At 50.4% G+C, this 283745-nt stretch overlaps 3 protein-coding genes, 3 long non-coding RNA genes and 1 pseudogene across 9 annotated transcripts; 4 read left to right on the forward strand and 3 right to left on the reverse strand.

The window, feature by feature from the left end:
* Positions 1-5768: 5768 nt before the first annotated feature.
* Positions 5769-182127, reverse strand: CACNA2D4 (calcium voltage-gated channel auxiliary subunit alpha2delta 4). Its single transcript, XM_064156008.1, has 38 exons — positions 182039-182127; positions 177281-177362; positions 166152-166268; positions 164564-164623; positions 160726-160888; positions 156807-156938; positions 153699-153759; positions 151679-151829; positions 149748-149822; positions 147910-147999; positions 136070-136183; positions 133714-133792; positions 128655-128788; positions 120597-120674; positions 118999-119079; positions 117342-117416; positions 115723-115809; positions 110225-110296; positions 102561-102622; positions 101827-101894; positions 101653-101698; positions 99445-99542; positions 97543-97636; positions 93820-93915; positions 91879-92006; positions 88487-88567; positions 37897-37958; positions 32063-32107; positions 31104-31166; positions 26368-26438; positions 24961-25036; positions 21429-21481; positions 20413-20468; positions 19056-19076; positions 11791-11908; positions 7178-7290; positions 6516-6598; positions 5769-5904 (listed from the first exon to the last, which is right to left on the reverse strand). The coding sequence occupies exons 1-38, from the start codon at positions 182125-182127 to the stop codon at positions 5818-5820; spliced, it is 3261 nt and encodes a 1086-aa protein (XP_064012078.1). The 3' UTR covers positions 5769-5817.
* LOC135181607 (uncharacterized) lies at positions 17912-18564 on the forward strand (annotated as a pseudogene).
* Positions 41268-41892, forward strand: LOC135182027 (uncharacterized). Its single transcript, XR_010305045.1, has 2 exons — positions 41268-41604; positions 41754-41892. It is a non-coding gene; the product is annotated as an uncharacterized LOC135182027 (long non-coding RNA).
* On the forward strand, positions 41908-66952 carry LRTM2 (leucine rich repeats and transmembrane domains 2). 3 transcript variants are annotated; one of them, XM_064155710.1, is made up of 5 exons: positions 41908-42993; positions 57015-57147; positions 58963-59124; positions 63128-63718; positions 66251-66952. In XM_064155710.1, exons 3-5 carry the CDS (start codon positions 59058-59060, stop codon positions 66703-66705), a joined length of 1113 nt encoding a protein of 370 aa, XP_064011780.1. In that variant the 5' UTR covers positions 41908-42993; positions 57015-57147; positions 58963-59057; the 3' UTR covers positions 66706-66952. The 3 variants fall into 3 exon arrangements, with proteins under 3 accessions (XP_064011780.1, XP_064011781.1, XP_064011779.1); XM_064155711.1 differs by lacking the exon at positions 57015-57147; XM_064155709.1 differs by lacking the exons at positions 41908-42993; positions 57015-57147 and adding an exon at positions 57173-57271.
* Positions 182128-183825: 1698 nt separating the features above from the next.
* LOC135182026 (uncharacterized) lies at positions 183826-199861 on the reverse strand. The gene is made up of 3 exons (XR_010305044.1): positions 199629-199861; positions 184082-184202; positions 183826-183962 (listed from the first exon to the last, which is right to left on the reverse strand). It is a non-coding gene; the product is annotated as an uncharacterized LOC135182026 (long non-coding RNA).
* Positions 199862-204365: 4504 nt separating this feature from the next.
* DCP1B (decapping mRNA 1B) lies at positions 204366-276023 on the reverse strand. 2 transcript variants are annotated; one of them, XM_064155721.1, is made up of 9 exons: positions 275832-276023; positions 274881-274921; positions 268814-268941; positions 243095-243161; positions 239275-239410; positions 232114-232242; positions 228905-229744; positions 214904-215152; positions 204366-205297 (listed from the first exon to the last, which is right to left on the reverse strand). In XM_064155721.1, the coding sequence occupies exons 1-9, from the start codon at positions 275982-275984 to the stop codon at positions 205217-205219; spliced, it is 1824 nt and encodes a 607-aa protein (XP_064011791.1). In that variant the 5' UTR covers positions 275985-276023; the 3' UTR covers positions 204366-205216. The 2 variants fall into 2 exon arrangements, with proteins under 2 accessions (XP_064011791.1, XP_064011792.1); XM_064155722.1 differs by lacking the exon at positions 275832-276023 and adding an exon at positions 275040-275564.
* Positions 210230-212778, forward strand: LOC135182039 (uncharacterized). The gene is made up of 2 exons (XR_010305046.1): positions 210230-210900; positions 211519-212778. It is a non-coding gene; the product is annotated as an uncharacterized LOC135182039 (long non-coding RNA).
* Positions 276024-283745: the final 7722 nt, after the last annotated feature.

A 283745-nucleotide genomic window follows, 5' to 3' on the forward strand; every position in this document is an offset into this window, starting at 1 on the left:
TCCATCTGAACCCAGGCTTGCACGTTTAGAGCCACTCATTTTCAGTGTCTCAATTTCCCAGTCCTTGGCCTGGCAGATTTCAGAGCAGACTGTGCACTGGTCCCTTCTTTCACCGAGGTTTGAGAGGACTTCACCACCACACACTGCCTGCCAGGGACTAACAGTCACACAAGGCAAAGGAGGGAGCCGGCCAAGGGGTGGAACTGGAGCGTGGAGTGTGTCACACTTAACCACCTTCAGCTGAGCTTCACCATGAGCAAGGCAAGCAAAGTGCATGATGAAACCCTCTACCCAGCACCACCTGGCAGGGCAGGACACGGTGCAACTGATGCCTTGCTCACCCTCTTGCTGGCTCTTGTTATCCTTGGGGAGGGATGGCAGAAGGGGAGCTTGGCAAGGGGTTGGTTTGTGGATCCCATCTTGCTCCTGGCGTTTCCCAGAGCCTCACTTTTTGCCCTCCTGTTCATGTGTGACCAACAGAGCTGTTACTGTGTCTGAGCTGGGAGATGTTTGCACTGCAAGTGTGTGCTGAGCTCACCTGTTAACAGCTTCAGCTCTGCGGAGGTACAGCTGGGCACAGAGGCTCTTCGTAGTTGGCATAAAAGCTGAACTTGTAAATGGGATGGGAAAATCAGGGGCCTGGATGGGTTCCCAGAGCAACAATGTGTTTCTCTAACAGAGGCAAATGGCATCCAAGACGGCTCGTTCCTTTCCATCTCTGCCCATGACCAACCCGTGCACAGGGTTTAAGGTTTGCCTTAGTGCTGGCTGGAGCTCAGCACTCTTAAACTGGAAGGGTTTTTCTCTGCAGCTGACACCAGGTTAGAAGGGCCACTGGCTGGGGCAGCTCTTCTGCAACAGGAGCAGCTGGGACTGTGGGACAGCAGCTGCTGCAGGGACAGAGATCCCTCCTGGGGGAGAGCAGCCGCTGCCACCACCTCCCTGCCTGCTCCTGGTCATGCCAGCCAGCCTGGGGCTCTGCCCTGGCTCTGGCCCAGCTTCTCTGTCCCACTGCCCCCGGGGGAAGCCGAGCTTCTTTTGCTGCCTTTGCTCTGTGAGCCTCCTGCCAGGTTTCAAAGCGATCCTGCGTCCCTGGGAGCCAGGCGGGTGTGGTGTGACAGCAGGCTGCTGCCCCTGGGGCAGGCTGTGTGCTGCTGGCTCCAAGTCAGGCGAGCAAGAGCAGCCTGGGGCGGCGGCTAGTGTGTGACAGAGCTGTGCTTCTTGGCGTGGGGACTTCTTTGCCAGCTCCCTGGCACCTTGCCTGGCAGCCTCTGGTGTGACTAACTTCCAGCAAGGCTGGCAGCCTCCTGCTCCCATTCCTGCAGCTGTGCACGGGGGAGGGCTGAGGAAGCTCCGTGTGCATCCCTGTGTCACACGAGCATGCTCCTCATCATGCAGGCAGGATACTGGTGGCTGCCTGGCCCCCAGGGGCAAAGCAGGAGCGTAAAGACAGGGCTCAGTGTGCAGCCCTCCTGCTGCTGGTGGGGTCCTGCCTGGGGAAGGGTTGGTGCTGGGGCTCCTAACATTTGAAGCAGCAGCAACAAGCAAAGCAGCAGGAGCTGATGAAATGTCCTGTGAGGCCACAAGGTGTTTACTGGAGGAACCTGCTTGGCGGCATTCAAGTGGAGCTGTTACAGCTCTCATCACCTGCTGATGGCCAACTGCGTGTCTGTGGCTGATGTCATGGGAGGCAATGAGAGCAGCGTTTGCTGGCTGACAAAAGGGACAAAGGCTCAAAAGCAAGCAGAGGCATCACAAGGGCACCTGCAGCTGGGGCGAGGCAGAGGCGTGGGGCAGCTGGTGCAGACCTCCTGGCAGGACCAGGTCTATTGTGCCACAGAACATGGTTCATGGCAACAGGGCACACCATGGCTCTGCACAGCCCTCTGGAAGCTGAGTGGAGCTGGGACTGCTAATCCTTCCTGCTGGGGAGGTCACCCTTCAGAGCGCTGCCCTGGGGCGGGGGGCAGGCACACAGAGCTGGGGAAGCTCTGCCAGCCAGCAGGGGTGACCTGAGCTGGTGGCTTCTCCACCTGCCAGCAGCTCCTCAGCCTTGACCGCACGCAGCCCTTTCCCCCCTGTGCTGCCTTCACCTTCCTCGGCTGCTGTTGTGGAGGCAGGGAAATGAACGCAGCCGAAAACCCGCCCCCAAAGCTAGGTGCAGAAATGAACCTCGTGTTAATGAGCAGGCTCAGTTTGCCTGAGAAGCTCTTACAAGGATACCACAGGTAAATGTGACTCTTTCAGCAGTCAGGCGTTGGAAAAGGCTGAGCTACTAACCAGAGCATTCCCCACGATTAGTCAGGCTGAGCCAAAGGTTTACTCACAGGTGAGCCAGGCTGGCTGAGAGGGAGGGCGGTCCCGGTGCTGGTCCCGGTGCTGGTCCTCTCGCTCTCTTTCAAAGGACGTCCAAGGCTCGTTAAGGCAAATCAAGCTGCATAGCTGCGGTGCTTATGGTGGGAAGCCTTCCAAAGCAGGGACACATCTGTCCCTCAGGAGCTTGTCCTTCGCAGTGCCAGGGCACTCTCTGCAGGAGCTATGCAGGCGGGGGTGAGCTCTCAGGTAGGCAGCCCAAGGAGGGCAGCACCCCAATACTTACCCCTTTCCTAGACAACAACCCCAAGCAGCACTACAGGCTGGGGACTGAGTGGCTGAAGAGCAGTCAGGAGGAAAGGGACCTGGGGGTACTGATAGACAGTAGGCTGAAGATGAGGCAGCAGTGTGCCCAGGTGGCCAAGAGAGCCAATGGCATCCTGGGCTGGCTCAGGAGCAGTGTGGCCATCAGGACAAGGGAGGTCATTCTGCCCCTGTACTCAGCACTGCTCAGGCCACACCTTGAGTCCTGTGTCCAGTTCTGGGCCCCTCAATTCAAGAAGGATGTTGAGGTGCTGGAAGGTGTCCAGAGAAGGGCAATGAAGCTGGTGAGGGGCCTGGAGCACAAATCCTATGAGGAGAGGTTGAGGGAGCTGGGGGTGTGCAGCCTGAAGAAGAGGAGGCTCAGGGGTGATCTTATTACTGTCTACAACTACCTGAAGGGAGGCTGTAGCCAGGTGGGGGGTGGCCTCTTCTCCCAGGCAAGCAGCAACAGAAGAAGGGGACACAGTGTGAAGTTGTGCCAGGGTAGGTATAGGCTGGATGTTAGGAGGAAGCTCTTCACAGAGAGAATGATTGGCATTGGAATGGGCTGCCCAGGGAGGTGGTGGAGGCACCGTCCCTAGGGGTCTTCAAGAAAAGCCTGGATGAGGCACTTAGTGCCATGGTCTGGTTGATTGGCCAGGGCTGGGAGGCTCAGGGGTGACCTTATTGCTGTCTACAACTACCTGAGGGGCGGTTGTGGCCAGGAGGAGGTTGCTCTCTTCTCTCAGGTGGCCAGCTCCAGAACAAGAGGACACAGCCTCAGGCTGCGCCAGGGGAAATTTCGGCTCGAGGTGAGGAGAAAGTTCTTCACTGAGAGAGTCATTAGGCACTGGAATGGGCTGCCTGGGGAGGTGGTGGAGTCGTCGTCCCTGGGGCAGTTCAAGGCAAGGTTGGATGTGGCACTTGGTGCCATGGTCTAGCCTTGGGCACTGTGGTAAAGGGTTGGACTTGATGATCTGTGAGGTCTCTTCCAACCTTGGTGATACTGTGATACTGTGATAGGTTGGACTGGATGATCTTGGAGGTCTCTTCCAACCTGGTTGATTCTGTGCTCTGAGGGGTGTCTGTGTGCCAGTCCTGCAGTGAAGAGGACAGCCCTGGTGTGTGGCGAAAGCCCTTTCCCATCGAACTGCCCTTGGCAACAGCTGCTCACACCTTTGACTCTGGTGGAGGTGGCTGCAGGAGCCAGGTGGCCTGGGGGACTTGGTAAGGCTTGGCACAGCCAGCATGTGTGGCGTGTGCCACCATGGGCAGTGCTGCTCATCAGGCAATGAGTGAGGAGCTTGCAGCAGGTGTCAGGTTGGCCTGACAACCCACACAGTTATCAAGGGGCCTAGGGGGATGCAGGGGACTCCCAAGATGGCCTGCTTGGCCCAGAAGGAGGCCAGGGCAGGGTTCTGCCTTGCTGGCCTGATGGCCTTCTCCCTTGGTGCCACTGTGGTGTACTCACAGATGCTGGGGTGGCTCTGTAGCCGGTGCAGAGCAGGAGGTCGTCCTTCCATCTGTAGCTGTTGCCTGTGGCACCTCTAGCCCTGGCATGTAGCCTGCGGGTGCAGAGACCCTCACCCTGTCTTGGAGAGGGCAGAGAGCTGTGAGCTGTCGCTGGCTGAGCCCTGCACAGCCAGAGGCTCTTTTTGCTGCAGCTTGGGTAAAACCAGTGGTGCAGTAGCCAGGAGCTGGCATTCCAGCTGGCATTCCCATGAGTTGCTGGAACACCCCTGGTCAACCAGACCAGTTTAACTCTGTTTGCAGCCCCTCTACCCACATCCTATCCCCACGGGTTTGGCAGGAAGAGAGGTTTCTGGGGTGTAGTTAGGGCTATGCTGAGCACCAAACATGACATGCTGAAGCTTCAGGATCTACTTAAAATATGCCATATATATATTTTTTTTTGGTAATGAGATGGTCTGGAGCAGTTATTAGAAAAAAAACCCACAGAGAAAAAACAAAAAGATGCTCCCACCCATTGTCTATAAAGCCCTGTGAGAAACAGCCTGTGCCCACCAGATAGCAATGCCAGGCTCAGAGGAGGGGGCTCCTTGCCCCAGAGCAACCAAGAGCAGCTTTGATGAGCAGGGCAGTGTGCTGAGGGAGAAAGTGCCCAGTTCTGAGTTGCTTCTGCAGTGAATCAAGCAGGCAGCAGCAAACACCCTGCTCCCCCTTTGGGTATGCCATGCACAACCCTTTCCCAAAGGAAAAAGGTTCTTCCTCACCTGGTCAGGAATCTGGATGCTGTGCTAGCAGTGCCAAGGAGAGGTCTCCTTGGCAGAGGTCTTGTGGTTGCAGCTAACTCGTCAAGCTGTGTTACACCTCATTGTCCAGCTGTGTGTTAAACCAGTGCAGTTCAGGTCAGGTGTGGTGTCCTGCCCCTGGGGTCCCAATCCAGAACCACCCCCAAGACCAGCAGCTGCTGCATCCTAATTGGAAACCACTAAGAGCTCTGTTCTGGCAGGGCTGTGCCTGGACTGCTCCAGACTCAGGTCACCTGCCACTGAGAGACTAGCAAACAGTATTCCCTGTCCCACCTCTTCTGGAAGGGAATGTAGGAAGAAGTTCTTCACCATGAGGGTGGTGAGAGCCTGGACTAGGTTGCCCACAGAGGTGGTAGAAGCCTCATCCCTGGAGGTGTTTAAGGCCAGGCTGGATGAGGCTCTGGCCAGCCTGATCTAGTGTGAGGTGTCCCTGCCCATGGCGGGGTGGGGGGAATTGGAACTAGATGATCCTTGTGGTCCCTTCCAACTCTGATTCTATGATTCTCCTAAAGCCAGATTTGCCCCATGGAGCCCTCTGCCTCTTGGGCCAGCTACCCCAAAGCGGTTCCTTGTGAGGCAGAGTGATGGTGAAATGCCAGCTGTGCCAATGACCTCGTGTGTGAGGTCATCAGCTGAGAGCTGATGGCTGGGAGCAGCAGCTCAGTAGGTGGTGTGCTGAGAGCTGCTGCTGCCAGTCCTTGCCCAGACCTTTCAAAGAGCTTCCACCGGACCCTGGGTGAAGGATGCAGGATGTACCATGCGACGTTGTTAACATCTTGACTTGCCACTAGGAGCTGCAGTAGGTGTCCCAGAATGTCCTGTGTCCCTATCTCCTGCTTCTCTGCTCTCTGGCAGCTCTCTCTCTTGGGTCTCTGCTGTGCAAAGCATGTTGCAGGCAGCAGCAGCAGCAGCAGCGTTGCAGACAGTGTCACTGCAGGAGCAGGGCCAGAGGCAGGAGGAGCAGCGTCGGCGAGACAGAGACCTCGGCAGCACCACCGCAGTCCTGGGCGTTCTCCTGGGAGAGGGGAGAGAAATGGACACCTTGCTTACCACCAGGCTGCCAGAGGGAAGCAGCCTGCCCCCTGCCTCGGGGAGAGGCAGTGATGCCTGTAGCCAAAAAGATCACCAGGACAAAGGAAGGCATTGTTTTGATGCCCATGGTGGGCACCTGCCTGTTAGGAAGCCACTTGCCTCTCTGGCTTTGCCATGCTCTGCCCCATACCCTGGAGCCTTGGAGCTGCAGCAGGATTGGCTTCTCCCTGCACACCCTTCCTGCAGCTGCTTCTAGAGGCCCCTGCCCGTGAGCAGGTCCCTGTGGCTGCTTTTGGCCCTGCAGGGCGGGGGCAGGCGGCTGGGCTGTCGCTCACACTTGGTGCCTGGACCAAACTCTGCCAGCTCAGCAGGCGGGAGGGCTGCCTGCTGCACCAAGGGCTGTTTCCAGGAGCTGAGGCTCTTCCAGCAGGCAAACCAGACCGCCCAGAGAAATCCAGCAGCCCTGCCCTGCCTGAGCTGCAGCCCTTCCCAGGTGGCACAGCATGCCTGCCCTTCAGCAGTGAGCCCCCTGGGGGGCTCAGGGCTGTGTCTGTAGCCGTGTGCCCGCCCTCCCTGCCTCCCTGCCCGCGGTACCTCGGGGTGAAAGGCGTGACACGTGTCCGGCCGCCGCCGCAGCTTCTGCGACCGCATCCGCTCGCACTTCACCGACGCGTTATGTGCCAGGCCGTTAAGGATGCTGGCAGCAGCGGGCACAGAACAGGGAGATAAACCCAGCACAGACCCCGGCGCCCTGATGCAGGTCATCGAGGTGCCACTACTGCACAGCCCGGGAGACACGGCGGGGAGGGCAAGAGAAGGGCAGGTCAGCTGGCAAGGGCCAGAAGGGGGCAAGGGATGGCAGGCAGCTGGAAGTCACCTAAAGAGGAGGAGAGGGCTCAGCTTCACGGTGACAAGCTGCACTGTGTCACCACCCTTAAGGGGAGTGAGGGATGAGGGCCCAGCAAGTAGCACCAGCGAGCAGTGCTGGGGAGTCAGCCCAGCTGCACCCACTCCACCCTCGGCCCTTCCTCCCCATGGCAGAGCAGCCTGGCCAGTGGGGGCTGCCTTCTGCCGGGGGGGGGGCTGTAAGGCAAACCCACTACCTCCTTTCCACTGTGCTACAGCCCTGCCCGCTCCACGTCTCTCTCCCCACCTGTCCCACTAGTCAAGCTCCATGGAGAACATTTTCTACCCCAGCAGACACGGTGCTGAAGGGTCTGTGGCCCCAAGCATCCCCGTTGCACGTGGAAGGATATATTTGACCTCTTTCACATCCAGCAAGACAGGTGGGAAGATGCTGCAGTCGCAGGTGGCATCTGTGACGAGGAGCAGCAGGTTACTGCTGGCGATCTGCTGCGCCACAAACATCCTGCAAGAAGAAAGCAGGTGGGAGAAAGCCCATCCCTGCCACTGCACAGCCACAGCAGCAGCCCCAGCCTCACCTGGCCCACAGCAAAGGCATCCAAACAAACCAGGGACCATCAGAAACAGGACAGCAGCAGCAAGGAGCTGGGAGACACAGGGAGCATCTACACACACAAGGGAGGTGGCATTAGCACAGCTTTTTGGCCTCAGGAAGCCACAAACTGGCTCAGGTGTACACCTCCAGGCCAAAACTGAACCACAAACCCAACCAACCAATAACCAAAACCCATCAGAAGCTCTCCCCCCAGCAGGCAGCAGGTCACAGAAGACAGCACCTGAGAAGGCCTGGTTCCACCTGGAGGTCTGCCAATGCCTTTCCATGTGAGTTTGTGGATGTCTGCACCGTGTGGTGCTGCAAGAGCAGAGCTCTGCTCCAAGTCATCTTGCAGAAGCTCCCAGATCTGTCACAGCTTAAGTCACTGCCATGGCACTGCCAACTGCTGCTTGGGCTTGCTGACTGCCCATGCAGAGATACAGGCTGGGGTCGGAGTGGCTGGAGAGCAGCCAGACAGAGAGGGATCTGGGGGTGCTGATTGATACCTGCCTGAACATGAGCCAGCAGTGTGCCCAGGTGGCCAAGAGAGCCAGTGGCATCCTGGCCTGCATCAGGAATGGTGTGGTCAGCAGGAGCAGGGAGGTCATTCTGCCCCTGTACTCTGCACTGGTTAGACCACACCTTGAGTACTGTGTTCAGTTCTGGGCCCCCCAGTTTAGGAGAGACATTGAGATGCTTGAGCATGTCCAGAGAAGGGCGACAAGGCTGGGGAGAGGCCTTGAGCACAGCCCTACGAGGAGAGGCTGAGGGAGCTGGGATTGGTTAGCCTGGAGAAGAGGAGGCTCAGGGGTGACCTTATTGCTGTCTACAACTACCTGAGGGGAGGTTGTGGCCAGGGGCAGGTTACTCTCTTCTCTCAGGTGGCCAGCACCAGAACAAGAGGACACAGCCTCAGGCTGTGCCAGGGGAGATTTAGGCTGGAGGTGAGGAGAAAGTTCTTCCCTGTGAGAGTCATTGGACACTGGAATGGGCTGCCCGGGGAGGTGGTGGAGTCGCCGTCCCTGGAGCTGTTCAAGGCAGGATTGGACGTGGCACTTGGTGCCATGGTCTGGCCTTGAGCTCTGTGCTAAAGGGTTGGACTTGATGATCTGTGAGGTCTCTTCCAATCCTAATAATACTGTGACACTGTGATACTGCCATGCAAATGTGCAGCTTGAGCATGCAGCCACGATTTTGCCTGCCCCTTCCCGGACCTGCCAGCCAAGCAGGCTGGTGGCAAGCACGGGCAGGTGCTGGTCAGGGTGTCTCTAGACATAAGCACTTGCCCAAGGATGTGCACAGAAGTTCTTGTGGCACTGCTGCTGCCTGGGTCTACAAGTGGCAGAGGGCTGGCACGAGCAGGGCAGGGTGAGGGCAGACACATACTTGGGGTGAGGGCAGGCATGTGTGTTGGGTGAGGGCAGACACCTTTCAGGTGAGGGCAGGCATGTGTGTCAGGTGAAGGCAGGCACGTGTCAGGTGAGGGCAGGCACGTGTCAGGTGAGGGCAGGCACGTGTCAGGTGAGGGCAGGCAGGTGTCAGGTGAGGGCAGATATGTTTCAGGTGAGGGCAGGCATGTGTCAGGTGAGGGCAGGCAGGTGTCAGGCGAGGGCAGGCAGGTGCCTCGGGTGAGGGCAGAGTTATGTGCATGAGTCCCTGTGCAGGTGCACGGTGCAGGTGTGTGGTGCAGGCAGCTCAGCCACGTGTCTTTGCTCAGCAGGCTGTGTGTGCTGCTGCCTGGGGGTTTGCACACCAGCACATGCTGCACAGCTGTGGTGCCACTGGGTGGGCACCAGGGATGGCAGGGTGTGTGTGCCCAGGTGTGTGTGCATGGGTATATGTGTGCCTCGGTGTGTGTGTGCACCCAGGTGTGCATGGCAGGTGTGTGTGTGTGTGTGCTTCTGGGTGGGCACCAGTAATGGCAAGGTGTGCGTGCCCAGGCGTGTGCCCAGGTGTGTGTGTGCCCAGGTGTGTATGCATGGGAATATGTGTGCCTAGGTGTGTGTGTGCACCGAGGTGTGCATGGCAGGTGTGTGTGCCCAAGTGTGTGTGTGTGCCTCCAGGTGGGCACCAGTAATGGCAGGGTGTGCGTGCCTAGGCGTGTGCCCAGGTGTGTGTGTGCCCAGGTGTGTATGCATGGGAATATGTGTGCCTAGGTGTATGTGTGCACCCAGGTGTGCATGGCAGGTGTGTGTGCCCAAGTGTGTGTGTGTGCCTCCAGGTGGGCACCAGTAATGGCAGGGTGTGCGTGCCTAGGCGTGTTCCCAGGTGTGTGTGTGCCCAGGTGTGTATGCATGGGAATATGTGTGCCTAGGTGTGTGTGCCCAGCTGTGTGCGTTCCTGTGTCACCACTGGACGCTCTCCAGCTGGGCACAGGACCACAGAATCCGTTTGGGTGGAAGAGACCTTTAAGATCAAGTCCACACTGCCAGGTCACAACCCCCTTGCTTGGCAGCCTGTTCCAGTTCTTTTCAACTCTTTCTCTGAAGAGGTTTCTTATTTCCTAATATCCAACTTAAATCTCTCCTGGTGCAATCTGCTGCCATTCCCCCCACCTCTCCTGTCACTTGGGAGAACAGACTGACCCTCAGCTCCCTACAACCTCCTCTCAGGTAGTTGTGGAGAGTGGTAACTTCTCTCCTTAGTCTCCTTTTCTCCATCCTGAAACAACCCCAGTTCCCTCACCTGCTCCTCACAGGACTTTGTCTCTAGACCCTTGATCAGCTTCGTTGCCCTTCTCTGGCCATGTTCCAGTATCTCAGCATTGAAAGGAAAGGAAAATTGTCTAAGGAGAAAACTTTTGCCAGAAATATGGAAAAGCAGAGTAAGTTCCTTTCTGAAACCTGTGGCCTGGGAAGCTGCACACAGACATAGGTATTGAAAGTCTTTGTTCTGCAGCCACTCTGCCTATTGGACAGGTGGGTGCCACAGAACGACAGCACTAAGCAGGTTGGAAAAGACCTTTGAGATCATTGAGTCCAACCCATCACTTGGAGCACTGTGTCCAGTTCTGGAGCCCCTTTTACAGGAAGGATCTGGAGGTGCTGGAATGTGTCCAGAGAAGGGCCATGAGGATGATCAGAGGGCTGGAGCTACTCTCCTTTGAGTTTGGAGAAGAGAAGGCTCTGAGGAGACCTTATTGTGGCTTTCCAAATATCTGAAGTGGGCTACCAGAGAGCTGGGGAGGGACTTTTTGGGGTTCCAGGTAGCGACAGGAATGGAGGGGAATGGATCTAAGCTAGAGAAGGGGAAATTTAGCTTAGATGTTAAGAAGTTCTTCATCATGAAGGTGGTGAGACACTGGAACAGGTTTCACAGGGAGGTGGTGGAAACCTCATCCCTGGAAGGTTTTAAGGCCAGGCTGGATGTGGCTCTGAGCAACTTGATCTAGTGTGAGGTGTTCCTGCTGTGGGGTTGGACCTAAGTGATCTGTGAGGTCCTTTCCAGCCCCGACAATTCTGTCATTCTGTGATTCTTTTTTACTGCGAAGCAGTAACTTTGTCACTTCACCTGCTCCTTGCCCAGTGCTGCCGTTTAGCTCTGCTCTGTGGCCAGACCTGCAGGTGCATCAGTGGCTACACCACAGGCACAGCAGCAATCAGCTCTTCTCACAGGCTCACAGGATGTTAGGGGTTGGAAGGGTTTGAGTCCAATCCCCCTTGCCAGAGCAGGACCAGCGAATCTAGCACAGGTCACACAGGAACACATCCAGACAGGGCTGGAAAGGCTCCACAGAAGGAGACTCCACAACTTCTCTGGGCAGCCTGTGCCAGGGCTCTGGAACCCTTCCAGTCAAGAAGTTCTTCCTCATATTGAGGTGGAACTTCCTGTGCTGTAGTTTCCATCCCTTGCCCCTTGTCCTGTGCCAGGGCACAAGTGAGCAGAGGCTGTCCCTGTCCCTTCCTTCCTGACCCCCAGCCCTCAGCTATTTATAGACATTGCTCAGATCCCCTCTCAGCCTTCTCCTCTCCAGACTGAACAGCCTCAGGGCTCTGAGTCTCTCCCCATCAGGCTGTGCTGCAGTCCCTGCAGCATCCTTGTAGCCCTCCCATGCTCTCTCTCCAGCAGATCCCTGTCCCTCTGGAACTGGGGAGCCCAGAACTGCATGAGATATTCCAGGTGGGGTCTCACCAGGGCAGAGTAGAGGGGGAGGAGAACCTCCCTCCATCTGCTGGACACCTGCATCTGCTGGACACACTGTTCTTAACGACTCCCCAGGACCCCATTGGCCTTTTTGGCCACCAGGGCACATTGCTGTCCCATGCAGCACTTGGTGTCCACCAGCACTCCCAGGTCCTTCTGCACCGGACCTTCTCAGGTGCCTGTGGTCACGGGTGGGCTGTGCCACAAGGCTGGTGTGCTGTCACCAGCTGGAGACCCCCCAAAGGCCAGGCAAGCTGCAGTCCTTACTTCTGGCAGTCCCCACACTCGATCAGCCCGTTGGTCTCCTTAATGGCCGGCTCGTAGACGAAGACAGGGTACTCGGTGTCGCAGGGCTGCAGGGTGTCGTGCTTCTTGTGCTTGTGAGCTGCGGGGGGGAGGAGACAAGGTGAGCAGTGAGGGGCAGAGGGCTGCACAGGAGCGGTCTGCACTGTAGATGGAAGCATTTAGTCTGGTGATGCAGGCAGGAGAAACATCCCTACGTGTACGCCCTCCCCACAGCCGTGGCCAAGAGCAGGTAGAAGGGGCAGGAGGTGCTGCAGAAGGAGGCAGGCAGTGAGCCCTGCTCCCACTAGGTGGTGTGGGAAAACCAGCCTATGTGAGAAATGTGCCCAGCAGTCCCACCCGCCTCGCCCATGCAAGCCGGGGCCCTGCCCTGCTGAAGCCTCAGCTGTGGGGGTCACAGAGGCCGAAGCACCCCAGTGGCCCGCTGGGCAGCTGGGCAGCAGCATTTGGGCACTGGTGCACCCATCTTCAAAGGAGGGGCAACGCCTGCCCAACCAACAGCCTTAACAGTCCCTCCTACCCACGTGTTGTAACTGGGCTGGTCCCCAGTGCCCACTCTGAGGGATCTGCCCCTGCAGGGACACTGCGTGTCCATCGTGCTCAGGGCTCCTTCCTGACGTCTCAGCTTGAGCCCACAGCAGGCAGTCTGAGTCGAATACAGGTCACATCAAAAAGAAACCACTGCCAGCAAACAGATCTGGCCTGAGACCACAGGGAAGCAGAAGGCAGCTCCTGAGGGTCAGCAGAGACCCAGCTAAGTACAACAACGCTGGCTCCTGCAGCGAGCCGTGCACTGCAGAGGCAGGGAGCAGCTGCTCCCTCATTGAGCAGCCACGGTCTGGGGGACTAATCTGGGGATGAGGAGGAGCTGATCCACCTTGCTCCCTAGAGAAGCAAAGGCATCCTTTCCAGGAGTTCAGCAGGTTTTGCCTTGCCTGAAACTACTGCCTTGGGCCCTCCGGCAATTATCTGCAGCGGCTGGAGGCAGCAAGGTCAGCTCTCGGCTTGGGGAGGCGCAGAGGAATGTCGCCGACGGCCACCTGGGGCTTTGTCGCTAGAGCAGAGAAGTTTGCAGGTCAAGCAACACGTAGGAGAAATGTTTTCTCCCTCGGCTTTCAGTCTGAGCACAGAAGTCTCACTCTGCAGCCCTCCGGGTGGCGGCCCGGGGGGAGCAGGGAAGAGCCCTGCAGCTGCGGAGGGCGAGCAGCCTGCCCTCGGCGCGGCAGCGCTGGAGACCCACAGGGAGCTGCAGCACCGTGCGTCTGCATGGAGCAAACGCCTGGTGAGGCGGCACCGGGAGGGCAGCTGGGATTCTGATGGGTGAGCTGCATCACAGTAAAGCCCTCCCCGAGAGCTGTGCTGTCCTCTCTCCGGACACTGCAGGAGCACGCCGAAAGCAGGGAGCTGCACCCCACAGCGCCTGCGCTCTAAGCGCTGCGCTGTACGCGAGCGACTGCAGCCGGACGATTGTCCTCACATCCCTCTCCACCGTGGCAACCCGGCAACATAAGACATCCATCAAGAACCAGGACCCGCAGCCCAGTCTCCCCTCTAATGCCTTCCCCAGGGGAATACGCTCCTCCCTGCAGCACTCTTCACTGAGAGAGTCATTGGACACTGGAATGGGCTGCCCGGGGAGGTGGTGGAGTCGCCGTCCCTGGGGCTGTTCAAGGCAAGGTTGGACGTGGCACTTGGTGCCATGGTCTAGCCTTGAGCTCTGTGGTAAAGGGTTGGACTGGATGATCTGTGAGGTCTCTTCCAACCCTGATGATACTGTGATACTGTGATACTGTGATACACAGTGTCCAGCAGATGTGCCTTGTGCTTTTCCTCTCCACTCTTACTTGCAAGGCAGTCTCCAACTTAAATCTGCCCAGACGGTGGTACCCACACTTCTGTGCCATGGTTACAACGATCCAAAAGCACGCAAGGCTTGATTTCAGCATGATGCCTTGTCCTGTGTTCAGCCTGAATCAAATGACCTCATCGTTTCAGGGACCAGCAGCAACCCTGCCGCCAGCCAGCAGCTGCCTAGATGTGCGCTGCCACCCTCTGCTGTCCCTCTGTGCAAACCCACGCTGCAGAAGCATGGAAAAGCCTCTTCCCTTTTTGCTAAGGGAGACCAGAAGCTAGCAGCTGTCACAAGAACAAAGAGTCCCGAAGACGTTCGGGATGAGCAGCTGAGGACCTCACCACAGGTCTAATTCAAAGGCTGAGCCCTTTCTGATGCAACACACAGAAATCCCTGTTGATGCTGTACAGGGAGAAGCTGCAACTGCTTTCCAGCTCAGCTCAGCTGTGCTCCAGAGCTGGTAGATGTGCTCTGGCCACTGGACTCACTGGTGGGCTAAAGGAGGGTGAAGGACACAGTGGGAGCCCTTTCCTTTGCCGTGATTCACTATACTAGGGGCTGGGAAAACAGCTCCAAATGATGAAGTGTGTGTCCAGGCTATTGTAGTCTAGGCCAGGGACAGACCTTCTCAAAGTTGTGCTTATGTCAAGACCATACCTTGGTCCCTCAGCTATGAACCACAGAACCAAGCGGTCTGGAAGAGACCTCCAACCTCATCCAGTCCAACCTAGCACCCAGCCCTGGCCAGTCAACCAGACCATGGCACTAAGTGCCTCAGCCAGGCTTTGCTTCAACACCTCCAGGCACAGCGACTCCACCACCTCCCTGGGCAGCCTATTCCAATGCCAATCACTTCCTCGTAACATCCACCCTAGACGTGCCCTGGCACAACTTGAGACTGTGTCCTCTTCTTCTGTTGCTAGGTGCCTGGCAGAAGAGACCAACTACATCTGGCTACAACCTCCCTGCAGGGAGCTGCAGACAGCAATGAGGTCTGCCCTGAGCCTCCTCTTCTGCAGGCTGCACACCCCCAGCTCCCTCAGCCTCTCCTCACAGGGCTGTGCTCCAGGCCCCTCACCAGCTTTGTCGCCGTCCTGTGGACACCTTCCAGTACCTCAACATCTCTCTTGAATTGAGGAGCCCAGAACTGGACACAGCACTCAAGGTGTGGCCTGACCAGTGCTGAGCACAGGGGCAGAATAACCTCCCTTGTCTTATTGCCACACTGCTCCTGATCCAGGTCAGGATGCCATTGGCTTTCCTGGCCACTTGGGCACACCTAAGTCCCATTGTGTTAAGCCTGGATTCACAGCACTGAGTGACAAGGCTATCACTGCAGCAAAGCTGTTGGGGAAGGACTGGGCTTGTTCTTGCTTGGAAGAACAGCTGTGATGACCACTAAAGTGCCCTCATGAAGTTGGGGCACAACTGCTTGCAATAATTTAGTGCATGCCTCATGTCAGGAGTGGCAAAGTGTCTCTACACAGTAGAGGCTTCATCCAGGCTCTCATTTTTCTCCTGTCCCTGGTAAAGACATTTTTCATTAGTTTCAGCTTCCTGGTATAGTATCATCAAAGCAAACGGAGTTAAGGCAATCTAAAAAACAGGGGTGTGAAGGACCAGGTGCAGGAAGGAATTAAATGAGATCACTGCCTTGGAAAATATGGGGTGGAAGGAGAGCTGAGGCTTCCTGGCCCTAGCTAGTGTTGAATGTCTGTCATGCTGGAGTTAGTAGGCTTGGAGAACCTGGCCTCGAAGAGAAAGGCAACAAAAGAGACTGCATGATCCACAACTGGGGTAAACCTGGCCAGCACTGCTTGCAAGTGGGCAAGAGCTGGACCTCAGCCCTGGGCACAGGTCCTGAGGTGATCTGCTGGAAAGCAGTCCTACAGAGAGGGACCTGGGGGTCCTGGTGGCTAACAAGTTACCCATGGCACAGCAATGTGCCCTTGGGGCCAAGAAGGCCAATGGGATCCTGGGGTGTATTAGGAGGAGTGTGTCCAGCAGATCAAGGGAGGTTCTCCTCCCCCTCTACTCTGCCCTGGGGAGACCTCATCTTGAATACTGTGTTCAGTTTTGGACTCCCCAGTTGAAGAGGGACAGGGATCTGCTGGAGAGGGTCCAGTGGAGGGCTACGAGGATGATTAGGGACTAGAGGGCATGGCTTATGAGGAGAGGCTGAGTCACTTGGGGGTGTTTAGTCTGGAGATGACTGAGAGGGGATTTGGCAAATGTTTTAAGTATCTGATGTCTGGCCAGGAGTGGGGGGACAGGCTCTGCTCACTGCTCCCTGGGAAAGGACAAGGAGCAATGGGTGTAAGTCGCAGCAAAAGAAGTTCTGCTTCAACACAAGGGGGAACTTCTTTACTGTAAGGCTCACAGAGCACTGGCACAGGCTGCCCAGAGAGGTTGTGGAGTCTCCTTCTCTGGAGCCTTTCAAGGCCTTTCTGGATGTGTTCCTGTGTGATCTGTGTTCGACAGCATTGCCCTGCTCTGGCAGGGGAGTTGGAGTCGATGATCTCCTTGGGTCCCTTCCAACCCCTAACATCCTGTGAGCCTGTGAATGAGCTGAACTCTACCCATGGAGAACATGGTAGTGTTCTCAGGAGCAGCCTGTGCACCTGGAAGTAAGCAGTGGGAAGTGCACCATGCTTAGTCCCTTCAGGTGGCACTTCTGCCTCTGGCAGTGTGGGCTAAGGCACTCACAGAGCTGCATTTCAGTCCGGCTGTGCCACTCAGCTTGCTCTGGGTTAACTTCATCACATGCACCAAGCCTTATTCCTCAGTCCTGTTAAATGGGCACAAGTCCCCTGCACAGAGCATCTTCAGTTAGTTTCTTGGCACAGGCTAAATGAAAAGCAGCTGCTTAAAAATCTCCTAACTTCTGCACAGAGACAAGACCTATGAGACAGATTATGCTTAAGCCTACTGCCACTTAATTTGCTTGGAAGCAGCGCAGCCAAAGCAGCGCTGCTGAGGGGTTCAGAGCAGCTTGCAGCAAGTACATCAGCAGCAGAACGCTTAGGCTGAGCCTCTGCACGCACACACTGGGCAGCAAAACGTTATCAGCACTCTGAAAGGCTTCTGGGCAGGGATTAGTAAACAGCCAGAGAGGCTGATAACAAATTGCAAACTTTATAGCAAAGAGTGAGTTAATTCCAGGCTGTCGCTGCTACCATCTGCACTTCAACAAAGACTTTGTCAGACGTTTGGCAACAAATCCCTCTGAGTAGCAGAGGCAGCTGCTGTGCCTTGTTAGGAGCTATACAGCCCAGACTGCCATGCTGGAGAACAAGTTCCCCATGGCACAGCAATGTGCCCTTGTGGCCAAGAGGGCCAATGGGATCCTGGGGTGTATTAGGAAGAGTGTGTCCAGCAGATCAAGGGAGGTTCTCCTCCCCCTCTACTCTGCCCTGCTGAGACCTCATCTTGACTACTGCCTTCAGTTTTGGGCTCCCCAGTTTAAGAGGGACAGGGATCTGCTGGAGAGGGTCCAGTGGAAGGCTACAAGGATGATTAGAGGACTGGAGGGCATGGCTTATGAGGAGAGGCTGAAGGACCTGAGACAATTTAGTCTGGAGAACAGAAGACTGAGAGGGGATTTGATAAATGTTTATAAGTATCTGAGGGCTGCCAGGAGAGGGGGACAGGCTCTGCTCACTGCTCCCTGGGAAAGGACAAGGAGCAATGGGTGTAAGCTGCAGCAAAAGAGGCTCTGCCTCAACACAAGGGGGAACTTCTTTCCTGTAAGGCTCACAGAGCACTGGCACAGGCTGTCCAGAGAGGTTGTGGAGTCTCCTTCTCTTGAGACCTTCAAGGCCTGTCTGGATGTGTTCCTGTGTGATCTGTGTTAGTATTGTCCTGTTCTGGCAAGGGGGTTGGACTGGATGATCTCCTTGGGTCCCTTCCACCCTCTAACATCCTGTGAGCCTGTGATTGTGAACTCTTCTTTCCCACCAGCATAAATCATGCAGATTTTGTCTGACTTGGGTCAGTGGATTTACTGTGGGACACAGACAAAATCTGCCACTCAGTTACAAACACACAAGGCACCATTTGATTAGTTCTCTTGTGAAATGCCCTCTGTGTACACTGCCAGGCACTCAAAAGAGTTCTGTAGCCTATGAATTCTAGAAGTAGTCTTTTCTAGGCTGCAGGCTTTGGCTGCACTAAGAGCTTTCAAACCCGTGGTGATGGCCATAAAAGCAGAAGCTTTTCCAAACACAAAGAGGAATGAGATTGTTGAAATCTGTGGATGCAAATGTGCCTTCTCACCACCTCTGAAAGGCAGATTTGCATGATGAGTGCAATCTGAATGTACCATGTCCATACTCCAACAGGAATTCTCACCTCCCCAGAAAACAACAGAGCTCAGGTAGCAGAAATAGGCTCAGCACTGTAAACCCAGAGGTGCAGAGTCAGGCAAGGGTGAACATGAGATCCCTGACCATTAATTCCTCTTCTAACATGCCTGAGTAAAAAGTGTGCTTAATTTCTCTCTCACACAATCACAGAATCACAGAATGTCTCCTTCTCTTCAGTTTTTGTTTGGCATAGCCCAGCCTTGGCAAGCAGTCAAAAAAACGTTAACATCTCCAGCAAAAATCCACAGTCCCTTCCTAGCAACATGTGCAATCCATTTCTCCCAGCCCCAACAGTGTTCTTCCACCCTGCTACTCCCTCCCCCCAATATGGACAGTCAGGTTTTTTTTCATCCTTAGACACTCTTTTCCCTCTCCTCTTCCATGACTGTTTCCCTGTCTCTGTCTTGCACATGTGTCTTGCTGGGCAGAGAGCACACAGGCAAACACAAGCTAGGCATGGGGGCACAGAGATACAAACACAGCCCTAGTCTGGGCTCTGTCTTGGAGACATCTATGAGCTAGAGCATGTTGAAGTGCTTGAAAGGGGTTCTGCATTACCCTGCAACTGGGCTGGCATTCATCAGAAGGAGTTAAGCCAAGGGGTGTGGAAAAGAAGACTTAAGTTTGCTCTTACTAACTGGTGTCTGTGAGAGCCACATACTTCTCCCTGTAAGCAAGCATGGACTGATCTTTGGTTTTGGCACAACCCCTGGGTAGAAGGGGGCCACCAGGAAGCAAAGTGAAAGACATGCCATGGTACCATGGTGAAGTAGCCACTGAGCAGAGTCCCTCCTGTTACTGGCTTCTCAGTGGCAGACCTTCAGGCACCAGCTCAGCCAGCTGAGCAATGGCTGCTTCTCTGCAGGGCAGGGAAACAGAAGCAGGCACTGCCTTGTCCCCATCACATCTATCTTCAAGTTCCCTATTGCCCAAAAACAATGGAAAAAGCCTTTCCTAAGTTTGGGATTTCTATCTAAATCCTTCTCTTCTAGCTCTTCAGTGGTGCTACTTACAGTGATGGAAGACAGCCTTGGCTGGGAGAGTTGCATGGCACAGACAGATGCAGTGGAGATGGAGCCAGGGGACAGTTTCATGTGATGACAGCGCAATGAGGAGATGAATTTGCACACAGCAGCCATGGAGGTGATGTGGAAGAGAGATGGGGAAAGCACAAAAGGAAATGGTGAGCAGGACAGCAGTGAGAACCCCCTCCCTTTTTCCTCACATCTCAAACTGCAGCCATTTAGCATCCACAGCAGCTCCCAGGCTGGTTTGTTCTCTAGACAGAGCAGTCCCTCTTGCACCACAAGGACTGCACTTGCTCACCTGACTCTTCCTCACCAGTGTGTTAAGCAGCAGCCAGGCTCCTATAAGAGGATACCTGCAGCTTCCACTGCAATCTCTGGAGATCCTTTTTCGGAGGGGGTGAGTGGGACCTAAACATTCTGAGGCCATCAGGCTGGTTCCCTGACTAGCAGGCAATGCTGCTTTCTAAAACTGGCCTGTTCCTGTCACACCAGGAGGCTTCAGCACAGAAGGCTCAGCTGTGCAGTTAGCAGGGGTGGCTCCACTGTCTCTACTGAGAGCATCATTAATGCTAAATAACCAGTGAGGATGGAATAATGGTACCTACATAGCTGTGCAGGGCACCCCTCACCTTTTCCTTTTGGTCACCTCAGGGCCATTAATATGTCCTGTTGCCTGCAGGAGCAGGGATGGGACTGCAGAGGCTCCCAGGGTGTGCTTAGCAGGCAGCACTGCAGCTGCAGGGCAGGTCACTGGATTTAAGCCCAGTCATCCCTCTCCACTGCACACAGCTGTTGTACAATGCCATGTACCATCATCTTCTGGCTTCCAGTGAGGGTTTAGTGGTCAGAGGAATATCCTCAGTGTTACTGAACCTTACAGGTTTCTGTCTAGGTGCCTGGGACCTCTGCAAGGCTCCAAAGAGCCTGTTGCTCCAGCCCTGCTCTGTAGGCCACCCTCAGGAAAGGCTGGAATGGAGTCATTCCAACCAAAAGGCTTTGCAGCTGATGGCTTCTTTCATCCCACTGCATGTAGGCTGGGGGTCCTCAGAGAGAACAGCCTCCTCCTGCCCTGGCAACTACCCTGAGGAAAGCAAGCAGCACGCTCTGAGGTGCACACACATCACTCCCATGCTTCTGGTATGGTGGCAGCCTGAAGAGGGGGTGGAAATAAGGGAAGATGGAGCAGTGCCCATCTGGAAGTGTCTCATCACTGTGTCCATGCTGCAGTGCCCGTGGAGGCTGAGGTGGTGGGGCAGATGACAGGAGCCTCACAGGAGGCCAGGCTTCCCCAGGCAGTGGCTGCAACAGGCACGGTGGGGCGGCTGGACTCTGGTGTACTCACCATCTGCCAAGTTGTCTGAGTGCCAGAAGCTGCTCATGTTAAACTCCAAAAGGAAGCTGTCAAAAGAGCAAGAACAGAGGATGCTTTTTAAGCAGCCTGCAGGTGCTGGGGAGCTGGCCCTGTTGCCCTCTGAGTAGCAGCTCTGAAATGTTTACTATGGATTTGCTGGCAGTGGAACTCTGAGGTGTATTTATTTGTAATTGGTTTTTCTCCATGTAAGAGTTTGTGGCTCTGTATCATGGCATCTATGCTATGGAATATCTGAAAAGGCTTTTTCCTGAAGGAATGCTGTGCAGGGGCCTCGCCAGTGAAGGAAGGAATGAATACAGCAGGCCATGGGGCTGAGGGCACCCACCTGAGAAGCAGCTGTGGATGGCCGTCGTGGAGCCTACACTCTGACTGCTTGAGGACAGCTGCATGCCACATGCTCAAGTCCTCAGAGATGGATCTTTTCCACACCATCCCTTTTGCACATACAGAAAACTGAGTAGTGATGTTTTCATCCTAACTTGAGCCTGAACTCTGACTCCTATCAGTTTCAGGTGAATCTGAGTCCAGAGTTCGATTCAAGCTCTCTACTCCCTTGGCTGTCACTGAAACCCCTGCTCCTTCTTCCTTCCTTCAGCCTGCCTTCCTCCCCTAGCTCCCTGCCTTCCTTCCCTAGCTGCCTTCCTTCCCTAGCTGCCTTCCTTCAGCCTTCACCCAGGAGGGTGTGCATTTGCTCCTTCACAAAGGAGACAGGCGAAAGGACTCAGCATCAAGGATCTGCGTGGGGCCCCGGGAGACTCAAGTCCTACTTCTGACTGCTGCTTTGTGCTGAGTGACTTCAGGTAAATCCCAGACCCACTCTGGGCCTCTGCCTCTCAGAATGGGAATAGTAACAGTTTAGTGTGTCCCAGGAGCAAGGCACTGAGCTGAATGTCAGGAGAAGGCTGAGAGCAATGCCCTGCATGGGGGCCTCCACTTGCAGCTTTCCCAGCTCTCGCCCCCAAACACCCCCATCTTTTGGTACTCACATGAGAAAATCACTTATCAGCCATTTCACTGCTGCTAGAAAGGCATAAATTGGCTGGAGAACAAAAGAAGAGATGAGAAATACCATAAGCACCTGGTCAGAGAGTCTATAATTGTCATGCAGGACCTGGCATTTCAGACCAGCTCCCCCCACTGATCAGAGCTCTCACAGACAAGCTGGAAATTCAAGGTCTGGGCATCACTGCAAAGCATTCAGAATATATCAAAAGCCAGCAGAGCTGCCTTGCCACTAATAATATCATCTCACCCCCTCCCTGTCAGGGTCAGGGAGTTTATCACAAATGTCTGAAGGACTTTGAAGATGTAATTGCTTGATGATTTCTCTCCCATATGGATGACCTTGAGAGCTCGGAGCAGGACCGAAACACAGCTAAATGGGACACCACCAGTTTGGGATGCATTCAGGTCCTGAGAGCAAGCAATGTTTCTGGGACAAGTGACAGCATTGTCCAGGGTTTAGTATTATCTGCCACTGATTGATTATGCTTCACTGTGCTTTTCATCCAGCTTTTCCTCAAGGTGGCCTGACTTCTAGCAGCCTCCTGCTTTTCAGCTGCAAATTGGAAATGCAGCATTGTCCCAGGGACAATTCGTCTGCAGAGGATCCTATGGCTTCTTTTCTTTGTGGGAACCATGTCTGATTTTCAGCTCTCCCTCTCATCATCATGCCTGTGTGATGCAGCAAAACAAATGCAGCAGCCACAGGACACAAGGTAATGTTCCATTACTGCTAGCTGACTTATCCTCAGCTGGACTAAGTCAGCATGGTAAAACGTTGAGCATTGCCTGGGTTTTATGTATGTACTTGAGAACCAGACTGTTCTTGAGCTCTCCACAGGAGCACAGAACTGTCAGGGCTGGAAGGGACCTCAAGGATAGAATCAGAGAATCAACCAGCTTGGAAGAGACATCCAAGATCATCCAGTCCAACCTAGCACCCAGCCCTAGCCAGTCAACCAGACCATGGCACTAAGTTCCCCTTCCAGGCTTTGCTTCAACACCTCCAGCAACAGAGACTCCATCACCTCCCTGGGCAGCCCATTCCAATGCCAATCACTCTCTCTGCCAACAACTTCCTCCTAACATCTAGACTAGACCTCCCCTGGAACAACTTCACACTGTGTCCCCTTCTTCTGTTGCTGCTTGCCTGGCAGAAGAGACCAACCCCACCTGGCTACAACATCCCTTTAGGGAGTTGCAGATAGCAATGAGGTCTGCCCTGAGCCTCCTCTTCTGCAGGCTGCACACCCCCAGCTCCCTCAGCCTCTCCTCACAGGGCTGTGCTCCAGGCCCCTCACCAGCTTTGTTGCCCTTCTCTGGACACCTTCCAGCACCTCAACATCCTTCTTGAATTGAGGGGCCCAGAACTGGACACAGCACTCAAGGTGTGGCCTGACCAGTGCTGAGTACAGGGGCAGAAGAACCTCCCTTGTCCTGCTGGCCACCCTGCTCCTGATCCAGGCCAGGATGCCATTGGCTCTCTTGGCCACCTGGGCACTGCTGCCTCAACTTCAGCTACTCTCTACCAGTACCCCCAGGTCCCTCTCTGCCTGGCTGCTCTCAGCCACTCTGTCCCCGGCCTGTAGTGCTGCTTGGGGTTGTTGTGGCCAAAATGCAGAACCCTGCACCTGGCCTTGTTCAATCTCATCCCATTGGCCTCTGCCCACTCACCCAGTTCCAACCTCCTCACCTCACACTACATTAGGTTGCCCAGAGCCACATCCAGCCTAGCCTTAAAAAAACAAAAGGTTTTGCTAGGTGGAGAATAAGAGAGATGGAGGCTGAATGCTCATCTTCTCATCCTCTTCCCAATCCACCTCTTCTTTGACAGCTTATATTTTTGTGCCCCCAGTAACCAGAATTGGAGGATATGATCAAGAGAATTTTTTTGCTGCAATCACAATATTTTATCTACCCCTTTTAAGTGGAGCCATTGTAAAATAGGCATGTTAAAAAGTAATATTTCATTGAAGATTCTTTTACTGAGGAGGAAAAAAAAATAAAAGGTAATATGCTGTAAAAAGTACTCTCAGGACACCATGTTCTGAAGCATCAAAACCCTGGGCATGCCAGCAATAAAGCCATCCCTGTTCAGGCTTGCTTCAATCAGCTTGAAGTGGCCTGAGTGTTGATTAAATTACAGTGGTACCGAGTGCACCCTCAGCAAGTTCACTGACACCAAGCTGTGTGGTGCAGCAGCCAGGCTGGAGGGCAGGGATCCATCCAGAGGGACCTGGACAGGCTGCAGAGGTGGGCACAAGACAACCTCAGAAGGTTGAACAAGACCAAGTGCAAGATCTTGAATCTGGGTCAAGATAATCCCAAGCACAAATCAAGGCTGGGCAGTGAGTGGCTGGAGAGCAGTCCTGAAGAGAGGAAGTTGGGAGTGCTGCTGGATGAGAAGCTCAACATGAGCCAGCAGTGTGCACCTGCAGCCCAGAAAGCCAAGCAGAGCCTGGGCTGCAGCAGGAGAAGGGAGGTGATTCTCCCCTTCTACTCTGCTCTGGTCAGACCCCACCTGGAGTGCTGCATCCACTGCCCCTATGACAAGAGGGATGTGGAGATGCTGGAGTGTGTTCAGAGAAGGGCCACAAGGATGCTCCGAGGGCTGCAGCAGCTCTGCTGTGAGCACAGACTGAAAGAGTTGGGGCTGTGCAGTCTGGAGAAGAGGAGGCTCCCAGGTGACCTTCTTGTGGCCTTCCAGCATCTGAAGGGGGCCTCCAAAAATGCTGGGGAGGGACTTTTTAGGCTCCCAGGCAGTGACAGGGCTGGAGGGAATGGAGTTCTTCAGCATGAGAGTGGTGAGAGCCTGTAATGGGTTGCCCAGGGAGGTGTTTAATGCCAGTCTGGATGAGGCTGTAGCCAGCCTGATCTAGGGTAGTGTGTCCCTGCCCATGGCAGGGGAGTTGGAACTGGATGATCCTTGTGGTCCCTTCCAACCCTTACTGACTCTATGATTCTATGATACTTTAGTTCTGCCTGTTTAGGGCCGGGTTAGGAAGGTAGAGTGGGACTAGAGAATTAGCTTGCATCAGCCTTGAAGAGAAGTTGCATTTGGGTACTGGCAAAACTCTTCACTCTGATCATTTTTTCCCTGGGCTGCTGGCATTTCTCAGCAGCTTTAAGCTCCCTCTCAGTTGCTCCAAGCCCACTCACACTTCCCTGAAAGGTTGAGAGCTTTCTCCCAGATGCTCTGTTCCCTGACAGTGCAACTGAGTAAACCCATGCCCTTTAAAAGCATTTCTGTTCCTTTCAGCTGCTCTCTGCTTCTGTGGCTTTTAGGAGAAGCCTGGCACAGTTCCTATCCTCTCCTTGCTCCTTCGAATGTGCATGAGATCCTCTGCACCAACAGAGAACCGGATTGGAAAGCAGAGTCAGTGGCTAGCACTGCCTCAGAAATCTGCCTTACATGGGCTACATCTGCCTGACTTTTCTGGGGAATGTGCTCCATGAAGGTGCTGGAGATGCCCTAGGAGCAAGCCCCAGGGAGGGCTGCGTGCGGCAGATACGTACGCTGAGCAGGGGCCGGGCGCCGCTGTGGTGGTGGTAGGGGACTTTGCACATCGCTTGGTAGTCGTACATGGTCACCCTGCAACCAGAGCAGAACAAGCCAGAGGTCAAAAGCAAGCAGTGCAGCTGCCTAGGGGACACACACAGCAGCTCTCCCTAAAAATTTCCTGTACAGAGGAAGGAAAGTGGTGGCCTGCTTATGCCGGCCCTTTTTCTCTGTCCCAGGTCTTGCAGCGTGGGAAATGCAGGCTCTGGATTAGTCTAACTGGGTCAGCACAGGAGGAAATACATCCCTGGTTTCAGGAGGTGAAGCAGGACAATTACAGCTGTAACCAGCACTTGTCTCCCTAGCTCCTGTTTTCAAGCCACTGGAACTCCAAACTCTAGTTTGACACGGGCTGAGCAGTGGCATGTGTGCTAGTCTGAGCCCAGCTGGGATATTTTAGTGAGAGGAATTAGATGCTAGGCTGTGAAAAGGAAACAAGGCTGATGGCTGCTGCACTCCTGGGCTTGCTGAGATGGGTAAGAACAAGAACACAAACACAGATAACAGAGTTGCTCTCTGCCTCTGGCTGCATGCACTTCTCTCTCTAACCTGCTGTCTGTGTGACTAATCCCTCTGCTTCCTAACTCTCCTGGCTGATTCTCCAAACTCACCCTGAACGTAAGGCAAAGTCTGGGATAAGGTAGAGGGGATGAAGGGAGGTGGAAGGGTGGTTGGGAGCTCCTCCTGGGGACTCTGGTTTCTGGGAGGGCTGTTGTGTTTCTGTATTACTTTTTAAACCTGTATATTCCTGTCTACAGCTGTATAGATTGCAACTATCTGCTTGTATCTTGTGCTAAGCTGTGCATATAAAGCTTCATTCTGATTTCCAGCTCAGCTGAGTCTAGTCTGGCTGATTTTCTTGAGTGTGGGGGGGCAGGTAACACCCAAAGTGTCACAGTGTGAGACCAAAAGAGGTGTCTTAGGAGGCAGGGAAATGTGCTCAGCCAGCTGCAATGCCTCATTCTCTGCGTGTGTGGCTCTCAGCCACTCACAGCAAGGCTTTTTGAGTGGTAGGAGAAGCTGATGCAGTTTATACCCAAAATGCCAAGAAGTGCTTCCCACAGCATCTTGCCCTGGAAAAGACATGAAGCCCAGCTGCTTTCTGGCCACAGCAGTTACTGTCTCTCTCAGTGCTTTGCAGCAGGTGGAAGAGCAGCAGGTGAGGAGAAACAGGGTGTGTGGTGACGATGGCTGAGCAGGCCAGCAGAAGAGGCAGGCAGCTGAAGAAGCTCCTGAACCAAGAGAGTCACACTCATCAGCATGTGCAATTCCTCCTGCTGGAGGGCTGCTGGTGGGGACCAACGTGCTCTGACCCACCTACCACCTGAAGAATGGGAAGCACAGCATGGAGATTCCCCACTCACCGCCTGAACATGCCCATGTTTAGCAGCTGGGTCATTACTGAGCCATCCACTGCACCAAAGAATTTTCCAGTCTGCAAGAAGAAGAGAAGGGAAAAGAGAAAAGTATCAACAGCAACATTTGCCAGTGCTCCATGGCTCCATAGGATCCAGCCAGCCTGGAGGCCTGCTCCATGAAATCACTGCTTTAGGAGAAGGTAGCACTGAGCCTTGTCCTTTGGCTGCCTAAAAAGCTTGAGGGAGGACTTCCCCCGGTGCCAGCTGGGCATCCTGCACCGCTCCTGCTGCGCTTGGAAACGATTTAGCTCACACAAGCCCCTGCAGCTTGTGACAAGAGCAAGGCAAACTCAGGCTGCAGAGGTCTAGGCACATTGATTCACAGGGACCCTGGGCTGTCCTGGGGAGCTTTGCTAATCTGCATCCTCTGCATCTGAACTCCTGAGTGTCTTTGTGGAGCAAAGCTGGAGGTGGGGAGATGCAGACTGGATGTGAGGAGGAAGTTGTTGAGCATGAGAGTGGTGAGAGTGTGGAATGGGTTGCCCAGGGAGGTGGTTGAGGCCTCATGGCTGGAGGTGTTTAAGGCCAGGCTGGATGAAGCTGTGTCCAGCCTGATCTAGTGTAGGGCATCCCTGTCCATGGCAGGGGAGTTGGAACTGGCTGATCTTTGTGGTCCCTTCCAACCCTGATTGATTCTATGATTCTATGATTCTCCTTGAGCTGCTCTGCTAGCCCACGGCTGCAGTGACTTTGGAACACTGTTCTGCTGCCCTGGGTGAGCTGAGCCAGCACACCTCAATGCACCATACAGATCTATTTGGGTAGCAAAGGCACTTTACAGCTCACTTCTGTGCAAGCCCTGAGCAGGCAATAACCCAAACCACACAACACAAACCCACCCATGCCTTTAGCTTTTACACTCTGTAAGCTGCTGCACAGGCTTCACCCTAGCATGTATTAGCAGATGACAGATGACTTCATTTATTTGAGTGGGCAAAAAAAACCCCAAACCCTAAGGCAGATTTACCTAAGATCATCTAACAGTAGTGTTACATCATTATGAGCCTCTTCCCAAGAGGCTTTGGAAGGCATTTTGCTGTGTAAATTGATGTGTAACATCAACACCCCACTTTGGCTGTAAGCATCTCAGACACAGTCGAATGTGCCTGAGCAAGCACTAACTTCTTTTCACCTCCCTCGCTCTTTCAAGCTGATTAGGGATGTGAGGAGGCCAGCTGCTTCCAGTTAATACCACTCTGTAGCCCCAGCAGGAGGCAAAGCAGGGGGATTTCACAGTTTCACAGTATCACCAAGGCTGGAAGAGACCTCACAGATCATCAAGTCCAACCCTTTACCACAGAGCTCAAGGCTAGACCATGGCACCAAGTGCCACGTCCAGTCCTGCCTTGAACAGCTCCAGGGACGGTGACTCCACCACCTCCCCGGGCAGCCCATTCCAATGCCAATCACTCTCTCTGCCAACAACTTCCTCCTAACATCCAGCCTAGAGCTCCCCTGGCACAACTTGAGACTCTGTCCCCTTGTTCTGTTCTGTTGCAGGTGGGAGGGATTATTTTTGAGATGCACTTAGGGAAGAAAGTGGAATGGGGCAGGGAAAGCCACGCGGCAGCAAGCGATCCCAGGCAGCAACATCCAGATGGTAAGACTATGAAATCCTGGGTACTGATTTAATGCTGCTGCTATCCTGAATTCCCTGTAGGGTTTAACAGTGTGGACACTCATGGTGCCACCAGGAAATAAAACCAGTAACTGGAGCAAGACAGAGAAATCAGAAGAAAAGTAGTGATGAACTCTGTGAGGTCAGGGGAGGTAACAGCTGGAGAGATGACAGCTCCGGTGCCTGCCAAAATACTTCATCTTGGAGGCATGTGGATAATGTTTCTAATTTCCCCAAATCCACTATAATGCCATGTTCCTGCCAGTCAGAGCTTTCAGAGAAGAGCTTTTGGAAAAAAAATAATTCCCCATAAGATGTGGGGAAAATAAAGAGACAGAACTGAGGTAGCTCAAAGATGTGCTGGCCAAGCTGCTCTCCGTGATGTACCTCCAGCCTTGGGTAACTGGGGAGGTGCCAATGGACTGGTGGGTAGCAAATGTGACAAGAGAGGAAGAAAGGAGGCTGCAGGAAACTATGGAGCTGTCAGTCTGACCTCAGTACCAGGGAAGGTCGTGGAGCATCTCAAATGCCATCATATGTCATATAGACAACAACCAGGGGATCAGGCCAAGTCAGATGGGGTTTATGAAGGGCAAGTCCTGCCTGACCAACCTGATCTCCTTCTATGACAAGGTGACCCAGCTGTTGGATGAGGGAAGGGCTGTGGGTGTTGTCTACCTAGGCATCCAAAAAGCCTCTGACACTGCTCCCCACAGAATTCTTGAGGGCAAACTGACTGCTTGTGGCTTGGATGGGCACAGCTCCGCTGGTCAAAGCACTGCTGGGTGAAAAGGCCCAAAGGGTGGTGATCAGTGGAGTTAAATCCAGCTGGCACCTGGGCACAAGTGATGTCTCCTAGGGCTCAGTGCTGGGACCACTTCTGTTTAACATCCTTATTGATGACCTTGATGAAGACTCAGAGTGTGTCAGCAGTAAGCTTGCAGATGACACCAAGTTGGGTGGCAGTGTTGATCTGCAGGAGGGTAAGGAGGCTCTACAGAGGGGCTTGGATAGATTAGATCCATGGCCAGCATCAATGGGATGAGCTTCAATAAGGCCAAATGCCAGGTTCTGTGCTTGGGCCACAACTACCCCAAGCAATGCTACAGGCTTGGGGCAGTGTGGCTGGAAAGCTGCTGGCAGAAAGGGGCCTGGGGGTTGTAATAGACAGGCACTGAATATGAGCCAGCAGTGTGCCCAGGTGACCAAGGGAGCCAAAGGCATCCTGGCTGGGATGAGAAACGCTGTGTCCAGCAGGAGCAGGGAGGTGATTGTCCCCTTGGACTCTGCTCTGGTGAGGCCACAGCTGTGTTCAGTTTTGGGCACCTCATTACAAGAAGGATGTGGAGGTGCTGGAGCCAGTGCAAAGGAGGGCAAGAAAGGTGGAGAAGGGTATGGAGAATAAATCTTATGATGAGTGACTGAGGGAGCTGGGTGTGGTTAGTGTGAAATAGGAGAGGCTGAAGGGAGATCTCATCACTGTCTATAGGTACATGAAAGGAGGTTGTGGAGAGGTTGGTGCTGGTCTCTTCTCACAGGTAAATAATGACAGAACAAGAGGGAATGGCCTCAAGCTGCAACTGGGTAGGTTTAGACTGGACATCAGTAAGAATTTTTTTCCTGGAAAGAGTGGCCAGGCATTGGAATGTGCTGCCCAGGGAGGTGGTGGAGTGATAGAGTCACCAACCTGGGTGTGTTTAAAGGTCATTTGGATGTGGTGGTTGGAGATATGGTTTAGGGTGCATCTTGCAGAGCAGGGTTCTGGGTTGGACTTGATGATCCCGAGGGGCTTCTCCAGCCAGTATGTTCCTGTGATTCTGTGTAGTTGCTTTAATCCATGCCCATTTGCCACAGGACTCACTAAAGCACCTCTGAACATATCATGTGGGGCAGAAGAAAACCAATGATTCCTAAGACTGCCAGCTCAGCCTGAGCATGCAACAGGACCCAGCCTCCCAGAGAAGGTAGCCAATACAAGTCTTCATTATTTTCCTCCCTTGTTTTTGAAGCTTTCTTTGGCTTTTCTTCTCATCTGTTTGTTTTTGCATGCCAGGAGCACTTTCCTTGGAATATTCAATGTGCCAGGCAGGTCACTTTCCTAACAGGGAGGAGTTTGGCTATTCCCTTTGCTGTGTCTCCCTTTAGATCTGTTTGCATCACCTCCATGGTGCCACCGTGTCGGTGATTCATTTTGCTTGGTGAATGTCAACACTTCTCACTTAGGCCTCTCTAAACTTACTGTATAGTGCCTGCAGAATTCACTGGCTCACTTTTTTCTCTTGCAGCCTATTCTGAATATGCTGAGTGGATGGGAAACCACAGGACTGATACAGGTGATGCTTTTCTGTCTATAAAGTAATCTCTTTTCTTTCCTGTTTCCTTTCCTGAAGAATGTCTGCTTTGACTTCAGAAACACTCAAAAGAAGTCTTCCCTTCCCTTCCCTTCCCTTCCCTTCCCTTCCCTTCCCTTCCCTTCCTTTCCCTTCCCTTCCCTTCCCTTCCCTTCCCTTCCCTTCCCTTCCCTTCCCTTCCCTTCCCTTCCCTTCCCTTCCCTTCCCTTCCCTTCCCTTCCCTTCCCTTCCCTTCCCTTCCCTTCCCTTCCCTTCCCTTCCCTTCCCTTCCCTTCCCTTCCCTTCCCTTCCCTTCCCTTCCCTTCCCTTCCCTTCCCTTCCCTTCGCTTCCCCTCCCCTCCCCAGGGCATGTCTGCCTTCTGGGCCTGTCTCAGATCATCTTTCAGTAACTGCTGCTGAGGGAAAGCAATCTCATTTCCTCCCTTCTGATACAAAGATATTTTGACTAGTTCTGTCTCTCTCACTGCAAACTCCTTCCTCACCTGTGATGTGCTGTCACTCTGCTGGGAAACTTCCTCCTCCCCCAACTACTGAATTTGATTCCACCACAGCTGCCCTTAGTATACAATTGAAATTCACTTGTTTTAACCAGCTCCCCTCCTTCTCTTCTGCTCTTAGATATATCATAGAATCAACCAGGTTGGAAGAGACCTCCAAGATTATCCAGTCCAACCTAGCACCCAGCCCTATCCAGTCAACCAGACCACTCTTACCTCTGCAGGTCTTTTGGAGACAAATATGAAGCCGTTGTTATCAATGAGGAAGCAATTCAGAATCTGCAGAGATGACAGAGAAGCAGCATTAAAGACAGTTCTGGTACTGCCTGCAGGATGGAGTGGTGCAGGTTTGGATCATAACTGCCATGTCTGGCCCCACAGCTCAGCTACCATGGGCTTCATGTGGCTGATGTTTCCCTCTCTGCCTTCATTTGGAGGTATTCAGTGTGTGAGCTGTTTATGACAGACCACAGTGCCTGGCAGGCTCTGGGGCACACTGAAAAGGACAATGCATCCTGCTGGAAGTGACAGGAGATTTGGATTCTTGCCTTCAGATTGCAGAGCTTTATAACCACTCAGGAAACAACCTCACCACTAAGCATCAGTGCTGGGCTTGTTTTCATTCTGCAGAGCAGGAAAGGCAGGGACAGAGTTTAGGTGAAAAACTTTTAAGTCTCCCAGGGTAAAAACAGGATGCAGAGAAAATCCTACAGGAACACAGAATGAAGATGCCTTGGTGATCCCAGCTCTCCAGGGCAGAGGAGCTGCTGCCCCAGTTACGCCTGAGACCAAGGTTGAATCAGCAATGTAAATGCAAAGAGGGGTGTCCAGCATGCCTGTCATGCTGACAGCTGCTCTCTTTGGAAGACCTGGGATGCCAGTGAAACAGCTTTAGATGAGATGGGCTCTCCTTAGAGTTACTGGCTGCAATCCCCATGCCTCTGGCCCAGGTTCAGCTGTGGGGAAGACCTAAAGTGCAGATTCGTCTCAGCAGCACAAAGTCCTGCTCCAAGTTGTTCGACCTCTTGTGAAGAGGCAACAAGCAATAAGTTGTTGCTGTTGTTGTTGTTTTGGTTGTTTTTTTGGTTTTGTTTTTGAGGGAGACAGGGATTTGCACAGAACAGGTAGTCAATCACACCCACCCCACACGCAGGGAAGAGATCTGGGCAACTTACATCATCCTGACAGCTTAGCGGACAGGCACCATCAAAGGCACTGCACTGGAAAGGAAAAGCAGAGAGTCAGCCGTGGCATGATCTCACCTTGCTGCTGAGTTAACAGCCTCCATACCAGCAGCCCATACAGCTCTTCAGTTCAGCTGGTGTCTTCACCCAGATGAGCTCTACAGCATGCACAGGCACTGCCCTCCTCAGCGGCTCTGCATGCTCCCCACCTCTCTGAGCAAGGTCCCCTTTGCTCTGGGCTCTGGCTCTGCACTTGCCTCCCCAACAACGCCCCCAGCAGTACCTGTGCACTTTGAGCAGAGACTTGCTAACTGTGCTAGTTTGAGCCCAGCTGGGATATTTTAGTGAGAGGAATTAGATGCTAGGCTGTGAAAAGGAAACAGTGGTGATGGCTGCTGCACTCCTAGGCTTGCTGAGATGGATAAAAACAAGAACACAAACACAGATAACAGAGTTGCTTTCTGCCTCTGGCTGCATGCACTTCTCTCTCTAACCTGCTGTCTGTGTGACTAATCCCTCTGCTTCCTAACTCTCCTGGCTGATTCTCCAAACTCACCTTGAATGTAAGGCAAAGTCTGGGATAAGGTAGAGGGGATGAAGGGAGGTGGAAGGGTGGTTGGGAGCTCCTCCTGGGGACTCTGGTTTCTGGGAGGGCTGTTGTGTTTCTGTATTACTTTTTAAACCTGTATATTCCTGTCTATAGCTGTATAGATTGTAACTATCTGCTTGTATCTTGTGCTAAGCTGTGCAGATAAAGCTTCATTCTGATTTCCAGCTTGGCTGAGTCTAGTCTGGGTGATTTTCTTGGGGGGGGGGGGGCGGCAGGTAACACCCAAACCATAACTCCATGTCCAGAGAAGGGCCACGAGGATGCTCAGAGGGCTGCAGCAGCTCTGCTATGGGGACAGACTGAAAGAGCTGGGGCTCTTCAGTCTGGAAAAGGCTCCCAGGTGACCTCCTTGTGGCTTTCCAGTATCTGAAGGGGGCCTACAAAAAAGCTGGGGAGGGACTTTTGAGGCTCTCAGGGAGTGACAGGACTGGGGGGGAATGGAGCAAAGCTGGAGGTGGGGAGATTCAGACTGGCCGTGAGGAGGAAGTTGTTGCGCATGACAGTGGTGAGAGCCTGGAATGGGTTGCCCAGGGAGGTGGTTTTGGCCCCGTGCCTGGAGGTGTTTAAGGCCAGGCTGGATGAGACTCTGTCCAGCCTGCTCTAGGGTAGGGGGTCCCTGGCCATGGCAGGACAGTTGGAACTGGCTGATCCTTGTGGTCCCTTCCAACCCTGACTCACTGTACGATTCTACGATCAAGTTCTCCGGCTGCAAAAGCAAAAGTTTACTGCGTGCTGGTGAGAAACCAAAAGGCACTGCAGCATCTGCTAGTCTCTGGACTAAACACATGGCCTGGTATTTTAGCAGGATTCTTCTCAGGCAGAGATATTTTTGCTGTCGTCGCTGTTGGAGCCTTCACTCCGCAGACAGCCGATGGTAAAACACGACGCGAACGGCGCTCGCGCAGCCCGAGGCACCATCCGCTCCTTTCATTTAGGAGCTCTGGGTACAGGACTTGACGTGTGTTTCACAGCACTGAACTGGGTGGGCACAGAAGGAATTAAGTGGAGAGGCTCCAAAAAAAAAAAGCCCTTCAGGTGCTTATTGATTTCATAATTGCTGCGAGTCTGCCGTGGCTGCCTGAGTGTCTCTTTGCGTTACCTTACGAGGCTGCCTTCTCTGGCAGCAGAGGAAAGCAAGCTGACACGGTGTTGCCATTTCTGTACTCGGGGTCCCCTTCCTGCCAGAGGTTTGCTCAGGTCAGGGAAGGACACTGACGTGTTGCTGCTCTCAGCCTTTTATTTCCACACAACCCTTACGCATAGACCCTACCCCCTCTCCTTTCTGGATGATTCTCGGTGATGAGAGGAGAATTTGCAGTCTCTAACACAAGCCAATCATGGCTTTTGGTCACAATTTGCTTGTTCTCTTGTGCATGATTCCTGGTGATGAGAGGAGAATTTGCCATCTCTAACAGAAGCCAATCATTGCTTTTGGTCAGAATTTGTTTCTCCTGTGGATGATTCTTGGTGATGAGAGGAGAATTTGCAGTCTCTAACACAAGCCAATCATTGCTTTTGGTCACAATTTGCTTGTTCTCTTGTGCATGATTCCTGGTGATGAGAGGAGAATTTGCCATCTCTAACACAAGCCACTCATTGCTTTTGGTCAGAATTTGCTTCTTCTCTTGTGCATGATTCCTGGTGATGAGAGGAGAATTTGCAGTCTCTAACAGAAGCCAATCATTGCTTTTGGTCAGAATTTGTTTCTCCTGTGGATGATTCTTGGTGATGAGAGGAGAATTTGCAGTCTCTAACACAAGCCAATCATTGCTTTTGGTCACAATTTGCTTCTTCTCTTGTGCATGATTCCTGGTGATGAGAGGAGAATTTGCCATCTCTAACACAAGCCACTCATTGCTTTTGGTCACAATTTGCTGCTTCTCTTGTGCATGATTCTTAGTGATGAGAGGAGAATTTGCAGTCTCTAACAGAAGCCAATCATTGCTTTTGGTCAGAATTTGTTTCTCCTGTGGATGATTCTTGGTGATGAGAGGAGAATTTGCAGTCTCTAACACAAGCCAATCATTGCTTTTGGTCACAATTTGCTTGTTCTCTTGTGCATGATTCCTGGTGATGAGAGGAGAATTTGCCATCTCTAACACAAGCCACTCATTGCTTTTGGTCAGAATTTGCTTCTTCTCTTGTGCATGATTCCTGGTGATGAGAGGAGAATTTGCAGTCTCTAACAGAAGCCAATCATTGCTTTTGGTCAGAATTTGTTTCTCCTGTGGATGATTCTTGGTGATGAGAGGAGAATTTGCAGTCTCTAACACAAGCCAATCATTGCTTTTGGTCACAATTTGCTTGTTCTCTTGTGCATGATTCCTGGTGATGAGAGGAGAATTTGCCATCTCTAACACAAGCCACTCATTGCTTTTGGTCAGAATTTGCTTCTTCTCTTGTGCATGATTCCTGGTGATGAGAGGAGAATTTGCAGTCTCTAACAGAAGCCAATCATTGCTTTTGGTCAGAATTTGTTTCTCCTGTGGATGATTCTTGGTGATGAGAGGAGAATTTGCAGTCTCTAACACAAGCCAATCATTGCTTTTAGTCAGAATTTGTTTCTCTTGAAGCTGGTGAGGGGCCTGGAACACAAAGCCTACGAGGAGAGGCTGAGGGAGCTGGGGGGTGCAGCCTGCAGAAGAAGAGGCTCAGGACAGACCTCATTGCTGTCTACAACTACCTGAAGGGAGGTTGTAGCCAGGTGGGGTTGGTCTCTTCTCCCAGGCAAGCAGCAAGAGAAGAAGGGGACAGAGTCTCAAGTTGTGGTGGGGGAGGTCTAGGATGGATGTTAGGAGGAAGTTGTTGGCAGAGAGAGTGATTGGCATTGGAATGGGCTGCCCAGGGAGGTGGTGGAGTCACCATCCCTGGAGGTGTTGAAGCAAAGCCTGGATGAGGCACTTGGTGCCATGGTCTAGATGACTGGCTAGGGCTGGGTGCTAGGTTGGACTGGATGAGCTTGAAGGTCCCTTCCAACCTGGCTGATTCTATGATTCTCGGTGATGAGAGGAGAATTTGCAGTCTCTAACACAAGCCAATCATTGCTTTTGGTCAGAATTTGTTTCTCCTGTGGATGATTCTTGGTGATGAGAGGAGAATTTGCAGTCTCTAACACAGGACAATTATTGCTTTTGGTCAAAAATTGTTTCTCCTCTTGAGTTTTGCAGAACAAACCCAACAGTTTCAGGTTCTGCTCAGCTTCAGAGAAGGCTCAGAGATGCCTGAGGTAGTTTCAAGCCCCATGGCTTTGTAATATCACATGCTCCTGCTCTTGCTCCAAAGAGCTTTTTGAGACTGTAGGGATGATGGCTTAGAAACATCCCTTTATCCACAGTCGCAAGCACTGTCTCACCTCCATCTCATCACAAAACAGCATCAGGTTGTTTTGTCTCCCTGGAAGCAGGCAGAGACATCCCTGCTGAGTTCCTTCCTTTGATCAGCAAAGAAATATGGCCACAATGAACCACTATTATGGCCTTGAGGGATAACAAAAACAGAGCGCAGAGCTTACAAATCATCACAGAAACCCAGGTGAAGCAGAATGGTTTCCCACAGGAAGGGCTTGTGTCTCACAGCATCTTCCCCAGCAATGTGAGGGCTGAGTCTTGCTGCCACTGCTTTTCCAGACCTGGAGAAGCTCCAGCAGCTTGGTGCTAAGCTGGCCATATGGCAGCAGGACTGCGGTGCGTAGCACAGTCTGAGAGCATGAGCAACTTGCTGGGAGCTCCTGAGGAGGGGACAGAGCTCAACCTGAGTTCCCTGGTTGCTTTGAAGCCACATTTACTGCATTCTGGGCACATCTTCTTCCTCAGGGCCCAGTGTACCTCACAGAATCCTCCTGCTGCTGGTCAGGTCTATGAAAAGCTGAGACCCAGGGCACTTAAAGCTTTGCCAAAGACACTTAATTACTGCAAAGACAAACACAGCCTGCGACAGGCTTGGACCATCTCCAGTGACTACAGACAAGGGACAGTGCCTATAATACGCTGGCACAGGAGCAATACAATTGTGAAGCTGAGCTGCAGTGAGGCATGCCAGGATGCCCGTCCAGCCCCAGCTTTTGTCTACTTACATCACTGTCATTGGGCTGGGAGATGGAGGCGCAGTGTGGACACCCGGAGCGGCACAGCATGCGGCGAAGCGGCAGAGAGAGAGGAAACAAAACCTGTTAGTAAGTCCCCTGTCAAAGGGCAGCGTGTCCGGGGAAGCCAGACACCAGCTCTGCTCACACCAGCACCTGCCAGCACCAGCGTGTGGGCATCTGGCACAGGCCTCCTGCCAGCTTCCTTAAGAAACCTGCCCTGCTCACCGAACGCCCATGCGGGCTTGTTGGTGTGAGAACTGCCTGGCTGATGGTCCTCAGGAGACTTTGGAGAAGGAAACTCTCTGCTGATGTTTCAGGACATGCTCACCTGCTTTGCAGAGGACTTTTCAGCTGGGCTTAGGTTTATGTGATATCACACCTGCCTGTCACCATGGCTGGCTCTGAGCTCTTCCATTCCCCACGTGTGCTCACTCTCAGTGCACAGCCTCCTGTCCTTCTATCTTCTCTGGCATCCCCATCTGATGACACTTCCTTCTCCTGACAGCGGAGAGCTGCTTCTGCTGTGTGTGTGCTGCTTCAGTCCCATCAGTCTCAGCCCTCCCAGTGTACCTCCCAGAAAGCACAGCCTAGGGGGAAAGCCCCTGGCTGGCATGGGAAACGTGTTTCACTTTTCCTGTCTCTCAGATTGGGGTAGCTGTTTTAATTACTCCACTCCTTTCAGTCCAGCAAGAGTCTCCAAAATTAGGACGAGACTGAAAGCTTATCCCCGGAGCAACTAATTGCTACTTTGGCAAGCTGGTAGCATTTTGTTACCACTATCAGGATGATGAGAGAAGGCAGCAGATTTCCAGCTATTTTTTTATCTTCCCGTGCTCGAAGTCACAGCTACATCCAGGAGGTTAGCGAGAGGCTGAAGGAGCACAGACATATTGCCACAATTAAATGTGTCATATGCAGCAGAGCTAATGCCAGGCCAGGATGATGCCAGCGTCAGTGCCGCCGAAGGATTACAGAGATCTGCGACTTCAAACTAATCCACTTCACAAACCTCTTCACAGGAGGTTCACACAAGCCCTCAGCAAAATACCACAGGCTGTGATGTAACACAGTGCTGGCCTCGCTGGTGAAGAGAGTGAAGTGCTCTCTCTGCAGGGTTGCTGATGCTCCTACCTGTTGCATGGCCATCCAAAACTTGCGTTGCAGCAGCTCCAGCTTAATTTGCACACCCACCGCTATGGGAAACAAAAAAGGGAGGGAGGGAGGGCAAAAAGAGAGCAAGAGAGAGAGAAAGACAAACACAAGTTAGGAAAGGAGGGGTAAATTTCTGCCAGAAGTGATGGGATGGAAATTGCCATTGTGACCTGGTTCCAAGCATGACCGATAAGCACCAGGGGATCGGTGCTGAGTCAGGCTGCCAAGTGAGAGTGAGAGGTTTGGCAAGGAAGCTGGCGAGAGGTCTGGAGCACAGCCCTGTGAGGAGAGGCTGAGGGAGCTGGGGGTGTGCAGCCTGCAGAAGAGGAGGCTCAGGGCAGACCTCATTGCTGTCTACAACTATCTGAAGGGAGGTTGTAGCCAGGTGGGGTTGGGCTCTTCTGCCAGGCAAGCAGCAACAGAACAAGGGGACACAGTCTCAGATTGTGCTGAGGTAGGTCTAGGCTGGATGTTAGGAGGAAGTTGTTGGCAGAGAGAGTGATTGGCATTGGAATGGGCTGCCCAGGGAGGTGGTGGAGTTGCTGTGCCTGGAGGTGTTGAAGCAAAGCCTGGATGAGGCACTCAGTGCCATAGTCTGGTTGACTGGCTAGGGCTGGGTGCTAGGTTGGACTGGATGAGCTTGGAGGTCTCTTCCAACCTGCTTGATTCTATGATTCTATGAAGAGAGAAAGGGGATGCTGACTGCGCTGAGGTGCTGACACCTCCCTCCCACTCAATGCTACAGAGCTACAAACAAACAACTAAGCAAAAAAAATTCCCCCCTGACAAACAAAACTCCACAAAACACTCCCAGGAGAGCGAGCTCGTGAGCTTCCATCTTTGTCATTCACAGATTTGCCTGGCCAGAGCGGAGGTTTCGCCCCAGCCTCAGCTCCTGCACCACGCAGCATTCATCAGAAATAAAGTAGGCCAGAGTGAGGAAGAGATTAATTCAAAACCCCACCTGTCTCGAGGGAAGACTGCAGTGATTCAGAGTGCTCCTAAACCACGAGGAAAACACAAACCCATGAATGCCACTTGTCAGAACAGTGTCAGCCTCAGCGGAGCGTGTGCCAGACCAGGACCTGGTGATGAAGCACTGCTGAGCCAAGTGTGTGTGTGCTGCCTAACGAAGCACGGCCTCGTTTCTTGTCTTAATTTCTCCTCTCTTCCTAGCATCAGGTTCCTGAAGTAAGGCAGAGCTCCACAGGAGCAGAACTGATGTGGGGTCTGCCCAGCAGAATGTGTCTGACCCTAGGCAGGCTGCCTACAGGCACACCTGATAACCAGCGCAGCCTGGCGTGGCGACAGGGAATCATAGAATCAACCAGGTTGGAAGAGACCTCCAAGAGCATCCAGTCCAACCTAGCACCCAGCCCTATTCAGTCAACCAGACCATGGCACTAAGTGCCTCATCCAGGCTTTGCTTCAACACCTCCAGGGATGGTGACTCCACCACCTCCCTGAGCAGCCCATTCCAATGCCAATCACTCTCTCTGTGAAGAACTTCCTCCTAACATCCAGCCTGGACCTCCCCTGGCTCAACTTGAGACTGGGAACTAGAGGGCTGTGTGTCAACCAGTTGAATCCAAGAGCTCTGCAGGAACTACAGCCTCAAGCAGGACCTTGAAATAGAACACGAAGTGAGAGTGAGGGAGAAAGAGAAGAGAGGGAGAGTTTGAGCCTTTTTTTCTCACAACCACCAATATTGGGCAGACGAAGTGTTGCTGGGTTTTGCAGATTTCCTCTGAATTAGCAGAAGCTTCAAAGAGGGGAACAGATCCTTTAAATCTGAATCACACTGTGTGGGTGCTTTTAAGCTAACAGTATGATCTGATGCTCTAATTCATGTGGGTATGAATTAAAACTGGAGTATGGGATGGGATATTTTCCTGAAGCACCTACAGAGACCCTGGCACCTGGCATCAGCTCTGCCCTTTCTACCACTGTCCTTGTCACGCTCCCACTGCTGGCACATCTTACAGAATCCCATTCACAGGCACACTTCTTATCCAGCTCTCTCCCTGCTGTAGGCTGAATCTGACTGTACATGAGGGAAAGCAACGATTTGCTAGAGCTGCCTTGCCCTAAGCCTCACAGAGCACAAACCAGACAAGACAAAGAACGTAAACAAAGGAGGAAGGATGAGGCTGTGCCTACCCCAGGTGAGGATTCATCAGTTTCAGCAGGGTATGGCAGACACGGTTTGGCTCACTGCCCCTGCTGACAAATCAGCAGTCCATGACAGGAGGCAAGCAGTGCTGCTGCTGCTGGGTCCGACGGGGCCCACGCATCCGATTCGGTAGGTAGCTTTAAATAAACTCATCCTTATGCTTTAAAAGCATCTCAGGAAAGAGTTTTGCCCCTTAGCAGATCACATCAGCAGGACTGAGCATTACCCAGGGCGTACACTTTGCCTACAGAGCTATCCTTGCAATGCACAGACTCAGTGGCTCACATTTTTTGCCACTGGGAGCATCTGGCCTCAAGCTGTTCTTCCAAGGTAGGTTAGCCCCCATTTGTGAATCCTTACCTCTGCCCAGGAGCCATGAGTAGCACCTACTGAACCTGAAACACCTGCAGCATGAGGAAGGAGAGTACCTTGGGAAGGAGAGCACTGGTGGCCAGTGGCAGGAGCAGAAAGCAGTCTCCTGGCTCTTCTTCTTTCCATAGCTCCCAGAGTCACATCAAACTCATCTGTGCTATCTGTCATCAAACCTTGTCCTTTGGATGCAATTTCACAGCCCTAACCTTTCTACAGGGTTTGTGCTTACTCATCTTCTCTGCACTGCCCTTTTCTTTCCTTCCCAGTGGTCCAGCACACACTTTTAGTTATTCCTCATGGAATAACTGAGTTATTTATGAGTTATGAATGAGTTACTTATTAACTAAATGAACAGTGGTGAGCACCACTCTCCTCCTCACATCACAGCACAGACTGAAGAGGTCAGTGAAAGTAAAACTGGGAGCTATTCTGCCTTGCAGCCAGGTTTTTCTGTCTGGATGGTCCCCAACACAGGGAACCATACCAGAGGGATTGCTTCAAGTTTCTGCCTGGCAGCACCACCCCTTATCAGCTGGGGGGGATTGGCAGCTCTTGGCAAGAACTGTGAGAAACTGCCATGCACTCAGCTGACCTGAGGAGCTAAGGAGAAACAGGTCATAATCACATCTTCACTGCTAGTAACAAGTAGTCACCCAGGTGCCTTCAGGCTGTTGGTGAGGCTAAGGAGAAGCCTAAGGCTAAGGATGATGATGCTACAGCTCAGGTGAGAGGGAGCAAGCTGGAATAAACCCTTCTGCGCCTGTTCCATGATGGTTCATGAGCCTTTTTAATCTGGTGGCAGAGCATGCTGCAGCAGCAGGAAGATCCAGGGCCTGTGAAATGAGGAGTGACCCTGGTGAGCAGCACAGCAGCATCTATGGAGCCTTTGGAGAGACCATGGCTAATAGTTTTATTCCTACTAAGGTGCAAACAACCTCTGCAATGACAGCATCCCTGCAACGGCACAAAAGCAGAGCACAAGCAATGCTGCACACCTTGCACAGTCAGACTTTGCTTCACCATGCCAATGAGCCACCCAGACCTGTGCATGACTTCTCACCAGCAGGCACCTGCCTGTCTGTAAAGCCAACACAGCTGCAGCTGGCTTTCTCCAGAGCTGCCTGCTGCTGTTCAGCGTGGAGGTAAGAGATTTGACCTTCACCTGCTCATCTGAATCTATGAATCCCTCAGTTGAGCACGTCTGCCTCATTAGCTCATCCTTTGCTTGTCTCTCTTTCTGTCTGCCTCTCCTGGCTTCTCTCTTTGATTATCTATATGCTGTTCTCACAAGGAGCTTTTCCCAAGGTTTAATTCTTGGGCCTGCCACAGGACAAAAAGGCATAACAAAGAGCTGCAAGAGTACATCCTGTAGAGTGCTGATCAAGATCCACCTGGCCATTCACAACCGGTTTTCATGACAGCAAGGCCAACGGTTAAGTAAATCCTGTGCTTCAGATGGAGGAAGGAGCCACAAGCAGCCCTGCCCATGCTGTCCATTTGCATTCCCCACTCCCTGTTTCTGACATATTCCCATTTTCCCTCTCGTGCCAGCTGCTCCACTCAAAGTTTTACTTGCAGTCTCCTAAAAATGTTACTAACAAAAATTAAGTAAAGATTAAAGCAAACAGCAAAGCCAAAACCAAGGGCAGCCTGCTTATGATACTGGACCTGACAGAAGGGGCAGCTCAAGTGGCTCAGCTAAAGGGTAATTCTTGCAAACGTAAGCTGCCGAGGTCCTCAGCAAGCTGGAGGAAGGCAATGCAGGGGTCTGCTGTTGGGGAAGCAGGCTGCAGGAGCCCGCGGGAGAGCAGAGAGGGAAGCCTGGCAGCAGGGAGAGGGCTGGATTTAGGTGCTTATGCAGGGCTTGTCCCTTCTCCTTGTGTTTTTCTCTCCGGGTTTATTGTCATCAGCCATACCAGGCAGGGGAGAGATGGAGGGAGGGGAGGAGGCGCTCGGCATGGTGCCTCCTCTCATAACCTGTGCCTGACCAATCTCCCTCCCAAGGGGCTGCGAGAGCTCCCCCCGCCCCGCCACCTCCTCAGCCCTCAGCTCCCGGCACCCGGCGCGGGAGGGAGAGGGACTGACGGCAACTGCCCTTTCTCCAGGATGGGTTGAGAGAAACGAAACCCTCCCGAGCTCCTTCCTCTGGGTGTCTCGGAGCGGATCCTGCCTGCCTGCCTGCCTGGCGAGGTGACTCCCCGGCAGCGCCTGTGCCGCTGCCATCACAGATGTACCCCCAGCTGTCACTTGGCCACGCGCAGTCGCTGCCTCTCTCTCGTCTCCCTCGCTCCTTCCCTCCCCTCTTGTTTATTATTTGCGGAGGATTACAGCCCCTTTCCCACGCTGCCATCTCGCCGTGCGGCTCCGCTGCCCTCCACGCTGGGCGAGCGGCTGGCTAAGAGGGGCTCCTGCCGGCTAGGGTCCCCCCAGCGCCCGAGCCGGCGGCCGAGGGACTTTCTGCTTTGGGATTGTATCGGGTTCTCGGGAAGAGCTGCCGTTCTCACAGGAGAGTCCAGCCCAGCCCCAGACAGGTGAGTAAAGACGCCTCTCTTTTGTGTTCCCCCCTAACCTCGGCTAGGAGGGATGAGCGGGACCTGCCCGCAGGGAGCAGCTTGCCCGGGCAGCGCTGCCGAAGCGCCGCTTGCGCGGGGCCGCTGGGCAGCGACCTTCCCGCTAACGCGAAACGACATCCCCGCCACAGAGCCTGCCGGTGCTGGCTCCAGCACAGCTGCGGTGTAGGCAGCTGGGAGCAACTTCTCCCGGCTGTGCATGCCAGCAGTGCCCTTCGCTGCAGCACGGGCAGCCCGGGAGCAGCGAGGAGGCTAAGCGCTTGCTGTTGTGGTCGCCAAATACCAGGGCAGCCCCGGCGAGACCTGGCTTTTGTCGCCTCCTTGGGGGGGCTGCGAGAGGCGCCAGCATGTGAAGTGCCGCTCAGCTGACCCGTGGTGGCTTTGCTGGGCATCATTTTGGTCTCGGCTGTCTTAAGTGAGAGCAACCTAAAATGGAGAAGCGGGGACCAAACCCGAACGGGTTCAGCACTCAACGCACGGCTTTTAGGCTGGGGAGGTGTCTGTGTGTGAACGCCTGCGTGTGCCTATGTGCGATTTCACACACGAAGCCCACAGACGCGGCCACAGGACACCAAGTGAAGGACGCCATATCGCAAGGAGATCCAAAAATAAGTCCCAAGTTGCTTACAGCATCCCTGCAGGCAGAGAATGTGGTTCCCGAACTTTGGGATGGAAGGCACAGTACTGAGGGTAGGAGCGAAAAGCAGCACAGAGAAAACTTCCTATCCCTTTCCAGCCCTGCCTGGAAGGGAATGGGGAGAATAAGGTCTCAAAGGAGCTGATGTGCAGCCCCCTGTGGGTAGGCAGATATATAGGTAAGCAATCACATGTCCACGTGTGTGCACATACACATGTGTGTGCACACACACATGCATCCCACGCTGGGCATTCTGTGCCCCCTTCTCCCTCTGTGCTCCCTTCTCCCTCTGTGCCCCCTTCTCCCTCTGTGCCCCCTTCTCCCTCTGTGCCCCCTTCTCCCTCTGTGCCCCTTTCTCCCTCTGTGCCCCCTTCTCCCTCTGCCACTTCAGTTTATTGCTGCCACTGCGTCTCACGCTAACTAAGAGCGCTGTGCAAAATCGGAGCTCTCCTGATTTGGGAAGAGAAGATGTTTGCAGTTGTTGCTCCAGCTGTGTCATGACTGAGCCAGGCCTCAGGCCCAGCATGTGGGAATCTCAGGTAGCCTGCATGTTTCATGTCCAGCACACAGCACAACCCTGATGGCAACAGTCGGGAGCAGGGTACAGCGCTGCTCTGCTGCCGGTGCCTGATCTGCCACCCAAGGATGGAGGGTGAGATGACTGGATAGGGCTGGGTGCTAGGTTGGACTGGATGATCTTGGAGGTCTCTTCCAATCTGCTTGATTCTATGATTCTGTGATTTGGAGAAGGTCTGGAGTGGCTGCTACCACAGGGTATAAAGGAGACAGCAGGACCCTTAAAGGCACACAGGGATTTGTTATGAAGGTAGGGACATTTCTGGCAGTGCTGAGGAGAGGCTGCTCTTCTGGAATTGCAGACCATTTTCCTTCTGAGCCTTGTCACTTGGTTCTGTTGGGGGGCAGGGGGTGGATCTTCCTCTGGCTGCTGTGGGCAAGCAACATTTGCAAGGGAATTATTCCACATGAGCGAAAGGCTTGCGGGAGTTGTCTCCCTGTCAGACATCAGTGCAGTCTCTGCTAGGGCATCTTGCCTGCTTGGAGGAATTCTGGCAAATCCTGAGCAAAGAGGCTGCTTTGAAAGAGAAAGGGGGGAAGCCCTCTTATGTAATTTTGACACCACATCCCAGCTTTACCTTTGCCTCCAGCAAAACGAATGCTGCACGATAGCAAGGTGCATTCCCAGCCTGGATGTCTTCATGAACTACTCCAGCTTCCTGCCTTTCCTCCAGCTTTGCTAAACCTGAAGCAGAAAGGATTTTTTCCAGGCTCTTCAGCATCACAGAAGCCTGGAGAAGGCAGATGTGTCTCAGCGGAGCTGAGAGAACCAGCAGCAGTGCAGGGCCATGAGAATACCTGGACAGGAGCATCCAGGGAGCAGCAGAGGCTGGAATGGGATTGAGACATGCTCCAGCCTGTGGGAGGGCATTTCTGGGCAGCTCTTCAGTGACTCTTCAGCACTTGCCTGTTGCTTATTCAAAAGAGAGACCAAGCAGTTTCCTTCACTTGCCATGTTTGGTTACAAGCAGCTGCTTACACTACTTGACATCTGTCCCAGCCCCGGGTGGCTCAAGCAATAATTCAAATTACCATACTGGGATGCTCCTGTCAGCTGGGTCGTGCTCCAGAGTGCCACACAATGACACACACACTCCAGTTCTCAGGGAGAAGAGGCTGGAGCTGGAGCCCTTGACTGTATCTTTCCCTACTGCATGGAAATATCTTGTAACACAGATCTTCCTCCTGCTGTTGCTTTACCAAAATGCTGTCTCACCGAAGTGCTTTGCGTGGCTGAGGTCATGCTAACAGCAATAGCAATGACTTCCCCCACCCCAGTAAACCAGTTCAGTTCCAGGGTGAAGAGATGGGAGGAAAAGTTGCTCCACTCGTGAGGGCTGTGCTTACATGGACAAAGCCAAGGAGCTGAAAGTTAGCAAACGCTGGGATCTGGAGCAGCATGCCATCTGCACTGGGTTGCAGCCCTGACTGGCAGGATCACATGCTGTGTTTTCACATGCTGCCTCGTTTGAGGCACCAGCTACACAGCACTTGGGAAGTGAAGCAGGGGGCAGGCATTTGGGGTTTCATTTTTTTTTGGTACTGCCAAGTGTGTGCCTGCTTTATTTGTTTACTGCCTGCCACCCAAGCCCTGCAGGCAAGACGTCATTATTCATTGTCTTGTGGTGTTCTGAAGATGTTTGCTGCTGCTACAGCTGCCTCGTAGCTGATGATAGAGAATTTATGCTCCTGATGATGAGGCAAGACAGAGTGGTTATTTCCCTTGCTTCTGAGGGCAAAAGAGACTTCCCCTTTAGCCACATGGGGAAGGAGCAGCAGGTAGAAGAGCAGAGCCTTTGGGGTCTGAGTGCCATCGAGCCCTTGAAAGCACAGCAGTTTGCTGGTGAGGCTGCCAGCATTTTGCAAACCAGCTGTGAGTGCTCAGCAGTTCTGCAAAATGGCCCCTGGGGGCCCCATGCTGAGCACCCACAAAATGAGGAAGGTACAGCCTGTGGCCACCTCTCAAACCCATGGTTTAACCTTTAATGCTGACCATGTTAAAATAGCCTTAGTTATTACAACATACTCATTGTTAGCTTGAGAATCATAGAATCAGTCAGGCTGGAAGAGACCTCCAAGCTCAGCCAGTCCAACCTAGCACCCAGCCCTATCCAATCAACCAGACCATGGCACTAAGTGCCCCATCCAGGCTTTGCTTCAACACTTCCAGGCACAGTGACTCCACCACCTCCCTGGGCAGCCCATTCCAATGCCAATCACTCTCTCTGACAACAACTTCCTCCTAACATCCAGCCTAGACCTCCCCTGGCACAGCTTCACACTCTGTCCCCTTGTTCTGTTGCTGCTTGCCTGGCAGAAGAGCCCAACCCCACCTGGCTACAGCCTCCCTTCAGGGAGTTGCAGACAGCAATGAGCTCTGCCCTGAGCCTCCTCTTCTGCAGGCTGCACACCCCCAGCTCCCTCAGCCTCTCCTCACAGGGCTGTGCTCCAGGCCCCTCACCAGCTTCATTGCCCTTCTCTGGACACCTTCCAGCACCTCAACATCTCTCTTGAATTGAGGGGCCCAGAACTGGACACAGCACTCAAGGTGTGGCCTGAGCAGTGCTGAGTCCAGGGGCAGAATAACCTCCCTTGTCCTGCTGACCACACTGCTCCTGATCCAGGCCAGGATGCCATTGGCTTTCCTGGCCACCTGGGCACACTGCTGTGTCCTTTGCACTGCGTATGTGAAAAGAAATAATAGGACTTGCTTGACTAAGTCAAGGCTTGTGTGGTATTATGTATAGGCAAGGGGCTGAATTATGGTGCTACAGCTATTAGCTCATATTTAAGTGCTCAGCTTTGCAAGGCAAACAGCATCTTTTGTAACATGGCAATAAAAGAAGGAAAAGAAAATGTCACTTTCTGAATCTCTCTCTCTCTCTCTTTGTTTACTGAATGGCAAAAGAAGAGCCTTGCCATTATTGATCAACTGCAATGCCACAAGACCCACCACAGAAAGGTGTGAGACCTAAATTTACAGTAGGGCCACAGAAGTCTGAATTTCACAACTGCCTGCAAGCAAAGGCTGTTACTTTGAATACAGGACCTTGCCACCATGCTCCTTCTCACTGCAAGGAAGATGGGAAGCTTCCTTCCCCATGGACTATGAGAGGGAATAAAAAAAGTGGGACCACATCTGGAAAAGAGTTATTAGTGGCAATTTGATTTAGCACTCACCACTGGGGCTCTCCTCCCACTCCTGGTGAGGCTCTCTGCTGCTGGTGCTTCCCAAACCAGGGTGTGCTGCTGTGAGGTACCTTGTGAGGGGGCAGAGGAGCTGAAGGGGAGCCCTGCTCTGCACACTATTTTCATGTAGTGATTTTGATGGAATGAGCATGTTGCCATGCCTGCATCTCTTCTGAGGCAGCAAACCCTCCAGAAAAATAAAGTCACATCAGATTTTAAGACCTTGCCCAGCCTCAGCAAGCTCTGCAGCACGAGGCTGTGATGTGTATGCTAACTCAGATGCATCCAATGATTCCTGGCTGGAAATCTGGATTGTGAGAGCTGTCACTACATCTTGTTGAGTTGTGGGCAACGTTCCCAGCTTCTGAAGACTATAAATGTGTCCCAGAGATCCTCAGGCACCTTTGAAGATGCAGGCAGCAGCCTGGATTCCATGTGGTTTGTGTGGACTTTATGGCGATGCCTCTCTTAGATGCTCTGAGAATGTGATGGGGGCAATGGGAAAGGGGAAGAAGAGCTCCAGACCCTCTCATGGGCAGCAGAGCCAACCTAGTGCCACAGTGGCAACCAAGTGAAGGAGATCTGGGCAACTGACAAAGGCAGAGAAAAGTCTCCTTCAGAGTTCAGTCTAAGCTCATCGTGTGCGAGCAAGGAGAGTCAGCCTCTCCTTGGGACATGTGCCAGGAGCTGTGTGCATGCTGGGTCACTGATGCCCTTATGGTAACAAATGAGAGGATTTTTGCTGCTGGCATCTGCTGCTCTGCCTCATTGCTCTGTGTGCAGCCAAGAGCCCTGCCCCTGTGAACATACTTGGGGCACTGGCTTGTGAAGTGAGACAGCAGTGAAGTTTTTCCCTTGGCCCAACCTCTTCTGTATCCTCTCCATCCTCCTGTTCCAATTGCTGACCCTTGCAGCTAGAGAGGTTGGCAGCCAGGGAAGGGAAGGCAGGGTGCTGGGTGAAGAAGACACAGAGGGACTCTAGGCAGCTTAGAATCAGAATCATATGGAATCATAGAATCAACCAGCTTGGAAGAGACCTCCGAGATCATCCAGTTAGGTAGCATTGGCTACCTTCATCCCATTGGCTTCTCTGCCAGAAGGAAGAGGAAGAGTCAAAGACTAGGGAGGCTTGGGGTCCTGGTATGTTTCAGAATAGACTGTGGCAAAAGGCAAAGTCAGTTCTTGGGCTAACACAGACAGGAATGATGGCAAGCAAGCAGATGTGGGACGTGTGCATGGGATCACCCAGGCTTGCATAAGCTCACCTAATTCTAGGAGTGAGGAAGTACAAGGAGAAAGACTTCTGGCTGTAGTGCCTTGGCCCTCATAAGACATTACAAGGATTTCCTGGTATTAATCTGGAAGCCCCTCAACTTGGCAGTCTGACACACTGACAGATGTCTGGCCTAGCACTCCATGGAACTGTGAACTGAGAGCTCATATTGACAAAAAAGCCTTTGCATTTTCTTATCTTGCTGCTAAAATTGATGCACCTCCATTTACTGTGTGTATGTAAATGTATCTCTCATCTCAGAGAGGTTGGCACCTTCCCTCTTATGGATCTGCTGCATTCATTGTCCCTTATAAGTGACCCAGGGAAGGAACTGGATCATCTCAAAACTTCCCAGTCCTCAGGGAATCTTTCACAAACATGGGCCCATACATAGCCTCCTTTTTGGGCACCACTCAAATAAGAGCAGATTCATCTGGGATCTGGAGCAACATCCAACTAAGAAGCCCAGGAAATACCTGTGTGTGGAGTGGGGAACGAGTACCACAGAACTAGGATTCTCCCACCAAGCTGCCTTCTCTGCTTGGAGCCTCTCTTGGCAGTGTGCCACTCCTCCACACCCCCAGGATAGGCTTAGCAGGAAGGGGGGAGAGGCATTCACTGAACTGAAGGATGCTCGGAGGTGTGAGGGAGGAACTGAGAGTAGAAAGGTGCCTCCCTTGGACCTGCCGGGTCAGGAGCAGCCGCAGTCCTTTGCCGAGGGGCTGAGTGCAAGGATTAAGGACACAAGCTACAACTGACAATGGGATTAGCCCCTGCAGGAAATTAAAGTTGTAGAGAAGGCTCTTCACAGCTGAGAGAAGGAGAAAAACTGGGATCTGGATTAGAATTGGCAGGGCTGGTGACAAGCTACCACCCACAACCAACTGTTCCCAGCTGGATCTGAAAATGTTATCTCAGTCTTCACGTAGAATCCCCCTCCACATCTCATTCAGTTACCACTTTTTTTTTGCCAGCAGTGTGAGAAGAACAAAAACACCACTCTGTGGCAAGGAAAAAAAAGAGGAGGAAACTGGGTAGCCAGCTCACATGTTCCTCTCCTGAGCCCTTCTCCCACTCCCTCACCCGTGCCCCTCCTTGCTTGGAGAAGATGCCGACACACACGGCTGGATTTCTTCCTGCCAACTACCCCCTCAGCTCTGCTCCTGCTGCTGCTCTGGGCCTCCTCCATATGCCACACTCTCGCTGTGCTGGGGCTTTCCTGTCACTCTTTATGTTGGGTATCCCAGTCTTCCCCACCTGCTTCCACAGCTTCCCAAGGAATCCCACCTCTCCACAGCTGTTTAGGTGTTTCCCGGCGCTGCCTTCCTTGGTTGCCTTTTGGATGCTTTGTGCTTTCTCAGGGAGTTAGATGAGAGCTGATGTCCTTGGTATTTTGAGTCCCTTCAAGCCTTCTGAGTCTTGTTATTGTGCATTGGTCAGGGAAGCTTGGCATGCAAGTAGTGTTTGCTGGTTAAGGGATGAAGAATCAGGAAAGCTGGCTTTCTGGGCCTGTTAGGAAACTTTGGGAAAGCCTGACCAAAATGCCTTTATTCTGGGTCACTTTGATAAGCCCTACAACCATCTCTGCAGGACAGAAGAGTATTTACAAGCCTAAGTGATCCACTGCACTTGACAGCTTTGAAAATCTCCAGCGGGGAACTGATGTGGGCTCCTAATGGAGTATCAAGAGCTGTGCAGCTGAAATTTAGCCAGCCAACCTCAGCAGCCAGTTTTACCTCTATCATTATTTACCCTGCAATAAAATGGGGATAAAGTTGATGTTTCTTGAAGGGGGCTGGTGGGGGAAACATTTCCTTAGCACTGATCACATTTTCCTTCTAGAGACTTGAAGAGACCTCCAAGCTCATCCAGTCCAACCTAGCACCCAGCCCTAGCCAATCAACCAGACCATGGCACTGAGTGCCTCATTCAGGCTTCGCTTCAACACCTCCAGGGACAGCGACTCCACCACCTCCCTGGGTAGCCCATTCCAATGCCAATCCAACTCTCTCTGTGAAGAACTTCCTCCTAATATGCAGCCTAGACCTCCACTGGCACAGTTTGAGACTGTGTCCCCTTGTTCTGTTGCTGGTTGACTGGGGGAAGAGACCAACCCCCACCCTGGGGGTTTATTAGCATGTGCTCAGGATTCATCAGTGTTGTGCTGTCATAATCAACAGGAAGCCTGCTTTAAATTCACACTAAAAACCCAAGTGCAGAAGGAGCAATGCTATCTGACTTGCAGGGATCGAGCCCAGCTAAGGAAAACATCACCTACAGTTGTAAAGCAAGCAGAAAGCATGCAACACCCACTTGGCATTGTGAGGGACTCTGCCACGTTCCTGACTTGGTATGAATTAAAGCCTGACCCTGTTCTCTGAGATGTGAAGAGGTCAGGAAGCTTCTGAGCCAATGGCATCCTGGCCTGGCTCAGGAACAGTGTGGGCAGTAGGACAAGGGACGTTATTCTGCCCCTGTACTCAGCACTGCTCAGGCCACACCTTGAGTGCTGTGTCCAGTTCTGGGCTCCTCAATTCAAGAGAGATGTTGAGGTGCAGGAAGGTGTCCAGAGAAGGGCAACAAAGCTGGTGAGGGGCCTGGAGCACAGCCCTATGAGGAGAGGCTGAGGGAGCTGGGGGTGTGCAGCCTGCAGAAGAGGAGGCTCAGGGCAGAGCTCATTGCTGTCTGCAACTCCCTGAAGGGAGGCTGTAGCCAGCTGGGGTTGGTCTCTTCTTCCGGGCAAGCAGCAACAGAAGAAGGGGACACAGTCTCAAGTTGTGCCAGAGGAGGTCTAGGCTGGATGTTAGGAGGAAGTTGTTGTCAGAGAGAGTAATTGGCATTGGAATGAGATGCCCAGGGAGGTGGTGGAGTCGCTGTCCCTGGAGGTGTTGAAGCGAAGCCTGAATGAGGCACTCAGTGCCATGGTCTGGTTAATTGGCTAGGGCTGGGTGCTAGGTTGGAATGGATGATCTTGGAGGTCTCTTCCAACTTGTTTGATTCTATGATTCTATGGAAGGAAAACGTGATTGGTGTTAAGGAAATGTTTCCCCCCAGCCTCCTTCAAGAAACATCAACTTTATCCCCATTTTATTGCAGGGTAAATAATAATAGAGGTAAATAATAATTGCAGGGTAAATAGTAACAGAGGTAAAACTGGCTGATTCTATAAGCCAGGAAGTGCTGGAGATGAAGCCCCCAGCTAGTTAGCTGGGAAGCTGACTAGGGCAGTGACACACACTCTGTGTGTCTGCAGTGTTGCTGAGCCTGGCTGCCTCCTCTGGATGCTCTGCTGTCCAAAAAAAACAACAAAAGAAGACTTGCTACTAGGACAAGGTGACCTCTCATCAGCAATAGTTTGCTAGATTGACCTGGGCCTCTTAGGGCACCAAGAACAGGCATCACCTTCACGTCATCTAAACCCTCTTGTGGTACTGCCAGGATCAGGATTTCCCCCAAGGAATCATCAGCCAGGTCACTTAAATGAATTTCAGGCATTGGAATGAGCTGCCCAGGGAGGTGGTGGAGTCACCCACCCTGGATGTGCTTAAGGGCCATTTGGATGTGGTGCTTAGGCATATGGTTTAAGGTGGATCTTGTAGATTCAAGATCAGGACTTGGTGATCCTGAGGGGCTTTTCCAACCTGGATGTTTGTGTGATTCTGTAATTGAATCTGCTGTAATGATAGCCCAAGGCTGCCATGTCTCCCTGCCCCCTTCTCCTGCAATAAATGCATCACAGAAACAACAGAAAACAGCTGCTTGGAAGAGACCTCCAAACTCCTGCAGTCCAACTTTGGACTCAGCACTGAAAGGTCAACACTAAACCACTTCCCTAAGTGCCACACACTGCTTAAACAACTCCAGGGAGAAACGAACATAGAACAACACATTTTAAACAGTGGACTCTGAGGTACCTGCATTATGGGTGATGGCAGTGAAAAGGAATCCCAAATGCAGTGAGAGGAGTCAAAAAAGACAGACTCCTTAAGGTGTCCTTCATGCTGTCCCTTCCTCTTCTTTAAAGTATCCTACTTGGTGTCCCTCACTCTTCCTTAAAATGTTCTCCTTTGTGTCCCTCACTCTTCCTTAAAGTGTCCTCCTTGGTGTCCCTTACTCTTCCTCAAAGTGTCCTCCTTGGTGTCCCTTACTCTTCCTCAAAGTGTCCTCCTTGGTGTCTTTCCCTCTTCCTCAAAGTGTCCTCCGTGCTGTCCCTCACTCTTCCTTAAAATGTTCTCCATGCTGCCCCTTCCTCTTCCTTAAAGAGTCCTTCATGCTGTCCCTTCCTCTTCTTTAGTGTCCTCCTTGGTGTCCCTCACTCTTCCTTAAAGTGTCCTCTTTGGAATCCCTTCCTCTTCCTTAAAGTGCCCTCTTTGGTGTCCCTCACTCTTCCTTAAAGTGCCCTCCATGCTGTCCCTTCCTCTTCTGCTTTCCTGATAAAGGCTAAAGCAATTCAGGACTGGGAAGTGGAAAGGGGCTTTGCCATCACTCGACAAGGAGGGTGTTGGGGAGGGATGAGTGCCTGTGTGCACTTGCTGTTAATTTCTGGCTGGCATCTGTTGCAGCCTCTGTTCCCTACCCTCTTCCAATGTAGGTCACCCACATGCCCTGCCAGTGCTCGTAAGCCAGGCTGTTAACCAAGTCTGATCCCTGAGCCATGATCCAAGGGTTAGCAAAGAGGACTAGGAGAGATAATCAGAGACAGAGGTTGCTGGGCTGTGCTTCTGACTGGGACTCATCCTGGTGACACAGTCACTTGTCTCTCTAGCCTCAGTGTCCCCATCAGGAAAAGGGGATATCTCTATCCTCCTATCTAGAGCAGAGCCACTGCTAGCTATGACCTCAGCCTTGGCTGTGGAGGTCATTAAACACAAAATCACATCACCACCACCTACAGCTATGGTAAGAGCCATTCAAAAAGCAGATGGAAAGCTTTGGATAGAAGGTGTCAGAGAATTGGGAAGTGTTACTAAAACAGTATGTGGATGCAGTAAACTGAAACCTTCCCCACCCTCACATGTACTCCTTGGGTCCTGACTTATGAAAACTAAGGCTTTAGAGTGATACTGCCAACGTTAGTGGTGTCTGAGCAGGGAGAAGCACAAGACTGTGATGGTGCCTGCTGGAGTTTTTATGCCCTGGGAAGTGCAGCAGAGTCATGACAATCTCTTCAGCATCCCCCTCCCAGCAGTAAAGTTCCCTGCTCCAGCTAATTAGGGGAATCCTCATTAGAGAGTTCTCTAGAGTCTGACAGCAAGCCAAATGTCCAAGTGGCACTTCAGCTCAGTGTATTTTTGGCCACTGGAGCCCATGGGCCAGAAATGGATGATTTCATTCTGTTGCTTTGAGCTGAAACTAAAAAAGTTGCCTTTTACTGTCCTATATCAAAGGGCAAGAAGAAAAGGCCATTGCCAGCCCCAGAGGCTGCTCTGCTCATTTCTCCAGAATCTGGGAAAAAAAGATTCAACTCCAAGCACATGGAAGGAAGCTCTGGAAACCAAGCCCCATGGATCATGGGGCATTGGGCTGACATGTTGCTCCAGGGAGAAGGAATCATCTAGTAAGCCTGGAAGAAAGACTAGCACCTGGTTTGTGGAGTCCTTGGGTGACTTCAGAGCAATGGGGATCAGCCTTGAGCCCCAGACCCCAGGCAATGCCATGCCAGTTCTGAATGGATGGCACAGAGTTTCTCCTCTTGGGCTGGGGGTGCAGGGTGGGGCACTCCTAGGTTGTATTGTCTCAGTTCTGATTTAAATGCCCAGAGACTCAAATATATTTGATAGAACCAATAACAGTTTTATAGAGTGCCCTTCCCTCTCCCCCCCTTCTTTCCCAAAAGAAAGGAATTAGATGGAGAGAGAGGAAAAGGTTAAGCACACCCAAATAAATCAATCTCACTCTGATTTGAAAGTTAAAAAGAAGAAAAGTTTAACAATAAATTCAGAAGGTATCTGAGGTAGGGAAGTTAGAAAGGTAGAGGGAAGGGGAAACAAATACAAGATGTGTAAATACAACCAGGTTTTTGATGGCAAAGGGTTTGGCTGCCTCGTGGGTGATGGCCACGTGGTAAACCAAAGAGAACCAGGAATAGGATGGTGATGCTGGTAAGCAGGGAGGCAGAGAAAGAGAGAACAGGACCCTCCCTTGCCTTTATAGATCTTCAGACAGGAAGGGGGAGAGGGCTAACCAGGAATCACCTGGTGGTGTCCAGTCTTACCCCTGGGGAGGGGTCAAGACCACCTAGGGTCAGGTTCAAGGTCACTCCCCCTGGAGGGTTAACCCTGTACATAGGTCTTGCAAAGTCCTCACTGCTGAGAAAGATCCCAGCTGTCAGGCTGAAAGCATCCAGCCAGATTTGGTGGTGCTCTGGAGAGTCTCGAGGTGTGGGGAAGTGCTAATTGCCCCAGGATTAGGGACTTCCCAGTGCTGCACTGGCAGTGAGACCAGCTGGCCTGGCACTTTGCAGAGCAGAGGGCACCTCTTGGGCCCTAGTAAAGCAGCTAAAGAAGTCAGAGAAGACCTTTAAAAAGGAAAACTCTCATAAATCCTTCTTGCTCTCTCCTGGCTGTAGGATGTTGATCACCAAGGGTCTAACATGCTTATGGGCAATAGATGCATGCAAGAAATTGTTTGCTTGTTTTCTGCATGGCTGGAATCAAAATTTCTCCATAAACATACTTAGAATCATAGAATCAAGCAGGTTGCAAGAGACCTCCAAGATCATCCAGTCCAACCTAGCACCCAGCCCTAGCCAGTCAACCAGACCATGGCACTAAGTGCCTCATCCAGGCTTTGCTTCAACACCTCCAGGCACAGCAACTCCACCACCTCCCTGGGCAGCCCATTCCAATGCCAATCACTCTCTCTGCCAACAACTTCCTCCTAACACCCAGCCTATACTTCCCCTGGCACAACTTCACACTGTGTCCCCTTGTTCTATTGCTGGTTGCCTGGGAGAAGAGACCAACCCCACCTGGCTACAATGCCCCTTCAGGTAGTTGTAGACAGTAATAAGATCACCCCTGAGCCTCCTCTTCTCCAGGCTAAACAACCCCAGCTCCCTCAGCCTCTCCTCATAGGGTTTATGTTCCAGGCCCCCCACCAGCTTTGTTGCCCTTCTCTGGACATGCTCCAGCACCTCAACATCTCTCTACTTCTCCAAGGTCTAAATGCAGGATCTGCTGGCTCCTTTCCTGACTTCACCAGCCAGGAACCTCTAACTATTCTATAGCTCCTGCTCTGCCACCTGAGCATCTGTTAAGCTTGGAGAAGCAGGCAGTTTTGTGCAAGATATGGATGTTGATAAACATGGGTCACAGAAGAGACCCTGCTAGGTGGACAAGCCTGACTCTGTGCACAGGTTTGCAGCTCTCTCTCTGCATAGGTAAATGAAGACAGCTGCTTTTGAGTCTTAGGAACCTGTGTGCGAGTGCATGAAGGGTGGCTGCTATCTCTGGGCTGGGGAGAGCTATGGGTGTCTGACATGCTTTTAAAATAAGCTTAGCTTTATCCAGGCTCCTCCATCTTGGTGCATGTTGCAGTGCAGGAGACAGCATTAAAGCCTGAACAGGTGTTAATCACTATGCACTGTAATAAGTTCTAAACATAGGGAAAGGGCTTATTTATACACCACTGCTCCTCCTACCCTGCGCTCCCTGCCTCAGCTCCAGCTCTGCCTGACAGAAAGCAGCGTCCCTGAGGCTTTGGAAATGAGTGCACAAGCTGGACTTGCCCTACCAGAGCAGAAGGGGCTAGAGATAGAAACCCTGACCCTGCCACCATCCTTGAGCCCAGGTGTGCTGGTCCTGCTGCCAGCCCCTCACTGTCACCTGGGGATGGAGTGGCTGAATTGCACAGAGCGGTGAGCAGGGTAGGGGAGACACCAGTCCATGGCTTGAGTGGGAGCCCCAGCTGAGGAGAGATCTCAGAGGGGAAGCCATGTCAGCAAGCACCCAAGGAAGCTGTTTTGGTTTAGGGTTTTTTTGGGGGGGGGGTTGTTTCTTTTTTATAGAAGCTTAGCCCCCCTGATTGGAGCCAAGCCAGCTGATACAGATGGGGTGTTACAAAACAGAGCCAAAAGGCAAGAGCGCAAGGAACAGAGCTATCTATAACCCTGACAAAGTTAGATGGAGTGAAGGTGGGGAAGAGGGAAGGAGGGAGCGTGGCAGGCAGCCCCTGGTGCTGAGAGCAAGGACACAAGGATTGGGCAGCAGGATTTGGAGCTGAGCGGCGCTCGACGCCCGCTATCCGGCGGGCAGATAAGGCTCTGTGGCTGTCAGCTTAACTCTGCCGTTTGTTCCTGTGCTGTAGGGAGTTAAATAGAGCACACGGAAAGCCTGCTGCTGGGGAGTGAAAGTCAAGGAGGGAGAGGGAAAGAAGAGGCTGTAACTGGGCAGTGCCCGGGGGAGTCGGGTGGAAGTGGCTGTGGGCAAAGCCCCTCCAGGTAAGTGCTTGTGGCTTTTCATCCTCCTTGTTGATACTGACATCCAGGGACAGGAGACCTCAGGGGTGACATTCAGAATGGAGATACGGTATGGGGGATGCCGAGAGTCTTCTTCTCAGCCAGGGTGAGTGCAAGCACTGAACGGGGACAGCGATTTGTTGTGAGTTCTCCCTCAGCGGGGGGCTGCAGGGACAGGGCTCGATTTGGGTAGGGAGAACCTGCAGCAGCAGGTGAAGGTTGGATCAATTTCAGTGCCACGGGAGGTATGAATCTGTTTGCTGCACTGGCATTCGGCTAAATGATCGCAATAGCCTTGCAAAGGGTGCTAGTCCGGGCACTGGACCTGCTCACCTTCCTCACTGAGATGCTAATGTAAAGATTTCCTGGTCGTTCACATTCCCACATGAAACAAATCAGCCGTGGGGACCTGGGGGAGGGGAGGCAGCTGGCACACGGGTGGGGAGAGTGTCCCGGTGGGATGTGCGGCACCCAGCTGAAATAATGGCAGTGGATGCTGCCAGAGCCCCTCGGAGGGGACGGAGGACGGTCTCTTTCTGTACCCTGGTTGAAATGTACCCATCTAGCTGCTGCTGCAACTGTGGGCGGCACATCGGAGAGCAAGCAAAGGGGACGGAGGGTCCACAGTGTCTCTCCTTTCCTGCTTGTCTGTATCCGGAAGGGAAGTGGGAAGGAAGTTTGAACCTGTTGTCAGTCACTTACTGTCAGGGGAGAGTTTATAGTCTTTGGGTTTCTGATTAGATGGAGCATTTTTCCTTCCTCTGATTAAGATGTAATTCCTCTCCTTTCAACACTCCCCCTCAGTCTCCCCCACCCCAGGTCCTCCCTTCTCCTCCGAGGCTGGCTCACTCCTCAGCTCCTGCAGTTGCTGCAGCGTGAAATCCCCAAGCTGAAGCTGTGCTCTGCTCAGCCCTGCTCTAGCCACCACATCCTCTCCCCCTTAAACCAGAAAGGAAGCCCTGCTAGAGAACACGGGGCAGAGAGAAGCAGCTTGAGAGCTGCTGGTGCCCAGCCCTCAGTGAACCTGAGCTGTCCATCACGGAGAGCATGCACAGGTGCTATCAGCCTGCATAAAAGCAAGAGGGAATAGGCTGGAGTCTGCTGCCCCGGCAGTGTCACCTCAGCAATGCATCAGGCTGCCCTTGAGCATGAGGCTGGCACAGCCAGGGCAGCAGGCCCTTCAAGCACCAGCTTCTCTCTGGCACTGGGGTGAATCATAGAATCATAGAATCAACCAGGTTGGAAGAGACCTCCAAGATCATCCAGTCCAACCTATCACCCTGCCCTATCCAATCAACCAGACCATGGCACTAAGTGCCTCATCCAGTCTTTTCTTGAAGACCCCCAGGGATGGTGCCTCCACCACCTCCCTGGGCAGCCCATTCCAATGCCAATCACTCTCTTTGTGAAGAACTTCTTCCTAACATCCAGCCTATACCTACCCTGGCACAACTTGAGACTGTGTCCCCTTGTTCTATTGCTGGTTGCCTGGGAGAAGAGGCCACCCCCCACCTGGCTACAGCCTCCCTTCAGGTAGTTGTAGACAGTAATAAGATCACCCCTGAGCCTCCTCTTCTCCAGGCTAAGCAGGCCTTATTTCTGTACCGTGAGGCTCAACATGAATTAACTTGTGCCTTCATCACGCTGTGCCTCTTGAAACATCCTTTATCTGTCCTCCAAAGTGGAGCTGATGCCTCAAAGGCAAAACTCTAGTTGAGGGAAGTGAAAGGACAGCACAGAGTTCGACACTCGGCACCGAGGGAACTGGAACTTATCTGCTCTGCTTTCCCCAACCAGGACCTGGCAGGCAGGCTACAAGATCACTCCTCCTGCCTTCGGGGCTGTGTGCCAGGCTGGCTGGTGGATGTGAAGACACGCTGGAGAAGACGACAATGCTGCCTACAGCTTCTGGCCACCGGTGGAGAAGCAGATTCCTCATGAGGTGGCAAGAGGCTTGCCGTAAGTAATGCCTACTCAGGTACTAAGTATGGTGATCCTGTTTGTCAAGGGAGTGGAGAGAAAATAGGTCACATCAGGGTTAAGAACAGGGGAGAGGGACAGCTAAGAATGGAGATGTTTGAACTAATTCCTGATTCCTTTAGAGGCCAGGCTAGCTGGGAAGGAGAGTGAGATTCTAAAGCTGAAGATGGGCTTAAAGTGGGACAGTGAGTGATGATTGCTTCTGAATTCCAGTGGGTCTGACAGGTGAGAAACAGCAAGACAGATAACACTGCACAAAAATCCACTCCAAACAGGTCTCATATAGGCATCCCAGAAGCTGCAGATTCCTCTCTGTGGTAGGAATTTATACACAGGGTGCTGAGCAAGGGTCACAGGTCTTCAAAAGTCCTGACAGGTTTTAGAAAGGAATGCAGGATGCAAATGCAGAATTCTCCTGCTGGGCACTGCCACATGTAGTGAAAATCAAGGAGCAAATAAAGAAGATCTCTTTTAAATGAAATTGTAGAAGTTCACAGAATCATAGAATCAAGCAGGTTGGAAGAGACCTCCAAGAGCATCCAGTCCAACCTAGCACCCAGCCCTATCCACTCAACCAGACCATGGCACTAAGTGTCTCATCCAGGCTTTGCTTCAACACCTCCAGGGACAGTGACTCCACCACCTCCCTGGGCAGCCCATTCCAATGCCAATCACTCTCTCTGCCAACAGCTTCCTCCTAACATCCAGACTAGACCTCTGCTGGCACAACTCGAGACTGTGTCCCCTTGTTCTGTTGCTGGTTGCCTGGGAGGAGAGACCAACCCCTGTCTGTCTCTTCTGCACAGTTCAGCCTGCACATCTTCCCAGTGGGCCAAGGCATCTGTGACAGTATCCCTCAGTACAGAGCAGAGACTGCTAAGGTGATGTGAGGCTCCAGGCAGTGTCCCTGAACTTTGGAGAAGCATCTGGAGCCTGCAGCAGAGCAAAGGGAGCACCTGGAGCATGTGCATCACTACTTGCATGCCTAGCGTCTGACCAGGTCTTGCTCCTGCCCCTCGATCAAATTTGGGGCTGCTGTTAAAGAAGCTGGGGGGAATAATTTCCTTTTCCAGGAGACAAGCATCTTTGTAATCCATCCTCACCGACTAGACAGCTATAGAAATTATTTATAATGAATTCCACTGAGTCTTTACTTAACCTGATACACCTGGATCAGCTTTCTGCCACCTACTAGAGACACCAAACACCCTACAAAGTAACTTCATCTCCCCCTAACACTAAGCCCACATATTACTCATCCTTCTACAGGGCTGGAAAATAGCTTCAGGTTCTGCCTATTGCTTCCTTGCTTCTCTTTCCCTGTAGAGCTGCATCCTAATCAGCATGATGAAATCCTTGGTCTCATCTCACCTCTTGTAGAGACTGAAAATTAAATCAGCCCTTCTCTCTTTTATTGTAGTAAAATATTTCCAACAGCATAAAGAAACGTCTGTGCAACAACAAGACATTTTCTGGCATGCTCTGCATGGCTGCAGAGACTTGGCATGAATCCTGTTCCTGAACATAACCACAGCCAGCTGCCTGAGGCTTTGATCCTACCCAGCCACTGCCAGCACACTGGCGGCACCTCCTAACCACCCAGTCAGGGCCAGTAGCAGGTAGGCATTTTGAGAGCTAAGCCCTGACCAGACTGCCACCTGTACAGCATTACACACAGCCTGCTCTTGCCTTTCTCAGTGTACAAAGCAGATAAATGTTATCTCATCATCAGAGCTGTCAATCTATTATTAATAGTGTACCTTTGTTAAGCATCCAGGAAAAGACAGGGTCACTTGAGTGACTCATGGCTCTCTCCTGTGCCCATTCTAGCTCCTGCTCTTTTCATTCTTTCCCTACAACAAGAGCCTGATGTATTTTGAATGGACTTAAATATCAGACAGACAAACAGTACCTGCATTCTGCCAGCCTGCAGGCTCTGATCTGCTCTCAAGGCAGTCTCTGCTGTTGACCCCAATCTTTGCACGACAAGAAAGCAGAGAGGAGCTCACCATAAGGATCCATGACTACCATTAAAAAGCACATGGATTGGCTGTACCTAGCCTGAGTTACACCTGAGATCTCAGCTGCAGGACAGGAAGGAATTGTGACAGATGGATGAAATCAAGAAGAGCTGAGACATTCTCTCTGAACACTTATCCTTTGGTCCTTAATAAAGCCATAGAGCTTAGGTCATATGCATCCAAACTGTGTCGTTCTCCTTAGCCTACCAGGCCAAAAATCCACCAGTGCCAACAAGGATTACTGGGAACACAAAAAGGCTCTATGCAGGGTTTAAGTATGAAGGCAGCATCACTGACAGAAGCCAAGGTGGTATAAAAAACGGGCTAGAGATCAGACCAAGCTCTACAGAGTGGCATGAGGCAAGAGAGGAGAAGTGTGGCTGGCTGCAGAGCCCTTCCAAGCAGAGCTCCTCCAGAGCATGGGTCTCCACCAGCTCTGTCTCCTATGGCAGTCCTTTCACAACTCCTGTGGTGTTAAGAAATGAAAGACCTGCTTGTTCATTGCTTGGAAGAAAGAAAAACACAGGACTGAAGAATCTGGTTTCCAGTCCAGGAAAGAATGGCAAGACAATAAATGCATCCCCTTCAGCTACTCTTCACCTCTAAAAAGACATTACCCACTCCAAGTGACTGCATTATCTGAAGCAAAGGGGTGAAGGGAGAGGACCAGGCATGGCATAAAGACAAACCTGCTTTGGTTTGAGTCAAAAGCTCAAGCTTGTCACCTTCAAACCCAGCAAGAGAGCTGAATTTGCTTCCCACATTGAAGAGACTCATCTCAATTCCACGAAAGGAACGAAGACAGAGAACGCAAATGTTTTACACAGTCTGCTTAAACACAACTCCCACTCCTCTAATGACAGGAGGCACAAAACTTTCCTCCTTGTTGCTGATGTTTCTTTGGCACAGAAATGAGAGTTTGAAAAGCCCCTGGTTCACAGGAAGGGTTGATAAAGAGTGTCCTGATACCATTCACAGGCTCTGGACTCCTGTCTGCAGTGGTGATCCACAACAGCTCTGAAAAATATTAGTTTGTGCATTCTCCAACACTACTTTAAAGACATTTCAGGAGAAAGGGGATCTGTGCTAACCTTTTTCTTAGCACCTGTGTTTCTTCAACCACCAACCTGCGATTTCCTCCAACCTCCACTGCCAGGGGTGGTTTTGGTCAGAGGAGATGCTTGTGGAGCTACGCTGTGACATTCAGAAGCTATGCTGAGAGCAGTGGCAAGCATTGCATGTCCAGTGGCTTAGGATCTCCTCCTTACTTCTTAACAGCTTTCTTGGTCATTCCTTTGTGATGTAATCTAATTAATTACAAAGCCTTTCCTCATCAGCCCCATGCCTGCTGTGGCTATGGAAAGCAAACAGCACCCTGGCTGAGGGGCTCGCTTAGATCCCAGTCTGGTCTGTCGCAGAGGCTGGAGTTCAAACTACAGGAGTACAACTGAGATGTAGGCTGCTTTGTTTTCATTCTTCTTAAAAGCTTTTCATTAATGTGTCTATTTCTGAGCTTCTTAAATATATTCCAGTCCCTCCTCTCCCAGCCCCGTTTAGAAAGAGCTGTCCTTTATCAGAGGTGACACTTCCCACTGCGATCTGTTCCATTCACCTCTGACAGGTGCCAGTGCTCCAGTATCTGGCAGCCAAGTCCTCTGGGATTGCACTAATCTAACTTCCTTGTGGAACTGGAAGGATATTTACTCTCTTGCTCATGGAAGACAAAAACAAAGCTAAGAGGAAAGTCCTGCTGCCGGGGGGCAGCTCAGCAAGGTGGGGATGTAGCTGTGAGGAGGCTCATCACGCTGCAGGGCACTGTGGCAGAGTTCCACTGTGAGGGTTGTGTTGCAGTCATAGCTGTGCTCTAGTCAAAGGTGGGTGAGGATGGGAAAGCACTGCTGAGGATGGGAAAGCACTGCTCTAACACATGCACTCTCTCTCCCCTGCTCTTCACCTACCAGTGCTTGGCTGCTGGCTATCGCTGTGTGCTGCTGAGTCCTTCTTTGCTTGTCCTTCCTCCTGCAAGTGTAACAGTGGCAACCTGGAAGTGGACTGTAGCGGCTTGGGCCTCTCTTCCATCCCCTCAGACATCCCCACAAACACCAGGACCTTCCTCTTTCTCAACAACAAACTCAGCATCTTGCCAGGAGCAGTGTTTTCCAACCTCTCTGCCCTGCAGAGGCTGGATCTATCCAACAATTTCTTGGACCAGCTCCCTCAGAACATCTTCAGTGACCTGGGGAACCTCACGGAGCTCCAGCTGAGGAACAACAGCATCCGGGCCTTGGACAAGGACCTGCTCCAGCACACGGCCCTGCTGCGCCAGCTGGACCTCTCCATCAATGGCCTGGCCCAGATACCCTCGGGCATCTTTGACGACCTGCCCGCCCTCCGCTCCCTCTCTCTCAAGTCCAATCGCCTGCAGAGCCTGGACAGGGTGACCTTTGAGCCACTAACCAGCCTACAGCAACTGCAAGTTGGGGATAACCCCTGGGAATGTGACTGCAACCTCCGGGAATTCAAGCACTGGATGGAGTGGTTCTCCTACAGAGGTAGGTGCTCAGGCAGTGGGAGCCAAGTGTTGCTCTTCCATGGAAAGACAGACAAAGGCAGGCAGCTCAGAAGCAAAAGCAGATCTACCTGTCAGGTCAGGCTGATCTGAATGCCAGATCTTAGCCAAGGAGCATGGAGGCTGTGTTACAATGGGAGGAGGCAGTTTAGTGCCATTACACCTTCCTGCAGCAACACTGCCAGGCTGAGAAGTCCTCCACAGCCTCACATCTTTTATTTCCTTGTTTAGTTTCAAACTTGAAAGATGATGGTTTTTTTTTTTCTTGGCAGAGGAAAGGACTTTCCTCAAAGAACAGTAACAATTTAAGATTACAAGTTCTCTTCACCCCTTTCTCCAGAAGAGAAGAAATTATTTGCACACCTGAAAATAACCATCCCATTCCAGGGAGGACCTTAGCACTCTCACAGCTACCTGAAGGGAAGTTGCAGTAAGGTGAGGGTCAGGCTCTGCTCCCAGGCAACACAAGAGGGCATGGCCTGAAGCTTGTGCCAGAGGAGGTTTAGGTTGGATATTAGGAAGCACTTCGGGATGGAAAAGGGAATTAGACATTAGGATGGACTGCCCAGGGAGGTGGTGGAGTTGCCAGCCCTGGAGGTGTTTAAGGAGAGATTGGATGTGGCACTTGGTGCCATGGTCTGGTTGATGTGGTGGTGTTAGGTCATAGGCGGGGCTTGATGATCTCAAAGGTCTATTCCAGCCTCAATAATTCTGTGATTCTCTTAAGCTGGGAGAAGTAAAAGCCAAGTTTGGCTGTAAAGCACTGGGTTTGCTTTCAGCAGATGACCCATAGGGAGTGGTGCCACTTAGGAAAAATGACAGGATCACACAATTAACCAGGCTGGAAAGACCTTTGAGACCATCAAGTTCAACCTATTACCTAACATCTTATAATTAACTAAACCCTGGCACCAAGTGCCACATCCAGCCCCTTTGTAAACACCTCCAGGGATGGGGACTCCACCACCTCCCAGGGCAGTCCATTCCAATGCCAATCACTCTTGCTGTGAAGAACTTGTTCCTAACATCCAGCCTAAACCTGCCCTGGTGCAGCTTGAGACTGTGTCCTCTTATTTTGTCACTGCTTGCCTGGCAGAAGAGATCAACCCCACCTGGCTACAACCTCCCTTCAGGTAGCTGCAGACAGCAATGAGGTCTCCCTTGTGACTGATATTGGCAAACCCAAACCAAAGCTCAAATGAACATGTCAGGCTGGCTATAAAATTGGCATTTCAAACAGAGCACTTTTGGGAGGTGGCAAGTTTATATTTGCAGCTTCTCCTCAAAATACAGAAGGCTGGAAAAGTCCCTATCAGTTAGCAGAAATGCCGACAGGATGAGATGCTTTCAGGGGCTGCAACTTCCAAGAAAGATGGCACATTTTACAGGAATGCTGATGGAAGGCCTGACCTTCTGCTGCTGGAGCCAATGAGTAGGAAAGGCTCTCAAATCACATGGATAGCAACAGTCAGCTGTCACATCCCTGCTGCTCGCAGCCATGCTGCAGAGAGATTATCCATGCCTATGGCTACACTGCAGGCTGAAAGATGCATTTGGGTGAGCAGAACCAAACAAGCGTAGGAGTGCCATTTTCCTCTCTCTCTCTTTTTTTCCTTGGCCTTTTCCTTTTCCCCTTTAATTTGTTTTCTTTCTTGACTTTCATGCAATGGAAAGCACACAGAGTTCATTTTGCCTTCCCCCCCCCCACCAAAGAAATTGCCCAAGCTCGCTCAAGCATTTGTTTCAACATCTGTCACTGTGTTCCCAGAGTGGGGATGGATCAGTTGTTAGAAGATGGGACTGGGTGTCTGTTGTTATTTTGAGAAGGTGCAGCCTGGTCCTAGCTTTTTGCTTTAATTGCTCCTTTTCTGAAATGGTTCCACTGCCACTTACATAACTCACTAAACAGTATGAGGCTGACTTCACAGCCAGCTTCAGAGCGCTGTCATGGCTTGGCCTGAAAGATGTCTTCTAGGTAAGTATCATGCACCATGAACTCTACTATTAAATCCAAGCTAGAAGAGTTCCAGACAGATCCTGTGGTTGAAGCTGAAAGCATGCAGAATGTCTCCAAGTTTTGTAAAGATACCTCATGAGCTCTTTCTGCCCAGTGTGTGGGAGGCACAGCCATTCCCCCCTCCCTCTTTGATAAGCACCATGGATCTGGCAGGACATGGTGGAGGGGAAGGTCTGCTGCACCTCCTTGACTTCAGTGCCAACTTTGAACTCTCGAAACGTTCTGCACTAGATCACAAATACCTTATGGGGACAGGAGAAGCTCTCTGAATACTCTCTCCATTCAGAAATGTAGGAGAAGTGACATTTTCAGCCCCACTGCTGGATATTAAACCAGTTCCCCACTGTATAACTGTAATGCTGCTATGCCTGAATTATGTAGGGCAAAGCCTTAGCAGGTGTGAATGGAGTGACAGGAATTTGCCTCACTTGAGGATGACTTGCTGTCACTGTGTCAGGATGAAGCTGTGGTTCACTCCTGTTCTATCTGTTGGGACAGGTGGAAAAATCGACCAGCTGGCATGCACCCTGCCCAAGGAGCTGAAAGGGAAGGACATGCGAATGGTGCCCATGGAGATGTTCAACTACTGCTCCCAGCTGGATGATGAGAACAGCTCCACAGTGCTGGACAATACTGGCCCACCCTGCACTAAAGGAAGCCCAGCTCCTACCAAATCTAAGTCTGGTTCAGAAGCAGAGGTGGAGCCCAGCGTGGGCTGCCCCCAGAAGCAGCGGTACCGGCCCGTCAGCGTGCGCCGCGCCATCGGCACTGTGATCATCGCAGGGGTGGTCTGCGGCATCGTCTGCATCATGATGGTGGTGGCAGCTGCTTATGGGTGCATCTATGCCTCCCTCATGGCCAAGTACCACCGGGAGCTGAAGAAGAGGCAGCCACTCATGGGTGACACAGAAGGTGAACACGAAGAGCAAAAACAAATCTCTTCTGTGGCATGAAACTCTTCAAGGAAGGAAAGGACAGCAACGGACAAAGGTACCTGAGAGCAGTCAAGCATGGGGTCCTCCCGAAATACACCTCCACAGACAAAGAGACTGTGCTATTGCTCCACTCACCCAAGTAGTGCAACATGCTTCTGGGGGGGTCAGGGCACCTGGCTCAACTTCTGTTCCTCTGCCCCAGGTCCATACTGTGCCCTTTCACCCTTGGGCCCTCTCAGACAAATAAAGTAGAGTCAGACCTCGAGTGCTTGCTGTGCCTCATACCCTTGCACAGAGCTTCCCTCACATGCCTGCTGTGGAGTCAGCTGGCACCTTCTGGGAACCTGTGTCGTCCTCTCAGCTTCAGTCCTGAGTCATCCTGTGCCCTTTCCAGAGCCCTCTGCAAACAGTGAGAGCAGATCTGTGAAAGTCCGTGTGAGGAGAACACCAGAAGAGTCCACGTCTCGCTGCTAGGGTCACTGCTGCTGTACCACAGCAAGTTACTCCCCCTGCTACAAGTTCATGTTGCTGAGAGCACATTGGAAGGGAAGAAAGAAGGTCCCTAGGGGATGACGACAGCTAGGAGGAGATTTCCTTTCTCACTTTTAAAGGTGAAAAGATACCTGTATCACTCTAACATGCTCCAGGGAACAGTGGCCCTCTTTTTGGTCCTTGCCAAGTCCAAAGCTGTGAGCTCACACACACACACACACACACATAACTCCCTGCAGAGACAGAGACACAGCCTTCTGCACACACACACATTCTGAGCCCAGCACGCACAGCCAGCCAGGCACCCCACCTATGCATGCAGAGCCACATGTGTGCAGCCTGCTCTGCCTTCTGCACACAGCCCTGAGTGCATTCACTCACTTCACCTCGCTCCCATCACGAGTGCGTCGCACCCTCTGGTCCAAACCAAACACATGCACCCTGCCACTGAGGAGCCAACAAAACCACCTCAGCCCTAGTGCAGAGCCAGTAGAGACATGGGCAGAAAAGGACAGAGAGAGGCAAAGTTGCTGAGGTCATAGCATGAGTCTGTGGAAATGAGTACACAGCATGAAAAAATTAGTGTGTGTTCTTGTTTTCTCTTTCCTGTCTTCTAAGATAAATGGAGGGAGTGAGGAGCTGAAGCCTCCATTTAGAAATGTTTGATTGGCACAGCAGAAATGGGTCACAGGGAAAGACTAGAGGAGGAAATGGCTTAACAGTCTCAGCAGTGTAAGCCATTCTGAGGAGCAGTGTGAGCCTAGGGGAAGGTGGCAGGAGAAGACACACAACCAGAGAGCTGTGGTTGGCAGAGGGGCAAGCGTGATGCAGCTGAGGTGACTGAAGAGAGAGGGCACAGATCTGGAGGGTCTTGAGGTGAAGGCTGAAACTTGGACCACAGTGTGGCACAAGTGGAAGAGGCTGGGAAGGGTCTGTCACAGTAGGCAACACATCCTGCATACACTCTCCTCACCATCACCACTGTGTTCACTGCCACCCAGAGCTGCACACGAGTGTGCCCACAAGCAGCTGCGCACACTGCCACTGTCACGCAGGGTGACTTCCCTCGAGACTTCAAAGCCCTCAGACTGCAGTGCCTCCTATTTGCTCTTTCCAACTTAACAGGAAAAAAAAATTAAAAGGGGGGGGGGGGAAGAATGAAAGGAACTCAACATAAGGCCTCATTTTGTATGAGTGGAAGTGGGATAAAAGGCTGTCTCCAGGGGAGAGCGCACATCGCCATGGTAACCTGCTCTAACCCGTCACCGTGGGTATTCCTGGGCGAGGAAGATGACACTGGAGGTCGTGCATCCGCAGCGCCTGGGGATGTGTGATCCCTGCCATCAGGAAAGGAGCTGGCAGCCAGCCCAGCTTTGCAAGAGTGTTCCTCTAGCAACCTGTGTTCAGAGCCCAGCACACAGCTCAGGTGGACCCTGCCAAGGCAAGTCACCTCCTTCTCCCTGCTCCAGCTGGATCCCGATGCTTTCAGACATCTCCAAGCCCTCCTGCTTGCTTCTCCTGGATCCCCGCGGAAGGGATGCACCCTGGCCCCCTCTGGTCCCAGACCCGTGGTTGCACTGACCCATGGGCATACAATATCAAGTCTTTAATCAAAGTCTGGAGCAGCAAAATCTCTCCTGGCCTAGACAGGGCCCTCAGAGGCAGACAGGATGCACTGGAATGCTTTAGCAAGACTTCCCTTTGACACAAGGATGCTCTCCAGAAAGCAGGATACGAGGCTGCCCTGGAACAAGGACTGGGAGAAGCACTTCAGGCACAAGCGTGCACACACACTGCACTTCCAGCACTCTGCCCCTGGGGAAGAGCAGGGCCCAACAAGATGTGAGGAGGAAGGACTCTTCCCCGTGCACTGTATAGCCATCAACCCATCCCATCTGCTGCAACCCTAGCCTGCTCTGAAGGGCAGAACTGGTGCACTGTAGACTCCAGATGTGTGCTACTGCTGCTCCACATTCCCAGCAAACCAGGACTAGACTCTGCCTGCTGGATCCAAACCTCTCCCCGACCTCCTTCTCTGGGGAGCTTCTCCCTTTACCATACTGGACTCGGCAATCATACTTGAAACGGGACTTGAGTCAGAGTGGTATATTTATAGAGCTCTATTTTACTTGCATCAACTAATGGTGACATTGCACAAAACAAATGGGACCTATATATGTGTGTGTGTGTGAGAGAGAGAGTGAGCAAGAGAGTGAGAGGCTTTTTAAGGGAGTAGACTAGGGGTAAAACGAATGTGAGGCAGGCAGGGGACAATGCAGAGGCTGAGGGGTGTGTGAAATCCTCCTGTCCCTGCACCTTCCCTGGGACCTCCTCCTGTCCTGACTATTTTTGCAGAGGTTGAGGGGTGTGTGAAATCCTCCTGTCCCTGCACCTTCCCTGGGACTCCCTCCTGTCCTGACTATTTTTGCAGAGGTTGAGGGGTGTGTGAAATCCTCCTGGCCCTGCACCTTCCCTGGGACTCCCTCCTGTCCTGACTATTTTTGCAGAGGTTGAGGGGTGTGTGAAATCCTCCTGGCCCTGCACCTTCCCTGGGACCTCCTCCTGTCCTGACTATTTTTGCAGAGGCTGAGGGGTGTGTGAAATCCTCCTGGCCCTGCACCTTCCCTGGGACCTCCTCCTGTCCTGACTATTTTTTCTTTCATGCTCACAACACTTTCTATACCTTGTGCTGTGGGGCTGATGATGACCTTGCCCCTCCTTTCCCTGCTTGTTTTTATTTCTAAGGCAGAAAGTCTGGATTCATCTCAACCCTAGAGAAGGGACTGCTATGCTTAGAAACCCACCCAGGAAAGGAGAAGACAGAAAAGGGGAACAGGGAGGGTTGCTGAGAAACATGAAGGGTGGCTGCTAGGAAGAGTCTCACTAGAAAGCAAATACTGTGCTTGAAAGGACAAGGACCTGTCCTCTCTGCACTGAAAGAGGAGTAACAGAGTTCATTGGGAAATTCTCTTCTTATCCCACTGCTGGCAAATGGGCTCTGTCTCTGTCCCCTAGCACACCTGGGAAACAGGCTGCTCTGGTGTGACTGAGATGTCTCTACAGGCTCTTTAGGGAGCAAGGTACCCCCAGTGCAGTCAGCAATTAACCTCTCCTGTTGCATACGGAAGGAGTCTCAGTGCTCCTTTGTGTGCTCAGGCAATGGCTTCCTGTGGTGTGTGAAGACAGAAGGGTCCTGCTCTCCCTGCGGGCAGATGAGAATCCCCCGGAGCACAGCCTGTGCTGCAGGCAGGTGCCTCAGTGCCAGATGCAGCTGCCTGCCATCAGGAAAGGGACAGGCAAGTCCAACGCATGTCAGGGTGATGCTGAGGCTGGCAGAGCCACAAGAAACACCCCTTCTGCTCCCCTTCCCCACACACCCATTTGTGGTACAGGTAAGCACACTTCTTGCAGGGAACAGATGGCACTTGTAATTTCTTTTCTCTTTTCATTACTGTTTGAGGGAGGGCAACAAGATTTTCTAACGATTGAATGGAGGTTTCTTTGGCATGAGACAGAACATTTTTAAAGGTATATTCTATTTCTGGCTTGTTGTTACAGAAGAACAATAAAGAATGTATTTTCCTATGCTCCTTCTTGTTTAAATGAGATCTCTGAGAGGAATCTTCCCTCCCCTCCCTGCAAAAGCAAACCCAGAGGAATACAGCCAACCAAGCAAGAAAAAAGCCCCCAGATCCCCACACAGATGTGTGGGTTTGAAGCCAGACTGAAGACACACACATGTCCTAGGCAAGCCTGCCCCTGCAGCCGAGGTGAGGCTGTAGGACTGAACACAGCCAAGGTGAGACCCTAGATCTAGAGGCACACAGAGAGCATGCTCCAGGGACACAGCCAGCCAAGGGCGATTGTGTAACCAGGATAAGATATTGTGGCAATCAGCTCATTACATAAAAGTAGAAAGGGCCAAATTAATCCCTGGTGTAAGAACGCCGAAGCCAACAGAGTTATATTCAGGTCAAATCTGATTCCAAAAGCTTTTTTTTTTGACTCTTTCTTTCTCTCTCCTTTTTTTTTTTCTTTTGCTTGGACTATAATGTTCAATCAAACTTAGAGTAACACACAGTAAGCTATGGACTCCTCTACCTCCAGGTTCCTGACCCTCCTCAGCAAGGTTATTTTGAAGCGAGTGGAAATTGCTACCTAATCCTATTGCACCCCCATGAATGCAAGCTGTCACCCCTAGAGCTAAGAGTCTCTCCACCAGCTGTTCACTGGCTGGCTCTAGCACACACAGCAGAGAAGTTTAAATTCCCCACTTCTGCACTTGCAGTGCTAAGCAGCCACAACTCACTCTGCAAGAAAAAAGCTCACCCTGGTGCGTGCATGAGGAGCCACAAAAGATTTTAAACCCCCCCTGCAAGCAAACCCCTGGGCTGCCATACTCACACCACAGCCACCCTGCTACACCCAGCCTGATCTTCAGAGAGAGACTGAGAGCAGGACTCAGATAATCTGATAACAGCTGAGGTGTGTATCCTGCTGAAACAGAGGTGCCACAAGAGAATCATAGAATGGGCTGGGTTGGGACCTCCAAAGCTCATCCAGTCTGACCCCTTCTGCACTCAGCAGGGACATCCTCAACTAGAGCAGGTTGTCCACAGTCCTGTTCAGACTAATCTTCAATATCTCCAGGGATGGGCCCCAACCACTTCCTTGGGCAGCCTGTTCCAGTGTTACACTATCCTCATGGCGCAAAACTTGCTCTTAACATCCAATCTCAATCTGCTCTGCTCTAGTCTGAAGCCATTGCCCCTGGTCCTGTCCCTGCAGGCCTTTGCAAACAGTCTCTCTGCAGCCTTCTTGTAGACCCCTTCAGACACTAGCAGGCTGCTCTTAGGTCTGCCTGGAGCCTTCTCTTCTCCAGGCTGAATGCCCCCAGCTCCCTCAGCCTGTCCTTGTAGCAGAGCTGCTCCAACCCCCTGACCATTTTCATGGCCCTCCTCTGCACCTTCTCCATCAGCTCTGTGTCCTTCCTATATTGAGGGCTCCAGAGCTGGATGCAGTACTCCAGGTGAGGTCTCACCAGAGCAGAGCAATCACCATTCTCCTTTAAGAGAGTGGCATCCATGACATGGTTTAACCTAACTTTGGCACATAGATGGAGGAGCACACACAGATACTACTACAAATTCACACAGCACCAGAAATGTAGAGCAGAAAACAAAGCAAAGCCAAGAGCTTCACCTGATGACTCTGGGCTATTTTTTTTCAGTTCCTGAATTATCTGGGAGCAGTTTGTGATTTTTTTGGTGATTTGATTGTTATTTGATTATCAGATACTGGCAAATGTGTTTGCCCTGCATACATATCTACTCCTGCACAGCTATAACACCACCTATCTAAACATGCAATTAATGTCTCTGTATGTAGTAGATATAAAATACAACTCAAGTTCTGCTGGGGGAGGTCTAGGTTGGATGTTAGGAGGAAGTTGTTGGCAGAGAGAGTGATTGGCATTGGAATGGGCTGCCCAGGGAGGTGGTGGAGTCGCCATCCCTGGAGGTGTTCAGGAAAGCCTGGATGGGGCACTTAGTGCCATGGTCTGGTTGAGTGGCTAGGGCTGGGTGCTAGGTTGGGCTGGATGATTCCAACCTGGTTAATTCTATCAGTGATTCTATGAATTCCTCCTCAGGATCTCGTTACTCAGCAGCTTGCTGTGTTGGCTTGGACAGCTTTTGGTAGAACTGATTGGAAGCACAGATCAGACTGTCAGCTCCTATACTCTGATTAGACAAGTGCAAGTCCTAGCATGGGATTTCTGAGGACCAAAAAGCTTTGCCTCAGAGAATTCTGTGCAATACAGACCAAGGAACAAGCATTTCCTCATGAGAACGGTTAGAGAATGGAGTGCAAGGATTTCCTGGGTCATACTGTGGAGCTCTCCACATCAGTATCAACCCTGGAAACCTGAGGACTAGGCAGTATCCCCAGAGCTTTTCTCCCTTTAGAGGATGGGAGAGAAGCAACAAACAAGGGCTAGACCTCTCCTTCCCACAGTGGCACTGTGCTGCAGCCAGGCAGAAGCCACAGGCAGGGCACCAAGGAGAAAGCAAAGCATAATGCTAAGAATAACTGCCTGGTGTGAAGCTACTGGGCCAGTACAACAATGTGATGCTCTTTGCTGCGGGCTCTAAGCCGAGATTTAGCCCCTCACATTTGCTTCTCCTGTGTTCTAACTTGGGAATAAACTTGTTTGTCAGAACAAGTGCAGAAAATCAACTTGCAAAGGGCACCAAGCGAGCGACAAACGCAGGTACTTCATGGGAGGAAATCTGCACAGCCAATATACTGAGATAGTCAACCAGCTCTGCATAAAGCTCAAGGGAAATAGCCAGAATAACAACAATGCTTTGCATTTCTATAGTGCTTGCCTTTGGCAGCTCTCTGGGAGCTTGCAAACATTAATGAATTCACAGAGGCAGAGATTCAGAGAGTATAAAGGCCAGAAGGGACTTTAGATCATCCTGCCTGACCTTCTGCCTATCGCACGCTACTTGGAAAGTGTGCAGAAAGCAACCACAGACATTGAGGGTGGCAGAAAATGCTGGGCTGAGAAAGGCTTACAGAGCTCAAGCTGCTTAGCTTATGAAACAGAAAACAGACAAGTTCTTCTGTGGAAAGTCCAGCAGTGAGTGGTTACATGCTGCTAGGGCAAATCTTCCAGAGAGACATCTACTTTTCATCTTGAGAACATCCTAGAGGTGAAAACTCTTCTCTTGCTAGCTGGCCATGATAGCCACCCATGTTCACTGTCAGCATTCATGCTGAATGGCTCATATGAATCTGTCTGTTTGCCTCTCTCCTAGATCAACAAAAAGAAAGGACTTCCAGTGGCCAACACTTCTCCCAGTGAAGACACTTTAGGCTCTAATAAAATAATCTCTAGATTTGCCTCTCCCCTAGATTAACACAAAGAAAGGACTTCCAGTGGCCAACACCACTCCCAGTGAAGGCACTTTAGGCTCTAATAAAATAATCTCTAGATTTGCCTCTCCCCTAGATTAACAAAAAGAAAGGACTTCCAGTAGTCAACACCACTGCCAGTGAAGGCACTTTAGGCTCTAATAAAATAATCTCTAGATTTGCCTCTCCCCTAGATGAACAAAAAGAAAGGACTTCCAGTGGCCAACACCACTCCCAGTGAAGGCACTTTAGGCTCTAATAAAATAATCTCTAGATTTGCCTCTCCCCTAGATTAACACAAAGAAAGGACTTCCAGTAGCCAACACCACTCCCAGTGAAGGCACTTTAGGCTCTAATAAAATAATCTCTTAGCCTTTGCCTCTCCCCTAGATCAACAAAAAGAAAGGACTTCCAGTGGCCAACACCACTCCCAGTGAAGGCACTTTAGGCTCTAATAAAATAATCTCCAGATTTGCCTCTCCTCTAGATTAACAAAAAGAAAGGACTCCCAGTGGCCAACACTTCTCCCAGTGAAGACACTTTAGGCTCTAATAAAATAATCTCTAGATTTGCCTCTCCCCTAGATTAACACAAAGAAAGGACTTCACACACACAGTATCACCAAGGTTGGAAGAGACCTCACAGATCATCAAGTCCAACCCTTTACCACAGTGCCCAAGGCTAGACCATGGCACCAAGTGCCACATCCAACCTTGCCTTGAACAGCTCCAGGGACGGCGACTCCACCACCTCCCCGGGCAGCCCATTCCAGTGTCCAATGACTCTCTCAGTGAAGAACTTTCTCCTCACCTTGAGCCGAAATTTCCCCTGGTGCAGCCTGAGGCTGTGTCCTCTTGTTCTGGTGCTGGCCACCTGAGAGAAGAGAGCAACCTCCTCCTGGCCACAACCACCCCTCAGGTAGTTGTAGACAGCAATAAGGTCACCCCTGAGCCTCCTCTTCTCCAGTAGCCAACACTTCTCCCAGTGAAAGCAGAAGACCTCTCAGTCTTCTTTTTGGTAAAACAAGCATTTGAGTTAAGTCTTTTGCTGGAAAGAGTTTCATTCCCTCTGCATCAGCACTGTTTGCCCTGCCTGTTCATTTTCCACCCCCAGTTTCCAATATGCACCTCAGCCACCAAAATCTGCCTTCTGTGCTGCAGATGCTGCCCAGTTATTGCCATGCAACAGTAATTAGCACCTTGCCCTACCCCTTCCCACCAAACAGTGTCTCACAGAACACTTGCTAGGCTGTGTGAACGTTGTTCCTGCTTTAAAGATGGAGGCAGCCAGAAACACTTCTGAGAGGATCACATTATGGGCAACTGGTCCTGATCTCACTTATGACCAGTATAAACTGACAGGATTTTAAACAAGGCTTGCCATACCATAGAATCAACCAGGTTGGAAGAGACCTCCAAGATCATCCAGTCCAACCTATCCCTTATCTACGCAGTTCTTGGCAACAGAAGACTCCAGCCCTTGATTTAAACTGATGGGCCCCTCCTAGCAGCCTCCACTTTCACATCCACTGGTGGGTTATATGGTTCACCTTTCATGCCTCCCCCACCAGACACAACCACTTTTGATTCCTCAGCTATTTCTCCTCTCTTCTCCTTATTTTCACCCTCTTGTGACTGATCATCCCCTTGTCGGTGGCTGCCTCTGACCAGCTGCCTTTCAGATTCTCCCTTCTCTGATCTCCTCAGCTGTCACTTCTCAGCTGCCACAGAACACACCAGCCCCCACACCCCCATCTGCTTTTTAGAGGCTTGTTATCACAAGCAAAGGCTTCTCTGCTCAACTCTTCACTACCTTGCAAAATCCACCTCCATCAAGAGAAACCACCACGTGGACAAAGGCTGAGAGAAGGGGTTTAGGTCAGCCCTACCTTCTGGCCTCGCAGGTGCTGCGTTTGGCCTTTCAGCTGCATTATCAAGCCCATTTTTGTCCAGTCATGACTTAAACCACCCACTATGTGAATGATACAGCTAAGAGGCCCAGCTTTGTGCTGTGGCAAACAGGGAGTGTCCTGAGACACGGCTCTGTGGCTCACTTGCTTGCTGGTAACTGTATTGCGGCATGGGGAGACAAGGGACTGGAGCTGTTCCCTAGGGATGGAGAAGAGACTGCAGGCTAGCAGGCTGCTTACAGGCTTCTCAAGCTTCAGTGTAAGCTTATTTGTCTTTTTACCTTAGATTCTGGCTAAAGCTGCATTAGCCTAATGTCAAGAAATCTCCTTGCTAATTTTCCATCCTAAATATTTCCATGCTCTATCTGTACTACTGCTATCTGGCCCTGGCCAGCCTGATCTAGGGTAGGGTGTCCCTGCCCATGGCAGGGGGCTTGGAACTAGATGATCCTTGTGACTGATTCTATGATTCTACAGTGCCTTCACACAAGCTGTGTGCTTTAGCTGAAGCTTTTGCTCCAAGAAGCATTTATTACAGCAGTCCTATCCACTGTGGTCTTTGTTGCATGGGGCTAAACAAGCTGGGCTCTCCCAGGTTCCTCTCACAAAGTCAGGTCTCTCCTTCCTCTCATCATCACAGAATCATAGAAACATGCAGGTTGGCAAAGCCCCTCAGGAGCACCAAGTCCAACCTAGAACCCTGCTCTACATGATTCACCTTAAACAATATCCCCAAGCACCACATTCAAACAACATTTAAACATATCCAGGGTTGGTGACTCCACCACCTCCCTGGGCAGCTCATTCCAGTGCCTGACCACTCTTTCCATGAAAAACATTTTCCTAATGTCCAATCTAAACCTCCCCAGCCTCAGCTTGAGGCCATTCTCCCTTATTCCATCTCCAATCACTTGTGAGAAGAGCCCAGCAGCAGCCTCTCCACAATGTCCCTTCAGGGAGTTGTAGACATCTTTCTGTCCTGTCTGTACCTGTCTCACTCTGTATTCTTTTTGCCAGAACTCTAAGGTGAACTAGAGGAGAGGCTCTACAGGGGTTGGGGTAGGAGTGAGCACCAGTGCACCTCCATCCCCACCGGGATCAACTCCCCAGCTATCTTCTAGGACAACTTTTGCTCCATCCATGCTGCAACACAGCATTACTTGCCATCCCCTAGCACAGAAGCTCTCAGAATTCCTCTCCTGAGCTTTCTCATGCTCTGTTTATCCCTCCATCCACCCAGCTGCCTTCTGGAAGAGATCCTGGGACAGAACTCAGCAGATGACAAAGACTCATTGAATTTTAGGGGGGCAACAGAGCCTACATTGAGGATCCCTACTGAGATGTGGCAAAACGAGCCCAGCAGCTCCCAGAGGCTGCCTCTAGTCCTGCTTGCTACACTCTCTGGCAGATCTCATGGAGTTCCCAGCTTGCAGAAGAACTCTAACTGTAGTTCTTGTTTATATGACACCTTGACTGCTGTACTACTGCAGTTAATTTTGCTTCTGGTACTCCTGCCAGAATCAAATAAGGCTTTCTCTATAATACCCTGGTCCTTCCCTGTAGCAGCAATTCCTTCTAGTGCTGACTCACCAGGACTATTCCTCACTACCTATTGCTACCTGAACCAGACAAGGACTAATCCCACGGCTGACCAAGGGAGAATGTTGCAAGCAGTGTTTTGCTAGACAGGTGAACTTGCTGCTGCTGACTTCTACCTCCCTGCCCCTTACAATCCTCCTCCTTCCCTGTTCTCCAGTCTGACAGTTTTTCCTGTGGCACTGTATCAAGTGCTTTACTGAAACACAGAGCTGAGACCATGGAAATTTCTTTTGCCTCCAGGAAAACACTCAGCCTAAAGAAAGCTCTTGGGTTAGTCTGCTATGACCCAGCATTGATAAACCCAGATTGCCTGATTCCCTCTCCCCCCTGACTCCTTGATAATAATCACACTTTCCTTCAAGACCTCCTCTAAAGTGCTACAGACATTAGGGAAGTCACAGTGACAGGTCTGAGACTGACTCATCTTTCCCCCTTCCTTAACCCTCACAGCTGAACGTTCACTTTTCCAGCGTGCATGGAGTTGTCACTGTGGGCAGAGTGGAAAACACAAAGTCCTTGCTCTAAGCCTGTGTTTCCACATGCCAGCTCTCCCAGAGCTGGAGAGCAACCAGGCCCAGTGCTGCGAGGGCACTAAGCAGCTTGAGCTGCTGATTCCAGTGGTCAGCTTGTTTCTTTCCCCAAGGACAATGTTGCTGTCCTCATCAGTAACTTGGACACAGAGCCCTTTGGTTTTGGCTCAGATTATTGCCCCTTTTGATCTTGACTTTGCTCCTACTGCCCAGGAGTAGCCTGACTTCTTATTCTCTTTCTTTCTCTCTCCTTTTTCTCCCCAGATATCTGAATAATTTTTTTGCTGTTTGTTTTAATCCCCTTTGCAAGGTCTAGCTCAGCTTGATTTGTAAACAATCCTCTCTTTATCCCAACGTTGCCTGACCTCTAAGACAGCTTTCTTCACTGCCTGTTCTTTTTCCATCCCACAGAGCCTTTCTTCAAAGCTTGCTTAAGGAACCCAAGCAGTTGCCTGTTGTGGCAGACAGATGGAGGGCAACAGAAACAGGCATTGCCATTTACTGGCTCCACCCAAAGCTCCACACTCCAGCCTGCACTGCTGCCTGTGACAGCGGTGCCAAAACCCAGCAGCAGACCACCCCTTCATGCAACCTGTGCAAGCAGCATTGCCCACATCTCACCTATTACCTACATGCACAACATCTCCCCCCTGCCTTCTGAATGCCCTGGGAAAGCCTGGTGCTTCTCAGGACTCCTAGCAGGAGCTGCCAGGGAGCAGTGCCTGGCATTTCTGGGCTCCTCAATTCAAGAGAGATGCTGAGATGCTGGAACATGTCCAGAGAAGGGCAAGGAAGCTGGTGAGGGGCCTGGAGCACAGCCCTGTGAGGAGCTGGGGGTGTGCAGCCTGGAGAAGAGAAGGCTCAGAGCAGAGCTCATTGCTGTCTGCAACTACCTGAAGGGAGGCTGTAGCCAGGTGGGGTTGGGCTCTTCTCTCCAGCACCCAGTGACAGAACAAGAGGACACAGTCTCAAACTGCACCAGGGCAGGTTCAGGCTGGATGTTAGGTGGAAATTCTTCATGGAAAGAATGACTGCCCATTGGAAAGGGCTACCTGGGGAGGTGGTCACCATCCCTGGAGGTGCTTACAAGGAGGCTGGATGAGGCACTTGGTGCCATGGTTTAGTTAATTAGAAGGGTTAGGTTGGACTCAATGATCCTCGAGGTCTTTTCCAACCTGGTTAATTCTGTGATTCCATGACTCCCTTTTACAAGGAGATGAGTAGTGGGCACAAGCTACTCCTGGGGGGACTCTGATTCCACATGGGAGAAAAAAAAAATCACAGGCATTAGAATAATCTCTCCAAGGAAGTGGCCAAGTCCCCAGCAGTGGATACTTTTAAGATTCAGCAGCACAGGGTGCTGGGCCATCTTATCTCACTGAGAGCCATGAAAGTGGTCAGGGGGTTGGAGCAGCTCTGCTATGAGAACAGGCTGAGGGAGCAGGGGGTGTTCAGCCTGGAGAAGAGAAGACTCCAGGCAAACTTAACAGCAGCCTGCCAGTGCCTGAAGGGGGCTAAAACAAGGGGACAGGATGAGTGCAATGGCTTCAGATTAAAGCAGAGCAGAATTAGATTGGATGTTAAGAACAAGCTCTGCAGCATGAGGATAGTGGAACACTGGAACAGGTTGCACAGGGAAGCGTTTGGGGGCCAATCCCTGGGGATACTAAAGGTGAGGCTGGACAGGGCTGCAGGCAACCTGCTCTAGCTGAGGATGTCCCTGCTGAGTGCAGAGGGGGTTGGACTGGATGAGCTTTGGAGGTCCCTTCCAGCCCAGCCCACTCTGTGATTCTGTGATCTATGCTATGCTTCTGCCAAGAAAGGCTGAAGCAGATGATCCTGGAGATCCCTTCTAGTCTGGTATCCTATGATGCATCTGTGCATACACTCAGTTGCACAAAGAGGCAGGTACCACAGCCACACGAGGAACTGCAGAGACACTGGGCATGCAGGGACACTGGGCATGCAGGGACACACAGCCATGCAGGGACACACAGCCATGCAGGGACACTGGGCATGCAGGGACACACAGCCATGCAGGGACACACAGCCATGCAGGGACATTGTGCATGTAGATAGAGCCATGCAGGGACACTGTGCATGTAGATAGAGCCATGCAGGGACATTGTGCATGTAGATAGAGCCATGCAGGGACACTGTGCATGCAGATAGAGCCATGCATGGACACTGTGCATGCAGACACTGCCATGCAGGGACATTGGGCATGCAGGGACACACAGCCATGCAGGGACATTGGGCATGCAGATACACACAGCCATGCAGGGACACTGTGCATGCAAATAGAGCCATGCAGGGACACTGGGCATGCAGACACTGCCATGCAGGGACATTGGGCATGCAGATACACACAGCCATGCTCATCTGCCCTCATGCACACTGCAGCTACATAGACTTTATGAGTTGGTGTGACCCTGGGCAGTACCCAGGTCCTTGCTGATGCTGGCTAGGTAGGAGTTAACACAAGAGAGGCTGGGAAGGAAGTTAAAACAGGGGAAAAAAAAACCCAAAAGTTGAAATCCCAGCACATGATCCTTCTCCTATCACATCTGTGAATCCTGGAGCGCGAGAGTAATTGTCTGCCATGAGTCAGAGCAAAAGGCACAAGGAAATGGTTGCCATGGCAACCTGTGCACTGCTCTAATTCAGCTCAGAATTAAAATGATATCAAATAATTTGCAAGCAAAAGGAGCACAGCAAAGGCACTGGGTGCCAATCTCAAAAATCCAGCTCTATGCAAGCCTCTTTCCAGAGGCAGTGTGAAGGGCTCTTCTCCCTCCAGGCATGGCAGTTGTGGCAATCAGAGGAGCTATAGAGACAGCAGTGATGGATAACCTTAGAATCATAGAATAGAATCAGAGAATCAAGCAGGTTGGAAGAGACCTCAAACATCATGCAGTTCAACCTAGCACCCAGCCCTGGCCAATGAACCAGACCATGGCACTAAGTGCCTCATTCAGGCTTTGCTTGAACACCTCCAGGGATGGCAACTCCACCACCTCCCTGGGCAGCCCATTCCAATGCCAATCACTCTCTCTGCCAACAACTTCCTCCTAACATCCAGCCTAGACCTCCCCTGGCACAATTTGAGACTGTGTCCCCTCGTTCTGTTACTGAGACAGAATAAGGGGGAATGGCCTCCAGATAAGACTGGGGGGGTTAGATTGGACATTAGGAAAGTTTTTCACAGAGAGAGTGGTCAGACACTGGAATGAGCTGCCCAGGGAGGTGGTGGAGTCACTCACCCTGGATGTGTTTCAGGGTCGTTTGGGTGTGGTGCTTGGGGATATGGTTTAAGGTGAATCTTGTAGAGCAGGGTTCTAGGTTGGACTTGATGCTCCTGAGGGGCTTTTGGGTGTTTCTGTGATCTCTGTGATTAAAAGGAAGAAGGGCAGCACTGCTTCTGATTTTCACAGTGCACATTCACAGAGTCAGTTGCTCTCAGGTTCTGTATGAGTAGAATTATGCTGGTTTCTGACCCAGTCTAGTAAAGCAATTTCAGTTCTCCAGCTTGCCTACTGCTGCCATGTAAAAGGTGCTTATGCTGCTGTAGCTAATTAGGAAGAAGTTCTTTCCAGGGAGGGTGGTGAGACACTGGCACAGGTTGCCCAGGGAGGTGTTCAGGACCAGGTTGGATGAAGCCTTGAGTGACTTGTTCCAATGGGAGGTGTCCTTGCCTATGGCAGGGGCATTAAACTGGATGAACTTTGAGGTCTCTTCCAAGCTAAACCATTCTATGATTTTAATTTCAGCAGCTCCACCAGGTGCAGCTGTCACTTTTGGGAGAGGAGGTTGAAATGCTTTATCCACTCAAGAAACAAAACTGTAGGAATACAGAGCTGTGTGTAGATTAGTTTGGAAAGATGCCACAGCAACAGAATTGCTGCAAAAGCCACCTGCAGCTCCTGCCTCTGCTCACTGGTGACAGGCAGGAGGTAGCCAAAACTGGGAACCAAGGATGAAGAAGAAGGAGAGGCAACAGAACTGCTGCAAAAGCCTCCTGCAGCTCCTGCCTCTGCTCACTGGTGACAGGCAGGAGGTAGCCAAAACTGGGAAGCAAGGATGAAGACAGAGAGGCACCAAGGTAGCCTGTAATCACTTTTGAAATGAAGAGCCTCTGTTGGACTGGGGGAGGTAGCATTTTGTCCAGCTGTACAATGGCAAAAGTACAATCTGCTGTGAGCACAGACTGAAAGAGCTGGGGCTGTGCAGGCTGGAGAAGAGGAGGCTCCCAGGTGACCTTCTTGTGGCCTTCCAGGATCTGAAGGGGGCTACAAAAAAGCTGGGGAGGGGCTTTTTAGGCTCTCAGGGAGTGACAGGACTGGGGAGAATGGAGCAAAGCTGGAAGTGGGGAGATTCAGACTGGACTTGAGGAGGAAGTTCTTGAGCATGAGAGTGGTGAGAGCAAGGAATAGGTTGCCCAAGGAGGTGGTTGAGGCTCCGTCCCTGGAGGTGTTTAAGGCCAGGCTGGATGAGGCTGTGGCCAGCCTGCTCTAGGGTAGGGTGTCCCTGGGCATGGCAGGGGGGTTGGAACTAACTGATCCTTGTGGTCCCTTCCAACCCTGATTGCTTCTATGATTCTATACTTCCCATTATCTATTTTTCAGGCTGATTGATTTCAAATGCTTTAAGAGAAGAAATCTAAGCTCTTTTGAAAATCTGCTCCTGCTGGGAGTACAGAGCTCCTCTGAAAACACTGACCTTAATAACTCAGTGTCCTCAAACCCTCTCTGTCACATAGAGACAATATTCCTCTTCTCTCACCTTTCTTTGAGCTGGCCTAGAAATGCTCCCAAATACCTCTGTATCTGCTGTTGCCATCATTAGGATGATGACTTCACTGCAGTCCAAACACTGCAGATAAGAACCAACAGTAAGTTTAAGGAGAATCATCAAATTGGTGTGGCTGGAAATGATCTTTAAGCTCATCCAGGCCAATCACTCTCTAACTCTACCAAGGCTGGTGCTATACTATGCCTCTCAGCACCACATCTCTGTGGCTTTTCAACACCTCCAGCATGGGCATTCAACCACCTCCCTGGGGAGCCCATTCCAGCATCTGAGAACCCTTTCAGTGAAGAAGTTTCTTCTAATATCCAAACTAAGTCTCCTCTGGCACAACTTGAGGCCATTTCCTCTTGTTCTGTCAATTCTTACTAAGAAGAAAAGACTTTCAGTATCTGAAGGGGGCCTACGAGAAAGCTGGGGAGGGACTTTTTAGGGTGTCAGGGAGTGACAGGACTGGGGGGAATGGAGCAAAGCTGGAGGTGGGGAGATTGAGAGTGGCTGTGAGGAGGAAGTTGTTGAGCATGAGAGTGGTGAGAGGCTGGAATGGGTTGCCCAGGGAGGTGGTTGAGGCCCCATCCCTGGAGGTATTTAAGGCCAGGCTGGATGGGGCTCTGGCCAGCCTGATCTGGGGTAAGGTGTCCTTACCCATGGCAAGGGGGTTGGAACTGACTGGTCCTTGTGGTCCCTTCCAACTCTGCCTGATTCTATTATTCTAAGAATTTCTTCACCATGAGGGTGGTGAGAGGCTGGAACGGGTTGCCCAGGGAGGTGGTGAAAGCTTCATCCTTGAAGGTGTTTAAGGCCAGCCTGGATGAAGCTCTAGACAGCCTGATCTAGTGTGAGGTGTCCCTGCCCATGGCAAGGGGGTTGGAACTAGGTGATCCTTGTGGTCCCTTCCAACTCTGACTGATTCTATGATAGATAGACAGACAGATGGATTCCATGATTCTATGATAGATAGACAGACAGATGGGTTCCATGATTCTATGATAGATAGACAGACAGATGGGTTCCATGATTCTATGATAGATAGACAGACAGATGGATTCCATGATTCTATGACAGATAGACAGACAGATAGATTCCATGATTCTATGACAGATAGACAGACAGATGGATTCCATGATTCTATGATAGATAGACAGACAGATGGATTCCATGATTCTATGATAGATAGACAGACAGATGGGTTTCATGATTCTATGATAGATAGACAGACAGATGGATTCCATGATTCTATGATAGATAGACAGACAGATGGATTCCATGATTCTATGATAGACAGAACTCTGGTAATTCTATGACACCCACCTCACTACAACCTCCTCTCCCCACCAACCTCTTCTGGCTCAGAACCAGCCTGGGCTTTGAATCTCCACTTATGTCTGTGACTTCACAAACAGACACAGTGCTCAGCAAGAGACCTTAGCACAGGGACACCTCATACAAACAGGGGAAAGAGGTATCCTGCATCTCTCAAATCCCCATTTGGATTTCTTCTATTGGGCACCAGGGAGCCTGCACACTCCCCATGGTTTGTAGGCTTCATCTGTGATAAGACAACAGCCATGGCCAGAAACCTAATGGCAAGAAGCCTCTACTTGCCCCTGTTGGGACTGGCAGGCAGTTGTCAAGCTCCTAACTTTAGCAGGGAGAAGATCAAGCAGTGCAAGGGACATCATACCCAGCCCAAAGTGCCAGCTAAACTCCTGCACAGATCCCAGCAGCTTCACTGGGCAGTCACTAAAAGCTTCTGTCAGCAGCTCTCTGTGGTTTCTGCTGTGCACCCCCTGAGCACCAGAGAGCCCCAAGCTACTGACTCACGGGAGGGCAGCAGATGACAGAGCTATCTGGGGCAGGACTTGGCTTGGGGAGAGTGCCACCACAATTCCAACAAACTTAGTGCCTGTGAAAGATCCTGCACTGACACCCCAGGAGATTAGCTGCCTTCTAATTAATTAGAATTAATCATCCAGGCATTACTTAATGTTTGCATAATGCTTTGAAGTGCCCAAGCACAATACAGGAGGCAGATATTATTAACTCAAAGAAACAGGTAGAGCCAAGGCAAGGGTAGGGTTTGCCTGTGTGGCCTCTCAGGAAAGAACCCACAGCAACTCAGCTTGCACAAGCAGATTGTGCCTTGGCTCTGCCATGGTCTCCAAGAGACCTGTGGGTACCTTAAACCCTTTGTGTGTGTGCTCCTCGTGCCCCAGAAGCCTGGTGCAGAGGGGAAGGAGAGAGATGGGTGAAAAGGGGAGGAGGTAGGGCAGGGCAGAGGATGCCTCCCTCCTGAGTATGGCCACCTGCTCACTTGTCCTTGTGTGAAGCAGCATCTCTATCAGTGAGAGGAGCACCTCAGACCCCCCCCCCAGCCCATTCTGTGATTTCTTACTGAGCTAAGACAGACCAAAATGGGAAGAAGGAGGCCCTTGTACTCCTCCTCCATCCCTGTTCTCAGCCCTCCAGCCTGACAGCTCTCTAATCCCAGCTGACTGCTCCCTCATGCCATGCCTTTCTCCAGGCCTGTGTCATCTTCCTGGACGTTTGATTTCACCAGTTTGCCCTGCTCTGCCTTGGCTGGGGACTGCCATTCAGCTGCCAGAAGAAAAGAGGCCCAACGCTCCCTGTCACTGGCGTCCTCCCCATGGGGGCAACTGGGGATGCTCTCTCCCCAAAGGCATGGCTGCAAATCCCAGAGCTTAGTTTTTCACTGCATGCATAGTGAACATTTCAGAGTGCTTACAAATGCCCCCCCAAGCACCAGGGAGTCAAACAAGTGACAGCAACAATCAGTGGCAGAGTGACAAGCTGCTTTGTACCACTTGCACTTCTACAGGGGCACTTCAGAAGCCTCTCTCCTTTCCCTTTTATAGCACTAGGACTGCTTTCACCCACAAACCACAACCCTACCCAGGTATTCAGCCTTCTGGGAACTAGTGCAGGGTACCAAACTTCTGGTGGCACCCTAGCCATAAATGAACATGGGATCAGCCCCACTGAGGCATCAGAATAAACAACAGCAACAATCTGCATTCCATTCTTCTCTGATTGCCTCTTACCCCATCTCCACTCAGCCCCCTTCTTTCACCTCTCTCCTGTACCCAGTGTAGGATCACAGCACTGCCCAGCATCATCTCCACTGCATCCTCTGCTGTGGGGTGAAGTTCTCTATATCAGCCACTCAGGATGATTACATGCATTAGTGTGAAGGGAAATGAAGGGAGACCTATACCCTTACTCTCAGAGCTGCTATCCTCGAGATCAGTGTTCACTGAATCAGAGAAGGGCTTAGGCTGGAAGAGACCTAATCTACATCTAGTAGATGAGAGACCTCATCGACTTCAAGCTCCCTGCCATGGGCAGGGACATCTCTCAACTAGCCTGAGGTCCCCCCCCATGCAACCTGGCCTCGAACATTTCCAGGCAGAGGGCATCCACATCCTCTCTGGAGAATCCATTCCAGTGTTTTGCCACCCTCCTAGTGAAGAATTTCTTCTAAGGCCCAATCCAAACCTATTCTTCTCCTGTTCTTCATTTCCCCTTGTCCTATTGCAGTAGACAGAGGTAGGTTGACCACAATTATTTCCTTTCTTTTCTTTTCCAGTCTACCAAAAGGTTCAGATATGGACATTGTCACTGCTGGAAATGAATCAAATGGAGATGCAGACTGTGCACCTTTCTGCTCCCTGAAGCCCTCAGATCTTGGTGTAAACTTGCAGATGGGACAGAACTTGACAAACTCTTCCACTCCTGCTGAAGTCAGTGGGGAGTAGAGGTGGAGGCCTAAAAGACTTTGGACCCTTTGGGAGCAGTGATTTGCCTCAGTGCTGTCATAGAGCACACAGTGTAGCTGAAATAGGAGTCATTTTCCTCAGTGCACAGGGAATGGGGAATGAAGAACCCCCAGCTCCATCCACCATGTGTGGAAGCTGAGGGAGGTGATTCTCCCCCTCTACTCTGCTCTGCTGAGACCCCACCTGGACTACTGCATCCAGTTCTGGAGCCTCTATTACAAGAGGGATGTGGAGATGCTGGAGTGTGTCCAGAGAAGGGCCATGAGGATGCTCAGAGGGCTGCAGCAGCTCTGCTGTGAGCACAGACTGAAAGAGTTGGGGCTGTGCAGGCTGCAGAAGAGGAGGCTCCCAGGTGACCTTCTTGTGGCCTTCCAGGATCTGAAGGGGGCTACAAAAGAGCTGGGGAGGGACATTTTAGACTATCAGGGAGTGACAGAACTGGGAGGAATGGAGCAAAGCTGGAGGTGGGGAGGTTCAGACTGGGTGTGAGGAGGAAGTTGTTGAGCATGAGAGTGGTGAGAGGCTGGAATGGGTTGCTCAGGGAGGTGGTTGAGGCCTCATGGCTGGAGGTGTTTAAGGCCAGGCTGGCTGAGGCTGTGGCCAGGCTGCTCTAGGGTAGGGTGTCCCTGCCCATGTCAGGGGGGTTGGAACTAGATGATCCCTGAGGTCCTTTGCAACCCTGACTGATTCTGTGAGTCTAAGTAAGCAAAAGTTGTTTGTGGTCAGGCCAGCTAATGTGTAGGCTGCTGGTAAGGACCTTTAAGGAATAAAATCAGTTGAGAATTAATCTAACTTGTGTGATCACCAGTGAGGAAACTGGTTTGTCCTGGGTCATTTCCACAGATGACAGAGCTTGGGCTTGATTGCTTTTCTTTTAACAGGATTTCCTTCTCTTATCCTCTTCTGTTTTCCCCATCCACCATTTCTCTGCAGAGGATGCTGCTCCTTCACAGCATGTCCACAAAAACAGTTGGCTCAGGTAGTTGTAGACAGCAATGAGCTCTGCCCTGAGCCTCCCCTTCTGCAGGCTGCACACCCCCAGCTCCCTCAGCCTCTCCTCACAGGGCACCAAGCTACACCTTCTCTTACCCCAGTACTCCCACACAGAGTGCTTAAGTTGGATAGGATGCCAGCACCATGGATTCATGTTCCTTGTTCCATTAACTGCCTGGTTCCTGTGCTCCCATAAAGGCTGAAGCAATTGCTGCAGAAAATGGTTAACTCTTCAGAAGCTTTGGGGTTGTGCTGCAAACAGTGCTCCTTACAGGTTTTCCACTGAAAGTCTGCCAAAAGGGGTTTAAAACTCAGACAAAGATAAATCTGGCAACCTCTGTGCCTGAGTTGGAAATGTAGCCACCAGACTGTTCCACCAGCAGAACCTCCAGCTGGGGTAACGATGGAGATGCACAAATGTGCTGCTGTTCCACACCCAAAAGTGCCTCCCGCAAACAGTGCAAAACCTGCAAGGACTTCTCCACCTACTCATGCTCCAGAGCAGCAGTCTCAGTCCACAGATTCACCAGCACTGAAGACAGGAAGCTTCTGTTCAAGCACACAGTTTCCCTCTCAGAAAGCCTCTTGGAGCCATTCAATACTTGTTCTAACAGTCCCTGTTTGCCACAGCACAGGCTGCTGTGCCTCTTGTCGCTTCCCTTCCACGACAAGCTGACACCTCTCAGCTCCCCCTCTCCACACAAGGCGCAAGGAGACCCGGAAAGATGAAAGGAGAAAGCAGGATGTCCTACCTGCAGCAACACCCATCTTCCCATCCACAGACACTGCCACAGCCGTGCTCACTGTCACCACTTTGGGCAGGCCACCTCCCTCTGTGTGGACACAAACACAACAAGCTTGATTAGCTTACCAGCAGAGAGGGGCAAAGCAGTGGGAGCAGCTTGCTCACACACTTTCACATCCAGAACTATGCCTCAGCTCTAAATCATCCAGGAGTTTGGAGGACTGCATCTGTCAGGACACAAAAGCAAACTCAAGAGCTATGACTAGAGGTCTTTTTCATGTCCCATGGTAAAAGCAGCACAAAAGGTAAAGGATTGCCCTCCTCAGCTATGGGCACCTAGAGCTTGTCTTGAGCCAGAAACTGCTCTGTCTCATGTACCAGCTAAACTCTGTAGGCAGAGGAGAAGCAGGACAGGTAATTCTGATGCAGACTCTCACACAGCAAAGGCCAAGCTCACATCCAGCTCTGCTACCCAAGCCAGACCAGCACTCCAAACTGGAAAGACAGATACAGCACTCCCAGGTACTCCTGGGGGCACTCCATTTTAGAAACAGTCTTCTGGGGCTTTGCTGCCTAAACTCTGTTATGCCCAAATGTCTCCCAATTATCCTTTAGCTGCTGCTTTAAGTGTCCTGTAGGTCTTGTGCCACATCTGCCAGCCCTGTCCAGATCCCCTAGCTCCCACAGGGCATTTAAAATAGCATGGCTGGATAGGTTTAAGCAACAGAACCCCAGCTCCTCTCTCATTGTTAGTGCAGTTGTTTCAGCCTGCACTTGTCCATGTGACAGATTCCATTTCTGTGTTGTTGGGGGTTGTTTTTAAGTCATTAGATTAGCTTCAGCTGGGGCACCTCTTTTGGAACTGCCAAGGGAGACTTTGAAGGTCAGCATGATTGATTTAGCCTGCGATTGATTCGCTCCTCATGTGCTGTGTGGAAATTTCTTGCTCAGGCAGATGGGTCAGGGCTTCCTTCCTTTGCAAGGGCTCCAACATTGCATTGCCAGGTAAGCTTTCATCATTCTTGTGTCCTGAGCATGACTCTGTGTTCACTGCAGTTTGACCTGCAGGTCTCTAACTCATTGTAATCATTTCTTTTAAAGAAATGAGCTCAGATTAACTTGCTTAAGGATGTCAGAAATGGTTGAGCCCTCATGAAACACAGAGAGGAGGGAGGGAAGGAGGGAGGGAAGGAGGGAGGGAAGGAGGGAGGGAAGGAGGGAGGGAAGGAGGGAGGGAGGGAGGGAGGGAGGGAGGGAGGGAGGGAGGGAAGGAGGGAGGAAAGGGAGGGAAGGAGGGAGGGAAGGAGGGAGGGAGGGAGGGAAGGAGGGAGGAAGGGAAGGAGAGAGGAAAGGGAGGGAGGGAGGGAAGGAGGGAGGGAGGGAAGGAGAGAGGAAAGGGAGGGAGGGAGGGAGGGAAGGAGAGAGGAAAGGGAGGAAGGAAGGAGCAAACCAAAAAACCCCAAACACCCAACACATGAGAGCCTCTGACTACAAGAGCAGTTCCATTTGACTAGCAGAGCTTTCCCTGCTCCTCTCTCTGGGCCTTTTAGAGCACTGACTGAATTATTCTGATGACCTGCAGCTATTCCCTGCTGATTGCTCCTGCAAGAGGGAGATCCCCAGGGTCCTTCCTCTTGATGAAAAGCTCATCTGCCATGAAAACCCTCGTCACAGGGCAGGCACGTACTGAGTCATGTGGGAAGCATGAAAAGGAGACTCCAGCACCTGATCATCAAGAATTCAATATAAGCTGGGTGGTCTGCTCTGGCTGAAAGGTGGAGCAGCCATGGGAAGGAAGGGCCTGGGCTGTGGAGCACCATGACTCAGAAGCACTGAGTGTTTCCTCCTGGCTCTTCACGGGCATGCTGTGTGATCTCAATCAGTCTCTTTAGGCTCAGCTGCTCACCTCTAAAGAGATTAACAATCTCCTTTGCAATTTAGGTCTTCAAGGCCAGGTACTACTTCTTACAATATGCCTGTAGGGTTTCCAGGTGAATGGGCTCCTGGACTTAAAACTTCTGACCAATAACCATGTCTTGCAAACCAAAACAAAACCCCAGTGGCAGCCACTTTTCTCCTGTCTTTGCCCAAGCAGAACTACCTGTGACTTCTAAGAATGCCACCTCAACTCCCAGATGCAGCATTTAGCCAGCAGTGACTACTGTGGTCTGGGTAACAGCTGCCCTCAGAAGCCCCACAGCATGCCACTGCCTGCTTTTCTAACCTCTCTTCTGCTCCAAAGAGCAAATGCTGTGGTAGGCAGGGAAGGCAAAGCTCCTTCCTGCCATGCCTCTCCCTCTCCCTACACTTGCCTTTTAAGTGAGATGTAAGGGTGCTGGGCAGAGAGAGGCTTTTGTTGAAGGTTTCAAGTATTTTCTCTTTCCACCCCTCTCTCTTTACATCCTGGTTCATCTCTTGCCTCCTAGTCTGGTTTTCTCCTCTTTGCTATTTGCTTTCCCACCCACCAGCTTCCCACCACTGTGCTACAAAAAGCTTTAACAGCTAAAGTGCTGAGCTCCACAACAGCGATGGAGTGTTGAGGGCCATGGAGGAGCACAGAGGGGAATTCTGCCTTCTGTGTATGAGTCTCAGATGTGTATGTTGTTTTGATTGTTTCTTTGTAGGCTCCTCTGCTCTCTTCCAGTCTTTTGAGGAAGTCCTGGCTGCCCCTTAAACTCACAGGGACCAAATTCCCATGCAAGAACCAGTGTACCTTACTTACTTCTCACGTTTGAGCTCCCTAACTGGCCAGGAGGTGCCAGCCTAGTAGCAGGATGGGACAGAAGCCTAATAAGAGAGTCTCACCAAGAGGGTGCTAGAGAAAAGCCTTTCTTTTTCCTCCACCATCTTCCATAGCAAATCCATCCTCTCCTGCCATGGGAAAAACGGGCACTCTCTAAACTTAGACTTGCTGGCTGAGTGCTTGCTGGTGCCTTAGCAGTCCTAGCTGTTATCTTCATCCAGTCCTCCTGATGATACCTCCCACACCTGCTCACGCCTACATGTCTAAGCCCTTCAGCCATACCTTTCCCTTCTCCTTCTCATGGTTCATAGATTCTCCAGCCCAAGGATCTTGTAGGTTCCTACCCCCTGCCTCCTTAAATCCTTCAGGCTGCTTGGACTCTCTGTTTACCCTCACGTCCTCTGCAACCTCATGTTACAGAGCCAGGACTGCCTTCCTTACAGCTTGTAGCTTTGTCTTTCTGCTGTGGCCGGTATCTCATTGACAGCTGCGTTGCCTCTATGCTAAGTGCACAGGTGATGCCAAAAGGCGAGGTCTCAGCACTCCCCGCAAAGCAGAAAGCAGGGATAAAGGGACTGGGACATGGGATGAGGTGCAAGATAGGAAATCCTTTTCTCTTCCCCTGGTGTCTGCTTTGGTGTTCAGGTTGGAGTTACCTGAATCATCCTCTGAGACAATGTTGTAGATGAAGCTCCCGGGGGGATGCTCAGCTGCCCGGCGGTACCACAGGGGGAAGTGGTCCATGGTGAAGATACTTTCCTTATCCTTCTGTGTCAGGAATTTCCTGCCGGGAGAAAACCCAGGGCAGCCTTTGTACAGTGTGAAGGAGCGGCAGTCCTCCTTGGGGCAATGCAGTGGGACCCCTAGGGCTGGGCTCATCATCTGGGGCTGCCCCTGCAGCAGCCCCGCGGGGCAGCGAAAGGCGCTGGGGTCCTCCCGGAGCACTGCTCGCCGCGGGCACTCCGCGGCAGTTTTTCAGCTCGCCCTGTGCCGCGCATCCCCGCCGGGCTCCCCCCCGGCAGCCGCACCGCATCTCGGCCGCTCGCTCGTTTCGGACCGGCAGCCGGGCAGCCCCCGGGCCCCTCCCCGCAGCGGGGCCGCAGCACGGCCGCCAGGTGCCGCTGTTGCCTTGGCCGAGGCTCCAGGCCGCGCCGCCGGCGCTCCCGAGGGCAGGCGAGGGCCAGCCGCGGACCCACTGCTGCCGCCGGCAGGGCGGGGGCGGCGGCGCCTCCGCGCAGCCTCCGCGGGAGGGAAGCTAAGGCAGGGTGCGCCCGGTGGAAAGCCATCCCTTACCGCAGGAGAATGCGGGGCAGCTGAGAAAAGGGACTTAGGGAGGCTGCTACAAGCCCCCCAGTCCCGCCAAAGCCCACCCCGGATCGCCATCGCTGTGTCTAAGCACTGCATCCCTCGAGGTGCGTGGAGTGCGAGACCGGAGCAAACGGCAGCTCCTAGAGGCAGGAAGGTGGGATCTGAAGGCAGGACAGGGCAGGCAGTCGGTGCTCAGGAGAGCTGTCACCAGTGTCAGGTCACTGGCTTGCCTGGAGGTCCCTACATCCTTGATGACAAATCCTCTTTCAGCCTCTCCTTTTGCTGTGCATTTTGACATAACAATAATTGTTCATTTATATTCTTCTTTCCTTTCCGGGGCGTCCAGAAGCACCCCTGTGATGTGTGGGAGTCTGTCACTGCCGTGTGGTGATTGCAGCTGCTCAAGAACACCGAAGGATGCTCCCGGTGAGCAGTGCGGGTTAGGAAATCAGCATCCTCCAGCACACGCTGTTTTCTGCCTTGCCACCAGAGCCTGGCTGCTCTGACTTAGGCAGACTAAGAAGCTGCTGACAGGGTGTCACCTTCCAGGCACAGTCGAGCTCTCTGCCTCGAACGTGTGACTCCTGTTTGGGGAACTCAGAGCCAGAGAAACAGCTGCCAAAAAGCTAAGGATCGCTACCGACACTGTCCCCTCCTGCTTCACCTGCTTCTGCTGCCTGTCCTTTCTTAAAGCAGCCTGCACATTCAGAACGCAACACAAACGCCAACTACAGCCTGTCCACGTCAAAACTCTCCACTGAGCACGCACTCTGCCTTGAGGGAGAGGAAAAATGAACGAATTGTATCTGACAGATGTCAGTCAACATCACTTAATGCCTCAGTGAAAGGCACCGGGAGGCTGCTGTGATGTGGGCAACGTTAAGAACCAGAACAGAATAAACCTGGAAGAGGAATTGAGGCAGAAAGATCAAAACTAGCCAAGCTGGAACGTCAGCAGGGCACTAGAGAGCAAAGCCTCTGCACTGCAAAATGGTCCTGGGGATATATAGTAACTGTGGACGTTTTTCTCTGGTTGGCTGACTCTAGTCAAAGCATGATTGAAAGTTTTCCCCTTGAAATAAATGCACTTTTGGGACAGTATTTGAAGAAAAAAACCTCAAAAGGACAAGGAAAAAAGACCTCAATTACCTGAACTTTGTAAAGTTCACACCCATGCCACCACAGTGCTGCTTGTTTTCTCTTTGTGTCTCCACAGCGACATTTCTAAGGCTGGTGCTGCCCCTTCAGAGTCACTGAGGCAAAGCTCTTGATGCAGTTCAGGGACTTACCGGTTGGAAATTTTCTCGGAGCCCACATACAGGGCACTCCTCATGAGTCCAGCCCGAGTGCCCAGGAATGCCATCTCAACACCTGCCTCGGCCTCCCTGTGAAACACAAACACACAAGCAGTTCTCAGAAGAACAGGAACTTCCTTGCAGCAAGCTGAAGGCACTTCAAACCAGAAGCCACACTTGGAGATGTGTTCCCAAGATGATTTGCAGTATTATGAATGGACTGTGTTCAGTTCTGGGCCCCCCAGTTTAGGAGGGACATTGAGATGCTTGAGCGTGTCCAGAGAAGGGCGACGAGGCTGGGGAGAGGCCTTGAGCACAGCCCTACGAGGAGAGGCTGAGGGAGCTGGGATTGGTTAGCCTGGAGAAGAGGAGGCTCAGGGGAGACCTTATTGCTGTCTACAACTAGCTGAGGGGTGGTTGTGGCCAGGAGGAGGTTGCTCTCTTCTCTCAGGTGGCCAGCACCAGAACAAGAGGACACAGCCTCAGGCTGTGCCAGGGGAGATTTAGGCTGGAGGTGAGGAGAAAGTTCTTCCCTGAGAGAGTCATTGGACACTGGAATGGGCTGCCCGGGGAGGTGGTGGAGTCGCCGTCCCTGGAGCTGTTCAAGGCAGGACTGGACGTGGCACTTGGTGCCATGGTCTGGCCTTGAGCTCTGTGGTGAAGGGTTGGACTTGATGATCTGTGATATGATTAGACTTGATGATCTGTGATTGAACTCAATGATCTTGAAGGTCTCCTCCAATCTAGGAGATTCTGTGACTCTAACCTATTTACACCACAAGAGACACTTGCTCCTACCTGCTAATGGCAACAGGTTGGTAGGCTTAGGTTGCCATTAGCAGGCTCCTACCTGCTAATGGCAACCTAACTGTTGGTAGGCTTAGATCTCTGCCTAGATTCACACCTCTGAAGTTTACTCATTTAGGTTATTTCTAAGCAGACCATAAGCTTCTTTCCGCCTGCCAGCCCTGCTCCAGGCTGCCCATGTAAGGCTGGCATGAAGGAGAGGGACTGCAGAGAGAGAATAGTTGTCTGAGACATGCCAAGGATGGGTGGGCTCTGAAGCAGCAGACTGATTCAGAAACATCTTACTGGAGGTATCAAGGGTACAGATGAGACAGCTACATGGTGGAGAACCTGCTTTAAGCTGAGAGGTGTGCGCTGGTGAAGCCATTTAAAGATGTGCTGATCACAGAATCAAAGAATCAAGCAGGTTGGAAGAGACCTCTAAGAGCATCCAGTCCAACCTAGCACCCAGCCCTGTCCAATCAACCAGACCATGGCACTAAGTGCCTGATCGTTGGGTATCTTAGCAGGCTGCTCAAGTGTGGTGGGGATGCTGGTAATTGAAACAGGGCGAGGAGCCCTGTGGCCACACGTGTTCAAGTAGCATGTTGTGTGCTGAAAGCAGATCTGGTTTTACATGATACCAGATGCTACAAGTAAAAGTTGCCTCTCTGGAAATAATAAAGTAGCAACTTGTTTACTGAAACCAATCTGTCCACTCCCTTCCTGAGGTTTAATCTAAAGACCTTGAGAGCAGAGACAAGATCAAACTCCCTTTTTCTCCTCACTGCTGGTAAAGGGAGCAAATTCCTTGCTACATGGGATGGCACTTCTGTTGCAGTCATATAGGAAGCCAAACCATGCTGCTTGCCATTTAAAGGGATAACTAATGCATGCTGGAATAACTCATGGTAACTTTAAACTGCAATGGTCTCAGGTGCTATGAGATGCCAAATTCTATCAGCTGCAGAGCAAAACGCAGCACAAGAATTGATGTAAGCTCCCCTTAGTGTGACACATCTGGATCACAGCTGTCCTCTAGTGATTTTCATCTAAACACACAAAACTAGAGGCTCCCCTGAGAAGGCCCAACCTGCACTCCTGAGAGACACTTTTGTTGCTATTTATAAAGCTATTGAGCTATTTCTGTCAGCTTTTTGAACTCCTTTTTAGCATGTTGTGTCTTGTGTTCCAAGTTTTTAGCATGTTGTGTCATGTGTTCCCAGTTTTTAGCATGTTGTGCAATGTGTTCCCAGTTTTTAGCATGTTGTGTCATATGTTCCCAGTTTTTAGCATGTTGTGCAATATGTTCCCAGTTTTTAGCATGTTGTGTCATGTGTTCCCAGTTTTTAGCATGTTGTGTCATATGTTCCCAGTTTTTAGCATGTTGTGCAGTATGTTCCCAGTTTTTAGCATGTTGTGTCATGTGTTCCCAGTTTTTAGCATGTTGTGTCATATGTTCCCAGTTTTTAGCATGTTGTGCAATATGTTCCCAGTTTTTAGCATGTTGTGTAGTATGTTCCCAGTTTTTAGCATGTTGTGTAATGTGTTCCCAGTTTTTAGCATGTTCTGTCATATGTTCCCAGTTTTTAGCATGTTGTGTCATATGTTCCCAGTTTTTAGCATGTTGTGTCATATGTTCCCAGTTTTTAGCATGTTGTGCAATATGTTCCCAGTTTTTATCATGTTGTGTAGTATGTTCCCAGTTTTTAGCATGTTGTGCAATATGTTCCCAGTTTTTATCATGTTGTGTAGTATGTTCCCAGTTTTTAGCATGTTGTGCAATATGTTCCCAGTTTTTAGCATGTTGTGTAGTATATTCCCAGTTTTTAGCAGGTTGTGTAATGTGTTCCCAGTTTTTAGCATGTTGTGCAATGTGTTCCCAGTTTTTAGCATGTTGTGTAATATGTTCCCAGTTTTTAGCATGTTGTGTAATGTGTTCCCAGTTTTTAGCATATTGTGTCATGTTCCCAGTTTTTAGCATGTTGTGTAGTATGTTCCCAGTTTTTAGCATGTTGTGCAATATGTTCCCAGTTTTTAGCATGTTGTGCAGTATGTTCCCAGTTTTTAGCATGTTGTGTAGTATGTTCCCAGTTTTTAGCATGTTGTGCAGTATGTTCCCAGTTTTTAGCATGTTGTGTCATGTGTTCCCAGTTTTTAGCATGTTGTGCAGTGTGTTCCCAGTTTTTAGCATGTTGTGCAATATGTTCCCAGTTTTTAGCATGTTGAGCAATGTGTTCCCAGTTTTTAGCATGTTGTGTCATGTGTTCCCAGTTTTTAGCATGTTGTGTCATGTGTTCCCAGTTTTTAGCATGTTGTGTCATGTGTTCCCAGTTTTTAGCATGTTGTGCAATGTGTTCCCAGTTTTTAGCATGTTGTGTAGTATGTTCCCAGTTTTTAGCATGTTGTGCAATATGTTCCCAGTTTTTAGCATGTTGTGTCATGTGTTCCCAGTTTTTAGCATGTTGTGCAATGTGTTCCCAGTTTTTAGCATGTTGTGTAATGTGTTCCCAGTTTTTAGCACGTTGTGTAATGTGTTCCCAGTTTTTAGCACGTTGTGTAGTATGTTCCCAGTTTTTAGCATGGATGAGGCACTTGGTGCCATGGTCTAGTTGATTGGTTAGGGCTGGGTGCTAGGTTGGACTGGATAATCTTGGAGGTCTCTTCCAACCTGGTTGATTCTATGATTCTATGTTCCCAGTTTTTAGCACGTTGTGTCATGTGTTCCCAGTTTTTAGCTTGTTGTGCAATGTGTTTCTAGTTTTTTAGTGGGTTGTGTAATGTGTTTCTAGTTTTTACTGTGTTGTGTAATGTGTTTCTAGCTTTTAGCTTGGTGTGTAATGCTCTCTAACTGTTTCAGGCACTGCATAATCCAGTAGCATCTGGGGATGCATCTTCAGTGGTGTTTTGTTCATAGACTCATAGACTTACATGGACATGTTAAGGGCTAGTGTTGTCCAGTAGGCTTCCATGGGGGCAGTGACCACTGCATCAAACAGCACTTCCTGGACCAACTCCTCATCACCTAAGAAGAGACATCAAGAATTAGGAAAGATATGTCCCCTGCTAGATGTCTCAGTGAGTTTCTTATTATGGAAGCATCTGCCTGGCCCAGAGCAGTCAAACAACATGTCACAAAACAGAGGTCTCCCCTTGCATGACTAAGCACAGGACCTACCAGCCTGGATGTCACTGACAGCAAGAACAGATGTTGCATCTGAGATTGTCAGTCTGCTTGTCCTGCAAAATCAGTGGAAGGGTTTTGATTTGGAAGTGTGGGCAAGCGAGAAGCTTTCAGATGAAATTATGCATCAGGCCTTCACTCTGGCCTTCTGCCTGGCTGAACAGGCTGCCCAGAACCATTTCTTCAAAACCCTGCTTTGACTTTGCTTCTAGATGCCCTATAGAAGGACACCAGACAGCCCATTCCACTCAAAAGCTTCTCCAAAGCCTCTAGTGACTTCTTCACTGGCTTCTCTGTTAGCTCTCTGTCCTTTGAATCTCACAAAACAACCCTCCTGTGCTGGTTCCCCCAGATGCTCAAACCAGTCTAAGCTACCAGTCTAGCCCAGTCTGAAGTGGGGCTGAGAGGTGTTCAGGAAGGTTTGAGCATGCCATGTGCTAAATGTCCTGCTCTGAGATCCCATTTATTTGACCAGCTTGGCCTTCCTATTGCCCTGCCTGTGTTCAGTTTGTGCTGTAAGAATGTCACTGCTGTCACAGACTCCCTTCTGTGTGGTTCCAGGTGGAGCACCCCTCACCTTTTCAGTGTTTCTACTTCCACTTAGTGCTCTGAGGTCCCAGATCTCCCCTATTTCCTCCCAGGTGCTCCCAGCTTTCATTTTGTCACAGTTGTCAGAATCCATTTCTCCATTCCTTCTGTCACTCAGATCTCAGAACCGCAGCTCACCAGCAGATACTTCCCTCTCCAGGCCTCACATGTTTAAGATATATCCAATTTCTACTTATTTTTCCTCCACAGCACTTCCAAATCTGCATGTTACTCATAGTCAGCTCTCCTGAAACCTTCCTCCTCCTCTCTGGCCTCTTCGACTCCTACATCTCCTCTTTTCAGCCTCCTTCAAAGACAGCCAAGGGGGAGTCTGCACACACCATGCAAGAGAGGGTTACCCTTGGTTTTCCTTTGAAAGGATTCTCATCCTTGTTCCAAAGGTTTCTGCAAACATCTTGGACCTGACACAACTAAAGGGGCTGAAGATGTGGAGAGTCAGGTGAGCTGAGGGACATCCTCAACTGCTGTAAGGAGTTCCCATGCACAGCTGCTCACTTCTGCACCCCAACAGAGATCCCACTGCACAGTGGTGCTGTCAGCAGCACGTGTGGCTGCCAGTCCCCTGCAGGATGGCTCCTGGTGCAAAGGATGAGCAGCAGGCAAGAGAGCAATTCCTTAACAGTGTTTTTCCCCTCCAAATCTGAAAGAGCCCCATCTGCCTAGCAGGCAACATGCAGCCCTCAGAGGATGCTGGCTGCAGCCCTTGGGAGCACAGTCATCACAGCAGCTTTCCTGGCTCCTCTAGCCCCCTCCATTCAAGCCTTTCACTTCTCAGTGTTTCCTGTGCTGAGACCCTTCAACAAGGCCAAGTCATACAACAGCTCTGAAACGGGAAACAAAAAGTCTCCGACAGAGGCAAGGAAGTGAATCCTCACAGCTCATTTGCATGTGTTAATTAAGCTGGGTTAGAGTTCAGTCCTGCCTCTGCCAGCAGGTGCCACAGGAGCTCAGCCTGGCACCAATCAGTTTGTCACAGTCTGCTCTCCCTGTGACTGGTACAGGCAAACCCCAGCAGTGCTCTTTGGATGCCTGGGACTCACATTCCAGGTCAGGTTCCTCTCCAGTGAGGAAACGGATCACAGCCTCCAGCTGGCTGAGCTTCCGGTGGTCGGGATCAATGTCAGTGATACAGTAAATCCTGGTAGGAAGAGGAGAGTGAAACCACAATCAAGCAAATAAATATTCCTGGGAAATGCTACCTGCAAACAAAAACTCATCGAGAAGGCTTCACCCAATCACAGAATTAACCAGGTTGGAAAAGACCTCCAGGATCATCGAGTCCAGGCTATCACCTAACCCTTCTAAGTAACTAAACCATGGCACTAAGTGCCTCATCCAGCCTCCTCTTATACTCTTTCAGGCATGGTGACTCCACCACCTCCCTGGGCAGCCCATTCCAATGCAAATCACTCCTTCCATGAAGAATTTCTTCCTAACGTCCAGCCTGAGCCTCCCCTGGCACAACTTGAGGCTGTGTCTTCTTATTCTGTCCCTGGGTGCCTGGCAGAAGAGCCCAACCCCACCTGGCTACAACATCTCTTCAGGCAGTTGTAGACAGCAATGAGCTCTGCCCTGAGCCTCCTCTTCTGCAGGCTGCACACCCCCAGCTCCCTCAGCCTCTCCTCACAGGGCTGTGCTCCAGGCCCCTTATCAGCCTTGGTGCCCTTCTCTGACACGTTCAAGCATCTCAACATCTTTCTTAAACTGAGGAGCCCAGAACTGGACACAGCACTCAAGGTGTAGCCTGAGCAGTGCTGAGTACAGGGGCAGAAGGCTCTCCCGGGTGCTGCTGGCCACACTGTTCCTGATGCAGGCCGGGATGCCACTGACTTTCTTGGCCACCTGGGCACACTGCTGGCTCATATTCAGCTGCCAACCAGCACCCTCAGGTCCCTCTCTGCCTGGCTCTCCAGCCACTCTGTCCCCAGATGGTGGCACTGCATGGGGCTGTTGTGGCCAAAGTGCAGAACCTGGCACTTGGACTTGTTAAAACTCCTGGCGTTGGACTGTGCCTGTCTGTCCAGGTCCTGCTTGGACCTTCAGCTCCAAACATTTTGCCATGCCCCCTCAGAACCTAATAATGTGGCTGTAAGTCAAACCAAACAGCTGACTGCTGCACTTAGCAAGGCTGCTGCTGTTTTCTCCAGCACAGTGCTGTGCAGCAGTCTCAGATTTACCCAGCAGATATGCACCTGTGTCTATACAAACAGAAACAGCATTGATGGAGAGACCTGCAAAGCAATCGTGTGCAATGCTGGTAAAGCTGCATTGGAAGCAGATAAACCAAGAGACAGGGAAATCAAATGACAGAAGGAATAAGACTGCAATACAATATGGTGGCAACAAAAGCTGTCTCAAAGGGGGACAAGCTGCAGGGGCCTCAGGACAGTGTGGGGAGAAGCAGGAGAATGTGTTAGGAATGTATTAGAAAAGAGACCAGCCTTCTAATGCTGCTTCCACTTTGGACTGCTTCCCTGTCAGAACAGTGAAGGAGACTGAAGGGGCTGAAAGGAGTGATTTATGAGAGCAGTCTAAGAGAAATGAATGTGTAAAGTGTGGTAAGCTGACACCCCAAGTCAGGAGTAGAAGAAGAAGAAGTCACTGCTTGTGTCTCAAATGTGCTGCCTGTGAAACTTGACGGTGTAATGCGAGGTGTGAAGGGCTGCAGGGGCTTCTTGAATAGAGTTATTTTGGCTGGATGCATGTGACTGAGTGCTGACTGAATGTTGGGTTCATGAAAATCCCAAACTCCACAGTAATAAATGAAAAGCTTCACCCTGCTACATATCCAAACAAAGCAAAAGCATAAATTGTGCTTGCTATTGAAACGTGGCTCATAAATCACCTTCCTGCTCCCTAGAAACTAGACCTAGGCTCACTTCAGAAGAATGACAACCAAAAATAATCTCTTACTAAGCTTGTAACAAAAATTTCCTGACAAGTCTGACATACTGTAGGCTTTGTGGCACAACTCTGAGCAACATAAGGAGAGACAAAATAAGACTGAGCACAGAGTGATGAGAAATTTCAGGAGCTGTTTCTTAGCAGAGCGATGCGCTAGGCTTTGGTGGGATCTCCCATGGCAAGAAGTGGAACTGAATTGCCTGGAGACAATCCAGTTTGAACAAAATTGGTTGGTTTTTCTTCTCTAGGCCACAGAAGGAGGCAAACTCCAGCTTGATTGCTGGGAACTTGGTTGAAATCTCACTATAAAGTCCAGTGTCATTGGCAGGATTTCCTCCACTTACCATTCATTTGCTAAGGACAAGTCTGGCTGGAGCAGGTCATGCAAGCCTGAAACCAGATAATACACAGAGCGTTGAGTTGGGTGGTAGAGAGGCTACACAGCTGAAGGAGAAGTGAAGCAGTGAAGTTCAGAGTGGCAACCTTTAGCAGAGCATGGCTATTCCAGGTTAACCTACCTTCTTCCACTGAAGTGTTGCCCATCAGAATGTACTCCCCATGTCCCCTGGACAGCACAACACCCAGGCTGCAGGTAGAAGGAGAGGAGAGGGCTGGTCAGCAAGCAGAGCTGTAAGCTCTAAATGTGACACTGCAGTCCCTGCAATTACAACTCTTAAACAGATGAACAGCCTCTATAGCTGTTAAAGAAAAGAACATCAGCAAAAGAGGATTAAGAGAGATCTGATTTCAGCAAAGAGGCTGAGGAACCTGTCTGTAGAGCTAGGAGACATTTCTGGTGATGCTTTTTTGTCCAGCTTTACAGGCTCAGGTCAACAGTAACACTTTTCAAACATGTGCCAGTTTCAAGCCATTGCAGCTGGGGGGAAAACCCCACAACATTTCCTTTTTTTGGTTTGATTTCTTGTGTGATGGTTCAGAACTTTTGGCTCTGTAACAAAGTTTTGTTTAGAGCTATGCAGCAGAACCAAAACTACATTCACTGGAAGTTAAAACTGAAGGTGTCTCATCTCTGAAATGAAAGCTGAGGTGTAGCTTTTGGCCTCTGAGCTTCAGGTAAAGCCATAACACTCCTTTTGAGCTGCCCTCAAAAAGATATTGTGATGCTCCTAGGTACAAAGAAGTCAGTCACTCATGAGCTGCAGCCAGCTTTATGAAGAGAAGAGACCAGCTTGCCCTGCCTGCTGGCAGGCTTCTGATGCACGGTGTTGATGTTATGGCAGTCCTTGCTCACCTGAAGGGTGTGCCAGTGATGTCCGTGAAGAAATAATCATTGGTGAGGAAGAGAACACGTTTCTGGAATGAGAACATGAAGAAGAGAGTGAGAGACCATTTGGCAGACTAAGAGCAGAGTGGAGATGGTACCGAGGATACACGTCCCCAGGGCTAAGCACTTCACACCTTGCTAGGGCTGGGTGGGGCCTGAAATGAAGGTGCAGTGTTCAGCATATTCAGCAACTTGTGACTTTCAGGATGCAGGCAGCCACTTTGCCTTTCCATCCCGGGCTTCAGTTAAACCATTCTTTGCTCTGGGGCTCCTGCACAGGCTGAAGGAAAGGGTGGGGAGAAGCTGCTCCCCCTCTCACACCCTCTGAGCCAACACACTGGGGCTCTGCTGCTATAAATCTCTATGGCTTTGCACTTCATCATGCCTAGCAGGAGGAGGGGAGCTCAGAAGGACAGGTAGGAAGGAGAGGTGGGGTCAGAGAAGGGGCAGGATGGCAAACATACCCACTGCGTGGGTGGGCAGCCAGGGCCAAATCTCTCCACTCCTGTGGGAAATTCCTGCCATTGGCTTTCATTCCAGACTGGGAGAAAATGTTAACATATTCCAATGCCATTAAAAAGCATCGGGGGGGGGGGGGGAAGTACTAACATTTTAAAACTGAAAACAAAAAGTGCTGATTCAAGTCCAAGCCATTTTGATTCACATGAGAGTGTACTTTTCAGACTGACATTTCAGCTGAAGGCATTTCACATTACTGAATGCTGCTTCAGAACTGGGACTCTTTGCTAGACTGGCCTTTTCCTGTAGGAAAGTGTTGATTCCAGTGGAATTCTGTTCCAAAGGAGAGGAGCTTTGGGAAAGTTTTCTATACAACCCTTATGCTGGTATATGAACCTTAACTTGTTTTAAATCCTAGCCACAGTCTAGAGGATGTGTGTGGGAGACAGGGAGTGAACAGAGAAAACTCAGTGCTTCCCAGGGACAGCTCTGCCTGCTCTAACCTGCTCAAACTATACAGCAGTGGAAGTGGAGCGAGCCAGCACCAGCTTCACAGTGAGTTTGGGCACACAGAGGATGGGCTGATGTGGCTTATTGTTAGTGAGGAGGTGGCCGAGCTCAGCCTTCCCTCCCTTCATGCATGGCAATGGTGTACTGCTGAGCAACAAGCTCCAAGTCCTTTCACTGAGCTGAGCTGCCCCAAAGGTGCTGTGACAGCCACAAAGAACATGATGTGATCATAGAATCATAGAATCAACCAGGTTGGAAGAGACCTCCAAGCTCAGCCAGTCCAACCTAGCACCCAGCCCTAGCCAGTCAACCAGACCATGGCACTAAGTGCCTCAGCCAGGCTTTGCTTGAAGACCTCAAGGGATGGTGCCTCCACCACCTCCCTGGGCAGCCCATTCCAATGCCAATCACTCTCTCTGCCAACAACTTCCTCCTAACATCCAGCCTAGACCTCCCCTGGTACAACTTGAGACTGTGTCCCCTTGTTCTATTGCTGGTTGCCTGGGAGAAGAGACCAACCCCACCTGGATAGAATCATAGCATCATGATGGTGCTTTGCTGGCTGTGGGGAAGGTACAAGAGATGTTAAGCTTTTCTTTCCTTGCCAGTCTGATCTGATCTGATGGTGGAGAGGGGGATGCATGGAGAAGGAGTCATAGAATAAAATCATAGAATCAGTTAGAGTTGGAAGGGACTACAAGGATCATCCTGTTCCATCCCCTTTTCCACGGGCAGGGACACCTCACACTAGATCAGGCTGTCTAGAGCCACATCCAGCATAGCCTTAAAAACTTCCAGAGATGAGGCTTCCACCACCTCCCTGGGAAACTTATTCCAGGGTCTCACCACCCTCATGGTGAAGAGCTTCTTCCTAACATCCAGTCTGAATCTACCCATTTCTAGCTTTGTTACATTGCCCCAGTCCTATCCCTACCTGACAGCCTAAAAGGTTTCTCCCCAGCTTTCTTGTAGCCCCCCTTAAGATACTGAAAGGCAGCAATAAGGTCACCTCAGAGCCTTCTGCCCTCCAGACTGAACAGCCCCAACTCCCTCAAGTCTCTCCTCATAGGAGAGGTGCTCCAGCCCTCTGATCATCCTCATGGCTCTTGCCTGGATATGTTCCAGCACATCCTGCAGCTATAGGCCTGCTCCTAGGGTAAAGGATTCATCAGAAAATGGCCCAGGGCACCACTGCTCTGCACATTCTGACCTGCCTTTCTTCTGCACAAGTAGTCACTCAGCACAAGCACCGTGTAGAAAGGAGGGCAAAGCTCTCTTTGAGCAGAGGGAGAAGATAGCTGGGGGTGTCACTGCTTATCCGTGGGAAGGAAGAGAAGCAGAGGCAAGCTTGAGCCAAGCAGGGGTAAGGATGATCAGGCAGAGCTTTGCTATGGAGTGCAGAGCAAGTAAGCCCACAAGCTGTGTGCACTGGCGCAGTGGTGGGACGGCTGACTGCCAGCAGCTGTGGGCTGGGAACAAGGCAGTAGCTCTTGCCACTGCACCAGTCAGTGGCAGCCAGTCACACTGATGCCACTATCAGTGGTTTGCCACAGCTCTTACCCACACCCCTTTGCTTTCATGGTCACAGCCATTTCGTACCCTACCTACAAGCAATGCCATTTTGGCCACCAGATCTCCATAACGACCACCCCTAGCCTGTAGTCTTTATTTTGTCCTTTATCACTTTCACTCCACTCTCAACACCTTCCTGAGACCAACCTGGGGAGCCAGGTTTACATGCCTGATGGATTCCTTTCTGTGCCCTTCACTCAGCTCTTTCTCTACACTCTGTCTGCCTCCTCTTTGTTTGAATCATAGAATTATAGAACCAGTCAGGGTTGGAAGGATCAGCCAGTTCCAAGCCCCCTGCCATGGCCAGGAACACCTTACCCTAGATCAGGCTGCCCAGAGTCCCATACAGCCTGGCCTTAAACACCTCCAGGCATGGGGCCAAAACCACTTCCCTGGGCAACCCATTCCAGCCTCTCACCACTCTCCTGCTCAACAGCTTCCTCCTCATGTCCAGCCTGAACCTACTCATCTCCAGCTTTGCTTCATTTCCCCCAGTCCTGTCACTACCTGAGAGCCTGAAAAGTCCTTCCCCAGCTTTTTTGTAGCCATCCCTTCAGATACTGAAAGGCCACAAGAAGGTCACCTGGGAGCCTCCTCTTCTCCAGCCTGCACAGCCCCAACTCTTTCAGTCTGTGCTCACAGCAGATTGTACTTTTGCCATTGTACAGCTGGTCAAAATGCTACCTCCCCCAGTCCAACAGAGGCTCTTCATTTCAAAAGTGATTACAGGCTACCTTGGTGCCTCTCTGTCTTCATCCTTGCTTCCCAGTTTTGGCCTCCTCTTCTCCAGACTGAACAGCCCCAACTCCCTCAGTCTGTCCTCACAGCAGAGCTGCTGCAGCCCTCTGATAAACCCAGGACTCTCTCAGCATTTTCTTTGTTTAATCTACTGCTCTGCTTCATCAGCTGCTGGGGTACATGTGAGAACTGCTAGGTTTCACTTCTGACCCCCTCTTAGTGTGTCCTCTGATAATAGCAAACCTCAGCTTCAGTCTCCCAGCCTCCTATTATGTTTGGCAAGGCTTGCAGAGCTGCAGAATAAGGCAGGTAATATCTCCTACAATGATACTTCTTTTGTTATCTTTTTTTCCTCCCTCTGGGTAGGTGATCTTTGTATGACTAAGAATATATGTTATTGAGAAGCCCAGAGACAGAGGACAGCACCCAGAAATAAGCAGTGGAGGCTTACAAAGAATAGACCTTGCTGGGAAACTCGAATTGCTCTTCTGACAGAATAGCAAAGATAATGGATGAGGGAAATAAAGGACATGCAATGCATCTGGGTTTATATACAGCACTTGAGACAGCTTCTCATCAAGTTTTATTCTAAATAATGAGTTAAAACAGGGCTTAAATAAGATGTGGAATGAGAACCAGCTGCAGTGCTGTAAACAAAGAGAAAAGAGTGAACAAGAGGGCACCAGGGGAAAAAGATCTAATAAGAGGCAAAAGCAGACTCTGTCTTAGGAGCCCTTCTGTGCAGCAAGGCAAAATAAACCAGCATTTCTCTGCATAGTGAGCAAAAGCCCCAGCAGCCCTAAAAACTATAAAGACTGGACAAAAAGAAGGAGTGGGATTCATGTGGAAAAATGGTAATTGGAATAAACCAACAACTAATTAACAGGAAAACCATGGTCAGCAGCGTGGGAGGGAGAAACAATGGAAGGGGCAGCAAAAAGAAGAGTAGAGGCTCCCTGCTCAGAAATCTCCTGTGGCAAAGGATAGCTGCTCTCCACAAAGCAAGAGGGAAATGGTGCTCATACAGTCCAGTGAAGCCCTGGTGCTTGTGTACCAGCAGTGATACAACAAAAAGGCCAAAAGGAATTGCTGAGCTGCTTGGACTGAGAAGTGTGCAAATGTTGCACACCCTGGAAAGGAAGGGCAAAGCCACTGACAGGGACTCAACAGCTGCAGGCAGCAAGAATAGAGAAAGGGATTTAGTTACAAGCTGTAGCAGGGCAGGCATTCAGAGGAAGCAGAAGGGAGTCTTCATTAGCAAATGGCAGCATTTCAGCAGGGCTGTGAGCAGAGGGTTTGCTTGGAACTGCTGCTGGCTGTGGCTTAGCATGGGAGCAGCAAAGCCAGGCTGAGTGCTGGAAAAAAAATGCTCTCTCTTGGTGAAAAGATGGAAAATTTCCTTGAAATATGGCAGACTTCTGGGCAGTGTAATGGGCAGGACTCTGGAACACTTCCAAGCAGGATGAGCTGAAAGCCAAACTCTTTAGGAGAGTTAAACTGGAATGGAAAAGCAGCAGCAAAGGTAAATGTAGGAGGCAGTTTTGCACTGATTCCAAGGGAAGATGTATGACCCCTAGGTTAGAGCTGGTAGGGATCACTCAAGGGTCTCCATTTCAGGAGGGCTTCCCATGAAATGTCTGAAAATATTTGCAGAGCAACTTAATCCTGCTCCTGGATAAATGATCTAAGAAAAATCAAGGAATGCTGGGTGCTTCCTCCTTGGAGGTGTTCAAGGCCAGGCTGGATGAGGCCTTGAGCAACCTGCTCTAGTGGGAGGGGTCCCTGCCTGTGGCAGGGGGTTGGAGCTGGATGATCCTTGAGGTCCCTTCCAACTTAAACTATTTTATGATTCCAAAGGGCCTTACAGACCAGGTGCACATTTTACAGTATCACAGTGTCACAGTATCACCAAGGTTGGAAGAGACCTCACAGATCATCAAGTCCAACCCTTTACCACAGAGCTCAAGGCCAGACCATGGCACCAAGTGCCACGTCCAATCCTGCCTTGAACAGCTCCAGGGACGGCGACTCCACCACCTCCCCGGGCAGCCCATTCCAGTGTCCAATGACTCTCTCAGGGAAGAACTTTCTCCTCACCTCCAGCCTAAATTTCCCCTGGTGCAGCCTGAGGCTGTGTCCTCTTGTTCTGGTGCTGGCCACCTGAGAGAAGAGAGCAACCTCCTCCTGGCCACAACCTCCCCTCAGGTAGTTGTAGACAGCAATAAGGTCACCCCTGAGCCTCCTCTTCTCCAGGCTAACCAATCCCAGCTCCCTCAGCCTCTCCTCGTAGGGCTGTGCTCAAGGCCTCTCCCCAGCCTCATCGCCCTTCTCTGGACACGCTCAAGCATCTCAATGTCCCTCCTAAACTGGGGGGCCCAGAACTGAACTCAGTGCTCAAGTACTGTCCAGTTCTGGGCCCCTCAATTCAAGAGAGATGTTGAGGTGCTGGAACATGTCCAGAGAAGGGCAACAAAGCTGGTGAGGGGCCTGGAGCACAAATCCTATGAGGAGAGGTTGAGGGAGCTGGGCTTGTTTAGCCTGGAGAAGAGGAGGCTCAGGGGTGACCTTATTACTGTCTACAACTACCTGAAGGGGCATTGTAGCCAGGTGGGGGTGGCCTCTTCTCCCAGACAACCAGCAATAGAACAAGGGGACACAGTCTCAAGTTGTGCCAGGGTAGGTCTAGGCTGGATGTTAGGAAGAAGTTCTTCACAGAGAGAGTGATTGGCATTGGAATGGGCTGCCCAGGGAGGTGGTGGAGTCGCTGTCCCTGGAGGTGTTCAAGCCAAGCCTGGATGAGGCACTTAGTGCTGTGGTCTGGTTGACTGGATAGGGCTGGGTGCTAGGTTGGACTGGAAGATCTTGGAGGTCTCTTCCAACCTGGTTGATTCTATGATTCTATGGAGGATTGGACGTGGCACTTGGTGCCATGGTCTAACCTTGAGCTCTGTGGTAAAGGGTTGGACTTGATGATCTATGAAGTCTCTTCCAACCTTGGTGATGCTGTGATACTGTGATGCTGTGACAAGCAGAGATATCCTGACATCAGCAATAAAGAGGAGTCTGCTGACCAGAGAAGAAAAAGACCCTGGTAGGAAGACTGTGAGGGGTGCTCATCGCAGATAACCATTCCAAGACCACCAGGGTGGTATGGAACTGGGGGGGGAGAATGCAAAAACACCTCTGTTAATGAACTCCAAGCAATAATTTCCAATCACCCTACCTCTTGTGACATAAACTGCTCTTGTGACATAGACTGTGCCTTGTGCCAGCATGGGGTGTGCAGCATTGCTGGAGCCATCCTGCCTGCACCCAGTGCTGCAACACACCTCCTTCGTAACTCTGCAGGAGTTTTGGGGTTCATTTTGCAGGTCATAAAGGAAATCTCACTCTGACAGATGGAGGGACAAAGTTTTCATGACTGTTTTTGAGTAGAGCAAGGGAGTTAAGGAAGTCTTTGAGCCTCTTTTCTTTTGTCCAGGTCAGCTCAGTATAACCTTCCCCATTCTAAATCCTTGAAGGCCTTTGATTCATTTCACAGCCCTATAAGCAATGAGCAACATGGCTTTGGGTTTCCCTGGACCAAGCAGAGAGCTGTGAGGCATTTTCAATAGAATCACAGGATCACAGAATCAGTCAGAGTTGGAAGGGACCACAAGAATCATGTAGTTCCAACCCCCCCTGCCATGGGCAGGGACACCCTACCCTAGAGCAGGCTGCCCACAGCCTTGGCCAGCCTGGCCTTAAACACCTCCAGCCATGGGGCCTCAACCACCTCCCTGGGCAACCCATTCCAGGCTCCCACCACTCTCATGCTCAACAAATTCCTCCTCACATCCAGCTTGAATCTCCCTATCTCCAGCTTTGTTCCATTCCCCCCAGTCCTGTCACTCCCTGAGAGCCTAAAAAGTTCCTCCCCAGGTTTTTTGTAGGCCCCCTTCAGATACTGGAATGCCACAAGAAGGTCATCTTGGAGCTTCCTCTTTCAGCCTGCACAGCCCCAACTCTTTCAGTCTGTGCTCACAGCAGAGCTGCTGCAGCCCTCTGAGCATCCTCGTGGCCCTTCTCTGGACACACTCCAGCATCTCCACATCCCTCTTGCAATAGAGGCTCCAGAACTGGATACCTCTGTTAGAGGTAATACCTCTGTTAGGGCAGAGTGTGACTAGGTGTAAAGAGCACCTCTAATGCTGCTCTGTTTTATGCCTCTAGCATGTGTTGTGTGTGCAGTGAAACAACAAAATCCTCCCACTCAGAAATGCTGAGCATTAAACCCACATCCTTTGTGGTTCTTCAGCATCCATTTCCCATCCCCTCTCTGGTGTGACCTGAAGAGAAGGATAATTGCTTACCCCTTTATCCACGGGGACCTTCACATCCATAGAGAGGTAGCCTGTTTCCCCATTGATCATGGCAGTTCTCAACTGCAGAGGTGAACAAGGTTAGCATTAGTGTCTCCAGGCAGGGCAGGAATTAATAGAGTCACTTGTCATTAAAATGCAGGGACTGGCAAAAGTGTGACTGGAGGTGTGTGTTTTGTACCCCCTCTCCCCCCCATCTCCTGCTACAGTATCACAGTATCACAGTATTATCAGGGTTGGAAGAGACCTCACAGATCATCAAGTCCAACCCTTTACCACAGAGCTCAAGGCTAGACCATGGCACCAAGTCCAGCTCTTTATTGCTTCCTTTAAAGTGGGAAAGCTATTCTCAGTGGTCAGAGTCCTTGCCCAGTCAAGATGCTAAGTGACACCTGTAACAATGGCTCCTGCTGAAAGCTTGCTGATAGGACTTTGTAGCAAAAGGAAAGAATCTGGAAGCTATGAAGCTGCCAATCCAAGCTCCAGGCTTCACCATTTGGCAGCTATAAAGTCATTAGCACGGTGCTTTGGGAGCCTGGGAGACACTTGAGAAGCTCAGTACCTACCCCAGGCTGACTCCAAAGCCCTTGGACATTTTCTAACCTGACTTATAAATTGCAGCCTGCATTCAGCAGCACTTCTGAGGTGCAACAAAGCAGCTGCTTAGGGCAGCTACACAAGACTGAACGACAGCAGAGCAGGCAGCGAGAGGATCCTTTTGTTCAGTCCAGGTTCCAAAGGCAGAACCTAATTGTCACAGTGAATCCCAGCCTCTTGCAGGAACCTTTCCACAAGTGCAGAAACAAGTCCAGCCTGCCAGAGCATATCAGCCTATTGCTTTAGCCTGGATAGGAAAACCAGGTGGGAAGTAAGTTATTCCCTCACACAAACTGCTCCCTTACTTCCAGGGACAGATCTCCATTCAGGTGCTGGCCAGACTCGACAGCTTTTGCTTTACAGGGCCACAAATCTGTTTATTGCAGCTGTTTGATGTGGCTTACTTATAGACCTAGAATATAAAGCCTGTGTTTCCCAGGGCCCACGTCTTGGAAATCAAAACACTGCCTGGTACTCTTACTGCTTTCTTGGCTAGGAGTGTCTGAGCACCTGCCAGAGGCACAGCACACTATCTGCTCTGCTCTGCTCTGCTCTGACAGCCCCCAGCATTTAATATGGGTTTGGAGTTACTTCAGGTGTTGTTCATCCACAGCTTCTTGAATGTCAGGCTGCTCCATAAGGCACTGGAGAAGTAAATCAGTGGGTATCTGAGATCTCCTTAGCTGCAGAGAGTCTACAGGCAGGCTGCTTTTCCTGTGTCCAGCCCCCAGGTGACAGTGGCTGTAGGTTGATGTCACAGTCCAGGCTTGCTGCTTCTCCCTCAGTAGCTTTTCCTGCAGTCAGTTGTAGTGCTGGTGGCCAGCAGCCCACATAATGCTCATTCCTTTTAGGCAGGACATTTCTGACAGTGCTTTGAAAAAGGAGTATCCAATTTGGACAAATGGTCTGGTAAAAGCTGAGCACTCATTTCTGACACCCCAAGAAGCAAACCCTCCTGCTCCAGCATATAGAATCATAGAAAGGTTTAGGTTGGAAGGGACCTCAGAAATCATCTACTTCCAACCCCCTGCCATAGGCAGGGACACCTCCCATTAGAACAGCTTGCTCAAGGCCTCATCCAACCTGGCCTTGAACACCTCCAGGAAGGCAGCAGCCACAACCTCCCTGGGCAACCTGTGCCAGTGTCTCACCACCCTCACTGTAAAGACCTTCTTCCTAACATCCAGTTTACATCTCCCCTCATCAAATTTAAACCCACAGGCTGTCCCCAGCACTCCAAACAAGTGCTACTGACTCCTTTCCCCTGTCTGCTTCTGTGCTTCCAACCAACACAGACATGCAGTTGATCTGAGAGATCTCATAGCATCTAGATGTTCTGCCACTCCATCTCAACATCTTTGAAGACCAATTCCTTCTGCAGTGGTTCTGTCAAGGCTGAGAAAAATCTGTTTGGGTGACAGCTCCTAGAGTGCTGGAAGGATCTCAACCCTTCTTTGTTCCTGTCCTCACACTGAGAACAATCCTGTCTTGCTTCCCAAGCCCAAAGAGCCTTGCTGTCAGGCTGCAGGTAACACTACTGTGCATCAGTTGGTCTTCTCCAGTGTGCTTCCCAAGCCCAAAGAGCCTTGCTGTCAGGCTGCAGGTAACACTACTGTGCATCAGTTGGTCTTCTCCAGTGCTGCTACCCAAGCCCAAAGAGCCTTGCTGTCAGGCTGCAGGTAACACTACTGTGCATCAGTTGATCTTCTCCAGTGTGCTTCCCAAGCCCAAAGAGCCTTGCTGTCAGGCTGCAGGTAACACTATTGTGCATCAGTTGATCTTCTCCAGTGTTGCTTCCCAAGCCCAAAGAGAATCATAGAATCATAGAATGTCAGGGGCTGGAAGGGACCTCGAAAGGTCATCTGGTCCAGCCCCTGTGCCAGAGCAGGATCACCTAGAGCAGATCACACTGGAGCGCATCCAGCCTTGCTGTCAGGCTGCAGGTAACCCTACTGTGCATCAGTTGGTCTTCTCCAGACAGTGTTGCTTCCCAAGGCCAAAGAACCTCACTGTCAGGCTGCAGGTAACACTATTGTGTATCAGTTGATCTTCTCCAGTGCTGCTTCCCAAGCCCAAAGAGCCTTGCTGTCAGGCTGCAGGTAACACTATTGTGCATCAGTTGGTCTTCTCCAGACAGTGTTGCTTCACAAGCCCAAAGAGCCTTGTTGTCAGGCTGCAGGTAACACTATTGTGCATCAGTTGGTCTTCTCCAGTATTGCTTCCCAAGCCCAAAGAGAATCATAGAATCATAGAATGTCAGGGGCTGGAAGGGACCTCAAAAGATCATCTGGTCCAGCCCCTGTGCCAGAGCAGGATCATCTAGAGCAGATCACACTGGAGCACATCCAGCCTTGCTGTCAGGCTGCAGGTAACCCTACTGTGCATCAGTTGATCTTCTCCAGTGCTGCTTCCCAAGCCCAAAGAGCCTTGCTGTCAGGCTGCAGGTAACACTATTGTGCATCAGTTGATCTTCTCCAGGGTGCATCCCAAGCCCAAAGAGCCTTGCTGTCAGGCTGCAGGTAACACTATTGTGCATCAGTTGATCTTCTCCAGTGTTGCTTCCCAAGCCCAAAGAGCTTTGCTGTCAGGCTGCAGGCAGTACTACTGTGCATCAGTTGGTACTCTCCAGACAATGCCATCCTCCTCCTCTAGATTTCTTTCTAGCAGCTGGCTGCATTACACATCATTAGCACTTGGGCATATTTTCCCAGTCAAGATTTGCTGCTTATCAGTGTTGCTGAGATTATGCTGCAGCTGATGTTGAGTCTGTCATTGATCTAATACCATAGCTGCAAATCTGGGTGTTGAAATGTTGGCAGCTCTCTGCTGCAGTGGGTGTATCTCAAGAGTCTCTAGACTTGCTGAAGTCACACTGCAGATATCACCCACGTCACTGAATGTCTCTGTACCCTCAGTAACTGCAACCTTCCTTTCTTCTGGAGGATGCAGCACAGAACACAAAGTGGCTTTGGCTTTCATGCTTCTTTTGTCCTTTTATTTCACTGCACAGTCATACTCTGATTGCACAGGGACATAATAAGCCCTGTGCTTTTCACCCTATTTGCATTGAGGTGCTGATGTTATTTGGTCAGATAGAAACAGGCTAGCCACAGAAATACAACTACAAAGCAAAGTCCTCTCATTTTTTAGATTTTCTTTCCTTTTTTGTCCCTTTATTATATTTTTTTTTGGGGTGTGTGTGTATAAGGTGGGTAAAATAGCAAACTAGGTAAATAGGAGCAGCTCCAGAAGTGGTTGCAGAACGAGAGAAACCTGCAATGGGAGCAGAGCTTCTAGAAGAGCTCTGCAAATCCACACAAAGCCATTGGCAACCTTCATTTGCTTCCCATACGTGTAGAGCCTCTTCTATTTTTGTCATGCCTTCCATGTTTCACACTCAATTCCAGGGCTTCCTTTCTCAACTTGCCACTCCTCCCCCTCCCAGGTTCCTTTGGTGTAGCCCTTTATACCTGGCCTGCCCTGGCAGCAGTATCTACTTTGGTCCTCTTGCTGGGCAGCTCATTTGTCCTACCTGTTTAAGTGGATATCTATAGCATCAGATCCTTTTATCTTGGCAGTGTCCTCTGTAATCCAGTAGCAGGTGTCCTACACTTCATTTTATCTTACTCCAGATTCAGCTCTTATCTTAGTAACTCAAGAACCTGTTATCTTCTCATTCTTCTGAGCAAAAGAAAACCAGCCACAGAGGAACCTCTCCATCTTCTCATTCTATCTGGGTTCCCAGCTGTGCAACGTGGCAATGTGCAGCTGTTAAGGTGCAAGCTGTTTCTTGTCACTCTTATTCACCTGTTGAATAATTTCACTCCAAAGCCAGTGGAAAAGGTTATTTTCTCCTCATTTCCTCTGCTCAGCTGTTGTTTTCAGTGCCTCCACACCCATGCAGTAAGCTGGTTTCTGGAAATTCCTTTATTTTCAAGGGGCAAAGTCCCTTTGTGCTCTTTGTCTAACATTAATAGTGGCTGCAAGCTTTAGTTTCTTCTTGAATGTACTTTCTTCCTTTTTGCAGATCCCATTAGTTGAGTGCCTTCAGCTCTATCTCACATGCTACATGTTTGGGTAACATCATGAGACACTTCTATAGCCCTAGGCCATCGTGGCTTTGTACTAGGCTCTGTATATGCAGACTGACTCCCTAGAGCACTCTCCAAAGCGCTCCTGCGAGTGCTTTACAGGCTCACAGGATGTTAGGGGCTGGAAGGGATCCAAGGAGATCATCGAGCCCAACCCCCCTGCCAGAGCAGGACCACACAATCCAGCACAGATCACAGAGGAACACATCCAGACAGGCCTTGAAAGTCTCCAGGGAAGGAGACTCCACAAACCTCTCTGGGCAGCCTGTGCCAGTGCTCTGGGACTCTTACAGAAAAGAAGTTCCTCCTTGTGTTGAGGTGGAACCTCCTGTGCTGCACCTCACACCCATTGCTCCTTGTTCTATCCCAGGGGGCAGTGAGCAGAGCCTGTCCCCCCCATCCTGACCCCCATCCCTCAGATACTTATAAACATTTAATAAATCCCCTCTCAGTCTTCTCTTCTCCAGACTGAAAAGTCCCAAGTCCCTCAGCCTCATAGAGCAGTGTTCCAGTCCCCTAATCATCCTTGTAGCCCTCCACTGGACCCTCTCCAGCAGATCCCTGTCCCTCTTAAACTAGGCAGCCCTGTTCCATGAGAAGGAGAACTCATAGACAAGCACTTTGTATGCGAGTATCATCCTCATCCTCTTGCAGACTGCAAACCTCTCTTAGGACCACTCAGCCACAAGAAAAAAAAATAGGAGTACCTCCTGCCTGCTGCTCCCTCTGCCCCTCCTATACAGGCACACAAAGAAGGTGGTACAAAAAAGAGGCTAATTAATTTCACTTTCTGATACTCACTATTTCATCCTGGTCTTCCCATTCCACTTCAGAGAGATCTACGCTGTTGTAGTTTGGCTTAGGTTTTAGTTTCTTTCCTTCTTTATACTGGCATTTAGTAAAACAAAACAAATAAATCATTGAAAAGAGCGAGCAAGAAAGAAAAATATCCAAGTAAGTGGCTAGGTAACTTCCTACAGTTAGCCCTTAAAGAATTGAGCTGTAATCTGAAAAACAGATGTGTCTGGTTCATTCTCTGACCAGGAAAGCAGAGCCTGGCTGGAAGTGCTGTCTTGGTCCCATGCATTGCCTTATGTGGACAGTGCAGAGCTAAAAGACTTCATGTACAGAATCATAGAATCAACCAGGTTGGAAGAGACCTCCAGGATCAGACAGTCCAACCTAGCACCCAGCCCTGTCCAGTCAACCAGACTATGGCACTAAATGCCTCATCTAGGCTTTGCTTCAACACCTCCAGGCACAGTGACTCCACCACCTCCCTGGGCAGCCCATTCCAATGCCAATCACTCTCTCTGACAACAACTTCCTCCTAACATCCAGCCTAGACCTCCCCTGCCACAACTCGAGTCTGTGTCCCCTTCTAATGTCACTGCTTGCCAGTGGGAGAAGACACCAACCCCATCTGGCTACAGCCTCCCTTCAGGTAGTTGTAGACAGCAATGAGATCACCTCTGAGCCTCCACTTCTTCAGGCTGCACACCCCCAGCTCCCTAGTCTCTTTGTAAACACTTCCAGGGATGGTGACTACACCACCATCCTGGGCAGCCCATTCCAATGCCAATCACTCTCTCTGACAACAACTTCCTTCTAACATTCAGCCTAAACCTGCCCTGGCACAGCTTGAGGCTGTGTCCTCTTGTTCTGTCACTGCTTGCCAGGTGGGAGAAGAGACCAACCCTACCTGATTATAACCTCCCTCCAGGTAGTTGTAGAAAACAATAAACCCCCCATTGAGCCTCCTCTTCTCCAGCACTACAGCTATTGGGTGGCTACTACTGGGATGCTGCTCACATGGAACGTTCTTGTAGGAATCATAGAATCATAGAATCAACCAGGTTGGAAGAGACCTCCAGGATCATCCAGTCCAACCTAGCACCCAGCCCTGTCCAATCAACCAGACCATGGCACTAAGTGCCTCATCCAGGCTTTGCTTCAACACCTCCAGGGATGGTGACTCCACCACCTCCCTGGGCAGCCCATTCCAATGCCAATCACTCTCTCTGCCAACAACTTCCTCCTAACATCCAGCCAATACTTCCCCCACCACAACTTGAGACTGTGTCCCCTTGTTCTGTTGCTGCTTGCCTGGGAGAAGAGGCCAACCCCACCTGGATACAATGTCCCTTCAGGTAGTTGTAGACAGCAATGAGATTTGCCTGAGCAAAAGGAATTGTTCCTTCAAGCTGGCAGTGAACCCTCGCACGGATACAGCCACAGTACCGCAGGTGCACACAAACACAGCCCTTACATGCACTCTTGTGCAGAGCAGGCAGGCAGATAGCCTTACACACCATGCACAGTTGTGTGCATCTATGAATCTGTGCATGCAGAACTGCTTTCTCTGGCCCTCCTGCTCCTGAGGGGGCCTTACAGGGCTGTCTAATCACAGCTATACGTACCAAGGGACGGAGGTCTGGGTGTGAAAGGATGTAGCCGTTATTGGTGTTCAGAAAGGCGTATCCATGGACACCCAGCTGCAGGGAGAGGCATTGGAATAATTAGTGCTTTAATTAGAAACTGCTGTGTAATGGGTGCCACTGATCCTCTGGCACCACCAACGTTCAGCAGTATTTTCCTGCTAAGGATATTGAGCAACAGAACCCCCAAGAGGGTATCTTTGGATCTCTGTGCAGGTTATGCCTGGATGCGCAAAAGGATGGGCAGGTCATTGGTTTGTGTACACAGTCAGAAGAAGAAGAAGGCCCTCCTAAGGTCTAATTGTCCCTGTGGGCAGTTGCCACCAAGAGACAGAGGAAGGTCTCTGCAGCAGGCTCAGAAAATGGGACCCATGGGGAATGGCAGAAACAGCAGAGAAACAGCAGGGCCAGGTCTGTATGGCCATCACCGCGCAGGAGCAAATGAACAAGGGAGTAGGAAGCTCACAGATGGACATGAGGAGGAAGTTGTTCACCATGAGAGTGGTGAGAGCCTGGATTGGGTTGCCTAGGGAGGTGGTTGAGGCCCTGTCCCTGGAAGTGTTTAAGGCCAGGCTGGATGTGGATGTGGGCAGCCTGCTCTAGGGTAGGGTGTCTCTGTCCATTGCAGGGAGGTTGGAACTAGATGATCCTTGTGGTTCCAGCACCTCAACCTCTCTCTTAAACTGAGAGGCCCAGAACTGGATACAGTACTTAAGGGGTGGCCTGACCAGTGCTGAGTACAGGGACAAAAGGACTGTCCTGATCCTGCTGGCCACACTGGTCCTGACTGAAAGCAACACACATATTCATAGCTTTCAACAGCACTTTCAGTCCTGCAAGTCTTCAGCAATCAGCCTCTGGGCAGCTGCCTAGCTGGCTAGCAGTTGGCTGATAGCTGATTGACAGCATTGAAACTTGAAGTTGTAGCTGAAGTTGCCTGATTTCATGGTGGTCCACAGATGTGCTTGCTGTCTCCTGCTGTGCAGACTGGCTGAACAAAAGGAGGCTGCACAGAATTCAGAGCAGAAACCAGAAGGTGCAACTCTGGAGGTTTCCTATGGATGAACATGGGGTTTTTTTTTTAGATACATGGAAGAGAAAGCCAGTGGGAAACTGTTGGACTAACAGCTCTGGGGAGCAAATACTCTACCTAGTGAGTGAGAGCCACCTTATACACTGTCCTGCCAAGAAATCATCATGCTGACCTGGAGAAAGGAACTTCTAGGCACGAGAGAAAAGTTGGCTCTCTCTAGTCCATTCAGCCCTCAGCTTTTCTGCTGAGGACATTGACAGTGGGACCAGGCTGTTTCCTGCCAGCTGGCACCACAGCTTTTGTCTGCTGGGAACAGAACAGAAAACCTTAATTCAACTGAGAGAGGCTGCCAGATCTGTGCCATCTCTGAGGGATCTATGTAGATGACCATCAAGATGCAAAGGTTCCGCGACCTGTTTGCTATCTACTGGATCATCACCAGCCCTTTCTGAAGCAGCCTGAGAGCTCCCAGCAGTGAATGATTTCCCATGTGCTGTACAGAAACCCCGTCCAGCACCTCTGGCTTTACACTGATCATTCTTCCTACAGGCAGAGGAATGATTTTCCAGCTGTGCCTGTGGAAGGACTCATTCATTTCAGCCTTACCTTATACCTTGGAGCAAGTTTTAACAGCTCCCTCAGTGGCACATCAGAGCCCACCACACCCAGGAGAATGCCATGAGATCTCTGAAAAACAAAGGAGAAGCCATTTTCAGAAGCAAAACTTTGGTAGCTCTCTTCCTAAATACACATTCTTGCCTTCTTTCTAATTCCTCATGTGTTCTCTCAAAGCTTGTCTTCATTCAAACCCAACTAACACAGCTCAGGAAGTCTCAAGGAGCTGCCACAGTGTTTATGGAGAGCAGCATTTCTCTCTGGTACCAGTCAGCATTTCTAACCACGACTCAGAAGTTATATGGAGGAAGTTCTTCACAGAGAGAGTGATTTCCCATTGGAATGGGCTGCCCAGGGAGGTGGTGGAGGCACCATCCCTGGAGGTGTTGAAGACAAGCCTGGATGAGGCACTTAGTGCCATGGTCTGGTTGACTGGATAGGGCTGGGTGCTAGGTTGGACTGGATGATCTTGGAGGTCTCTTCCAACCTGGTTGATTCTATGATTCTATGCAATCATTACAACCAATTTTGAGGGCAAAACCTGGCATTCAGTCTGTTCAAACAACACTGAGGGTGAGGCAATCACGCAGGACAGCTTAGATCACCTGATAACCTGGGCCAACTAAACTAAATGTCAAGTAGAAAACTGTTAATCTAGGAAAAAGGGGTGCAGGAAGTCCCCACGAAAGGAGGAATTGATTGTTGAATGTGGGAGCATTAACTGGAGGCTATGGTGGAAAACAGCACACAGGCTCCCACTGCAGCACTGGTAGAGATGATTAGAGATTAAGGCCAGCATCAGGTGGAGAAGGCACACAGCTGGTTGCAGGACTTGGATGAAGAGTCCATGCTTTGTGCAGCAGTGATAAACTACTCTCCAGCATTTTAAATGGATGCTGAGAAATCAGAAAGGGTATGGAAAAGAGTGTTGAAAGGGTGGCAAAACCCAGAGGAAATGCCCTGGTGAAAAACAACCTTTTTGTCTCATCAAAATATAGGCAGGTTTGACTTTATTGAAAGGCAGAAGATGCTTCCCAGGAGAAGATACCAAAGGGTAGAGGCTTTTTAATCCATCAGACAAAGCCATTATGACAGGAAAGTGAGGCCAAACAAACTGAAGGAGGAATTTAGACACCAGCTCTTAATGAAGAGTGAGAAACCAGAGTGGCAAGCTCAGGGCTGGAAGTCTTTCTTCACTGACACTTTTGCCAAGCAGAGGTTATTTGGCTCCTGGAGGACCATTTCTGTGGAACATAAAGGGCTGCAATAAAAGGCACAGGGTAGGCAAGATAATGACCCCTTCCAGCCTGAAACTTTATGGGTCAGTGAATGAGGCTCAGTTTGAAAACAGAAGGGATAAAGCAGGGAGAAGTGTCCTAGTCCCCAGCTATTCTGACAAAATAGTGCTGGGAAGAGACCACAAACTATCATTTTATCAGAGAAATTATTGGCCACCCATCCTGCCAGAGGTCTGCTGCACGCCCTGAACAGCCAGCTCTTCTTCCAAGGGCTTTAAAACCCCACAAAGGTCCACTGCATCCTTTCCCCTCTGCTGGCTGGGAGGGGAGGGAAGCCGGCAGGGCACTTACCGTCTCGTTCTTCTTGCTGAAGACTGGCATAGCCACTGTTGTCATCAGCAACAGACTTTGAGCCTGAGATGCAAAGAGCTGCCACAGAACAACGAGCCATGGGTTAGCAAGAGCAATACCACAGGCAACCCCAAGGAAAGGCACTGGAATTCCCAAGAGCCCCAGATGTTGGTTACAGTTAACCACCCCCTTGCCTCCCACAACCCCCTAAAAAAAAGAGGGCAGCACTTTCCAGTTCTCTGTATCCAAGAGGATCGTGGGAGGGATGCTTGCTGGTGTGGGGTGATGAGGATTGGATGAAAGCCATGTGTTGAAGCAGGAGAAATCAAAGAGCTGTTTTAACAAAGAGACAGGAGCCTGTAGAAGTGGTGAGACGATTTATACTTGCCCATTGGGAGTGCAGGCATGAGTGCTTCAGCAACAGGACTGAAATCCACCAACACAAGGAGCACAGAGCAGAGAAAGGCAACACAAACACACCAGGCTTTGGGAGTGCAGACATGAGTGCTTCAGCAACAGGACTGAAATCCACCAACACAAGGAGCACAGAACAGAGAAAGGCAACACAAACACACCATGCTTTGGGAGTGCAGGCATGAGTGCTGCAGCAACAGGACTGAAATGCACCAACACAAGGAGCAGAGAGCAGAGAAAGGCAACACAAACACATCATGCTTTGGGAGTGCAGGCATGAGTGCTTCAGCAACAGGACTGAAATGCACCAACACAAGGAGCACAGAGCAGAGAAAGGCAACACAAACACACCAGGCTTTGGGAGTGCAGACATGAGTGCTGCAGCAACAGGACTGAAATCCACCAACACAAGGAGCACAGAGCAGAGAAAGGCAACACAAACACACCAGGCTTTGGGAGTGCAGGCATGAGTGCTTCAGCAACAGGACTGAAATCCACCAACACAAGGAGCACAGAGCAGAGAAAGGCAACACAAACACATCATGCTTTGGGAGTGCAGGCATGAGTGCTTCAGCAACAGGACTGAAATCCACCAACACAAGGAGCACAGAGCAGAGAAAGGCAACACAAACACACCAGGCTTTGGGAGTGCAGACATGAGTGCTGCAGCAACAGGACTGAAATCCACCAACACAAGGAGCACAAACACATCATGCTTTGGGAGTGCAGGCATGAGTGCTTCAGCAACAGGACTGAAATCCACCAACACAAGGAGCACAGAGCAGAGAAAGGCAACACAAACACACCAGGCTTTGGGAGTGCAGGCATGAGTGCTTCAGCAACAGGACTGAAATCCACCAACACAAGGAGCACAGAGCAGAGAAAGGCAACACAAACACACCAGGCTTTGGGAGTGCAGGCATAAGTGCTTCAGCAACAGGACTGAAATCCACCAACACAAGGAGCAGAGAACAGACTAAGGCAACACAAACACACCAGGCTTTGGGAGTGCAGGCATGAGTGCTGCAGCAACAGGACTGAAATCCACCAACACAAGGAGCACAGAGCAGAGAAAGGCAACACAAACACACCAGGCTTTGGGAGTGCAGGCATGAGTGCTTCAGCAACAGGACTGAAATCCACCAAGGAGCACAGAGCAGAGAAAGGCAACACAAACACACCAGGCTTTGGGAGTGCAGGCATGAGTGCTTCAGCAACAGGACTGAAATCAACCAACACAAGGAGCACAGAGCAGAGAAAGGCAACACAAACACAAGCAAATACTTAAAGGGCACAAATGCAGAGAGCCTGCTTATGTGTACTTGTTACTCAAGCCACAAAGCTTAAGAAGAACAGACAAAATGCTGATCCAAACATGAAACACGATGAGCTATCCCTACAGGGCATACAAGACATGCACCCATCCTGAGGTAACAGATGGTGCCACTGCTGCAGAATGCAGATGCTCTAAAAACACACGTGAAGGGAGCTAAGACAGGCAAGATACATGTAAAGGAGTCTCTCCAACGTGCTTTGATGCCAGTATCATCCCCCTTGTATCTCTTATTTGACTGAGTAGCAAGGCAAAACAATGGCCTCTTGTCTCTGTTAACTACACATGCTATGAGCCATAAAGGAGCCAGCCAATAAGCTGTACAGTTGTTTGATGGAGATTTGATCCTGGTATCTTGAGTTACTTCTCTGGATGATTCTTTGTGGGAACTTTCCATTCACACTTGCCTCTACACACAACAAGTAAACTTCTCCAGCACTCAAAAAGAGATCTAGTGAACTAAGCTATAGCACAACACAGCCACCCCTACCTACTCTGAACCAAGAACACAGCACAGCTCTCCAGTACATCCAGCGTTTCCTTTCATCTTCTTGCCAGTGTAAAAAGGCTTCTTCAGTGCTGCAGCTTGCAGTGCAGCCCCCTGTGTGTCTCCCCCCACTCCCTTCCAGATGTACTGGCCAGCTGTGGCTGTGAGCACTGGCACTGACACACCAAGCAGCACAAGAGGCACAGCGTGCTCACGAAACACCAGGGTGCCATTACCTCCTCAGACTGTGGCAGCTGGTGAGAAACACGGATGAACAGGTGAATGAATACATGAATGGAGGAATGAATCAAGGGGAGAGGTTGGGGTGGAGGAAGAGAACAGCAGGCCGAGCTAAGAGGCAACAAAAAAAGTGCAGCAGACAAATCCCTGTGGCTGCCCTAGGCAGTGTGAGTGCACACAGCAGTGCTGGGGTGGCACAGCTGCTAACAGAGGATCTCGCTGTGTAGCTAGCAGCAGCCCTGGAGGTTTTCTTTAGCACAGGGAGGTAGCATGTCTGAGGCTCGCACCTGGCACAGCTCCTGCAGTAGAAGACATCCCCATGTCACCCTCACAGAGCTAGAGTGGCACAGCTGCAGCCTCAACGGTCAGCCACGGCACAGAGGTGGGGAGCAGTGCCTCCATGCAGGGGGCTCCTGAGCAGAACATCTGTGCACCACGACGGTGCAAGCCTAGCTGCCTCCAAGGCATTGCCTGGGCTTTGCATGGTTTGACTCTGAGCACAGCACTGAGCACTGCCACATGTGAGCTCAACTGCCATGTGTCCTGCTGCAAAGCCTGAGCTAGCAGCCAGTGAACTGAACTGCCATGTGTCCTGCTGCAAAGCTTGAGCTAGCAGTGAGCTGAACTGCCATGTGTCCTGCTGCAAAGCCTGAGCTAGCAGCCAGTGAGCTGAACTGCCATGTGTCCTGCTACAAAGCTTGAGCTAGCAGTGAGCTGAACTGCCATGTGTCCTGCTACAAAGCTTGAGCTAGCAGTGAGCTGAACTGCCATGTGTCCTGCTGCAAAGCCTGAGCTAGCAGCCAGTGAGCTGAACTGCCATGTGTCCTGCTGCAAAGCTTGAGCTAGCAGTGAGCTGAACTGCCATGTGTCCTGCTGCAAAGCTTGAGCTAACAGTGAGCTGAACTGCCATGTGTCCTGCTGCAAAGCTTGAGCTAGCAGTGAGCTGAACTGCCATGTGTCCTGCTGCAAAGCTTGAGCTAGCAGTGAGCTGAACTGCCATGTGTCCTGCTGCAAAGCCTGAGCTAGCAGTGAGCTGAACTGCCATGTGCCCTGCTGCAAAGCTTGAGCTAGCAGTGAGCTGAACTGCCATGTGTCCTGCTGCAAAGCTTGAGCTAGCAGTGAGCTGAACTGCCATGTGTCCTGCTGCAAAGCCTGAGCTAGCAGTGAGCTGAACTGCCATGTGTCCTGCTGCAAAGCTTGAGCTAGCAGCCAGTGAGCTGAACTGCCATGTGTCCTGCTGCAAAGCTTGAGCTAGCAGTGAGCTGAACTGCCATGTGTCCTGCTGCAAAGCCTGAGCTAGCAGTGAGCTGAACTGCCATGTGTCCTGCTGCAAAGCCTGAGCTAGCAGCCAGTGAGCTGAACTGCCATGTGTCCTGCTGCAAAGCTTGAGCTAGCAGTGAGCTGAACTGCCATGTGTCCTGCTGCAAAGCTTGAGGTAGCAGTGAGCTGAACTGCCATGTGTCCTGCTGCAAAGCTTGAGCTAGCAGTGAGCTGAACTGCCATGTGTCCTGCTACAAAGCTTGAGCTAGCAGTGAGCTGAACTGCCATGTGTCCTGCTGCAAAGCTTGAGCTAGCAGTGAGCTGAACTACCATGTGTCCTGCTGCAAAGCCTGAGCTAGCAGCCAGTGAGCTGAACTGCCATGTGTCCTGCTGCAAAGCTTGAGCTAGCAGCCAGTGAGCTGAACTGCCATGTGTCCTGCTGCAAAGCTTGAGCTAGCAGTGAGCTGAACTGCCATGTGTCCTGCTGCAAAGCTTGAGCTAGCAGTGAGCTGAACTGCCATGTGTCCTGCTGCAAAGCTTGAGCTAGCAGTGAGCTGAACTGCCATGTGTCCTGCTGCAAAGCTTGAGCTAGCAGTGAGCTGAACTGCCATGTGTCCTGCTGCAAAGCCTGAGCTAGCAGTGAGCTGAACTGCCATGTGTCCTGCTGCAAAGCTTGAGCTAGCAGCCAGTGAGCTGAACTGCCATGTGTCCTGCTGCAAAGCTTGAGCTAGCAGTGAGCTGAACTGCCATGTGTCCTGCTGCAAAGCTTGAGCTAGCAGTGAGCTCAACTGCCATGTGTCCTGCTGCAAAGCTTGAGCTAGCAGCCAGTGAGCTGAACTGCCATGTGTCCTGCCACAAAACTCTAGTTAACAGCCTTACTTTTACTCCAAAGTGCTCAGATTAGATTTCTCACTGGGGTTCTTAACAATTAAAACTTCAGGTTCTTCTCTGGACACTTTCAAGCTGCTGCTGGTCAAACTAGAGCAAATAACTTTAATCTCACAGTGGGATTGTGTATAGAAACATTCCCAATGTTTCTAGAAGATTTTCCCTCTCAGATAGTAACAAACAGCCCTGAGACTCTGGGGTTGTTTCTGCTGTCATTGTTATACAGACACTTCTCTGGGGGTGAAGAGTCCAGTGTAGAAAGAGAAGCCTTTATCTTCCTGAAAGCAGAGAGCCCCAACATAAGATCTGTATCTTTCTTGCTTTGTGATGTGAAAAGGGATGGACATGGAGATGGAGAAATGTCCTCTGTCTGGGGAAGTGCAGGGCGAGTTTTCTTCAGTGGTGGTCTGCTTCTAATTCTTTGTCCTTTCCCTCACTTTCTCTGAATTCCAAAGCTGCCTGGGCCATGACAACAGCACCTGCTTGTGGTTCATGATAACAGCACCTGCTTGTGGTTCATGATAACAGCACCTGCTCGTGGGCCATGGCAACAGCATCTGCTCCTGGCCATGGTAACAGCACCTGCTCGTGGGCCACGGTAACAGCATCTGCTCCTGGGCCATGGTAACAGCATCTGCTCGTGGGCCATGGCAACAGCATCTGCTCCTGGCCATGGTAACAGCACCTGCTCGTGGGCCACGGTAACAGCATCTGCTCCTGGGCCATGGTAACAGCATCTGCTCGTGGGCCACGGTAACAGCATCTGCTCCTGGGCCACGGTAACAGCACCTGCCCCTGGGCCATGGTAATAGCATCTGCTCCTGGGCCATGGTAACAGCATCTGCTCCTGGCCATGGTAACAGCACCTGCTCGTGGGCCACGGTAACAGCATCTGCTCCTGGGCCATGGTAACAGCATCTGCTCGTGGGCCACGGTAACAGCATCTGCTCCTGGGCCACGGTAACAGCACCTGCCCCTGGGCCATGGTAACAGCACCTGCTCCTGGGCCATGGTAACAGCATCTGCTCGTGGGCCACGGTAACAGCATCTGCTCCTGGGCCATGGTAACAGCATCTGCTCGTGGGCCATGGCAACAGCATCTGCTCCTGGGCCATGGTAACAGCATCTGCTCCTGGGCCATGGTAACAGCATCTGCTCCTGGGCCACGGTAACAGCACCTGCTCCTGGGCCATGGTAACAGCATCTGCTCCTGGGCCACGGTAACAGCACCTGCTCCTGGGCCATGGTAATAGCATCTGCTCCTGGGCCATGGTAACAGCATCTGCTCCTGGGCCATGGTAACAGCATCTGCTCCTGGGCCATGGTAACAGCATCTGCTCCTGGGCCATGGTAACAGCACCTGCTCGTGGGCCACGGTAACAGCATCTGCTCCTGGGCCATGGTAACAGCATCTGCTCCTGGGCCATGGTAATAGCATCTGCTCCTGGGCCATGGTAACAGCATCTGCTCCTGGGCCATGGTAACAGCATCTGCTCCTGGGCCATGGTAACAGCATCTGCTCCTGGGCCATGGTAACAGCACCTGCTCGTGGGCCACGGTAACAGCATCTGCTCCTGGGCCATGGTAACAGCATCTGCTCCTGGGCCATGGTAATAGCATCTGCTCCTGGGCCACGGTAACAGCACCTGCTCCTGGGCCATGGTAATAGCATCTGCTCCTGGGCCATGGTAACAGCATCTGCTCCTGGGCCATGGTAATAGCATCTGCTCCTGGGCCATGGTAACAGCATCTGCTCCTGGGCCACGGTAACAGCATCTGCTCCTGGGCCATGGTAACAGCATCTGCTCCTGGGCCATGGTAACAGCATCTGCTCCTGGGCCACGGTAACAGCACCTGCTTGTGGGCCACGGTAACAGCATCTGCTTGTGGGCCATGGTAACAGCATCTGCTCCTGGGCCATGGTAACAGCACCTGCTCGTGGGCCATGGTAACAGCATCTGCTCGTGGGCCACGGTAACAGCATCTGCTTGTGGGCCATGGTAACAGCACCTGCTCGTGGGCCATGGTAACAGCATCTGCTCGTGGGCCACGGTAACAGCATCTGCTCCTGGGCCACGGTAACAGCATCTGCTCCTGGGCCATGGTAACAGCATCTGCTCCTGGGCCATGGTAACAGCATCTGCTTGTGGGCCATGGTAACAGCACCTGCTCCTGGGCCACGGTAACAGCATCTGCTCCTGGGCCACGGTAACAGCATCTGCTCCTGGGCCATGGTAACAGCACCTGCTCCTGGGCCACGGTAACAGCATCTGCTCCTGGGCCATGGTAACAGCATCTGCTCCTGGGCCACGGTAACAGCATCTGCTCCTGGGCCACGGTAACAGCATCTGCTCCTGGGCCATGGTAACAGCATCTGCTCCTGGGCCATGGTAACAGCATCTGCTCCTGGGCCATGGTAACAGCATCTGCTCCTGGGCCATGGTAACAGCATCTGCTCCTGGGCCATGGTAACAGCATCTGCTTGTGGGCCATGGTAACAGCATCTGCTCCTGGGCCATGGTAACAACATCTGTTTGTGGGCCAAATGTCTTAATGTAGGGCAGAGCTGAGCCAGAGCAAGGGGTGTTGGCAGTGCTGACTGTCTGGTTGTTTGCAATGTGACCCTTACCCACAAAGCTGAGCCTAGGACCTCTGCAGTGATGTTAGGACTTGTTAGCTCACGGAATGAAAGACTCAGCCTGCTTCCCAAATGGAGATGTGGAACTTTGAGTGGGAAGCAGCATGTGCCTAGCTACTGAGCTAGAGGGAATACATCTCTGTGACCCATATCCTGAGATGTAAATAATCATTCCTGTGACTAATGCTTGGGAAGGTAACCTGCTTTCACAGAAGCACTGCTAAGTCATGCTGTGCCTGTGTGATTATTCCTGGGCCCCTGCAGATTCAGTCTGCATACAGGTCTCAACTGCAGGAGTGTGCTTTCTGTCTCAGCAGAGCCAGAGACCAGTAATTTCTATCAACCAGCCAACGTCCTGGTTTGACATCAATTTCAGAAGCTTGTTTAGATTCTGATGCACAAAAGATATTGAGATGGAAAGCTGAGACAAGTTTCCAAGTAATGGCAGGACGAGAGGTAACAAGTTTAAACTGGCAGAGAGAAGATTTAAGCTGGATGTTAGGAAGAAGTTCTTTACAGTGAGGGTAGTGAAACACTGGCACAGGTTGCCCAGGGAGGTTGTGGCTGCTTCCTCCCTGGAGGTGTTCAAGGCCAGGTTGGATGAGGGCTTCAGCAACCTGTTCTAGTGGGAGGTGTCTCTGCCTATGGCAGGGGGTTGGAAGCAGATGATCTCTGAGGCCCCTTCCAACCTAAACCATTCTATGACTCCATGACTCTATATGCCTAACCTTCTAGCTGAGAGCCTAAGACCTTTGCCCTACTGCTAGTTGACTGAACACTTGTGCCGTAGGTCCTTACCGCACTGTCCATGTAGGCTTCGGTCCAAATGATGTCGTGGTCGTGGTTGATGACCATGGGGCGGCTGAGCACGTGCAGGTACTCCATGACGTTCTCCTGGACGTCTGCCAGGGTGGAGATCTGAGTGTAGTAGCCTTTGTGGAGAGACAGACCTGTGAGCCACTCTGCTGATGCATCCTTCATGCTTCTAAATATGCATAAAGCTCATTGCTGCCTACAACTCCCTGAAGGGAGGCTGTAGCCAGGTGGGGTTGGGCTCTTCTGCCAGGCAAGCAGCAATAGAACAAGGGGACACAGTCTCAAGCTGTGCCAGGGGAGGTCTAGGTTGGATGTTAGGAGGAAGTTGTTGGCAGGGAGAGTGCTTGGCATTGGAATGGGCTGCCCAGGGAGGTGGTGGAATCACCATCCCTGGAGGTGTTCAAGAAAAGCCTGGATGAGGCACTTGGTGCCATGGTCTGCTTGACTGGATAGGGCTGGGTGCTAGGCTGGACTGGATGATCCTGGAGGTCTCTTCCAACCTGCTTGATTCTATGATTATGATTATATGAAACTTAGACCTCAAGTGCTGCTTCAGGTCCTAGGCAAAGCTGCCCTCTGCTCAGGCTGCCTCTGCTGCTGCTGGCAAACATACACAAAGTACTCCACCACGCAACCCACTCAGCCTGCTCAATTTTAAGTTAAGCCCAAACTCCCAACTTCTCTTTCAGAACTTTTTCAGTGCTCTACTCTTCAAGATTTTGCATCCAAGAACGGTGACTACTTCTATCTACCTGCTAGAAGCAGAAGGTAAAAGTGCAAGCTGCCTGCTGCCAAAGCTTTGTCCCTGCAGATGGACCTACAACAGCCTAAAACTACTACAAGGATTACATGGGATGAAAGATCCTCAAAGGTAGTGGCTTAACTCGTTAGAAATATGTGCTGGTTTGAGGCTAATTGGAATATTTTAATGAGAAAAATTAGATGCTAGGCTGTGAAAAGGAAACAATGGTGATGGCTGCTTCATAGAATCAGTAAGGGTTGGAAGGGACCACAAGGATCAGCTAGTTCCAACCCCCCTGCCATGGGCATGGGCACCCTACCCTAAATCAGCCTGGCCAGAGCTTCACTCATAGGCTTGCTGAGATGTATAAACACAAGAACACAAATATAAGTAAGCTGGTGGATGTGTGTCTGTCACAGTGGGTGCCTGGGCTTCTTCTCTGTAACTAATCCTTCTGCTTTCTAACTATCTCCAACTTCCAACCTCATCTTCCACATAGGGCAGACTCTGTGTGCTAGTTTGAGCCTAGCTGGGATATTGTGGTGAGAGGAATTAAATGCTAGGCTGTGTCCAGTTCTAGGCCCCTCAATTCAAGAAAGATGTTGAGGTGCTGGAACATGTCCAAAGAAGGGCAACAAAGCTGGTGAGGGGCCTGGAGCACAAATCCTATGAGGAGAGGCTGAGGGAGCTGGGGCTGTTCAGCCTGGAGAAGAGGATGCTCAGGGGTGATCTTATTACTGTCTACAACTACCTGAAGGGGCATTGTAGCCAGGTGGGGGGTGGCCTCTTCTCCCAGGTAACCAGCAATAGAACAAGGGGACACAGTCTCAAGTTGTGCCAGGGTAGGTATAGGCTGGATATTAGGAAGAAGTTCTTCACAGAGAGAGTGATTGGCATTGGAATGGGCTGCCCAGGGAGGTGGTGGAGGCACCGTCCCTGGGGGTCTTCAAGAAAAGCCTGGATGAGGCACTTAGTGCCATGGTCTAGTTGATTGGTTAGGGCTGGGTGCTAGGTTGGACTGGATGATCTTGGAGGTCTCTTCCAACCTGGTTGATTCTATGATTCTATGAAAAGGAAACAATGGTGATGGCTGCTGCACTCCTAGGCTTGCTGAGAGGTATAACAACAAGAACACAAACACAGACAAGGGAGTTTGCTCTCTGGCTTTGGGCTGCACTTCTCCCTCTCTAACTTGCTGCCTAACTAATCCATCTGCTTCCTAACTGCCCTGGCCAAGCCTCCAAACTGACCTTGAACATAAGACAAAGGGTGTGCAGCCCGCAGGAGAGGAGGCTCAGGGCAGACCTTATTTCAGTCTACAACTACCTGAAGGGAGGCTGTAGCCAGGTGGAGTTAGTCTCTTCTGCCAGGCAAGCAGCAGCAGAACAAGGGGACACAGTCTCAAGTTGTGCCAGAGCAGGTTCAGGCTGGATGTTAGGAGGAAGTTGTTGGCAGAGAAAGTGATTGGCAGTGGAATGGGCTGCCCAGGGAGGTGGTGGAGTCACTGTCCCTGGAGGTGTTCAGGAGAAGCCTGGATGAGGCACTTAGTGCCATGGTCTGGTTGATTGGATAGGGCTGGGTGCTAGGTTGGACTGGATGATCCTGGAGGTCTCTTCCAACCTGCCTGATTCTATGATTCTATGAATGTTCTGTGGTTATTCAGAAGAGTTCCTTCTCACCACCTTTGTGGTGACCCAGCAGCATGGTGAATTCCCTGTCGCTGAGCTTGTGGCTGGCTACACTATCCGAAACCCAGGGGTTTGCTTCACCTAGCAAAAGCTACACATGTTGCATGTGATCCAGAGTGCTGACAGATGAATGTTTAAGCCTTGAACACTCCCCAGCTCAGAGACATTCTGCAGCTCTTGCATGTCAATTATTTTCAGCAGCATACACATCCATGCATTTCATAACCACTGGAGCCACTGCTCAGGCAGGAAAGGAGTTGATGTACCCAGTTAGTCAGCTCCCAGCTTCAGGCTTCCCTTCCTTTCTCTGTTTAAACAGGATGCTGATGCAGCAAACATCACTGTCAGTCTCCAGGCACACTGGGATCAAGTTATGCCCAAACAGGCAATGCTTTCTTCATCTCTCTCCTCCTTTACCCTTCCAGAATCTGAGAGAGCTAGCTGGATTTTTGTAGCTGGCCCTAAATGCACAGAGGTGACTCACCCACTCTGAATGGATTTTCCCATTCATGCCATTTCATGCTAGCTAGAAAGAATGCTGGGTTTGGGGTGGTATTAGCAAGCTGTTCTGGCACTCCAGTGAAACCACTGGCACACAGAGAATTTGGCCAGGATATAGGGGTTAACCTGCAGGTCTTGTCATAAATGCTGTAAAACCTTTAAAGAAGAGATGTTTCCTTTGCATCTGAGCCAAAATGTGTCAGCCTTTCTGAGAGGGTTTTAGACAAATTGTCAAAAGCCATCAGTTGGCACACAATGAGCAGAGGGATTGGGGTGGACTACAGTCAGCCTAAATCTCCATCACAGCATCCCTTAGCACTGTGATAGGAAAATGAAGATGCTCAGCGCGGAGGACTGGTGTTGATGGGACACAGGCACCTTCATGTGCATTACCAGGGTCTGCTTTTTTCCTCAGCTTGTCTTCCAACCAAGGGCTTGGGAGCCTCAGGTGTAGTGGGTAAGCCTTAGAGGGGTCTGTGGCCCCAAGGATTCAGCCCACATGTGACCTGTGTGGTGCGGGTTGGGTAACCATTCCCACACAGCACTCTCATGGCTTGAGTTGAACCTGCTGCTGTTATCCACACTGTGATGCAGCCATGCTGGCTTCAAACAGGAAAGTGCTGGCAGGATGTGCTAGTTTGAAGCTAGCTAGACTGCTTTGGTGAGAAGGATTAGATCACAAGCTGTGAAAGAGAAGCAAATGATGATGTCTGCTTCACTCATAGGCTTGCTGAGATGTGTAAGAACAAGAATCCAAACATAGATAAGGGAGTCGCTCTCTGCCTGAGCTCTGGGCTGCATTTTTCTCTCTAACCTCACTCTCCATCTCTCTGATTAATCCACTTTGCTTCCTAACCCCTCTGGCCAACCCTCCATTCTTCCTTGGGGCACAAGGCAGGGAGGTGGTGGAGGCACCGTCCCTGGGGGTCTTCAAGCAAAGCCTGGATGAGGCACTTAGTGCCATGGTCTAGTTGATTGGATAGGGCTGGGTGCTAGGTTGGACTGGATGATCTTGGAGGTCTCTTCCAACCTGGTTGATTCTATGATTCTATGATCTGGGGAATAGCAGTTCTCTGCTGAAGTAGAGCAGATGCATGGATGTGAATCACATAAGGGTAGGTTGGGGAATTCTAATCAGCCAAGCATACCTAGAAATCAATCAGCAGTGTGTGCTAGTTTGAAGCTAGCTGGAATATTTTGGTGAGAAGTATTAGATGCTAGGCTGTGAAAAGGAAACAAAGGTGATGGCTGCTGCACTCATAGGCTTGCTGAGATGGATAAGAACAAGAACATAAAGATAACAGAGTTTTCTGTCTGGCTATGGCTGCCTCCCTTCTCTCCCTAACCTGCTGTCTGTGTGACTAATCCTTCTGCTTCCTAACCTCCCTGGCCCATTCTCCAAACTCACCTTGAACATAAGGCAAAGTGTGGGGTAAGGTAGAGGGGTGGCAGAAGGTGGAAGGGCAGTTGGGAGCCCCTCCTGGAGACTCAGGTTTCTGAGAGGGCTGCTGTGTTTCTGCATTACCTTTTACCTTGTCTATTAATGCATATACTGTAACTATCTGCTTGTATCTTGTGCAGAGCTGTAAATAGAAAGCTTCATTCAACTCCCAAAGCCAGCTGAGTCTAGTCTGGGTGATTTCCAAAGTGTGTGTTGGGGGGAATACCCAAACCACTAGACAGGAGGAAAGTATGATGGGGCTTGAAGTTCAGATTGCAACCTGAGAGGCTTCCTGTTCTGGGTTTTTGGGTGTTGTGCTTTCTGCTGGGATGGCAGCAGGACAAAGAGGGATGGGGGAGCAGTTTTCTGGCTTGGGCTTTTTGTTCTCCTGCTTCTGCTTCCTGCTGCTTTGCCCCATGCTTTTTCTGCCAGTAGGCTAAGGGCACTGTGCATTCTGTACCATGGCTATCTGATTCTGCTCAGTAACTCTACTCTTATCTCAGTTGTTTGGGTGTTTCTTTTGGGTTTTTTTGCCTATTTAACTGTCTCAATCCCAAGTTTTTGTGTGTTACTTTTCCCTCATTTCTGAACTGGGAACATAGAAACAGCCAGCTTAAGCTGCTGATTTGGTCTGACCCATTTTGTTCTGATTCAAAGCATCACAAGCACCTTTGTTGTTGCAGGCAATCCACTTCACGTTGGGTGCGAAAGTGACCTCCCGACCAATGAGGTAAGTGAAAACCCGGACCTGGAACACACAGACAGAAGAATTAGGCTGTAATGTGTCACAGCAGATCAAGAGAGGTTCTCCTCCCCCTCTACTCTCTCCTAGGGAGGCCCTATCTAGAATATTGCATCCAGTTCTGGCTCCCCAGTTCCAGAGGGACAGGGATCTGCTAAGAAGAGTCCAGCAGGGGGCTACAAGGATGCTGAAGGGACTGCAGCACTGCCTGATGAGGAGAGGCTGAGAGCCCTGGGGCTGTTCAGTCTGGAGAGGAGAAGGCTGAGAGGGGATCTGAGCAATGTCTATCAATAGCTGAGGGCTGGGGGTCAGGAAGGAAGGGACAGGGACAGCCTCTGCTCACTTGTGCCCTGGCATAGGACAAGGGGCAAGGGGTGGAAACTACAGCACAGCAAGTTCCAACTCAATAGGAAGAACTTCTTGACTGTAAGGGTCCCAGAGCCCTGGCACAGGCTGCCCAGAGAGGCTGTTAAGCCTTTCCAGCCCTGTCTGGATGTGTTCCTGTGCCACCTGTGCTGGATTCTCTGGTCCTGCTCTGGCAGGGGGGGTGGACTGGATGTTCTCTCAGCCCCTAACACCCTGTGAGCCTGTTAAAATGCAAATGGCCGAGGTCTGACATCCAGTTTACACTAATGGGAATGTGAATTTGAAGTGCAGGGTAATATCTGTGCCTTCACTCAGGCACAGGATCTTCCTGCTCCATTTGTTTTGCATTTTGTGGGCTGGAACACAATTTCCCATTACAATAAGCCCTGAAAGCCAAGCAGCACCCAGCATCATCTGCATAACAAGGCAGAAGTGCCAATTCTGCTTAATTTTGTGAGAGCAGCTCTGCCAGGCACTCAGCAACCACATGCAGAGGGGTTTATAGCTCACAGGAGGCCTTTCCCCAAGGGAGCAGCTGGTTGTACCAGGCATTTAGAGAAAGCTTCACCACTTCTCTCATGCTTGACCAACAACAAAAAAGCCAATCCTGAAATCACCTTTAACAGCCCCATGCTCTGGTCCTCTCCATTTGTACATTGCTCCTGACTAGGATGAGGTAAACAAATCAATCAGGAGGGTTTAGGATGAGCCATCACCTATTCTCCTTTCACAATCTGCTCTGCTGGTACAAGCCTCTAATCACAGAGTTCAAAGTAAACAGGGCTGGAAGGCAAGGAAAGAGGTTGAATGGGCATTTCCCTGCCCACCAGAAGGACTGGTAACAGCCAAACCTCTCTCAAACAGGACCAATTGCAAACAGTGCTGGGTGGGATTAAAATTCCTTGCAGAAGTTCTTTTTTGTTTTACAATACTCAGCTCAGTTTCTATTGTCTTATCAGGAGGATGCTTTGATTGCCCTATCAGGAGGATGCTTTGATTGCCCTATCAGGAGGATGCTTTGATTGCCCTATCAGGAGGATGTTTTGATTGCCCACACCCTTAGAAAACATAGAATCTTCACTGACCTACAGATACCCACTTATGATCTATAACTCCTCTCAAATCACTGCAGGAAGCTCCTGCTGTGCTAGTTTGAGCCTAGCTAAAATGTTTTGGTGAGAAGAGTTAGATTACAGGCTGTGAAGAAGAAAACAATGGTGATGGTTACTGTACACTTAGGCTTGCTGAGATGTATAAGAACAAGAACACATAGATAACAGAGACACTGCCTGGGCTTTGGGCTGAACTTCTCTCTCTAACCTAACCTGCTGTCTGTGTGATGAATCCATCTGCTTCCTAATCCCCTTGGCTGACCTTCAAAACTACCTTAAACATAAGGCAAGATCTGGGGTAAGGTAGAGGAGTGGGAGGAGAGTGGAAGAGTGGTTGGGAGGCCCTCCTGGGGACTCAGGTTTCTGGGAGGGCTGTTGTGTTTCTGCATTACCTTTCAACTTGGTGCCATGGTCTAGCCTTGAGCTCTGTGATAAAGTGTTGGACTTGATGATCTATGAGGTCTCTTCCAACCTTGGTGATACTGTGATTTCTGTATATAACTGTATAGATTGTAACTATCTGCCTGTACATTGTGCTAAGATGTAAATATGAAGCTTCATTCTATATCCAGAGCTGCTGAGTCTAGTCTGGGTGATCTTCCAAAGGCAGGTGGGGAGGCAAGTAACACCCAAACCTTCACACCTGCCTAGCTGCTCTGGTTTGCATCGCCAGCTGGATGCACACGGGTATTAGAGGATGTGAATGCTCAGCTGTGCCCCAGAGCCTGGCTCTCAGTCCTCTATTCCCACCACAGCAGGACACTACCTTTCCTCAGCCTTTCTATTTCTCAGTGCTCAGACAAACCTTCCGATCTGGCCAGTTGTATTTCTCAAACACAGCTTCGTAATCCTCCACTGCTCCGTCTGTGATCAGCATGATAGCCTGGTTACACAAACCTCCTTGGCCAGCATTTCTGAACTGCAGAGAGGAAGAACAGTTGTGGTCATAGGCCAGGTCACAGCATGTTCATTCACACAATCACAGAGTCACAGAGGACCTCCAGAGATCATCCAGTCCAACCCCCCTGCCAAAAGCAGGATCATCCAGGGCAGTCCACACAGGAATGCATCCAGGTGGGTTTGGAAAGTCTGCAGAGAAGGAGACTCCACAAATTCTCTGAGCAGCCTGCTCCAGGGCTCCATAAAGAAGTTTCTTCTCATGTTGAGTTTGTAGTTGTTGTTCCTTGTCTTATTACTGTGCACCACCAAAAAGAGATTGGCCCCATTCACTGGGCAGTTCAAGGCAAGGTTGGACATGGCACTTGGTGACATGGTCTAGCCTTGAGCTCTGTGAGGTCTCTTCCAACCCTGATGATACTGTGATACTGTGATACTGTGATACCCAAGCTTCAGATATTTATAGACACTGATCAGATCCCCTCTCAGCCTTCTCTTCTCCAGACTAAACAGCCCCAGGGCTCTCAGTCTCTCTCCAAAGGGGCAATGCTCAAATCCTCTAAGCATCCTTGTGGCTCTCCGATGGATTCTCTCCAGCAGGTCTCTGTCTCTCCTGAACTGGGGAGCCCCAAACTGGACGCAGTATTCCTGGTGCAGACTCACCAGGGCAGAGCAGAGGGGCAGAAGAACCTAGCCCTGCTGGACACATTTTCTTGATGCACTCCAGGATACAGTTGGCTCTTTTGCCCACATTGCTGTCCCTTGCTGCCCACCAGCACTCCAAGGTCTCTCTTTTTCTAATCATGGTGGGCTAGATCCTGCCTTGCTCTTGCAAACCTCACGCTGTGCTCAGAAAGAACTCTGCTTAAATAATGACTGTGTTTGTATGCTGCATCTATCATTTTCTCTTTATGCAGCCTTGCCTAGCACACACAGACACCAGAAGCTTTAGAGCAGTAAAACAACCAGGAGAAAAGAAGTGCTGTGGAGGAAGGGCACAGCTCTCTGCTGCCTCACATCTTGCACAGTCACATTCAGTTATGCAAAACGACCATGGGCTGACCATAAACACTGCAATTCTGATTTGATAGCAGTAACTGTCACTTTTTATGGCTGAAAATGTGAGAGGAGGGTGGAAATCAGACTCATTATTTCAGGATGAATCCATCAATCTGCCAAAGGAAGAGCAGAGAAAGGCAGGAGCACGGGAAAAGAGAAGGCAACTGCCATCAGAGCTGAAAGAGGTTGTGAATGTAGCAGATAGAAAGGCCATGCTCTGGCATGACAGCTGATCTGTTATCTGTGCATGAGTGGTATTTCAGGTGAAGTGGAAGCATGCTGGGCCTCTGGTACCAACGCTGATGTGAACCCAAGGACATGTGAAGAAGTGCTGAACAGGCCTGCTCTTAAGGGCAAGCTGGATCCTGCCTGTTCAGCCAGGAGGATCAGCCTTCAGATGCTGCTTATGCAGTGCTCCTGTGGGCAGAGCCATTTGCCTCTCATGCCCCCAGGTTCACCAGCAGTTACACAGCACCCGCAAGGTGTTGAATTAGCAGGCACCAGAGGCAGCAGCAGACAACGTCAAGGCAGAAAGATGAGCAGCTCCTGGCTGTGTCAGTATGGCTCTTCTCCTTGCACAGCACCTCACCACTCCGTGGTCTCAGCAAGGAAAAGCCCAAGCAATGAGGGAGAACACAGAAACTGACGCAGAGTGAAAAATCAGGGAAGGGGGAAGATGCGACAGCTCTGCGCAGAAGATTAATGCAAGGCAGTGGCAGGAGAGGGAGAGCAGATGGAAGGCCAAGGTCACCCACAGCAATTCTGAACTGGAAAGCACAGTTTTAGCTATTCTTAGGCAAAACATCCATGTGAGTTACTGACTCAGGATGAGGGGCTCGAGTGTGCTTCTCTTTTCACAGCATCACAGTATCACCAAGGTTGGAAGAGACCTCACAGATCATCAAGTCCAACCCTTTACCACAGAGCTCAAGGCCAGACCATGGCACCAAGTGCCACGTCCAATCCTGCCTGGAACAGCTCCAGGGACGGCGACTCCACCACCTCCCCGGGCAGCCCATTCCAGTGTCCAATCACTCTCTCAGGGAAGAACTTTCTCCTCACCTCCAGCCTAAATCTCCCCTGGTGCAGCCTGAGGCTGTGTCCTCTCGTTCTGGTGCTGGCCACCTGAGAGAAGAGAGCAACCTCCTCCTGGCCACAACCACCCCTCAGGTAGTTGTAGACAGCAATAAGGTCTCCCCTGAGCCTCCTCTTCTCCAGGCTAACCAATCCCAGCTCCCTCAGCCTCTCCTCGTAGGGCTGTGCTCAAGGCCTCTCCCCAGCCTCATCGCCCTTCTCTGGACACACTCAAGCATCTCAATGTCCCTCCTAAACTGGGGGGCCCAGAACTGAACACAGTCCTCAAGGTGTGGTCTAACCAGTGCAGAGTACAGGGGCAGAATGACCTCCCTGCTCCTGCTGGCCACACCATTCCTGATGCAGGCCAGGATGCCACTGGCTCTCTTGGCCACCTGGGCACACTGCTGGCTCATGTTCAGGTGGGTATCAATCAGCACCCCCAGATCCCTTTCTGTTTGGCTGCTCTCCAGCCACTCTGACCCCAGCCTGTATCATCAGAGCAGCACAATCAGCAGGGAGGCTGAGGGTACCTCTGCTGCTGTGGTCATATCGAGGCAGCAACAGAGCTCTCTATTTTCTTTCCCTACAGACTGCCCAAGGTCAGACATTTCCAGTGGTTCAAAAACCTTCTACAGTTTAAAACCAGCCACCCAACAAAAAACCACTGGTGCCCACTACAGAGTAAATGGAGCTCCAGGAGAGGCATGAGCACAAGCCCTATGCTCAGCAGGCAGACTCAGGGCAAAGGCTGCTGGTGCACAACAGAACAAGCGCAGGATGCTCTTAGCTGCAAACCAAAGTGGAAAAGAGTTGGCAACCACATGAGAGTCTGCTGCAGGCCATCAGGCAGGAGAACCACAAGGAGTCTCAAGTGAGCACAGGGACAGAGAGCAGCTGCTTGTAGATTAGCAGAGAGAGTGACTGCTGTTGGGTAGGTAGAATGTTGCACGTTCTGGGCAGAGGTTTTTTATTTCTCAAGCAAAAGTGATGCTGTCCACCTCTCATTCTCCATGACTTGACTTTCTCCCTCTGGTCTTTGTCATTGTCTTCTCCCAGCTTTTCCTGCCTCTTACCCAATCCTCTTTGCAAAGCCAGATTCTTTCTTTGTTGCTTCTACATTGTGGTTTGACACACAAACGCCTACAAAGTTTCAAGTCGACAGCAAGGAAGTGTTCAATTTTAGCTCTGCACTGTAAAACATACATGAACAAAGCTGAGTGAGTCTAGGTAAGGATGACTCAGCTGGAGCTGGAGCATGTGGTACATGAGAAATAGCTAGAGGAGGAGTGCTTCTGCAGCCTAGTTAGTGCAGGGTGAGTTGCAGAAACTAAAGGAACCTTCCACCAGCTGGAAGGAGCTCAGTGAGAAGAGAGTGCCAGACTTCCTCAGCATAAAAGTGGTGAGAGCCTGGAATAGGTTGTCCAGGGAGGTGGCTGAGGCCCCATCCTTGGAGGTGTTTAAGGCCAGGCTGGATAAGGCTGTGGCCAGCCTGATCTAGGGTGGGGTGTTCTTGCCCATGGCAGTGGGGTTGGAACTAGATGATCCTCGTGGTCCCTTCCAACCCTGACTGATTCTGTGATTCTATTCTAGCATCCCCTAAAAGAAATGTCCTCTTTTTACAGACAGCAAGTCTCACCTTGGTGTATTCATCTTTGGCCTTGGTAAGCATCTGTAAGATAGCCACCTCTTTGTTATTAGCAGATATTCTGTGATTCTACTTCTCTCAGAAACAAAGCAACAGAATAAAAAGGAGCAAACAGGTAAAAATTGCATTTAGTGGTGCAGCTCCAGGACAGAGTTTGCATGATGTCCACCTCTTCAGACTCTCAAAAGTTGGCAATTTAGCTAAGCTTTGCAATTAGTCCTGCTTGCAGAATAAACCTGGATTAGATGACTTCCAGGGGTGTGTTCTGATCTAAGTCCTTCATTTCCTTGGCATTGGCTAGAAGGCAGCTCTGACTGAAGTCTCAGGAGGGTGTAAGAAGGAGAAGTGAAGAACAAGACATCCATAAAAGATACAGGCTAGAGCTGCAGTCAGTGAATGAGGTACAGGCCTTTGATTACACTGCCAGGAGTAACAGGATGATCTAAGTAATTCAGGGTCAAAGCCTCTGGCACCCCTTATCATAGAACCACAGAATCAACCAGGTTGGAAGAGACCTTGAAGATCATCCAGTCCAACCTAGTGCCCAGCCCTGTCCAATCAACTAGACCACATTTGCTCATTGCTGTTTACTTTGCAATGACAGCCTGGCACAGAGTTATTAGTGAAGCAATGGGAACATCAGTGATGGAACTCAGCAATGTGCAGGCAAACGTGCTGGTTAGGATCATAGAATCCTTGTGGGTGGAAAAGAACTTTAAGATCATAGAATCCAACCACTGTCTAACTCTATTTCATGCAGCTCATGCTTGTGAAAGGTATTTCACTCTTGGTTTGAGAGCCAGCACTGAAAAACATCAAGTTTCTCAACTTGCCCTAGAATTACAGAGTTAAAAGTGAGGTGGTCTTTTGTGCAACAGACTTACTGGAAAAGGCTTTAGTAGCCTTCATCTATTAATTCACTCAAAGCCATGAGTCACCTTGGAAGCCACAACCAACAATATCTTTGGGTCCCTTCCAACCCCTGACATCCTGTGACCCTGTGATGGAATTTGAGGCTTTGCACCACACGAACTAAGATCTTACAACAAACTGAAAGCTGTGGTCAGGTTGTTGTACAGGTCTGGAGCTAAATTTACTGATGTGCAAGTAAAATGGACTTTTGTGTGTGAAACTAGAAAAGGAAGATGCATTCTATTAGATGATTTGTTAGGCTACTTCCTAAAGATACTTTAGGATTCTACAGAAGCATCTCTTCCCTCCCCTTCCCCCAGTTATTACTTATGAGTTAATAAATACACATCTGGCCTGATTACTGGGAAGCCTTTTCACAGTATCACAGTATCATCAGGGTTGGAAGAGACCTCACAGATCATCAAGTCCAACCCTTTACCACAGAGCTCAAGGCTAGACCATGGCACCAAGGGCCACGTCCAACCATCTTCTCCTGCCCCAGGAGGAGATCTGCCTGGAGAACTGCTAAACTCTCAAACTGACTGAAAAGATCTGATCTAATTGAGGATAGGGCTGGGGGATAGGTTGGACTGGATGATCTTGGAGGTCTCTTCCAACCTGCTTGATTCTATGATTCTATTCTATGATTCTATATCCCTGCTGAGTGCAGAAGAGGTTGGACTGGATGAGCTTTGGAGGTCCCTTCCAACTCTACCCATTCTGTAATTCTGAGAGAGGAAGACACACAGCAGGCAAAGATTTTGTACTACAAAAAGGAGAAAGAAACAAGGGATGAGGTAAAGTGGAACAGCATAAACTGGTAAATAGGCAGCCCTGAGCTTTGCACATCCTGCTTCATAAAAATGTCAATGGAATCAAGGAAAGTCCTTAAAATGTTTCTGGAGTAAATGAAGTAAAAAGAGGATGTCACCAGATAGCAAAAAAAGCAGAGGGAAATGGTCAGGCTTCCATAGTTCATCATCAAAAGGGCACTATTTTAATGGCTGGGTACACACTGAAGTGGTAAAAAGACAAAGAAATGAAAGAATTAGTAACAGTCAGGATCAGAAAGTGACAGGATTAAAGTTAATTGAAAGCATTTGAATAACCTTTGCTCAGCAGGAAGGGAAAGAATTGCAGAAGGTGTTGCTGAACTTGTTGATTGGCTAGGGCTGGGTGCTAGGTTGGACTGGAGGAGCTTGGAGGTCTCTTCCAACCTGGTTGATTCTGATTCTATGAACAACTTCCTTCATGAGCTGAGAGCTGCCTGGGACTGCATGCAATCCCAAGGGGTGAGGAGTGATTCAACAGAAAAAGTCTTGTTACAGTAAGGGAGGAAGCTAGAAGGGTAAGTTGGCCTTAAATGTCTACCACACTGCTGGAAAAATTAGTAACTCAGTCCTCCTGTGAGTGCACTAACAAAATGCTTGCCAAGACAGATGGGGCATAAGAGGCCACAATCTCCCTTGATTACTCCAAGCAGCAGATGTGTTTATTCTCTTCATGACAGCAGCTTGCTCGAGTTACACAGAAGTTTACCACTCACTAAAATCCAGTTTGTTACCAGTTTCACAATTATCTTCACCTTCAGCCAGTCTGAAGTGACCTCCTCATAATAACCTCAAAATGTATGCAATCTCTGAGTTCAGCAGGGATAGGAAGCACCATGAAAGTAGCTTAGTGTTAAGAGGAGACATCATTCCAAGGAGGGCTCAGGAGGCAGAACTTGGGGGTTCTTTTCCTCTAAAGGGTTAGAAAACCATCATAGAATCAAGCAGGTTGGAAGAGACCTCCAAGATCATCCAGTCCAACCTAGCACCCAGCCCTAGCCAATCAACCAGACCATGGCACCAGCTTTTGAATTACATATTCTGAGCAGAATCAGTACAGGCTGGGGGATGAGATAATACAGAGTAGTTGTCTGGAAAAGGACTTGGGGCTGCTGATGGATGAGAAGCTGGACATGAGCAGGTAGTGTGAGCTTGCAGCACAGAAGGCCAATGGCAGCCTGGGCTGCATCCAAAGCAGCATGGCCAGAGACAGAGAGAGAGGATCTGCCACTTTGCTCTGAGAAGACCTCACTTGGAGTGCTGCAGCCAGCTCTGGACACCTCAACACAGGAAGGACCTGATGGAGCAGGTCCAGAGGAGGCCATGAAAATGATCAGGGGGTTGGAGCAGCTCTGCTATGAGGACAGGCTGAGGGAGCTGGAGGTGTTCAGCTTGGAGAAAAGAAGGCTTCAGGCAGACCTAATAGTGACTATTAGTAACCTAACAGTACCTGAAGGGGGCTATGGGAAGGCTGCAGAGAGACTGTTTGCAAAGGCCTGCAGGGACAGGATGAGGGCAGTGGCTTCAGACTAGAGCAGAGCAGAGCACCCCTAATTCTGTGTGTATGACTCTCTTAGGATTAGGGATGCTTGCACATGTCTGTGCACCCCTAATTCTGTGTGTATGACTCTCTTAGGATTAGGGATGTTTGCACATGTCTGTCTGTGCACCCCTAATTCTGTGTGTATGACTCTCTTAGGATTAGGGATGCTTGCACATGTCTGTCTGTGCACCCCTAATTCTGTGTGTATGACTCTCTTAGGATTAGGGATGCTTGCACATGTCTGTCTGTGCACCCCTAATTCTGTGTGTATGACTCTCTTAGGATTAGGGATGCTTGCACATGTCTGTCTGTGCACCCCTAATTCTGTGTGTATGACTCTCTTAGGATTAGGGATGCTTGCACATGTCTGTCTGTGCACCCCTAATTCTGTGTGCATGACTCCCTTAGGATTAGGGATGCTTGCACATGTCTGTCTGTGCACCCCTAATTCTGTGTGTATGACTCTCTCAGGATTAGGGATGCTTGCACATGTCTGTCTGTGCACCCCTAATTCTGTGTGTATGACTCTCTTAGGATTAGGAATGCTTGCACATGTCTGTCTGTGCACCCCTAATTCTGTGTGTATGACTCTCTCAGGATTAGGGATGCTTGCACATGTCTGCCTGTGCACCCCTAATTCTGTGTGCATGACTCTCTTAGGATTAGGGTTGCTTGCACATGTCTGCCTGTGCACCCCTAATTCTGTGTGTATGACTCCCTTAGGATTAGGGATGCTTGCACATGTCTGTGCACCCCTAATTCTGTGTGTATGACTCCCTTAGGATTAGGGATGCATGCACATGTCTGTCTGTGCACCCCTAATTGTGTGTGTATGACTCCCTTAGGAGCAGGGATGCTTGCAAATGTCTGTCTGTGCACCCCTAATTCTGTGTGTATGACTCCCTTAGGATTAGGGATGCTTGCACATGTCTGTCTGTGCACCCCTAATTCTGTGTGTATGACTCCCTTAGGATTAGGGATGCTTGCACATGTCTGTGCACCCCTAATTCTGTGTGTATGACTCCCTTAGGATTAAGGGTGCTTGCATATCCCTATATTTGGCATTTCTGTAGCCATATCTATCTTAACAACTGATATACAGTGCAAAGGCAGAGGCTCAAATAGCAAACAGGAGGCTGAATAGTGGTCGATGAGGAATACTGCAGGGGCTGGGTAGAAATGAACATGAGAGTGTCTGAAGAAACGTAGCCATTGTCTTAGGCTGTGTTCAGAGGCCTGTGATGTGTAGAACAGGGAAGGTAATTATTCTGCTCTGCTTAGCACTTGATAGCTCTCAGCTGCAGCACTTCCACACTGTTGGGAGGAGAGTGTTTCAGGGAACAGCCATGAGCAGAGCAGCAGTCAGATCAAAGGGGTATAAATCCTATGGGAAAGGGGCAAGAGGACAAGCTCCTTGAGACAAAGAGGAGCAGCGAGACAGACTAAAGCTTGGCAAGCAAGAAAGGAGCTCAGAAGGTAGCAGTGGATGCCTGAGAATGTCAAAGCACCTTCTAAGTGTCTCCTTCAGACCATGGCTTCCCCGGGATGCATATCTTATTGGAACCACTTGGTGTGCAACTAAATTGGGCTAGAGAATCATAGAATCAACCAGGTTGGAAGAGACCTCCAAGATCATCCAGTCCAACCTAGCACCCAGCCCTAACCAATCAACTAGACCATGGCACTAAGTGCCTCATCCAGAGTTTAAGTGGTGTGCCTAAATTGGACTAGAGAGTTTAAGTGGTTTACTGAGCACAGAAGAGAGGGGCAAGGGAGGCTCTGGCTAATTGTTCTCCTGAAACTGTTCTGCAAACTGCATCATGGATTAAAATATGCCCTGTCCAGCCCAGAACCTGATGGAAGGAAACAAAGAGAGGGTGAGAACATGTTCTTCAACCTCTCTCTGCTCCTCATTCCTCACTAGGTAGGTCTCTGCTAGGCTATTAATTCTACATCAACTGGGCTGAGGAACATTACCAGGGAAATGCTGCAGCCCCTTTCATTACAGCTATTGTTACTGGTTGTCTGCTGCAAGCTGCAAGCAGCAAAGCCACTTTCAGCAGGGAGATGTAGCAGTTTGCATTTGCATGCTTTCACCTGTGCTCTTGTGAGCAATAACAGGGAGGTCATTCTGCCCCTGTACTCTGCACTGGTTAAACCACACCTTGAGTGCTGTGTTCAGTTCTGGGCCCCCCAGTTTAGGAGGGACATTGAGATGCTTGAGTGTCTCCAGAAGGGTGATGAGGCTGGGGAGAGGCCTTGAGCACAGCCCTATGAGGAGAGGCTGAGGGAGCTGGGATTGGTTAGCCTGGAGAAGAGGAGGCTCAGGGGAGACCTTATTGCTGTCTGCAACTACCTGAGGGGTGGTTGTGGCCAGGGGGAGGTTGCTCTCTTCTCTCAGGTGGCCAGCACCAGAATAAGAGGACACAGCCTCAGGCTGTGCCAGGGGAGATTTAGGCTGGAGGTGAGGAGAAAGTTCTTCCCTGAGAGAGTGATTGGACACTGGAATGGGCTGCCCAGGGAGGTGGTGGAGTCACCGTCCCTGGAGCTGTTCAAGGCAGGATTGGACGTGGCACTTGGTGCCATGGTCTGGCCTTGAGCTCTGTGGTAAAGGGTTGGACTTGATGATCTGTGAGGTCTCTTCCAACCCTGATGATACTGTGATATGGTATGGGAGGAACAGCTATGGCTGAGGCACTTAGTGCCATGGTCTAGTTGACTGGATAGGGCTGGATGCTAGATTGGACTGGATGATCTTGGATGTCTCTTCCAACCTGGTTGATTCTATGATTCTAAGAACCTGGATTTTGCCTGATGGGAAGGAGGTGGCAAACTCCACCAAAGTTCTCACTTTATCCACCTATATGACTACAGCAGCACAGATTAGTTTCAGGGCTCTCTGATGAAAACATTTTCCCTCCCATGTCACTAATACAGACATAAGAGGCTCTAAGAGAAGACTTCAGAGTCCTAAAAGGATGTGAGCACTCAGCAGGTGGTAACCTTTTGCCTTGAGCTGTGGTATGCACCTCGAGTATTGTGTTTAGTTTTGGGCACTGCAATGCAAGAGAGATGTGGAGCTGTTGGAGTGGGTCCAGATAGGGCAACGAAGTTGTGAAGGGCCTGGAGAATAAATCTTATGAGGAGCAACTGAGGGAGCTGAGGATGGTTAGTTTGAAACAGAGGAGACTGAGAGGAGACCTCATTGCTGTCTACAACTACTGGAAGGGATATTGTGGAGGGGCTGCTGCTGGGCAACTCTCACAGGTAACTGGAGACAGAACAAGGGGGAATGGTCTCAAGCTGAGACTGGGGAGGTTTAGATTGGACATTAGGAAAAAGTTTTTAATGGAAAGAGTGGTCAGGGAGTGGAATGAGCTGCCCAGGGTGGTGGTGGAGTCACCCACCCTGGATGTGTTTAAGGGTCGTTGGGATGTGGTGCTTAGGGATATGGTTTAAGGTGAATCTTGTAGAGCAGGGTTAAAGGTTGGACTTGGTGCTCCTGAGGAGCTTTTCCAGCCTGGGTGTTTCTGTGATCCTGCCTCATGAATTGCCCCAACTAAATCACAGCCTGGCCCCTATATAGGCAGTGCCTCGAGGAGGTGGGGGTGTCCAGCTGCTGCTTGGTCTCAGCACCAAAGGTGTTGGCATCTTCAGCCCAACCCCACTATAGGCAGTGCCATGAGGAGGTAGGGGTGTCCAGCTGCTTCTTGGTCTCGTCACCAAAGGTGCTGGCATCTTCAGCTCAACCCCACTATAGGCAGTGCCATGAGGAGGTGGGGGTGTCCAGTTGGTTCTTGGTCTCATCACCAAAGGTGCTGGCATCTTCAGCCCAACCCCACTATAGGCAGTGCCACGAGGAGGTGGGGGTGTCCAGTTGGTTCTTGGTCTCACACCAAATGTGTTGGCATCTTCAGCTCAATCCCACTATAAGCAGTGCCATGAGGAGGTAGGGGTGTCCAGCTGCTTCTTGGTCCCAGCACCAGAGGCATTGGTATCTTCAGCCCAACCCCACTACAGGCAGTGCCATGAGGAGGTGCTGGTGTCCAGCTGCTTCTTGGTCCTTTTTAAGGTTACCATTCCTCCAGAAACAGGGTTAAGTTGTATGTTTACCTCCAGGCTACTGAAGTGCCAACTGCTTGCACGAGGCAATGACTCTTCTGTGCTTCTTGCCACAAGGACATGAGCAGATTGATAATTTCCCCTGCACCTGTGATTTCTTCCCTGAGCAATGATACTTAGCAAAGTGACACTGAAATAAATCTGAAGCCTCAGGATAATCTTTCATGTCTTCATCACCATCTACTCACCAAGGTCCACTAATCACAGTGCCTATCGCCAGGACTGTTGCCTTCAGCTGATCAGTTATGTTTTATTGCCACCATTTCTAACAAGGGTGCCTGGGCAATGCCTACTTTTGGGGCTCACTATGGAAATACTTATGAGGCCACAGCCTTGTAGGCTTCTGATCCCTTCTGGGCAGGGATCAGCAGCTTCAGGGCATCATGCACAAACCAACCCTTCCCCCAAAGCTGAGTCACATCTGTACAATGGTTGTTGCAATTTTGGGGCTCAGGAGATAAGCTCCTGTCACCTTCCCACTGCAGAATGTGTTTTAGACATAAAGGAATAAAGAGAGGGTGGGCAGAGACACTTGTGCCCATCAGCACCAACATTCTTACCTCTCTCAGGATTTTGAAAGACTCTGTCAAAGCCTTGTTCACAGTCCCCACTCCTTTTGCCTGCAGTTCTTCCACCAGCTGCTTGAAATGCTGACAAGAGAGGAAAAAGGCTGCCATGAGGCTCAGGCAGAGCATTCCCTTCCACCAGAGCAGGAAAGGGTAACCTGGAGAAGTCTGTCCCACTGGCTTCCTGATCCTTCACCACTGCCTGCAGAGCAAGGTAGGGCTGTGATGGATGGAGCTGGGAAATTCAGACAGCTGTTGCACTGGCAGTGCCATCATACTGCACCTTTGCCTGTGCAGCCAGGGTAGGACTGCATTTCTCAGCCTGTGGGCTGCAAACAAGTGCCAGTCCATGAAACATCATGCAAGGGGAATGACTGTTACAAACTGGACTTGCCCTTAGCCACCCTTTCTGGGAATAACCTCACAACATTCCAGGGCCTGAAAGGGCAACAGCATTGTGAAAAATGCAAACCACCTGAATTCTTGTCTGCTACTTGAGAGGTGTTGATCTGGTTGTAAATGAAACAGGCAGAGTGCGCTCTCTGCAAGACAGTGTCCAAAAGGCTTGGAGATCCTTTGGGACACACTGTGAGAGATATCACCCTCTGGCATCATCCCCTGTGACCCAGGGCTGAGCTGGGAAAGAAATCTGGAGAGAAATGTGGTTGTTGGAGACATGGAGGCTGTGCCACCACTGTGGTACTAATACAATGAGAAAGAGGAAATAACACCACCACCCCTCCTCCCCAACAGCAGTAAGAAGAGGTTACAACATAGGTCAGCCCAGGGGGGAGGGAGCAGCTGGATGCAGGCTTACAGCCCTGGGACTGCTGGGCACTCCTGGACCAGTGCAGGAAAACCCTCAGACAAAGATTTCTGGGAATCCACCCTGGCAAAGGATCAGGCCAAGCTGAAGGCACATTCCCCAGCACAGAGCTGGTTTTGCTCCTGTCTGAAGGACGAGGATGTGGGATTTTAAAGACAGAGAACCTTTGCCCTCTGCAAGCTGTTTTTGCATGGCCAGGTCTGGCACACTCTGGCAGGCAGTGCAGACAGCAGTGACTACTCTGCTCTGCTGAGACCCCACCTGGAGTACTGCAGCCAGTTCTGGAGCCCCTATTGCAAGAGGGATGTGGAGATGCTGGAGAGAAGGGCCACGAGGATGCTCAGAGGGCTGCAGCAGCTCTGCTGTGAGCACAGACTGAAAGAGATGGGGCTGTGCAGACTGCAGAAGAGGAGGCTCCCAGGTGACCTTCCTGTGGCCTTCCAGAATCTCAAGGGGGCCTACAAAAACTCTGGGAAAGGACTGTTTAGGCTCTCAAGGAGTGACAGGACTGGGGGGAATGGAGCAAAGCTGGAGGTGGGGAGATTCAGACTGGACATGAGGAGGAAGTTGTTGAGCATGAGAGTGGTGAGAGGCTGGAATGGGTTGCCCAGGGAGGTGGTTGAGGTCCCATCCCTGGAGGTGTTTAAGGCCAGGCTGCAGGAGGCTGTGGCCAGCCTGATCTAGGGTAAGGTGTCCCTGCCCATAGCAGGGGGGGTTGCAACTGCCTGTTCCTTGTGTTCCCTTCCAACTCTGACCAATTCTATGATTCTAAGGAGGAGGTTGCTGCTGTTGCCAACTAACCTCACTTACAGCAGCTCGCTGTGAGCAGAGCTGAGCCACAAAACCAGCACCCATCATGGAACCAGTGCTTGCTTCTGAACTGCAAACCCACGGGGCTCCTGGGAGCTGCTTGTTCCTTGTCCCTGAGTTTCATGCCACAGCATCTTAACCCTGTGCACTCCCTATGTGCTCCTTACAGACAGTAACCTCAACACCTGGTACTCACCTCTCTGTTATCTCTGTCTGCTTGGACCAGGATGCCCTTAAAACAGGGCTCAATAAAATGCACATAGTCATTGTACTGCAAAGAGAAAATGGAATGGGAGGAGCTGTTAGTGAGAATAAAAATCATTAAGATGTAGTCCTAAGTGGATGTTCAGCATGGAGCAGGATGCCATTTTACACCTGTTTCCCTTCAGAATTCTTTGTAGCTATAGTGGCAAATGACCAGATTGATAAATCTTCTATTTAATTAACCTGCTAATGGTGGTGGTTTGCTGAGTTCTGCCTGGTCACATCTACACAGACAAAGCTACTCTTTTTTCCACTCACACTGTAGAGATTTTCTCTGTACTGGCTTAGCTTGTGCCCTTAGCTTTGCCTCTAGCACTGTTTGCACATATTTTTGACTTCTGGAGGCTTTGTGAGTCCCCAGTCACAAGCTGAACTTTGCAAGTGGTTTTGTAGCCTAATGCAGGATGCCTCTGGTGCACAGCTGAATGGTTTCACATCGAATCACCACCCTGCCATGCAACTGTGCTTACTGGGGTGTATGCTTCTAGCCCAGTGCCTATCTGAGACAGAACATGCTTCTAGCCCAGTGCCTATCTGAGACAGAACATGCTCCTAGCCCAGTGCCTATCTGAGACAGAACATGCTTCTAGCCCAGTGCCTGAGACAGAACATGCTTCTAGCCCAGTGCCTATCTGAGACAGAACATGCTTCTAGCCCAGTGCCTGAGACAGAACATGCTTCTAGCTCAGTGCCTATCTGAGACAGAACATGCTTCTAGCCCAGTGCCTATCTGAGACAGAACATGCTTCTAGCCCAGTGCCTGAGACAGAACATGCTTCTAGCCCAGTGCCTATCTGAGACAGAACATGCTTCTAGCCCAGTGCCTATCTGAGACAGAACATGCTTCTAGCCCAGTGCCTATCTGAGACAGAACATGCTTCTAGCCCAGTGCCTATCTGAGACAGAACATGCTTCTAGCCCAGTGCCTGAGACAGAACATGCTGCTGTAAACATTTTCTTGCAGAGTTCAGAAGAACATAATTCATCAGTGTGGCCAGCAGGACAAGGGAGGTTATTCTGCCCCTATGCTCAGAACTGGTCAGACCACACCTTAAGTGCTGTGTCCAGTTCTGGGCTACTCAATTCAGAGAGATGTTGAGATACTGGAATGTGTCCAGAGAAGGGCAACGAAGTTTGTGAGGGGCCTGGAACACAAAGCCTATGAGGAGAGGCTGAGGGAGCTAGGGGTGTGCAGCCTGCAGCAGAGGAGGCTCAGGGCAGAGCTCATTGCTGTCTGCAACTACCTGAAGGGAGGCTGTAGCCAGGTGGGGTTGGGCTCTTCTCCCAGGCAAGCAGCAACAGAAGAAGGGGACACAGTCTCAAGTTGTGCCAGGGGAGGTCTAGGCTGGATGTTAGGAGGAAGTTGTTGTCAGAGAGAGTGTTTGGCACTGGAATGGGCTGCCCAGGGAGGTGGTGGAGTTGTTGTCCCTTGTCCTACTCCCTTGTCCTACTGGCCACACTATTCTTGAGCCAGGCCAGGATGCCATTGGCTCTCCTGGCCACCTGGGCACACTCTCACCTCAGATCTCTGCAGATTTATCACATGAGCTGTACAGAGAACGATCTGGTTATTTCTGAAGGGGGAGGGGGGAGAAAGAGGGGAAGTGGGGGAGGTTGGTTTGAGAGCCTTCTGAGCAATCTGACTGTTTCAGGAGGGATTCTGTGTTTCTGTATTACTTTTAACTCCTATCTAACTGCAAATATCTGTGTCTATTGTGTACATATGCACTTGCAAATTGTGCCAAGCTGTACACTTAGCTTACAGGGGGCAGGTCATTCCAAAACCACCACACTTGCTAAGGGGGCTGAAGAGTCGGTGTGAGGCAGGAGGAGAGCTTGGCACTGGGCTCCAGACATACTTACTGCAATGATATTGACAAAGTCATTTTCTCCCAGCGTGTCCAAGATGGTGGTGATGGTGTGCTTGGCAATGGTCATCCTCAGGCCCTTCATGCTCCCACTGACGTCCACAATGATCACAATGTCCTTGGGAGAGGTGGCTGCTTGGATGTACCTTAAATAAAGAACAACACCAGCAAGCAGGGTGAGTGTAAAGGGAGGAGGAACACTGCTGCTGTCACTTAGTACCAGCCAGAGCCTAACAAGCAGCACAGCTGCCAAGCAGGGTCAGGCTGGGCATCTTACCACAGTATCACAGTATCATCAGGGTTGGAAGAGACCTCACAGATCATCAAGTCCAACCCTTTACCACAGAGCTCAAGGCCAGACCATGGCACCAAGTGCCACGTCCAGTCCTGCCTTGAACAGCTCCAGGGACGGCGACTCCACCACCTCCCCGGGCAGCCCATTCCAGTGTCCAATGACTCTCTCAGGGAAGAACTTTCTCCTCACCTCCAGCCTAAATCTCCCCTGGCGCAGCCTGAGGCTGTGTCCTCTTGTTCTGGTGCTGGCCACCTGAGAGAAGAGAGCAACCTCCCCCTGGCCACAACCTCCCCTCAGGTAGTTGTAGACAGCAATAAGGTCTCCCCTGAGCCTCCTCTTCTCCAGGCTAACCAATCCCAGCTCCCTCAGCCTCTCCTCGTAGGGCTGTGCTCAAGGCCTCTCCCCAGCCTTGTTGCCCTTCTCTGGACACACTCAAGCATCTCAACGTCCCTTCCTACCAACCTGCCTCTCCTGTCAGCCCCAGCAGCTCACTGCCCACTCTGGCAAGTGCTGGGTCTACTGCAGATGTATGTCCAGATTCAGCTGAGGGTGGCAAGTGACAAATCTTCCTTTAGCCATGATCAGCAGGCTGAGGAAATGGCCTGGTTTTCTGCAGCCTGAACAGCCTTGTTCTCCCTGTTGTGGAATTGAGGAGGATGGGACTGAGGAAGGATTGGCTGGTGGTGATTCCCATGTGGCACGTGCGAGGTGCCATATGGAAAGCTGGCACTGGAATGTGATAGGTCTTCCTAATTTGCTATTGCTTTGGGGTATGTACCCTTCATCTCTTACAGGAAGAGGAAGGGGAAGAAACTGCTGAACAGCAGCTCACCAAGGTGTCACCCTGGGGAAGAGGGAGAGAAGCAGCACATTAGTGCTGTGGCCAAGTGTTCCCTAAACTCTTAGAGTCATAGAATCAACCAGGTTGGAAGAGACCTCCAGGGACAGTGACTCCACCACCTCCCTGGGCAGCCCATTCCAATGCCAATCACTCTCTCTGACAACAACTTCCTCCTAACATCCAGCCTAGACCTACCTCAGCACAACCTGAGACTGTGTCCCCTTGTTCTGTTGCTGCTTGCCTGGCAGAAGAGACCAACCCCACCTGGCTACAGCCTCCCTTCAGGGAGTTATAGACAGCAATGAGGTCTGCCCTGAGCCTCCTCTTCTGCAGGCTGCACACCCCCAGCTCCCTCAGCCTCTCCTCACAGGGCTGTGCTCCAGGCCCCTCACCAGCGTCATCACCCTTCCCTGGACACATTCCAGCACCTCAACATCTCTCTTGAATTGAGGAGCCCAGAACTGGACACAGCACTCAAGGTGTGGCCTGAGCAGTGCTGAGCACAGGGGCAGAATAACCTCCCTTGTCCTACTGGCCACACTGCTCCTGATCCAGGCCAGGATGCCATTGGCTCTCTTGGCCACCTGGGCACACTGCTGGCTCATCTTCAGCTACTCTCTGCCAGCACCCCCAGGTCCCTCTCTGTCCCCAGCCTGTAGTGCTGCTTTGGGTTGTTGTGGCCAAAGTGCAGAACCCTGCACTTGGCCTTGTTCAGTCTCATCCCATTGGCCTCTGCCCACCCATCCAGCCTGTCCAGGTCCCTCTGCAGAGCTCTCCTACTCTCTAACAGACCCACACCTGCTCCTAGCTTGGCCTCATCTGCAAACTTACTGCTGTTGGACTCAATCCCCTGGTTCAGATCATCAGTAAAGACCTTACCAGCCACGATTCCTGCAGTCGAAGGAGATGACTCCATTTTCATCCGGTAACCACTTTATTCCTGAAGGGAACAGCAAAAGGAGCAATCAGCACACACAGGCAGGCAGGAATCTGCTCCCTGCTGAGAACTAGCTGCCCTGCAAGGTCTCAGGTGTGGTCAGCAGCAGCACAAGCATGTGCTGGAGCACTTCCCAAGGAACTGTGCAGGCAACTGCCATTTTAAGCCTTACCTAGGCATAGTATGCTGGGACCTGGGGAGCACCTACGCTTGCTTTACACTTTCTGCCACTTCAGTGTCGTTCTCAGCAACACTTTTTTCTCCACAAGGGTAGCTGAGAGCATAAAAATCTCAGTCATGGTGACATAGAATCATAGAATCAACCAAGTTGGAAGAGACCTCCAAGCTCATCCAGTCCAACCTAGCACCCAGCCCTAGCCAATCAACCAGACCATGGCACTAAGTGCCCCAGCCTGGCTTTGCTTCAACACCTCCAGGGACAGTGACTCCACCACCTCCCTGGGCAGCCCATTCCAATGCCAATCACTCTCTCTGGGAAGAACTTCCTCCTAACATCCAGCCTAGACCTCCCCTGGCACAACTTCATACTGTGTCCCCTTCTTCTATTGCTGCTTGCCTGGCAGAAGAGCCCAACCCCACCTGGCTACAGCCTCCCTTCAGGGAGTTATAGACAGCAATGAGGTCTACCTAGAGCTTACTCTTCTCAAGGCTGCACACCCCCAGCTCCCTCAGCCTCTCCTCACAGGGCTGTGCTCCAGGACCCTCACAAACTTCATTACCCTTCTCTGGACACCTTCCAGCACCTCAACATCTCTCTTGAATTGAGGGGCCCAGAACTGGACACACCACTCAAGGTGTGGCCTGAGCAGTGCTGAGTCCAGGGGCAGAATAACCTCCCTTGTCCTGCTGGCCACACTGCTCCTGAGCCAAGCCAGGATGCCATTGGCTCTCTTGGCCACCTGGGCACACTGCTGGCTCATCTTCAGCCTACTCTCTACCAGTACCCCCAGGTCCCTTTCCTCTTGGCTGCTCTCAGCCACTCTGTCCCCAGCCTGTAGTGCTGCTTGGGGTTGTTGTGGCCAAAGTGCAGAACCCTGCACTTGGCCTTGTTCAGTCTCATCCCATTGGCCTCTGCCCACCCATCCAGCCTGGCCAGCTCCCTCTGCAGGGCTCTCCTACCTTCCAACAGATCCACACCTGCTCCTAGCTTGGTGTCATCTGCAAACTTACTGATGCTGGACTCAATCCCCTCATCCGGATCATCAATAAAGATATTGAACAGGACTGGGCCCAGCACTGATCCTTGGGGAACACCACTAGTGACAGCTGCCAGCTGGATGTGACATGTCCCAGACTGCCTGGTAAGAGCTCTGCTGACAGCCATCTCTGCTCTCTCCCTCCCCAGCACAGGACAGGTCGCAGAGGAAGGGCGCGCAGCATCTGACCGAGAAGCTGCCAGGACAAACTGCAGCTGCTGAGGGTCTCGTGGGTCCCTCCAAGCACGGGGCCTCCCTCTTGTACTGTGACCTTCTGTGCCCCCCACAGCTGCTGGGGGGACAACCAGTCAGGCTCCCCAGCTGCTTCTGCCCTGTGTGGCCTTGCAGACTGAAGGGAGGCTGCGGCCACCACCAAAACCCACAGGGGAGCCTGAGGCAGGGAGCCCCCTGCAAGCCTCTGCACTCCAGCGGTCTGTGAAGGGCCAAGGAGCATCTGAGAGAGCTGGGGGTGTGCAGGCTGGAGAAGAGGAGGCTGAGGGCAGAGCTCAGTGCTCTCTACAGCTGCCTGAAGGGAGGCTGGAGTGAGGATGGGGCAGCCTCTACTTTTTGGTGGCAAGGGACAGGAGCAGAGGAGAAGTTCCAAGCTGCTGCAGGACAGGTTCAGGCTGGATGCTTGGGAATATTTCTTCCCAGAGAGGGTTCTCAGTTATTGGAATGTTCTGCCCAGGGCAGTGCTGGAGTCCCCATCCCTGGAGGTGTTTCAGCAGCCTGTGGAGCTGGCAGTTAGGGACCCTTCAGTGCTGGGTTGACTGGATGGGCTTGGAGGTCTCTTCCAATGGGATGTTCTCTGTGATTCTGATTCACAGTTCCTGCCACGTGAGCATTTTGGAGGGCAGCCTGCTGGAGGCACACACACCTCTTCAAGCAGACTCCTCTGAAGTTGTAAGGAAACATGCCTGAGAGGCTGGTCCATGTGGGAAAAGACACTTAGGCTGAAGGAACAGTGTCTGTGGCAAGCATAAGAGGCAGCAGTAGTCCATCCACTGAATCTTTTGTTCACTGCACCCTGCCTGCCCTTCAGGGGCCCATGCTGCCACCAGCCTTCCCAGGGTAGGCTCCTCCAGGGCACAGGATCACAGGATATTAGGGGTTGGAAGGGACTCAAGGAGATCATCAAGTCCAATCCCCCTGCCAGAGCAGGACCACACAATCTAGCACAGATCACACAGGAACACATCCAGATAGGCTTTTAAAGGCTCCAGAGAAGGAGACTCCACAACCTCTCTGGGCAGCCTGTGCCAGTGCTCTGTGACCCTCACAGTAAAGCAGTTCCCCCTTGTGCTGAGGTGGAACCTTCTGTGCTGTGACTTACTCCCACTGCTTCTTGTCTTATCCCAGGGAGCAGTGAGCAGAGCCTGTCCCCATCCTGCTCCTGACCCCCAGGCCCCAGATGTTTATAAACATTTATCAGATCCCCCCTCCAGACTAAACAGCCCCAGGTCCCTCAGCCTCTCCTCATAAGCCACGCCCTCCAGTACCCCAATCATCCTCATAGCTCTCTTCTGGACCCTCTCCAGCAGGGGGTCCCTCTTCAACTAGGCAGCCCAAAACTGAAGGCAGTACTCAAGATGAGGTCTCAGCAGGGCTGAGTAGAGGGGGAGGAGAACCTCCCTTGATCTGCTGCACACACTCTTCCTAATACACCCCAGGATCCCATTGGCCTTCTTGGCCACAAGGGCACATTGCTGTGCCATGGGTAAGGGGCACACTGCTGTCCCACAGGGCACACTGCTGTCCCACAGGGCACACTGCTGTCCCACAGGGCACAGCAAGACTGTGCTGAACAAAGGAAACTGAGGTCTGTGCATTTACCTGGGTAGAGCCTGAAGAATCCAGTGGAGCTGCCAAAGTACTGCCAGGTCAGTGTGGGATCCCTTTCAAAGTTGTCCACGAAAATAGGATTCAGGGCTTCTGACATGTAAACACCATTCAGAATGTCAGGGTCTATGGGGGGAAAGAACAGACACTGGAGAGGGTGTGCAAAAAGAGGGGCAGCCACCCAGCACCCTTGGCAATGGAGAGAGATGGGAACAAAAGCAAGGCAGGAGAAATGCAGCCCTGGTCAAAGCTTTGATACTGGGCAGAGAATCAAAGGCATCATCCCAATGAGTCCTGGAGGGCAGGTCACCACTGGTCACTAGAGGTGTTCTCAGCTTGGCCCTGCACTATTACCCCCAAATCTCTTTCCAGTCTCTCTGCCCTTGGCACTGAATCTGGTAGGAAGAGAGCTCTGAGAGGCCCAGGAAATTCAGAGCTGTGCTGTACACAACTGACACATGAGCACCACAACTCAGTTGCTACCTGAAAAGCAAGCTGAGGCTGTTCCAAGGCCTGATGCACCACTAAGTGGGACAGCACTTCTGCAAAGGCTGTTCCAAACTCTGCTAGATGTAATTGCCTAAGGCAGAGGAGCTCTAGGATTTACATGCCATTTCTCTTTCTCTCTCTTCTCTTTCCCCCAGCAATTCTTTGTTTCTTCTTTGCCTGTCCTTTCTTTCACAAAGCCTGAGCTGTCCTCCCTTGCCCCTGCCCACATCAGAGTCAGCAGGAAGTTGCAGACTCACAAGAACTCCTAAGAGACAGTGTACATTTGTTGTCTGTGTTGACTCATGGCCCCAGGAGACCAAGCAGAGCAGCAGCAGTGGAAATAAGAAGTTGTAAGAAACTGGGCTTTGTAGGATGAGCTGTACTGATGCTGAAAGGGATGGGGCTTTGACCTAGAGTTTCCTGTTTAGTCACTTTACTGAAGGCAGTTTTGGTCAAAGCAGCACAAGAATTGAACTGTGACCTCCCCAGCAATGAAGCCAAAGTAAGTCTCACAGGAAGGGAGCCAGAACAACTGTGGAGAGCCAAATTTGCTGCTGTGTTCAAGAGAGGGAGCAAGGACTGCCAGGCAGTGCTCCCAGGAAGAGCTTTGGGCACAGAAGCAGTACTCCTCCTCCTGCACCTCCTGCTCACCCTCTAGCCAGAGCAGCTGACTGTTTGTGGCAAGCTGCACAGTCTGGTGATGAAGGATGCTGGGATGAAGGTTGGACTGCATGATCCTGATGGTCCTTTCCAACCACAGCAATTCTTAGTAATCAGATGTTGTGCTGAGGGATTTGGTTTAGTCAAGGACTTGTCAGTGTGAAACTGATGATTGGACTCGAGGAGCTTGAAGGCCTTTTCCAATCTAAGGAATTCTGTGATTCTGTGACACCAGCTGGCTGGGTAGCACCTCTGTGCTGCCTGCTGACAGCAGCCATTGGCCACCTCTTTCTCTATGATACTGTAGGCAGCAGCCTGCTCTCTGTAGCTCTGCTGTAGCTACCCATAGCCAGCTCTGCTGGTGGCTAATTGTGAGCAACATTTTAGTGTCTGGTGCTGTCAGGCCAGAAGGAATTAATTTAAATCAGGAGAGAGATGTAACTCAGAGAGATATAACCCAGACCTGGGGTCTGAAGTGATGAAAAGCTCAACATGAGCCTGCAGTGTGCACATGCAGCCCACACAGCAACCATGTCCTGGGCTGCATCAGGAGCAGTGTGAGCAGCAGGGCTAAGGAGGGGATTCTGCCCCTTTACTCTGCTCTCCTCAGACGCCACCTGGAGTCCTGTGTGCAGTTCTGGAGCCCCCAGCACAAGCAGGACATGGAACTGTTAAAGTGAGTCCAGAGGAGGCCATCAAGATGCTCAGAGAGCTGCAGCAGCTCTGCTGTGAGGACAGGCTGAGTTGGGGCTTTGCAGCCTGGAGAAAAGAAGGCTTGGAGGAGACCTTGGAGTGGCCTTACAGTGTCTGAAGGGGGCTCCAGGAAGGCTGGAGAGGGACTACTGACAATGTCTTGTAATGACAGGACAAGGGGGAATGGGTTTAAACTGGCAGAGGGGAGATTTAAACTGGATGTTAGGAAAGGGCTCTTTGCAGGGAGGGTGGTGAGACACTGGCACAGGTTGCCCAGGGAGGCTGTGGCTGCTCCCTACCTGGAGGTGTTCAATGCCAGGTTGGATGAGGCCTTGAGCACCCTGTTCTCGTGGGAGGTGTCCCTGCCTATGGCAGGGGGGGTGGAACTGTCTGATCTTTCAGGTCCCTTTCAACCTAAACCATTCTATGATTCTATGATTACTCCTTTAACCAACACAGCAGTTGTAATCACAGACACCAGTGCCTGCCCCACCTGCTCCTGGAGACTGTAAAAGATCTCTATGAGAAAAATAATGCCACTTCCACTTTCCCTCTGTGCCAAAACAAGGATTTCCCCTTGCAAGGTGAAGAGCTGCTGGGGAGGCAGGAAAGGAGCCAGTGCAGGCAGCTTAGTGTTGGCCAAAAAGAGCAGTAGACTTAGGACAACCTACAACTGGTGTCTCAGCTGGCAGGTCCAGCAGTGTGCTGACCAGCCTGGAGGTGCACCAGCTTGTGGTGTGTAGATGGAGTGAGGTGGATGTGCAGGTAGAGAGAATCATAGAATCAACCAGGTTGGAAGAGACCTCCAAGATCATCCAGTCCAACCTAGCACCCAGCCCTGGCCAATCAACCAGACCATGGCACTAAGTGCCTCATCCAGGCTTTGCTTGAACACCCCCAGGGACGGTGCCTCCACCACCTCCCTGGGCAGCCCATTCCAATGCCAATCACTCTCTCTGTGAAGAACTTCTTCCTAACATCCAGCCTATACCTGCCCTGGCACAACTTGAGACTGTGTCCCCTTGTTCTATTGCTGGTTGCCTGGGAGAAGAGGCCACCCCCCACCTGGCTACAATGCCCCTTCAGGTAGTTGTAGACAGTAATAAGATCACCCCTGAGCATCCTCTTCTCCAGGCTAAACAGGCCCAGCTCCATCAGCCTCTCCTCATAGGATTTGTGCTCCAGGCCCCTCACCAGCTTTGTTGCCCTTCTCTGGACACCTTCCAGCACCTCAACATCTTTCTTGAATTGAGGGGCCCAGAACTGGACACAGCACTCAAGGTGTTGTCTGACCAGTGCTGAGTACAGGGGCAGAATAACCTCCCTTGTCCTACTGGCCACACTGTTCCTGATGCAGGCCAGGATGCCATTGGCTCTCTTGGCCACCTGGGCACACTGCTGGAGAGGGCACAGTCCAGAGTCCAGGCATGGGTGAGGCTGCCTCCTTAGGCTCCTGCATCTGGTAAAGTGCCAGAGGCTTGCTGGGGACAGCTCAGAACAGTCAAGTCCCAGTAGCAGCTGTGAATTACTCCCAGGCCCCTCTGATACACTCACTGGGAATTAGGAGTGTCCCCATGGTCATAGAATCAACCAGGTTGGAAGAGACCTCCAAGCTCATCCAGTCCAACCTAGCACCCAGCCCTGGCCAATCAACCAGACCATGGCACTGAGTGTCCCTAGTAGCACAAACAGACTTAGAAGCTAAATTGTCAGCTGAAACCAAAGAGCTCCTTGACACCTAAAGACTTTGGTGGATCTGACACTTCCTATGAAGTAACAATTGCCAATGAGCTCACATCACAGCTGGTTTCACAGTGTCTTCACTTGGGTAGATGAACCCTAGGAGACTATACTAAGTTGGAGGACTGCCCAGCATTAAAGGACTTCCAAGAGCAGATTATACCTAAGCCCTGTCACAGTGACAGGCTGCAGCACAGGCATGGCCATGCCTTGGCACAGCATTTTTCCAGCCCTGTCTTCTCTCAGTTGTTTTTCTCTATTCCCATCTTTCCTTTCAATATTAACTTTGTCAGTTTCCACAGCAACCTAGGGAGAAAGTAGAGGCCATTACCTTTGTTGTAGACATTGGTGGGGAGCTGGATGTCACTGTAGGTTGTGTTCACCAGCAGGTTGTTGAAATGCTCATTTGGCTCCAAAATGAATTCATCTCCAAGCTCCACATAATTGTCATTTTCATCTTTCTCATTAATCAGGAGAGAGTTGTAGTAATCAAACTGGTGATGAAGGCAACAGGAAAGAAGAAGCCAACAAGAGACAATGAGATAGATTATTACCAGTACTGCCTGAAAAAAAAACCCACTCTTTAAAACACCAAAAAAAGGGAGAATTGGATCACAGGATCAGAGGATGTGAGGGGTTGGAAGGGACCCAAGCAGATCATTGAGTCCAAGCCCCCTGCCAGAGCAGGGCAATCCTATCTAACACAGATCACAGAGGAACACATCCAGAAAGGCCTTGAAAGGCTCCAGAGAAGGAGACTCCACAACCTCTCTGGGCAGCCTGTGCCAGTGCTCTGTGAGCCTCACAGTAAAGAAGTTCCCCCTTGTGTTGAGGCAGAACCTCCTGTGCTGTGACTTACTCCCATTGCTCCTTGTCCTATCCCAGGGAGCAGTGAGCAGAGCCTGTCCCCCCGCTCCTGGCAGCCCTCAGATACTTATAAACATTTACCAAATCCCCTCTCAGTCTTCTGTTCTCCAGACTAAACAGCCTCAGGTCCCTCAGCCTTTCCTCATAAGTCCAGTTCTGGGCCACTCAATTAAAGAGAGATGTTGAGGTGCTGGAAGGTGTCCAGAGAAGGGTGACAAAGCTGGTGAGGGGCCTGGAGCACAGCCCTGTGAGGAGAGGCTGAGGGAGCTGGGGGTGTGCAGCCTGCAGAAGAGGAGGCTCAGGGCAGAGCTCATTGCTGCCTACAACTACCTGAAGGGAGGCTGTAGCCAGGTGGGGTTGGGCTCTTCTGTCAGGCAAGCAGCAACAGAACAAGGGGACACAGCCTCAGGTTGTGCCAGGGGAGGTCTAGGCTGGATGTTAGGAGGAAGTTGTTGGCAGAGAGAGTGATTGGCATTGGAATGGGCTGCCCAGGGAGGTGGTGGAGTTGCTGTGCCTGGAGGTGTTGAAGCAAAGCCAGGCTGGGGCACTCAGTGCCATGGTCTGGTTGATTGGCTAGGGCTGGGTGCTAGGTTGGACTGGACGAGCTTGGAGGTCTCTTCCAACCTATCTGATCCTATGATTCTATTTCCTCCAGTTCCCTAATCATCCTTGTAGCCCTCCACTGGACCCTCTCCAGCAGATCCCTGTCCCCACTAAACTGGGGAGCCCAAAACTGAACAGACTATTCAAGACTGGGGCTACAGACAGGATCAAGATGGGCAACAGACAAGAGCCATTACCAATGAAAAACTTTTGAGCTGTCTGAATGGTGATTTCTGCCCAGTTTCTTATTGTCTGGTGCCCACATGACTGAAAGTGTGGTCATAATTGGAAGCAAAAGAGCCACCTGAGAGCAAAGGGACACAGTGACTGACTCCTGTGGTCCCTCAAAGGTGTATAAGTGACCAGCTAAAGAGCTGCAGAGTCTCAGTGGGTTTGCTACAGGGCATGCCAGGGCTGACCTTACTTGCCCTGCCTCTACAGCTGTTGTTTACAAGAGTTTACTCCTGCTGTACACCCTGCCAGGCTTAGCTCCTCACTGCTGCACCAAGCAGCGGGCACTGATCGATAGCTGAGACAGAGCCAAAGGTGCTCAAAGACAACACAGCTTCCTTCCTGTGAAGGGAGGTTCAGCATTTAGAGTCACTTTAGTACCTTCAGGATGCACCCTTAGACATCAGACGTTTTTAAGACCTTTTTGTTGACTTTGTCTGAGGCCAGAGGTTAGTTAAGGACTTCTGTTCAAGCACCAACAGTACTCAGGGGTGCAAATTGTCTGTGTGAATACAGAGTCTTGTACCTCAGCTCACCCTGACTGGGAAGCATCACCCAACTAGCACAACTGGAATGTAATTCTTAAGCCCTAGGTAGGCAGGAGAGGTGAAATCAGCACCTAGCTTGACTTCAGGAAGCAGCTTCATTCCCACCCTTTCCCTTGCTGAGGCAGCCTGTTCTGGTAAGCACTCTGTGCTTGTGCTGTGGACATCAGTTTCCACTCCACTTCCCTTCACCACCAATAATCCCTTAGCTTGGTTGAAACAATTATTAACAGAAAGCCAATTATCCAAATTGCTTAGAGAGCAGCAAGCTTTCACCTAACAGGAAGTCCTGACAAGTGGTGTCTGCAGGAAGGATGATGTGAGCTGCTGAGGCAGCTGGGGAGAAGCCCAGCTCGTGGGGGTTAATGCTTTTTGGAGGGGCTTTGGAACTGCATCATCCTCCTTGCTCAGACACAATTTTCACCTCTTTTCCCAGCCAAGTACACCACAAAGCAGCAGCTCACTTGGACCAGGGTGTCACATAATGACCACACTGGTGTTCAGTACATCATAGGATGATAGAATCAGTCAGGGTTGGAAGGGACAAGGATCAGCCAGTTCCAACCCTCCTGCCATGGGCAGGGACACCTCACACTAGATTAGGCCATAGAATCATAGAATCAACCAGGTTGGAAGAGACCTCCAAGATCATCCAGTCCAACCTAGCACCCAGCCCTAACCAATCAACTAGACCATGGCACTAAGTGCCTCATCCAGGCTTTTCTTGATCCAGAGCTTCATCCAGCATGACCTTAAACACCTCCAGCCATGGGGCCTCAACCACCTCCCTGGGCAACCCTTTCCAGGGTCTCACCACCCTCATGGTGAAGAGCTCCTTCCTAACACCCTGTCTGAATCTACCCATTTCTAGCTTTGTTCCATTGCCCCAGGTCCTATCACTACCTGACACCTTAAAAAGTCCCTCCCCAGCTTTCTTGTAGCACCCTTAAGATACTGAAAGACCACAGTAAGGTCACCCCGGAGCCTTCTCCTCTACAGACTGAGCAGCCCCAACTCCCCCAGTCTCTCTTCACAGCAGAAGTGCTCCAGCCCCCTCATCATCCTCATGGCCCTTCTCTGGACACCTTCCAGCACATTCATACCCCTTTTGTAATAGTCTCCAGAACTGGATACAGTACTCCATGTGGGGTCTCACCAGTGTGGTGCAGAGGGGGAGGATCACTCCCTTCAACCTGCTGCCCACACTTCTCATGCTGCAGTCCAGAGCTGCTCTCTGGGCTGCAAGTGCACATTGGTGGCTCATATTAAGCTTCTCATCCAGCAGCACCCCCAAGTCTCTCTCTTCAGGGCTGCTCTCCAGCCAGTCCCTGCCCAGCCTGGATTGGTGCTTGAGATCACCTTGACTCAGATGCAGGACCTTGCACTTGGTCTTGTTGAACTACATGAGGCTACCTTTGGCCCAACTCTGCAGCCTGTCCAGGTCCTTCTGGATGGCATCCCTGCCCTCCAGCCTGTCAGCAGCACCACACAGCTTGGTGTCATTGACAACCTTGCTGAGGGTGCACTCACTGCCATGAACCATGACTAAACATCTTCCCAAATCCTTCGGGCTGCCCAGGGAGGTGGTGGAGTCGCCGTCCCTGGAGCTGTTCAAGGCAGGACTGGACGTGGCACTTGGTGCCATGGTCTGGCCTTGAGCTCTGTGGTAAAGGGTTGGACTTGATGATCTGTGAGGTCTCTTCCAACCCTGATGATACTGTGAAATTCCTAATTTCCTTGCTGTTACTAAGTATGAGACCTGCCAAGGGAAGATGTTCCTCTTCCTGTTTCTAGACAAGCTGAGCTTCCTAAAGACAAGGTTAAACTCCTAAGCTGTCTTGGAAGCTGTGGTGACTAGGTGCTGCTAGGCTGCCTTTTGGGTAGTTTCTCTGAAGATATGGTTGGTGACCAGGATAAACTTACCTCCAGTGAGGAGTTGTACTCATGGTTCAGGTCTGCATCCTCTGCTGCTTCCACCAACCTCTAATGCAAGCACACAAGAAGGAAAGATGAGAGGGTGCTGTGGAAAGCCCTCCAGAAGCTCTTCCAGCTGTATCAGCCATTCATGTAGCTAGCAAAAAGACACACAACTGCCTCCTTCTCTACAACACAGAACCATGGAGCTATAGATCTCCCTCTTTCCTTCCTTTTCTGCTGACCTGTCACTCTGTGCTGCAACTTTACAGCTTGGAAGGTCTATTCACAGCTATTTATTGCCAAGTATATTCACACCTAGTCACTCCAGAGCCCCTGCTAAGCCCCTGAGCAGTCTCAGGTATCACAGGACATACCCAAACAGAAACATGTCCATTTAGAGAAACAACAGCCAAAGATTTTAGTTCCTTTTCCAGGAACCCTTCCAAAACAAACCACAGGAAAGGCATTTGAGACCCAGCCTGATGTCAGTATCTTGTCAAAAGGAAAGGCCATGTGGAAGTCTCCACCTGGTATTGTTAGTGAGACAAAGCCCATGACTTGATTTGACCAGAGGCTCAGTGGTGCCATGGCCATTTATAAGCTCTTCCCATTTATGGAAGGCAATATAATAACTGCCTGTTCTCCAGGATGGTGCTTAAGGGCACTAATTCTTAGCTGGTACGGACTGGGAAGCGATCCAACCCAACGTGGACATGTTTTCAGAAGTGCACAATCAGCAACAGTCTCAGCAGAAGTACTTTTTTTGCTCCTTCACAAAGGACAAAGGCAATCCAAACACTGGGGGAAAAAAATAAATCTGGCCAGGAATTCCATGCTGTGGGCCAAAGCTTTGGGTCTAAACGTGCCCAGGTTTCTCTCTGAGATTCAGATGATGTGTTTCAGGATGGCTTTTCCACATTAGCCACCCCTTGAACAGTCAAGGCTCTGTGACTGCAGAAATATGCTTTTCACAGGGGATAAAGAGAAGGGACTATGGTGGATCCTTAGATGCAAGAAGTAAGGGGTGGGGGGCATAGTGATGACCTGCTCTGATCTCCAACACAGGGCAGCTAAATATGCCTTGCCACCTCCTCCACACTTCCCCATGTACACAGCTGGAAACCCAAACACCTTCCTTGTGACTCCTGCTCAGGGGGCTGCAGGAATTTCCCTCAAGCCACAGACACAGCTGAAACAAGCTGCTAGTCTTCAAAGGCCAGGGGGCATTATGCAAGGCTGAAGTTCATTTTCACTTGGGAGAGGGGTTTTTTTTCCCCATTTAAACAGCTCTTTGCTCCCAAAAGAGTGTTGGTTCCCTCATATTTATTCCTGGACTTTATTTTTATCTCATTTCCTACTTGGAGCTGCAGGAGAAGGCAGCATTCCCTTGTCTGAACTCCCACGTCCTCCCACCAGCGTCTACTTAAAGCTCAGAGCGAGCAGCCACCAGCAGCAGCAGGCATTTGGTTGGACAAGGCAGTCCTCACACAACCTCTGTGCCCATGCACTGCTGGTACAGACAAGAGGCTTATGTCTCCTGCTCTGAGACTGACAGAAGAGGGAGGTCCTGCTGGTAGCCCCCGTGTGCTCCTACCTCCACAGCTTCCACCTTCCTGCGGAGCATGCTCTCCATCTGCTCCGAGAACTTCTTCACCAGTTCCAAGCCATCCACCTCTTTGATCTTCAGAGTTGGCTCCACATCCTTGTACTTCTAGCCAAGGGAAAGCAGAAAATCCTGCTGAGCAGGAGGCTTGTGAAGAGAGGGGTGAAGCTATTATTGTTAGCTGGGTACTGTTTTTTGGTCCAGAAAGACCAACGTGCTGAAGGAGCTGCTCTGTTTGATCACGTTCTCCTGAGTTTGCCTTTCTGCCCTCTTCACCCTGTAATTTGGTGTGTGATGAAGGGACTGCAGCACTGCCTGAAGAGGAGAGGCTGAGAGCCCTGGGGCTGTTCAGTCTGCAGAGCAGAAGGCTGAGAGGGGATCTGAGCAATATCTGTCAATAGCTGAGGGCTGGGGGTCAGGAAGGAAGGGACAGGGACAGCCTCTGCTCACCTGTGCTGACATAGGACAAGGAGCAATGGATGGAAACTACAGCACAAGGAGTTCCATCTCAACATGAGGAAGAGCTTCTTGACTGGAAGGATCCCAGAGCCCTGGCAAAGGCTGCCCAGAGAGGTTGTGGAGTCTTCTTCTCTGGAGCTTTTCCAGCCCTGTCTGGATGTGTTCCTGTGCAACCTGTGCTAGATTCTCTGGTCCTGCTCTGGCAGGGAGTTTGAACCTGAAGACCTCCACAGGTCCCTTCCAACCCTTAACATCCTGTGAGCCTGTGGATACAAAGCACTTTTGACTGAGTAAAAGCAATCCATTCAACTGTGAGCTTGTGGCTGCTGAAACCAGCAATGAACCTGAAGCTATTATTGCTTACAAAGAAGAGAGCAGCAGAACAGCAGCTTTCCAAAACCTACATGTAGCCCTGGTACTGACATCCATGATAGCATCATATGCATCATGAGGCAGAGGGAAGGGCAAGGGAATGGAGCTGTGTGCTGTCATTACATCACCTCCTATGTCATATGTGCTCTGGGGCATTTGTGGGACAGATGTCTTGTTAGTGCATGTCCTACCTTCCCACAGTGCCATCATATAGCATCACAGAATTGTCAGGGTTGGAAGGGACCCCAAGGATCACCCAGCTCCAATCCCTCTGCCATGGGCATGGACACCTCACACTAGACCAGGTTGCCCGGAGTCACATCCAGCAGATCACACAGGAACACACCCAGAGAGGTTTTGAATATCTCCAGAGAGGAAGACTCCACAACTCCCCCTGGGCAGCCTGTTCCAGTCTTCTGTCACCTTCACGGGGAAAAAAGTCCTCCTCCTGTTTCCATGCAACTTCCTACGCCTCAGAGTCCACCCATTGCCTCTTGTCCTGTCCCTGGGCATCACCCAGCAGAGCCTGGCTCCAGCCTCTTGGCACTCAGCCTGCACAGATTGATAACCATTGCTGAGGTCACCTCTCAGGCTCCTCTTCTCCAAGCAGCACAGCCCCAGCTCCCTCAGGCTCTCCTCTTAACAGAGATGTTCCATTCCCTTCAGCATCTTTGTGGCTCTATGATGGACTCTTTCAAGCAGTTCTATGGCCCTCTTGAACTGGGGGGCCCAGAAGTGGGCACAGTACTCCAGATGTGGCCTCATCAGAGTGGAGTAGAGGGGCAGGAGAACCTCTCTCTACCTACTACCCGCAGCCCTTCTAACACAGCCAAGAATGGCACTGGCCCTCCTGGCCACCAGAGCACATTGCTGGCTCATGGGCATCCTTCCATCCACCAGGACTCCCAGGTGTCTCTCCTCTTCACTGCTCTCCAGCAGGTCAGTCCCCAACCTATCCTGGTCCCTGGGGTTGTTCTTTCCCAGGTGCCAGACTCTCCCCTTGCCCTTGCTGAATTTCATTCCATTTCTCCCTGCCCACCCTCCAGCCTGGCCAGGTCTGGCTGAATGGCAGCACAGCCTTCTGGTGTGGCAGCCACTCCACCCAGTTTGGTGTCACCAGCAAACCTGCTGACAGTGCACTCTGTGCCCTCAGCCAGGTCACTGATGAATATATTGAACAGAACTGGTCCCCATACTGACCCCTGTGGAACCCCACTAGCTACAGGCCTACTAGGTACTGAACATACAGTATCACAGTATCACCAAGGTTGGAAGAGACCTCACAGATCATCAAGTCCAACCCTTTACCACAGAGCTCAAGGCCAGACCATGGCACCAAGTGCCACGTCCAGTCCTGCCTTGAACAGCTCCAGGGACGGCGACTCCACCACCTCCCCGGGCAGCCCATTCCAGTGTCCAATCACTCTCTCAGGGAAGAACTTTCTCTTCACCTCCAGCCTAAATTTCCCCTGGCACAGCTTGAGGCTGTGTCCTCTTGTTCTGGTGCTGGCCACCTGAGAGAAGAGAGCAACCTCCTCCTGGCCACAACCACCCCTCAGGTAGTTGCAGACAGCAATGAGGTCTCCCCTGAGCCTCCTCTTCTCCAGGCTAACCAATCCCAGCTCCCTCAGCCTCACCTCGTAGGGCTGTGCTCAAGGCCTCTCCCCAGCCTCGTCGCCCTTCTCTGGACACACTCAAGCATCTCAATGTCCCTCCTAAACTGGGGGGCCCAGAACTGAACACAGCACTCAAGGTGTGGTCTAACCAGTGCAGAGTACAGGGGCAGAATGACCTCCCTGCTCCTGCTGGCCACACCATTCCTGATGCAGGCCAGGATGCCACTGGCTCTCTTGGCTACCTGGGCACACTGCTGGCTCATGTTCAGGTGGGTATCAATCAGCACCCCCAGATCCCTCTCTGTCTGGCTGCTCTCCAGCCACTCCGACCCCAGCCTGTATCTCTGCATGGGGTTGCTGTGGCCAAAGTGCAGCACCCAGCACTTGGAGCTATTGAACCCCATCCCATTGGACTCTGCCCATCTGTCCAGGCAGTCAAGGTCCTGCTGCAGAGCCCTTCTGCCCTCCAACCCAGCCACATCTGCCCCCAGCTTGGCGTCATCTGCAAACTTGCTGATGACTGACTCCATGCCCTCATGAGCCTTCTGCTCTCCAGACTGAACCTTCCCAGCTCTCTCAGTCTGTCTGTAGGGTAAGTTGCCAGGTCTGCAGCAAGAAGGCTCTGCTCAGTTATTAGGGTGGGAGACCAAGGGCAGTGCAGCAGTTATGATTCTACTTATTCAGCACATGTGAGCATGCTTTGGGGCCAAGAGCAGCACAGGGATGTTTCTTCCCCAAAAACGGAATTATGACCATGGCTACTTAGTAGTCCCTTCACTAAGAGAGATGCTGTAATGAGAAGGATCTGGATCTGACAGCTTTAGAGACAACCACTTTTCTTCTAAACATGTTTCATATAATCTAGGCACTAAAAATCCAAGAGTATTTCTGAGATGGGTAACTGCAACCTGCCTCCCCCAACCTGCCCTTTCAGGACTGGGTGCAATGGCCTTTATTTCTCCTTTCCAATAAAAATATGACAGCTAACAGACAGGCAGAATGAAAAAGAGGTAAAAAGTAACTGTCAAAGGCCCTAGTATGGTTAACCTAGTTCAGAGCAGACAGGCTCTTATCTCACCCCACAGGGTGGAAGTACAAAGACAACCAATGGAAATTATCACAGAATCATCTGGGCTGGAAGGGACCTCCAAAGCTCATCCAGTCCAAGCCCCTCTGCACTCAGCAGGGACATACTCAACTAGAGCAGGTTGTCCACAGTCCTGTCCAGACTCACCTTCAGTATCTCCAGGGATGGGCCCCAACCACTTCCCTGTGCAACCTGCTCCAGTGTTCCCCCACCTTCATGGTGCAGAACTTGTTCCTCACATCCAATCTGCTCTGCTCTAGTCTGAAGCCACTGCCCTCATACTGTCCCTGCAGGCCTTTGCAAACAGTCTCTCTGCAGCCTTCCCATAGCCCCCTTCAGGTACTGGCAGGCTGCTGTTAGGTCTGCCTGGAGCCTTCTCTTCTCCAGGCTGAACACCCCCAGCTCCCTCAGCCTGTCCTCATAGCAGAACTGCTCCAACCCCCTGATCATTTTTGGGTCTCTCCTCTGGACCTGCTCCATCAGGTCTTTCCTGTGTTGAGGGCTCCAGAGCTGGCTGCAGCACTCCAAGTGAGGTCTCCCCAGAGCAAAGTGGCAGATCCCCTCTCTCCGTCTCTGGCCACGCTGCTTTGGATGCAGCCCAGGCTGCCATTGGCCTTCTGTGCTGCAAGCTCACACTGCCTGCTCATGTCCAGCTTCTCATCCATCAGCAGCCCCAAGTCCTTTTCCAGATGGCTGCTCCCTGGTCCCTTATCACAGTCCCTCTATACAGTGTGCTCACATTCTCTCCATCCTCTAGTTGTGTCAGCACCACAGCAGCAACCAGCTAGGGCTGAACTTCTTCCACCTGAAGTACTGCATCCAGTTCTGGAGCCCCAATTACAAGAGGGATGTGGAGATGCTGGAGTGTGTCCAGAGAAGGGCCAGGAGGATGCTCAGAGGGCTGCAGCAGCTCTGCTGTGAGCACAGACTGAGAGAGTTGGGGCTGTGCAGGCTGGAGAAGAGGAGGCTCACAGGTGACCTTCTTGTGGCCTTCCAGGATCTGAAGTGGGGCTACAAAAAAGCTGGGGAGGGACTTTTTAGGCTATCAGAGAGAGGCAGAACAGGGGGGAATGGAGCAAAGCTGGAGGTGGGGAGATTCAGAGTGGACATGAGGAGGAAGATGTTCAGCATGAGAGTGGACAGAGCCTGGAATAGGTTGCCCAGGGAGGTGCTTGAGGCCCCATGCCTGGAAGTGCTTAAGGCCAGGTTGGATGAAGCTGTGGCCAGGCTGCTCTAGGGTAGGGTGTCTGTGCCCATGGCAGAGGGGTTGGAACTGGCTGCTCCTTGTGGTCCCTTCCAACCCTGCTGACTCTATGATTCTTTGCTATGATTCTTGCGCCAGTACAAAATGAGGTAGTGAAGAAGGCAAGGGGGTGTCAGGGGCTGGAGCAGCCCTTCTGCATTAGGAGAAAGGAGGGAGTGGAGAGAGCTCTGCACGTCTTTGGGCTGAGCAGTGGAGACCCTTCTGTTGAGGAAGCTCACTGACCATCCAGGAGGGCAGCTGAGCGCAGGCAGAGTACAAAATGCCTTGAGGATGGGGCAGGCTGAGGACGTCAGACAGAAATAGCAGCAGCATGCAGCCTGCAGCAGGCAGGGTAGGAAGGCTGCTTGCTCTGTCTGGCGTGATTAACAGCGAGGGGTTTACAGGATTAAAGCTGCCAGGCCTGGCGTCCCCTCTGCCACCACTGGGCAGCTGCCACGGGCGGGGGAGGAGGAGGAGGAGGTCGGATTGAGCATGAAGGTTAGCACAACCATGCTGCCAAAAGAAGGCTGCACCGCAGCAAGCCCTCCACTGAGCTGCCTGGCTGATGCCAGGACCACGGCATACATCCCCAGCTGGTGCCTGTCCCATTTAGCTCCGTGTCATGGTTTTGTGCTGCCTGCCAGGCAAGGCATTAATCAGATCCTCCTCAGGGGGAGGAGGGTAATCTCTCCTGGGAAAGCTAGGGCAGGGGGGGACCACAGCAGCAGGGGCAAGCATGCGCTGCACAAAGTGACCTGCCATCGGTTACCTCGGGTCACATCTGGAGTCAACGACCCAAGAGGGCTCTGCGCCTCTCGGTTGTGTTTTAACGTGCTTGTGACACGCTGACAAGGAGATGTCAACAGGGTAAAAGCAATCGTGGGCGACTAGCAGGAGTCTGTTAAGACTGCACACACATCTCAGCCCCAGGAATTAGCCTGGGAAAGCAAAGAAACCCACCAAAACCAGCTAACCAACCAACCAACAACCCCCCAACAAGCAAAGCCCAAAGCCCAACCCACCAAAACCAGCTAACCAACCAACCAACAACCCCCCAACAAGCAAAGCCCAAAGCCCAACCCACCAAAACCAGCTAACCAACCAACCAACAACCCCCCAACAAGCAAAGCCCAAAGCCCAACCCACCAAAGACTCCCCTCGCTTGCTGTGAAGTTTGTTAGCTGTGCTCTCAGCTGGCGTCTCCCTGGAGCTTTTCTCCTGCTCATGAGACACCAAACTATTCTCTAGCTGGATTCCTCCCACTCAGATATTCACTGCAGCAGTTCCTAAAGGTAATCAGTGGAGCAGTACCTGTGATTTCAGTCCGGGTACCAGACACCACGGCTGAACATGTGCAGCAAATGTTGACACAGAATCATAGAATCAACCAGGTTGGAAGAGACCTCCAAGATCATCCAGGCCAACCTAGCACCCAGCCCTGGCCAGTCATCTAGACCATAGCACTAAATGCCTCATCCATCTTTTCTTGAACACCTGCAGGGACAGCAACTCCACCTCCCTGGGCAGCCCATTCCAATGGCAAATCACTCTCTCTGGCAAGAACTTCCTCCTAACATCCAGATCTCTGTAGTCAGCAAAGATCAGCCTGTGCAGCCCAAGTTGAGGGTTCAGGTTATCAGATCACCATAAATTCCAGGACAAGAATCAGCTGCAGGCTTGGGAGAACTGGCTGAAAGGATCTGATGTCAAAACGAGGCCAGAAAGTTAACTCTCATCTAACAGAGAAGCCTTTTAATATTCCTCCACTCCTTAGGAATTAGCATTCCCTTAACACAGCAGAAGCAATTTGTTAAGATCCTGGTGGAGGTGGTGACTTAAAGAGTGGAATAGCCAAGATTCAGTACCCTAAGCTTCATCTCTGAGCAGAGATATGTTACTAAATGCATTTCCTTGTTCTCACCTCCGTGAGGCTTAGCCCATTGGAGCGCACAGCGTTACAGTACTCACTGCTAGTGAGGCTATATTAGGAGTGTGAAAGACATTTCCTTTCATCTTCACCCAAGAAAGTGTCTTGACTGAACTTCTTTAATTGGTCTCTTCTTTGCCATGTAGTTTCCTGCAGTGCTTTCTAATAATGACAGGTAATTCCCAGCAACTGAGGCAACCAAGCCTTGCTGTCCTTTCCCAGTCCTGTCCACTGGGGAGAGCAATCAGCACTTCAGCTACAGCAGGAACTGACTGTCAGAAACACTTCAAAAGTGTCATCAACAGAGTAGAAGAAAAGTTTGGAGTGTGCTGATGGTGTTTCTGTCACTCAGAGGCAAGCCTGAGAACCACTGTGGTGATCTCCTGCTGTGGTTGCTATCAATGGCCCCAGGATCTTGGCTGCTACATGGCCAACTGCAGCAGCAGGACTGTGGCACAGACCTGATGCACCACAGGTTCAAACTTTCTGTTCCTTAGCTCTGGGAGATGTTACTGCTCTTCCTCTACTCAGCTTTTCACATTCCTTCTTTATTCCAACTGTATTGCTCTCAGCTGTCTTACACTCCAGCCAGCATTTTAAGCCAGGCTTAAGTGTGTAAGAGAGGCTGAGGGAGTGCAGCCTGGAGAAGGGGAGGCACAGGGCAGACCTCATTGCTCTCTACAGCTACCTGAAAGGAGGCTGTAGCCAGGTGGAGTTGGTCTTTTCTGCCAGACAAGCAGCAACAGGACAAGGGGGGACAGTCTCAAGTTGTGCCAGCAGGGGTCTAGTCTGTTGGCAGAGAGAGTGATTGGCATTGGAATGGGCTGCCCAGGGAGGTGGTGGAGGCACCATCCCTTGAGGTGTTCAAGCAAAGCCTGGCTGAGGCACTTAGTGCCATGGTCTGGTTGATTGGCCAGGGCTGGGTGCTAGGTTGGACTGGATGAGCTTGGAGGTCTCTTCCAACCTGGTTGATTCTACGATTCTAAGTTCATCTTACCCTCTGCTGCCTAATGGCCCAGCCATCAAACCAAAGCCACTCTTCAGCTTTTGCTGTCCCTGTGAGGTTTAATTTAATGATATCCTGACAGCCTGGGACAGAGAACCACCTGGGGCCTTTCTGCAAGCTGTCTGATTCAGAGTGAGAATCTGCCCATCTAGATTCAAATGATGTCTACTGGTTCATCAGCTCTGTGGGAACAATAAACCCTAGTAAGAAACAGATCACTTGGATTATTCTGGGATATGTCTATCCCAGAATAACAAACAAACAAAGGAAAAGAAAACAGTAACAAAAATCAAAGGAAACCAAAATGAACTCAAAGCCAGAGCAGGAAATTGATGCTAAATATTAAAAAGGTTCACGTGGAAAACATTCACTGACAGACTCAGAGCAACAATAAGCTCCTTGCTTCAAGTCTGTTAGGCACAAGGGATACACAAAGCAAAACATGAAAGGTGCTGCTGTCTCTTTGTATTTCCTCAAAGGAAAAATGCCCATTGACTTCAACGAGCACTGAGGAATGAATCATCTGGACCTCATCACTGTGCTCCTCGGCCTTCTGCTAGTCTGCACATGCTCTTGCACACAGAGAATCATCTCCTGTGAAAAGCAGGCACTGGTCCAACGAGAGGAGTGCCTGGGGGAGCACACGTGCTTGGGTTTCCAGGCTTCAGTGCATTGAGCTCCCCAGGCTTGGCTTTGCCCACAACTTGCACCAGTGCAATGGTCTGCATAAAGCTGTATCACAGGCTCACAGGATGTGAGAGGCTGAAAGGGACCTCCAGAGATCTTCCAGTCCAACCCCCCTGCCAGAGCAGGACCAAAGAACCTAGTGCAGGTGGCACAGGAACACACATCCAGACAGGGCTAGAAAGGGACCAAAGAAGGAGACTTAACAACCTCTCTGGGCTCTGGGCCAGGGCTCTGGGACCCTAACAGTCAAGAAGTTCTTCCTCATATTGAGGTGGAACATTCCTGTGTTGCAGCCTCCATCCATTGCCCTTGTCCTGTGCCAGGGCATAAGTAAGCAGAGGCTGTCTCTGTCTCTTCCTTCCTGACCCCCAGCCCTCAGCTATTGATAGACATTGCTCAGATCCCCTCTCAGCCTTCTCCTCTCCAGACTAAGCAGCCCCAGGGCTTTCAGCCTCTCCTCAACAGGCAGTGCTGCAGTCCCTTTAAGATCCTTGTAGCCCTCCATTGGACTCTTCTCAGCAGATCCCTGTCCCTCTGGAACTGGGAAGCCCAGAACTGGATGCAATATTCCAGGTGGGGCCACACTAGGGCAGAGTAGAGGGGGAGGAGAACCTCCCTCCATCTGCTGGACACACTCTTCTGAATGCATCCCAGGACTCCAATGGCCTTCTTGGCCACCAGGGCACATTGCTGTGCCATGCAGAACTTGGTGCCCACTGGGACTCCCAGGTCTTTCTCCCTGGGGCTGCCCTCTAGTAGATCACTTTCGAGCCTTTACTGGTGCAGTTTAATATTCCTTCCCTATATGACTCCTATATGGAGTCTGCCAAGGTGCATCTCAGGGGGGTGAAAATATTGCCTATTAACAGAAGATCTCTCTGTATCCTCCTGAAGCTGTCCTGCAGCTCTCTAAGCATCAGGATGGTCCTTGCTTTGAGATGGTGATTTGTGAGGAGGTGTCTGACCCAGTTCTTGCTAGAGAAAAGGAGGCTGAGAGGACTGAAGAAGTGGCTCATCCTCACTTATTTCCCTAGTCCCAAGGAAATAAAGGGAAATGAAAAAGGTCAAGAAGTGGGACTTGAGAGTTGAAAGGTAAACCTGAGCTGTTTAAATTGCTTCAGTAATGTTAGAGCAGAGCAGGACATGCATTTAGGAGATGACTCTGCTGGAGTGTTTAACAGAGAAAGGCTGGATCAAGCTCGTCTGTACACACAGCTGGAAGTGGTAACAGTGAGGAGACTCCACAACCTCTCTGGGGAGTCTGTGCCAGTGCTCTGTGACCCTTACAGTAAAGAAGTTTCCCCTTACTCAAAGATTCCCCTTGTTCAAGATTCCTTCCTAAGTTCTGCACTGCACAGCAATGTGCCCTGGTGGCCAAGAAGGCCAATGGAGTCCTGGGGTGCATTCAGAAGAGTGTGTCCAGCAGATCAAGGGTGGTTCTCCTCCCCTTCTACTCTGTCCTAATGAGGCCCCACCTGGAACACTGCATCCAGTTCTGGGTATCTGAGAGACATCTGAGTCATGAGCAACATCAAGCTTCACTCAGGGGTGCTCAGAGAATGAGCAATGCACAACTGCTCTGTGCTGCATTTGGGCCCCAAACCATGCAAGAGCAAACCAGACACCTACCCCTCTCCAAGAGCAAAGGCAGTCAGAGCATCAGCAGAATACAGCTCTGCCTTGACTCCCCTTGAGGTGAACTCAGGATTGGATTTTGTTACATCCAGCCCTTTCCATCAGAAATCAATGTTTTTTTCCTTCCAGGGACTTACACCAAATGCTGTCAGAGTTGGGAATTTGCCTTTCAAGATTTGGTTACCATGATTGTAATTTTCAGTAGTACTCCACAGGTCTCACATAAACCCCATCCTAAAGGGATCAACATCCTGAAGGACAAAGCACAACATGTACAGGTGAAGGTGAAATGATCTGGTGTTGTCCTCCAGAGGGGCAATACACACAGCTGCCTTAACACCCTCTTCAGTGCCACATCTACCACCCTGAGACTCCACGGTTCACTTCCACTGTGATGCTGTTATCAAGTTGGCCACTGATCTCCTTAGTTCCAGTGACTTTTGAGCCCTACTGAACTCTCTTAATTTGTTAGAAACAGACAGAAGCTGTACAAGTTTGCTGCACTGAAACACACCTACACAACATCACACATTGACACCTGCCCATCAAATAACCCCAGCCTGCATTTCCTGCCCAGTGGAGCTCCAGCACCCACCAGAAATACCTTCGTGTATCACTGAGCCTCTGGCAATTTTTGCCTGGGTATCCCATGGTAGAATAAGCAATTTGGAAGCATCACCAAAACTGCTGAATCCCAGCTGCAGCTGTGTCCTACCACAGCTGCCTCCTGCTTAGTGCATGAAGTACCAACCCAGCACAACGAGGAATAGGCTTACAAAGGTTTTTGGGAGGTTTTGTTTGTTTGGGGGTGGGGTTTTTTTGTGTTGTTGTTTGGCTGTTTTGTTTTTCAAATGAGCCAATTTAAGTGGTGTTTGACCGTGGCTAATGAAAGCAGGAAAGGCATTAGATGGACCTCTCCCCTCTGCTTTTCGTCGAGGAGGATGACCTCAGAGCATGGCTCTGTGCTTGCGGCTGTGAACCCTCATAGTTTTCCAAGGTCTCTGGAGACCTGTGTGCTTTGCTTTCTTCCACCCCAAGGCAAAACCCTGGGTGGCTACATGGGTAGGTGATGTGAAGCTTTTGCCTACCTTCTGCAACAGGAGAGAGCCTGAATACTTAGTCACAATGGAGTACAGCTCCCCACTGAATGCGTCTGCCCAAGACTTCACCCTAAAAAGAGGAACAAAGGAAAACTGGGGTAAATAATTCCGATTCACCAGCATGGCTTACTTCTTCAGGCAGGGAAAACTCCACTGTCTCGGGTATGAACTCACTGTATTGCTTTAAGCCACTATGGTGACAAGGACAATGCTGTCTCCCCAGACAAACAAGCAGGCAGCAAGTACTGCTCCTGGACCTTTTGCCCAGGGCTCAATCATCAAGGAGAAACACCAAGTTCTGCTAGTCTCAGTCACTACATTTTGATGCAGAGTGGAATCTGTCTTGCCTAACTTTACAGGCACAAAAGGTGTCTGAGATACCACCTGGCCTCCTCTATTGTTAGGGCAATGAAATAAATAGCTCTCTGCAGACACCTGTTTGTCTTCACTGACTGCAGACGCAGCCTGGAGTGCAGGGCCAGACATCTAATGTCGAGGCTGCTGAAGACAAACGAATGCCAGATCTGAAAGACACTTTCAAGCTCGACCACTTGGCTCCAGCTCCTCGGGCTGTGTGGGGCAGAAGCTAACAAGCCAGACAGATTCAGTGCTCTCAGTGGAGATGCTAAGGCTCGATGCTGCACCTCATGGCTGCAAGACACCGCTCGTGTTCATGCCAGCCTGTAAATAATTGATGCTAGCAATACCACATGGAGAACATAAGGATGCTGAGGAGCAGCCTGAACACTGAGCCACCCAAATCAAAATAGATGGGTCTTGAAATTGACAGAGCACTTCATCAGAAATCTGCTAGATGAATCACATCAGACAGTTCCACCTACGTGCAGTTGCTTCAACAAGGATTTCACTTAGGAGAGATTTATTTAATGGCATAAATGGCCTTCTAGAGTTACCAGAATACACTGCTCTTTTACAGGGTGCAGAGGCTTTGCCTATAGCTTCCAGCAAATTTCATCCAGGCCTAAATAGACTTTAACCTCAGGGCTTGATTTCCCAGTGCACTGCACCACTTTTGAGGCACAATTATATGCCAACCCTAAGGTGAACCCTGGAGGAAAGCCAGCATAGCAATGGTGGAATAATCCCAACAGCTAACTTTAGCCTAGGAAAGCTTACCTAGGCTCCCCCCTTGTCAAGTGAGGCAGGTAGGCAGCTACAGGAGAAGTGCAAGGTCCTTCATCTGAGTGGAGGCAATGCCAAGCACAAATCCAGGCTGGGCAGTGAGTGGCTGGAGAGCAGCCCTAAGGAGAGGGACCTGGTGGTGCTGGTGGACAAGAAGCTCAACAGGAGCCAGCAGTGTGCACTTGCAGCCCAGAGAGCCAAGCAGAGCCTGGGCTGCAGCAGGAGAAGTGTGGCCAGCAGGGCCAGGGAGGTGATTCTCCCCCTCTGCTCCACTCTGCTGAGACACCACCTGGAGTACTGCATCCAGTTCTGGAGCCTCTGTGACAAGAAGGATGTGGAGATGCTGGAGTGTGTCCAGAGCAGGGCCAGGGGGATGCTCAGAAGGCTGCAGCAGCTCTCCTTCAAGGACAGACTGAAAGAGTTGGGGCTGTTCAGTCTGGAGAAGAGGCTCCCAGGTGACCTTCTTGTGGCCTTCCAGGATCTGAAGGGAGCCTACAAAAAAGCTGAGGAGGGACTTTTTAGGCTGTCAAGGAGTGACAGGACTGGGGGAAATGGAGCAAAGCTGGAGGTGAGGAGATTCAGGCTGGCTGTGAGGGTTGAGCATGAGAGTGGTGAGAGCCTGGAATGGGTTGCCCAGGGAGGTGGTTGAGGCTCCAACCCCAGAGGTGTTTAAGGCCAGGCTGGCTGAGGCTGTGGGCAGCCTGATGTAGGATAGGGTGTCCCTGGGCATGGCAGGGGGGTTGGAACTGGCTGATCCTTGTGGTCCCTTCCAACCCTGATTCTATGATTTGGATCATACAGAAGGCTTGTGCTCTGAACTGCCCCTCCATCCACTGCCTGTAATAGGAGCATAACGAGAAAGTGGAGCCTTTTAAAACCACCTGTTAGCAATGAGCTTTTAACCACTGAGTGTGATCTTCCACCAGTTGAATGCTTCATCCTCCCTCTTCCCTTTTTTGGGGGGTCTGTGTCAACATAGGAGCAGATGCATAGAGATGGTGAAGGTAGCCTAAAAAAGCCCTATCAGGTTGACCTTCACCTCTCCCACCAGCATTTCCTGCTGTCTCCAATACTCAAGGAAGCAAAGACTGAGCAACCAGCCCTGAATCCTCACTATCCTCACAGCTTCAACTACTCCTGCCTATACCATGACCAGCTGATGAGCAGAGTGGTCTCCAGGAGGAGAGAGGAGGTAGTTTCCATCCTGAACTTGCACCTTAGCAGCATTGATAGTAACTGAGTAGATTTTTTCACTGCTGGAGTTAAAGCTGAGTGAGCTTTGCAAAGACCTGTAAAAGAGATGGTGAGGAGCTGAGCATGGTGCAGCAAAGACAGGCACAACTCAGGGAGCAGCACAGGCCAGCTCAGCCTTCTGTCACTTCGACTGTGATTTAACCCAGCTGGTGCTTAAAAGACTCTGGTGTTCTGCCTCCAAAATGTCCCTGCCTGATCTATGGAGCAGGTCCAGTTCCTGCTGACTTCCCCCTTTTGTCCCCTGGCCAATGTGTTCTTCTACTGAAGTTTCATTTGAAAAGGGCAACTTTTGTGTTTCAGTTAAATTCCTAAGTGGATTTGAAACACCACTGATTGCTCTGGTTTGTGTCCCAGGAGAGAAAACCTCTTTTTTTTTGGGTGGTTTATTCATCATTCTTCTACATGAAGGCATTTCAGACTGTGCAAAGTGGGCTGCCTTTTCTCAGTAGGGATATCACATTGCAACCAGACACATCACCAAAGGGCTCAGTCAGACATTGCCTGCCTGGAACCCCTGCACTTGCATTCAGTGGCAAAACCAGCAGAGAGGACAGGCTGGCTTCTGAATGCCACAGATCTCAAGGCCAAAAGGTACTTCCACAAAGTATTTACCCAGGGCACAAAAAAGTCCACTGTTATACTTCATGGTTTGATACTGTGAGAAGTTGGGGGTTAGTCTGTGTGAACTCTGCATCCTTTTTGTAGAACACAAAGCAGAAGCATTTTGCTGAGGAAGGCCTTGAGAGTGCAGCCAAGAACAATGCTGGTAGCCAAATTTCATGAGGCTCTGCCCTGGGTGAAGTCAGCACAAGCCTTGGTAATCATGGGCTGCATTGGTGAACACATCTGCAAGGGTCTTCATGGCAACTTTTTAACCTAAAGCATTTTCTTAATCTCATGAAGGGGCTGAAGTTGATTTTGGTCAGTTTAGTGGATGTTATCTCCTCCTGACACTGGCTGAGGATGGTCCTGTGCAGACAGAGCTGTCCCAGCTCCAGAGCAGCTGCCCCATAACAACTTTTACCAAGCACAACACCTACATTCTTAATCTTTAAAGGATTCAGTCAGTTCAGCAAGGTGAAGTTTTTACCAGCTGTTTGCTAAGAGCTGGTAGCCTGCTGTTGGGCTGCCAAAGAGGGCTGCATTGCTTGGGGGTAGCTTTCCAGCAGCAGCCATGCCAGGGGAGCTGTTGATGCACACCAAGACAGGCAGTGTCATAGAATGGCATAGAATCAACCAGGTTGGAAGACATCCAGTCCAACCTATCCCCCAGCCCTATCCAGTCAACCAAACCATGGCACTAAGTGCCTCATCCAGGCTTTTCTTAAAGACCTCCAGGGACGGTGCCTCCACCACCTCCCTGGGCAGCCTATTCCAATGGGAAATCACTCCCTCTGTGAAGAACTTCCTCCTAACATCCAGCCTATACTTTCCTCCATCCAAGAGCTGCATCCAGACTCCCTGCATGTGCAGCTGCACTTGGCACAGCATATGCACAGGACATGGCTGCTTATGGTCTGTGTGGCAGCTCAGGTTTTCCTCCCTGTGCTGAGGACTGCCATGCCCCTGAGGAGTCAGCTGGAGCAGGAACAAGCAAGAAGGCTGTGGCCTCGTTGCTTTCTTTAGCCTTTCCTCACCAACATCCCCTGACATGCACATGAGTAAAGGTCTGTGTGGTTTTGTTACCCAGGCTGCCTATACACACACGAAAGCATTTTCCTGCCATCAGTGCACTGGAGCAATGCTGGAGACCAACGTTTTGGAGCTGCAAACCTTGCACTGGATGATGTGGATCTCATGTGTGTTGCAGAAATGCATCTCCACTCAAATACCTGTACCTGTGCCACCTATGGTTAAGATTCTGACAAGTACTTTGCATCTCCAGGGTGTCTGTGGCAGGCTGCAAAGCAGCAACATCTGCCAGGTACACTGGGCTAAAGTGGGGCTGCTTACATCTACCTCCATGGCTGAATCCCCACCAGCTGCATCAGTGGTGAGGTTTTATGACCATGTCTTCCAATTGGCTTTTGCCTTTTGCTGCCCACTGTATTAAGCAGAGCATTAATAGATGTCAAAGCACTTCCATGCAGCAGGTGAGGATCACTGCTCATCGCTTGATGAACGAGGAAAATCAGACATTGCACCTGAGCTAGAGCTGGGCACTGAATCTGTGGCTCCCACACCTGGAGCCATCATCACCACGGTAAAGAGCTGCCACCTCCCCTAACGCCATGTGCCTCTCTAGAGGAGACTGCACCCGCAGTGCCTGCCAGCGTCTGGGCAGCTCTCCCACCCGCTCGCCCATGCCCATGGTGCTGCCGACCCCACGCCAGGGAGAGGAACACTTACGTCTCCAGCGGGATCTTCGTCTGGGCCCTGGCAGAGGGCAGGAGGCAGAAGAGGCAGAGCATCATCCACAGGACAGCCCAGGGCCCCATCCTCCGTGTGCCAAGCATCAGCAAGGGGAGCAGCCGGCGGGACAGGAGGCTTCCCTGCCCTCCCTGCTGCCCTGGGGGGGATGCCACACAGCCCCCGCCATGATGCTGGGCTGCCTGCCCTGCTGCTGCGGGGCCGAGCCCCGGGGTAACCCCAGCTGCTTCCGCCCCAGGAGCGTCGCTGCTGCTGCCAGGCGCCGTCAGGGGTCTCTGAAGGAGGAGGAGCAGCCAAAAACCCAGCAGGGCCTCTGGTCGGCAGGCACCCAGGGGTGCTGCGTGTCGCCGTGCCCCGAGGAGCGGTCACGCTGGGAGGGAGCTCCGCGCCGGGGGCTGCAGCAGCTACGTAATCCCCTGCCAGCCCTTAATCCTCTCGCCAAGCAGCAGCAGCAGCAGCAGCCACAGATTTAGGGAAGTGGAGTGGGATAAAATCACCCGGGATTACTCTGATTCCTGAAGACGGCTCTCAGCTTCTCCAGCCAGAGGTCAGCCCATGCCTGCTTTAAAGAGGGGTCGCATCCACGCCCCGCAAAAAATGCCCCTGACATTTGATCTCTCTTCAGTGGGGCCTCCTCTTCCCAGGGCAGGATGCTGGTGAGCTGCCCCAGCAGGTCAGCCCAGCACTGTCTGCTGCCCACCGGGCACCTGGGGTTGGCCCAGGAGCATGGGGGTGTGCGGTGGGCTCCTGCAGGCACCAGCAGATGCATGCTGCTGCTTACTGCTGGGGTTTGCACAGGACGACGAGGGCCAGGCAGAGCTGGTGCCTCAACAGCATCCAACACAGCATCACAGTATCACAGTATCATCAGGGTTGGAAGAGACCTCACAGGTCATCAAGTCCAACCCTTTACCACAGAGCTCAAGGCCAGACCATGGCACCAAGTGCCACGTCCAATCCTGCCTTGAACAGCCCCAGGGACGGCGACTCCACCACCTCCCCGGGCAGCCCATTCCAGTGTCCAATGACTCTCTCAGGGAAGAACTTTCTCCTCACCTCCAGCCTAAATTTCCCCTGGCACAGCTTGAGGCTGTGTCCTCTCGTTCTGGTGCTGGCCACCTGAGAGAAGAGAGCAACCTCCTCCTGGCCACAACCACCCCTCAGGTAGTTGTAGACAGCAATAAGGTCACCCCTGAGCCTCCTCTTCTCCAGGCTAACCAATCCCAGCTCCCTCAGCCTCTCCTCGTAGGGCTGTGCTCAAGGCCTCTCCCCAGCCTCGTTGCCCTTCTCTGGACACGCTCAAGCATCTCAATGTCCCTCTTAAACACAGGTCCTGCTGACCCACTTGGCCTCCAAGCTGTGTCTGGATCCTCACACAGGAGAAAGGAGAGGAGGGGAAGTGGGCAGCAGGAAGTGAGCCTGGCATGAAAGGACTGCCAGTTTTAACTGATCACCTCCTAATGCAAGTGGTTATTTATTAATAGGTGACCCTCTCTGTTTGGGCAACGTTTGGTTGAGATTGCCTTAGCTGGGACTGCAGACCAATGAATCAAAGAAGCCCAAGAGATGAACCTGATGAACAGCAGTGAGTAGCAAGCTGCACACTTGGGTGAGGGGCAGGCTGCCTAAGCTCATTACTGTCACTAGATGCATGAATTATAAATAACTACTGATATGGCAGTGGAAAGATTACAAACGACTGAAGTGACCTGTTGAAGAGCTTAACTGTGTGACTGAGCTAACCCATTTATTAGACTTCCTCCCAATTACCTTTTGCACCTTTACAAAGATCTTGTTAAATACAAAATGCAAAGCCCTGCCAGGTCGTGAGGTCTCTTGTAAGGATGCAGAAGGGGACAGTGGCTGTCACAGCACTGGAGTGCAGCTAAGGCAGGTGTTCTGGCTGTGGAGTGCAGCACGCTAAAAGGGATGATAGAAGTGGCAAAGGAAACACAGAGAAGAGAATGAAACTGTGACAAGTGGAATAGAGTGAGCAAGGAAGTAATTGCAACAGTAACTCACCTCAGGCTAGGATGGTTTCATCATTCCTCACAATCTTTACTCCACACTGAGCATCCTTTTGAAAGTTGCCATCTTCACACACAGGCTGTGGGCTCGAAATTTCCGGATGATGCTCTTAAGTCTGTGCAAAAGGTTACATGGGAAGGTTGAAATGGTTCTTTCTGACCTTAAAGTCTACAGAAAATCAATTTCTACACTCCCAGACACTCTAGAGATGGAGCCTTCAGGGTACCACATGGCTGTACAGCAAATGCCACAGCTGGCATGTGAAGGCAGCAGGCAGCACAGCTCTGAATCTTAGTACATGGCCAAAATGTGGTCTGGGGACCCTTGGACCAAAAAAGGGCATATATGGAGCTAGAGAGCAGGGTTCAGGAGGCCAGAACAGTGCAGAGAAATGCCTGTCACCTTTGAATGCTCACAGCAGGAAGGGGGGCAGAGTGTCACCCATGCCAGCAGGGAGCTGACTGCCTTTCACCTGATCTGGCCTCATGCTGCTGGCCCCAGGGACCATGGGGCTGGGCTTCTGCTGCGCCTTCCTGCCTCTTCACCCTGAAAAGAGGAGAAGAGTGGTCTCAGGGGATGTGGGGAAGACTGAGCATCAAGGTCTCCTTCCTCTGTGTTTGCCAGGATCAAATGAGGGCTGGTGTCCAGGGTGGCAGGCTTCCATGCCCAAGTACTTCAGCAAAGATAGGATAAAAATGCAAAATGAGATCTGAAGGCAGAATAGTTGAGGGTTTAGGTAGCATTTTCTCTCCACTTTGCACAGAGCCATAACAAAGAGTTCTTGTGAGTGATTTTTGCAGGACCTTTCGGGTCACTGTCTGCTACTTGCAGCTGAGGTTCAGTTTATAGAATCACAGAATCACCGAATCAAGCAGGTTGGAAGAGACCTCCAAGATCATTCAGGTCAAGCTAGCACCCAGCCCTGGCCAATCAACCAGACCATGGCACTAAGTGCCTCATCCAGGCTTGGCTTCAACACCTCCAGGGATGGTGACTCCACCACCTCCCTGGGCAGCCCATTCCAATGCCAATCACTCTCCTCTGACAACAACTTCCTCCTAACAGCCAGCCTAGACCTCCCCTGCCACAACTTGAGGCTCTGTCCCCTTGTTCTGCTGCTGCTTGCCTGGCAGAAGAGCCCAACCCCACCTGGCTACAGCCTCCCTTCAGGTAGTTGTAGTTTAATCCAGATGGGTTGTGGCAAGATCCTCTGTGTTTGGAAAACCCTGAAACACTGCTCTAAGAAGCCATGAGACACAGCAGCATGATGAACTGGGAGATCCAAATCCCTTTATTTGGATTTACCTCATTTGCTGAGTATATCTCACTTAACCCCTTAGTAAGCTGAAGTTGCAAGGGGGTGAGATTTAAAGATGAAATGAAAATAGCACAGAAAACTGGAAGAAAACAAACAGGTGACTGCAGGGCCCTCAATGGGATTAGAGTGCACACAGTTACTCCTGCAGAGCTCAGCCACCACAGTGGGTCAGAACAGTTGGAGCACGAGGAAAAGATAAATGACAGCAGGGTCTGACTAGGGAAAAAGGAAATTAATCCTGTGAGGAAGGATGAAAGCAATCACATAACAAGGGGTGGGAATTTAAGGCTGCAAGAGATATGGGTTGAGGGAGAAGAGCAAATTAGAGCTAAATTGGCAAAACCATGGGGCAATACAAAAATGCCACTGTGACTTGAGGTTTTGTGTGTGGTACTCAGAGGGAGGAGGGAGATTTGGCAGCTCTATTAATTTCTGGTTTGACTAGAACCTGAGTTCAGTTTGGATTATCTTGTTATAAGATACTGGCAAATGTCAAGACTGTCCAAAGAACAAATACCACCAAACCCCTGGTCTAAGTAGTGTGTGAGGAGAGTTTATCCAAGAGAGAAGAAATCCACATTTGTTTAATGCATTCATGTGGAGGCCCTGACCTGGGAATGCCTGAGCAGGCTAACATGGAGTCATAGAATTGTGGAATCTCACAGCAAGATAAAGAGAAGGGAAGAAATGGGAATGCTACACAGCCTCAGACAGGCTGGAGACAGAGTGGCTGGAGAGCAGCCAGGAAGAAAGGGACCTGGGGAGTACTGGTAGATGGTAGCTGAAGATGAGGCAGCAGTGTGCCCAGGTGGGCAGGAGAGCCAATGGCATCCTGGCCTGGCTCAGGAGCAGTGTGGCCAGCAGGACAAGGGAGGTTATTCTGCCCCTGTACTCAGTACTGCTCAGGCCACACCTTGAGTGCTGTGTCCAGTTCTGGGCTCCTCAATTCAAGAGAGAAGTTGCAGTACTGGAAGGTGTCCACAGGAGGGCGACAAAGCTGGGGAGGGGCCTGGAGCACAGCCCTGTGAGGAGAGGCTGAGGGAGCTGGGGGTGTGCAGCCTGCAGAAGAGGAGGCTCAGGGCAGAGCTCATTGCTGTCTGCAACTCCCTGAAGGGAGGCTGTAGCCAGGTGGGGTTGAGCTCTTCTCCCAGGCAAGCAGCAACAGGACAAGGGGACAGAGCTGGGGGAGGTCTAGGCTGGATGTTAGGAGGAAGTTGTTGGCAGAGAGTGATTGGCATTGGAATGGGCTGCCCAGGGAGGTGGTGGAGTCACTGTCCCTGGAGGTGTTGAAGCAAAGTCTGGCTGAGGCACTTAGTGCCATGGTCTGGTTGATTGGCCAGGGCTGGGTGCTAGGTTGGACTGGATGAGCTTGGAGGTCTCTTCCAACCTGCTTGATTCTACAATTCTATAATTCTATGGTCTGGGCATGGCACAACCTCTTGAGGCAACATCTCCCTGTGAGTACCAGACAGCACAGGCACGTTTGGTAGCAGCCCTGTGTCTCTGCCAGAAAGTCAGCTGGAGCAGGGATATGGCATCAGCCTGGAACATGACCAGGAGAAGAGTATGCAGCTTCAAAGAGACGAGGAGCAGATGGAAGAGTGTCTCAGCCTCCTCAGGCATCAAGCTCATTGTGACAATACTCTTGTTGCTAGGAGGTTTATTGGGCTGAATCTGGTCACCAGAGACACTTTCTCCCCACGACCCCCTGTGGTAAAAGGCACTGATCTCCCAGATGGCTCATGCCAGGAATGCTCCATCCTCTTTTCTGGGTACTCTGGAGCAATGTCTCAGGGCCCACATGGAGTCCTTTTTGGACTGTAGATATCAGGACTGAGGAAGAGGTTGCAAGAGCTCAGCACTGGCTTGTTTTTCATTCTAAAGACACTGAAATCTTGCTGTGTGCCTGCCACTGGTGCAAACCTCAAGGCAAGTCCTTGCTTCATCACAATCCTTCACTTAAAAAACATCTGGGGCATAACAACTTAATAAAACTAATTAGCTTTGGTTGAGAATATCTTAAGCCAAAGCAGGATGAGAATAAACTCTGTGGTCTTGTTCACAGCAGATGCATTTATCTGAGATCATAATCTTGTGCCTCTCACTATCTCCTGGAAGGACTCCTTAGGTAAGCATCTGAGTACAGAATACCCTTGTTATCATGGTCAAACATTCTGCTTGTGCTGCTGCTCTCTGCATGGTGCTGGAGCTTGTGTCCTGCTCAGGAGATCTGAGGATGATGCCTCTGGCCTGTCTGGATAGATTTAACCCTTCCTTGAGGCAGTCTGGGAAACAACTGTGTGGTGTTTTGCCAGCAGCAGAGAATCTGATCTCCGTGCCCTAGAAGCTGCTGCTAGGAAGAGAACCTTGCCAGAATCAGCAATGCAAAGCACTTTCAGTCGTGGTTATCCTGGCTGGTTGGCAAATCTCCTCTGATCAGGTTTCAGTGCTGTGCAATTTAGCCCTTGCAAGCTGAGTCTGCAGCTATGTGGGTTTCACCGCTGAGCAGGGAGATGGGAGAGGGCTGCAGGCTTGCCTTTGTGTGAGCGCTGATGCTGCAAGCAAGCCCTGGGCAGGTGTCCCCACAGCCAGGAGCTGCTCTCTCTCCCTTTTTCATAGAATAATCATTGAATCATAATCATAGAACCAACCAGGTTGGAAGAGACCTCCAAGCTCATCCAGTCCAAGCTAGCACCCAGCCCTATCCAGTCAACCAGACCATGGCACTAAGTGCCTCAGCCAGGCTTGTTCTATTGCTGGTTGTCTTGGAGAGGAGACCAATCCCCACCTGGCTACAACCTCCCTTCAGGTAGTTGTAGACAGCAATGAGGTCACCCCTGAGCCTCCTCTTCTCCAGGCTCAACTCATTGCTGGTCTCTGCTTTCTTCAAGTGCTACAGAACTTGGAGTTAAGTCTTTCGGACCAGGCAGCCTAACTCATTTGAGACACAGACATAGGTCAAAGCATCATGCTGTCAACCATTCTCAAGGCAGCATGTACTGCTACAACTAAGGGATTTCCATTTTTTTTTTAAGTCATCACAAAATATTCATACATAGTAGGCCATTTAATTTCCTCTCCCAGCAGAGAGTGCTTTAGTGGGGTTTGAGTTCATCCTATGAGGAGAGGTTGAGGGAGCTGGGCCTGTTTAGCCTGGAGAAGAGGAGGCTCAGGGGTGATCTTATTACTGTCTACAACTACCTGAAGGGAGGTTGTAGCCAGGTGGGGATTGGTCTCCTCTCCAAGACAACCAGCAATAGAACAAGGGGACACAGTCTCAAGTTGTGCTGGGGAAAGTATAGGCTGGATGTTAGGAGGAAGTCCTTCACAGAGAGAGTGATTGGCATTGGAATGGGCTGCCCAGGGAGGTGGTGGAGTCCCCATCCCTGGAGGTGTTCAAAACAAGCCTGGCTGAGGCACTTAGTGCCATGGTCTAGTTGACTGGCTAGGGCTGGGTGCTAGGTTGGCCTGGATGATCTTGGAGGTCTCTTCCAACCTGGTTGATTCTATGAAGCAGTTAAGAAACACTACACACTGCTGTCAATTTTGCACACTGAATTACTTTTGGTCCCAGCAGGGGCTGTGCAGTCCCAGTTGAGCTGTGGGAAGCCTCACTGCAACAGAGGCATGTCGTTTGGTCTAGGACTGGGTTCACTGCATGACTGGCAGGGTGATTGGGACATGCAAAGTTTGGAATGGTGAGACCTGGAAGATCTGCAGCACTGTGGGGAAATGACATCTCCCTGGCTCCCATGTGTGCTTTAGGTTAAATTGTCACAGAACCTTAGAGGCTGGAAAGGACCTCTGGAGACCAAAGTCCAGCCTCTCTGCCAAGAAGGATCCACTCAGGGGAGTCCACACAGGAATGCATCCAGGAGGGTTTTGAAAGTCCCCAGAGAAGGAGACTCCACAACCTCTCTGGGCAGCCTGCTGCAGGGCTCTGTCACCCTCACCATAAAGAACTTGGGCTGCCTGGGGAGGTGGTGGAGTCGCCGTCCCTGGGGCACTTCAAGGCAAGGTTGGACGTGGCACTTGGTGCCATGGTCTAGCCTTGAGCTCTGTGGTAAAGGGTTGGACTTGATGATCTGTGAGGTCTCTTCCAACCCTGATGATACTGTGATACTGTGATACCTTCTCTGTTCCAGCTTGTAGCTGTTGCTCCTTGGCTTACTGCTGCAGATCTGCTTCTAACAGCATCTGCTTGATGCAGCCTGAAGATCTGTGTGGAAGGGTTCTTCTGCCACTGGAATCCAGGCTGAAGAATGGCAGTGGTCACAAGAAGGCCCTGATGACTGCACAGATGAGGCACACAAAAGGTTGTTTACCGAGAGAGTGCTGCCTGTACCTGGATTCCTCACAACTCACAGGGATCTCTGTGGAGCAGGACAGACTCAGTGCAGGTGTAACACAGTGGGGGCTACACAGAGGAGCACACAGGTACAGCAGCTGGCACATAGGCAGCTATTACACCACTGCCTGGCTTTACCTTGGCTTGCTTCAAGGGCAGATGATGCCTGCAGAGCATCACCAGGCATCAGCAGGATGATCTGGACCCAAGGTGTCCTTCTAGGCTCCACATTCCACCTGGGTGTTCTGTAAATGTCTGCTGCAGACCCATTTTGTCTGTGAGCTGCAGGCCCTCCCTCTTGTTTACAGAGGCAGCCACATAGGTGCTAAGTTAATTAATGCCTTTGGCTGCTTACTTTGCCTTTTGTTTTCCTTTTTGTTTTTTTTTTTTTTTTCCCACAGCTCTGCTCTAATTTTAGTCTTGTTTAAATACTCCAAGATGAAATGAGCTCTTTTTTTTTTGTGTGTGTGTGTATGTATTTTTGCTAGGAGCATTTTAAACCCTCATCAGACACAGTGTTCTGAGCAGCAGGAAATTCAGGGCATGGAGGGACACGCTAAGGGAGAGCAAAAATGCACAGTGCACAGGAAACAAGGAGTGCTGAAGCATCTTCCCACCAGCTCTGAGGGTAAGGCAAGAAAAAGAAGAAAGACTAAAGGAAAAGTTAAGTGAGAAGCAGGTGCTCAGCCTGGGGAGAACTGTGAGCAGAGTGCAGCTCTCCTGGGTGCTGTCACAAAAGCACTCAGTGTGAAAATCAGATTTATCCTTATCTCTCCTCTGCCAAAGGGTTAATCTTTTCCATTCCAAGTCTGCAGGAGCTGAAGGAACTTGATTAGGAAGAAGGAAACCCCATTGGAAAAGAGATTAAAGCCCTTTGTGATAAAGTGGCTGCACAAGAACAGCTTTTTCCAGGAAGAAGGTTTTGCTTCATGTGGAGCACCAGGAATTGTGGTGCAGCAAGTGACTAAATGCATGATGCCACTTACTCTGCTAATCTCCAGGGCTGCAGACACTTGCCTCGGCCAGAAGCAGCACTCCTGTGGTCAAATCACAGAATCAACCAAGCTCATCCAGTCCAACCTAGCACCCAGCCCTGGCCAATCAACCAGACCATGGCACTAAGTGCCTCATCCAGGCTTTCTTGAACACCTCCAGGGACCACCACTCTCTAGGCCCAGCCCTCCAGCCAGTTCTTGACCCATATCAGAGTGAATCTGTCAAAGTCATGAGCTGCCAGCTTTGCTAGGAGCTTGTTGTGGCAGACAGTGTCAAAGGTTTTGCTGAAGTCCAGGTAGGCTACACCCACAGCCCTCCTTTGTATTAAAGGCATGATGCAGTGACCCTGTCCAGAGGATGTGCTACACATGCCTCATTTTCTCTGCTCAGCATGTTAACAGGGATTCAGGATTTTGCAAGGTTATCAGGACAGAGGTATTTGGGCCAAATTAGAGCTGCCCCATCTTGGTTGGGCTAGGAGGGTCTCTCCTGGCCCGTGTTTCCCTGTCAGAGTCAGCAGATGTGGAGAGATGAGTTACTTGCCTTCCTGGCCTGCTGTTACTGCCTCACCTATCTGCTGAAATCCTGGTGAGGCTTTATCAGGTGTCTGGGGAGTAGAGGATGCTCTCTAACTCCCAATGCTCTTTCAAAGAGGGAGACAGCACAGCCCCCAAGGATGAGGAGTGCCTTGCTCAGCGAGGGGCAAAGCAACAAACTGCTCTGCTTCCCTCCCCTGATCTATTTAGATCACACTGTCAGAGGCCAGAGCAGGACTGAGCATCCCCAGGGATGAGAAGCACCTTGCTCAGCGAGGGGCAAAGCAACACAGAGCTCTGCTTCCCTCCCCTGATTGATTTAGATCACACTGTCAGAGGCCAGAGTAGGGCTGAGCATCCCTAGGGATGAGGAGCACCTTCCTCAGCATGGGGCAAAGCAGCAAAGCATTCTGCTTCCCTCCCCTGATCTATTTAGATCACACTGTCAGAGGCCAAAGAGTAGGGCTGAGCATCCCCAGGGATGAGGAGCACCTTGCTCAGTGAGGGGCAAAGCAGCAAACTGCTCTGCTTCCCTCGCCTGATTTATTTGGATCACACTGTCAGAGGCCAGAGTAGGGCTGAGCATCCCCAGGGATGAAGAGCACCTTGCTCAGCGAGGGGCAAAGCAACAAAGAGCTCTGCTACCCTCCCCTGATTTATTTAGATCACACTGTCATAGGCCAAAGAGTAGGGCTGAGCATCCCCAGGGATGAGGAGCACCTTGCTCAGCATGGGGCAAAGCAACAAAGTGCTGAGTATCCCCAGGGATGAGGAGCACCTTGCTCAGCATGGGGCAAAGGAGCAAAGCATTCTGCTTCCCTCCCCTGATCTATTTAGATCATGCTGCCAGAGGCCAGAGTAGGGCTGAGCATCCCTAGGGATGAGGAGCACCTTGCTCAGCAAGGGGCAAAGGAGCAAAGCATTCTGCTTCCCTCCTCTGATTTATTTAGATCACACTGTCAGAGGCCAAAGAGCAGGGCTGAGCTCCCAGGACGTTTTGATCTGTTCTCTGGCAACAGAGGGGCAGAAGGGAGTCAGGGAGCATGCAGAGCTAGGCTGCAGCACGCTGCAGACCTCTGTGGAGTGATGCAGGCATGAAACATCTGCCTGTCAGGAAAAATGGCATCAATGCAGCTGAGCTGCCTGTCCCCAGCACAGCCTCTGCGGGCCATGGGCTTGCATGGCAGTCGTGCCTGACCCCTGGGGAAGCTGCTGCAGCATAAAGAAAGGGCAGAGAGACTGAAAACCTTCTTCTTCTTCTTCCTATTATTATTTAACCTTTCAAAGTTTTCCAGTGAGTTTGATTGGCTTTGCTGCTGCTGCTGAGCTTACAGGCAAGAACTGTGCTTAACAGAACTTCTGGAATATCTAGAACCCAATTAAAAACCTCCTAAAAGTTTATGGTTTTTTCATTTCCCCCCTTCCTCTTCCATTTGATTTCATCAAATTTTGCCAAAATTCTGGGTCACAAATGATAACTTTTCATGCTTTCATTTTTTTCCACTTTGAAAACAGGACTGGTTCCCCCCCACCCCCTAAAAATCAGAGGCATTGGATACATTTCTGCACACATTGATGTAGGTGTAGATAAAACCTGTCCAGTCTTTCATGAATACTAATGAGAACATGTTTTGTGATTTTAGGCAACCATCAGTTGTTATTAAAAACACCCTGAGGGTGATTTGAAGAAGAGAAAGGGCTGGGGGAAGGGTCTGAAAGGCATCTGATTAACACCGTTCTATGGCAGGTTACATTTTGTGCTGCAGTTCACAGCATCAGATTGGAAAGGACCCTCAAAGGTCATCTCGTTCAGACCCCCAGCAGTCAGCAGGGACACCTCTAACTAGGTCAGGCTGCTCAGGGCCACATCGAGTCTCATCTTGAACGTCTCCAGGGATGGGGCCTCAGCTGCATCCCTGGGAAACCTGTTCCAGTATGTTACTACTCTTGCTGTGCAGAACTTCCTCCTGATGTACAACCTAAATCTGCCCTGCTCCAGCTTCAAACCATTATCCCTGTCCTGTCACCACAGGTCTTTTGAAACAATCCTTCTCCATCCTTCCTGCAGGTCCCCTTCAAGTAATGAAATGTAGCCATAAGTTTTCCCCAGAGCCTTCTCCTCTTCAGGCTGACTAGCCCCAGTTCTTTCAGCCTGTCTTCACAGCAGAGCTCCTCCAGCCCTCTGATCATCTTTGCGGCCCTCCTCTGGACCTGCTCCAGCAGGTCCATGCCTCACTTGTTTTGGGGGCCCCAGAGCTGGACACAGTACTAGAGGTGAGGTGTCACCAGAGCAGAGCAGAGTGGCAGAATCACCTGTCTTGACCTGCTGATCACACCTCTTTTGAAGGTCAAGGATGGACAAGGATGTGATTTACCTTCTGCACTGCAAGTGTGCTTTGCTGGCTCATGCTCAGCTTCTCATTCACCAGCACCTCCAAAGCCTTTTCTGCAGGGCTGCTCTCAATTTCATCATGCTGCAGCCTGTACTGATGTCAGGAGTTGCCCTGACATAGGGCTCAGAATCATAGAATCACAGAATCAGTCAGGGTTGGAAGGGACCACAAGGATCAGCCAGTTCCAACCCCCCTGCCATGGGCAGGGACACCCTACCCTAGAGCAGGCTGCCCACAGCCTCATCCAGCCTGGCCTTAAACACCTCGAGCCATGGGACCTCAACCACCTCCCTGGGCAACCCATTCCAGCCTCTCACCACTCTCATGTTCAACAATTTACTCCTCATGTCCAGCCTGAACCTCCCCACCTCCAGCTTTGCTCCATTCCCCCCAGTCCTGTCACTCCCTGACAGCCTAAAAAGTCCCTCCCCAGCTTTTTTGTAGTCCCCTTCAGATCCTGGAAGGCCACAAGAAGGACTCCTGGGAGCCTCCTCTCCTCCAGACTGCACAGCCCCAACTCTTTCAGTCTGTCCTCGAAGGAGAGGTGCTCCAGCCCTCTGAGCATCCTCCTGGCCCTGCTCTGGACTTCATCTGTAGAGAGCGTGAAAGGTCTTTCCTCGACCTAGGGCAGCTCAGCAGGCTGGTGGGGGGCAGTCTTTAGCCCACCCAAGCACGGCAGTGCCGGCACTGTCTCCTGTTAAACTCTTTTAACCTCTGGTTACAATTCAAGTCACTTCCCATCACCCTAAATTGCCTCCGAGCCAGTAATTAGCTGCGTCACCTGCCAGCTCTCATAACACAGGCTCACTCTTCCTCCCTTCAACATCTGACAGCACCTCTCCCGGCAAGCAGCTTCCACAGACATCTCCCCTCCACCCCAGGGCTTTCCATGCTGTGAGCCTGCCCCAAAAGGAGGAAGATACAAATCATGTTGTGCCCAGGGGGACCATTAGACGCCTCCTTGGATTTCCTTCGAGGAGCACAAATTAGCTGAGGAAACACAAAGCTGTGGCGTTTCTTGCCAGCAGGTTTTGAAGAGGTTTTCCAAGCCTCATTATCATAGGATGACAGAATGGGTAGCCCCACGTCGAGGGTAAGGTCTCTCCAGGTTTCAGCCAGCTCCTCCCAGCATGGATGCTGGACGAGGAGAACAGCAGTCCCCCAGGAGAGAGTGGTTCACAAGGATATAGCCTGATCTAGCACATATGTTGTGAGAGCAAATCATCTCCCTTCCTGCTGGAAGGTGTAAGAGTGTGCAAAGCATGTGTCTGAAAAAATCAGTTTCTAGCAGCCTCATTCACTCTGCTTCTTCCTGCTGCTGTCAACGTCTTGGCAGCACATGAGATAGTCAAGAGAGAGACAGGCACAGCTCAGCAAACCATTTGCTTGGTTCAGGGATGGAGTCATCTGCAGCAGGCTTGAAGTGAAACTAAGAACTGCACTCATTGTCTACCACAGAAAGTGGAATTTAGGGTTACCAGAGCTACAGGAAAACGAATGCTGCCTGCATATACTGCACCAAAGAACACTGGAACTGCAAGCTGTGATTGCTGTCTAACATCATCTGCACCCCAGCTGCCTGCCTTCTGCTCAGCAGTGCAGTGTGGGGGCTGAAGTTAACGTCTTTCTGAGCCAGAGGCTCCTGAAGTTTCAGACAGAAGCCAAACAGTTGTGCCCCAAGGGATTCCTTCACAGGAAATCTGATGTGCCATAAAGCAGGCAGAGCAGCACTGAAATCTTCTTAGCAATGGTTGCTTGCTGCAGCTCTGACCTTAGCTGAATTCATGCAAGCGATGCTCAAGTTCATTGGTGCTCTCAGTTTGGAGCAACTCCCTTTTCCAGCTGCACTTTAAACCTAGATCTGCTCTGCTTGCCAGGCCTGTGAATCCCCATTACTTGGCTCTTGTGGTCAAATGCACAGTCTCACACTCCAGCAGCCACTCAACTACTCTGTGGCTGTGGAGGGGCCAAAACATGCAGCAACAGCCAGAGGGGTGCTGCAGCTTGCATGTTGCTAACTCTGGTGGAGCACTTCTGCCCTGACCCCTCACAACAGCCACTAGAGTGCAATGCCTTTGTTCAGCTACAAAGCACTCCAAAGAAGTGAAGACTACACCTGAGAGACTGTGGTGGACAGAGTCAGCAAGGCTGGCCCAGGAGCTCTGGCAAATGCTGCATTGAAGGGGCAAGTCCCTGTGATGGCTTTCCCAGGGTATAGGACAGCTGCACCTAACAGGGAGAGAGAGGGAAGGCTCCTCTGTCAGCCCAGGGGTCTCACCACACCTCGGGTGAGCCCTGGGCAGGTGTAGGTAGTATTTCCTCAGCAGGCCAGGCCAGGAGGTGTCCAGCTGAGAAGGTGGCTGTGACCCAGCAGCAGCACACTGTGCTGCACAAGGACCTGCCCCTCCAGCATCAGTGGTGCCTACAGCCTACATTATAGTGTCAGGCAGGCCATACCCATTTCCTCTCACACCTTCCAGCTACGTAACACACCACTGGCTGTGTGGATGGCAGGGCTGGAGGGAAGGCAGGGTCAAACACCATGTCTGGGTTTCACAGCACACACTGGTGAGCAGCCTTATGGCCTTCCACTCTCCGTGGCCAAGGCACGGGGCCAGCCACACCTGCCAGGACACTCCACCTGCTCTCTTAGCCCAGCAAATTCCCCTTACTTGACTTGCAGCAGCACCTTTGCATCTCCAGTGCCTTTAGGAGGTGCATTCCTGAGACTGGATGTGCCTTTCTGTGGCTGCTGGGGTGGTGCTCAAGGAGACAGACCCAGCACTCCCCAACCCACCCTGCAGATACACTCAGTGCCCAGGACTGCTGCAAGTCCTTGGGGCATCTGCAAACTGTGCTGCTGCCATAGGTCTCAGTCACTGGTCAGTTTTGTCACACCTCTGAAGTGCCATAAGCTTCTACTTGTCTTCTAGCCCTTGATTCATTCTCCTTTCCTCTCCCTCCTGCCCTGTGTTGAGTGGGAGCCACTTTATTGGACAAAGATGTAAGCAGCAGGCCTGCTTTGGGGCTTCCAGAAGCTTGAGTTTAGGCCTATGCATGGGCAGAGGCACTGGGGGGAGAGGACTGGAGCACTGGGGATGATAGATTTAATTTTGGGCTGGAGGGAAATTCAAGGGGGTTTGCCATCAGTGTTGTATCTGCCTCTGTAATTTCTTTTCTGTATCTCTCCAAACATAATTCTGTGGTTTTTCTCCAATGCAAGAGCTTCATTTCTGCCAGCTCTCCTTATAAACCATGAGAGCTGGGCTCTGGGCTCTCTCTGGGGCACCAAGACTTGGGTGGCGAAAGACAGAATCATAGAATCAACCAGGTTGGAAGAGACCTCCAAGATCATCCAGTCCAACCTAGCACCCAGCCCTAGCCAGTCAACCAGACCATGGCACTAAGTGCCTCAGCCAGGCTTTGCTTCAACACCTCCAGGGACGGTGACTCCACCACCTCCCTGGGCAGCCCATTCCAATGCCAATCACTCTCTCTGGGAAGAACTTCCTCCTAACATCCAGCCTAGACCTACCTCAGCACAACTTGAGACTGTGTCCCCTTGTTCTGTTGCTGCTTGCCTGGCAGAAGAGACCAACCTCATCTGGCCACAGCCTCCCTTCAGGTAGTTGGAGACAGCAATGAGCTCTGCCCTGAGCCTCCTCTTCTGCAGGCTGCACACCCCCAGCTCCCTCAGCCTCTCCTCATAGGCCTTGTGTTCCAGGCCCCTCACCAGCTTTGTTGCCCTTCTCTGGACACCTTCCAGCACCTCAACATCTCTCTTGAATTGAGGAGCCCAGAACTGGACACAGCACTCAAGGTGTGGCCTGAGCAGTGCTGAGCACAGGGGCAGAATAACCTCCCTTGTCCTGCTGCCCACACTGCTCCTGAGCCAGCCCAGGATGCCATTGGCTCTCCTGCCCACCTGGGCACACTGCTGCCTCATCTTCAGGTACCATATACCAGTATCCCCAGTCCCTTTCTGCCTGGCTGCTCTCAGCCACTCAGTCCCCAGCCTGTAGTGCTGCTTGGGGCTGTTGTGGCCAAAGTGCAGAACCCTGCACTTGGCCTTGTTCAATCTCATCCCACTGGCCTCTGCCCACCCATCCAGCCTGTCCAGGTCCCTCTGCAGGGCTCTCCTACCCTCCAACAGCTCCACATCTGCTCCTAGCTTGGTGTCATCTGCAAACTTAATGATGCTGGACTCAATCCCCTGGTCCAGGTCATCAACAAAGATATTGAACAGGACAGGCACAGAAAGGGACCACAGAGGCTCCTTAGCCCAACCTGCTCTGGCAAACTCGTGTTTGTGAGGCAGCAGCTAACATGGGAGTAACAAAACAAGGTTGTTTTTTCCCTTTCCCTCCCCCCCTGAGAACAGACTTTCTGTTAGCTCTAGTCTGTTGTGATGTGCTAGCAGCACTCCCTCACCTCTCCACAGGCCATCAAAAAAGGCCTTTAAGACTCCTACTGAGCTGTTGCAGTCGTCTGGCAGAAGAAAATCATTTCTAAGGAGGAAGTGCAACAGCAGCTTTTCAGCAGCACCTCACAAATCACATCAGAGAGGGTGAGCCAAGAGCCGAGGGAAGGGCACAAGTTAATGGGACAGAAAGGACAAGTGGAAACGTGCAGTGCCTGGCCTCTCTAGTGTGGCCCCTGCCACAGCTGCAGAGAGCACAGCTCAGAGCAGCAGGCATCGATTGCTTCATCAGCACAGGAGCTGCATATGCAAATCCTGGCTGCGCTCCACTCATTCCTGCAGCCTTTGTCCCTTCGCCTGCCCAGCGACAGGCGTGGGGCACACGAGGCTGTCACACGCTGGCCTCTGCGTGCTGCAGAGCAGGGGAGAAAAGAATCATAGAACCATAGTGTGCTAGTCCGAGCCTGGCTACAATGCTTGGGTGAGAAGAACTAGATTGCAGGCTGTGAAAAGGAAACTATGCTGAAGGCTGCTTCACTCATAGGCTTGTGAGTTGTATAAGTACATAAATATAGATAACAGAGTTGCTCTCTGGGCTTTGTGGGCTGCACCTCTCTCTCTAATGGAACCTGCTGCCTGTGTGATTAACCCACCTGCTTCCTAACCCACCTGCTCCCTAACCCCCCTGGCCGACCACACACACTACCTTAAACATAAGACAAGATGTAGGGTAAGGTAGAGGAGTGGGAGGAAGGTGGAAGGGTGGTTTGGAGCCCCTCCTGGGCACTCAGGTTTCTGGGGGGGGGGGCTGTTGTGTTTCTGTATTACCTTTTAACTTGTCTCTTTCTGTCTCTAGCTGTATAGATTGTAACTATCTGCTTGTATCTTGTGCTAAGCTGTTAAATACAAAGCTTCATTCCATTTCCAGAGCTGCTGAGTCTAGTCTGGGTGATTTTCCAAAGTGGAGGGCAGGGAATCATAGAATCAACCAGGTTGGAAAAGACCTCCAAGCTCATCCAGTCCAACCTAGCACCCAGCCCTGGCCAAGCAACCAGACCATGGCACTAAGTGCCTCATCCAGGCTTTGCTTCAACACCTCCAGGCACGGCGACTCCACCACCTCCCTGGGCAGCCCATTCCAATGCCAATCACTCTCTCTGACAACAACTTCCTCCTCACATCCAGCCTAGACCTCCCCTGGCACAGCTTGAGACTGTGTGCCTTTGTTCTGTTGCTGCTTGCCTGGCAGAAGAGCCCAACCCCACCTGGCTACAGCCTCCCTTCAGGGAGCTGCAGACAGCAATGAACCATAGAATCAGCCAGGTTGGAAGAGACCTCCAAGCTCAGCCAGTCCAACCTAGCACCCAGCCCCAGCCACTCAACTTCCATCACATTATCAGACCCCACTCCATAGAGAATACCTTATAAAGGATACTACAGATAAATCTGGCTGTTTTAGAAGTCAGGAAACGGAAAAGGCTCGCTTAGAAACACAGCTTTTCCCCTGAGCAGCAGAGCTGCACTACTCACAGGTGAGGCAGGCTGGCCGCGAGGCTCGGTGGCGCAGTTCCTTTTTCAGCTCGCTGTTTCAAAGGACACCGGAGGGGCGTTAGGTCCACCGAAGAGCGCTTACGGAGGGGAGCCGTCCTGAGGAGGGCCGGTCCGGTCCGGTCCCCCAGGAGCTCGCCCTGTGCAGCGGCAGGGGACCCCCTCCGAGGCAGGCGGGGGGGAGCCCCGCGGCGGCAGCACGGCCGGCGCTGAGCCCTCTCGGCGGCAGAGGCTGAGTCGCCGCTGCCCAGGTGCGAAGGGCGCAGCCAATCCCCGCCCGCCGCCAGCGCGCACCTGCGCGGGCGCGCCGCGTGCCGCGCCGCGTGCCCCAACGGCCGCCGGCTCCCTCCCGCCCCTCCCCCCGCGGCGGGCCCGCGGGGCAAGGGGGCAGGGGAGAGCCTCCCCCGAGCCCTTCCTCTGCCGCTCGCACCGCGCAGGGAGGGGACCCTGCGCACAGCCTCAACGTGGCAAAGAGGCACATTGTGCCAGGGGAGGTCCGGGCTGGAGCTCAGGAGGGAGTTGTAGGCAGAGAGAGTGATTGGCATTGGAATGGGCTGCCCAGGGAGGTGGTGGAGGCGCCGAAGCAAAGCCTGGGTGAGGCACTCAGTGCCTTGGTGTTTCTAAGGCTCCAGGTTTGTTTCTTCACTGTCTCGCAGAGCCGCAGGTGTTTCTTGTTTGCACACACCCAGCTCGCTCCTGCTTTCCCAACTCAGCTGCACACATTTACACCTAGAGGCCAGAACAAAAGCTCGTTAGAGATCCCCACAGCAGTGTGGAAAAGGCAAGGACCTGCAAGAGCCTCTTAAAAGTCCTTAGGTTGGTGTTGAAGCAAAGCCTGGATGAACACCTTAGGAGGTGTTCAAGAGAAGACTGCTTGAGGCACTTAGTGCCATGGTCTGGTTGACTGGATAGGGCTGGGTGCTAGGTTGGGCTGGATGATCTTGGAGGTCTCTTCCAACTTGGTTGATTCTATGATTCTCTGATTCTTTGGATTAGCAGCAATGTTTATTGCAGGTTACCTGAAGATTCGTTTCTTTTCCCTTTTCAAGTAAATTATTCATCTGCAGGATGAGTATTTTGCCTTTTCCTAGGTTCAGGAATCCCTCTGGATAAAGCTGCCATCTCACAGCACATTCTGCATTACAGTCCCCAAGCACTTACTGAAAAATGGCTTTTAATTTTGCCTTCCCCTCTGAGTTTGCTGGAATACTAAACTATGATTTCAATACCCCTCTTGAATCCTCACTGCCTTTATGACTGAAACTCAAAAGCTCAACACCTTCTGAAGAGGCTGCCAGAAGGGCAGAGGGATCCTGCCTGTTTAGCTGCGTCCATGTTACTTTGCTGTACAGGTTTAATTATCCCCTTTGCAGCTACAAGAAGGAGTAAACAGAGGAGCAGGAGCAAGCTAATGAATAAAAGAATCAAATTAAGGACTTGAATTTTCTGTGAGGAGGGCCTGAGGGAAGATTTGGATGCCTTCACTGAATGCTGTGGATTTCCATGATGAGCACTGACAGAGATCATGCTTCACTACTTTGCTGTCTTTCTATTTCTTGTCTTCTCACTCCAGATTCATAGGATCACAGGATGTTAGGGGTTGGAAGAGACCCTAGCAGATCATCGAGTCCAACCCCCCTGCCAGAGCAGGGCAATCCTATCTAACACAGACCACAGAGGAGCACATCCAGACAGGCCTTGGAAGGCTCCATAGACTTAGGTCTTATATCTATCCCGGCTTGCCCAGACATGGTTTTCTGCTCCATGGGAGAAGCAACCATGGCAAAGAAGACAAAAAAACCTGGAGCCACTAAGTCCAAGGACTCTGACCTGCCCAGAGTCCTGTGGTAAACAAGGTACACACACTTAGAGAATCATAGAATCAACCAGGTTGGAAGAGAGCTCCAAGCTCATCCAGTCCAACCTAGCACCCAGCCCTGGCCAATCAACCAGACCATGGCACTAAGTGCCTCATCCAGGCTTGGCTTCAACACCTCCAGGGATGGTGACTCCACCACCTCCCTGGGCAGCCCATTCCAATGCCAAACACTCTCTCTGCCAACAACTTCCTCCTGACATCCACCTTAGACCCTCCCTGGCACAACTTGAGACTGTGTCCCCTTGTCCTGTTGCTGCTTGCCTGGCAGAAGAGACCAAACCCACCTGGCTACAGCCTCCCTTCAGGCAGTTGGAGACAGCAATGAGGTCTGCCCTGAGCTATCTCTTCTGCAGGCTGCACACCCCCAGCTCCCTCAGCCTCTCCTCATAGGGTTTGTGTTCCAGGCTCCAACCCAGCCTTGCTGCCCTTCTCTGGACACCTTCCAGCACCTCAACATCTCTCTTGAATTGAGGAGCCCAGAACTGGACACAGCACTCAAGGTGTGGCCTGAGCAGTGCTGAGCACAGGGGCAGAATAACCTCCCTTGTCCTGCTGGCCACACTGCTCCTGATGCAGGCCAGGATGCCATTGGCTCTCCTGCCCGCCTGGGCACACTGCTGGCTCATCTTCAGCTACCATCTAGCAGTATCCCCAGTCCCTTTCTTCCTGGCTGCTCTCAGCCACTCTGTCCCCAGCCTGTAGTGCTGCTTGAGGTTGTTGTGGTCAAAGTGTAGAACCCTGCACTTGGCCTTGTTCAATCTCATCCCCTTGGCCTCTGCCCACCCATCCACCCTGGTAACATCCCTCTGCAATCAATGTAACTAGGAGGGAGAGAAGTGAGAACAAACCCTGAATTGCCTCTGCTTTAAGCTAAGCCTCAGCTTGTCAAGCAACACTGCTGTTGTCATAAGCATCAAGATTTAACAGATGATTTAAAACACAATGCCTTTAATTTTTGTAAAGGATACATTCCTCTGAAAAGCTTCAAACATTTCTGCTTGTCTTTTTGGTAAGCAAAAAATATTTCCCCCCATGACCAGAAAAATCTATCACAAACACAGCTTGAGATGGTTAAGGGTTGGTTTTACTCATCAGCTACAGAAGTTCTGCATGTCAAGTGAGGTCCTAACTATGTGCCCCCCTCCTCTCAGCATTGCACTGCCAGATAATCCAGCATCACAGACATCAGTTATGCCTGCACTCAGTTTATACAGACTCTTTTGTGTAGATTCAGATTTCTTCCACATCAGCTAATGCTGAAATAACAGCAATCAACTCAGTCAAATCTCAGAAATTATGGGATAATAATACATGGATTATTATGGCTAGAATTAGGGCTTGTTATCTTTAAAGTCTGCTCCTCCTGGGATCTGCACAACATGTTCCTTTCACTGAGTCTGCAAGAAAAGTAAGCAATTTGGGGAACAAAATGGAACTAGAATACAACTTGCTCTTTATGAGCTATTTAGCAGCTAGCTGTTAGTTTAGTTCAGCAGGAAAAGTCTAGCAGTTTTGCAGGCATGAGTCTCTTGGGGCATGACTCACTTGTGTATAAAAAAAATTGGCTCTTGACTTTTTAAGGTTGATTTAGAGTCTTTCCCCAAGAATGTGAGCAAATCCCCTCCCCAGTTATGCTCTCACAGCAGAGAAAGGTCAGATGCATGTGGGTGGGGGCAGCTGTTTGAGTCGTTACAGCTATACTGATTGAAACCTGCATCCCAATTTACACTGAAGAACCTTCACAGATGAAGCTAGAGTTGAACCTACATCAGTAGCCACAGCAAAGAAAAGGGGATACTTGTTTGTGGATTACACCTCTAGAATCATAGATTCAACCAGGTTGGAAGAGACTTCCAAGATCATCCAGTCACTGCCTGTGTCATTGCAGATGTTTGCATTTCTAAGGTGCAGACATTAAATAAAAACATCAAGTGGAAGGGACCTGAGGGGCTAGGCTGTTCCACGCCCTGCTCAAGATAGCTGTGATACTCTGTTCTCATGAGACCCTGTCTCTTGGTGCAGTTCCAGAGGCCCCAACACAAAAAGGACATGGATCTGTTGGAGTGAGTCCAAAGGAGGCCATGAAGATGCTCATAGAATCATAGAATCAACCAGGCTGGAATAGAACTCTAAGATCATCCAGTCCAACCTAGCACCCAGCCCTATCCAGTCATAGAATCAACCAGGCTGGAAGAGACCTCTGAGATCATCCAGTCCAACCTAGCACCCAGCCCTATCCAGTCATAGAATCAACCAGGCTGGAAGAGACCTCTAAGATCATCCAGTCCAACCTAGCACCCAGCCCTGTCCAATCATAGAATCATGGAATCACCCAGGCTGGAAGAGACCTCTAAGATCATCCAGTCCAACTAGCACCCAGCCCTGTCAAAAAGAAACTGGGATTTCTTCTGCCACTGGAATGGGCTGCCCAGGGAGGTGGTGGAGTCACTGTCCTGGAGGTGTTGAAGCAAAGCCTGGATGAGGCACTTAGTGCTATGGTCTAGTTGATTGGACAGGGCTGTGCTGATAGGTTGGACTGGCTGACCTTGGAGGTCTCTTCCAAGGTCTGTTTGATTCTATGATCCTATGAAATGCCTCCACAGCAACAGCTCTGGGCTCCTAAACTGCAGTAAACTTGTACTTCAACAGCAGCTGCTAATACAAATATACATGGTGGGTTCCCTCACCTCCCCCCCCCACCAAGTCATTTATCCTACCTAATTTAAAGCCCCACATATCTTCTGCCAAGTGTAAAACCATTCTCAAGCCATACAAACACGAGTAACCTGGCAATTCTGAACCCATAGTCCAGGGCTGAATAAAATGCAAGTGGCACACAGTAAGGCTGAGCCCTTTTATTTTCTTCAGAAAGGGATCAGTGTGCTCCAGGAACAGACTAAACAAAGACAGAATCAACAGTACTTTGACACTAGCTAAGCCTTCTCCTTTACAAACTTGTACATCGCTTATAATAATGCAGATCGGAGCTGGAACAACAGAACTGTGAAACCGATGCCACCCCAGAGCTGTGCTGATAGCAAGGACACGAACAAAGCAGCCCTCCCTTCCCCCCTCCATTCCTCCACCTGCAGAGCCCCATTTCTACTGCTAGCTAAAAATACTCTGGTTAAAATAGAAAACCATTTCTCTACAAAACTCTGTGTGTGTGTTGGGGGGGGGGGGAAATTCGTGGCGCTTCACCTCGAGTGCTTGGCAGGCAGCTAAGCCCCAGGACGCAGCAGTCTCCCCGCAGAGCTTTTACCCTTGCGAGGCTGCAGCCGGAGCGTCCTGCTCCTACAGCCAGTCCAACATCGCCACCGTGTGGTCAGAGCTGGCACAGCTGCGTCCGACGGCGCGGGGAGAAGCTCCGTCACAGATCCCCAGCCGAATGCGAGCAGGAAAGGAAAGGGAATTCCGAGAACCAGCTGGGAAAATATGGAGCAATGTAAGAAAAAGAATCGACGCTGTTTTGTGATGGTATCTTCAGCATCGCGACGCTTCGCTCCCTAAAGGCACAATCTGCTTGCTTGCTGCTCAGTACGGCGTCTGCTTGCCAACGAGCACAATCTACAGGTATGGAAAACACCTAAGAGCATTCATTTCTTTCAAAGTAAACATATTGGAGAGATTGGAATCCTTTTTTTCCCCTGGGGTTCAGGAAGCGACAGAAATGAAAGACAAAGCTCATCTTTCACATGGCCTTCTTCATCGCCGCCTTTCTCGCACTGAAGAGATACGCTTCATAGATGATGTTCAGGAAGTTGTCATCGTGCTGGAAAAGAAAACAGGCACTTGTTAGAGCACAACAGGCATTCTGAGGAACTTCAGGCACTTCTCAACCTTATTCTCTTGTCAGAAGTGAGCAACAGAGGAGGGCAGAAGGGCTCTGCAGCGGGACCTTGACCTCCTGGACAGATGGGTAGAGTCCAAGGGGATGGTGTTCAATAGCTCCAAGTGCAGGGTGCTGCACTTTGGCCACAACAACCCCATGCAGAGATACAGGCTGGGGTCTGAGTGGCTGGAGAGCAGCCAGACAGAGAGGGATCTGGGGGTGCTGATTGATACCCGCCTGAACATGAGCCAGCAGTGTGCCCAGGTGGCCAAGAGAGCCAGTGGCATCCTGGCCTGCATCAGCAATGGTGTGGCCAGCAGGAGCAGGGAGGTCATTCTGCCCCTGTACTCTGCACTGGTTAGACCACACCTTGAGTGCTGTGTTCAGTTCTGGGCCCCCCAGTTTAGGAGGGACATTGAGATGCTTGAGTGTGTCCAGAGAAGGGCGACGAGGCTGGGGAGAGGCCTTGAGCACAGCCCTACGAGGAGAGGCTGAGGGAGCTGGGATTGGTTAGCCTGGAGAAGAGGAGGCTCAGGGGTGACCTCATTGCTGTCTACAACTACCTGAGAGGTGGTTGTGGCCAGGAGGAGGTTGCTCTCTTCTCTCAGGTGGCCAGCACCAGAACAAGAGGACACAGCCTCAGGCTGTGCCAGGGGAGATTTAGGCTGGAGGTGAGGAGAAAGTTCTTCCCTGAGAGAGTCATTGGACACTGGAATGGGCTGCCCGGGGAGGTGGTGGAGTCGCCGTCCCTGGAGCTGTTCAAGGCAGGATTGGACGTGGCACTTGGTGCCATGGTCTGGCCTTGAGCTCTGTGGTAAAGGGTTGGACTTGATGATCTGTGAGGTCTCTTCCAACCTTGGTGATACTGTGATACTGTGATACTGTAACAGCAAAGCTACTTCCTGTAGGTGTTACCTCCAACCTGTGCTAGCAGCCTCACAAGAACCAGCTGTGAAGGTGAACTCTGCTGCAGCAAACACAACTCTATTGCTAGGAGAAGAAATGAGTACAGAGAAAGCAGAGTTTTCAAACTCCCAGTGGTTTTAACTTGGTCACATGGTGATGATATGACCCTGTCATTCCTTCCTTTCACCTGCATTTCCCTAGGGATTTGTTTAAGCAGTTTCATGCATTAGGTCAGTAATGATTCCAAGCATGTCTGAAGGAACAGCGAAGCATCCTAGGTTTTGTTTTGATCTTCCACTAAATCCTACCTGGGCAAATCTTTGCATCTTCTTTAGCTCTTTTAGACTTACTGCTCCCTAAAGCTGCTGCTGCTTTTGCTCTGATGCTCTTGTTTAACTTTCTCCTTCTGAAGATCGGTCAGGAATGGTCAGGATTAGCAAGAACGCTCAAGCCACATAAAGAAAGAAGGTCCTAAAGTAGCTCACATAAACACATGAGGAAAATTAAAATCATGATTCTATCTAAGGAAAAATACATCTGAGCATCTGAGGTTGTAGTTATACAACTACTATAAGAGGAAAAAAAACCCCTCAGGTAATCAACTGGCAGTGAATAATTTCCAGGTGAGGTTTCCTGAATGCCACCACCAACAGCAGGGTCAAATATACACTTCCCAAGCACAGTTTCAGAGGGTAGAAGCCAATTCTCTTTGCCTTGGCTCCTTTTTAACTTCCTATATGGTTTACTACTCTCCAGCTCCTCGAAGCATGTACACACAAGACTGTGGAAGAATTTCTCGCCAGTCGAGGACATAAAGTCATAAACATGGGTAACTGGCGCTGAGAACGTCCTTGGTTCCCAGCGAGGCTAGGAAATCGAGATGTAAACAACTGAGCACCCCACACACAGCTGCAGTGGGCAGAGACTAGATAACCAAGGGGGCTGGAGTGGGTGGTCTGGGAGGCTGACCCTTAGAATGTTGTGATAAGTTAACCTATGCACACCTTACATGTAACTCTGGACCCTCTGACTGTAACCAATCTTAAGCTGAGCACGCCTCTTGCTAGAATGCATATAAGTCACTGTATCACGGAAATAAAGTGGATTTGACCATCTAACCATATTGGTGAACAAAGAGTCATCTTCCCATAGCGCTCCACCGAACGTGATTCCCAACATCTGGCGCTCGAACAGAGGAGTCAGGACACAAGCCGGCCGCAGGTGAGACTGCGTTGGGGGCCGGAGGGTTGGCCCGAAGACAGAGGGGTCCGATCAACTTGTGGGACGTTCTCCGTATCGGAGAGAGTAAGCGTCATTCGGTGCCGCTGGGCCGGGTAGCGCTGCCCCGAGGTGGCAGTAGTCTGGACGTTCATTTCCGGAGTGAACAGCCCGTGTGTAAGGCAGGTAAGGCCCACAGTGGGTTTGCTGGGGCACTGCGTCTGCTGGCGTATTTATCTCGTGAGAGAAGTTCGACGGACATTGAGCTCTGAGAGCTGCTGGCCCGGGCGTATGCGCAGGGTCATGCGAGTAATGAGCCTCCCATGATTTTAAGATCGAAAGTGCAGCGGGAGGTCGGAGACGCACTGTGGGACGCGGTTCTTAGCAACGGAACAGACTCTGAGTCGCCCCGCCAGCTAAGTCCCGCCCGGCGGGAGGTGCTCCGCGCGTTACTAAAAATGAAAGCCGAAAGAAACACGGCGGCAGTGGCTTTCCTGGTACTTCTCCTAGCCCTGCCGGCCGTTCCGAACAGCTCTGACGCGTGCGCGGCGCCAGGTTTTTCCTCCACCCCCGCCCCGAGCGTCCCGAAGAGAGAAGGCTCCGTGGTTCGGTTTTTCGGTCTCGGCAGAGCTGCTTCCGTTAAAGGCGTGGCTGGGAAGGTTGCCAGCTCTGTGGCGGAGTTGAAAATGAGCGTGCCGTACGATCCCGGCGGGCACCCGTGTCGCCCGCCCCACCCGCCCCGCCTCCGCCCTCCTTCCCTACTGGAGCCGCGCCCGATAACCCGATTGTAGCCACGTTGACCGCAGGAGCAATACGCGGTTCGCAACAAGGTTGCCGGCGGTTTGCCTTTATAGTACCATCTCTGACTAAAGCTGAGCCTGCGAGCCGCTCTGAGTACACAACTTTGCCGCGAGGCATGCAGACCACACCAACTCTCTGCTGATTGTTCGTTGCAAAGCATTTGCAAGCCCCCGAGAAGAACTGGGCGTGTGCAATTGTTTATCACTATGTGAATGACTTTGTTTTCTGTCCCCGCTGACGAGTCTTAGTCTCCGAGAGACATCTCGTCTTGCTTCAGCTCTGTGGGCTGCACGTAGAAAGCTAAGGACTTTTTGATCGGTCTAACTGGAGCGCTGGGAGAGATGCGCTTGGGACTGAGTTGCGGCTGACACACCCATGATGGCGGCTGCCCGTAGCGACTCACTGACACACCCGTGATGGCGGCTGCCCGCAGCGACCCGCCGGCAGCCAGTTACAATCGCTTCTCAGCTTGGAAAAGTTTTCGGACCTGCCGCGCGGAGGGCGGCTGCCTGCCGCTGTGTGTACTGTGTCGAATCTGCCGCTGTAGCCCGCGCGTCCCCGCGGATGGCTGCACGCGATACAGGACACCGCCTTTTAGTTTTTCAGCCGGTAAAAGACGTTACTGAAGGTACAGAGGAACGGACGGTAAAGAGAGAACGGACCGACGGCAGACGCGACCGCACCGGACGGCTCGGGACCCTCCCTTTCCCGCGGCTCGGCGGAACAGTCTTCAGATCCGCCCCCTTCACCGCCGCACGCCCGCCCATCTCCGACGGACCGCATCCCAAAGCCGAGGGGTCTCCCGCGAGTCTTCAACAGCTGGGGGACTGAGGGGGATGCTGAGGGGTCGGTGGGGTGGGAAGAGTTTGTGGGTTTCCTTGAGTCGTTTCGGAGTTTAGTCAATTTGCGTTTGTATAGCTACAGGGAGATTAGCAGTTCGATAGCTCACAGCTTCACCTCTGCCTTTTTTTTTCTGGAAGAGCCTGAGAGGGAGGACGGCAGTTTGGAAGTTTTCAGGGTAGATTTCGTATTATGTACTAAGGATAGGTAATAGGGGGAAAGAAGGACGAAAACAGCAAGTGGTGGCTGACCTGAAACAGCTGGGGGTTGGGCGAGCTGGAGGGCCAAGGACAAAAGCGGCGCTGCGGCTGCTGGCCTCCTCCCCCTCCTCCTCCCCCCCCTCTAGCCACCTGTGGAGGGCCCGCGGGGCCCCATTCCCCCCCCGCCCGTTGTTTCTTTTACGGATTTTTTTTTCTGCCGGAGTTATCTCCTCTTACGGATTTTTTTTTTTCCCTGCTAGGAGGCAGCGAAGCCTCGAAGCTGTTTAGACACTGCCAGATGTGAGGAGAGAGCTCTTCACTGAGGGACTGATTGGATACTGGAATGGGCTCCCCGGGGAGGTGGTAAAGTCGCCGTCCCTGGTGCCCTGGCGCTGTTCAAGGCAAGGTTGGACGTGGCGCTTGGTGCCATGGTCTGACCTTGAGCCCCGTGGTGAAGGGCTGGACTTGATGACCTATGAGGTCTCTTCTAACCCTGATGGTACTGTGATACTGTGCTACTGAAAACAGATGTCAGACAGTTTATGGAAATGATAGCAAGAATGACGAGGATGACTTAGGACCATTTTTGCCCCTGTTACAGGCATGGACACGCACAGGTGTATTTTTTAGTCACCTGATGATAACAGTTTGCATTCGAAATGATAGCTGATAGTTCCTGGCTGGGGTATTTATCGTCACCTTACTGGTTAATTCCTTCTACAGATTAGGCAGCAATGACTTTTGCACTCCCTGCTCAGTGGCAAAAAGAAAAAGAGGGAGATTGCTAGGACATAGCAGAGATGCCAGTGCCACTGACCATGGGTGGAAACTTATACAGACATGGAAGGCACCAAGCAGGACAGATTAGAACTCAGATGCATTGCCTCTCACAGCGAGGGTGTAGGCACTGAGATCCACATTGCAAGTCACTAACCAGATTCTGGACTAGGAGCAGGGAATGATAGAGCTTGTAGGCTAATGCCAGTCAGCTCCTTCCCCCAATAACAGATAATGACAGGACTAGTATAGAAGTTTACTGGAACAGCTGCTAATTGCATGAACTGAGTCTTGTGACAATTCTGACTTTTCCCTTTTCTGAGAATACCATGGTATTGTTATCTTCTTGGATTTTCTTTGCTTTTCTTGAAGTTCCTATAGCTGATAGATATTTAGGGTAAGATAAGTTAAGACTAAGGGTTTGTAGTTTTGGGAACTTAGGACACAAGGATGTTATGGGATGTTTTTCTTGGGTACATTTAGGCATTATTGAAAAGGGGAATATGGGTTAGAGGACAGTAGGATAGCAGAAGAAATCTTTTCCTTTTCGGGATTTTTCTAATCACAGCATACAGACTAGGCCAGTGGATCTGCTAGCCTAGGCAATGGATGTGTCTGCATTTGTTCTTGCATCTGCTTGTGTTTGACCATTTATCTTCACAGGCCTTGATGAAGACCAACCTGATTATGACCAACCTGTTTTTTCCCTAAAGTGAGCAGAAGTCTTGCTCAGATGGCAGAACTGTGAAAGGACTTGAAAGAAGCACTGACATGATGATTGTATTTGTATGGATCTTTAAGGTCTGGACCATGGCTAATGAATTTGGGTATTTTTATGAGTTTTCAGTGATTGTGGTTTAATGGAATAGGTTCAGTTTAACAGCTTTGTAAAGGCCAAAGCCCACTCAAATTGGCATAAGATGGCAATGTGACCTTTTTCTCTCTTGCAAGGGCCCTGCAAGAGATAAAAAAAAACACTGCCCTAAATTCTAAAAGCAGATGAAGAACTGTGGGAAAAGGCCTAAGTAGAATAGCCTGATAGTAACATCTAGGGCATATCTTTGTATTGTATTTAGAGGTTTGTAGTTCTTAAGCACAATAGTCAGACACAGCTCATAGCTAAGGAGTGTAATGAGAACATCAAGTGAACCAGAACTATGGGAGTCTGAGAAGAATACTCGACAGCTGAGTGATCTGCGAGTCTGCAGCATCGACTGCCACACAGAGCCAGCGAAGACGTGGCACACCTGCACTCTCCTGTGACTGTGATGTTCGTCTGCACTTTTGGGTTTCTGAACGAATGACTTACTGTCGCTTGCAGAAATAGCTTTTGGGATTGTTAGCTAAGCTTGGGTTGTTAGCTTGCCAGACTAATGCTACTGATGAAAGCTCTAACAGGTTTATTCCTTTTGATTGTAGGACTGTTGATTTGTAGCTGCACCATTCATGATAACTTCCTTAGCAACGAGGACGGACACTGCGGTTCAAACGACAGTGACAAGGCCCATATTAGACCTTTAGGTGCTTTTGGAGCAAACAATCGGTGCTATGGTGTTAAAGCATCAAGAAAGGGCCGAGGTCATCTGTTGTGGAACAACAGAACCGCTAAGGCACTTCCCACTGGTGTGTTCCTTATTTGTGGTGATAGAGCCTGGCAAGGCATACCAAAGAACGTTTATGGAGGTCCATGTTATCTGGGTAAACTGACAATGTTTGCCCCTCATCTTAGTCAGCTCAGGGACCTAGCCCGACGCCGGCCTAAGCGATCTCTAAAATTGAGTCCTAATTGCAATGACAACGTTCAATTGTTATCCACAGCTGCTCGTGTTGCCTTAGCTGTATTTCTACCAGGAGGAGCAGCTGGAAAAGCATTAGTACAGCTAGAGAGACTCACGTGTTGGTCAGCAAAACAAGCCAATGTCACCACAAAGGTTTTAGGACAACTATTGGTTGATCAAAATAGCCTTCGTCATGCCCTATTGCAAAATCGAGCAACCGTTGATTTTCCTTTGCTAGCCCAAGGACACGGCTGCCAGGACTTTGAAGGGATGTGTTGTCTGAATTTATCAGATCATGGTGAGTCCATTCACAAGAGTATAACCTGGTAGAAAGGCCGTATTGACAAGATCAAAAAGGAAACATCGACTTTTGATGACTGGTTGCAGAACCTGTTTGGGACAATCCCGGGGTGGTTAAGCAGCTTATTAGGAGAAGGCTTACGGCTATTTGTCATTTTCATAATAATTCTGCTATGCGCTTGTATTGTCTTTGCTTGCATTAAGAAGAGCTTAACTAAGGTAGTTAGCCAGGTGTGGGTTGCTCAAAAGAAAAAGAGGGAATTGTGGAAGAATTTCTCGCCAGTCGAGGACATAAAGTCATAAACATGGGTAACTGGCGCTGAGAACGTCCTTGGTTCCCAGCGAGGCTAGGAAATCGAGATGTAAACAACTGAGCACCCCACACACAGCTGCAGTGGGCAGAGACTAGATAACCAAGGGGGCTGGAGTGGGTGGTCTGGGAGGCTGACCCTTAGAATGTTGTGATAAGTTAACCTATGCACACCTTACATGTAACTCTGGACCCTCTGACTGTAACCAATCTTAAGCTGAGCACGCCTCTTGCTAGAATGCATATAAGTCACTGTATCACGGAAATAAAGTGGATTTGACCATCTAACCATATTGGTGAACAAAGAGTCATCTTCCCATAGCGCTCCACCGAACGTGATTCCCAACACAAGACAATGTGATATTTTGAGTTTCCCACCTCAAAAAATACAGGGGGAAAAAATGAGAAAAGCCTCTGATTTGTTACAATCTGGCTCTATAACTTAAATAATGACTTCTGGTTTTATTCCAAAGCCATACAAGCACAGAGCTTTTGGCCTACAGTTTGGACCCTTAAACCTGTCTGTCTGCTCCTGGTGTGGTTATCTAATCTCAACTCCTTCTCTTTGGATAGTCATCATGTGGCAAGTTACAGAACAAACCCAAACTTTCCTAAGCACTCACATACATCATCTCAGGGCAGCAAACAACCATCTCATACATAATGTTGCTAAGGCTTTGCCACATTTTGACTTGAAAAAACACAGCAAAAGCAATGTTATGCAATCACAGAACTGTCAGGTTTGGAGAAGACCTCAGGGATTATTTAGTTCCAACCCCTCTGACATGGGCAGGGACACCTCAGACTACATCAGGTTGCCCAGAGCCACATCCAGCATGACCTTAAAAACATCCAGGGATGAGGCTTCCACCACCTCCCTGAGCAACCTGCACCAGTCTCTCACCACCCTCATGGTGAAGAACTTCTTAGGTCATAGAATCAACTAGGTTGGAAGAGACCTCCAAGATCATCCAGTCCAATCTATCACCCAGCCCTATCCAGTCAACTAAACCATGGCACTAAATGCCTCATCCAGTCTTTTCTTAAACACCTCCAGGGATGGCAACTCCCTTCCTCTAGCTCGGATCCATTCCTGTCACTGCCTGACACTCTAAAAATTCCCATCCCAGCTTTCTTGTAGACCTTCTCAGATCCTGGAAGGCCACAATAAGGTCTCCTCAAAGCATTTGAACTAGAGAATTATATTGAATAACCTGAACAAGGATGTTTTTAGGTTACAGAACCTTGTATTTTAAAGTTGCTCACTGTCAGCCTGCAGTTTTAACTTCCCCTCTGAATTCCTCTTCCTGCTAACATGCATCTCTGAGACATTTGGCAGCTGGGATAACGACCCATTATTTATCTTTAGCTAAAAATATAATACAGATCTCTCTGGCTCATAGGTTGACCTTCTGAAGCCTTTCGTCATCTTTGTTCTTTTCAGTCAAATTTATTATCATTCTGAACCCCAAATTGGATGCATTAATCAAGAAGCAGTTCAGCCAGCAGCTCCCAAGGATAGGCTGTTGCATCCCCACTCAATGCCATGGAGCTCTGTTAAGATGCAGCCATAAGCAGTGCAACTTCCAGACACATCTCTTAATCATAGAATCAACCAGGTTGGAAGAGACCTCCAAGCTCATCCAGTCCAACCTAGCACCCAGCCCTGTCCAATCAACCATGTTGGAAGAGACCTCCAAGATCATCCAGTCCAACCTAGCACCCAGCCCTGTCCAATCAACCATGTTGGAAGAGACCTCCAAGATCATCCAGTTCAACCTAGCACCCAGCCCTGTCCAATCAACCAGGTTGGAGGAGACCTCCAAGCTCATCCAGTCCAACCCAGCACCCAGCCCTGTCAAATCAACCATGTTGGAAGAGACATCCAAGATCACCCAGTCCAACCTAGCACCCAGCCCTGTCCAATCAACCAGGTTGGAAGAGACTTCCAAGCTCATCCAGTCCAACCTAGCATCCAGCCTTGTTCAATTAACCAGGTTGGAAGAGACCTCCAAGCTCATCCAGTCCAACCTAGCATCCAGCCCTGTCCAATTAACCAGGTTGGAAGAGAACTCCAAGATCAGCCACTCCAACCTAGCACCCAGCCCTAGCCAGTCAACCAGACCATGGCACTAAGTGCCTCATCCAGGCTTGGCTTCAACACCTCCAGCGACAGTGACTCCACCACCTCCCTGGGCAGCCCATTCCAATGCCAATCACTCTCTCTGCCAACAACTTCCTCCTAACATCCAGCCTAGACCTCCCCTGGCACAACTTGAGACTGTGTCCCCTTGTTCTGTTGCTGGTTGCTTCCATCAGTCATTCCTTTAGCCTCCAGACAAACAGGTGCCAGGCTGCTTACATCAAAACGGGAACCAAGATGTCAGGCAAAAGAGGAGAATCCTCAGTGCTTTACCTGGATCAGATGAAGAAGGGTTTCCTGCAGCTGCATCTTTGTCACCGAGGTGCTGTTGACCACAGATGGCTCTGGGGTTTGCAGCGGCAGGAGCAGGCCAGCTGAGCTGACAGCAGCTTCTTGGTTTGCCGCTGCTAAGCGTCCACTGTCAGTTGCTTTTGGCGGAGCAGGTGCGGACTGAGTGAACACCATTGGGGACATCAACAGGGTGGGAGTTACAGTGGCAGGAATGCGTTGAGGTGAGATTACCTGTTCATAAAAACAACAAAGTCATCAGTTAATCCTATCTGACTTAACCCAGGGAGAACACAGAGGAGGAGCGATGCAGACTGAGTCGCAACACGTGCAGAGATTGCTGGGGATGCAAAACTCCAGCTCAGGACCACCTTTATGATCTATTTCCAGCTGAAAAAGTCTTCCATCAAATTTGAGACAGCAAGTGTGATTAAGTCTGACAGGGAAATGATCCTGGGACAAGAGCATTTTACTCCAGAAGCCAGAGTGCTATAGAAGAGCAGCGCTCTTAGAGACCACCATTTTAACATCTACTATGTGGGGACAATAAACCACTAAGTTTAATCTATCAGAATATAGAATCATAGAATCAAGCAGGTTGGAAGAGGCCTCCAAGATCATCCAGTCCAACCTAGCACCCAGCCCTGTCCAATCAACCTGACCATGGCACTAAGTGCCTCATCCAGGCTTTGCTTCAACCCCTCCAGGGACAGTGACTCCACCACCTCTCTGGGCAGCCCATTCCAATCATAGAATCAAACAGGTTGGAAGAGACCTCCAAGAGCATCCAGCCCAACCTAGCACCCAGCCCTGGCCAATCAACCAGACCATGGCACTAAGTGCCTCATCCAGGCTTTGCTTCAACCCCTCCAGGGACAGTGACTCCACCACCTCCCTGGGCAGCCCATTCCAATGGCAAATAAAGGATTAAGCTTTGTACCTAATCCTAGGAAGTATATCCCAATCCTAACTTTCAGATGACATTAAATACATATATTTATCCTTTGTTTCTCATTTCACAATATCACAGTATCACCAAGGTTGGAAGAGACCTCACAGATCATCAAGTCCAACCCTTTACCACAGAGCTCAAGGCCAGACCATGGCACCAAGTGCCACGTCCAATCCTGCCTTGAACAGCTCCAGGGACGGCGACTCCACCACCTCCCCGGGCAGCCCATTCCAGTGTCCAATGACTCTCTCAGTGAAGAACTTTCTCCTCACCTCCAGCCTAAATCTCCCCTGGCACAGCTTGAGGCTGTGTCCTCTTTTTCTGGTGCTGGCCACCTGAGAGAAGAGAGCAACCTCCTCCTGGCTACAACCTCCCCTCAGGTAGCTGTAGACAGCAATAAGGTCACCCCTGAGCCTCCTCTTCTCCAGGCTAAACAATCCCAGCTCCCTCAGCCTCTCCTCATAGGGCTTGTTGCCCTTAACTTAAGGAAGAGGGGAAACAAAACAGAGATTAAGTGATTTATCCAAAGAGCCACAGTGAGCTGGTGGCACTGTCAGAAACAGGGCTGCTGACCACCATGCAGCTGACAAGACCAGAAAAGCCCTCCAAGGGAAGGCAAACCTTGATTCTGCAGCAGCTCTGCAAGTTCCCTCAGAACCACATTAAAGTGAACTTGTAAAGATACATGCAAAAGAATTTGTACTTCTAAATTTCATAATGCATCTTGGAGGTGTAAAGCATGCAGGCCTAGCAAAAAGAATCAGAGAATCAACCAGGTTGGAAGAGAGCTCCAAAACCATCCAGTCCAACCTAGCACCCAGCCCTAGCCACTCAACCAGACCATGGCACTAAGTGCCTCAGCCAGGCTTGTCTTGGACACCTCCAGGGATGGTGACTCCACCACCTCCCTGGGCAGCCCATTCCAATGCCAATCACTCTCTCTGACAACAACTTCCTCCTAACACCCAGCCTAGACCTCCCCTGGCACAACTTGAGACTGTCCAAGATAGAACAGAAAGTTTAGTCACTCAGTCTGCAGATATTAGAACTCTCTTCTGCTAATTCTAGTAGGAAGTCTCAGTTCCAATCAGCCATGTCAAGTTGTGCCAGGGGACCACAAGGATCATCTAGTTTCAGCCCCCCTGCCATGGGCAGGGACACCCTACCCTAGAGCAGGCTGGCCAGAGCCCCATCCAGCTTGGCCTTAAACATCTCCAGGGATGGGGCCTCAACCACCTCCCTGGGCATCTCATTCCAGGCTCTCACCACTCTCCTGCTGAACAACTTCCTCCTCATGTCCAGCCTGAACCTACCCATCTCCAGCTTCGCTCCATGAGCATCCATATGCACCCAGTGCCAAAATCTCCCAGTTCATATCTGAGGTAAATACTGTTTTGGTTTCTCAAATGTGGAGTGGTACTTAAAAAACCAACTCTCTACCTACAGCTTTTCCCCTACCTCCTAGCACATATGTATCACAGAATCACAGAATTGTCAGGGTTGGAAGGGACTTCAGGGACTATTTAGTTCCAACACCTTTGCCATGGGGCAGGGATCATTCAGCTCCAACCCCCTTCACACTAGATTAGGTTGCCCAGAGTCACATCCAGCATGGCCTTCAAAACATCCAGAGATGAGGCTTCCACCACCTCCCTGGGCAGCCTGTGCCACTGTCTCACCACTCTCATGCTAAAGAACTTCTTCCTCATGTCTAACTTCAATCTCCCCTCCTCTAACTTGGATCTATTCCCCCTATTCCTATCATTACCTGACACCCTAAAAAGTCTCTCCTCAGCTTTCTTGTAGCCCCCTTCAGATATTGGAAGGCCACAAGAAGGTCTCCTCAGAGCCTTCTTTTCTCCAGACTGAACAGCCCCAACTCTCTCAGTCTGTCCTCACAGCAGAGCAGCTCCAGCCCTCTGAGCATCCTCATGGCCCTGCTCTGGACACATTCCAGCTCCTCCATATCCTTCTTGCAATAGGAGCTGCAGAACTGTGCACAGTACTCCAGGTGGGGTCTCAGCAGAGTGGAGTAGAGGAGCAGAATCCCCTCCCTTACCCTGCTGGCCACACTCTTGATGCAGCCCAGGCTCTGGTTGGCTTCCTAAGAAGTCACTCACCAGCTTTCTTGTATCAGATCTGTGTTACAGGCTCACAAACGAGTTGATGCATTCCCAGCTGACTGTAGGACTTCCTCAGCCAGCAGGACAGGGCTCACCTATGTCTGGTTTCCTTCTGAAATGAACACTGCTTGTCAGTGTCAGTCCACAGTGACATCCCTCTGCAGAAGGAGGCCTTCAGACTGCACAGATGTTCTCCTCTAAGTGAGAAGATTGTTCTTCTGTCTGTGGAAGACTGACAGCCTCCAGATACTTAGCACATTGCTTCTTCTCTTCTCCTCTAAGCAGCTGAAGTAACTTCCCTTTAATTTATCTCAAGCAAAACTGGCAAGGCTTGCTTAAACTAGATGATTCTTCCTGATGTGGTTTAAAGAATGCAAATATAAGCTGCTCTCCAGGGGCAGGAAAGGCAGCAAAGGGCTGGTGGTGAGCAGCTGGAGCAGATAAGCTGTCCCACTAACAGAGCTCAATCTATGACAGGCTATGTCAAAGACCTAAATGACACAGCCTTCAAAATCAAACCCTGCTTCTCTCCAGAGTCCAAGGCAAATAAACAAAAGCTGAGACAAATTGTGCTTTTAGTAACATGCACTGAGCACTGCCAAGCACAGAGACATGTTGTGGCTTCAAAGACAGGAGGAAAGTGATTTGTTTCCTCTGGTAGGACTTGCCAAGCAAATGGAAACTCTATGGAGCAAGCAACAGTGCCAGCCACAGGTTGCTGCAAAAGTGATGTAGAGATATGATACATATATACATAGATATATAACCCCCCCCCCTTGTTGTGGTAGGCCCAGTAGCCCAAGGGAGGTTCTTCTGCCCCTGTGCTCAGCACTGCTCAGGCCACACCTTGAGTACTGTGTCCAGTTCTGGGCTCCTCAATTCAAGAGAGATGTTGAGGTACTGGAAGGTGTCCAGAGAAGGGCAACAAAGCTGGTGAGGGGCCTGGAACAGAGCCCTGTGAGGAGAGGCTGAGGGAGCTGGGGGTGTGCAGCCTGCAGAAGAGGAGGCTCAGGGCAGAGCTCATTGCTGTCTACAACTATCTGAAGGGAGGCTGCAGCCAGGTGGGGTTGGGCTCTTCTGCCAGGCAAGCAGCAACAGAACAAGGGGACACAGTCTCAGGTTGTGCTGGGGGAGGTCTAGGCTGGATGTTAGGAGGAAGTTGTTGGCAGAGAGTGATTGGCATTGGAATGGGCTGCCCAGGGAGGTGGTGGAGTCACTGTCGCTGGAGGGGTTGAAGCAAAGCCTGGATGAGGCACTTAGTGCCATGGTCTGGTTGACTGGCTAGGGCTGGGTGCTAGGTTGGACTGGATGATCTTGGAGGTCTCTTCCAACCTGGTTGACTCTATGGTTCTATGATTATACATGTCCTGGCTTCCCCAGGCATGTTTTTTTCTGCTCTCCCTCCTTCTGCTATGGGGAGAAGCAACTGCAGGAAAGAGGACAAAGAACCTGGAGGCACTGGCTCTAAGGGCTCTGGACTGCCCAGACTCGTTTGCATCCCATGGTAAACAAGGTACACACACTTAGCTTGTGCCTGCCTTGTGCAAGGACTGTGCTTTTCCCAAATTTCATTGAATCACAGAATCAAGCAGGTTGGAAGAGACCTCCAAGATCATCCAGGCCAACCTAGCACCCAGCCCTATCCAGTCAACTAGACCATGGCACTAAGTGCCTCATCCAGGCTTTTCTACAACACCTCCAGGGATGGTGACTCCACCACCTCCCTGGGCAGCCCATTCCAATGCCAATCACTCTCTCTGTCAAGAACTTCCTCCTAACACTCAGCCTAGACCTCCCTTGGCACAACTTGAGATTGTGTCCCCTTGTTCTGTTGCTGAACAACTTCCTCACATCCTGGCTGAATCTCCCCACCTCCAGCTTTGCTCCATTCCCCCAAGTCCTATTACTACCTGGTAGGCTAAAAAGTCCCTCCCCAGCTTTTTTGTAGGCCACTTCAGATCCTGGAAGGCCACAAGAAGGTCACTTGGGAGCCTCCTCTTCTGCAGAGTGAACAGCCCCAACTCTTTCAGTCTGTCCTCATTGGAGAGATGTATTCAAGGGTCATTTGGATGTGGTTATTAGGGATATGGCTTAAAGTTAATCCTGTACAGCGGGGTTATAGGTTGGACTTGGTGATCCTGAGGGTCTTTTCCAACCTGAATGTTTCTCTGTGTGTGTGTTTCCTTTTAGATTTAGTTCAGATCACCTGCAGCCACTGGGACAACTGCTACCCTCCTGAAAACAGGATGCTGAGCTTGGCATTGTTAGTGCCATTGTTAGAGCACCAGGATTTTGCTGGAAGCACTGAAAATGCTCAGCAGGGACACTGACAGACTTTGGGCTTTCAGCTTTGAGTCATTTCTCACCAAACACAACAGTCCTTCCAAGATGCTGCTGATCAACTTCTTTCCCACAAAACCTCCCCAGGCTGCTCGTTCATCTAGCCTCTGCTAAATCATCTCCAGCTTTATCAGGTCAATACTAACAACTCTGACTCACTAATAACAGAGTAGGAGTCTACTGTCAGTTGTGCAGTAACAAAGTATGAACGATGCAAAATGTGCACAGAAATTATTGCAGCATAGAGTAGTCCTTCTCTGAAGCACAAAAGCCCACCAAGGTGTCTGTTTGATACTCTCCCTGCCTGCTGGCAGCTAGATGACAGGATCACAGGCTCACAGGATGTTAGGGGTTGGAAGGGACCTCTGCAGATCTTCCAGTCCAACCCCCCTGCCAGAGCAGGACCAGAGGATCTAGCACAGGGCACAGGATCACAGGATATTAGGGGTTGGAAGGGACCCAAGGAGATCATCAAGTCTAATTCCCCTGCCAGAGCAGGGCCATACAATCTAGCACAGGTCACAGGCTCACAGGATATTAAAGGTTAGAAGGGACCCAAGGAGATCATCGAGTCCAACCCCCCTGCCTGAGCAGGGCAATCCTATCTAACACAGATCACAGAGGAACACATCCAGACAGGTCTTGAAAATATCCATGGAAGGAGACTCCACAACCTCTCTGGGCAGCCTGTGCCAGTGCTCTGTGAGCCTTAGAGTAAAGAAGTTCCCCCTTGTGTTGAGGTGGAACCTCCTGTGCTGCAGCTTCCATCCACTGCTCCTTGTCCTATTACAGGTCGCACAGGAACACATCCAGAGAGGGCTGGAAAGGCTCCAGAGAGAAGGAGACTCCACAACCTCTCTGGGCTACCAAAATAAAGCTGCCTACAATGCAAACATTGCTTTCTCTTGAAAATGTAGTTGGATTGTTAAAAAACCTGATGTTTAACTACTGAATCACAGAATCATAGAATGGTCTGGGTTGCCAGAGAGAGTGATTGGCATTGGAATGGGCTGCCCAGGGAGGTGGTGGAGTCACCATCCCTGGAGGTGTTCAAGAAAAGACTTAGTGCCATGGTCTGGTTGATTGGCTAGGGCTGGGTGCTAGGTTAGACTGGATGAGCTTGGAGGTCTCTTCCAGCCTGGTTGATTCCATGAATTCTAAGAAAGAACCTCCAAAGCTCATCCAGTCCAAGCCCCTCTGCACTCAGCAGGGACATCCTCAACTAGAGCAGGTTGCCTACAGCCCTGTCCAGCCTCACCTTCAATATCTCCAGGGATGGGCCCCAACCATTTCCCTGGGCAACCTGTTCCAGTGCTTCACTACCCTCATGTTCCTATCATCTAATCTCAATCTGCTCTGCTCCAGTCTGAAGCCATTGCCCTCCTCCTGTCCCTGCAGGCCTTTGCAAACAGTCTCTCTGCAGCCTTCTTAAGTTGCTGTTCAGAACAAGTCTAATGCACCTATTTGCATTCTTCTTAGAATCATAGAATCAGGTTGGAAGAGACCTCCAAGCTCATCCAGTCCAACCTAGCACCCAGCCCTGGCCAATCAACCAGACCATGGCACTAAGTGCCTCATCGAGGCTTGGCTTCAACACCTCCAGGGACAGTGACTCCACCACCTCCCTGGGCAGCCCATTCCAATGCCAATCACTCTCTCTGCCAACAACTTCCTCCTAATATCCAGCCTAGAGACTGTGTCCCCTTGTTCTGCTGCTGGTTGTCTGGGAGAAGAGCCCAACCCCACCTGGCTATAGCCTCCTTTCAGGTAGTTGTAGACAGCCATGAGGACTGCCCTGAGCCTCCTCTTCTTCTGTGTGTTTACAATCTCACACTGAAAATGCAGTCAGGACAACTGAGAGCTAATGGTGAAATGCTCACACAAGAGGTATTAAGGACTGTGCATTCAGAAGATGCAATCCTATGGGAAAAAAACCCAAGTCTTAATGGAAAATGTTCCATGAAATGAGAAAAATCAGCTGCAAGAGAAGTGACCAAAAGACAGATCTGTGTGTCCAGGTTATTATAAGGCTCTTAAAACCATAACTCTGACAAACACAAACCCTTAAGCACGATGGATATATAATCAGAGTAACTCACACCCAACACTAAGCATATGCTTAAAAGCCTACTGCAGCTTAACACTTCTTTATTGCATCTTAAGCCCACATTACTCACTGGCCACATAAGGAATACATCACAGAATAGGGCTGGCATCAAAGCAGACTAAATCCTTCCAAGTATTATTCTTCTTCAGCCTTTCTTTTTTATCTTTTGGTGTGTGTGTAAGTGGTCTCTTCCTTTCCATGTGGGAGATCACAGTTCTTACACCATATGGAGATGAAGCAGAAGCCAATTTAAACTTGGGCTTGCAATGTGTCAGTTGTGGGAAAGACTCTTGCTTTCCTTTGCTTAGTGCTGCTGCTGCTGCTGCTGGATTTAGGGTGTGCCTTTAATATGATCCTGCCAACACCTAGCACTGTCCACATATCTCTCTGCTCCTGTCAGGCTTGACAGAATTTGCCTTTTCTGGGTGTTGAATTGTAGTAGAAGAGGCAAAGCCAAGCAGAAGTAGTTAGAGAGGACAGAGCTTTTGCTGCATTTGTTGTCAGGTCGATTTTGCATGAGCATGTGCAGATGTATTTGTGCCAACCCAATTGCAGTTGAATGCGTGTCTGCAGGCACAGCAGCATCTCAATCCTCTTGCTTGCAGCAAGGGTGATCCTGTGGTGGTTTGGAAAGTTGCTTCCAATTTTTATCTTCCATTTCCCCCCTCCCCCCCCCCCCAAAGTAGGCGTATTTCATGTGGCTTATTCATGGCACTCAGCTACACAGACTTGTTCCTTCATTTTTAGCCTCCTCCCTTTTTCTTCTCTGGCAATGTGCTGCATGTGAAAGAGGTCACTCCTTCCAGATTGCAGAGCTTTGGCTGTCCTAAACAATAATTAGTCATATTTTCATTATCATTTTTAGTCTGTGTATTAAATCTCACAGGCAACACTAAATGTGCTGGAAGAACTGCATCTGATGATGCTTCAATAGCAGCTGTAGCTGTGTCAGCCCATGAAGCCACTCCTAGGCAGTCTCAAACTGCTTGGTCTGCTCACAGCCATGCAAAGTGAGGCTGAGCATCACAGAATTATTGAGGCTAGAACAGACCCTCTGAGCTCAGCCTATGACCCAACACCAGCACATCAGCCAGACCATGGCACTGAGTGCCACATCCAATCTATCCTTAAACACCTCCAGGGACGGCGACTCCACCACATCCCTGGGCAGCCCATTCCAGTGTCTGATTTCCCTTTCCATCAGGAAGTGCTTCCTAACATCCAACCTAAACCTCCCCTGGCACAGCTTCAGGCCATGCCCTCCTGTGTTGGCACAAGTTGCCTGGGAGCAGAGTCTGAGCCCCACCTGACTACAACTTCCCTTCAGGTAGCTGTAGAGAGTGCTAAGGTCCCCCCTGAGTCTCCTCTCCTCCAGACTCAGCACCCCCAGCTCCTTCAGCCTCTCCTCATCAGCCTCCCCCTCCAGTCCTTTCCCCAGTCTTGCCACTCTCCTCTGGCCCTGCTCCAGTCCCTCAATGTCTCTCTTGCAGTGAGGGCCCAGAGCTGCAGAGAGTCTCCTTAGTTGCCTTTATGTGTTTTAAATGCAACCTTGCAGCACCACCAGCAGTGACCAAGTCCTGTTTTGGTGGTGATGTCTCTCTTTCCACAAGCTATTGCTTCTGTTTGCACTCAAGCAGCAGAACTGTTGACATTGCACGATGTCAGACCTCACTTAAGGGAGCTACAGAGAAGTTGTCAGGGCATGCAGGAAGGCAACAAGGAAGGCCAAAGCCCTCCTGGAACTGAAACTGGCAAAGGAAGAGAACAAGAAAGGCTTCTTCAAATCTATCAGTAGGAAAAAGGAAGCACAAGGAAGGTGTGGGGCAGTGCTGAACGAGAAGGCAGCCTGAGAACTGAGCATGCAGGGAAGGCAGAGTTGCTGAATGCCTTCTTTGCTTCAGTCTTTACACCTAAGGCTGAACTCCCCTATGGACTCCAGACATTGGGTGAAGGAAAGGAAGCCTGGAGGAGGGAATGTTCCCCACTGGTCAGTGCAGACAAATTGAACAGTCAAAGTCCATGGGCCCTGATGAGATGCACCCAAGGGTGCTGAGAGAACTGCCTGATGGTGTCACTCTGCCATTCTCCACCATCTTTGCCCAGCTGTGGCAGACAGGAGAGGTGCCTGAGGGCTGGAGGAGAGCCAATGGCACTCCAGTCTTCAAAAAGAGCAAGAAAGAGGTTCCAGGAAACTACAGACCTGTCAGCCTCACCTCCATCCCTAGGAAAATGATGGAGTGGCTCTTGTTGGAGGGCATCTCAAGGCACTTGGAAGAGAAGAAGGTTACCAGGAGTAGTCAGCATGGATTTACCAAGGGGCAGGCATGCTTGACTAACCTGATAGCATTCTATGATGACATCACTGAATGGGTAGATTCAGGGAGATCAGAGGATGCAGTCTAGCTGGACCTTGGCAAGGCCTTTGACACTGTCTCCATGACATCCTAGTGAGCAAGCTCAGCAAGTGTGGGATGGAAGAGCAGGCAGTGAGGTGGCTAAGGAACTGGTTACAAGATAGAGTTCAAAGAGTGGTGATCAATGGTGCCAGGTCCAGCTGGAGAGCTGTAACCAGTGGAGTCCCCCAGGGATCAGTGCTGAGTCCAGTGCTGTTCAACTATGTCATCAATGACATTGATGAGGGCACAGACAGACAGACAGAGTCTGCTCAGTAAGTCTGCTGCTGACAACAAACTGGGAGGCTTGGCTGATAGAGCTAAAGGCTGTGTGGCCATCCAGAGAGACCTGGACAGAGCTGGGCAAATTGATTGACTGGCTAGGGCTGGGTGGTAGGTTGGACTGGATGATCTTGGAGGTCTCTTCCAACTTGCTTGGTTCTATGATTCTATGAAATGAGGTTCAACAAGGACAAGTGCAGAGACCTGCACCTGGGGACAAATAATAAACTGCACCAGTGCAGACTGGGAGGTGATCTGGGGGAGAGCAGCCCTGTGGAGAGGGACCTGGGAGTGCTGGTGGCTAACATCCATGGCACAGCAATGTGCCCTTGTGGACAAGAGGGCCAAAGGGATCCTGGGGTGTAGTAGGAGGAGTGTGTCCAGCAGATCAAGGGAGGTTCTCCTCCTCCTCTACTCTGCCCTGCTGAGACCTCATCTTGGCTACTGCCTTCATTTTGGGCTCCCCAGTTTAAGAGGGACAGGGATCTGTTGGAGAGGGTCCAGTGGAGGGCTACAAGGATGATTAGGGAACTGGAACACTGCCTGATGAGGTGAGGCTGAGGGACCTGGGGCTGTTTAGTCTGGAGAAGAGAAGACTGAGAGGGGATTTAATAAATGTCTATAAATATCTGAGGGCTGAGGGGTCAGGATGCGGGGGACAGGCTCTGCTCACTGCTCCCTGGGATAGGACAAGAAGCAATGGATGGAAGCTGCTGCACAGGAGATTCCACCTCAACACAAGAGGGAACTTCTTTACTGTAAGGGTCGCAGTGCACTGGCACAGGATGCCCAGAGAGGTTGTGGAGTCTCCTCCTCTGAAGCCTTTCAAGGCCTGTCTGGATGCATTCCTGTGTGACCTGAGCTAGACTGTGTGGTCCTGCTCTGGCAGGGGTTTGGACTCGACAGTCTCCTTGACTCCCTTCCAACCCCTGACATCCTGTGTGCCTGTGATCTTGTGACCTCAGTCATTTGATTTCTTTACTGCAACTGGTGCTAGTACCAGTTTAGTTTTCAAATATGCCTAAAGAAAACAGTTACTCAGCTCAGCATCTCTATGGAGATTCCACCTGAAAATGCACCAGAACATCTGCCACTTTTTACTTACAGATCCTAACATAAAATGCACAGCCTGGCACTTGCCTCCTGCAAAGCAGGGATGCCTCATGTCTCCATGCTGCAAGGGCATGTACCAGTGAATCAGTCAATCCCCATCATTTACAGCAGGCAAGTTCCATTCTCAGTGAAATCAGAAGTCAATTTCTATGACTCTAGATTCTCTTTCTACTGGAAAGTCAGATTACCATCTGTGAGCAACTGATCCTGAATGATTTCAGTGACTAAACCTCCTCCCCCCACCTCTAAAAAACCCTTTCACACAGATTCAGTCATGCTGCTTTAATTAAAAGAACAAAACTAATGATGGTTATTTGCTGGATCAAATTCACACAATCACAGAATTAACCAGGTTGGAAAAGACCTCTAAGATCATCCAGTCCAACCTAGCACCTAACACCTTCTACTTAACTAAACCATGGCACTCGGTGCCTCATCCAGCCTACTCTGAAACACCTCCAGGGATGACGACTCCACCACCTCCCTGGGCAGCCCATTCCAATGCCAATCACTCTCTCTGACAACAACTTCCTCCTAACATCCAGCCTAGACCTCCCCTGGCACAACTTGAGACTGGGTCCCCTTGTTCTGTTGCTGCTTGCCTGGCAGAAGAGCCCAACCCCACCTGGCTACAGCCTCCCTTCAGGTAGTTGTAGACAGCAATGAGGTCTGCTCTGAGCCTCCTCTTCTGCAGGCTGCACACCCCCAGCTCCCTCAGCCTCTCCTCATAGGGTTTGTGTTCCAGGCCCTTCACCAGCCTTGTTGCCCTTCTCTGGACACCTTCCAGCACCTCAACATAAAATCAGAACTTCCTTCATGGTGTTAGTTTAGCACCTGCAAAATGAATGGTGATAGCAAGCAGAAGATACTGGCCAAAATGAAACAAAGGCTAACCTCATTGTGCTGGTTTGAGGCTAATTGGAATATTTTAATGAGAGAAATCTGATTATTGGCTGTGAATAGAAAATAGAGTGATGTCTGAATTAGCCATTCATTCTGTTGAGACATAGAAAAGCAAGGACACAAACATAGGTAAGACAGTCTCTGACTGGGCTGTGCTCTATTAAACCTTCTACCTGAACCTGCACACCTTCCAACTCACCCTTCTGCTTCTTAACCCCTGTGCTAGTTTGAGCCTAGCTGGGACATTTTAGTGAGAGGAATTAGATGCTAGGCTGTGAAAAGGAAACAATGGTGATGGCTGCTGCACTCCTAGGCTTGCTGAGATGGATAAGAACAAAATGCGTAAGAACAAACAGAGATAACAGAGTTGCTCTCTGGTTTTGGCTGCCTCCCTTCTCTCTCTAACCTGCTGTCTGTGTAACTAATTCTTCTACTTCCTAACCCCCCATGCTGATTCTCCAAACTCACCTTGAATGCAAGGCAAAGTCTGGGCTAAGGTAGAGGGGTGGAAAGAAGGGTGGTTGGGAGCCCCTCCTGGGAAGTCTGATTTCTGGGAGGGCTGTTGTGCTTCTGTATTACCTTTTCCACTTGTCTCTTTCTGTCTATAGCTGTATAGATTGTAACCATCTGCTTGTATCTTGTGCTAAGCTGTAAACATAAAGCTCCATTCTAATTTCCAGCTTGGCTGAGTCTAGACTGGGTGATTTTCAGCAAGTGGGGGAGCAAGGAACACCCAAACCATCACATCTCCCCTTGTCAACCTCTTCCAACTCAACTTGCACATAGGAGAGAGATCCTGAGACAAGGAAGAGGGTGGGAGGGGGTGGAAAGAAGGTGGAAGGGTGGCTGGGAGGCCCTCCTGGGCCACTCTGGTTGCTGGGAGGGATATTGTGTTTCTGTATTACTTTTAACTTGTATATAGCTGTATTTAGTTGTGAGTAATTGTAATCCATTGTAACTATCTGCTTGTATCTTGTGCTAAGCTGTATATACATAAAGCTTCATCCCTTAACTTCCAGCCAGGCATGAGCCAGCAGTGTGCCCAGGTGGCCAAGAGAGCCAGTGGCATCCTGGCCTGCATCAGGAATGGTGTGGTCAGCAGGAGCAGGGAGGTCATTCTGCCCCTGTACTCTGCACTGGTTAGACCACACCTTGAGTGCTGTGTTCAGTTCTGGGCCCCCCAGTTTAGGAGGGACATTGAGATGCTTGAGCATGTCCAGAGAAGGGCGACGAGGCTGGGGAGAGGCCTTGAGCACAGCCCTACGAGGAGAGGCTGAGGGAGCTGGGATTGGTTAGCCTGGAGAAGAGGAGGCTCAGGGGAGACCTTATTGCTGTCTACAACTACCTGAGGGGTGGTTGTGGCCAGGAGGAGGTTGCTCTCTTCTCTCAGGTGGCCAGCACCAGAACGAGAGGACACAGCCTCAGGCTGTGCCAGGGGAAATTTAGGCTGGAGGTGAGGAGAAAGTTCTTCACTGAGAGAGTCATTGGACACTGGAATGGGCTGCCCGGGGAGGTGGTGGAGTCGCCGTCCCTGGAGCTGTTCAAGGCAGGACTGGACGTGGCACTTGGTGCCATGGTCTGGCCTTGAGCTCTGTGGTAAAGGGTTGGACTTGATGATCTGTGAGGTCTCTTCCAACCCTGATGATACTGTGATACTGTGCTACTGTAATTCATTGGTGTGGGAGGGTGTGACACCCAGAACCACTCCATCTTACCCAGCAGCAAGTTGAAAGCATTGCCAGCTTAGCTCAGGGGCTGAGGTTTGCCATTTACCTGAAAGAGAGGGCTCTGCTTTTCTGTCCCCGGTGCCTTTTCCACCCAGGGCTCCAGTGGCTTCAGTGTGCTGCTGTTCTGAGTGACAAGAGGAAACTTAGCTGCCAAGGTGGGTCTGCTGGACACAGGCAACTGCTGCTCTTGTTGCACTATCTGGAGTTTCTTCAGTAACTCTTGAGGTGAAATCACTCCAGAAGTGGCTGCTTGATTGCCAGAGAGAGAAAGTGGCTGTCTACGAAGTTTGGATTGCTCTTTACCGAGTGTCTGAGACTCTAAAGTCTGGCCTGGTAGGGAGCCATTGAAATAGACCAAAGGTGGCTGGCTCAGGTTATTTACTGGTGCTGCTGGCGCTCCAGGGGCAGCAGGGGAACTGCTGAACACAGCAGGTGTGGAGTTCACAGACCCTGTTGCACCAGGCTCCATTTTGGCCACTGACCCAGAGTGACTTTGCAGTTGCTGTAGCAAGTTCTGAGGGCCAGCAGCGTCCTGAACTGGGTGAGATGATGCAATGCCATGAGAAGCCACAGGCTGGAAGAGTCCTGTGAAAGTCTCCCCCACAGGGTGGATGTTGCCGTTTGCACAGAGTCGGTTCTCAGGAAGCTCAGCCAGGGGGTGCAGCTCTGTGCCACGCACCATGAGCTTCTGAATGGCAGGGCAGAGCTGCTTCTCTGCCGAGGGCGAATGCCTGCTGGGCTCCTCGTAGGACAGGGAGCGTACCACACCCTGCCTGACAGGGAGATTATCTTGATGCTGCTTCTTTAGCTGTCCTGAGACCCCTGGCTTCTCTTGCTTTCCAAACAGTGCTGTCAAAGACAAGTGCTGCGGTTCAGGATCCACATTCTGTGAGGGGACAAAGCAAAACCATGAACGTAACTGCCTGGTGTGTAAGTTACATTAAGCAGTGACAACATTCAGGTAGCAGTGCTCAAGGAAAAGCCAGGAAAACTGCTGTGCTCTTTTCTCCCAGGAGGGTTTTAAACAGTTTTCTCAGCCAGGAAGGGCAAAACCACAGTTGTCAAGCTGCTAATGTGGGAGAAAAGACATCAGTGAATCTGAGACACAGCAGTGGCTTCACTTCAAGCATCATGGAAGAGAATCTTCCCTTTCAGCCATCAGTACATCAGTAAGAGACAGAAATCTCTCCGTGGATGAAGAGGGGCTGCTTTGTGACATCTGTATCAGCAATGGTGTGACCAGCAGGAGTAGGGAGGTGATCATGCCCTGTACTCAGCATTTGTGAGACCACACCTCGAGTACTGTGTCCAGTTTTGGTCACCACAGCACAGGAGGGACACTGAGGTGCTGGAGCAGTGCAGAGAAGGACAACGAGGCTGGGGAGAGGTCTGGCAAACATGGCCTGTGAGGAGTGGCTGAGGGAGCTGGGGGTGTTTAGTCTGGAGAAGAGGAGGCTGAGAGGGGACCTTATTGCCCTCTAAAACTACCTAAAAGGAGGCTGTAGTGAGGCTGGAGCTGGTCTCTTCTGAATTACTAATGATAGGACAAGAGGAAATGGCCTCAAGTTGCATCAGGGGAGGTTTAGGTTGGCTGTTGGGAGGAAGTTCTTTACTGAGCAGGTGGTCAGGCACTGGCACAGGCTGCCCAGGGAGGTGGTGGAGTCATCATCCCTGGAGGTGTTTAAAAGGAGAGTGGCTGTGGCGCTTGAGGCTATGGTCTGGTGATGAAGGATGCTGGGATGAAGGTTGGACTGGCTGATCCTGGTGGTCCTTTCCAACCATAGCAATTCATAATGATTAGATGTTGTGCTGAGGGATTTAGTCAAGGACTTATCAGTGTGAAACTAATGATTGGACTGGATGAGCTTGAAGATCTTTTCCAATCTAAGAAATTCTGTGATCCTGTGATCTTCCTGTCACAGCTGAATTCAGCTTTTAGGATTCTGCAGTCTGATTTAGCCTGAAGATCCATCAAGAGACTTTTCCCAACTGAATTCACATGAAAAAAATCTAACACAAAGGCAGTGATCCAGCAATTGACTGGACCAGCTTCTGATCAAAGCAGCTTCTCAAGTTTTAAAGATGAGCATTCCAGCATGGCATCAGGACAATGTGCCTGGAATTTCCATGCTTCTACATCCTGGGCTAAGGGCTGGGGAGCTCTTTGGAGAACTGATTAGTTCTTGCCAATTCAGTTTACCTTTGAGTTCATTTCCAAAAGGTAAGGAACAGAATCACTCACAGAACACATCCAGTTGGAAGAGACCTCTAAGCAAATCCAGTCTCAGATCTTCCACCCAGCACTGCAGGGCCAATATTAAACCATGTCCCTAGGCACCAGCTCCACAGGCTGCTTAAACACCTCCAGGGATGGGGACTCCACCACTGCCTTCAGCAGACCATTCCAAGAGCTGAGAACCCTCTCTGGGAACAAATATTCCCTAGCATCCAGCCTGAACCTCCTCTTCTGCAGCTTGGAACCATTTCCTCTGCTCCTGTCCCTTGCCACCAAGCAGCAGAGGCTGCCCCCTCCTCGCTCCAACCTCCCTTCAGGCCGTTGTAGCCAGCAATGAGCTCTGTCCTCAGCCTCCTCTGCTCCAGCCTGCACACCCCCAGCTCCCTCAGCCCCTCCTCACAGCCCAGGTGCTCCAGACCCTTCTCCAGCCTCCTTGCCCTTCTCTGGACATGCTCCAGCCCCTCCATGTCCTTCCTGGAGCGAGGAGCCCAGAACTGAACACAACACTCAAGGTGTGGCCTCCCCAGTGCTGAGCACAGAGGGATGATCCCCTCCTGTCCCTGCTGGCCACAGTGTTTCTGCTCCCAGCCAGGATGCCATTGGCTTTCTTGGCCACCTGGGCACTGCTGGCTCATATTTAATCCACTGTCAACCAGAACCCTCAGGTCCCTCTCTGAGTTGCAGCTTTCCAACCACACATCCCCAGGTCTGTAGCTTCCCATGGGGTTGTTGTGACCCAGGTGCAGGACCTGGCACTCAGCCTTGTTAACCTTCATACAATTAGCCTTGGCCCATGTGTCTTCCTGTCCAGGTCCTGCTGCAAAGCCTCCCTTCTCTCCAGCAGATCGACACAGCTACCCAGCTCGGTGTCATCTGCAGATTTATTGAGGGTGGTTCCCTACAGTCCTTACAGTAGCTCCTCCTCAAATTCCTGCAGTGGCCTCCTGACTCCAATCAGTATTCCTACCTGGTTAATGGATGACAGCAGCAGCAGTCAAAGAACAGGCAGAACTTGTTACCTTGCTTTGCTGAGGTATTCGTTGGTGCTGACTCTCACTAGGCTTGACTGGGATTGGTTTGATTAGGTTGGGGTTGTTATAGATGGCAGAAGAGCTGGTTATTTGTTTTGGCTCTGAGCAGGTCTTACACTGCAACAGAAAAGAAGGAGTTTTTAGTAAGTGTGATGATATCTTCTCCCTTAGTTCTCCACTACAGTCAAATGCAGACAGAGGCAGGTATTCAAAGAACTAGATCAGAGGATGACAGAATTAACCACGTTGGAAGAGACCTCTAGGATCATCCAGTCCAACCTACCACCTAACCCTTCTGATTAACTAAACCATGGCACTGAGTGCCTCACCCAGCCTCCTTTCAAACACCTCCAGGGATGGTGACTCCACCACTTCCCCAGGCAGCCCATTCCAATGCCAATCACTCTCTCTGCCAACAACTTCCTCCTAACATCCAGCCTAAACCTGCCCTGGCACAGTTTGAGACTGTGTCCTCTTGTTCTGTCCCTGGGTGCCTTCCCAGGTGCAGGATCCCAGGTGCTTCTCTGGGTGCAGACACCAACTTGCAGCACTGATTATGAAATAAAAGAACTACCAAAACTGCAACAACTGCAACCTGATCTTCTGAAATCACAAAGCATATGTAAAATAAAACAGTTGATGCCAAGATTTCCTTACTATGAGCCTTCCCTCTCATTTAAATCCCACTTCTCTTTGTTACCTTCTGCTTTTCTAGCACTTAAAAAGTACCCCATGAGATTATGTAAAAAAACAAACACCTCAGAAACCAAGCAACAGATCTGCTTTTTCTTCATCAGCAGGCAGCTGGAAGTTGTTTAGATAGACAAAGATTAATGGGCCTATAAAGAACATTTTAAATGTCTTGTTAGAATCTGAACTACGGCAGAATGGGCTGGGTTGGAAGTGACCTCCAAAGCTCATCCAGTCCAATCCCCTCTGCACTCAGCAGGGACATCCTCAACTAGAGCAGGTTGCCCACAGGCCTGTCCAGTCTCACCTTCAGTAAGAGAGACCTGGACAGACTGGAGAGCTGGGCACAGATGAAGTTCAACGAGGACAAGTGCAGAGTTCTGCACCTGGGGAGCAATAATAAACTGCACCAGTACAGGCTGGGAGGTGATCTGCTGGAGAGCAGCCCTGTGGAGAGGGACCTGGGGGTCCTGCTGGAGAGCAAGTTACCCATGGCACAGCAATGTGCCCTTGTGGACAAGAAGGCCAATGGGATCCTGGGGTGTATTAGGAGGAGTGTGTCCAGCAGATCAAGGGAGGTTCTCCTCCCTCTCTACTCTGCCCTGGTGAGACCTCATCTTGAGTACTGCCTTCAGTTTTGGGCTCCGCAGTTGAAGAGGGACAGGGATCTACTGGAGAGGGTCCAGCAGAGAGCTACAAGGATGATTAGGGGACAGAAGGCATGGCTGATGAGGAGAGGCTGAGGGACCTGGGGCTGTTTAGTCTGGAGAAGAGAAGACTGAGAGGGGATTTGATACATGTTTATAAGTATCTGAGGGCTGCCAGGAGTGGGGGGACAGGCTCTGCTCACTGCTCCCTGGGATAGGACAAGGAGCAATGGGTGTAAGTTGCAGCACAGGAGGTTCTGCCTCAACACAAGGGGGAACTTCTTTACTGTAAGGCTCTCAGAGCACTGGCACAGGCTGCCCAGAGAGGTTGTGGAGTCTCCTTCTCTGGAGCCTTTCAAGGCCTGTCTGGATGTGTTCCCCTGTGATCTGTGTTAGGATTGTCCTGCTCTGGCAGAGGGTTGGACTTGATGATCTCCTTGGGTCCCTTCCAACCCCTAACATCCTGTGATCCTATGATCTCCAGGGATGGGCCCCAACCACCTCCCTGGGCAATCCTGCAGTGCAGAACTTGTTCCTAACATCCAATCTCAATCTGCTCTGCTCTAGTCTGAAGCCATTGCCCTCATCCTGTCCCTGCAGGCCTTTGCAAACAGTCTCTCTGCAGCCTTCCTGTAGCTCCCTTCAGGTATTGGCAGGATGCTATTAGGTCTGCCTGGAGCCTTCTCTTCTCCAGGCTGAACACCCCCAGCTCCCTCAGCCTGTCCTCGTAGCAGAGCTGCTCCATCTGCCTGATGATTCTGATAGCCTCCTATGGACCCACTCCATCAGGTCCTTCCTGTACTGAGGGCTCCAGAGCTGAAGGCAGTATTCCAAGTGAGGTCTCCCCAGAGAAGTGGCAGCATCCCCTCACTCAATCTGCTGGGCACTGTTGCTTGATACAATTAACTGGTAAGAATCAAGGAGTTAATTTGATCTAACACAAATAGTCATAGTTCATCACCTGAATTTGGTGGGCTCTAAATTTTATGTCACAGGACTAATGCTTGCATAAGGAATGATCAGTGTTGGTTTCTCATTCAGTCCTCCAAAGAGCCCAGTTTGATGCCTTAGTGGGTAAAGAACTCTGGAGTAGACAGCCTGCAGTGTGCACACAGAGCAGAGACCCTGCTGTGCAGTTATGAAGATGTCAGTGTCCTTTCCAGAGCTTTCTGAGACAAACTCCTTAGGATACAAACATGTTCAGTGACAAAATAACCTCCAGTGACAAAATAACCTCCATTCTTAAACTGACAGAGAGCTGATAATGGAATAAATTCCTGACACCTACTACAACAGCCAACAAAGACACAGCCTGCAGGTCTGCTCAGTAACACACAACCTGAGTTCTGAAGTAGACTCCACCAAAGCAAACACCACATCACAACCCAAACACGTGTTCTGCAGCTAAGACCTAGCTTTGAGAAATGGGAGCTGCACAGACCTGCCAAGTACAAGGAAGAGATGCCAGAAGGTCTGATACAAGGAAAGAAGGTCAGCCAAGACCTGATGAAAGTCAAAGAGCTTTGTAGATAGATGTCTAAGCTGACAGTGATGAAGAGGACTGTGAAGTTGCCAGAGTTCAAGTACAGAGCTAAAAAGCCATGGAAACTAGGGATTTCTACCTAGCTGATGTAAAGCAGCTACAACAAACAGCCACATGAAAGCTTTTAAGGTGTTCATCAGAAGAGAAGAACTTAAGGAGGGCAAGAACTGTCTCAAAGCAGAGCAGCTGCAGCAAGGACTTCCAGTCAGAGCTCATCTTAAGTGAATCAGAGCTAATTCAGGCTGTTTCAGAACAGTGAATGTAGACTCTGGAGCATCCAGGCTGAGGATGGCACAGTGCCCTCAGAAAAGCTAAGCCTTCTGGATGCTACCATCAAGACCTTCACACAGTTAATGAACAAAACTTGAGGCACCTGAAAACTTAGACACTATATTGCTGTTTGCCAGGATAGTGTCATTGGAACAGTAAAGCAATAGTCAAGGAGCTGACACAGGTGTCCAGAGGCCATTCTGGCTTGATACTAGAACTGGTGTTCTTATCCAGTGGGTGCTAAGGTCTTATCCTTAGCAATGAGGGAATAATATTTGGTTATTTTGGGCACATCCAGACAAAAGACATCCACCTAATCTGTCCTGGGTCACAGCAGGACTGTGCAACACAGAACTAAACCCAGAGCTTGTCTTGGAGTACAAAAGAGGACACAGTGGGTAAAGAGAGACACATATTAGCCTGGAGAAGAGGAGGCTCAGGGCAGAGCTCATTGCTGTCTACAACTCCCTGAAGGGAGGATACAGCCAGGTGGGGTTGGGCTCTTCTCCCAGGCAAGCAGCAACAGAACAAGGGCACAGAGTCTCAAGTTGTGCCAGGGGAGATCTAGGCTGGGTGTTAGGAGGAAGTTGTTGTCAGAGAGAGTGATTGGCATTGGAATGGGCTGCCCAGGGAGGTGGTGGAGTCGCCGCCCCTGGAGGTGTTGAAGCAAAGCCTGGATGAGGCACTTAGTGCCATGGTCTGGTTGATTGGCCAGGGCTGGGTGCTAGGTTGGACTGGATGATCTTGGAAGTCTCTTCCAACCTGCCTGATTCTATGATTCTCCCCCTCTATGGCACTCTGCTGAGATCCCACAGAGCCACAGAGAATCACAGAAACATCCAGGTTGGAAAGGCCCCTCAGGATCACCAAGTCCAACCTATAACTCTACTCTACAAGATTCACCTCAAACCATATACCTAAGCACCACATGTAAACAACCCTTAAACACATCCAGAGTTGGTGACTCAACCACCTGGAGCACTGTGCCCAGTTCTGGAGCCCCTGGTACAGGAAAGATCCAGAGGTGCTGGAATGTGTCAGAGAAGGGCCACGAGGATGAGCAGAGGGCTGGAGCTGCTCTGTTATGGGGACAGTCAGAGGGTTGGGGTTGTTCAGTCTGGAGAGAAGGCTCCAAGGAGACCTTATTGTGGCCTTTCTGTATCTGAAGGGGACTACAAGAAAGCTGAGGAGGGACTTTCTAGGTTGTCAGGTAGTGATAGGACTGGGGGGAATAGATCCAAGCTAGAGGAAGGGAGATTGAGATTAGATGTTAGAAAGAAGTTCTTCAGCATGAGCTTGGTGAGAGGCTGGCACAGGTTGCCCAGGGAGGTGTTGGAAGCCTCATCCCTGGGTGTTTTTAAGGCCAGGCTGGATGTGGTTCTGGGCAACCTGCTCTAGTGTGAGGTGTCCCTGCCCATGGCAAGGGGGTTGGAAGTGGATGATCCTTGTGGTCCCTTCCAACTCTGACAATTCTGTGATTTATCTCACCCCTCTTAACTTTATGTTGCTAACAAATGAAAGAAAACCACATATTGAGTTATGAGGTCTAATACTACCAGCACTCCTGTCCCAGAAAAAGAGCAATCTTTTCTGGTTTTCTCTCAGCAACCCCTTAAATGCAGAAAGATTAAAGACGAAGAAAGAAGCAAATTTGCATGAGGTCTTCTCTGCATGGAAAAAAAATTAAACCAACAGATCTTCTGGAATCCCTTTCCTTTGTCAGTGTGCTAATGTGAAATTGGAAGGCAGCTTTGTTTAGATTTATCATCACCTCCTCATGTAATCTGAAGACAGCCTAATAATTTTCCAGTTTTCCATTTACAGTATTTTTAAGGTTAAAATACAGAAAAGATTACAGGCTTGGAGGTGTTTGCCCACTATAACAACATTAAGTCCTTAGTACAGAAAATAGTCAGTTTCTTAAGCTTTGAAAGAAGCTGTAGCATATCAAAAAGGGCTACAGTCATAGAATCATAGAATCAAGCAGGTTGGAAGAGACCTCCAAGATCATCCAGTCCAACCTAGCACCCAGCCCTACCCAGTCAACTAGACCATGGCACTGAGTGCCTTATCCAGGCTTTGCTTCAACACCTCCAGGGATGGTGACTCCACCACCTCCCTGGGCAGCCCATTCCAATGCCAATCACTCTCTCTGACAACAACTTCCTCCTAATATCCACCTTAGACCCTCTCTGGCACAACTTGAGACTGTGTCCCCTTGTCCTGTTGCTGCTTGCCTGGCAGAAGAGCCCAACCTCACCTGGCTACAGCCTCCCTTCAGGTAGTTGTAGACAGCAATGAGGTCTGTCCTGAGCCTCCTCTTCTGCAGGCTGCACCCCCCCAGCTCCCTCAGCCTCTCCTCACAGGGCTGTGCTCCAGGCCCCTCACCAGCTTTGTTGCCCTTCTCTGGACACCTTCCAGCACCTCAACATCTCTCTTGTTCTGTTGCTGCTTGCCTGGCAGAAGAGCACAACTCCCACCTGGCTACAGCCTCCCTTCAGGTAGTTGTAGGCATTTAACTATAAGCTTTTAACCATGAGCTTTCTGAGGATCTCATTAGTAGACACATCTCAGAAAAATAACTTTCCCTCTCTTTAAATGACTTCTATATCCTTGTACCCATAAATACCTTCAACATATCTGAGGCTCAGAACATTCATGAGCTGTAGTACTGCCTGCCAACACATGAAATACAGAAAACAGCAGTAGGAAACTGCAGGCTCTCTAACAACTTCCAGCATATAGCTGAACAGTTAAAATGATTAGATTTTTATTCCCCAAAGTAAAACGTTTTTGATTGCTCAATAATAGAGAACATTATTAGTCCATTAGTTACTTCTTTATTTAGAAGCCTCAGAAGACCAAAGCAGCACAAGGGCTGAAATCCTACTACATATCAGACCTTCTCATTTCCTTTCATTAGTGTTTGAAAGTAGCTAACAGCCCACAATTAAAAGCAGTAACTTCACTGGGAAAGGTCTTCTCTGAAGAAACTTCTTTGTACAAAGCAGAGGAATCATTGGCAGGTTTGAGGACTTCAGCCAGGAAGAGGACACAAGATCCTGGTGCTACTCAACAAGCACAGGAGGTCTGAGGGTCAAAATGAAAGTTGGATACATAAGGAGAGGGGAGAGAGGAGAGGAGAGGAGAGGAGAGAGGAGAGGAGAGGAGAGGAGAGGAGAGGAGAGGAGAGGAGAGGAGAGGAGAGGAGAGGAGAGGAGAGGAGAGGAGAGGAGAGGAGAGGAGAGGAGAGGAGAGGAGAGGAGAGGAGAGGAGAGGAGAGGAGAGGAGAGGAGAGGAGAGGAGAGGAGAGGAGAGGAGAGGAGAGGAGAGGAGAGGAGAGGAGAGGAGAGGAGAGGAGAGGAGAGGAGAGGAGAGGAGAGGAGAGGAGAGGAGAGGAGAGGAGAGGAGAGGAGAGGAGAGGAGAGGAGAGGAGAGGAGAGGAGAGGAGAGGAGAGGAGAGGAGAGGAGGGGAGAGGAGAGGAGAGGAGGGGAGAGGAGGGGAGAGGAGGGGAGAGGAGGGGAGAGGAGGGGAGAGGAGGGGAGAGGAGGGGGAGGGGAGAGGAGGGGAGAGGAGGGGAGAGGAGGGGAGAGGAGGGAGAGGAGGGAGAGGAGGGGAGAGGAGGGGAGAGGAGGGGAGAGGAGGGAGAGGAGAGGAGGAGGGAGAGGAGGGGAGAGGAGGGAGAGGAGAGGAGAGGAGAGGAGAGGAGAGGAGAGGAGAGGAGAGGAGAGGAGAGGAGAGGAGAGGAGAGGAGAGGAGGAGGAGAGGAGGGTTGCCCAGGGAGGTGGTTGAGGCCCTGTCCTTGGAAATGTTCCAGGCCAGGCCAGGCCAGGCTGGATGAGGCTGTGGCCAGCCTGATCTAGGGTGGGGTGTCCTTGCCCATCGCAGTGGGGTTGGAACTAGATGATCCTTGTGGTCCCTTCCAACCCTGACTGCTATGATTCTATTCTAGCATCCCCTCAAAGAAATGTCCTCTTTTTACAGACAGCAAGTCTCACCTTGGTATATTCATCTTTGGCCTTGGTAAGCATCCGCAAGATATCCACTTCTTTGTTATTAGCAGAGTTCACAATCATGGGGGACACTCCAGTTCCTGTGCCCTGCTGGGCTTTGAACTGCTCCTGTTGAGTTAGGCTGAAATTGGAGGTGAGAGGAGAAGACAAAAACCAGATAAAACCACCCAAAAATTAAGCCCAGCTACTTTACCAAAACAAATCAAAACTCAACTACTTTTAACTCATCTCCCACCTTACATCAAAGCACATCCAAAAAAATCAGTCTCTCTTCAACTATCTTTATTAAGACATAATTTCACCAGGCTTGAAATCAATTTTTCTCCAGTCTTGAATACACACAAGGTCATGGACTAAAACTTCCATATCTCAGGCACAGTTTCTACATCCAGAAAGAGCAGGGAATTTATAGCCTGATTGAGTGCTGCTGGTGGTGGAGGATGGCAAACACACACACACACAAATCAGTCATTAGCTACTAGAAAATGACCAATTTCCTGCCCCAGCTGTTTTGCTATTATTGTTGTAGAATGCTGAGAATTCAAGCAGGCAGCCAATTGGCCAAGCTACAGGGAACTTTTTTATCTGCATCAAACACTGCTATTATAAACCACTCCACACGGCTTACAACTGCATGAAAGCCTCTGCAAACTAGTTTTTAGTGTAGTAAATGATCAGTTGGAGAGCACCTAATCAGCAGCAACTGAAATTTGAGCTAGTTGATTAAAATTAGCTGTCAAGAAAAAAAGATTGGTTTTCCTAGGGTTCATTTCTTAGTTCTGTGTGTTTGTTCCCAACAATGATTTCTCGGGTCACAGCTGACTCGGTTTAGAGCGGTAGGATACACAGCAAACCCAACAAAACAGAATCATAAGCTCACAGGATGTTAGGGGTTGGAAGGGACCCAAGGAGATCTTCCAATCCAAGCCCTCTGCCAGAGTAGGACCAGAGAATCTGGTGCAGGTCACACAGGAACACATCCAGACAGGGCTGGGAAGGCTCCAAAGAAGGAGACTCCACGAGCTCTCTGGGCAGCCTGTGCCAGGGCTCTGGGACCCTTACAGTCAAGAAGTTCTTCCTCATGTTGAGCTGAAACCTCCTGTGCTGTAGTTTCCATCCCTTGCCCCTTGTCCTATGCCAGGGCACAGTGAGCAGAGGCTGTCCCTGTCCCTTCCTTCTTGACTGACCCTCAACCCTCAGCTATTCATAGGCATTGCTCAGATCCCCTCTCAGCCTTCTGCTCTGCAGACTGAACAGCCCCAGGGCTCTCAGTCTCTCCTCATCAGGCAGTGCTGCAGTTCCTTCAGCATCCCTGTAGCCCTCCCTTGGATTTTCTCCAGCAGATCCCTGTCCCTCTTGAACTGGGGACCCCAGAATTGGATGCAATATTCCAGGTGGGGCCTCACTAGGGCAGAGTAGAGGGGGAGGAGAGCCCTCTTCGATCTGCTGGCCACACTCTTCTGAATGCACTCCAGGATCCCACTGGCTTGTGCTGGGCACATCACTGTGTCATGCAGAACTTGGTGCCCACCAAAAACCCTCTAAGCAAACCCCCACCATTGTCACTTTCTGTGTTTCACAATGCACTGTCACTGCAAACCAACCAGCAGCAGGTATGTAAGAGATGTGGAGGAAATAAAACTACTTTCCCACCCAGCATTTTGTTCCTGTCTCAAACACAGAGGCAGAAGAGTTTGCCATGGACTGAAATGTCTGAGGATGAGCTTCACTTGGACTTGTACTGTAGGGCACAGAAATGGCCTTTTCAGTATTTGGAACCTTTGGCAAGCAAAACTGATGTCACTTCCTCAGCATGCTGCTGGCTACAGAAGCTGTTAAGGCTGGGACAGATGATCTGAAAAGGAGAGATTCACAAGTCTGACAGTGCCTTTGCACTGCAGGCTGATAGGACCTGATGCTCTCAGCTTGACTGTATTCACCTCCTGTGGCTTTCCCCGTGGTAACAAGGAGCTGGCTCAATGTCATCCCCTCCTCCTGCCTCTTGTAAGAACTGTGACATGATGATATGTCCAACAGGCCAATGCTGTGTACCACAGGCAAGCCAAACATCCAACTTCCATCTGTTCCTATTGGGCCTCTTTACTGCACCTTCCATGCAGTAGCCCTAAAAAGTTTAGATTGCATGCCTTGATAAAATGGGTAAGATTTTGGCTCCTTCCTCCTCCAAAGAATGAAGAAAATCTGCAGAATCCAGACATAAGAAAGGGATTGTTCCAAAGGAGCCAATTATTAGGCCAAGCAGAAAGTAGAGCAGAAGAATAAGCCCTGTCCATCCTGGAGATGTGAAGGAAGGTGGTGACAGAGCTGGGCACAGAGGAACCAGATGAAGTTCAACAAGGACAAGTGCAGAGTTCTGCACCTGGGGAGCAATAATAAACTGCACCAGTACAGGCTGGGAGGTGATCTGCTGGAGAGCAGCCCTGTGGAGAGGGACCTGGGGGTCCTGCTGGAGAACATCCATGGCACAGCAATGTGCCCTTGTGGCCAAGAGGGCCAATGGGATCCTGGGGTGTATTAGGAGGAGTGTGTCCAGCAGGTCAAGGGAGGTTCTCCTCCCCCTCTACTCTGCCCTGCTGAGACCTCATCTTGACTACTGCCTTCAGTTTTGGGCTCCGCAGTTTCAGAGGGACAGGGATCTGCTGGAGAGGGTCCAGTGGAGGGCTATGAGGATGATGAGGGGACAGGAGGGCATGGCTGATGAGGAGAGGCTGAGGGACCTGGGGCTGTTTAGTCTGGAGAAGAGAAGACTGAGAGGGGATTTGATACATGTTTATAAGTATCTGAGGGCTGCCAGGAGTGGGGGGACAGGCTCTGCTCACTGCTCCCTGGGATAGGACAAGGAGCAATGGGTGTAAGCTGCAGCACAAGGGGTTCTGCCTCAACACAAGGGGGAACTTCTTTACTGTAAGGCTCATGGAGCACTGGCACAGGCTGCCCAGGATGGTCGTGGAGTCTCCTTCTCTGGAGCCTTTCAAGGCCTGTCTGGATGTGTTCCTCTGTGATCTGTGTTAGTATTGTCCTGCTCTGGCAGGAGGGTTGGACTTGATGATCTCCTTGGGTCCCTTCCAACCCCTAACATCCTCTGATCCTGTGAGCCTGGGACCATGAATAAACTACCCAAGATACTGCCAGAAACTAGAGCTGAGAATATAGCCCTGCTTGAAATGTTCATCTCTGATTTGACTGCTAAACTGTGTAACACATAAAAAGCAATATTACTGTGTACATAAAAGAAATCAATTCAAAGCTAATTAAAGTCTTGCCTTACATTTGAAGAAACAAAGGGAATTTCTGTGTACATTGCCAAGAAATGAGGCAGCAGGAGTTGAGGATGTAGATGTAGAATGGTGCAGAAACAGGATAAAATAATCAGGCTAAAACTGACAGAAATGGTCTTGTTCTTTATGCCAGCCTGCACTTAACACTGATGGAAAGGGGGAAAAAAAGGGTAACAGCAACACTAAAAAGGAAAATCTCCCCAAAGAGAACAACATATTAAAACCCCCAAAGAATACAATTCTTCCAAACAGATCTCTGAGTCATCAGCAACCAAATCAGAGGAACTATTAATACTCTGATGGAGCTGGAAAGCTACACAGCAAATGAACCAAAAAGAAATATTGGAATTCAGTAACTTCCTTTTTTTTTTCTGCTGAGAGGAAATAGAGGCAGGAAAACTTTACCTGCAACCAGGTATTGGCTTAGATCCCACCACTGAGTAATGCAGCATGCAGAAATACACACATCCAAGGAAGCACAAAAGTCTCATGTACCCAGCACTTACTTTTTCATCAGCTCTGCAATTCTTTGGCATTCTTCCTTATCATAAAACCAAATCCCATAGATGGACACTGTAAATGCACATCAAACACAGAGGATCAGCACCGTTTCAAACAGCAGATAGTTAAAAGGGATCTGGGAAGGAAGAGTTAAAGTTATTTCTGCCAGAAGTTTTTCCCCCTTCTACAAACACAGGAATGACATCTCAGATCCTCCAAAATACAGAGAGATCAAAGGCATATCTCAAGGGATGTAAATTACATGCTCTTCAATCTTCCATAAAGGTAGAGGTATTTGATCCTTTTCTTCACAACACCAAACCAGAGAGGGTTTGTTGTTCTTTTTTTTTTCTTTCAAACCTTTTCCTCTGGGTTTTTTTTGTGTTCTCAGTTCTCTCCATTAGATTCCAGTGGCTGATATACTGCAGCTGGTGTGGCATGCAAATGCAAGCCAGGAAGAAAGGGACCTGGGGGTACTGGGAGATAGGAGGATGAACATGAGCCAGCAGTGTGCCCAGGTGGCCAGGAGAGCCAATGGCATCCTGGGCTGGCTCAGGAACAGTGTGGCCAGCAGGACAAGGGAGGTTATTCTGCCCCTGGACTCAGCACTGCTCAGGCCACACCTTGAGAGCTGTGCCCAGTTCTGGGCTCCTCAATTCAAGAGAGAAGTTGCAGTGCTGGAAGGTGTCCACAGGAGGGCGACAAAGCTGGTGAGGGGCCTGGAGCACAGCCCTGTGAGGAGAGGCTGAGGGAGCTGGGGGTGTGCAGCCTGCAGAAGAGGAGGCTCAGGACAGACCTCATTGCTGTCTACAACTCCCTGAAGGGAGGCTGTAGCCAGGTGGGGTTGGTCTCTTCTGCCAGGCAAGCAGCAACAGAACAAGGGGACACAGTCTCAAGTTGTGGTGGGGGAGGTCTAGGCTGGATGTTAGGAGGAAGCTGTTGTCAGAGAGAGTGATTGGCATTGGAATGGGCTGCCCAGGGAGGTGGTGGAGTCACCATCCCTGGAGGTGTTGAAGCAAAGCCTGGATGAGGCACTTAGTGCCATGGTCTGGTTGACTGGCTAGGGCTGGGTGCTAGGTTGGACTGGATGAGCTTGGAGGTCTCTTCCAACCTGGCTGATTCTGTGATTCTTTGATTCTATGTTTTCTCACAGGGTGCTCACTACAGTACTATATTCTGCTATAACTTACATTTAAGGAAATAAAAATATTAATAATAGCAATAAAAATGTGTACTAATGGTAATGGTCTTGATTAATGCAGAACCCAACATGGATAAAACACTATGTGCACACCAATCCATAAGAGCCCAGAGCCAGCAGAACATAGGATGATTGCAACTTGCAGCTGTCTACCAAAGAACCTGGCAGACTCTCCACTGCTGAAAACTAACGACACATTCAAGGCAAAGCTCACTGTAAGCTTTCTACTAGCATGAAAACACTTAACATCTAATGAGGATTCAATCTAACCAGATTCCTTGTGGCCACCTTCCATCCCTATTCAGACTGTTTAACAAAAAGGCAATCCTGATTTAAGTGACATCTGCAGAGTGGTAATTGCACTAAAATGTTAACACTGAAAATGAATCACTAAACAACAGAGGCACAAAGCAAATTGTTCTTCTGCTGCACAAACCAGTAAACAGTAAGTCCCTTTTTGGCCCAGCTTCAGCTATAGAATCAGGGAGGGGAAAGTGGGTTTGGTAAAAAATAGTAAAAGAAAAAACAAATCAAAGATGAGTATCTTGGGTGGGTTCAGTCTGGATGTGAGGAGGAAGTTGTTGAGCATGAGAGTGGTGAGAGGCTGGAATGGATTGCTCAGGGAGGTGGTTGAGGCCCCATCCTTGGAGGTGTTTAAGGCCAGGCTGGATGAGGCTGTGGCCAGGCTGATCTAGGGTAGGGTGTCCCTGGGCATGCCCAGGAATTTGGAACTAGATGATCCTTGTGGTCCCTTCCAACCCTGACTGATTCTATGATCTTCTGCTAACAAAGTCAATCAGCTACCAGAAGCCCAGTAAGAAGCAGTACTTTTATACTGACAAGATGGTACCCATCTGTTTATCCACTTTCAGGAGTTTTAAAGTAATTTATTAAGAGAAATGACATTTAGTAATGAATTGATCACATCATAGAAAAGAAAAAAGCAGCAAAGTTATTCTGTTGTTAAGATTACACACAAGTAAGATAGAAGGCAGCTATCAAATCAACAAGATACAATTAATATCGGATAAGCTAAATAGATTACTGAAATCATATAACTGACATTATTAAATATGAAAGGATGTTAGTCATTAGAAACTTTAGAATCTGAAAAATCACAGAATCACAGAAAACATCTGGTCAAAAGAGACCTCCAAGCTCATCCAGTCAACCCAGCACTGAAGGGTCCCTAAGTGCCAGCTCCACAGGCTGCTGAAACACCTCCAGGGATGGAGACTCCAGCACTGCCCTGGGCAGAACATTCCAAGGGCTGAGAACCCTCTCTGGGAAGAAATATTTCCTAGCATCCAGCCTGAACCTGTCCTGCAGCAGCTTGGAACCATTTCCTCTGCTCCTGTCCCTTGCCACCAAGAACCAAGCACCAAGGCTGCCCCCTCCTCGCTCCAACCTCCCTACAGGCAGTTGTAGAGAGCAATGAACCCTCAGCCTCATCTTCTCCATCCTGCACACCTCCAGCTCCCTCAGCCCCTCCTAGTAGCCCAGGTGCTCCAGGCCCTTCTCCAGCCTCCTTGCCCTTCTCTGGACATGCTCCAGGCCCTTCTCCAGCCTCCTTGCCCTTCTCTGGACATGCTCCAGGCCCTTCTCCAGCCTCCTTGCCCTTCTCTAGACATGCTCCAGGCCCTTCTCCAGCCTCCTTGCCCTTCTCTAGACATGCTCCAGCCCCTCCATGTCCTTCCTGGAGTGAGTGGCTTAGAACAGAACACAACACTCGAGGTGTGGCCTCCCCAGTGCTGAGCACAGGGGGATGATCCCCTCCTGTCCCTGCTGGCCACAGTGTTTCTGCTCCCAGCCAGGATGCCATTGGCTTTCTTGGCTACCTGGGCACTACTGGCTCACATTTAATCGACTGTCAACCAGAACCCCCCAGGCCCCTCTCCCTGAGTCACAGGTTACCCATAAATCAAGACTAAAAGCTCTTTCTCAGCCTTGCTGCCCTACTCTGGACACCTTCCAGCACCTCAACACCTCTCTTGAATTAAGGAGCCCAGAACTGGACACAGTACACCACTGAAAGATGGCATCGTGAACAAAAGGATCACATCTGCAATGGAGTGGAAGAGCACAAAATTGATATGGAGCACAGTGTCCAGTTCTGGAACCCTTACTGCAAGGAATATCTGCAGGTGCTGAAACGTGTCCAGAGCAGGGGCATGAGGATTATCAGAGAGCTGCAGCTGCTCTGCTGCTAGGACAGGCTGAAAGAGTTGGGGCTGTGCAGTATGGAGAAGAGAAGGCTCCATGGAGACCTTATTGCAGTCTTCCAATATCTGAAAGGGGCTACAAGAAAGCAGAGGAGGGGATTTTTTATGAGGTCAGGTAGTGACAGGACTGGGGGGAGGTGAATCCAAGCTAGAGGAGATTGGTATTAGACATGAGGAAGAAGTTCTTCAACATGAGGTTGGTGAGAGACTGGCACAGGTTGCCCAGGGAAGTGGTGGAAGCCTCATGCCTGGAAGTTTGTAAGGCCAGGCTGGATGTGGCTCTGAGCAACCTGCTCTAGTGTGAGGTGTCCCTGCCCACGGCAGGGAGGTTGAAGCTGGATGAACTTTGAGGTCCCTTCCAGCCCTGACAATTCTGTGATTCTGTGAATAAAATAACTTAAGAAGCATGATCCCAAGAATAAAACATGACAGTTGAAGAACAATTTTACTTACTTACTGTTTCTTTACAACACCAGCAAGTGCAAAAACATTTGGAGTTACGGGGGAGTATCTAGTCAATAGTTCTGATAGCTCTGCATCATTTCTACCAAGCTTAAACACTGTGTGCAGTCTGTGGGGCAATAGCTTCAACATAAATGTGGTGTAGGAACACTGAAACCAAAACTTTGAAAGTGAAATGTCTGTTCAGAAGGCAAAAATCTGATAGCTGGAAGTTGCAGCTAGACAAATGAAGAGTAAAACAAATCATCCAAGAGGAATGCCTTACTTTTCAGCATGAATTATGGAACTTGATCAATTCTTCATGTTCATAATGCTTCAGATACTGATAGGCTAGAAATTGTCATCTGGTTGATAGCAACTGCCTGCTACTGCTGATAGGTAGTATTGAGTACTCTATCTGTAGCCAAAAAAATGGAAATTGTAAGGTGGAAGCTGTAGAATCTGCTCTGAATTTGTGATGTAGAATTTAAACAGTGTACTGCCTGAAATCCAGTCACTGAGCTGTATTAAAGCAGTGAAGGAGACTTGCCTGTGGAAGTTCACAGTATCACAGTATCACCAAGGTTGGAAGAGACCTCACAGATCATCAAGTCCAACCCTTTACCACAGAGCTCAAGGCCAGACCATGGCACCAAGTGCCACATCCAACCTTGCCTTGAAGTGCCCCAGGGACGGCGACTCCACCACCTCCCCAGGCAGCCCATTCCAGTGTCCAATGACTCTCTCAGTGAAGAACTTTCTCCTCACCTCGAGCCTAAATTTCCCCTGGTGTAGCTTGAGGCTGTGTCCTCTTGTTCTGGTGCTGGCCACCTGAGAGAAGAGAGCAACCTCCTCCTGGCTACAACCACCCCTCAGGTAGTTGTAGACAACAATAAGTTCTATATTCTACTCTGCAGCACAGGGTGAGAGGACTGCAGCAAAGAATGCAAGATATAAAATCCCCTGCAGCTAAGGCAGCTGCATGCTATGTGGGCAAGCTGGGTTCCATCTCTGACACTGCCCTGGAGATATTATGCAATGACACAGAAGCTGTGAAATGTCAGCTTAAGTGGCTGTCACTGACTGGACTGTCAATGCTTCATTGCCCAGTGCTTGATGTGAGCTCCTAGGCATGGGTGTGAGATCTGAGTGCATGACCTGCAAAAACACCAGCTACTTATAGTCACAACCAAAGTCTGTAAGAAATGGTTTTGAACATAGTAATGATAAATACACTGGGGAAAAAAAACAGACCTTAGTAATTTAAAGTCAGATAGATTGCACTTAATTGATCTCTGTAATTGCAACTATTCTGTCCTTGGATCCTAATGCATAACATGGGAAGAGTAACACTCTTCTGCCAGGCAAGCAGCAACAGAACAAGGGGACACAGTCTCAAGTTGTGCTGGGGGAGGTCTAGGCTGGATGTTAGGAGGAAGTTCTCCACAGAAAGAGTGGTTGGCACTGGAATGGACTGCCCAGGGATGTGGTGTTAAATCATCATAGAATCAACCAGGTTGGAAGAGAACTCCAAAATCATGCAGTTATCACCCAGCCCTGTCCAATCAGCTAGACCATGACAGACACTGTTCTTTCATTTAAAGGTTGACAAAACTCCTGATCCACTTAACTTGGGAACTCACAAGACAGAGAAGAAAAAAGATGGCTTGGTAATTTCACTATTTCAAATGTTTAAGATATTATGTATTGGGCTGGCTTGAGGCTAACTGGAATATTTTAATGAGAGAAATTAGATGATAGGCTGTGAAAAGGAAACAGTGGTGATGTTTGCTTCACTCAGAGGCTTGCTGAGATGTATAAAAGCAAGAACACAAACATAGATAACACAGTGTGTGCATGTGTCTCTGTCTCTCAGAGTCTGTGCTTCTCCCTGGCCTTGTTGTGTGTAACTAATCCTTCTGCTTTTACACCCCCACCCCTTTCCAATCCTCCAAACTCACCTTGCACGTAAGGCAAACTCTGGGATAAGGTAGAGGGGTGGAAAGAAGGTGGGAGGGTGGTTGGGAGCCTCTTCTGGGGACTCTGGTTTCTCGAAGGGCTGTTGTGTTTGTGTATTACCTTTGTCTATTTCTGTCTATACCTCTATAGATTGTAACTATCTGCTTGTATATTGTGCTAAGCTGTAAATATAAAGCTGCATTCCTTAACTCTCAAACCTTCAAAGCCTCAAGTTGTGCTGGGGGAAGTATAGGCTGGATGTTAGGAGGAAGTTCTTCACAGAGAGAGTGATTGGCATTGGAATGGGCTGCCCAGGGAGATGGTGGAGGCACCATCCCTGGAGGTCTTCAAGAAAAGACTCAATGAGGCACTTGGTGCCATGGTCTGGTTGACTGGATAGGGCTGGGTGCTAGGTTGGACTGGATGAGCTTGGAGGTCTCTTCCAACCTGGTTGATTCCATGATTCACATGTATGAACAAGCAGGAAAAAAAGCTGCTTATTAAAAGACTCCTGGATCAGAGACATCTCCATGCAAACTAAGGAATACACAGGGAGAGTGACCAATCCAATCCACTGGAGGAGGGAACTGCTCAAGCAACCTTGGGAACAAAAAATCCCACCCCAAAATGCTAAGAAAATATCCAATGCTAAGAAAATAATCCAATACCAAGAAAATATCCCATACTAAGAAAATACCCAACAGCAAAAACCCCAACAACACTCAAAACTCCTTCCAAATTCCTTTCACCAGAAGCAGGCGGTTTGAGAGTGGGCAATGATTTGCAACGCTCCTGAAGTCAAGAATAAGTTCCTCACTGCCATCTGTTCAATTGTGCCTGGAGCTATGCCTTAAAAATCAACAGAAGAAACAATTATTTCTTAATAGGATGGACTCTAAAATATCACTGCCATCCTCTAGCAGCCACGCTGGTTGGGTGAGCAATCTGCAGGCATTCAGACAGAGCCAGCAAATATTCACAGCATCACAGCACTGACCTGGTTGGAAAAGACCTCCAGGATCATCCAGTCCAACCTGTCACCTAACCCTTCTAATTAACTAACCCATGGCACTAAGTGCCTCATCCAGCCTCCTCCTAAACACCTTCAGGGATGAGGACTCCACCACCTCCCCGGGCAGCCCATTCCAATGCCAATCTCTCTTTCCATGTAGAACTTCTTCCTAACATCCAGAACCTGCCCTGGCACAGCTTGAGGATGTGTCCTCTTGTTCTGCCACTGGGTGCCTGGCAGAAGAGACCAACACCAGTTGGCTACAACTTCCCTTCAGGGAGTTGTAGAGAGCAATGAGGTCTGCTCTGAGCCTGCTCTTCTCCAGGCTGCACACCCCCAGCTCCCTCAGCCGCTACTCATGAGGCTGTGTTCCAGGCCCCTCACCAGCCTTGGTGCCCTTCTCTGGACAAGTTTAAGCACCTAAAACCATGAACCATCTCCTCAAGGTCAAAATACCTCTGATTGTGTAAATTATTAATCATAGAATGGCTTAGGTTGGAAGGGACTTCAGAGATCACAGGATGTCAGGGGTTGGAAGGGACCCAAAGAGATCATCCAGTCCAAACCCCTGCCAGAGCAGGACCACACAGTCCAGCTCAGGTCACACAGGAACACATCCAGACAGGCCTTGAAAGGCTCCAGAGAAGGAGACTCCACAGCCTCTCTGGGCAGCCTGTGCCAGTGCTCTGGGACCCTTCCAGTCAAAAAGTTCCCCCTTGTGTTGAGGAGGAACCTCCTGTGCTGCAACTTACACCCATTGCTCCTTGTCCTATCCCAGGGAGCAGTGAGCAGAGCCTGTCCCCCCCCTCCTGACCTCCAGCCCTCAGGTGTTTATAGACATTTGTTAGATCCCCTCTCAGCCTTTTCTCCAGACTAAGCAGCCCCAGGTCCTTCAGCCTCTCCTCATCAGGCAGTGCTCCAGTTCCCTCATCATCCTCATAGCCCTCTGCTGGCCCTTCTCCAGTAGATCCCTGTCCCTCTTCAACTGGGAAGCCCAAAACTGAACACAGTACTCAAGGTCATTCACTCCAACCTCCTCAGCAGAGGCAGGGACATCTCTCAATCAGATTAGGCTGCTCAAAGCCTCATCCAACCTGGACTAAAACACTCCCAGGGAAGAGGCATCCACAACTCACTCTAATTGCATGAGGCAGCAAGTGGGCAAATTGGAGATGGTGGATTGTTCACTAAATCACATCTGAGGCCCTGATGTGATAGCCTGACACCAGGCTGACTTTTAATCAAAAGCTTTCTGAGCTGCTTAATGAAAAAAAAACCAACATCAACTCTGTAGCAGATAGAAGCAAAGTAGCACACTGTAAGGCCTCTGAAACAGCCACAAAGCTAAAGTTACAGTAGTGCCCTAGGAAGCTTTAAAGCCCATTGATCCATTTATTTACATAAAGCTCAGCAGACATTAGAGTCCATCAGCAGGTGACACTCCTGGGCCACAACAACCCCATGGGAAGCTGCAGACCTGGGGATGAGTGGTTGGAAAGCTGCAACTCAGAGAGGGACCTGAGGGTTCTGGTTGACAGTGGATTAAATATGAGCCAGCAGTGCCCAGGTGGCCAAGAAAGCCAATGGCATCCTGGCTGGGAGCAGAAACACTGTGGCCAGCAGGGACAGGAGGGGATCATCCCTCTGTGCTCAGCACTGGGGAGGCCACACCTCGAGTGTTGTGTTCAGTTCTGGGCTCCTCGCTCCAGGAAGGACATGGAGGGGCTGGAGCATGTCTAGAGAAGGGCAAGGAGGCTGGAGAAGGGCCTGGGGCATGTCCAGAGAAGGGCAAGGAGGCTGGAGAAGGGCCTGGGGCATGTCCAGAGAAGGGCAAGGATGCTGGAGAAGGTCCTGGAGCATGTCCAGAGAAGGGCAAGGAGGCTGGAGAAGGGCCTGGAGCACCTGGGCTACGAGGAGGGGCTGAGGGAGCAGGGGGTGTGCAAGCTGGAGAAGAGGAGGCTGAGGGCAGAGCTCATTGCTGTCTGCAGCTGCCTGAATGGAGGTTGGAGCAAGGAGGGAGCAGCCTCTGCTGCTTGGTGGCAAGGGACAGGAGCAGAGGAAATGGTTCCAAGCTGCAGCAGGGCAGGTTCAGGCTGGATGCTAATATTTATTCCCAGAGAGGGTTCTCAGCCCTTGGAATGTTCTGCCCAGGGCAGTGCTGGAGTCCCCATCCCTGGAGGTGTTTCAGCAGCCTGTGGAGCTGGTGCTTAGGGACATGGTTTAGTGTTGGCCCTGCAGTGCTGGGTGGAAGGCTGGACTGGATGAGCTTGGAGGTCTCTTCCAATCAGATGTGTTGTGTGATTCTGATTCTGTTCCTTACCTTTTGGAAATGCACCCAAAAGTAAAATGAATTTCAAGACTTCCTTTAAAATCATACTCTGGTGACAAGAAATGTCTGGTCACAACACAGGAACAGCACCTACCTTGTGACCCATCTGGCTCAGTGCATTTATGTTTTTTTTCCCTTTCCAGTCACATTCCCTGCATTTTTGGTTCCAAATCATGTTTCAATCACGATGATGCATGAGATGGAAGTGAAGGCAGAAAGTCTGTAGATGTCAACCTATCAATCCCTTAAATAACAAGTTGTTCTTAATAGATTCTTTATTGTTCTCATATAAAGTTGTTCCCACAAAACAAATGGTTCTCATTACTATTTCACAATAGACTTCTGAAATGCCCACATCAGACTGGAGCTCCACTGCCTTTTGTCATGGAAATTATTCATCAGTCAGTTCTCAAGGAGCGTAAAAGCTACGTGAGGATGGGTTAGGATAAACAACTGGTGGGTGAAAGTGCTGTATCCTTTTTGATATAGGAAAAATAAGTCTGCAGCAAGGCTGAAATCTCAATCAAAATATCCTGAGTCAACAAAAGCTTCCTTCCTATGAATGGCTCAGTAGAAAACAAACCTAACTCCTCAACACCTGAAACTGCTGCTTGTACATCTTTGTTGATGATCTGGATGAGGGGATTGAGTCCAGCATCAGTAAGTTTGAAGATGACACCAAGCTAGGAGCAGCTGTGGAGCTGTTGGAGGGTAGGAGAGCCCTGCAGAGGGACCTGGACAGGCTGGATGGGTGGGCAGAGGCTAATGGGATGAGATTGAACAAGGCCAAGTGCAGGGTTCTGCACTCTGGCCACAATAACCCCAAGCAGCACTACAGGCTGGGGACTGAGTGGCTGAGAGCAGCCAGGCAGAGAGGGAGCTGGGGGTACTGGGAGATAGGAGGCTGAACATGAGTCAGCAGTGTGCCCAGGTGGCCAGGAGAGCCAATGGCATCCTGGGCTGGCTCAGGAGCAGTGTGGCCAGCAGGACAAGGGAGGTTATTCTGCCCCTGGACTCAGCACTGCTCAGGCTACATCTTGAGTGCTGTGTCCCATTCTGGGACCCTCAATTCAAGAGAGATGTTGAGGTGCTGGAAGGTGTCCAGAGAAGGGCAACAAAGCTGGTGAGGGGCCTGGAGCACAAACCCTATGAGGAGAGGCTGAGGGAGCTGGGGGTGTGCAGCCTGCAGAAGAGGAGGCTCAGGGCAGAGCTCATTGCTGGCTACAACTCAGTTTTACTGTTATCAGTCTGACAAACTGTAGCTCCTGGGATCACAGGGTGTTAGGAGTTGGAAGTGACCTCTGGAGATCTTCTGGTCCAACCCCCATGCCAAAGCAGGACCCTGGAATCTAGCTCATGGCACACAGGAACAGATCCAGATGGGGCTGGAAAGGCTCTAGAGAAGGAAACTCCACAACCTCTCTGGGCAGCCTGTGCCAGGGCTCTGGACCCTTACAGTAACTCTCACAAAGTTATGAGTAACTTCAAAGAGAGCTCCATGAGGAAAATAAGCAACCTTAACTATAGATGATGTTTCTAATTCTGACTGTTGTGATCTCATCTCTAATTTCTTCCTTGCATACCTTCAGATCTTAAGTAATGGAAATACATTTGCAGATCTGGCCTAAGCTCTTAACCTGCAACAGCACAAGTCTTAAGTAGCTTATGTAATATATACTTGTTCCTGCAGCAAGTAATACCTAAGAAACATCTAAAGATTAGCAGAATTAAAGCAAATCTGTATTTTTCCATTTGGATACTCTGCACATTCCATCAGTTCAGAGGCAGGTAATGTCTTCATCTTTCCTGTATTATTTTAACTTCCAACATGGTTAGATGAAGAATCACAGAATTGTCAGGGCTGGAAAGGACCTCAAAATTCATCCAGTTCCAACCCTCTTGCCATGGGCAGGGACATCTCACACTAGGGCAGGTTGCACAGAGCCACATCTAGCCTGGCCTTAAAAACTTCCAGGCATGAGGCTTCCAACACCTCCCTGAGCAACCTGTGCCAGACTCTCACCACCCTCATGCTGAACAACTTCTTCCTCATGTCTAACCTAAATCTCCACTCCTCTACCTTGGATCCATCCTTCCCTGTCCTCTCACTACCTGAAATCCTAAAAAGTCTCCCCCCAGCTTTCTCATAGCCCCTTTCAGATACTGCAAGGCCACAATAAGGATACCTCAGAGCCTTCTCTTCTCCAGACTGCACAGCCCCAACTCTCTCAGCCTGTCCTCACAGTAGAGCAGCTCCAGCCCTCTGCTCATCCTCGTGGCCCTTCTCTGGACACATTCCAGCACCTCCAGATCTTTCCTGTACCAGGAGCTCCAGAACTGGGCACAGTGCTCCAGGTGGGATCTCACCAGATTGGTGCAGAGGGGCAGAATCCCCAACCTCACTCTGGTGCCCACACTTCTCTTGATGCAGCCCAGGATCTGGGTGGCTTTCTGGGTTTGAAGTGTGCACTGGCAGGTCCTGTTGAGCTTCTCATCTACCAGTACCCCAAAGTTCTTTTCTTCAGGGCTGCTCTCGAGCCAGTCCCTGCCAGGCCTATATAATTAATAATTAAACAATCCCCATCAAAACAAAGCTAAAAGCAACTCTTCTTCCCCAAACCTCAAATGTTTGCCTTCTATTTAGAGCATATCTTATGTATTTTCTCATATTGACTTGCCAGAGTCTGCTAATGTGTTATATTCAACACATGCAAAAGTTCTGTAAGAGTCTATTGACATTTCTTCTCCTCGTTAGCTGTTAAACTGCCTTCAGTAACATCTGCTTATCTGCAGAGCTGCCTTTGCAAATTTTGGAGCACTGGAGTGATGGGAGACAATTCCAAAGGGCAGAAAGTACATCTTGAGTCCTGTGTCCAGTTCTGGGCCCCTCAATTCAAGAGAGATGTTGAGGTGCTGGAAGGTGTCCAGAGGAGGGTGACAAAGCTGGTGAGGGGCCTGGAGCACAGCCCTGTGAGGAGAGGCTGAGGGAGCTGGGGGTGTGCAGCCTGCAGAAGAGGAGGCTCAGGGCTGACCTCATTGCTGTCTGCAGCTACCTGAAGGGAGGCTGTAGCCAGGTGGGGTTGGGCTCTTCTGCCAGGCAAGCAGCAACAGAACAAGCAGACACAGCCTCAAGTTGTGCCAGGGGAGGTCTAGGCTGGATGTTAGGAGGAAGTTGTTGGCAGAGATTGGCATTGGAATGGGCTGCCCAGGGAGGTGGTGGAGTCACTGTACCTGGAGGTGTTGAAGCAAAGCCTGGATGAGGCACTTAGTGCCATGGTCTGGTTGATTGGCTAGGGCTGGGTGCTAGGTTGGACTGGCTGAGCTTGGAGGTCTCTTCCAACCTGGCTGATTCTATGAAATAGTTATTTATTGCTCAACATGCAGAAATCTGAATCTAAATACAAAGACAAGTAAATTTAACCATAAGTTAACCATTGGACTGGATGATCTTGGAGATCTCTTCCAACCTGCTTGATTCTCTGATTCTTACACACAAGACATCACGTGGGTACACACACAGAGGGAGAAACAGAATGTACTCCTGCTATCAAGTTTGCCACCAAGAAAATGTAATTTAAACAGTAAGCATTTCCTTATTTTAAACCTGTAATCCAACAGGAAAAAAACACATACATCAAATTCATCTGACATTAGCAGCTAGGTATTTCATAACAGCAGCACTGCCTGCTGCCCTGCTCTTTTGTATATAGAGATACACATCCAAATCTGGAATTTTGCATTGGGTGATTTTCATTACAGCAATTGTATTATTTTCACACAGAAAGGAAGAGTGCATATCTCATTTTGCTTCAGATGTCAGCAGGATTTTACTAGCTCATGCATAATCCTGCAGGAATAAAATGTATCTGTAATCATCCTCTGCTTCCTCCATCTCTCCCCTTCTTCCTCCATCTCTCCCCTCTTTCAGTATTTAACTCTCTCAGTGCAACCTGCAACTGTGGTTTCTGTTGGGCAGAGATTGTACAAAATATTCCTGTGAGATGAAAACAACAACAAAAAGCAGGAAGGCAGCACAGGGAGGTATAGGATACCCCACAAAGAAATCCAACCTTGTTTCTCTCCTTTGCAAATGGTTATGAAATTTCAAGAAGCTCCTTATTAACAGATGCTGCACACTCCTGTGCTCTATGGTGTTAAGCAAATTAACACTGAAATTTGACAGACAGGCAGACAGAAGAGAATGGGTGAAGCTTAAACTGAAAGTCCCTATCCTGTTTAAGACACTAACCAGCAGTAGATGATCCACAGGATGAATCTTCCTAGTCCCTTTATGTTGACTTCTGACCTAAAGCATGTGTCTTACATAACTTCTTCCCCCCTCCTCTCCCCCCCCTTTGAGCTACAGCACCTCTGATTGGTTTTATTCATATAAATAGTATCTCTGCTATGCAAAGGGATTACTAAAACAGGCTCCAAAAGACCCAGGAGTATGCATGGCCAAAATGATGAAGCTAGCAGGCAAAACTCGGGTCTTTCTGAGAGCCTGATTTTAAGCAATGCATTATGATGTAAAGACTACCTGGTTTATCAAATCCTAAAGAAGGAAAAAGCAACAACTGGGCTCCAAATGGCTGCAGCCATGAAAGCACAGCAGCCTGCAAGTATTATGCCCAATGCTGTTCCTAGTTTGTGTGCCAGCTAAGAGGAAAAAAGCAACGCTGCCTTTGCAGCCTTAGTGGAATTCCACTGGAGCAGTTGCACCATGTTTCTGTATAGAACACATTCCTTGTCCTTTAAAGGGTATGCTCTCTCCTACTTGACAAGGGTTGCTTGCTTTTTATCCTCCTGTAATTGAAAAGCATTGTTTACAGCCGATTTAAGGCTCGTTTTGAGGAAGAGGGAGCTGCTGAGGCACTGAAGCTCTTGGATGAAATCAATAGGAGAGAGAAGCGAGCAGGCTGTATATGTGCCATGGGATACACTTGCTCACAGATTCATCTTCCCTGTTTTGAGAGAAGGGTACAAATACTTCGTTCTATATACACACACGTATTAAAAGGCTGTGAGTGAGCAAGCTCACATTCCAGGAGAAGTTTTCTGTCTGTGTCAGAAGCAAAGTCCACCCCCTGCTAGCCAAACCTATTTTTTTCCAGAGCCAGAGGGATATTATCAGAGGAGCCAGTGCTGATATACAGAAACCAGAGAGTGTCATGGCTCAGTGAGGTGATGAGCTGACGGGTGGATGGCGCCCATTATCTTCACTTCTCAATCCAAGTTTTCCTGAAAAACCACAGGGGGAGGAGGAGGCTCTGACTGAGCACAAGGCACAGAGGACAACAAAAGGATTAGGAGCGAAGGGCAAGGCAAGGAAGGATAATGGAAGAGATACTGCAGAGGTTTCAAAGCGCTAGAAAATAGACCAAGTTGTCACTACTTTAAAGCCTCGTTCTGTTTTTTTAACTTCTGTGCCAAGCTATTCCATGAAGTAATTGTGAAGTGAGAAACAACTGACCAAAAGACTCTGACCTTTAGTGTGTAGAGAACACATCCTCAGGTTCAGCTGTTTCAGTGCTCCTTGGAATCTGAAAATGTTTCAAGCCTTTGTTCGACAAGCCTACCACCCGCTGCCCAGCCACCAGCCAGGGGAACCTGAGACCAAGTATAAGGGGAAGCTGGTGCATGAAACTCAGCTTAACTGCTTCTACATCAAACCTGGAGGTAAGACACCACCTGGTTGCCTGCACGCGAACTGTACTGGTATCTATCTGCTGTTTCAATGGGACAGTCTGTGCAATGGATACACTACGCTAAGGGTTGGGGATAAGGTGCTGTGATGCTCTGTACGGGTGATCGTATTACCACGGGATTGAGCTGACTCTGGTTAATTCTCCAATCTGTGGAGATGCACAGATGGATAGATGGACAGCTGCTCTTGGGAATATACCATCTTCTGAGCAGCTAATGAATGTTGCTTTCCTGCTAACGCTTTGGCAGGAGAGGGGAAAAAAACCTATGTGAAAAAGCATGCATTAGGGAGCAAGAAAGAAATGGTGCCTTTTGCAGGCTAAGAAGTGGAAAACATACAGGAGTTTGGACTGTTGGCTTTTGCAGACTAAGAGGCTAAGAAGTGGAAAACATACAGGAGTTTGGACTGTTGGCTTTTGCAGACTAAGAGGCTAAGAAGTGGAAAACATACAGGAGTTTGGACTGTTGGCTTTTGCAGACTAAGAGGATAAGAAGTGGAAAACATACAGGAGTTTGGACTGTTGGCTTTTGTAGACTAAGAGGATAAGAAGTTGAAAACATACAGGAGTTTGGACTGTTGGCTTTTGCAGACTAACAGGCTAAGAAGTTGAAAACATACAGGAGTTTGGACTGTTGGCTTTTGTAGCCTAAGAGGCTAGGAAGTTGAAAACATACAGGAGTTTGGAGTGTTGGCTTTTGTAGACTATGAGGCTAAGAAGTTGAAAACATACAGAAGTTTGGACTGTTGGCTTTTGCAGCCTAAGAGGATAAGAAGTTTTAAACATACAGGAGTTTTGAGTGTTGGCTTTTGTAGCCTAAGAGGCTAAGAAGTTGAAAACATACAGGAGTTTGGACTGTTGGCTTTTGCAGGCTAAGAGGCTAAGAAGTGGAAAACATACAGGAGTTTGGACTGTTGGCTTTTGTAGCCTAAGAGGCTAAGAAGTTGAAAACATACAGGAGTTTGGACTGTTGGCTTTTGTAGCCTAAGAGGCTAAGAAGCTGAAAACACACAGGAGTTTGGAATATTAAATGCCTGTGTGCACATGTGAGGAGACTAATCCAAAAAGAAGGTTATACAACAGATTTCCACACAGCTAACTCCAACATTTTCATTGGCAGCAGGAATGCGTAGGCATTCGCGTACAGATTTACACCCATCTCTTCCTATCAACCCGTTTGTGCTCTCCAAGGAGAGGTGTATGAAGTAGAGAGCACACAGGTAGTCACATGAAAATAATCTCTTTAGAAAGAGAAATGATCTGTTCCAACTTGAACTCTTCAGCTTTCCTGCATTATATGCCTATCTTATCTTGCAAAGCTGCCCGGAATTCCCAGCACTGGCAGTACCCTCTCAGCAGTAATATGTTGCTTATATGCAGATACCCATAAATGGGAAACAAACACTGTGTCTAGCAGAGATACTCAGCACTATTCTCCTTCCATTCCACACAGAAACTGCAGGAGCCTTGATAGGTACTTTTAATTCTACCCCATGTACTTTTCATACAGACTCATTTGTCCAGACAGGGATACAGTTCCGACCATCAGAAAACTACATAGCTTTGTTATCTTAGCCCCTCGGCCTGTTCCTTTTCACATGACAGAGTTTCTCTGGCTTTCAGATTGGGCTCTGCCTTCCCATGTAACTAAAAACCTAAATTAAGATTACTGCACTTCTCCACCTTACATTTTTTGGTTGCCATCTTCATCACACAACAGAAAGACATCATCAGAGCCGAAATGGGGCCACGCTCATCACAACTGCGATTGCAAAAAGCCACTTTCCAAATGCAAAGTGTTCTAAATCATTTGTTTTACTTGGTTCAACTAGTACCAAACACTCACCTTGGGGTAGGACAGGTGAAGGAGAAACAACAAAATCATCCTTTTAGGAAAATCTGAACAGAAATAGAAACTGGGCTCCCCCCAGTCCAAAAGAGACAGAGACCTGATGGAAAGAATCCAGCGGAGAGCCACGAGGGTGATTGGGGGTGCTTGAGCATCTCCCCTAGGGAAACAGACTGAGAGTTCTGGGGCTGTCTGGAGAAGAGAAGGCTGAGAGGGGATCTAATAGATGTATACAGATATGTATACAGAGTCCAAGGGGATGGCATTCAATAGCTCCAAGTGCCAGGTGCTGCACTTTGGCCACAACAACCCCATGCAGAGATACAGGCTGGGGTCAGAGTGGCTGGAGAGCAGCCAGACAGAAAGGGATCTGGGGGTGCTGATTGATACCCGCCTGAACATGAGCCAGCAGTGTGCCCAGGTGGCCAAGAGAGCCAGTGGCATCCTGGCCTGCATCAGGAATGGTGTGGCCAGCAGGAGCAGGGAGGTCATTCTGCCCCTGTACTCTGCACTGGTTAGACCTCACCTTGAGAACTGTGTTCAGTTCTGGGCCCCTCAATTTAAGAAGGTCATTGAGATGCTTGAGCGTGTCCAGAGAAGGGCGACGAGGCTGGGGAGAGGCCTTGAGCACAGCCCTACGAGGAGAGGCTGAGGGAGCTGGGATTGGTTAGCCTGGAGAAGAGGAGGCTCAGGGCAGACCTTATTGCTGTCTACAACTACCTGAGGGGTGGTTGTGGCCAGGAGGAGGTTGCTCTCTTCTCTCAGGTGGCCAGCACCAGAACAAGAGGACACAGCCTCAGGCTACACCAGGGGAGATTTAGGCTGGAGGTGAGGAGAAAGTTCTTCCCTGAGAGAGTCATTGGACACTGGAATGGGCTGCCCGGGGAGGTGGTGGAGTCGCCGTCCCTGGAGCTGTTCAAGGCAGGACTGGACATGGCACTTGGTGCCATGGTCTGGCCTTGAGCTCTGTGGTAAAGGGTTGGACTTGATGATCTGTGAGGTCTCTTCCAACTCTGATGATACTGTGATACTGTGATATCTGAGGGGTGGGTGTCAAGTGGAGGGGGCCAATGTCTTTTTGCTGGTCAGCAGCAATAAGACAAGGAGCAACGGATACAAACTGGAACAGAGAAGGTTTCACCTCAACATGAAGAGAAACTGCTTCATAGTGAGGGTGATGGAGCCCTGGAACAGGCTGCCCAGAGAGGTTGTGGATCTCCATCTCTGGAGACTTTTAAAACCTGCCTGGATACATTTCTGTGCAAACTACCCTGGGTGATCCTGCCTTGGCAGAGGGTTGGACTGGATGATCTGTGCAGGTCCTTTCCAACCTCTAAAGTTCTGTGATTCAGTGAAATATCTGTGCTAAATTGGGTCGGGTGACAAGCAAAATGATTTTGCACAGCAAAACTTAATACCTTAATCTTAAGACCTCAACAGCTGACATGCACAATTTCCACCAAAAACATATATAAAGAGTTGGGAAAAGAAGAATTTAGAAGGTTCAGACTGGATGTGAGGAGGAAGTTTTTTCACCATGAGAGTGGTGAGAGCCTGGAATGGCTCAGGAAGGTGGTTGAGGCCTCATGTCTGGAGGTGTTTAAGGCCAGGCTGGCTGAGGCTGTGGGCAGCCTGATCTAGGGTAGGGCACAGAGAGTCTGCCCTACATGGAAGGTGGGGTTGGAGATTGGAGATGGTTAGAAAGCAGAAGGATTAGTTACAGAGAAGAAGCCCAGGCACCCACTGTGACAGACACACATCCACCAGCTTACTTATATTTGTATTCTTGTTTTTATACATCTCAGCAAGCCTATGAGTGAAGCTCTGGCCAGGCTGATCTAGGGTAAGGTGTCCCTGCCCATGGCAGGTGGTTGGAACTAGATAATCCTTGTGGTCCCTTCCAACCCTGACTGATTCTATGATTCTATCAAATGACCAGAGGAAATTCTGTTCTTTGACACTTTCCCTGTGTGTTTTTTTTAACCCTGCCCCTTTCCCTGTGTTAAAAATCATTGTCTGCTCCCACAGGCTCACACTGAGCTCAGACACAGATTTCAAACCCAGGTATATTGAGCTGTATGCTCTAGAACAGGCAGGACAATTAGCAGCAAGAGCAGAACTCCCAATCCTACAAATCACCCACCCTGAGCCAGCACTGCTGCATCTCCCTCCAACACCCAACTGTGAAACAGTGTTTAGTGATGCCACTGAGTTCAATATTTTTATATCATCTCACAGGTGAGCATTAAAGATTTTTAGGCAGCCTTGAAAACTAGAGAGGGATAGAAAACATGAACATTTAAAACACAAATGGATGTACTTTATGGTTTGATTACTAAAAGGCAAATAAATATCTCTGTTATTAGAGGCATTTCAGTATTTTCCCTGACATTCTGAAGCAATTTTTACCACTTTCTAAGCATGTTAAAATTATTAGCAGCTGGAGTAGAAGCCATGAGCTTGACTAGGGGGACTTGAGCACCTCCCCTAGGAAGAGAGACTGAGAGCCCTGAGGCTATTTAGTCTTGAGAAGACTGAGAGGGGATTTGATCAAATAGTTATTTATTGGTCAACATGCAGAAGTCTGAATCTAAATACAAACACAAGTAAATTTAACCACCAAACACTGGCTTCATTCTCACATAAAAACAAATTTCAGAAGAAAGAAGAGATTTAAAATATTAAATTGCAGAATACGTGACACAGTCTCAAGTTGTGGCAGGGGAGGTCTAGGCTGGATGTTAGGAGGAAGTTGTTGGCAGAGAGAGTGATTGGCATTGGAATAGGTTGCCCAGGGAGGTGGTGTACCAAGTAGCCCATTCTGATAATCTGCTAGACTCATTTGGAGTTGCAAAGTGTCTCAAGAGGGTATCCTGCTGTTCACACACACACACTGTGGGGTAGAAATAATAGAGGAAAAAAAGAAACATTTTAAATAACATAAATGAAATTTCTGTGTTTGAGAGTGTTTGATAGGCTGACAAAGAATTGGAATTCTCAGAAAAGATGAATGTAGGTGAAGCTGGTGAGGGGCCTGGAGCACAGCCCTGTGAGGAGAGGCTGAGGGAGCTGGGGGTGTGCAGCCTGCAGAAGAGGAGGCTCAGAGCAGACTTCATTGCTGTCTACAACTCCCTTGAAGGGAGTCTGTAGCCAGGTGGGGTTGGTCTTTTCTCCCAGGCAAGCAGCAACAGAACAAGGGGACACAGTCTCAAGTTGTGCTGGGGGAGGTCTAGGCTGGATGTTAGGAGGAAGTTGTTGGCAGAGAGAGTGATTGGCATTGGAATGGGCTGCCCAGGGAGGTGGTGGAGTCACTGTGCCTGGAGGTGTTGAAGTAAAGCCTGGATGAGGCACTTAGTGCCATGGTCTAGTTGACTGGATAGGGCTGGTTGCTACGTTGGACTGGATGATCTTGGAGGTCTCTTCCAACCTGGTTGAGTCTATGATTCTATGAAAAGTTCAGCAGGATATGCCACATCTGACCAGGAAGCTTCCTTTGGTTTCAAACCTCAGGGATCACAGGATCTAAGGCCTTACTACAGATGTGGCACAGAAATGGAAACTAACTTATATGCTCAAGTAGGAATAGAATTTAGCTAGAAACAGAATACTTGCTGATCTGTCAAACCATTTCATTCTCCACTTGCTACAGCTTAAAAGCACTCAATTAACCTGTACCAGATCATCATAATTAGCACAGGTAGGATCCTGTACTTTTTTCCCTGATAGCTGGGATGCTCAAGGTGAAGGCAGCTCTAAGATATGCAACCTAATATTCACCAAACTCTCTGTGGCCCATAAATATTCAGTGATTAAATAATATATCAGTCAAGTCAAGAAACAATTCAAGGGAGAGGATTCTCCCCCTTTACTCTGCTCTCCTGAGACTCTACCTGGAGTACTGTGGGCAGTTATGGAGCTCCCAGCATAGGAAGGACATAGAACTGTTGGAGCCAGTCCAGAGGAGCTCACTAAGATGCTCAGAGGGCTGCAGCAGGTCTGCTGTGAGGACAGGCTGAGAATTTTGGGGCTCTGCAGCCTGGAGAGGAGAAGGGTTTGAGCAGACCTTGGAGTGGCCCTCCAGTATGTGAAGGGGGCTTACAGGAGGACTATTGACAAGGTCTTGTAATGACAGGATGAGGAGTAATGGGTTTAAACTGGCAGAGGGGAGATTTAAACTGGATGTTAGGAAGAAGTTCTTTCCAGTGAGGCTGGTGAGACACTGGCATGGGTGGCCCAGGGAGGTTGTGGCTGCTCCCTCCCTGGAGGTGTTCAAGGGCAGGTTAGATGAGGCCTTGAGCAACCTGTTCTAGTGGGAGGTGTCCCTGCCTATGGCGTGGGGTTGGAACTGGATGAGCTTTGAGTTCCCTTTCAAGCTAAACCATTCTGTGTCTCAATGACCTGGGTCCCTTCCCACCCAGACCATTCTGTGATTCCATACAAGTTGTATTTATAATTCCTTTTAAAAACTCCTTCTTCATCAAATGCAGTTTTCATCCCAAGCTGGGCTTTTTGAGCCCTAATCTTAGAGCATTATTTTCAACTCCTGTTTCCAGTCCTAACAAGGGACACTTAGTAACAGCTGTGTACAGCTTGGCAGTAATACTTAAGGAGAATGTAGAAATGAGTTATCCTTTTCCAACCTTTTCTTTTACTCTGGGGTACTTTGTGCACATCTTCTTATTAGATATAACTAAAGAAGCAGTGCTTCCTCTGCTTTTCCAGTTGGCATGTTTGAATTTCCATACAACCACACTTACACTTGGGTTTGAGACAGTGTCAGCTGCAGAAAAATACAATATCCAGTGCCTGGAGGAATAAAGAAGTCCTGCCCAGTGTTTGATTTCTTCTGGTGGTCTGAATGTCTGTTGAAACCAACCTCCTTTTAGTACACCTGACTATCTGTGTGATTGCTTGTATCACACGGTCTAAAATAAATGCTCTTGGCAGCAAAAGAAGGTACTTTGTGTACTGGACAAGTCCTCCCAACAGTTTGGAGTGTTGCAGGGATGGTTTGGTAAAGATTGCTTCACATCCAAGATGTGACTGGGACAGAAGAGACTTTCCAAAGCTCTACACAATAAATACACATTTCAAGAATGCTTAAGAGAAGAGAAATAATATTTTGAGCTTACTTTTTTTTGGGGGGGGGTGTTTCATATTTCTGCCTTTGATCTTGGTCTTCTGAAGTCACAGTACTGTCTAAACACCACGTTGCAGACACTTGCAGTTTAATCCCAGGACTTTCCAGGTTGGATTTGGGATCCTTGCCAATTAATGCTTGCACTGATCCACAGAGAAGTTTAGTTTGGCTAGACCTAGGGTTATTCATATCACATCCAGGAGGGGAGCACAAATTACAGCTTTTGAGGACTGCAGGAATCTTGTCCAGCAAGAAGCAGAAGGTTTACAGACCAGAATAGGTATTTCCAGCTTGGTCTTTAAAGTTAGGTAGTTAACTGCAACTTTTGACACTTGCTTTCTGAGAACAAGAGAGCAGTTCTGGTTTTGTTTAGATCCTGTGATGATTTTGAGGATTTAAAACATATCCTGGGTTCTTAACTACATAAATAGGACTTCTTCTTCCTTAATTTTGGTGATATTTATTGTGAGAGCAAATGTTTAGGTCCTGGTGCTTAGGACTCTACGCTGATTAATATGAGATACTTCAAATGAAATCAGTAACTGAGAAGTGTTGGTTAAAATAACTTTGTTTTCCCTTTTTACCTCTGATCAACTATAATAATTTACTCATAACTGATTGCTACTGTGTGTTGGGGTGACCTCATTGCTGTCTACAGCACTTGGTGCCATGGTCTAGCCTTGAGCTCTGTGGTAAAGGGTTGGACTTGATGATATATGAGGTCTCTTCCAACCTTGGTGATACTGTGATACTGAAGAGAGGCTGTAGCCAGGTGGGATTGGGCTCTTCTCCCAGGCAAGCAGCAATAGAACAAGGGGACACAGTCTCAAGTTGTGGCAGGGGAGGTCTAGGCTGGACATTAGGAGGAAGTTGTGGGCAGAGAGAGTGATTGGCATTGGAATGGGCTGCCCAGGGAGGTGGTGGAGTTGCTGTGCCTGGAGGTGTTCAAACAAAGCCTGGATGAGGCGCTTGGTGCCGTGGTCTGGTTGATTGGCCAGGGCTGGGTGCTAGGTTGGACTGGATGATCTTGGAGGTCTCTTCCAACCTGCTTAATTCTATGATTCTATGATCAGATGTATAGAGATGTATGCTGGATCACTGAATGAGAATAGTTTAGGCTGGATGGGACCTCAAAGATCATCCAGTTCCAATTCCCTGCCATATGAAGGGACATTTCAAACTAGAACAGGTTGCTCATTCAATGTACCCTTGAACACCTCCAGGAAGGGAGCATCCACAACCTCCCTGGGCAACCTGTGCCAGTGTCTCACCACACCCTGCAAATCTACACTTCTGACATCTTAGTGAACAGTGACTTAGAACTTCCCCCCAAAAAGCTCCTCATGTTTCTAGTAAAACACCAAATAAATCACAGTTCCCATGCAGCAAACTGAAGACCCTTTCCTCATGTCAGCACAGTTATGACAATTTGTAATTACTCTTTCATAGAATCAACCAGGTTGGAAGAGACCTCCAAGCTCATCTACTCCAACCTAGCACCCAGCCCTGGCCAATCAACCAGACCATGGCACTAAGTGCCCCAGCCAGGCTTTGCTTCAACACCTCCAGGCACAGTGCCTCCACCACCTCCCAGGGCAGCCCATTCCAATGCCAATCATTCTCTCTGCCAACAACTTCCTCCTAACATCCAGCCTAGACCTCCCCTGGCACAACTCCAGACTGTGTCTCCTTCTTCTGTTGCTGCTTGCCTGGGAGAAAAGACCAACCCCACCTGGTTACAGCCTCCCTTCAGGTAGTTGTAGACAGCAATGAGGTCTGTCCTGAGCCTCCTCTTCTGCAGGCTGCACACCCCCAGCTCCCTTAGCCTCTCCTCACAGGGCTGTGCTCCAGGCCCCTCACCAGCTTCACCTACATTCATCTTTTCTGAGAATTCCAATTCTTTGTCAGCCTATCAAACACTCTCAAACACAGAAATTTCATTTATGTTATTTAAAATGTTTCTTTTTTTCCTCTATTATTTCTCCCCCACAGTGTGTGTGTGTGAACAACAGGATTCCCTCTTGAGACACTTTGCAACTCCAAATGAGTCTAGCAGATTATCAGAATGGGCTACTTGGTACACCATGAGTTTTCTCTGGTTTGCCTGCATCCAGAAGGAACATTCCTGCATCTCACTTCCTATAAAACACATTTGCAATTTGTTTTCCTGCATCAAGATCAACAGCTCTGCTTTTAAGTGCAGATAGAAACTGTGCATTCATAAGTGCTCATCCTCCTCTGACTGCATGTTGTAACACTCAGAAAAGGCATGTCAGATACAGCTTTCTCACCTCTTCCACTTCTTTCTGTGTTTGCCTGACACTTGCTAATTCTCCTACAAAGATTATCATGCAATATAAACACAGAGCCCAAAGAAATAACTTTTGTCTTTCACCAGGGTTAAAATTAGAATCATAGAATCAAGCAGGTTGGAAGAGACCTCCAAGATCATCCAGTCCAACCTAGCACCCAGCCCTAGCCAGTCAACCAGCCCATGGCACCAAGTGCCTCATCCTGGCATTGCTTCAACACCTCCAGGCACGGCGACTCCACCACCTCCCTGGGCAGCCCATTCCAATGCCAATCACTCTCTCTGCCAACAACTTCCTCCTAACATCCAGCCTAGACCTCCCCCAGCACAACTTGAGACTGTGTCCCCTTGTTCTGTTGCTGCTTGCCTGGCAGAAGAGACCAACCCCACCTGGCTACAGCCTCCCTTCAGGGAGTTGTAGACAGCAATGAGGTCTGCCCTGAGCCTCCTCTTCTGCAGGCTGCACACTCCCAGCTCCCTCAGCCTCTCCTCACAGGGCTGTGCTCCAGGCCCCTCATCAGCTTTTTTGCCCTTCTCTGGACACCTTCCAGCACCTCAACATCTCTCTTGAATTGAGGGGCCCAGAATGGGACACAGCACTCAAGGTGTGGCCTGACCAGTGTTGAGTACAGGAGAAGAATAACCTCCCTAATTAGGCTCAACACTATGTTGTTAAGAGTTACTCCCAGTAGCTGAGAAGCAACCTGCTTTCCAACTTGCTATAATGACAATAATCTGGAGCTGGAGCAGAAACCAGGGGTTGAATTGGCTGCATTTGTCTATTTTCATGAAGGAAAAACAAGGCTACAAATATTGACAGAGAATCATGGAAACATTCAGGTTGAAAAAACCCCTCGGGATCACCAAGTCCAACCACTAACCCTGCTCTGCAAAGTTCACCCTTAAACCATATCCCCAAGCACCACATCTGAATGACCTTTAAACACACCCAGGGTTGGTGACTCCACCTCCCTGGGCAGCATATTCCAATGCCTGATCACTCTTTCCAGGACAAAAAATTTCTTCATGTCCAGTCTAACCCTGCTCTTCTGCAGCTTGAGGCTGTTCCCTCTTGTTCTGTCACTAGTTACCTGTGAGAAGAGACCAGCACCAACCTTTCCACAGCCTCCTTTCAGGTAGCTCTAGACAGGGGTGAGGTCTCCCCTCAGCCTCCTCTTTTTCAGACTAACCATCTCCAGCTCCATCAGCCACTCTCCATAAGACTTACTCTCCAGGTCCTTCACAACTTCCTTGCCCTCCTCTGCATTGGCTCCAGCACCTTAATGTCTCTCTTGTATTGAGGTGCTCAAAATTGGACATACTTGAGCTGTGGCTCAAGGAGATTGCTCTTAAGCACATTCTAATGCTTTGGGAAGCACTGAGTGACTTGTCCAGCACATCAAAAAGCAAAATGTCTTCTTTCAACTGCAGCTGTTAACCAGCTAGTTTCAGGCCCTGAAAGGTGCAGCCTAATCATTTGGACTGTCCTAACCAAGAACAGAGTCTGAAGACAAGCTGATTCTTCACCATTTAACCCAATATACTACATACTTACATCTGGCATTTCTGTACAGTAGAAAAGGGTCCTGCAGTTGGAAATCAAGGTCCTTAGTAATAGGTTCTGTTCGATTTTCCATGCTCAGCCTGTTCATGATTGTGAAGCCATGCCTTGGAGAAGCCGATCTGAAAAGTACAAAGCAGAGACCACATCAAATCAAGAGAAAAAAGAAACTGCAGAAAAGAGATGCTACAGTAGAGAGAGAGAGAGATGCTACAGTAGAGAGAGAGAGAGATGCTACAGTAGAGAGAGAGAGAGATGCTACAGTAGAGAGAGAGAGAGATGCTACAGTAGAGAGAGAGAGAGATGCTACAGTAGAGAGAGAGAGAGATGCTACAGTAGAGAGAGAGAGAGATGCTACAGTAGAGAGAGAGAGAGATGCTACAAAGATCTAATTTTGTTGCCAAGGAAATAACTTTTGCAGTGGTTTGTGCAACCCTTTCATTATGTCAAATCCCTGCATTATGTATGAGATATACCAGAAGCACCACAGGTCTCACAATACTCTCTCTGTATAGAGTGTGCCACATCTGTGGTAGCACCACTTGAGTGCCAATGATTTAGTCACAGCAGAAAAGAAATTACACCACAGCAGAAGGAGATACTACAGCAGAAGGAGATACTACAGCAGAAGGAGATACTACAGCAGAAGGAGATACTACAGCAGAAGGAGATACTACAGCAGAAGGAGATACTACAGCAGAAGGAGATACTACAGCAGAAGGAGATACTACATACAGCAGAAGGAGATACTACATACAGCAGAAGGAGATACTACATACAGCAGAAGGAGATACTACAGCAGAAGGAGATACTACAGCAGAAGGAGATACTACAGCAGAAGGAGATACTACAGCGATCTAATTTTGTTGCCAAGGAAGTAACTTTTGCAGTGGTTTGTGCAACCCTTTCATTATGTCAAATCCCTGCATTATGTATGAGATATACCAGAAGCACCACAGGTCTCACACTACTCTCTCTGTACAGAGAGTGTGCCACATCTGTGGTAGTACAACTTGAGTGCAAATGATTTAGTCACAGCAGAAAGAGGTGACACCACAGCACAAAAGAGGTGACACCACAGCAGGAGATACTACCACAGCACAAAAGAGATGACACCACAGCACAAAAGAGATGACACCACAGCACAAAAGAGATGACACCACAGCAGGAGATACTACCACAGCAGAAAGAGATGACACCACAGCAGAAAGAGATGACACCACAGCAGAAAGAGATACCACTTGAGTGCCAATGATTTAGTCACAGCAGAAAATAGATACCACAGGAGAAAGAGATACTACAAAGATCTAATTTTGTTGCCAAGGAAATAACTTTTGCAGTGGTTTGTGCAACCTGTTCATTATGTCAAACCCTGCATTATGTATGAGATATACCAGAAGCACCACAGGTCTCACACTACTCTCTCTGTACAGAAAGTGTGCCACATCTGTGGTAGCAACACTTGAGTGCCAATGATTTAGTCACAGCATTATCATAATACCATGCATGACAATTTCTGAACATGCAAAACATTGCCAAACACCACTTTGTCCCAGACCACCAACATCATGTTATCCAGCCATTAACGATGCTATAGCTCCTTGCTGGAGTAGAAAACAGCAATCAGAGCAATTCAGTCATAGGCCAGAGCAACTGTAATATTTAATACTCAGGTTAGCCATAGCAGACAGTAACAATCATCCTAGACAGAACTTCTCATAGCACCTAAAGAATAAAAGTGAAGGTGGTGAGACACTGGAAGTGGTTTCCTGTGGATGCCCTGAAATTAGCAGTGTTCAAGGTCAGACTGAGCAGGGCTTTAAGCAACTTGAGGAAGTGAAAGATCACAGTATCACCAAGGTTGGAAGAGACCTCATAGATCATCAAGTCCAACCCTTTACCACAGAGCTCAAGGCTAGACCATGGCACCAAGTGCCACGTCCAACCCTGCCTTGAACAGCTCCAGGGACGGCGACTCCACCACCTCCCCGGGCAGCCCATTCCAGTGTCCAATGACTCTCTCAGTGAAGAACTTTCTCCTCACCTCCAGCCTAAATCTCCCCTGGCGCAGCCTGAGGCTGTGTCCTCTTGTTCTGGTGCTGGCCACCTGAGAGAAGAGAGCAACCTCCTCCTGGCCACAACCACCCCCTCAGGTAGTTGTAGACAGCAATAAGGTCACCCCTGAGCCTCCTCTTCTCCAGGCTAACCAATCCCAGCTCCCTCAGCCTCTCCTCGTAGGGCTGTGCTCAAGGCCTCTCCCCAGCCTTGTCGCCCTTCTCTGGACATGCTCAAGCATCTCAATGTCCCTCCTAAACTGGGGGGCCCAGAACTGAACACAGCACTCAAGGTGTGGTTTAACCAGTGCAGAGTACAGGGGCAGAATGGCCTCCCTGCTCCTGCTGACTACACTATTCCTGATGCAGGCCAGGATGCCACTGGCTCTCTTGGCCACCTGGGCACACTGCTGGCTCCTGTTCAGGCAGGTATCTATCAGCACCCCCAGATCCCTTTCTGGCTCGCAGCGGTGGGGTTAGATGACCTTTAAATGTCCCTTCCAAACTGTTTTACATTTTTATGCTCCTAAAGCATTATGCTCATTCATGGGAGTCACATTTCAAGCAACTTAGCTAATTTTTGTTAATGTGAGCTGCTAAACCTATCACAACCCTGAAGGTAGATATTACTTTCAAACCCAGTATGGCAATAAAGGAAAAGATGAAGTCTAAACATTTGGGGAAAGTGCCATCTTTGGTAATTATTCATGGGCATACATGACACAGTCTCAAGTTGTGCTGGGGGAGGTCTAGGCTGGATGTTAGGAGGAAATTGTTGGCAGAGAGGGTGATTGGCATTGGAATGGGCTCCCCAGGGAGGTGGTGGAGTTGCTGTGCCTGGAGGTGCTCAAGAAAAGACTGGATGGGGCACTTAGTGCCATGGTCTGGTTGACTGGCTAAGGCTGGGTGCTAGGTTGGACTGGATGATCTTGGAGGTCTCTTCCAACCTGGTTGATTCTATGGTTCTATGAAACCCAAAGCATAGCAACCTGCATGTAGGATTAGGGACTACAGAAAATGAAACAAAAGTGGAACCCTTAATAAGAATTCTTGTTTGCCATAGTCAGTGATTGACATAAACAAAAAATCATTCCATTTCCACTGGTGTTACCCAGTTGGAAGTCTCATTATTTGACTGTTCCTCAGCATTTGCAAAGATCACTTTACATTGCCCCAACAGCACTGAGAAGCCACAAAGACAACACCAGCAGTCACCATCCTAAGGCCTGTAAGCAATGCTTTGCCCTTGATACTTTATAAGTTTCTTTCAAGCCACAGGAAATGAAAGTGAAAACTGCTGGGAGGGGGCAATGCACTACCTTACTCAGAGCTCACAGCCTGCTCCGTGCCGTTGCCTACAGGGCAGGCAGGGCAGCAATGTCTGCTGCAAATGGAAACTTCCTCAGCGAAGAATAAACAACAGTGATGGACTGCAAATGCCAGAAGTGCCAGGTTATGTGTCCTGGAGTTTTAAAACCAACATATCAGAGAAACAGTACTTCTGTTTTGCAGTACACAACGAGCCTGCTGCTAGCAGAACCAAGGGCCAGTGTTTTCCTCTTGTCTTCACTTACCTGAAAGCAGCCTAGGAAAATTACTGGCAGTGCTTTCCACTGCTGGTACAAAAGATTAACACCAGCAGTCTCACTTCACACAAAGTTTGCAGTCTCTTGGGCCTCCCTGTCACTTCACACATCCATTTCTCACTTTCCCAAAACCATCTCCTGCTTTCTCGGTTCGCCTACCAGATCCTCATCGACACAAATGTTGAAGGAGAAAGTTTCTGGTTTGGTGTGCCACCCTGGTAGCTACTGCAAGATTTCCTTACTGAGTTATGTTCTGATTTTTGTAATAGTTCCAGGGAAATGCTGGGACTCAGAAGCCAAAAGCAAGGCAGGCTTCACAGTATCACCAAGGTTGGAAGATCATCAAGTCCAACCCTTTACCACAGAGCTCAAGGCCAGACCATGGCACCAAGTGCCACGTCCAATCCTGCCTTGAACAGCTCCAGGGACGGCGACTCCACCACCTCCCCGGGCAGCCCATTCCAGTGTCCAATGACTCTCACAGGGAAGAACTTTCTCCTCACCTCCAGCCTAAATTTCCCCTGGCACAGCCTGAGGCTGTGTCCTCTTGTTCTGGTGCTGGCCACCTGAGAGAAGAGAGCAACCTCCTCCTGGCCACAACCTCCCCTCAGGTAGTTGTAGACAGCAATAAGGTCACCCCTGAGCCTCCTCTTCTCCAGGCTAACCAATCCCAGCTCGCTCAGCCTCTCCTCGTAGGGCTGTGCTCAAGGCCTCTCCCCAGCCTCGTCGCCCTTCTCTGGACATGCTCAAGCATCTCAATGTCCCTCCTAAACTGGGGGGCCCAGAACTGAACACAGCACTCAAGGTGTGGTCTAACCAGTGCAGAGTACAGGGGCAGAATGACCTCCCTGCTCCTGCTGGCCACACCATTCCTGATGCAGGCCAGGATGCCACTGGCTCTCTTGGCCACCTGGGCACACTGTTGGCTCAACACAGATCTAAGATATATGTTAGAATAAAGAAGGTAAGCAATGGTTTGCAAGGTCAAAACCAGAGCCACAGCTAAAAGAAAGCACTGAAACCATCCAAAATGGCTGGATAAAATAAGCATCAATGTGATGGTTTGGGTGTTACCCACCCCCCCACACTCAGGAAATCACCCAGACTAGACTCAGCCAGCTCTGGAAATGAATGAAGCTTATTATTTGCATCTTAGCACAATATACAAGCAGATTATTTACAGTATATACAGAAATAGACAAGGTAAAAGGTAATACAGAAACACAACAGCCCTCCCAGAAACCTGAGTCCCCAGGAGGGGCTCTCTACTGCCCCTTCACCTTCCCCTTACCCCTCTCAACCTTACCCCAGTCCCAAGGAAGAATGGAGGTTTGGCCAGGGGGTTAGGAAGCAAAGTGGATTAGTCAGAGACATGGAGGGTGGCATTAGAGAGAGAGATGCAGCTCAGAGCTCCCCAGCAGAAGTGCCTTATCAATGTTTGGATTCCTGTTCTTATACGTCTCAGCAAGCCAATGAGTGAGGCAGACATCAGCCTTGTTTTCCTCCCACAGCCTATAATCAAGTTCTTCTCACCAAAACATTCCAGCTAGGCTCAAACTAGCACAATCAAAAATGAATGATCGGACACAAGAAGAAAGGTTCCTAAGCAGAGAACACTTCACAAGAAAGTTTACAAAGTTGAGAATACTTCATAAGTTTTACCATTCTCTTGACAGAATATCATTACTTAAGTATTTGGGGATTTTTTTGCTCAGGCACCTTTTAAGCTGCAAATGCTACATACTATTTCAAACAAGACAACAGATTTCTATAGTTTACCCATATTGACAGGGAATCAGAGAATCAACCAGGTTGGAAGAGACCTCCAAGCTCATCCAGTCCAACCTAGCACTCAGCCCTAGCCAATCAACCAGACCATGGCACTAAGTGCCTCATCCAATATTCTCTTGAACACCTCCAGGGATGGTGACTCCACCACCTCCCTGGGCAGCCCATTCCAATGCCAATCACTCTCTCTGACAACAACTTCCTCCTAACATCCAGCCTAGACCTCTCGTGGCACAGCGTGGGACTGTGTCCCCTTGTTCTGTTGCTGCTTGCCTGGCAGAAGAGACTAACCCCACCTGGCTACAGCCTCCCTTCAGGGAGTTGCAGACAGCAATGAGCTCTGCCCTGAGCCTCCTCTTCTGCAGGCTGCACACCCCCAGCTCCCTCAGCCTCTCCTCATAGGGTTTGTGTTCCAGGTCCCTCACCACCTTTGTTGCCCTTCTCTGGACATTTAAATCCTATTTGTAAGTCTCAACCAAACACAAGGTGATTTCTCACATTTGCCTCAGCCAATCTCACTTCTCTTTCACCCACGAAGAAGGAGGTTTCACTTCATCCTGCCACACTCCCTCCCAGCTAGCTTTTTCACACCCACACCTTTCACCTCCAGACATTTCAATGTGAAGTCCTCACCTTGTGTAAACAAAGAGCGTTCCCTCCACATCAGTCTTCTCCTGAAGCAAAGGAAAGTCAATAAAGGTGAAATTAGGGCAGCATCTTACTAGCCAGCTACAAGCCCCCCCCCCCCCCCCCCCCCCCCTTTTATCTCTGTTTTACCAAGACCTCTCTCACCTAAGCCAGGAAGAAATAACTAAGCCAAGCTTCAACGGCTGGTGGTGAGACACTGCAGCTGTGCAGCTGACCCAGGGTTTAGGATGAGGTATGCAAAGACTAAAGGCTCCACAGCACAGGACTGAGCACTGTGCTGGTTCAACTCTGCTGTGCCCGAGGCAGGCGCACAGGCCCGAGGCAGGCCGAGGCCTTCCAGAGCGGTGCCGGTGACACTCAGGACAAATAACAGGGGAAAAGGCAGACAGGGCAGATGCTTGCCAGGCCAGGCCCTAAGCTCCACCACGATAGAGCCGCTCACAGAGAGCCGGAACGCTACGTTACCAAAAGAATCCCCCTTTAAAAAGGAAATGAAAGAGCCTCTGGAGTGTTTGTTACTCCAACGCTGTCTTGCATGCAGCTTGGTTCTGCCGATACAGACAGCTGAATGACACGAACGGAGTGCTCACGCCCTGCTCTCCAGCGTGCCCGCCAGCCTTCTGAACCCCACTTGGGCACCACGGGGCGCCTCACAGTGCCCAGACAGGCTGAGCCAGGCACAACCGCGCACTCAGGCCGGCGAGTGCAGGGAGCGCCCCAAGCCACCCAACCGCGCCAAAGGCCGGGCCGGGCGCTCAGCACAGCCCTCGCACCTCGGCCACACCGCCCCCGCCCCGGCCCCCCTGCCCGCCACGGAGCGGAGGGGCGGAGCGTCCCTGCCGCCCGCCCCCTGCCCCGCCCCCTGCCCCGCCCCGCGGCCCGGGCGGGGCCTCTCCTCGCCCCTCCCGGCGGCGGGGGCGGGGCGGCCTCACGTACCCACTCGCTGGCGCGGTGCCCGAAGGTGTAGAGCGCCACCTGGCTGGCCACGTCCACGATGCTGCTGATGTAGGGGTCGTGCTGCTGCAGCGCCGCCAGGCTGATGTCCAGCCCCTTGCCCAGCAGGGCGGCCCCGGCCACCGCCGCCGACATTTTGTCTCCGACAACAACACGGCGTTCCTAGTAGGCGCAACCAATCCAAAGCCGAGAGGAAGGGTGGCGGCTCCCGCCCCCGCCCGCCCTCCCTCAGACACGGCGGGAGCGGGCGGGAAAGACGGAGCCCAGACGTCGCAATCGAGCGCCGAGCGCCGCCGGCTCAGGATTGTTGCCGTTGGCGACGGGGCAAGCTGAGGGGCAGCCTGGCCGCAGGCCGAGCCTGCCGCCTCCGCAGCGCCTCCTTCGGCTGATTTTCCCGCGCTGCTGGCAGCTTTCGTGCTCAGGGTCCGCGGGACGCCACTGACTTGCTTGCCTTGCCCAGCGGCGGCAGCAGGCCTGAGTACCGGCGAAACGCGGGAGGAAGTGCAGCCAGGACACAGGCACTCGCTGCGCCCAGGAGCGCAGCGGTAGCCTGAGCAGAGGGCCTGGTGTGCAGCGCACTGTACACAGCCTCAGGAGAACAGGGAGCCAGACACCAAGGTGGAGCTGAAGATACACAAGCTCGGCCTTGCATCCCCAGGGCAGCTTTGGACACGCTTTGGTGTGCTTGCAGGAGAATGTACGTGTGGGACTGTGCAAAGGCAGCTCGTGTAAGCACAGGTAAGGTCTGGGTTGGAAGGAACCTCCAAAGCACATCCAGTCCAATCCCCTCTGCACTCAGCAGGGACATCCTCACCTAGAGCAAGTTGCCCCCAGGCCTGTCCAGCCTCACCTTCAGTACCACCAGGGTACCCTGAGCAACCTGCCCCAGTCTTCTACTACCCTCCTGCTGCAGAACTTGTTCCTCATGCCCAATCTAAATCTCTAGCTGGAAGCCAGATCAATGAATACACACAGTCTGTATTTGCCAGCATTCACACACACACAGTATCACAGTATCATCAGGGTTGGAAGAGACCTCACAGATCATCAAGTCCAACCCTTCACCACAGAGCTCAAGGCCAGACCATGGCACCAAGTGCCACGTCCAATCCTGCCTTGAGCAGCTCCAGGGACGGCGACTCCACCACCTCCCCGGGCAGCCCATTCCAGTGTCCAATGACTCTCTCAGGGAAGAACTTTCTCCTCACCTCCAGCCTAAATCTCCCCTGGCGCAGCCTGAGGCTGTGTCCTCTCGTTCTGGTGCTGGCCACCTGAGAGAAGAGAGCAACCTCCTCCTGGCCACAACCACCCCTCAGGTAGTTGTAGACAGCAATAAGGTCTCCCCTGAGCCTCCTCTTCTCCAGGCTAACCAATCCCAGCTCCCTCAGCCTCTCCTCGTAGGGCTGTGCTCAAGGCCTCTCCCCAGCCTCATCGCCCTTCCCTGGACATGCTCAAGCATCTCAACGTCCCTCCTAAACTGGGGGACCCAGAACTGAACACTTACAGACTTCCATGTAGAAGGGAATAACAACACAAGTGCAAACTAAGCCATCACAGAACCCTTGTGTGTGTGTACATACACACATAGATGTGACAAGCAGCTGAAACATAAGCATACTATGCTATGGAGATCTACAAATAGCAGAGGAACAGATGGACAAGACCATGCATTTAGTTACCATATTTTCCTGTCAGGCACATATTTATTATTGATCTATGGATATCAACAGTTTACAGCAAGTACAGGAGCTTTATGTGGCAGTCACATAAACTCAATATGTACTTACATTTAAAAGAGTTACTTAACTGTTTAGTCTGAACCCTCTGCAAGAGGAAATGTTTTGCTCCAGCACCTCAGACCGATATAGCAGTCATAGAATCACAGAATCATAGAATCAACCAGGCTGGAAGAGACCTCCAAGATCATCCAGTCCAACCTAGCATCCAGCCCTAGCCAGCCAACTAGACCATGGCACCAAGTGCCTCATCCAGGCTTTTCTTGAACACCTCCAGGGATGGTGCCTCCACCACCTCCCTGGGCAGCCCATTCCAATGCCAATCACTCTTTCTGGGAAGAACTTCCTCCTAACATCCAGTCTATACTTTCCCTGGCACAACTTCACACTGTGTCCCCTTGTTCTGTTGCTCCTTGCCTGGGAGAAGAGGCCAACCCCCACCTGGCTACAACCTCCCTTCAGGTAGTTGTAGACAGCAATGAGGTCTGTCCTGAGCCTCCTCTTCCCCAGGCTAAACAACCCCAGCTCCCTCAGCCTCTCCTCATAGGATTTATGTTCCAGGTCTCTCACCAGCTTTGTTGCCCTTCTCTGGACACGCTCCAGCACCTCAACATCTCTCTTGAATTGAGGGGCCCAGAACTGGACACAGTACTCAAGGTGTGGCCTGAGCAGTGCTGAGCACAGGGGAAGAATAACCTCCCTTGTCCTACTGGCCACACTGTTCCTGATGCAGGCCAGGATGCCATTCAGTAGTAGGGCAATACAGAATCATAGAATGGTTTGGGTTGGAAGGGATTCCCAAAGGTTTTCTAGTCCAGCATCCCTATAGTTAGCAGGGATCCACTAGATCAGGTTGCTCAGATCTTTGTCAAGCCTGACCTTCAATATCTGCAGGGATGAGAACTCAGCTACCTCCCTGGGCAGCCTGTTCAAATGTTCCTCATGGTAAAGAACTTGCTCCTAACATCCTCCCCTGTATAGATTGCCTGCACACGTTTACAAGTGTTTACCAGCACTCAGTAGGCATTAGAAGGCCAGATGCCTGCCTTTTGGCAGAACACTCAAGTTGTGCCAGGGGAAGTATAGGCTGGATGTTAGGAGGAAGTTCTTGCCATTGGAATGGGCTGCCCAGGGAGGTGGTGGAGGCACCGTCCGTGGAGGTCTTCAAGTAAAGCCTGGATGAGGCACTTAGTGCCATGGTCTCGTTGACTGGATAGGGCTGGATGCTAGGTTGGACTGGATGATGTTGGAGGTCTCTTCCAACCTGGTTGATTCTATGATTCTGTGAACACAAGATATGGAAAACACATACTTGCCCTGTGAGACACTATACACCAACAAGGCTTTTGGAGCATGCTAAACGAAATCAGTTCAGAAACATTCATCTCAAATTTCCCACAAAGAACTACTTACACTTGCAACATCCTTTATTATCCTAGCCTCATCTTTCTGAGGGCTTGTGGGGTTGGAGGCAGCTTTTCTGAATGAGCACCAAAACCAGCAGGGAGCCAATGGAAATGAAGGAATACATTACACCTCATATTGTGCTAAAATAGCATTCCTTCATTTCATCTGTCATCACTCAATAAGGAGGCTGGGAGGTCTCTCTGCTTCACTGTTGAAAGTTAGGAGGATGATTTACTGCCAGAGAATGAGATGCCCTGGAGGGTGTAGCCCTGAGGAACAGGACCTGGGAGTCTGGGGTGATGGCCATCCAGCCAGTTCTTGATCCAGCACAGAGTGAATCTGTCTAAGCCATGAGCTGCCAGCTTGGCTAGGAGCTTCTTGTGGCAGACAGTGTCAAAGGCTTTGCTGAAGTCCAAGTAGACTACATCCACAGCCTTCCCCACATTCACCAGGCAGGTGACCTGATCATAAAAGGAGAATCAGGTTGGTGAGACAGGAATGAGCAGGCTCTCAGAAGGACAGAAAGGCTATTCTTTGGGATTCAGCAGAGAATATGTAGGGTTTATTGCTGCCTAGAAGGCCACTAAAATCTGCATCACTAAGGACACAAGCACACAGTGGGAGAGGAATCCTCCATACATACACTTCCACTGTAATCCACCTCACTGCTAATTTCCCTTCTTTAAAGCAATTGGGTTTTGTTTGGAGCTGTAATGAAACACAGCTTTAAAGTTTACAAGTTTTATGTGTCTTTGTTATACTCATGGTAGGAAAAGGGCTCTAAGCAGTTCCATTGCAAAGCTCTGCCTGACTTACAGATCAATAACAAAGAAATTACAGAGGCTCATGGAGGCTGGGGGCAGCTGCTGCCTTGGGTCTGGAAATAACCAGAGCAGAAAGGCCAAATGAAAAGAAGAAAGAAGCATGTTGGACTGGATGATCTTGGAGGTCTCTTCTCACATGGTTGATTCTATGGTTCTATGAAAGATAAGTTATGTTGCTGAAATGGTGAACACAATCATTTCTTTTTACTGATTAGATAGTCCTCACTTCCCAGCCTCCAGGCACACCTAACCACATTCCTCCTCATGTGCTGGAGTTTCTCCTTTACCATGTCAAGTCCAACTGTTTGGCAGTTCTCATGCTTATAAAAAGTCCCAATGTGTCACCAAGGTATGGAAGTATCCAGCTCTCAGAGCCCCACTTGTGGAGTTTTTCTTTTCCAGGTGCATTTGCTGCCTCCAATAATACTACTTAACAGCAAAAAAAAAAAAAGTGCTTTGTTTTGGGTTTGCTTTTTAGTTTGTTTCTTTGCTTTTTTTTCTTTGTTGGTGTTTGTTTTGATGTTTTGATTTGTTTTTTTCTTGGTGGTGATAGAGGTATTGCAAAATCTAAGGCAGAATGTGTTATAAGAACTGTATTTAAAAGGCTGTTTGGAGTGAAAACAGTCACTTGTAACTGCTATCAAGCAAGAGAAGGTAATATACAGAATTTAGATGATATATTTCAGCCCTGTTGCAACTGAAAGAAAGTAAATCTTTGAAGCATGAATAAGCTGTCTTTCAACTTTACAGCCTACCCTGTAGCTGTCATTGCCTAGTTTGTCAGGCCAGGTAGTAACAACTTGAAGCTGAAGCCTTGAAGCTTCATGATGTTAGAGAGACAGAGTGACCAGGTTAAGTGTTGCCTGTGCCCTTTTCTCGACACAGGAGGACTGTAGAGTGTCCTGTTTCCTTGAGCTCCACGGAAGAAAAACCCAGCTGGGAGGTTAAATACTTCCAAGTAGGCCTGTCAGAAATTTTGCCTGTCTCTTTTCAAGTGCCCTGCTTGTGGATGTTTCTTTAGTGCTGTCTTCCTCTTGGATCACTGCACCCCTCTCTAACATGGGTGGACAGATGGTTTCCTAGTGCTGTGTTTTGAATCAGTGAACCTGTCAAGCTTCTGATCAACCCTTTTGATATTCTCTCTTGCACTGTGAGGTAGCTTCTGCTGGTTCTAGCTGTTTTGCTATGTAGGTGGGATGTAATTTCTCCTTCCATTTACCCTGAAGTAAAGGGACTTAATAAAACCATTATTTCTGTCATGCTTTATGAGATCATTCAATAGTAGACTAAAAATTTTCCAGTGGTACAAGATCTTGTTTAAACAGAGAGACACTGTGAATCTGCTGTATGACCTTCTCTAGGTGATCCTGCTCCAGAAGGGAGGTTGGACTGGATGAACTTTAAAGGTGCCTTCCAATCCCTAGTATCATACAATAATAGAATCAACCAGGTTGGAAGAGACCTCCAAGATCATCCAGTCCAACCTAGCACCCAGCCCTAGACCATGGCACTGGGTGCCTCATCCAGGCTTTGCTTAAACACCTCCAGGGATGGCACAATGGCATCCTGGCTTGTATCAGAAGCAGTGTGGCCAGTAGGACAAGGAGGTTATTCTGGCCCTGTACTCAGCACTGGTCAGGCCACACCTTGAGTGCTGTGTCCAGTTCTGGGATCCTCAATTCAAGAGAGATGTTGAGATACTGTATCACAGTATCACAGTATTATCAGGATTGGAAGAGACCTCACAGATCATCAAGTCCAACCCTTTACCACAGAGCTCAAGGCCAGACCATGGCACCAAGTGCCACGTCCAGTCCTGCCTTGAACAGCTCCAGGGATGGCGACTCCACCACCTCCCCGGGCAGCCCATTCCAGTGTCCAATGACTCTCTCAGTGAAGAACTTTCTCCTCTGAACATGTCCAGAGAAGGGCAACAAAGCTGGTGAGGAGCCTGGAGCACAAACCCTATGAGGAGAGACTGAGGGAGCTGGGGGTGTTTAGCCTGGAGAAGAGGAGGCTCAGGGGTGACCTCACTGCTGTCTACGACTACCTGAAGGGAGGCTGTAGCCAGGTGGGGTTGGGCTCCTCTGCCAGGCAAGCAGCAACAGAAAAAGGGGACATAGTCTCAAGTTGTGCCAGGGGAGGTCTAGGCTGGAGGTTAGGAGGAGGTTCCTCCTAACTTCCAGCCTAGACCTCTCCTGGCACAACTTGACATGGCTGATTGGAACTGAGACTTCCTACCAGAATTAGCAAAGAGAGGTCTAATATCTACAGACTGAGTGACTAAACTTTCTGTTCTATCTTGGACACAGTTTCAAGTTGTACCAGGGGAGGTCTAGGCTGGATGTTAGGAGAAAGTTTTTCCCAGAGAGAGTGATTGGCATTGGAATGGGCTGCCCAGGGAGGTGGTGAAGTCGCCGTCCCTGGAGGTGTTCAAGAAAAGACTGGACAAGGCCCTTAGTCCTGTGAGTCTCACTGCATGCAAAATGTTAAGGATGCTTTAGCAGAAATGCAGCAGCTGAAAAAGGCTGATTCTTTAAACTGCAGTTATTTGCTTACAGTCAGTAATCCACTGGTCCTTAATAACTATCAAATTGAGTCACAGTGGTTTTGCTGCAATTTGTTTACCAAACAAAGTCATTTCCTAGCTTTCATTTTGTCATAATTTCATGAAGCATATAATTAGAGTGTCACAGTTTTGTCTTCCACCCACCCATATACTCCTCTGTTGAAAAAAAAAATCCCACACCTATGCTTTTGACACAGCTTGAAAGAGATTTTGTGTAGGTAATATCTAGACTGGTTTAAGGCAAAAGCCACACAGTATGATGCTCTTAAGGTCTTCAGTAATAATAAGGGTTAAGATGGTTAGGCCAAACCTTGTCAAAAAGGTTGTTCTAACAGTTGTTATGCATTTGCTTCACATTCAAGAATCTATGACACTGCTGGGCCCAGTCCTGTTCAATATCTGGACGAGGGGATTGAGTCCAGCATCAGTAAGTTTGCAGGAGACACCAAGCTAGGAGCAGCTGTGGATCTGTTGGAAGGCAGGAGAGCCCTGCAGAGGGACCTAGACAGGCTGAATGGGTGGGCAGAGGCCAACAGGATGAGATTTGACAAGGCCAAGTGCAGGGCTCTGCACTTTGGCCACAACAACCCCAAGCAGCACTACAGGCTGGGGACAGAGTAGCTGGAAAGCAGCCAAGAGGAAAGGGACCTGGGAGTGCTGATAGATAGTAGCTGAAGATGAGGCAGCAGTGTGCCCAGGTGGCCAAGAGAGCCAATGGCATCCTGGCCTGCATCAGGAACAGTGTGGGCAGCAGGACAAGGGAGGTTATTCTGCTCCTGTACTCAGCACTGCTCAGGCCACACCTTTAGTACTGTGTCCAGTTCTGGGCTCCTCAATTCAAGAGAGATGTTGAGGTGCTGGAAGGTGTCCACAGGAGGGCGCCAAAGCTGGTGAGGGGCCTGGAGCACAGCCCTGTGAGGAGAGGCTGAGGGAGCTGGGGGTGTGCAGCCTGCAGAAGAGGAGACTCAGGGGTGACCTCATTGCTGTCTACAACTACCTGAAGGGACATTGTAGCCAGGTGAGGGTTGGCCTCTTCTCCCAGGCAAGCATCAACAGAAGAAGGGGACACAGTCTCAAGTTGTGCCAGGGGAGGTCTAGGCTGGATGTTAGGAGGAAGTTGTTGTCAGAGAGAGTGATTGGCATTGGAATGGGCTGCCAGGGAGGTGGTGGAGGCACCGTCCCTGGAGGTATTCAAGCAAAGCCTGGATGAGTCACTTAGTGCCATGGTCTGGTTGACTGGCTAGGGCTGGGTGCTAGGTTGGGCTGGATGATCTTGGAGGTCTCTTCCAGCCTGGTTGATTCTATGGTTCTATGATTTTACTTGTAAAGAGTCAGCTGAGCCTCCAACACTGAAGCTATG

Source organism: Pogoniulus pusillus, chromosome 15, assembly GCF_015220805.1.
Source record: "Pogoniulus pusillus isolate bPogPus1 chromosome 15, bPogPus1.pri, whole genome shotgun sequence".
Taxonomy (NCBI): Eukaryota; Metazoa; Chordata; class Aves; order Piciformes; family Lybiidae; genus Pogoniulus; species Pogoniulus pusillus.

What these genes read in the sequence shown, in the direction of transcription:
- LRTM2 (XM_064155709.1), top strand. Translation starts at nt 57,238, where the DNA reads ATGGGGGATGCCGAGAGTCTTCTTCTCAGCCAGG. An exon ending in GAGTCTTCTTCTCAGCCAGG is followed by an intron (nt 57,272 to 58,962) that starts GTGAGTGCAAGC and finishes TTCCCCAACCAG; the next exon opens with GACCTGGCAGGCAGGCTACA. An exon ending in GAGGTGGCAAGAGGCTTGCC is followed by an intron (nt 59,125 to 63,127) that starts GTAAGTAATGCC and finishes TTCACCTACCAG; the next exon opens with TGCTTGGCTGCTGGCTATCG.
- DCP1B (XM_064155721.1), bottom strand. Translation starts at nt 275,984, where the DNA reads ATGTCGGCGGCGGTGGCCGGGGCCGCCCTGCTGGGCAAGGGGCTGGAC. An exon ending in ACTGTACAGAAATGCCAGAT is followed by an intron (nt 243,162 to 268,813) that starts GTAAGTATGTAG and finishes GTGCATTTACAG; the next exon opens with TGTCCATCTATGGGATTTGG. An exon ending in ATTGCAGAGCTGATGAAAAA is followed by an intron (nt 239,411 to 243,094) that starts GTAAGTGCTGGG and finishes CTCCAATTTCAG; the next exon opens with CCTAACTCAACAGGAGCAGT.
- CACNA2D4 (XM_064156008.1), bottom strand. Translation starts at nt 182,127, where the DNA reads ATGGGGCCCTGGGCTGTCCTGTGGATGATGCTCTGCCTCTTCTGCCTC. An exon ending in GATTGCCTGCAACAACAAAG is followed by an intron (nt 128,789 to 133,713) that starts GTGCTTGTGATG and finishes CTCTCCACAAAG; the next exon opens with GCTACTACACTCAGATCTCC. An exon ending in TGTCTCAGAGGATGATTCAG is followed by an intron (nt 88,568 to 91,878) that starts GTAACTCCAACC and finishes GTGTCCACACAG; the next exon opens with AGGGAGGTGGCCTGCCCAAA.